Source organism: Macaca thibetana, chromosome 9 (genome assembly GCF_024542745.1).
Source record: "Macaca thibetana thibetana isolate TM-01 chromosome 9, ASM2454274v1, whole genome shotgun sequence".
NCBI classification, from domain to species: domain Eukaryota; kingdom Metazoa; phylum Chordata; class Mammalia; order Primates; family Cercopithecidae; genus Macaca; species Macaca thibetana.
Genome location: NC_065586.1, coordinates 11341862 through 11630219, shown reverse-complemented (window position 1 = coordinate 11630219; position 288358 = coordinate 11341862). Strand labels below are relative to the sequence as shown.

Below are 288358 nucleotides of genomic sequence, written 5' to 3'. Positions count from 1 at the left end.
AATAAAAACTGAAAATCTTTTAGACTGCAGAGAACAGAGCGAGACTCTGATGTGGATACCCTACAAAGGGCTTTTCCTCTGGTAGAGTCTGGAAGGGACTAGAAATAAATTTTTTAAAAATTCAAGATCGTGATGAGAAGCCGCTGCACACTCATGAGGATGGTTACTACCAAAAAGACAGAAAATAACAAGTGTTGGTGAGGAACAGAGAAACTGGAACTCTCACGCAGCGGTGTTGGGAAGGTAAAATAGTGCAGCCCCTGTGGAAAACAGCACAGCTCTTCCTCAGAAAACTGCACATGGAATTACCACGTGATCCAGCAATTCCGCTTCTGGGTATGGACCCAAAAGAACTGAAAGCAGAGACTCAAAGAGATATTTGTGCCCTGATGTTCATAGCAGCATTATCTGCAATAGCGAAAAGGTAAAGGCAACCCAAATGTTCATTGACAGATGAATGGATAAACAAGCTGTGGTCTAGCCATACAATGGAATATGATTCAACTTTAGAACAGGAAGAAATTCTGCCTCGTGTTACAGCATGGATGAACCCTGAGGACATTATGCTAAGTGAAATAAGCCAACACAAAAAGACAAATGCTATACCATTCCACTTACTGGTTCCCATTCTTGTGGCTGTACCTAAAGTGGTCAAATTCATAGAAACAGAAAGTAGAATGGTGTTGGCCAGGGGCTGTGGGCGGGGGAAATGGAGAGTTGTAGTTTGTTTTTGATGGAGGAGTTTCCCTCTTGTTGCCCAAGCTGGAGTGTGATGGCGCAACCTTGGCCCACTGCAACCAGGTGGCCCACTGCAACTTTGGCCTGCTGCAACTCCACCTCCCAGGTTCAAGTGATCCTCCTGCCTCAGCCTCCTGAGTAGCTGGAATTACAGACTCCTGCCACCATGCCCAGCTAATTTTTGTATTTGTAGTAGAGATGGGGTTTCACCATATTGGCCAAGCTGGTCTCAAACTCCTGACCTCAGGTGATCTGCCTGCCTCATCCTCCCAAGTGCTGGGATTACAGGCGTGAGCCACTGCGTCCAGTCAAGAGTTGTAGTTTAATGGGTACAGAGTTTCGGTTTTGCAAGATGAAAAGATTTCTGGAGATGGATGATGGTGAAGGCGGCACCACGGTGTGAATGTGCTTCGTGCCACTGAACTGTAGACCTCAAAATGGCTGAGATGGTAAATTTTATGCACTATGTGTATTTTACCGCAATTTAAAAACAATTCAACACATACGATTTTTAAAAAGTTCAAGATAGATTTGGGAGGATCTGGGAAAAGCTCAAGTCTTGGAGAAGTCACCTCTGCCAGAGCCAGTGGCATCTGTGCAGATGCCTGGAGGACAGAAGATGGCCCCTCCTCACCACACCCCTGCAGCAATGGCTTGCCCTTCTGGGAGAGAAGTGGGGACAGGAAAACCCTGATCTGACTGATTCAAAATGACTGGGAAGTCAGTAATATGACTTGGGTTTTCCTGGAAGTGACAAGATTAATTTCCGCTGTCAAGACAGAAATGACATTATCATAGAAAAATACAGAAAGCCTACATCTGCATGCTTGAGGTTTGTGACCATAAAACTCACACTCCAGGAGAAAACAGACGAGCACAGAACTGTGGAAACAATATGGCTTTTCCTCAAACAATTAAACAGAATTACTATATGATCCAGCAACTCCACTTCTGGGTACAGATGGAAAAGAATTGAAAGTAGAGGGTCAAGGAGATATTTGTACCCTGATGTTCACAGCAGCATTATTCACAGTAGCCAAAAGGCGGAAGCAACCCAGATGTTCATTGACAGATGAACGGATAAACAAAATGTGGTCTATCCATACAATGCACTATTATTCAACCTTGAAAAAGAAGGAAATTCTGCCACATGCTACACCATGGACGATCATAAAACCCACACTTCAGGAGAAACAGAACACACACAAGAAGACAGAGCCACGGCTGGATTTGCCCCCAGCACTCAGGCTTCCTCATAAGATGGCGGCAGCTCAGCCATCTGGCCACTACTTTGAGAGTCACTTCCTTTCTTCAGCTGGTCTCACCCAGGCTGACTTCCTCAGGAAAGCTAACTGGGAAACAGCGTTCTGAGTCACCTGCCAGTACAGACCCTTCCGCATTTTACAGGGTTCAAGTGTTGTAGATTTATCTATGATGGATCCTGACATAAAGTTTGAGATTTTTTGAAATTTGGTCAGAATGTAAGTTTTAAAAAATATATTGTATTTGACTGTATTGCTCGTCCCCTCGTCCCCTCTCCTATTCCTTCTGAAACAAATTATCCTGTTTGTTACCGCAACTGTATCCCACTTATCACTGAGCAGGGCCGCACATATGTTCATACTGACACTGCTGCCTGGCTATGTTTTTATCTTGCTTTACTATAAAAGTAAGCAAGCCCCTTTCCTGGGGTCACTTCCTGAGTGTTTCTGGGACTATTCAAGGATGCCAGTGTGTCTCACACCCCTATCCTGGCTGTTGCTCACCCTGCTGTTTGCTCCAGCACTCTGAGGTGTGTCTTGGCCACCACCAGCCACGGCTCCCTCCCCTTCCCATGGGAATGCCTCCCACAGTTTCTGGAACAAGGAATTCCAGGGCTCTCGCCCAAGTGTGGGCACGGTTCAAGTCAGTGGTAACTTTCAGTGAGACTTTATTTTTAAGAGACTGTTCCACAGAGAATGACAGCACAGAGACTGGCCCGGAGCAGTGCTGGGTAAATATTTGCTGAATAAATGAACTACGCTGTCAGCCCACAGGCCTAGAGTGAATGACTCTTTGTCTATCAGGCTTCTGTGAGGCAAGAACCAACTCACCCTTGAACCATCCTAACTTTGACCTAGCAGTCCAGCTCCACTTTCTCACCCGGCGGGGACCAGAAGAAGGAAGTCGTTTTGCTGTTTCTCTTTCTCCCACCTCCCTCTCTGCCTTTGCTTCCTAGCCCCAGCTTGGGTCTCTTCTAGAATGATAGATGGGGAAGGGCCACCCCTTACTCATGCCCAGTGGGCTGCCAAGTAGACACTAAGAGGATTCAGTGGCCCAAACTTGGCCCATTCCAAGTAATTCAGTTGTGTGCACACTGTGGCACCTGCCAGACAGGCACGGCCAGCCCAAGAGCTTCCACAGCCTCCGGGGTAGCAGGAGGTGAGGCTCCTTCCCCCAGGGAGAATCAACAACTCACATAACAAAACACAACAACAACAACAAACAGAAATGACCTCCTCCCCCATTCGTCACCAAAACATTGTGCTTTGGTTCCTGCCAAGTGTCCTCCAAACCCAGGCAAAGAAAAGAGGCAGTCTTGAGACTCAGAGCCTCAGAGAACCCTCTGAAGTTTTAAACCACCAAAGTCAGCTTCTCAGCGAACAGCATCTCCCAAACAAGGGGGCATGTTTTAGCTTTACACAGTTTTCTTTTGTACAGAGATTAGGGGGCAGAAGGGGTGGGGGTTCTTGCCTTGTTGCCCAGGCTGGTCTCGAACTCCTGACCTCAAGTGATCTGATCCTCCCGCCACAGCCTCCCAAAGTGCTGATTGCAGGCATGAGCCACCATGTTGACTGAGCTTCCCACTTTGCACACCAGGCACCACAAGGTGATTTTCCCAAAGCAGAGGCAGTTCTGCCTGGAAGGGAGGATTCCAGTGTCTCTCCAGGATGTTCAGTGACAGTTTAGGCCTCACTGGGCCCCTTCTTTCTCCCTCTTTCCCTCCTGTGGGCACTTTGCTGCTGTCTTTGTGAGGTGGGGTGCAGGCACACTGCAGAGAAGCTGCAGCTCCCTGTCTGGTCCTGTGAAGTGGGGCCTGCTGTGTCTTTGATCTTGACTGGCTCCTCCTACCCCAGTTCCCCAGATCAGTTCAGCTCAGGGTCCAGATTTAACTATGACCTGCCCCTCTCACTGGCTCCCCGCAACTCCTGCCTGCCTTCCCTCTATTCTGATGGGACCTCCATGTCCTCTGCACCTGACATGCTCTCTTGCATCCAGCCTGTTCTTTCTGGGCACGGGTGTCAACAACATCCCCCTGCTTTTTTTTGAAACAGAGTCTTACTCTTTCGCCCAGGCTGGAGTGCAGTGGTATGATCTCGGCTCACTGCAACCTCCACCTCCTGGATTCAAGTGATTCTCTTGCCTCAGCCTCCTGGTAGCTGGGATTACAGGCATGCACCATCACGCCCAGCTAATTTTTGTATTTTTAGTAGAGACAGGATTTCGCCATGCTGGCCCAGCTGGTCTAGAACTCCTGACTCCTTGGTCTCCCAAAGTGAACAGCCCCTTTCTTAATCCGGGCTCCATCCACTGTCTGGAGTTTTCTCTGCAGGCATCCTGTGTGGTTCCAACCACTCTCCTGAACCAGCTGGAGAGAGAAAACAAGTTATTCGCCATATATTTTCCCTTTCCTGTCCATCTTTCCCAGTCCCTTTCTCTCTCTCTCTCTCTCTCTGAGATGGGACAAGTAGCTTCCAGCAGGCACAATGCATCTTTTGCATTGAAACAGAGAGTGTGCATTGCTGCTGTGAGTTTGGATGGCCGAGGTCCCAAGCAGCCTCCCCTTTCGCTCCTCGTAGGCTCTGACCCTTGGTCAGCCTGTCCCACAAGGGAGGGAAGCAGGGTCCCCGGGGGAGGTGGCTGATACAAAGATGGCCCTTCTGTCCAGCCAGACATTCTGGGCCTGCTGGCGGCAGGGATTGGAGCATAGAGGTCCCTCCCTGTCCCCAGCGCCAGCGGGGCCTTTGCCTCCCTCGCCCCCCTCGCTCCCTGCCATGCCAGCTCCGTTTATGAAAGGACAGTTCTTTATTCAGGTCTAAATGTAGCTTCCACTTCACCCATCCTCAGAGGCGCTTCTTAGTCTCGAGCATGTCTGTGGTGCAAAGGTATCACCCCCGTAGTTGTGGGTGAATTTTCAAGCACATTTGCGGGGGGACTGGGACCAGAGCCCGGGGTTCCGTATGGCTTCTGTCCTTGGACTGAGGTTTCCTCCTGGGGACGGGCGCTCAGTGCTGGGCTGAGGCTGGCCTTACCAGCCCCTCTGTTAGGGATTCCAGAGAAGGCTTTCCAGACTTTTCAGGCCATCATGTCAGAGGAGAAGATCTGCCCCGTGTCATTCAGAGGCTGGGACATAAGGCTTCTGATGAATCAACATCTTTATTCTCTAAAACTCCCCCCTCCTGAACTGGCCCCTGCAAAACCCAGCAGGGATTTTTCCCAATCAAGACCTTCAAGTCTTTCAAAACGTCCATACTTTCTTTCTCCACCACACCCAATAGTAGATGCCTGCTGTCTCCTGTGACTTTTGCAACAGTTCCTCATGAGGATAAGGGAATTCCAGAGGGTTAAGAACAGGCTTGGGGTGCCCACGCCGTATCCCAGGCAAACACCCTTGGCTCTCTGGGCTCCCTTCTCCCCAGGCGTGGCTGGAGTCTGGCAGATTCTTCGAAGCATGCGTGTGGTCCTGGTGCACGGGAGTGCGTGGGAATGCGTGGGTGTCCTTTTATCTAGATTGCCATGGCTACCCAGGTTTCCTTTCACTCGTGCATGTACACTCAGCAGGAGAGAGTTCAAACACATCCCCTCCCAGCTGAGGCTTCACGCCAATTCCAATTCTGTTTCTTGTGATTTCATACAAGCAGGGCACATACTGGCTCCTTGTGCCTGGAGTTCTGGAAACACCCACACCTTCACCATAGTAGACTTCTCATGGGAGTTCAGCAGAGAGAAAGAACCGGAGCTGCAGGGTGCCTGGGGATGCCCCAAATAAGAGATGTTTCTCAACGGCAACAAAAGCAGCAAGGATTCTGTGAGTTTAAGGTGTCTTTCTGGGATGAGAGGAAACATATGTTGATGTTTATAGTGATTCAGTGGCAGAGATGCCTCCATGCAAATGGAAAAAAAATGCATGGACACAGCCTTCTCCCACGTGTTCTTGGAGTTACACCGAAGTGGGTGAGAAAGTGACCAGCCTCCTGGGAGAGCCCCGAGGTCCTGATTGGAGCAGACCCTCCCTCGTAAGGGACAAACCCCATGGTGCTGGCCTCTTTGCTGGAGCAGCTCTGGGTGTGGGATGCAGAGAAGCTGTTCATGTTCAGAGATCTCCTAAGACGTTCCTAAGGGTCTCCCCAGACATAGGTGGATCCACGAGCTGCCCTGCCACCGCTCTACACCTGCCTTTCTTTCTCGGGGTGTCAGAATCCACTCTTACCTCCCACCCCTCACCCCTGCAGAAAATGTGGGGGCAGGGAGATAGTGACTGTGGAACACCAAGGGGCCTCTGTATAGGAATCACGGGACTCCATCATGCTTCCAAGATGTGATGACACAGTGGGCAACTTTTCTTCCAGCTGGCGCAGGTTTGGGGGATCAGGAGTTCTCCCTGGGGGTCCCAGCAGTCCTGAGACTTTTCCTCTGATCCTCGGGTGTCTTAGTCCACTTCGTGTTGCTGTAAAGGCATGCCCGAGACTGGGCACTTTAGAAGGAAGAGAGGTGTATTTTTGGCTCACAGTTCTGCAGGCTGTACGAGAAGCATGGTGCCAGCATGTGCTTCTGGGGAGGCCTCAGGAGGCTTTTAGGGGTGGAAGGCGAAGGGGAAGCCGTAACTTCGTGGTGAGACAGGGAGCGCGAGAGAGAGAGAGAGAGAGAGAGAGCGCGCGAGGTGGCGGGGAGGTCCCAGACTCATTCGATCTCATGGCAACTCATTACCAATGGGGGATAAAAGGGTGGGGACACCAAGCCATTCATGAGGAATCGGGCCCCATCAGACCCCACCTTCAACACTGGGGATTACACTTCAACATGAGACTTGGAGAAGACAGATATCCAAACCATATCACCAGGGCAGGCTTCTGCTGTGGAGTTCCCCTCTCTCGTGTCCTCTTTTCTCCCACCATAAATAACAACGATAGCAGAGATTTTTCTCTCACTGGGTGAATACTGAGTGATGACTTGCTAGGCACCAGGGATGGCCTACGTCTGGGACGTGTCAGTCACCTTGTATGTGTAGCGTGCCTTCCAGTTTACAAAGCACTTGCTGTTCAATCGCCTCATCTTTTTTTGTTGTGGTTTAAAAAAAAAAAAAAACACGTGAAATTTGCCAGCTTAGGCCAGGCATGATGGCTCACACCTGTAATCTCAGCACTTTCGGAGGTGGAGGCAGGAGGATCACTCGAGCTCAGGAGTTCTAGACCAGCCTCGGCAACATGGCGAAACCCCATCTCTACTAAAAATACAAAAAATTAGTTGGGTGTGGTGGTGGGCGTCTATAGTCCCAGTTACTTGGGAGGCTGAGGTAGTAGGATCGCTGGAACCCAGGAGGTGCAGACTGCACCACCATACTTGAGCCTGGGTAGACAGAGAAAGATTGTGTCTTTTAAAAAAAAAAAAAAATGCCAGCTTAACTTTTTTTTTTTTGAGACGGAGTCTCGCTCTGTCGCCCAGGCTGGAGTGCAGTGGCCGCATCTCAGCTCACTGCAAGCTCCGCCTCCCGGGTCTACGCCATTCTTCTGCGTCAGCCTCCCGAGTAGCTGGGACTACAGGCACCCGCCACCTCACCCGGCTAGTTTTTTGTATTTTTTAGTAGAGACGGGGTTTCACCGTATTAGCCAGGCTGGTTTTTTTTTTTTTTTTTGAGACAGAGTCTTACTCTGTTGCCAGGCTGGAGTGCAGTGGCATGATCTCAACTCACTGTAGCCTCCACCTCCCAGGTTCCAGTGATTCTCCTGCCTCAGCCTCCTGGGTAGCTGGGATTACAGGCACGTGCCATCATGCCCAGCTAATTTTTGTATTTTTAGTAGAAACAGGGTTTCACCATGTTGTCCAGGCTGGTCTTGAACTCCTGACCTCAGGTAATCCACCCGCCTCAGCCTCCCAAAGTGCTGGGATTACAGGCATGAGCCACCACGCCCTGCCGGGCTTAACCATTTTTAAGTGTACAGTTCAGTAGTGTTAAGCACATTCACATTGCAAACAATCTCTACAAGTTTTTCAAAAAAACTGAAAAACTTGCAAAACTGAAACTTTATACCCACTAAGTGGTAACTCCCCATTCTAGTGGTTACCCTAGCCCCTGGTAACCACCATTCTCCTTTCTGTTTCTATGAATTTGACTACTCTGGGAACCTTAGATAAGGGAAATCATACAGTTCTTGTTTTTTTGTGGCTAGCTTCTTTCACAGCATGATGTCTAAAGTTCATCCCCATAGTACCATGTGATCCTAATGTTTTTAAACCTCCACAGCAACACTTTCAAGTTAGATTTCACATTTTACAGGTGAGAAAATGGAGACTCAAAAAGAAAAAGCAATTGTCCATAGGTAGTGTCATGGGTTGACACTAGCTTTGAAGGTTGGTCCCCACCTCCAAAGACATGCCCAAGTCCCAAGTCCCAGTACCGTGAATGTGGTGTTATGTGGAAATAGGTCTTTGCAGATGTAATTAAGTTATGGATCTCGATATGAAATCTTCCTGAGTTTGGGGTGGACTCTAAATTTTACGACTGATGTCCTCATAAGAGAAGGGAGGGGGAGGTCAGGCGCAGTGGCTCACACCTGTAATCCCAGCACTTTGGGAGGCTGAGGCGGGCAGATCACCTGAGGTCGGGAGTTTGAGACCAGCCTGACCAACATGGAGAAACCCTGTCTCTACTAAAAATTCAAAATTAGCCGGGTGTGGTGGTGCATGCCCGTAGTCCCAGCTACTTGGGACACTGAGGCAGGAGAATTGCTTGAACCCTGGAGGCGGAGGTTTTGGTGAGCCAAGATCGTACCATTGAACTCCAGCCTGGGCAACTAGAGTGAAACTCCATCTCAAAAAAAAAAAAAAAAAAAAAAAAAAAGAAGGGAGGGGGAGATTTGAGATACCTTGACAAAGTTTTTCAGGGAAGGAGAGCATGTGGTTATAGAGGTAAGTTATGCTACCATAAGCCAAGGACTAGCACGGTCCACCAGAAGCTGGAAGGGCCAGAAAACGTCCTCCCCTGGAGCCCTGGGAGGGAGCCTGGCCCTGCTCATGGCTTGATTTCAGACTTCTGCCCTCTAGAACCATGAGACCATACATTTCGGTTGTTTTAAGCCTCCCAGTGTGTGAGAATTTGTGACAGCAGCCCAAGCAAAAGAACACAGCGAGCAGGTCGGGCACGGAGGCTCGCACCTGTAATCTCAGCATTTGGGGAAGCCAAGGTGGGAGGATCGCTTGAGCCCAGGAGTTTGAGACCAGCCTGGGCAATATAGGAAGACCCTGATTCAATCAATCAATAAATAAAAGTAAAGAGTGCAGCTAGTGAGCTGAAAACAAAAAATGACTAAAATCCAGATGCTGCGACTTCTAGTCTAGAGTTCTTTCTATGAACGTGGGTCAGGAGAGAACTCTGGCTGGGGTATGAGGGTTCCTGCAAGATCATGTTTGTAGGAGAGAAAACAACTAGTTTGTGAGACTGTTCCTCCTAGCTCCCATCTCCCTTCCATACCCAGCCATCCTCCTCTCTCTTCCCCATGCTTCCTAAACTTGCAGGGGCTCCAGAATTTAAGCTGTGTGGAGGATGGATTGAAAGTGCCATCCACGTGCCAGACAGCTTTTGTCTGCGCCTGCAGATCCCTCTCTCCCTTGTCCACCAGGATCTCTGACATAAGCAACAGGCTCTCTGGCCTGCTGGCTTCCAGGTGAGGCCAAGGAGTGTGAGGTCAGGGGGCTTATTACTCCAGCTGGCTCCCCTCCTAGCAGGGGATGTCTTTGGGTAGGCTGGGTCCCTTAGCTGGAGGCCACCACTCTTCTGAGCCTCTTCCCGGGGTCCCTAAGCAGTCCCTGCTTTCTCCCTTGCACCTTGGCAGAGAATCCTTTCATCATTCCTACTGGGCACGTACAGCTATTTCTTGCTGGAATCCACTGGAATGTAAACTCCACGGGAGCACCGATGTTGGTCTATTTTTGTTTACTGCTATATCCCTGGTGCTTAGAATAGTTCCTAGAAAATATTTCAACAGGAAATATTTGTTGAATGAATGGGGCTGGGTGTGGTGGCTCACACCTGTAATCCCAGCACTTTGAGAGGCCAAGGCAGGTGGATCACTTGAGATTGGGAATTCAAAACCAGCCTGGCCAACATAGTGCAACCCCATCTCTACTAAAAAAATAAAATAAAATAAAATAAAATAAAATAAAATAAAATAAAATACAAAAATTAGCCAGGCATGGTGGCAGGTACCTGTAATCCCAGCTATTTGGGAGGCTGAAGCACGAGAATTGCTTGAACCTGGGAGGCAGAGGTTGCAGTGAGCAGAGATTGCACCACTGCACTCCAGCCTGGGTGACAGAGCGAGACTCTGTCTAAAAAAAAAAAAAAAAAGAAAAAAGAAACAGAGAAATATTTGTTGAATGAATGGAATGAAATACCCAGGCAGGCTCTAGGTCTGTCTGTGTTATCAATTCCTAGCATTAATTTTTCTCTTCACCGAGATAACATTTTTAGGCAACCACCAATTTAAAATATTACTTAAGGATTGTTTTTCTATTATTATGAATGATTACTCATCAACTGTAAGGTCATTTTGTGAGGCTCCTCCACCTCACCCCACATTTGGGTCAGACAGCAGGACCCGCAGGAAACCTGGTGGGTCCATATCATTTGTCTGGAGAAGATTGGGCAGGCATCTCCCTAATATGAAAACAATCTGAACTTGAACCCACTGCCCCTCTGCCTTCTGCCCTTTTCTCTTCTTCCTTTGCAGCCGGAGCGGATGGCATCGGCTATGCTTGTCACCTCTCTGCCCTTTCCTCAATGTCCTTCCTGTTTCCACGCTCGGCAGCAGCAAGTCTTCTGCTTCCAAAGGTCACAGATGGCGCCTTTATTGACAGAGCCAGCCAGCCGTCTTCCTCCGCCCCCTCCCCCTGAGCCGGGTGTTCACCCTTGATCCACTTTCCACTTCTTGGACAGCTTTCTTCCATGAGCTGCCTTCAGGCTCTGCTCCTGGTCCAGGTGCTGCAGCTGCAGCCAGCAAAGATATCAGACAGACACAAACCACCTGCTGGCCAAGAAGCAGCTGGCACTTCCTGGGCACCCCCGCCCCTCCAGCGGGGTCTGATTTCCTAGGCAGTGCCAGAGATGGGTATTCCTTCTGGCTCTCCTCCCCGCTCTGCCTTGTTCCTCCCGGTTTCACGTTGCTGCAGGCTGGTCCCACCCTGAACCCGACTCCTTGGCTTTGTTTCGTCTCCCATGCATAAGCGAATCATCCAGGCATTGTCTGGCACCCCGATACTGTCCCTTTGTGGGCCCTTGGCTTCCTCAAACTCTCATGATCACTTCCAATATCTGCCTTCCTCCTCCGTGCTGATTGAGAGCCTGACCCTGCCCTGGCCTTAAGGAATTCATGATCAATGCTAATTTCACTGTCTGCCCTCTTTGAAAGAGCTGCAGGAACTCAGGGAGGCTGAGGCAGGAGGATTGCTTGAGCCCAGGAATTTGAGGCTGCAGTGAGCTATGATCACACCACTGCACTTCAGCCTGGGTGACAGAATGAGGTGAAACCCTGTCTGTAAAAAAATAAAAAATAAAAATAAATGAATAAATAAAATGAGATGTGACCATATGCACACACCAAGAGGAGCACCTCCTGCTGGCCACACAGTGTCGGACCTGCCCGGGTATGTCTGTGTCTGGTAGCTGCCTCTGAAACCGGAGATTCTGCACACTTGTTTCTGTGACCACCTTATTGTTGAGTCCTAAATTCTGCAGATCTATGAGATCTGAGAGTGCAGATCAGGGAAGGAAGGCCCTGCACTTTCTTTTCTCGGGCAGCCATGGGAACTGTGGTTCGAATTTGTTTCCATCCCTGATGCAGAAGCCACGTGCAGTGCTCTCTGGGATGAGGGACATGGAGCGCCAGCAGTGTTTTGTGTTTTGCTTTTGTTTATTTTTTGGCAGTCTGCAACTAGTCCAGCACAGCATTTTCCAAAGCGTGTCCTTGTTCTATGAATAGATCTAGCTCCTCAGACTGTCACTGTTTCTCAGGAAAAGTGATATGGTTTGGCTGTGTCCCCACCCAAATCTCAAATCGTAGCTCCCATAATTCCCATGTGCTGTGGGAGGGACCTGGTGGGAGGTAACTGAATCATGGGGGGTGGATCTTTCCCATGCTGTTCTCTGATAGTAAGTCTCATGAGATCTGAAGGTTTTTTCTTTTCTTTTCTGTTTTTGAGACGGAGTCTTGCTCTGTTGCCAGGCTGGAGTGCAGTCTTACAATCTCAGTGCACTGCAACCTCCAACTCCCGGGTTCAAGTGATTCTCCTGCCTCAGCCTCCCAAGTAGCTGGGACTACAGGCGTGCACCACCACACCCAGCTAATTTTTCTATTTTTAGTAAAGGCAGGGTTTCCCCATGTTGGCCAGGATGGTCTCGATCTCTTGACCTCATGGTCTGCCCTCCTTGAGCTCCCAAAAGTGCTGGGATTACAGGTGTGAGCCACCATGCCTGGCACCCAGTTTTATACAGGGGAGTACCCCTGCACAGGCTCTCTTGCTTGCCACCATGTAAGATGTGCCTTTGCTTCTTTGCCTTCCACCATGATTGTGAGGCCTCCCCAGCCACGTGGAACTGTGAGCCCATGAAACCTCTTTCCTTTATGAATTACCCAGTCTCAGGTATGTCTTTATTAGCAGCGTGAGAACAGACTAATACAAAAAAGTATATTAGTAAGTCTGGGAAATGTGAAATTAAAGCAAAGTTACGTAGGCTTTACTTTTTTTTTTCTTTTTTGAGACAGGGTCTTGCAGTGGTGCAATCATAGTTTACTGCGGTGTTGAATTCCTGGCCTCAAGCCATCCTCCTGTCTCAGCTTCCCAAAGCACCAGGATCATGGGCATAAGCCACCAGCACTGCCCTCTTGCAGAACTTCTTTCAGTCCTTAATATGCAGGTTCAGCCATCAAATCAGCACGCATTGATGAACTGCCTGCTGTATGCATAGTACTCTTGGGGTGCTGGGAACAGAGGCATGGGAAAGACGTGGCTCTTCCTGGAGTTTATAAGTTAGCAGCAGATGGACATTAACGACTAAGTACTCATTAATGATGCAATTATATGTGCTCCAAAAGAGAAAGCGGGTGTTGAGGGAACATTCATCATTAGGTCCTGCTCAAGTCTGGGGAATCACAAATGACTCTTCTGGGGAAATGATGTTCAAGTTCAGATCTGAAGAAGAGAACGATGTTTCCTAAGTGAAAGGGGCATGGATTCGAAGGATTTCAGGCAGGGGGACAGTGCCTGCAAAGGCCCTGAAAAGGAAAGTTCTTGGAGTCTCTGCTCTGTTTCTAACCAGGAAACCCTTTCCTCATACCCCTTCCAAGTCTCCAGCCTGTTGGGGAACTATAATTTGGCTTTGGTATCATAGAAAAACCTGTGCAGGGACTTGAGACTGTCACTGATTGTCTGGATGACAATGGAGCTGCATTTTTTGAGCCTTGTTTTTCTTATCAGTAAAACTAGGGGTAGACAACAGTAAGATGGCTAAGGTTCCCTCCAGCTGCGGCAGGCTAGGATTTCATGCGAATCCTCTTCCATTTCTTAGGGTAGGGAGAGAGGGAAGTAGATCTAATTGTAAACAGGGGAATTTTTAGTCTGGAAGGGAAATAATTCAGCTCGCGGAGGGTGGGGTAGAAAAATGCAGTGTGGCTGCCATCCTAAAGCCTTAGGTGACCCAGTTAGAAGCCATGTATTCACGGCGTCCGCACATCAATACACACTTATTCACCAGCTGCTATTGACTAAGAGCTATGTGCTAAGGGCAGGGGGAGCCCGGCAAGAAACCTGGAGACAGCACCCCACACCGAAGTTGCTCTCTCCTTTCAAAGGCAGGACTTCCAGGGCCTGGAGCCTCAAGGCCTCTGCGGAGGGGACAAAGGGCTCTTGAGGTCACTGGAGAGGCCAGAAGGTGGCTCTTTAAGTGGCTGGCATCACTTCCTGCAACCCCTGCCCCGTTCTAGGGAGACAGAGCAGGGACAGCAGCCTGGAGTCTTGGAGAACCCAGAGGACACTCGCTGGAATACAGGACCCCTTCAGAGGCGCATTGATTTTATAAAGGAACACGCTCGCTCAGAATACCAACAAAGGGTCCTGTTTTTGAAACTCCTGCAAGTAGAGAAAAGAAGACCTCTGCCCCGCATAGCCAGACAGTAAGTTAGGAACAAATAATGAATGAAAACTATTATCTCCTGAGATCCCGGGTTCTCCCCCTGCTTTTTTTTTGCCTTTTAATCTTTTCTTCTTTTTTTCTGACTTTTAATCTTTCTCTCTCTCCCCCACTTTTTTCCAGCTCCTCAGGCCAGGCCCTTTTGCTCCATTTGTTCCTCTCTGCCCCAGAAAACAGACCTGTGTCACCCCGGCTGGTTTTTCTGCTGTTCTCAGATTACTTCACTCGAAGAACTTCGTGTGAGCTGCTTCCTCCCGTGCTCGCTGGAGAGTGGATCCTAATTCCTATCTAGGCTTTGCAGCTCAGAAGATTCTGGGTGTCCGGGCCCTGCAGCCCTGTGGTAGTGAGACAGACCGCCGAGATCCTTCCCTCTGCAGAGCCAGTATTTTAGCTCAGGCTGCTGTAGCAAAATATCACAAGCCAAGCGGCTTCAACAATGGAAACTGATTGTCTCTCAGTTCTGGAGGCCAGAAGTCCAAGGTCGAGGGGTCAGCAGCGCAGGGAGGGGAGGACGCGTTCCAGGCCTCTCTGCTTGGCTTGTAAATGGCCATCTTCTCCCTTTGTCTCTTCTCATGGTCTTCCTTCTGTGCATGTCTTTGTGTCTAAATGTTCCTTTTTATAAGGACACCAGTCATGTTGGATTCAGGCCACTCCAACGACCTCACTTTAACTTGATTATGTCTTTAGAGACCCTATCCCCAAATAACCGCAGGTTCTGAGGGACTGGAGGTTAGGACTTCATCATATGAATCTAGGGGGAGAAGACACGATTCGATCCGTAACAGCCAGTAAGACTACAACTTTGGCCGGGTGCGGTGGCTCACGCCTGTAATCACAGCACTTTGGGAGGCTGAGGCAGGTGGATGATGAGGTCAGGAGTTTGAACCCAGCTTGGCCAAGATGGTGAAACCCCGTCTCTATCAAAAACACAAAAATTAGCCAGGTGTGGTGGCGTGTGCACGTAATCCCAGCTACTCGGAGGCTGAGGCAGAGAATTGCTTGAACCCAGGAGGTGGAGGTTGCAGTGAGCCGAGATCGCAGCACTGCACTCCAGCCTGGGCGCCAGGGTGAGACTACGTCTTAACAACAACAACAGCAAAAAACCTAAAACTTCAGTGTGCCAATGGCTTACATGGGGGCTTGTCAAAAATAGAGGTACAAGGCTGGGCGCAGTGGCTCATGCCTTTAATCCCAGCACTTTGAAGACCAAGGTGGGGAAATCACTTGAGCCCAGGAGTTTGAGTTCAGCCAGGGCAATACAGCGAGACCCCATCTCTACAAAAAATACAAAAATCAGCCAGGTGTCATGGTGTGCAGCCGTGGTCCCAGCTACTCGAGAGGCTGAGGGATGGGAGGATCACTTGAGCCCAGGAGGTTGAGGCTGCAGTGAGCCGAGATGGCACCACTGCACTCCAGCCTGGGCAACAGAGAGCAATCCTGTCTCAAAAACAAAACAAGGCCCAGTGTGGTGGCTCACGTGTTAAATCCCAGCACTTTGGGAGGCTGAAGGATCACTTGAGGCCAGGAGTTCGAAACCAGCCTGGGCAATATGGTGAAATCCTGTCTCTACAGAAAATACAGAAATTAGCCTGGTGTGGTGGCACATGCCTGTAGTCCCAGCTACTCGGGAGACTGAGGCATGAGAATCACTTGAAGCCGGGAGGTGGAGGCTGAGGCTGCAGTGAGCTGAGATGGTGCCACTACACTCCAGCCTGGGCAACAGAGCAGATCCCTGTCTCAGAAAAACAAAACAAAACAAAAACTAGAGGTATCAGTGGCCATCCCACAGATTCTGATTTAATAGGTCTGGGGCGGAGGCCAGGACTCTGATTTTTAAAAGCACCCTGGGATAAGTGTGATGGAATAGCCCACCCTAACTGCCCATTTGATGCTGCGAACCAGCGCGTGGCCTGTGGAAGGGCCTATAACATGAACGTTGTGCTTACACTCTCGTGCTGCAAAGAAAAGACGTCCTCTTGTGTCTAGCTTTGCCTTAGTCCCTGTGCAGGTTTCCCTGCAGGGATCCTGGTGGCATCTGCAGGCCTCCAGAGGACCTTCCTGGCCAGGCAACTTGTCAGTCACCGGCTCGGTAGGTGGCAGGCAGGCAGCAGGACAGGTCAGGTTTTGGAGTCCGAGGCCTGGCTCTGGCATTTCATGGCTGACTAACTTTGGACGGATCACTTGGCCTCTCCAGGGCTGAGCTTTTTTGCCTTTGCAATAGGGGACTTCCTCGTCTGTCTCAGAGGGCTTCCATAAAGACTGAAATGATGTTTGTCAAAGGTGTGTGACATAGTGCCAGGTACTAAGAGGGGATAGGGTGAGTGGATAGGGTGAGTGGTGGCTCACGCCTGTAATCCCAGTACTTTGGGAGGCCAAGGTGGGCAGATCACTTGAGGTCAGGAGTTGGAGACTAGCCTGGCCAACATGGTGAAAATACAATCTCTACTAAAAATACAAAAATTAGCCAGGTGTGGTGGTGAGCCCATGTAATCCCAACTACTCGGGAGGCTGAGGCAGGAGAATCACTAGAACCCAGGAGGTGGAGGTTGCAGTGAGCCAAGATCGTGCCACTGCACTCCAGCCTGGGTGACGAGCGAAACTCTATCTCAAAAACAAGGAAAGGGTGGGGGATAGATATTAGTTAGTATTATTATCCTTCACTTCCATCAGATGGCAAACCTAGGCTTAATGCACTTCTGCAACATAAATGCACCAAGGAGAAACAAGGAGAGACTCGATCCTAAAGGGATCAGAGGCTGTCTGACTGTTCTGAGGATGAAGAGACAGGCTTGCCTTTGAATTCTACAGTCACTGTGTGGGCAAGTGAGATCTGTCAGGCATGCTGTGTAAACCTAGATTCGAGTTGCGTTACCCCGATGTCTGCCTTCTTGCTGTAAAGAAACCTGCCCACTCCTTCCCCAGATGTAGAAAATGGGTGTGTTGCTGTATCAAGGTTTGTTTTTGTTTTGTTTTGTTTTGTTTTTTTGTTTGTTTGTTTTCCCCCAGGATGGTGTAACGGTTCCCAGGGCAGGATCTGGAGCCAGACTGACTGGCTCTGAGAGTTCAGCACCCTCAACTCCTAGCTGTGCTGCCTTTTGTAAGTCACTCAACTCCTCTGTGCCTTAGTTCTCTTCTTTGTAAAACAGGGAAATAATATACCTACCTCACAGTGAAAATGACATGACTTTTGATGAATGCAACCCAGAGAAGTGCCCAGCACAGAGTTAACTGTGTTAGCCTTTATCATTAGCTATAATTTTATTATATTTCATTTCCCCTTTATGCCTCATCCCCAATTCCATTCCCTTTCTTCTCAAAATCTCCCATTGTGCTTTGAATCCATGTCCATACTTGTCCTCTAACGTATGTAAATATATAGCATTTGTTATTTTGTGAATGCTTTCAAAATATTTTTTAAAAGATATTGTGCTAGCTGGGCGTGATAGCATGCACCTGTGGTCCCACCTACTCGAGAGACTGAGGTGGGAGGATCACTTGAGCCCAGGAGGTTGAGGCTGCAGTGAGCCGTGATTGTGCCACTGTACTCCAACTTGGGCAAGAGAGCAAGACCTTGTCTCAAAAAAAAAAAAAAAAAAAAAAAAAAAAAAGCATTACGCTATAGCAAATCTTATTTTAGTTTTACATTCATTGCTATTAGGTGTTTGTTTGAGACGGAGTCTCGCTTTGTCGCCCAGGCTGGAGTGCAGTGACACTATCTCAATTCACTGCAACCTCCACCTCCCGGATTAAAGTGATTCTCCTGCCTCAGCCTCCTGAGTAGCTGGGATTATAGGCATGTGCCACCACGCCCAGCTGATTTTTGTGTTTTTAGTGGAGACGGGGTTTCCCCATACTGGCCAGGCTGGTCTTGAACTCCTGACCTCATGTCATCCGCCCACATTGGCCTCCCAAAGGGCTGGAATTATAGGCGTGAGCCACCGCGCCTGGCTGCTATTAGGTTTTTGCCCTCAAACATGTTGCTATAGACCATTCTAGTTCATTTCTTTTGTCACCTACATAGTATTCTGTCGCATGCCCATGCTACATTTTACTTACCCATTCCCCTACTGATGGACACACAGGTTACTCCAAACTCTTTGCTACCATGAATGGCACTGCAAGGATCATCCTTAGACAGGCCACCTGTGCCTGTGTGCAAAGCTTCTCTGGGGACAGATAACCTTTGCACCATCCTCACAGTCATCAGCCATTGCCTCTCCCTATATCTCTTCCAAAATATTTAGTGACCCAGTCAGTGTTGTCCCAGAAAATACATGTGGGAGTAAGATCTGAAGCCAATACTCCCTGTTTTCTTCATAACATGTTATTTCATCTTGTGGCCTGTGAGTTTAATAAGTGGAAGAAGATAGTCACTTTCTCACTTCGTCCTCACATGATCTTTCCTGTGTGCGCGCCCCTGGTGTCTCTGTGTCCAAATCTTCTCTTCTTATAAGGACACCAGTCAGACTGGATTAGGGCCCACCCTAACTGCCCCATTTTAACTTTATCCCCTCTGTAAAGGCCCTGGCTCCAAATATAGTCACACCCTAATGTACTGGGGTTTAGGACTCTAACATATGAATTTTGGGGAGACATAGTTCAATCCATAACAGCCTTTTGCTTTTTTTTTTTTTTTTTTTTTTGAGACAGAGTCTCACTCTGTTACCCAGGGTGGAGTTCAGTGGCGCAATCTCGGCTCACTGCAACCTCCGTCTCCTGGGTTCAAGTGAATCTCCTGCCTCAGCCTCCTGAGTAGCTGGGGTTATGGGCACCACCATCAGGCCTGGCTAATATTTGTATTGTTGGTAGACATAGGGTCTGATCATGTTGCCCAGGCTGGTCTTGAACTCCTGACTTCAGGTGATCAGTCCGCCTCAGCCTCCCAATGTGCTGCGATGACAGGTGTGAGCCACTGCACCCAGGCACGCCTCTTGCTTTTGATCCTCTTCCCGTCTGATATCTCTGGGTTAGAGCTTGAACTTGTCTGCAAACAGAAGACTTCTAGAAGGTGAGTGATTAGGCCATGTGGTCCCTCCAGTTTCAGTGTGGGCTCCCGGGAGCCCAACCCCGTATCATCTGCTGTCTCGTGCCCCAGAGGCCAAGGGCATGGTGGTTAAAATATAACAAGCTCTAGAGTCCAACAATCTGAGTTAGCGTCTCCGATCCTGACGTTTATTCACGTATGACCTTGGCAAGTTTATCTCGCTGAGCCTTTTTTTCCCATCAGCAAATTGAGATGGTCGGCTACCTTGTAGAGTTGTTTTAAAAATTAAGGAACTAGAAGAACAAGACTACTTCCCTGCTCAATGCCACTTCTGGACAGAGGACTGGAGGGAAGATGACCCTCCAGGAACTCTCAAGTTACTCTGACCCTTACAAAGAAGTACTTCTACATTTTAGCAGAATATCCTAGTCTGGCTGCATCTAATCCAGTAGTCACTAGGCCTGTTCTTGATTTGTAGCAGGTACAGGAGCTTGATTGACATGGAGTGGGGAGGAAATAGAATGTGTGGCCTGCTCCACTGTGAAAGGCAATACTGCAAATTATGGATGCCATTAGGAAAATGTCACTTCCTCATTGTGGGTTTACACATATTACTTCTGAGAATTAATATTTGTCATTAGGGATGTGTTTGGGTAAAACCCTGATTGTCAATGCAAGCTGCACATTAAAATAACCTAGGAAGTGTAAAGAAAAAGATACTGATGTTCAGACCTCACCACCAGATATTCTATTTGTTACTGTCCTTGAGGTCAGGGTTTTGTTTTGTTTTGTTTTGTTTCGAGACAGGGTCACGCTCTGTCACAGGCTGGAGTGCAATGGTATGATCACAGCTCACTGCAGTCTTGACCTCCCTGGCTCAAGCAATCCTCCTGCCTTGGCCTTCCAAAATGTTGAGATTACAGGCATGAGCCACCATGCCTGGCCTGAAGTTAGTTAAAAAAAAATTCCTTTGACTGGGCATAATGGCTCATGCCTGTAATCCCAGCATTTTGGGAGGCTGAGATGGGAGGATCAATTGAGCCCAGGAGTTGGAGACCAACCTGGGTAACATATCCAGACTCCATCTCTACATAAAAATAATTTTCCTAGGTGATGGCGCTGTGTAGCTAGGGCTAGAGAACCGTTCATCCTAGGTTCATACCAACAGCTTCCCATACATTCAGTAACTCAGCCAACAAATAATTATTGTGTGCCTACTGTGTGCCAGGCACAGTTCTGGGCTCTGGGATACAGTAGTGAATATGTCAGGCAAAATCCTTATCTTTATGGATGACTTACTAGAATTTAAGAGGAGATCCTCAATAAACAAAACAAGTACATGACGTAGCCTGTTATATACTTTCCAATTGATGAGTGCTTAGAAAAAAATTAAGTGGGAAAAGGAGATAGGGAGTCGGGTGGGGGCACCCAGGTGCCAACTGAGCAGAGGCTAGCAGGTGAGATGAAGTCATATAGCCATCTAGAGGAAGACAGGGAGTCCCAGGCAGAGGGCACTGCCCGTGCAAAGGTCCCGAGGTGAGCATGCATCCTGTGTGTTTGAGTGACGCAAGGAGGCCAGTGTGGATAAAAAGAGGGAGCCGGGGCAGCAGAGCAGATGAGTTCGTGATACTGTGACTGCATTTTACTCTAAGGGAGCTGAGAAGCCACTGGCAGATGTAAGCAGAGCAGTGAGAAGCTCTGACCTGCATTTTCAAAGGATTGTTCTGGCAGTTTTGTTGAAAATGAACTTAGGAGGGAAAAGCTGGAAGGAAGCAGACCAGTAAAGAGGCTGTTGCACATTTTGCTAAGGGAAATTAGCCAGACGCAAAAGGTCAACTATTGCACGATTCCGTGTACATGAGGTATGTACCCAGAACAGGCCAATCCATGGAGATAGAAAGCAGAAGCGACGTTACCAGGGCCTGGGGAGGGGAGAATGGGAGGTTAATGTTTAATGGGTACAGAGTTTCTGTTTGAAAAGATGAGAAAGTTCTGGAAACAGGAATGATGTTTGCCCAATACTGTGAATGCACTTAATGCTACTGAACTGTATACTTCAAAATGGCTAAAATGATAAATTTTATGTTATTTTACTGCAATAAAAAATTAAATTAAAAAAAGAGCACTGGCTGCGGTGACTCACGCCTGTAATCACAACACTTTGGGAGGCCAAGGTGAGCAGATCACTTGAGGTTAGGAGTTCGAGACCAGCCTTGCCAACATGGCAAAACCCCGACTCTACTAAAAATACAAAAAAATGAGCTGGGCATGGGACAGGCACCTGTAATCCCAGCTACTTAAGAGGCTGAGGCAGGAGAATTGCTTGAACCCGGGAGGCAGAGGTTGCAGATCGAGCCACTGCACTCCAGCCTAGGAGACAGAGTGAGACTCAAAAAAAAAAAAAAAAAAAAAAAAAAAAGAGAGAGACTATTGTAACTATCCAAGTGAGAGATTATGAAGGCTTGGAACAGGATGTTGGCAAGAAGCCAGAGGTGGTGGGGGTGATAGACGTGGTAAGGGTACAGCTGTGTTTTGTAGGCAGCACACACAGAATTTGCTGATGCATTGGAGGCAGGGTGTGGGGGAGAGGAGTCAAGTTCAAGGCCAAGGTTTTGGAGCTGAACAACCAGAAGGATGAAGGGTACATTCACTGAGAAAAGTAAGGCTGGGAGCACAGGAAGTGTCATTGGTGGGGAGATGAGGAGTCTGGTCTTGGCCATGGTCAGCTTGCGATGTCAAGTTCACCATCCGCATGGACTGGCTGGAGTGGCAACTGAGCCGTGGGTAGAGGCTGGCTAGAGGCGTTCTTTGGGGAGTGACCTGTGTGTGGCTGGTGTTCTAGGCATAAAAGGACTCTCAAGCATTAGGCTCTGGGGATAGTCCTAAGATACAGGGAGGAGAGAAATTAGCAAGGACAGAAGGATGGGGTAGAGAGAGAAAGGTGAAGGCAGAGAGCGAAGCGTAGTGGCCTGGGAGTCAACTGTAGAAATTATTTCAGGCTGAGCGCGGTGGCTCATGCCTGTAATCCCAGCACTTTGGGAGGCCGAGGAGGGCAGATCACTTGAGGTCAGAAGTTGGAGACCAGCCTGGCCAATATGGTGAAACCCCGTCTCTACTAAGAATACAAAAATTACCTGGGCATGCTGGCATGCGCCTGTAATCCCAGCTACTTGGGAGGCTGAGGCAAGAAAATTGCTTGAACCCAAGAGGCGGAGGTTGCAGTGAGCCGAGATTGTGCCATTGCACTCCAGCCTGGGTGACAGAGTGAGACTCTGTTTCAAAAAAAAAAAAAGAAAGTGTTTCAAGGATCTATTGGGTGAAACGCTGCGGACAGGCCAAGTAAGATGAAGACTGAGAACTGACCATTGGTTCTGCAACCAGGAGGTTGCAGTTTAAATGACGTGCAGGTGAGCAGGTGAGGGCAGAGCCTGGCTGGAGTGGGCATAGGAGACAACTGTAAGAATAATGAAGTGTGTTGGGGGTCCACACTCATGGAAAGATCCCAAAGGGTACAGGACCAAGTGGCCTATGGCCACTCTGGACTGTTCTGGCTTGGAATGTCTTGCTGGAGCCTGGGGTATTATTAAAAATAGAGTAACTCTTATTTGAGGAAATTATACTAGATTGGGGGATGCTGAACCCAGAAGACCATTGTGCATTGGCGGAGTGGGGAGGGTTTTACCAAGCAGGGCAGAAAGGTCATACGCTGGAATCTGTGAGAAGAGGGTCCTCTTGTAGAAAGGGCCCCTGCCAGTAGGCGACAAGCCAGAACTGCAGCCCAGGGAGGCATGTTCATTTCCTCTGGCTCTGTAACGAATTACCACAGGTTTAGTGGCTTCAAACAACACTCATTTATAACTCTGTAGGTCAGAAGTCCACACAGCTGGGCTGGATGGGTGGCTGAGGGTCTCCCAGGCTGAAATCAAGGTGTTGACTGTGCTGGGCTTTAATCTGAAGGCTATGGGGAGAAGCTACTTCCAGGCTCATTGCAATTCTTGGCAGAATTCAATTCTGTGCAACTGTGGAAGTGAAGCCCCCATCTTGGTTTGCTGTCAGCCTAAGTAGGGCCAGTCTCCGCACCGAGAGGCCACCTGTGTTCCTTCTCGTGTGGACTCTTCCATTCTAAAGCTAGCAGAGGCACATCCAGGCCTTCTTGTGCTTTGAATTTCTCTGATTTCCTCTTCTGCCTCTGCCTTATCTGGGTGGGCCAGTATAACACAACAACATAACATTAACATAACATACCGGGCCCGCCCGGATAATCCAGCATAATCTCCCTATTTGAAGTTCAACTGGTGACATCTGCAAAGTCCCTTTTGCCCCATTAAAGTAACATGTTCAGGGGCACCATAGCATATGGACAGTCCCAGAAATTAGGGCGTGGAATTTCCTTGGCGGGGGCCATAATTCTGGCTACAACAAGGGTATTCCTTAAAGAATCTTCCCCTGGATCACTGGACAAGGCATATTTTACATACATACAATTTTCCTTTCATGTTGTCATTAGACTTTGTTTGCTCCACCCCCCCAGCGAAATCTAGTAACTCCTGTCGTGAATGACAAAGCTGAGCTCCCGACATCTGTGTCAAGCTGCCTTCGTGGCCCAAGTCTTTAAGCAGTCACGTGGTTCTGGGTGGGGCGGAGGTTCTGCCGCCACTCTCCCACTCCGGAAACGGGTCCTTGTTTTTCTGAGCCATTGGGGTGGTCCCACCTTATCCACAGCCACACTGATTGGTTCAGAAATGAACATGTGACCAAAGATGGTCCAATCAGAGGCATGCTGAGAACTGCTGACCCAGATGGGAGAAGGCTATTATTCTTCTGGCTTAATCAAGAAGACGCCAGCGGCCATCTTGTAACCAAAGACGGGAGAGAGCATTTGAAGGAAACCAATACCAGGAAAACAGAGACAAGAGATGGAAAGAAAGGTGAGTTCCTATCCCACTATCCATGATGTGATTATTACGCATTGCATCCCTGTATCAAAAGCAACTCATGTCGGCCTGGCGCAGCGGCTCACCGCTGTAGTCCCAGCACTCTGGGAGGCCGACACAGGCGGATCGCCTGAGGTCAGGAGTTCAAGACCAGCCTGGCCAATATGGCCAAACCACGTCTCTACAAAAATACAAAAATTAGCCGGGCATGATAGTGGTTGCCTGTAATCTCAGCTACTCGGGAGGCTGAGGTGGGAGAATGGCTTCAATCCGGGAGGTGGAGGTTGCAGTGAGCAGAGATCTGCCACTGCACTCCAGCCGGGTGACACAGCGAGACTGTCTCAAACAAACAAACAAAACCTCATGTGCCCCAGAAATATATATACCTATAATGTACCCACAAAAATTAATTTTTTTTTTTTTTTAAATGGAGCCTCACTCTGTTGCCCAGGCTGGAGTGCAGTGGCGCGATCTCGGCTCACTGCAACCTCCGCCCCTCCAGGTTTAAGCAATTCTCCGCCTCAGCCTCCGGAGTAGCTGGGATTACAGGCACGTGCCACCACACCCGGCTAATTTTTTTGTATTTTTAGTAGAGACGGGGTTTCACCATCTTGGCCAGGCTGGTCTTGAACTCCTGACCTCAGGTGATCCACCTGCCTCGGCCTCCCAAAGTGCTGGAATTACAGGCGTGAGCCACCGTGCCCGGCCAAAAAAAAATTAATTTTTTTTAAAAAAGCAAATGGAGCAAAGATTTATAGTTGATGAAAAAAATAGTTTTTCATCAGTAAATAATACTTTTTTAAATGTGAAGATTAAAGACATTTTCACATTAGAAAAGAAAAGTGAGGCCGGGCGCGGTGGCTCAAGCCTGTAATCCCAGCACTTTGGGAGGCTGAGATGGGCGGATCACGAGGTCAGGAGATCGAGACCATCCTGGTTAATATGGTGAAACCCCGTCTCTACTAAAAAGTACAAAAAACTAGCCGGGCAAGGTGGCGGGCGCCTGTAGTCCCAGCTACTCGGGAGGCTGAGGCAGGAGAATGGCGTGAACCCGGGAGGCGGAGCTTGCAGTGAGCTGAGATCTGGCCACTGCACTCCAGCCTGGGCAACAGAGCGAGACTCCGTCTCAAAAAAAAAAAAAAAGAAAAGTGAGTTCCAAGTGGCATTGTTGAACAGCTGGATCAACCCTTGCCTAAAGCCCACTCCATCTGCAGGCTTTTCATTTATGTCAGCCAATACATTCCTCTTATTATTGAAGCCACTTTGACTTCGATTTGCTCTTACTTGTCACCAAAATTACCCCAACAGACAGAACTTGTTTAACAAGGTGATGATTTTACAGAGCGGAGTCATGGATGGGGCCACAAAGACAGGTGTGGTCTGCCCTATATCCACCTCCCCCTCTGCAAAGCCTTGTAAAAAAGCAGGCATGTGGTACTAAGGGGACTTCAGTCCAGGGTTTCTCTGGATCATGGTCAACAGCAAAGCAAAGAGTGGCCCTGGCAGAGCAGGAGGAACAGCTAGTGTGAGGAGGAGTCGTAAGATAGGGACCTTGGGAACAGTTGTGGGAAAACCTGTCGCCCTTTCTCAAACACACTGAAGAGAGGTGACATGTAAGAGGGGAGGAAAGACTGATGTTGGTGAATATATGCAAAGTGCTGAACAGTGACTGGTGCATGGTAGCCCTTGGTACAGAGTGCCACTTCGCACCCAGGCCCTTCAAGGTGGGAAGGAACGCCAGGATGGGATATGAATCACTAGAGGATAAATGTGTGTTTCTTCTCTTCTTTAGCAAAGGCTGTGCTTGAAAATAACCTTCATTCATTGTTATGGCCTGAACTGGCTCCCACCTAAATTCATAGATTGAGGTCCTAACCCCCTAGCACCTCAGAATGTGACTTCATTTGGAGGTAGGGTCTTTACAGAGGTAATCAAGTTATACTGAGATCGTTAGGCTGGACCCTTGTTCGATATGACTGGTGTCCTTATAAGAAGAGGAAATGTTTGCTGGGTACAGTGGCTCACATGGGTAGTCCCAGCACTTTGGGAGGCTGAGGCAGGAGAATCACTTGCTAATTTCTCTCCTCCCTGTATCTTAGGACTATCCCCAGAGCCTAATGCTTGAGAGTCCTTTTATGCCTAGAACACCATCCACACACAGGTCACTCCCCAAAAAACGCCTCCAGCCAGCCTCTACCCAGGGCTCAGTTGCCACTCCAGCCGGTCCATGCGGATGGTCAACTTGACATCGGGAGCTGACCACGGCCAAGACCAGACTCCTCATCTCCCCACCAGTGACACCTCCTGTGCTCCCAGCCTTCCTTTTCTCAGTGAATGTACCCTTCACCCTTCTGGTTGTTCAGGTCCAAAACCTTGGCCTTGAACTTGACTCCTCTCCCTCACACCCTGCCTCCAATGCATCAGCAAATTCTATGTGTGCTGCCTACCAGCCTGGGCAACATGGCAAGACTCCATCTCTACAAATAATTAAAAAATCAGCAGGAGCATGGTGGCGTGCACCTATAGTCCCAGCTACTCAGGAGGCTGAGGTGGGAGGATCACTTGTGATCAGAGTGAACCTGCAGTGAGCCATGACCATGTCACTGCACTTCTGTCTGGGTGACAGAGCGAGACCCCGTCTCTTAGAAAAGAGAGAGAGAGAGAGAGAGAATTCGAGCAGACAGAGACAGCAGGGGCACACACCCACAGAGCCCACAGAGGAAAGGCCACACGAGGACACAGGGAGAGGGTGACAACCCACAAGACAAAGAAGAAACCAAGTCTGCCAGCACCTTGATGGTGGACTTTTCGCTTCCAGAACTGTGAAAAGATAAATGTCTGTCACTTAAGCCCCCTAGTCTGTGGCATTTTGTGACAGCAGCCTGAACAGACTGGGACACCCGGGTTCAGTGGCGCCCCTTCCTGAAAGATCTGTCCACCAGCACCTGTGAATGGTCCCGGATTGGGAACAAGTGTCTTTGCAGATGTAATCACTTTTAGGATCTCGAGATGAGAACATTCTGGGTGAACTGAGTGGGCCCTAAACTAAATGACAACTGTCCATATAAGACACAGAAGAGAAGAGGAGACACAGAGAAGGCCAGGTGAAGAGGGAGGCTGAAACTGGAATGAGGAAGATCGCCAGTGGCCGCCAGAAGCCAGGATAGAGGCACGGGATGGAGCCTCCTCAGAGCCCCCAGAAGGGGCCGGCCCTGCCCACATCTTAATTCCACGCCTCTGGCCTTGAGAACTGCAAGAAAATTAATTTCTGTTGTTTTGGCTGGGCACAGTGGCTCACGCCTGTAATCCCAGCACTTTGCGAGGCCGAGGCAGGTGGATCACCTGAGATCAGGAGCTCGAGACCAGCCTGGCCAACATCTCTACTAAAAATACAAAAATTACCCAGGCCTGGTGGCAGGTGCTTGTGATCCCAGCTACTCGGGCGGCTGAGGCAGGAGAATCGCTTGAACCAGGGAGGCAGAAGTTGTAGTGAGCCGAGATCGCGCCACTGCACTCCAGCCTGGGTGACAGAGCAAGACCCTGTCTCTAAAAAATACAAAATAAAAATAAAGTGAGATGTGACCATATGCGCATGCCGGAAGGAGCGTCTCCTACTGGCCGCACAGGGCTGGACTTGCCGGGATATGTCTGTGTCTGGCAGGGCTGGAACTGCCGGGGTATGTCTGTGTCAGGCAGCTGCCTCTGAAAGTGGAGATTCTGCACATTTCTGTTTCTGCGACCACCTCTCAGACAAAGCCTTATTCCAATGCAGGAATTCTGTTGTTTAAAATAAAACAGGTATAATTTAAGCCGGAGATGGAGGGGTGGAATACAGTGGTATCCCCTCCCCCAGCCCCCATGGCACGTGCCCTCCCTGAAAGCCCTGAGCCCCGAGCCCCGAGCCCCGAGCCCCGAGCCGCACACATACCACATGCGCAGAGCCAGGTGGCTCCCAGGGCAGCAGGTGGAGGAGCCATGGCTTGTTACAGGAGCACCTGCGGTGGCGAGTCAGGTGAGGAATTCCTTCCATCTCTGGCAGACAGGAGTGGGGTTGCCAAATAGCGGCTCTCTTTCCTCCTAGCCTTCCTTCTGGCTCCCAGAGCGTGACAGCCCCAGGTCTGTTCAGCAGATTCTTCCTTGGCTGTCTCTGCTCCCATTTCCAATTTGGGAATCCGCGATAAGCCTCCAGAAGCAGAGGCCTGGTGCCCAGAAAGGCTGGCGCCGACCCAGCCACACACAGGAGTAGGCCGAGAGCCTTCCTTGGAAAGTGGAGAGTCCAAATCAGGACAGGGAGGCTGTGTTTTGCCGCAGTACGCCACAATGTAGAGGGGGCTGAGTTTTGAAATAACGCTTTTCAAAGGTTGTGCATAGTTGTTGGTTGACTCCCAAAGAAATACCCTACCGTGCTTCTCCCCATCCCGTCCCCACCCTGAGGGGAGCTCTCTGGTAGGGGTGGCAAGGGAACCCCTGTCCCCGAGTCAGCCACTTTAGATGTCAGGGTGCTTGAAAAGCGTTGTGCCCGTGCAGGGGCCACTCACACCTCCCCGTGCTCTTCCATGGACTCAAGGGACTCTTTAACTCTTTGTTTTGTTTGTTTGCTTGTTTTTGATTTTTGAGATGGAGTCTTGCTCTGTCGCCCAGGCTGGAGTGCAGTGGCGCAATCTCAGTTCACTGCAACCTCTGCCTCCTGGGTTCAAATGCTTCTTCTGCCTCAGCCTCCCAAGTAGCTTGGATTACAGGCACCCACCACCCTGCCCGGCTAATTTTTGTATTTTTAGTAGAGATAGGGTTTTACCACGTTGGCCAGGTTGGTCTCGAAGTCCTGACCTCAAGTGATCTGCCCACCTCGTCCTCCCAAAGTGCTGGAATTACAGGCATGAGCCACCGTGCCCAGCCACTCTTTGTTTATTTATGTTCAGACACAGGGTCTTGCTCTGTCTCCCAGGCTGGAGTGCAGTGGAGTGGAGTGAAATGCAGTGGCGCAGTCATGACTCACTGCAGCCTCAAACTCTCAGACAACCTTCCCACCTCAGCTTTCTGAGTAGCTGGGACTACAGGTGTGCACCACCACACCCAGCTAACTTTCTAAATTTTTCGTAGAGATAAGGGTCTTGCTTTTTTGCTCAGGCTGGTTTTGAATTCCTGACCCCAAGCAATCATCCCACCTCGGTCTCCCAAAGCACTAAGATTACAGATGTGAGCCACTGCACCTGGCCCCCAAAGGTACTCTTCATATTCCTACCCCTAGACACTGAAGTCGGGAGTTACTGTCTTGGGAAAGGATTCTAAGAGGAGATAGACTCTTGAGTGCCTGGAGAAGGGAATGGCAGAGGAATCAGGGAATGTGGATTCCTTACAAGGTCACACTGAGGGGACGGCCAGTGAAGTCATTCCTGTGGGTAGAGTGTGCGCAGAGAGATTAGTGGTCAGGGCAGAGGCTTCTGAAAGAAATGGAGGGACTTCTTGTTCTCCAATGTAAATTCCATCGAAAGCTGGGCCTGTATCTTCTGGCTCTGGCTGGGGGCGAAGTCCAAGGCTATCTCCAGGTTGGGGAGGAAAGGCTCGTGAAGGAGTTATGTGGATGGCTGAGCCGCTCGCTCCTCCAGAACCACGAGGCAACCCCACAGCCTGCTGCTGCCCACACCCTACCAGGCAACGCTGGCTGCTGTATCCGTGGGCCTGTATTTTCTCAAGAGTAAATAACGCCAGAGCACAGCTCTCTCTCTCCCCAAAGCCTAATAAATTCAGCAAAACATGGTCACGTCCAGCAAAGAAGATCACTGTCAACGGCCGAATGTGGCAACAAGCATAAGCCCACATTTAAAATGTTGAAAATCGGTCGATTGCGGTGGCTCACCCTGTAATCCCAGCACTTTGGGAAGCCAAGGTGGGAGGATCACCTGAGCCCAGGAGTTTGAGACCAGACTGGGCAACATGGTGAAACTCTGTCTACAAAAATTACAAAATATTAGCTGGGCATGGTGGTACACGCCTGTAGTTCCAGCTACTCATGGGGCTGAGGCAAGAGCATTGCTTGAGTCCAGGAGGTAGAGGCTGCAGTGGGCTATGTTTGTGCCACTGCCCTCCAGCCTGGGTGACAAAACGAGATCCTGTCTCAAAAAAAAAAAAAAAAATGCTGAAAAGTGTTGTCGAAGAAAGAAACACGATTCTGGCATAACCCAAAGTAGCTCTGGACTCCACTTTCATTAGCCCCCTCCAATAAAGCAGGACTATATATAGGAAGGTTAAACCTCCACTCCAATAAAGAAAGGTTAATCCATAAAATCCCGAGATTTCTTACGAACTCTCTGGAACAAATGAAGCAGCCTAATGAGATAGGAAATGTCATAGGATAAAAGCTCTGACATACCCCCAGGCTCTCAGGATCCTGGCCCCTTTTCAGAGTTCCACAAAATGTAAAGCAATGACTGGAAGACTTGAGGCCTCCATATGGCAGTAAGAATGCCCTAATTAAGTAAAGTGAAATCTGGAACAAGACATTTCACAAAGTCTCAGCCGGAAAGGCAGGACGCAGCTTCTCCAGCAAAGGCAACGCCAGCCTCCAGTCGAATCTCTCTGAGATTTCTTCCTGCCAAGTTACTAGGTAGAGGAAAGTGGCTCTAACTTCAAAATCCCTGTCCCCCAACTGTCGTTCAGAAGGGTAGGCACAAGAGCAACAAGATAAGGAGTGAAGTATGTCAAGGAGAATCCAACCTCCCTCTAAGACAGAAACAGAAGGTTGGGACCCCACTGCAGACCTGCAGGCATAATAATGAGGAAAAGGGCCGGTGCGGTGACATGACTCATGCCTGTAATCCCAGCACTTTGAGCGGCCGAGGCCGGTGGATCACTTGAGCCCAGGGGTTTGAGATCAGCCTGGCCAACATGACGAAACTCTGTCTCTACTAAAAATACAAAAATTAGCCAGATGTGGCGGTGGGCATCTGTAATCTCGGATACTCAGAAAGCTGATGCAGGAGAATCTCTTGCGCCCAGGAGGCGGAGGGTGCAGTGAGCGGAGATTGTGCCACTGTACTTCAGCCTGGGCAACAGAGTGAGATTCTGTTGAAAGGAAGGAAGGAGGGAGGGAAGGAGGGAAAAAAGGAAGGAAGAAAGAAACACCCATGCCAGTGACAGATGCAGAACCCTGCCTGAAGGAAAACCTGACGCTGAAGTCACTTGCAGTGCAGTGCCCTATGGCATGTCATGCTGCCGCAGATACTGCTGACCCCCAGATCTCCTTGGACAGGCAGCATCGCTGCTGACAACTCAGCTGCCCACCTGCCTGGGAGGCGTCCCTGCCACAGGAACATTCTGCAGCCAAGGATGGCTGAGGGCAGACGGCTGGCCGCTGGCCCTAAGGTGGGACCGAGCCTCCAGCATGGCTCAGGCCCTAAGTGCTAACTTGTGGGGTCTGCAACTTGGGGAACCACTTTGTGAGCAAGCTAGAGGAGGAAATGGAAAAGATTGTCCCTACAGCTCATCTATTTCACATTCTTTCCCCACCCAAGATAAAATATTTCAGAGGCCCTGGTGTGGCTGTCCAGGGAGGCATTTCTGCCCAGGAATTGGGTCTCACTGAGGCTTTTCCTGGGCCTGCCCTCCAAGCAGCTGCAGGCAGTGGGCAGGTGGAACTGGTTCTCCAGGCAGAGCTGGTGATGAGACATCTTCCTGTGTATTTACATGGCACAAGCCCAGAACACCTGCAGACGGGGCCACGTTGGATGCCTTCTGATGCCATTTTCTATCCCCAAATACTCCCCTTGACCCTATGTCTGGATTGTTTTTGGAGGGAAGACTTCTCTTCTGTGAGTCAGAACCCTCCCCCTTCCAACCTGGAGCACTACTGAGGCCACATCGGAAGAGCTGGCAGCGGTCGGGGTCACTCTTGTCCACTAGATAAGTAGTCGATCAAAGGGGTTTAAGGAGACAGAGCCATGGTCTTGAACAGCAGTTTCTCCTGAGCAACTGGTCTACCCCCTGCACTGGCCTGGTCTCACATTAGGCCTCACTGTGACTTCATTCTGTATCTTTCTTCCCCATCAAAAAGTGAGGTTTTGCCCAGTGCCTCCCTTTCTTCTGACATCTGAAATTCGAGTTAGAGCGCATTCCATGTCCTGAAGTAGCAAGACGCAGCTGCTACTCAGAGAGGCATGGCCACATTCCTCCTCAGTGTCTGGTTTCTAGGAGGACACAGGACTGGGAGGACCTGTGGGAAGAAGGAAAGAGTGAGACAGTGACCAGGCAGGGAAGGCTGAGGAAGCTAAGAGTCGCTTCATCTGCTTTACAGTTTGGCCCTGGGCTTTCATCCTGCTTTGGGCCAGATGTGGGAAAGAGGGTGACTAGAAACAGGGGTCCACAAGGACCCTCTGCTCCTCTTCCTCTGCCTATGCCAAGTCTAAACCTCACTTTAAATATTAGATCAAAATAGATGTCACTTCTCTGTGGAGTCTAGTCAGATGCATAGAAGCAGGGGGTCAAATGGTGGTCACCAGGGGTGGGGCAGTGGTTAAATGATACAGAGCTTCAGTTATGCCACAGAAACAAGTTCTAGGGATTTACTATCCAGTATAGTTCCTAGAGCTAACCCTCCTGTATTGCATGCGTAAATGTGCAGAGGGTAGATCTTAAGTTGCGTTCTTTTTTTTTTTTTTTTTTTTTTTTTTTTTTTTTTTTTTTTTTGAGATGGAGTCTCGCTCTGTCACCAGACTGGAGTGCAGTGGCTCAATCTCGGCTCACTGCAACCTCTGCCTCCCAGGTTTAAGCGATTCCCCTGCCTCAGCCTCCTGAGTAGCTGGGACTACAGGCACCCACTGCCATGTCCAGCTAATTTTTGTATTTTTAGTAGAGTTGGGGTTTCACCATGTTGGCCAGGGTGGTCTTGATCTCTTGACCTTGTGATCCATCCGCCTCAGCCTCCCAAAGTGCTGGGATTACAGGCCTGAGCCACCGCACCTGGCCCTGTGTTCTTTCCTTTTTGGAGACAGGGTCTTGCTTGGTTGCCCAGGCTGGAGGACAGTGGTGCAGTCATAGCTCACTGCAGTCTCGAACTCTTGGGCTCAAGCGATCCTCCCATCTCAGCCTCCCGAGTAGCTGGGACTACATGTGTGCATCACCATGCCCAGCTAATTTTTATATATTTTTTCGTAGAAATAGGATGTTGTCCAGGCAGGTCTCGAACCCCTGAGCTCAAGTGATCCTCGCACCTCAGGCTCCCAAAGCACTGAGATTACAGGCATGTAATCACTGCGCCCAGCGTTGCGCTGTGCTTTTAACACAAACAGAGATGTGTGCACACAAAATAATAAATAAACAGGGCAGGAGGCGTCTTTGGGAGGTGATGGATGTGTTCATAGATTTGAGGTGGTATTGGTTTCACCATTGTATAATTTATCCCCAAACTTGTTGAAATGTAGACATGAAATATATACAGCTTTTTTTTTTTTTTTTTTTTTTTTTTTAACATGCCAACCAGACTTCAATAAAGTGGTTTTAAAAAGTAAGATCAACCCAGTGGTAAACGTGGTGAACCCAACCCCCGTCTCTCTAGCTTGCTGAGCTGTGAAAGAGGAAGAAGCCAGGAGCACAGCCGCTGTTGGCTCCGTGCCTAATGACTGAAGCCTTCTATGAGTTGGGTTTGTTATCATGTTTGGCTCCTGGACTGGATTGTTTTCTTTCCTTTCTAAGACATTTGAAGTCCTTTGATGAGCTGGTGTTTACAGTTCATGTTCTTTCATGCCAAACGAGCACTTATTATTATCTAGAATTACAAAAGCATTTGGTGTTTTCCAAGCTTAGGTGGCCAGCTTCAGAATTCAAGAAGGGATGACTTTATACCGTACAGGGGGGTTGGAAAAAGTCAGAAGTAAATCAGATTTCTGACAGTTTAGTAATATTTAAAATTTATTAGAGAGGAGACCAAAAGGAAACTTCTGATGAATTTTCTTTCTTTTTTTTCTGGGTAAAATGAAATCATTCACATTCTGCCATGAGTATAATTGCCTCTATTCTAGGCAATTTCTGTATTGTAAATTGAGCTTTTGTGTTGGTGATTTTAGAATAAGGCATGCCTGTAACATAAATGCGTACTTGCTTTGGATCCTCTGCATAGTTTTCCTGTCTTTTCCTTCGATTCTTTTTCCTTGGCCACTTTTATTTTAATTGGACGGTGACTCATAAAGCAAGTGCATTCGAAGCTAGACCAAGATATTCAGGGACTGTCCCAAGAAACCTGGGGCTGGCAGCCTCCCCAGCTGTAGGGGAAGCCATCGGTTTCCTCAACCAGTCCAACTGGCAAAAGGTAATGATAGTCTGCAGTGCTTTTTAACGCACTGGCGCGGTGAGAACGGGTTGTACGTCCCTTTGTTGCCAGCCCCGAGCCAATGAAACAATCTCTGTTCACAGCCTCATCCTACAGAGCATTCAGAAACCACTTCCCCTAGAGATCTTTAAAAATAGACCTGAAAACAGGCCTCTACCGCCTTGAGGGCTTTGGGGTGGGTCCTGCCTGGAAGCTGAGGAGGCCCTGACCCAGCCGGGAGCTTCTCTATCCTGGACAGCAGTCTCGGAACTCTGCCTTCAAGATTCCATCAGATCCTGAGGGCAGCTGGAGCCGCTGAATCCTGAATGACTTGGCAGGGAAGAAGCAATGACTCGATGACTCCATCGTAAGATTAGGCAGGACTTAAAGGTGTGAGGCTGTTGGCTCATTGAGATGAAAGGTAGCCTCCTTCTCTCTCCCCCGCGAGGTTTCACGTGGGCCTCCCTTGCCCAGAAGAACTAGGTGCACCAGCTGTAGATCTGGCTTTCATGCTGCTTGCGCAAATGGCCAAGCAGGGCCACTTCCGGGTCTTGGGGCCCAGCCCTCCCCGCATGCTTGTCCCAATGGTCACTAAGGATGTGAATCTCCAACTATAAGGCAGGCCTGGAATATCAAAGGCAGATTATTATTATTATTATTTTTCTTATTGGGTTTTTCTTTAAAGTAATATGTACAGGATGTGCAGGTTTGTTACGTAGGTACACAAACATGTGTCATGGTGGTTTGCTGCACCTAACGACCCATCACCTAGGTATGAAGCCCGGCATGCATTAGCTCTTTTCCCTGATGCTCTCCCCTTCCCTGCCCCCCACCAACGGGCCCCAGTGTGTGATGTTCCCCTCCCTGTGTCCATGTGTTCTCATTGTTCAGCTCCCACTTGTATGAGAACATGCGGTGTTTGGCTACCTATTCCTGGGTTGGTTGGCTGAGGATTATGGCTTCCAGCTCCATCCATGTCCCTGCAAAGGACATGATCTCCTTCCTTTTTATGGCTGTGTAGTATGCCATGGTGTCTATGTGCGATAGTTTCTTCATCTGGTCTATCATTGACGGGCATTTGGGTTGATTCCATGTCTTTGGTATTGTGAATAGTGCTGCAGTGAACCTACGTGTGCATGTCTCTGTGGTGATTCCTCGAAGACTGAGAATCGGAAATACCATTTGACCCAGCAATCCCATTACTGGGTATATACCCCAAGGCAGATTCTTTTTCTTATGTGATTCTGGGAGGCGCCAAGCAGAGGGCCTCTGATCGGAGGGTTCTAGAAGTGAGGGGGCTTCTGGATTTCCACGCAGGAGATGAACATGAAGGAAGGCTTACCAGGGACCCCATTCTGGAGACGGGACATTTTGGGTCCTGGGATCCAACCTTCCCCACCTTCCTAGCCCACCACTCCTCAGTGTTTATCTTCTACCATTCAGGTTCTTGTCTCCACGTTTCCAGGGCCCCACTGAGAAAGGCAGGGGCCACTCCAACAGCAAATTCACAATTGAAGGGGAACCGAAGCTCACATTCCTGTTCAGAGGTGGATGTCTTTTCTGCTTCTCTGTGCATTGTCATCCATGGATGCATTTACTCAACAAACAGCTATTAAACACCTACTGTGTGTATAGCCCAGACTCTGGGAGGGCGGCTGGGAGTCCACACCCCTGCCACTGGATGTGTGCGTGTGTGTGTCCATCTGTCTGTCTGTATAAGAGAGAGAGAGAGAGAGGAGAGAGGAGGGGTGTGCAGTAAATGCACCATTTGAATCTGGTTTTAGAGGCAGTGGGTGCTGCCTACAAATAGTGTGGGTTCAAGTAAGTCCCCCTGGGCACATCCCTTCCTTGGCTGACCATTGAAGTTGAAGGTCACCATAGATACCGCTGCCTCTGGAAAGGAAGAAGCCCCTGAAGGACGCAGCATATTTAAAAGTCGCATGTGGAACACAGTGGGGCGGCGAGAGTTCTTTAAGGATTTATTGTACAAATTTACCACCTAGGTCCGTGTACGTGTTTCTGTATGTACACCGTGCTCTAAAGGAGTCTTTCTCAGTAGCAATAAATAGCGACACCTCCCTGTTTAGTCCCAGGGCCTCCAGGATCCCCTGGAAGGGAGGCCGGAGCGGGGCTAAGTGAACAGAGCTCTGTCCTGGGAACAGAGCTTGTTCCATCTGGCTGTGACGTACGTTTTAATAACTCTGTTTCCTGCTGTCCTCAATCCGGTAGGTTAGGCTTCCCCTGTGGGCTGCCTGTCCTACATGGAAGCGCCTTGTACCTCGTTCTAGGCAGTATTTCAGGCTTAAATATCACCCTTCTCAAAGAATGTAAATGCTAGCGTGAGAGGACGCAGAGTTAGACAGATTGTGGATTTAAGTAGTGATTATACCACTTCTCAGAAATGCCTGCACAATGATTAGTACCACATATATATTGTATGGGGGTGGCTTAAATCTCTTGGGAAGAGAGACTTCAAATGCGGCGGCACTGGTTTTCAAACAAGATTAATGTAATGTCTGAGGGCCCATTCTAGCACTGGGAAGTCAAAGCTATTGTGACATGGATTGGACCATTTAACCCTGAAGTCATGGGCAGACAGTTTTTCTGTTTCTAGAATGATTGAAAAGGAGAAAGAGGAGGAGGTAGAGGAGGAGAGGAGGAGGGGGAGGGGGAGGAGGAAGAAGAAAGAGAGAAGAAAAATCACACAAGTCCCTGCGACTGTTTTGCCAGGAGGAAAGGACTTCCCTTGGCCTCTTTACACCATCTGGTTGAGCCCAGAAGAGACAGAGCTCTCCGGAACTGGGGTTTCTCGGGGCTGGGCCAGCCCTGCTAGGGTCCTCTGTGCTGGCTCACATTTTGTTTAAAGTTCCACCCTAGCTGGGATTTGATTTGCAACGTGTGTCGCCCCTAATGTGGTAATAAACACTCCAAAGTCATTAACAACTGTTCCCACGATAATTTGTTTTCTCTGTTCTTTTTTTTTTTTTTTTTCTTTTCCTGTGACAGAGTCTTGCTCTGTCACTCAGGCTGGTGTGCAATGATGTGTTCACAGCTCACTGCAACCTCTGCATGCCAGGCTCAAGCCATCCTCCCACCCTGGGCCTCACGAGTAGCTGGGACCACAGGCGCACATCACCACATCTGGCTATATTTTTTGGTATTTTTGCTAGAGACAGGGTCTTGCTATATTGCCCAGGCTGGTCTCGAACTCCTGAGCTCAAGCAATCCACCCGCCTTGGCCTCCCGAAGTGCTGGGATTATAGGCATGAACCACCGTACCTGGCCTTTCCCTGCATTCTTTATTCTGCCTGGTGTCTGCCTTAGGAAGTTCACTGACTAATGGAACAAACATGCACAATCATACAAGGAAGCTGGGGGTGCCAGGAGGGCTGCACTAAGGCCTCGAGGCCCCCCACATCCAGGGTCTGCCCAGACCCTGCATGGCCTCCGACTGGGTGGGTAAATCCAATCTGGGGTTGGTATTAGGAAACCACTTGTTTGCAAGTATTATATGCCACATTCTCCAATATCAATTTTGTAAAGAATAGAGCTGATGCATTTGTTCTCCATCTGTCTAGATTCTTTGTCTCATCTCTCAATGGGCTCAGAACTTAGAATGGCAGGGTGCTTTTTTGGGGGCCACACTGAACTCCAGTAGTGACAGTTAGGTCAGCCCTGAAGTCTGACAGTTGAAAGAAAAGGAATGTCAGGCCAATGCAATGTATCCAAAATGGCGGCCTCCGAAGTTGGGAAATGGTGGGTGAACTTTCCTGGCACAGGGAACCGAAAACACAGAGGCTTAAAAGTGGGAAGGCACAAGAGTGTTTGAAGACTATGAAACCCCGAAGCTGCTGGAATGCGGGGTGAGGAAAGAGGGGTTGAGATGAAGCTGGAGAAATAGCCAGACCAATTCACGCAGGGGTTGCAAGGCCACAGAAAAGTTTGCATTGTATTCTAAGTGCTATGGGAAGTCGCTGAAGGATCTTAAGCAGGGCAGTGATGCAGGTTTATTCACTCCTTCAGAAGTCATTCTTTTAACTCTGTAGAGAATGGTCTGGCTGTGGGCCTTGAGAATAGATGAAGAGAGAACACTCAGGAGACTTTTGTACTAGTCCAGGGCAAGTCTAGATGATGCTAATACAGACTATGATAGCCGAAATGAACCACTAGAGGGAAATCCTCAAACGGGAGAGATCACTGGGAGAGCGAAGCCCCAGAATCTGCTGATGAATTGGATGTCAGGGGAGAGGGAAGAACTGGGGAGGAATCCTAAGTTCTGGCTTGATGAGTGGATGGGTGTTGATGCCATTGATAGGGATGTGAAGACAGGGAGGAGCCTGGGGAAGACCTTTATATTTCAGGCGTTCTAAGACTTCTTAGAGGCAAGGTCAGGTAAGCAGTTGGATATAGGAGCCGACACTCAGGGGTCTTGAGGAACCTTGGCATTGAGAGGCATGTGTGGGAGGACACCCATGCAGACGGGACAAGTGACCACATCCATGTTATCCTGCCTGGACAGTCATTTGGCTAGAGGACACTAATGACGCAGCTATTGTGTATTTTTCAGCAGGGCTTGGGGCTGGGTGATATACACAGCTTCCTTTGGAAAATTCTGTCTAGCAAGCCTAGCATTATAAAGGATTATTGCATAATTTCATTTTGGGGAAATTTTTATAACTTCTAGGATATTTTTCCTTCTCTGTACCATAAGTAGTTGTCAGTCATTTTCTCATTGAGGGCAAAAGTCGTGGAAGGCTTTTTATTCGTTATAATTAATGTCCTTTGAGAAAAGACCCTTTAATTAATATTCCCATCGGGCACAGAGCTTTTTAAAGACCCATTCCCTGCCTAACACACACACAGCTGTGTTTTATAGTCTAATTGTCACCTAGCCAAGGGACCCCACTGGGATCTGCAATTTGTCCCACCTCTGCCCTGCCACACTTCCCTGCAGCGCTCCTGACTGCTGAATCCCGTTCAGCCCCATGAAAGGGATGGCCGATATTTAAAGTTCATTTCAGGAAGGTTTCATAATAAGAACTGGGGAAAATAACATAATCTCGTTTTAAAACATTTCCTTCCTCTGTTCTGCTGATAGAATCAAACAATCCAGAGTTCCATCTGTCCTGTCACAGGTCCAGATTTTAGGATGTGGTTTTGAAGTTATTTGTTTTCTTTGTTTCTGGGCCCCTCTGGTGGGATTCCCTCCCCTTCTGGATGGGCGCAGGCTGTACCACTTGACCCTTGGATTTGCAATTCCAGGAGGAAAATAATGAGCCAGCACTGTCGGAAAATGTCACTCTGTCCCAATGATCAGTCTCTAAGACTGGAGAGGGAAGTCAAGCTTGAAACAGCAGAGTGGATTTTCTCTTCAAGGAGCACTTTTAAAGGTAATAGAGGCCGGGCACTGTGGTTCATGCCTGTAATCCCAGCACTTTGGGAGGCCGAGGCAGGTGGATTGCTTGAGGTCAGGAGTTTGAGACCAGCCTGACCAATATGGTGAAACCCCATCTCTACTAAAAATATAAAAATTAGCCAGGCATAGTGACACGCGTCTGTGATCCTAGCAACTCAGGAGGCTGAGGCAGGAGAATCGCTTGAACCTGGGAGGCAGAGGTTGCAGTGAGCCAAGATCACACTACTTCACTCCACTCCAGCCTGGGTGACAGAGCAAGACTCCATCTCAAAATAAATAAATAAATAAATAAATAAATAAATAAATAAATAAATGTAATAAGGAAACACACAAACATACAATGAAGCAACAACCATAATAAAAATCCAGATGTGCCAAATCTGTAAGTAACGTGCCAACATGCACTGCGGTTAGTTGGTCTTACCATACAAAAGCCTTACCAGGGCTTTTGTATGACGTGATCTCAGTGCTGGATGAAGGTGGGAAGGGATTGCCCCCTGCAGCTCTGTCAATTGCTCCTTTCCTGGTTTCCAACAAGCCCATCTCTTTCCCTTCTGCTTTCAGTGCAAGGGTAGGCACACTTTTTCTGAAAGGAGCCAGATAGAAAATATTTTATTTTATTTTATTTTGAGACAGGGTCTCACTGTGTCACCCCGGCTGGAGTGCAGGGGCACAATCACAGCTCACTGCAGCCTCAACCTTGGGGTGTGAGCCATCCTCTCACCTCAGTCCTTTGTGTAGCTGGGATTACAGGAATGCACCACCATGCCCAGCTAATTAAAAAATTTTTTTTGTCCAGCCTGGCCAACATGGCAAAACCCCATCTCTACTAAAAATACAAGAATTAGCTGGTCGTGGTGGCGTGCACCTGTAGTCCCTGCTACTTGGGAGGCTGAGGCAGGAGAATCGCTTGAACCCAGGAGACGGAGGCTGCAGTGAGCTGAGATTGCACCACTGCACTCCAGCCTGGGTGACAGAGCAAGACTCTGTCTCAAAAAAAAAAAAAAAAAAGGCTGGGTGTGGTGGTTCATGCCTGTAATCCCAGCACTTTGGGAGGCCCAGGTGGGTGGATCACGAGGTCAAGAGATTGAGACTATCCTGGCCAACATGGTGAAACGCTGCCTCCTATTTTTTGTATGCTCCTAATTTTGTACTAAAAGTATAAAAATTAGCTGGGCATGGTGGCGGGTGCCTGTAGTCCCAGCTACTTAAGAGGCTGAGGCAGGAGAATCACTTGAACCCTGGAGGCAGAGGTTGCAGTGAGTTGAGATCGCGCCATTGCACTCTGGCCTGGTGACAGAACAAGACTTAATCTCAAAAAAAAAAAATTTTTTTTTTGTAGAGACAAAGTCTTGCTGTGTTGCCCAGGCTGGTCTCAAACTCCTGGGCTCAAACGATCCTCCCTCCTCAGTCTCCCAAAGTGCTTAGATTACAGGTGTGAGCTATGGCGCCCGGCCAGGAAATATTTTAGACTCTGTGGACCACACAGTCTCTTTCACGCTGACTCAACTCCATCCTGCAGCCTGAAAGCAGGCACAGACAATATGTGAACAGCTGAGGGTGACTGCGCTCCAGTGAAACTATTTCTGGGTGTTGAAATTTGAATTTCAAATAATTTTCACATGTCATGAAGTAGCGTTCTTCTTTTGGTTTTTTTTTTAACCATTTCAAAATGTAAAAACATTCTTAGCCCATGTGTTGCACAAAAACCGGGCAGCAGGCAGGATAGATCTGGCTCACGGGCTGCGGTTTCCCGACTCTTCCTTTTTTTTTTTTTTTGAGACAGAGTCTCACTCTGTCACCCAGGCTGGAATGCAGTGGCGCAATCCCAGCTCCCTGCAATCCTGCCTCCCGGGTTCAAGCAATTCTCCTGTCTCAGCCTCCTGAGTAGCTGGGATTATAGGTGTGCGCCACCACACCTGGTTAATTTTTGTATTTTTAGTAGAAACAGGGTTTCACCATGTTGGCCAGGCTGGTGTCAAACTCCTGGCCTCAAGTGATCCTCCTGTCTTGGCCTCCCAAAGTGTTGTGATTACAGGCGTGAGCTGTCTGCCTGCCCTGACACTTCTTAGTTTGTGGCTTTTGTGCAGATTTCCCCCTGGCAGTTGGGGTCTTGTGGCTTCATGTTTGCCACCCTGATCAAAATCCCCTCTCTACCAGAGTCTCACTCTTTCGCCCAGGCTGGAGTGCAGTGGCACAATCTCTGCTCACCGCAGCCTCTGCCTCCCGGGTTCAAACAGGGATACAAGTGTCAGTTTCTAGCAGAGTGTGATAGAAAGTGGGGAGGACCCTTCTCATTCCTATTTGTTTATTCTTCACTGATTTTTCCCCACTGCTTCTGCCTCTGTGCGCATCTCCTCTGCTGGATGTTGACTTCCTAAGGTTCCACTTTCTTTCATACGCTCCGTCATCCCTGTGAGCTCTAAATGCCCTTACAAGTGTCTCGTCAGACCTCTTGGTTGGCCGGACTTTGTGGCTCAGGCCTGTTATCCCAGCACTTGGGAGGCCAACGCAGGAGGATTGCTTGAGGCAGGAGTTTGAGACCAGCCTGGGCAACATAGTGAGACCTCATCGCTAGAAAAATTTTAGAAAATAGCCAGGTGTGGTGGTGCACACCTCTGGCCCCAGCTGCTTGGGAGGCTGAGGCAGGCAGATCCCTTGAGCCCAGGGGTTTGAGGCTGCAGTGAGCCATGATTGCGCCACCGCACTCCAGCCTGGGCAACAGAGTGAGATTCTGTCTGTAAAAAACAAACAAAAGAACTCACAGTTTTGTTCCCCCCATGTCTCAAACCCATGGTGGCCAAATGCAACCCAAACTGTCTGTGGGACACAGGTTTGCAGCAAAATGAGAAAAATGGGGATGACGGAGGAAGTTTTCCATAAGGCTAAATTTATTCTCTTTAAAGGAGTACCTTTTATTCTAAGATGATGCCTTTTATACCTTTTGGGAATTACAGTGTCTGGTTCTTCATGAAAGTGGATGGTGGTAATTCACAAACAAAAAAGTCACTCGTGCAAACTGCCTTTTTTCTTTTGAGAATTTTATTAAATTTTGAAATCCAAAAGACTGAGAACATCATTCTGATTATGACTTCCAAGCCTGCATTTCCAACCTCAACTTCTCTCCTGGGTTCCAGACCCATAGATCTTAACTACCCAGTGGATGTCTTACCTGGATACGCGGTAAGCACCTCCAATGTAGCATAGCTAACTGGAAATGTTTTATCTTCCTGGTCCTCCTTCCTCTCATCTCTCCTTCCCACCCCTCCTTGAAGTAAGCCCAGGTTTCTGCCTTCTACCTGGATCCCCCAGAAAGGTTCAGAATATTCCTCTGCCCATAATCACTCAGGCTAGAACCGTGGAGTTCTATTTCACTCTTGCTGCTTTCTCTCCACGTCTGATCGGTTGTGGAGTTGTGTTGATTTGACCTCAGATGAGTCTATTGTGTGTGTTCTCTCCCCTGTATCTCCACCACCTCTTCTTCTTTCAGTGTTTAATGGTTTCTTCCCAAGTGCTCTCTGCTCTATCAGCATTCTCTCCGGTGCCCAATCCACTATCATCAGTAGTCATTGTTCTTGCGCTCCTATAAAGAAATACCTGAGACTGGGTAATTTATAAGAAGAGAAGTTTGATTGGCTCACGGTTCTGCAGGCTGTACAGGAAGCATGGCAGCATCTGCTTCTGGTGAGGCCTCAGGAAGCTTCCAATCACGGTGGAAGGAAAATGGGGAGCCAGCACTTCACATGGCCGGAACAGGAGGAAGAGAGCGAGGCAGGAGGTGCCACACACTTTTAAACAGCCAGATCTCATGAAAACTCATTGACTATCACCAAGACAATCCCCAAGAGGGTAGCACTAGAACATTCATGAGAAATCTGCCCCCACGATCCAGTTACCTCCCACCAGGCCCCACCTCCAGCATTGGGGATTACATTTCAACATGAGATTTGAGGGGGGACACAGATCCAAACCATATCAGTCATCTTCCTAAAAGAGACCTGATATGTCAATCACCTGCTCAAAGAAACCATCAAGTTCAATAGAATGGAGCTATGGGTTCCTCATCCTAGTACTCAAGGCCCTCTGTGATTCTCCCCCAGCCACTTTGCTATGCTCATTTTAGATTCCTCTTCCCCTGACGTTCCCTATTCCTATCATTCAAGATGCTTTCATTGTTGAATATCCTTGGCTGCCATCTTTCTTCCTTAGCTAATGTATGTCTCTTATTTAGAATTCCCCTACTCTCTCCAAGTAACTGAATGCTTCTCCATCTTCAAGACCTAACCTAAGTGTCAGTGTTCCTTGAATTTGTCCAGACCTGTCTCTTCCCCGAACAACAATCAAAGCAATCTTTTCCCAGTACTAAGTGGAGTATTTCTTGCCTTGTCTTGAAGCCCTATACTGGCTACCCATTGCTCTTATAATAAAGATAAACACTCTTAGCATTGCCTGCAAGGCCATGGTACATCTGCCCACATTACACCTTCCAACCTCATTCCTCACCACCCCTGTGATGGTTAATTTTTTGTGTCAACTTGACTGGGCCTGGATATTGGATCAAACATGATTTCTGGTGTGCCTGCAAGGGTGTTTTTGCATGAGATTAAATTTTTTTTTTTTTTTTTTTTTTTTTTTGAGACAGAATCTTGCTCTGTCTCCCAGGCTGGAGTGCAGTGGTGGGATCTCAGCTCATTGCAACCTCTGCCTCCTGGGTTCAAGTGATTCTCCTGCCTCAGCCTCCCAAGTAGCTAGGATTACAGGCACCAGCCACCATGCCTGGTTAACCTTTGTATTTTTAGTAGAGATGGGGTTTCACCGTGTTAGCCAGGCTGGTCTTTAACTCCTGGCCTCAGGTGATCCACCTACCTCAGCCTCCCAAAGTGCTGGGATTACAGGCGTGAGTTACCGTGCCTGGCCTGAAATTACGTTTTTAATGCCTGTGTCCCTTTTCAGACTCTAAACTTCTTGAGGGCAGGGTCCTTGACTATCTTGTTCCTCCCTGTAGCCTCAGCACATAGCACAGGGCCATGAATGTGATTCAAGGATTTTTGCTCCTTAGTTCAGCTTAATCTGAGTTCTTGTCTCACAGCCTGCGGACACATTGAAGGGTGAGGAGGGGCAGAATTGATTAAGCAAAAGGAAAGCTCTCAGTCAAAGGAGGGGTCCTGCCTGCAGGCTTCTGCCTCACAAATTAAATACCGGGCTGCCACCCAGGACTCCTAAAGGCCAGACTCCTCCCCTGCTTAAGGGGAATTCCTGGTGGGTCCACCCCATTCTTCCAGTGGGCAGGTGGGCCCTTAGTCTGAGCCACTCCCCATTGGTTTATTTCCCTTACTGCGCAGGTGTGAAGGGATGGAATTTTTCACCGTGGTCGTGTTTAGATAAGCCCCCTGTGCACAATGACCTGTGCAGGTCGGGGGTTCTCTGGAGACCCTTCCCTATTGGCCTGGCCATTTGACTGTCTCCTGCCTCTATCAGATGGCGGAATGAATGAGTGACTAGATCCTGTGCTTGTGGCTGGAATGACATGGAAGTGATTACTTTCTGCAGAAGATAACAAAATCGTCAGGGTCAGAGAAGAAGTCTACTGCCTGCCTGCTGTAATCTGTGTTAAGAAATGTCAGTCCTGAAGAAAAAGATGTTTTTCATCTTTTCCTTCCAGTTAAAAAAAAAAAAATCACTATTACTATATCACAGCTAAGATAAAATCCAATCTAATTACGGCGACAAGGTGTTTCCGGTTGGGTAATCCTGCTTGTCGTGGTTCTTAAAGTGTGTGCCCAGCTGGATGGTAATAAATGACTAAGAATCAGGGCAGATGAAATCCTAATTTTCGTTTCTTCGTGTCTATTTGTCTCCCACTTTCCATAATGACTTCCGTATGGTGATAAACATGATTTATAGCTGTGTTTTTTAGTTAAATGTGCGAATTGTGGCTCTCTGACACGCCTCCTTGTTTTTACTTTGCAATTTTCATAGGAAGCAGGTTGTTCTCCGGCACTGAGCGCCCCCTGAACGCTGGGCAAAATGAAGCTGAATTCACAGCCGCTGAGTTTCCCACAAGCCAACCACACCATTGCTCTGAAAGACCTTGAAGTTCCCTCCTTCCACCTCCTCCACTTCTTACCTTCCTTCTTCCTCCCACACACTGACTTGGCCAGTCTCCATCAGAGGTTTGGAATGGGATATTTCTCTCATTCACCTACAGCATAAGAAGTTCTGTTTGCAGTATTACAAAGGACACCAGAGGAACTTAACTGCAGCAGTGGGTCCCCATATAGGAGGCTTTGTTCCTCCCTGTAGCCTCAGCACACAGCACAGGGCCAAATAGGAGGCCATCGATTTGTTGACAAATGTATCTTGTGGGTCTTGTTGAGATCTGTGCTATGGTAGATGCTAGAGAGCTACAGAGGCACAGCATCGTCTGTCTGTTTCTAATGAATGAATATTTAGTGGATACTTGTCATGTGCAATGCAGAAGACAGCCGAGGGAGCTGGAAAACTTATCCATTGAAGTGGGGCATATTGGGAAGAAAGGGAGGAAGAAAGGGAGGAAGGAAGGAAGAAAGGGAGGAAGGAAGGAAGGGAGGAAGGGAGGGAGGGAGGGAGGAAGGGAGGGAGGGAGGGAGGAAGGGAGGGAGGGAAGGAAGGAGGGAGGCAGAGAAGCCAAGTAGGAAACTTGCTGTTTTCTGGTGTGAGTATGCAGTGTCCACATTGATAAATTGTAAAGAAAACACAGAACCCTCACAGGACCCTTTTCTGCTTGGGGTCCCTGTGCCTGGCTGCCCAGATGTCTGGGGTAGCACTGTTCCGCCAATATCTTCAGTGCCTACTCCCTTACCTTCTTCCAGTCTTTCCTCACATATTACCTCCTCCATGAAGCCTCTCTGATTATGCTATTTAAAATTGCAATTCACCTGGGCATGGTGGCTCACGCCTGTGATCCCAGCACTTTGGGAGGCCGAGGCGAGCATATCGCTTGAGGCCAGAAGATCAAGACCAGTCTGACCAACATGGTGGAACACTGTCCCTTCTAAAAGTACAAAAATCAGCCATGCATGGTGGTGTGCACCTGTAGTCCCAGCTACTCAGGAGACTGAGGCAGGAAAATCTCTTGATCCCGGGAGGCCGAGGCTGCAGTGAGCCAAGATTGTGCCACTGCACTCCACCCTGGGTGACAGAGCGAGACTCCATGTAAAAAAAAAAAAGAAAAAAATTGCAATCCCCACCCCAAAACGTGTCCTGCTTTGCATTTGCAAATCCTCTTTGACCTTCGCAACTGTTTCTTCTTTTATAGACTTACCATCTTCCCACATACTACAGGCACACCTAGTTTTTTTTTTCGTTTTTTTTTTTTTTTTTTTTTTTTTTTTTTTGAGACAGAGTCTCGCTCTGTCACCCAGGCTGGAGTGTAGTGGCACAATCTCGACTCACTGCAACCTCTGCCTCCTGGGTTCAAGCAATTCTCCTGCCTCAGCCTCCCTCGTACCTGGGACTATAGGCACATGCCACCATGCCCTGCTAATTTTTTGTATTTTAGTAGAGACGGGGTTTCACTGCGTTGCCCAGGCTGGTCTCGAACTCCTGAGCTTAGGCAATCCGCCCACCTCAGCCTCCCAAAGTGCTGGGATTACAAGCGTGAGCCACTGTGCCTGGCCAGGCCCACCTCGTTTTACTGTGCGTCCCTTTATTGTGCTTTTCAGATGTTGTACTTTTTACAAATGGAAGGTTTGTGGCAATCCTGCATGGAGCAAGCCTATTGGTGCCGTTTTTCCAAGACCCATGTGCTCACTTCGTGTCCCTGTGTCCCATTTTGGTAATTGTCACGATATTTTAAGCTTTTCCATCATCGTTATATCTGTAATGGTGATGTGTGATCTCTGCTGTGACTATCGTAATTGTTTCGGGGCACCAAGAATCGTGCTCATAAAATGGGGAACTTAATCGATAAATGGTGTGTGTGTTCTGACTGTCCCACTGATGGCCGCTCCCTGTCTGTCTCCCTCTCCTTACACCTGCCCATTCCTGAGATACAAAAAAATTGAATCAGGCCAGTTAGTACCCTACGATGGCCTCTTAAGTGTTCAAGTGAAAGGAAGAGCATTGCACATCTGTCACTTTAAATCGCAAGCTGGACATGATGAAGCGTAGTGAGGAAGGCATGTCCAAAGCCAAGACAGGCTGAAAGCTAGGCCTCTTAAACCAGTTAACTGAGTTATGAATGAAAAAAAGTTCATGGGGCTGGGTGCGATGGCTCACGCCTGTAACCCCAGCACTTTGGGAAGCCGAGGTGGTCTTGAGGCCAGAAGTTTGAGACCAGCCTGGCCAACATAGTGAAACCCCCATCTCTACTAAAAATACAAAAATTAGCTGGACATGGTGGCACATGCCTATAGTCCCAGCTACTCAGGAGGCTGAGGCAGGAAGATTGCTTGAATCTGGAAGGCAGAGGCTGCAGTGAACCAAGATCGCGCCACTGCACTCCAGCCTGGGTGACAGAGTAAGACTCCGTCTCAAAAAAAAAAAAAAAAAAAAGTTCTTGAAGGAAATTAAAAGCGCTACTCCAGTGAACCCATGAGTGATCAGAAAGCAAAACAACCTTACTGCCGATTATGGAGAAATCAGTGATCAGTCAGTAGCCGTCAACATCGAGGCACAGCCCTCCACCAGCTGAAAGACTTGCTGAAGGCTTAGATGATGGTTAGCATTTTTTTTTTTTTAGCAGTAAGTTATTTTAAAAATTAAGATAGGGCCAGGCGTGGTGGTTCATGCCTGCAGTCCCTTTGGGATTTGGGAGGCCTTTGGGAGGCCGAGGTGGGCGGATCACGAGGTCAGGAGATCAAGACCATCCTGGCTAACACGGTGGAACCACGTCTCTACTAAAAAATACAAAAAATTAGCCTGGCGTGGGTGGCGGGCACCTGTAGTCCCAGCTACTCGGGAGGCTGAGGCAGGAGAATGGCGTTAACCCAGGAGGCAGAGCTTGCAGTGAGCGAGATTGTGCCACTACACTACAGCCTGGGCAACAGAGCGAGACTCCGTCTCAAAAAAAAAAAAAAGTTAAGATAGTATGTACATTGTTTTTTAGACATAATACTATTGCACACTTAATAGATGCTAGTAAAGCATCAACATGATTCTTACATGCACTGGGAAACCAAAAAAATTGAGTGGCTTGCTTTATCGTGATACTTTAATACAGTGACCTAGAACTGCAATATCTCCGAGGTCTGCTTATATATAATACACTTATTTATTGTGGATATGAGTTATGTTTGCTCCCATCCCCACTAGAGTATAAGCTCTGCAAAGGGTTATCTGTCTTATTCACTGGTGTATCTTAAGTGCCTAGAACAGTGCCTGGCATGTGATAGATGCCATTGGCATCCAAGTGGCAGGAGTTTGGATGATTGCGGTCTGGACTTCCGATGCTGAAATCAGGGAATGAATGGAGGAAGTGAGACTCTGGATGAAACAGGAGCAGGTCAAATTTAGACAATGGAAGGCCATAGGGATGCATACCCGCAGTGGGGTGCCCTACAGGCAGAGGTGCAAATAAAATGTAGGTGAGAAGCCCAGCCCATGGGTCCTGGAGAACTAGGTTGAAGTGGGAGGGAAGGGGCAGGAGGCTGAGAACCAGGAAAGCTGGGCAGAGGCGTGCGGACTCTTTGTGGTGAGCTGCGAAGAGACTTGGGAATGGCAAGATAAAAGCTTTGTTTTAGAAGAGCTATGCAGTTGCTAAATATAGGCTGGACTGCAAAGTGGAGTCAGAGAAAGCCAGAGATGTCTGCTGGGAAGTTGTTATCCAGAGGCCAGAGAAGGTCTGAACAAGGTGATCATAAAAGATCATCGGAAATAGATTTTGGAAGAAGCAACAGATTTTTTTTTCTAATTTTTTATTATGAAAAGTTTCAAGCATACAAGAATATGTAATAGTTATCACCATTCATATACATATGTGTGTATATACATACGTGTGTGTGATTCAGTGGCTCCAACAACTGAATTTTAATTGGGTTTTATTTCACTTACCAAGAACCTACAAATGGTGGGTCACAGTAGGTACATTCTATATACAGGAAACATTTTTCCAATTGTTACAAGACCTAGGATTCAACATCGGATCATATTTTCTTATTATAATTTCAATAGAGTCAAGACTATAACAGCATTTTAAGCATTCTAGGTCCTTGAATACAAAACTCTGTGCAAAGGCACCATTCATTAAATTACTGATTAAGGGAATGGGATGCTGTTTGGCTTAGTGTGCCTGTGATTGTAATTTTTGGCAGCAAAACAGGTTTTGTCGGTTGTGTTTTGAGATAGGGTCTCTGCTTGTCACCCAAGCTGGAGTGCAATGGCACAATCTCAGCTCAGTTTAGCCTCCACCTCCCGCGCTCGAGGGATCCTCCTACTGCAGCCTCCTGAATAGCTGGGAACATAGGCACGCACCATCATGCCGGCTGATTTTGTTTGTTTTTTGCAGAGACGAGGTCTCACTATATTGCCTAGGCAGGTCTTGAGTGCCTGAGCTCAAGCGATCCTCCCACCTCAGCCTCCCAAAGTGCTAGGATTACAGGCAGGAGCCGCTGCACCTGGCCACAGCTACTGCGCTCGGCCAAGCAAAATAGTTTTTAAACATTCATGTTTGCTGCAGAGAGATGAAAAAATATTGTTTTGTTCCCCTTTACAGAAAACAAAAGCTTCTGTGATTAATATTTTATGCCACACATCCTCTGAGGATGAAGAGCCCTTCTATGCTTCCCCATTCTAACCTCTCATTTGGAAAAGGAAAAAGGTGAAAGAGTGAAATTGAAGGCAAACTACTGAGGAAAATGATACTTAGCCTGACATGTTGTTACTTCGTATTTCCAGCTTTCTTCCTTTCTCTAGTTTTCTGGGTTTTTTGTTTGTTTGTTTGGTTTCTCAGCCTGACCCAGTGTTTTTTCTATGTCAATTCTAGGCCCGGGAGAAGCTGCGTTTCTCCTGGATGACTTATTCAGAAGCCAGTTCAGTAAATTCAAACTGTTCCAGAGTCCCTGTTTTAAAACCACAGATGCTGTGGACCCACTAAAGTTGAGCTGTGCTGTGGTAAAGTGCTTTGTGTTCTTTGCGTAATGAAACTCCGCAGATAAAGGACTTGGCATTGAGCTTTTGAACTATAGATGGTCGTGTTCCAGTGAGGATCCTGGCCATTTAGTTCCCAGAATCCTTGACCCTGGGCTTGTGAATTCCTCATTCTGAGAGGGTCTGGATGGTGTTAGTGAGTACTATGCTGTTTCCAAGTAGATGGCTGGAGCCTCCAGCTAATAGACCCAAAGGGTCAAACGGTCTGAAAGTGGAGTGCCTGAGGGAGAGGACTGGCCCATTCTTTGGGAAGATGTTCCATCCTTCCTCACTTATGATCCCTCATTCTATTTATTTGTCTGGCTCATGAGAGGACAGATGTTCTTGTTCCTTTTTCCCATTCTTTTAAAATTCATTTTTAATTGAACGTTTAACACATGAATACACTCTTGTTGTAAAAAAAATTCAATCAGATAAAGACAGAAATCTCCCTTGATTCTTGCTGTAGTCTGAAACTGTCCCCCAAGGTTCTTCTTTTTTTTGATAGGATCTCAGAATTGAAAGGGCCTTGAGAATTATTTAGTCTTTCTTTTTTTTTTTTTGCATTTTTTTTTATTATTATACTTTAAGTTGTAGGGTACATGTGCACAACGTGCAGGTTTGTTACATATGTATACATGTGCCGTGTTGGTGTGCTGCACCCATTAACTCGTCATTTACATTAGGTATATCCCCTAATGCTATCCCTCCTCCCTCCCCCCTCCCCACAATAGGACCCGTTGTGTGATGTTCCCCTTCCTGTGTCTAAGTGATCTCATTGTTCAATTCCCACCTATGAGTGAGAACATGCGGTATTTGGTTTTCTGTTCTTGCGATAGTTTGCTGAGAATGATGGTTTCCAGCTGCATCCATGTCCCTACAAAGGACACGAACTCATCCTTTTTTATGGCTGCATAGTATTCCATGGTGTATATGTGCCACATTTTCTTAATCCAGTCTGTCACTGATGGACATTTGGGTTGATTCCAAGTCTTTGCTATTGTGAAGAGTGCCGCAATAAACATACATGTGCATGTGTCTTTATAGCAGCATGACTTATAATCCTTTGGGTATATCCCCAGTAATAGGATGGCTGGGTCAAATGGTATTTCTCTTCTAGATCCTTGAGGAATCACCACACTGTTTTCCACAATGGTTGAACTAGTTTACAGTCCCACCAACAGGGTAAAAGTGTTCCTATTTCTCCACATCCTCTCCAGCACCTGTTGCTTCCTGACTTTTTAATGATCGCCATTCTAACTGGTGTGAGATGGTATCTCACTGTGGTTTTGATTTGCATTTCTCTGATGGCCAGTGATGATGAGCATTTTTTCATGTGTCTGTTGACTGTATGAATGTCTTCTTTTGAGAAGTGTCTGTTCATATCCTTTGCCCACTTTTTGATGGGGCTGTTTGTTTTTTCTTGTAACAAGGTTCTTATGTAGAATCTTTTTTTTTTTTTTTTTTTTTTTCTGAGACAAGGTCTCGCTCTGTAGCCCAGGCTGGAATGCAGTGGCTCAATCACAGCTCAGTATAGCCTTGAACTCCTGGGCTCAAGCAATCTTCCCACCTTAGCCTCCCAAGTAGCTGGGACCACAGGCATGCACCACATGGTGCCTGGGTAATTTTAAAATTTTTTTGTAGAGACAGGGTCTCCCTATATTACCCAGGCTGGTCTCAGCAGTCCTCCTGCCTCAGCCTCCCAAAGTGCTGGGATTACAGGTGTGAGCCACTGTGCTCATGTCTTATGTAGATACTTACTAGCCAATGTGATAGTATTAAAAGATGGTGCCTTTAGGAGGTGATTTGATCATTTAGGGCCCTTAGAAAAGGGTGTGAAGGAGTGGATTCATTCCCTTTTCCATCCCTTCCTCCAGGTGAGGATGCAGTGTTTGTCCCTTCCAGGAGACACAGTGTTCAGGGTGCCATCTTGGAAGCAGAGACCAAGCCCTCGCCATACTAAACTGGCTAGCACTGTGATCTTGGACTTGCCAGCCTCCACAACAGTGAGAAATAAATTTCTATTGTTTATAATTTACCCATTCTGTGGTATTTTGCTGTAGCAGCTCAAATGGACTTAGACACTTCCCCAGCTACCAGCCCACTTCCTCCTAATTCTATTTTCAGTTTGGTATAATCTGTCCAGATTTTCTTGTCTGCATTTACATGACCATATTTATATACAGATGTATATAGTTTTGTGCAGACATTTGCATAAATAATGTCATGCTTTCTGTGGTGTTCTACAACTTACAGTTTTCAGTTAACAATATGTCTTTCCCTAAAACCATTTATGTGGTCTTTTCCATATAAATCTTCATTCTTTTTTTTTTTTACACAGTCTCCCTCTGTCATCAGGCTGGAGCGCAGTGGCACAATCTCGGATCCCTGCAACCTCCACCTCCCAAGTTCAAGCGATTCTCCTGCCTCAGCCTCCCAAGTAGCTGGGACTATAGGTGCGCACCACCACACCCGGCTAATTTTTGTAATTTTAGTAGGGACGGGGTTTCACCATGTTGGCCAGGATGGTCTTGATCTCTTGATCTCGTGATCTGCCTGCCTCAGCCTCCCAAAGTGCAGGGATTACAGGCGTGAGCCAGCATGCCTGGCCTAAATTTTCATTCTTTCTTTTACTGCTGGAATTTAACCAGTCTCCCTAATGATGGCTATGTAAATTGTTTCTATTTTTGTTTGTATTTTAAACATTGTTGTAATAAACATTTTTTGCTGGTTTGGGCACACACCTGAGTAGTTCTCTAGGACAGATGGAAACCAGGACAGATACCTGGCAGTGAATTGCTGGTTAAAGGCATAGACTTTTAATAAAGATGGATAGTGCCCAGTCGCCATCCAAAACAAGTGATAGAAGTATAGACCAACAGTGCATAGGAGAGAGCATATTTCTCTACCTTGGATATGGACAATGTTGAAATCTTTACCACTCTGTTTTGCACAAGCATCATATCCCATTATTTACTATAATTGGAATTTCCGTAGGAATTAGTGGGATTGAACAACTTCATTCACCATTCGTATTTTGTCGTGTGAATTGCCATGATGTTCTTAAATCTGTGTTGACTTTCAAAACACATCCCCTCTATCTTTTATTTTTCACTAAGATTGCCTGTTTTTTTATTTCAGCAAATATATGCGTGCATAATTGCAGAAATATGTGTGTTGTTTGAGGGAGTTGGAATGGAAATGCTTCTAGGACCAGCCCCTTCCTAAAAGGTGCTTTTTCCCTGGGTGTCTCACCGAGGGAATTCTGACGGGGCCAGCCCGCAGGCTGAGGGCATGTTTCATTTAGACCTGATGCCTCTTTTTTGGGGTCTAGACTACAGTGGAACTGGGGGGCCTGTCCCTGGTCTAAAATGGTTTGGAAAGCTTGTAGTCATTAACCAAGAAATAGGATGACTTTTGCTGTCCTTTTTCTCTTTGTTTTTCAGTTTGGGAGGTTTCTATCACCATGTCCTCAAGTTCAGAGATTCTTTCCTTGGCCGTGCCTATTCTACTCATGAACCCATCCAAGCAGTCTTCATGTCTGTTTTGGTGTCTTTGATCTCTAGCATTTCTTTTTGGTGGTTTTCCAGATTTTTCCATCTCTCTGCTTGCATTACCATCTGTTCTTCCACGTTGTCTACTTTTTTCCATTAGAGCCCTTTGCATATTAATCCTGGTGGTTTTAAATTCCTGATCTGATAATGTCAACATCACTGCCATATCTGACTCTGGTTCTCTTGCTTGTTCAGTCTCTTCAGGCTGTGTGTGTTTGTTGTTTGTTTGTTGGATCTTTTGGGATGCCTCATAATTCTTGGTTGAGAGGTGGACGTGATGTAAAGGAAGGTGGATAAACGGGCATTTAGTAATGCAATGGTGTTAAAGAGGGAAAGTGGTCATATGGTCTTGTGTGGGGTCTTGGTCTTTTGGTGAGCCTGCCCCTGGACTTTACAAGTGTTTTTCAGTTTGGGTTGTTCCCCCAACCTTAGAGGGGACAGGATGACTAGAAGGGGCTGGAGTTGGGTATTTCCCTTCCTCTAGGTAGGTTAGGCTCTGGCTATCTAGTTTCTTCTAAGGGAAGATGTTGTTAAGAACAGAACGCAGCTGGGTATGGTGGCTCATACCTATAATCCTTGCATTTTGGGTGGCCGAGGCAGGAGGGTCGCTTGAGGCCTGGAGTTTGAGACCAGCTGGGGCAACATAATCAGACCCCATTTCTTTAAAAAAGTTAAAAAATTAGCTAGGCTTGGAGGTGCATGCCTGTGGTCCCAGCTACCTGGGAGGCTAAGGTGAGAGGATTCCTTGAGCCCAGGATGTTGAGGCTGCAGTGAGCTATGATGAAGAGCCAGACCTCGTCTGAAGGAAGAAGAAGAAGGAGAAGGAGAAGGAGAGGAAGAAAAAGAAGAAAGAAGAGGGAGAAGGAGAAGAAGGAGAAAGAAGCAGGAAGAAGAAGGAAGAAGGAGGAAGAAGAAAGAAGCAGCAGGAGGAGAAGAAGGAGAAGAAGTAGGAGGAGGAGGAGGAGGCCGGGTGCCTTGCCTCACAACTGTAATCCCAGCACTTAGGGAGGCTGAGGTGGGTGGATCACGAGGTCAGGAGTTGAGAGACCAGCCTGGCCAACATGGTTAAACGCCATCTTTACTAAAAATACAAAATTAGCCAGGCGTGTTGGTACGTGCCTGTAATCCCAGCTACTCAGGAGGCTGAGGCAGGAGAATTGCTTGAACCTGGGAGGCAGAGATTGCAGTGAGCCAAGATCACGCCATTGCACTCAAGCCTGGGCGACAGAGTGAGACTCCGTTTCAAAAAAAAAAAGCAAAAAAAAAAAAAAAAAAAAAAAGGCAGAGGAGGAGGAAGAAGAAGGGCAAGAAGGGGAAGAAGAAGAAGTAGCAGCTCTGTTGTGTTTCAGAATGACTCCTTTTTCCCTCTCCCTTCTAGAAGCATGTGGAAATTTTCTCCAATATTCACCGTGAGAACCTGGCCACGCTCCAGGAAGTAAACTCAAAAAAGTGTGGGGATTCCCCTGGGACTGGGTCCCCAGAGCTTGAACCCTTAGGCTTGTCCATGCCGAGCCTCCAGCAATTCATCAATCGCAGTTTCGGTTTTCCTGCTTCTGCTCCTGGGCTTCTGCAATGGTCAGTTGCAATTCTCTGTATTCTCCTGTCTCGCCAATTGTGGGGCAGTGGTTTGCCCTGCGACCTTACGTTTCTTCCAGATCTAAGAAGAGCTGCTGCTTTTTTGATGGCTTTTTAATGACAGAATTCCCTTTTGCTTTTGAGGCAGGATGATGGTAAGTCAGGTTTCACCACTCACCCCAATCGCTTTTACAAGGCCTGATTCTAAAGCAAAGTCAGTGCGCTGCTCAGCAGCAGTTTAGAGCATTCGGGTTCCCTTTTGTGTGGTTTTCATTCATCTGCAGAAATGCCAAGGGCTTCCCTGAGGTCTTCTCCTCCAGAGCAGATCTAAGGATGTGTTCTCCCCTGTGCCTCTGATACTGTCATTGGCTGGCCCTCCCTCTGAGCAGGACAGGCCGTCATGCCCTGCCCTCTTGCCTTCCAGTCGGAATGTTTTCACCCTTAACTAGACCCTCTGCTTCCCCACTCACACCAAGCACCAGTCTTCTAGAACCCACTTATATCTCCGAGCACCATGGGACGGCTTGAGAAAGCCCTTGGGTTGGAGGCTAGGGCGGGGCCGCCCACAACAGCTGCTCTCCACGCTGTCTCCTTTCTGTCTCCTGGGCAAGGGCCATCTCTGCTTGCTGTTCTCTCCTGGCCACACCCTTGCCACCTGCCCTCTGCCTCCTCCCACTGCAGTCCAGCTGTTTACCCCTAAACTTCCTCCCTCCTTTCTGCAACCTAACCTCCCACCGCAGCCTTCTCTGCCTGGGGATCTTCCCAGAGGTGTGGGGAGTACTGTGCTTGAGCCCAGGCGGCCCTGGGAAACCCAGCAGCTCCTCCTGCCTGCCGTGTTCTTCCCTGGCTCCCCACCCCTGAAATGCTCTGACATTGATCAGGTAAACAAACGCTTCAGTGTCTAGTCACTGGGATGCTTTAAGTCCCCATATGTTCTCGTTATGTCCTGAACCTGTTTGTCCAGGTGACTGTTGTCTACCTTACAAGGGAGGGTCTTGAAAGCCAGAGAGAGAGAGAGACTGAGACCAGTTCTACGCAGTTCTATTTATACAGTGATTAGCACAGAACCATGAGCAATTAGGTACCTAATAAATGCTTCCTGGTGGTGTAATACTACAGGAAATCATTCCTTCATGTGTTTCTGGTACTTACGCCTTGAACTTGGTGAAAGATGGATGGAGTGGGGGTGAGATTAAATTGAAAGTGTTTTTTAAAACCTTTTCAGAAGTTGAATGTTTACTTTTTCATGGGCATGGTTCCTTAGTGGATCTGAGTTGATGGAGAGTGCTGGAAATGCAGATCCTGTTTACCTCATAGAGGTCACTGTGAGCCCTCTATGAGTTGCCATGGCACATATCTGAATGAATAGGAGTGAAGTCAGCCCTTTAGTGGTGTCGAGTTATCACAGTTCTGTTTGGGAGACTTGTCATCCAAAACCAAATAAAACATTAAGAATGAAGAGTCTTTTCCCATCCCTGGGCCCTCCTGGACTCTCTTTATATGGCCAGTGCACCTTGCTTCATGGCAGAGTTTTCTTTTAAAAGAGTGAATTTACACCGTTTAGAGTTCCTTTGTAAGAAAAAAGTCTGGGCCGGGCGCGGTGGCTCATGCCTAAAATCCCAGCACTTTGGGAGGCTGATGCGGGAGGATCACTTGAGGTCAGGAGTTTGAGACCAGCCCGGCCAACATGAGGAAACCCCCGTCTCTACTAAAAATTCAAAAAAAAAAAAAAAAATTAGCCAGGCATGGTGTTGCTGGTATGCACCTGTGATCCCAGCTACTGGGGAGGCTGAGGCAGGAGAATTACTTGAACCCAGGAGGCAGAGGTTGCAGTGAGCCAAGATCGTGCCACAGCACTCCAGCCTGGGCAACAGAGCCAGACTCCATCTCAAAAAAAAAAAAAAAAAAAAAAAGCAAAGCTGAGTAGACAATTATGTTACCTTTTGTAGCCTGATGTTCTTTCTCCAAGCCCTTCACAAGGCACTATCAAAGTGTCACCCTGACAATTCCCCTGTGTCTATTTGATAAGGCCTGGGTCAGGGGGCTGGCTGAGACGTAGGCTCTCCACTCGACCTGACCCAGGCACTCACTTTGTGACTGGGAGATTCTAGAGACAAGGACACGTGGGGTTCCCCGTTCAAGTTTAAGCATCATAAGATGGGAATCCACACCAGTGAGCATGAGGTCTACCGGGCTGAGCAACCCAGAAGAAAAAATTGCTGCATGAATACAGATGGGAAGTGGGCCCTGGGTTTAGAGGATCTGCCCCAGACCACATGTCAGAGCTGAAAAATAGAGCTCAGACTTCCTGCCTCAGGGTCTCGGGCCCCAGCCAGCTGTGTTGGGGGCAGGAGGGAGGAAGTGGAAGGAGCCGGCTTCAAGACACTGTCTGTCCTTGCAAGTCACCGAGTGGCCTATGCCAAGGAGTTTTCCCAGTAGCACTGTGAAGGTTTCTCTCTCTCTCTCTTTTTTTCTTAGAAGGAATGTCTCTCTATCACCCAGGCTGGAGTGTAGTGCTCAATCTCTTGTTTTTTTTTTTTTTTTTTAGTAGACATGGGGTTTCACCATGTTGACCAGGCTGGTCTTAAACTCCTGACCTCAGGTGATCCACCGGCATCAGCCTTCCAAAGTGTTGGGATTACAGGCGTGAGCCACCGTGCCCAGCAATTTTTTTTTTTTTTTTTGATACCTAGTCTCGCTCTGTCAGCCAGAGTGCAGTGGGGCAATCTCAGCTCACTGCAACCTCTGCCTCCCAGGTTCAAGCGATTCTCCTGCTTCAGCCTCTCGAGTAGCTGGGACCACAAGTGCACAGCACCATACCCGGCGGTTTCTTTTTATTTTTAGTAGAGACGGGGTTTTGCCATGGAAGGTGCTTTCTTGCTGACTGCATCCATGAGTCACCCTGTCTTTGGACTGCTGGCCCTTCTGTCGGGGTGCTGGGACAGGTACTGAGTGCTGGTGGTGGTGGAAGCTTGTGCCAGTCCCTAGGGCCACTGCTGACCCACTGTATGGGTTCCCGGGGCTGTGATGTCCTGAGTCTGTCAGTCAGAACGAGGGAGGTGGGCTTTCTGGGAAGATCGCTTGGGTGGTCCCTGGTGGACAGGAAGGGTCAGGGCCAGAATAGGGGTAATGAGGGGCAGAGAGAGAATGGAGGAGAGGAGAGGGGTGAAGAGGCTTGTGTGTGTTGGGAAGGAAAAAAAGAGGAGGCCAGGAGAAAGAGAGTGGGCTCCCTTGTCCTGTTTCATTTTTATTTCAAAATGATTTTCCTGCCACTCTGTCCCTGGCTGCTGCTTCTGCTCTGCTTCCTGGTGCCTGACGGCTCACTCTGGTGTGTTTGATTGCATTGTTGGCTCTGCCCTTTGTCCATGTTCTACTTTTCCAGCACTGAGTATTGAGCTAGGCTTTCCTATTTCCCCCCTGCTCCTGCTGGTTCCTGCCATTTCCGGAACACACTTTAGACACAGCTCTCTTCTTAGGAGTTGGGTGAGAAGCCTTATTTTTACAAGAACATTTTTTCCCTTTTTCTTAAAAAAGTCCTTTTCTCTGCTTTCTCTAGGTCTCACGGTTTATTTCCTCTTCCCACCAACTTCTTTCTTTCCCTCTTTCCCCTCAGCCAGAGGTATTTTTGTGTGTAACAGCTTTTTTGAGATAAAAGTCACATACCTTATATTCACCCATTTTAAAGTGCACTATTTGACTGGTGCGGTGGCTCACACCTGTGATACCAGCACTTTGGGTGGCCGAAGCGGGCAGATCGCTTGAGGTCAGGAGTTTGAGACTAGCCTGGCCAACATGATGGAACCCCATCTCTACTAAAAATACAAAAAAATTAGCTGGGCATGGTGGTGGGCACCTGTAATTCCAGCTACTCGGGAGACTGACGGCAGGAGAATCACTTGAACCCGCAAGGTGGAGGCTGTGGTGAGTTGAGATCACGCCACTGCACTCCAGCCTGGGCATCAGAGTGAGACTCCATCTCAAAAAAAAAAAAAAAAAAAAAAAGATAAAGTCTATAATTAATGGTTTTACTGTATTCACAAGATTGTGCAACCATCATCACAATCAATTTTAGAACATTTTTATCACCCCAAAAAGGCATCCTGTCCCCATTAGCAGTCACCTTCCCATTCCTCCGCTCCCCAAGCCCCTGGCAACTACCAATCTGTTTTCTGTCTATGGATTTGCCCATTCTGGACATTTCATATCAATGGAATCATATAATATTTAGTCTTTTGTGTCTGCCTTCTTTCACATAGCCTAATGTTTGCAAGAGTCATGGTGTTGCAGCGTATGCCAGTATGCCAGTCCTTTTTATTAAGAAAACCTGGAGATTTTGTGTGTTCAGAAGCACAGATCCGGGTTGGGGCAAGAGTCAGATGTGATGAACAGGAGCATGTGGCACATAGAGAATGATGCAAAGTGATATGTTATTGAAATACAATGTGGTGTTTTTGCCACAATAGCACTGCAATCATATTGAAGAGCATTAGCTACACCTTGGAGGAGACATTGCAAATCTGGAATTCAGGAGGATCCCCGTCCAGAAAGTTCCTTCCATGCAAAACTCAATGGCCCCATACACTGTCCGCTTGTCTCAGTCTCCTTCCTTCCTCTAGTCTCCCTGTGGAAGGAGCAGCTCCATCCTGTGTGAAGTGGTATGCTTGGGTACCATGCCCATTAGGTTGAGCCCAGGCGTGAGTATTTCAGTATTTGAGTCTTGGTCAACAAGGAGGGACATAATTTCATTATTGGAAATTTACAACAGTCCAAGTGAGAAAGTAAGAGGCAAGAGGCAAATGGAGTTGGCTTTTTAAAACTAAAAAAAAAAAAAAAAAAAAAAAAAAAAAAGATATTGTCAAGTCAACAGGAGATGAAAAGAACTCCAAGTCATTGATAAGAGAGAGCTTTGAGACTAATTGACATTGAAGCCTGATGCTGTAACAAAATCAGAGGAGAGCCAGCAAGCACAGACATCAGGAGTGCATTTGGGTACGGTGTGTGTGGTGAGGGGATCATAATTAGGGTCTCTAAGTTTGCCTTCATTACCCTGACAGAGATCAGAAACCTTCCTGAGTGCCTACTGGATACCACTCATTTTGCAGACCAGGTAATGACATTACAACAGAAACAGCTGACCATGTTTGAAGTCAAGAATTATAAACCACTGGCATCAACATGAGCTAAGAAAGGAATACCTGAGTGGAATGCAGAGTTCTTCTCTTGCAAAGATATCTCAAGAATTAGATTAATAGTTACAAAATCCATTAAAGTTAAATATGGTGAATTTGATGAACGCAGCTCCAAAATATGAATATAGGAAAATGGAGAAAAGCCATTGCAGAGATTCAAAATGGCTGACATTAGGATAGACTGAGGTGGTCGGAAGGACAAGAAAAGCCAGGGAATGCTTTGCCATGACCCACAACCAAGGGGATTTGCTGCTGTGAATTCTGAAGTTCTGAGACTCAGAAGCGAAACCTGAATAGCCATCATCTCCCTGGTATGTTCTCTAAAGGTTGTAAAGCGGTGTTGCCTACGCCCTACAGTCTTACAGAATTCACAGCAGCAGTTATTTTATTTACAATCTTCTGTAACCCTGAGATCCAGACACGCTTCCACGGGGCTGGCTAGAAACATACTATGCTGAACTCAGACTCTATCCATTCATTCAAATACTGGACAAGCAGGTATGACTGCCCGGGTGATGAAGCTGGGTACTGGTGACAAAGCCATGCATCCAATAGTCACGATCCTGCTCATGGAGTTTTCAGTCTGTGGGCAAACAGGTATCACATGGATTTATTTGTGATAGCAGAAGTGCTGTGAAGATTTTAAAAGTGTTTGAGGGTGTATCACAGGAGACCCTGTGTGAACTGGAAAATCGCTCTTATCCTCTGAGCACGACTTTGTTCCTTGATCAGGCTCCTGGTACCTGCATCTTTCTTCCTTTAAAAATGAGTTCTCAGCCCTTTTGCAAATAAACCTCTTTCAGGCCACCACACCATTTTTCCAGACCTGCCCAAATATGCCCTGTCACAGGACATGGTCATAGTCTGAACTCAAGCTGAGATCCCTTCGTTGTGTGACAGAAATTTCAACACCTTTTTCTTTTTCGTTTCTCTTTATCTTGAGACAGGGTCCTGCTCTGTCACCCAGGCTGGAGTGCAGTGGCAGGATCTCAGCTCACTGCAACCTCCCCCTCTCAGGCTCAAGTGATCCCCCACCCCAGCCTCCCGAGTAGCTGGGCTCACAGGCATGCACCACCATGCCCAGATAATTTTCGTGTTTTTTGTAGAGCCGGGGTTTCGCCGTATTGTCTGGGCTGGTCTTGAACTCTGGGCTCAATCTACCTTCCTTAGCTCCCCAAAGTGCTGGGATTACAGACGTGAGGCACCAAACCTGGCCTTTTTTTCTTTTTTTTTTTTTTTTTTTTTTTTTTTGAGACGGAGTCTCGCTCTGTCGCCCAGGTTGGAGTGCAGTGGCCGGATCTCAGCTCACTGCAAGCTCCACCTCCCAGGTTTACGCCATTCTCCTGCCTCAGCCTCCTGAGTAGCTGGGACTACAGGCGCCCGCCACCTCGCCCGGCTAGTTTTTTGTATTTTTAGTAGAGACGGGGTTTCACCGTGTTAGCCAGGATGGTCTCGATCTCCTGACCTCGTGATCCGCCCGTCTCGGCCTCCCAAAGTGCTGGGATTACAGGCTTGAGCCACCGCGCCCGGCCCTTTTTTTCTTTTTTATTGTGATAAATATATTAGTAAAGTATAAATGTACTAAAATTCACCATCTTAGTCGTTTTTTTTTTTTTTTTTTTTTTTTGAGACAAGTGATTCTCCTGCCTCAGCTTCCTGAGTAGCTGGGACTATAGTCGTGCACCACTATGCCCGGATAATTTTTTGTATTTTTAATAGAGATAGGGCATTGCCATTTTGGCTAGGCTGATCTTGAACTCCTGACCTCAGGTGATCCACCTGCCCTGACCTCCCAATGTGCTGGGATTACAGGTGTGAGCCACCATGCCCAGCCTCCACCAGACAAAGGTTCTGCTGTTCTTTGTGGCTGGCCTCTTTTTTGCTGGCGTGGATTCTCATTGAGTCTTATTGGACACACATACACAGCAAACTCATGGTGGGAAGGATTAAAAGACCAGCCTTCTGGCAATAGACAATACCCACAGACACAGACCCTCCAATCTCAGGCACTTGTAACAGGTGTTTCTCTGTGTGAATGTTTTCACAGCTGAAAGAACACCGTCAGGCATTTCTGACAAGAGCGCAAAATGGTGCAGCTTCTGTGGAGGAGAATTTGGCAATATTTAACAAAACAAATGCCAATGAGTCTCACTGGACTAAAAGCAAGGGGTCAGTAGGGTTGTATTCCTTTGGATTCTGCAATCCAACTTCAATTATTATTATTATTATCTTTTGAGATGGAGTTTTGTTCTTGTCAGCCAGGCTGCAGTGCAGCAGCACCATCTTGACTCACTGCAACCTCTGCCTCCTGGATTCAAGCAATTCTCCTTCCTCAGCTTCCCGAGTAGCTGGGATTACAGGTGCCTGCCACCATGCCCAGCTAATTTTTGTGTTTTTAGTAGAGATGGGGTTTCAGCATGTTGGCCAGGCTGGTCTTGAAATCCCTACCTCAGGGGATCCGCCTGCCTCGGCCTCCCAAAGTGCTGGGATTACAGGCGTGAGCCACCGTGCCTCACCTCAGTGAATTTATTATAAAGAAATGCCCTCGGCCGGGCGCGGTGGCTCAAGCCTGTAATCCCAGCACTTTGGGAGGCCGAGGCGGGCGGATCACAAGGTCAGGAGATCGAGACCACAGTGAAACCCCGTCTCTACTAAAAATACAAAAAATTAGCCGGGCGCGGTGGCGGGCGCCTGTAGTCCCAGCTACTCGGGAGGCTGAGGCAGGAGAATGGCGGGAACCCGGGAGGCGGAGCTTGCAGTGAGCCGAGATCACGCCACTGCACTCCAGCCTGGGCAACAGCGTGAGACTCCGTCTCAAAAAAAAAAAAAAAAAAAAAAAAAAAAAAAAAAAAAAAAAAAAAAAGAAATGCCCTCGGCCGGGCGCGGTGGCTCACGCCTGTAATCCCAGCACTTTGGGAGGCTGAGGCGGGCGGATCATGAGGTCAGGAGATCGAGACCATCCTGGCTAACGGTGAAACCCCATCTCTCTTAAAAATACAAAAAATTAGCCGGGCGAGGTGGTGGGCTCCTGTACTCCCAGCTACTCAGGAGGCTGAGCCAGGAGAATGGTGTGAACCCGGGAGGCGGAGCTTGCAGTGAGCCGAGATTGCGCCGCAGCACTCCAGCCTGAGTGACAGAGCGAGACTCTGTCTCAAAAAAAAAAAAGAGAGATGCCCTCTAAAATGCAAAACAACATCTCAAAAAGGTGACTGATATGGCGTTTAAAAATTTTTTTTTTTTGAGACAGAAGAGCATGAAGCCAAGCGGAAAGTTTTCCTAAGTGCAGGATGTTGTGCCTTTGCACGGGGTCACAAGCCCATGAAGCTAGTCCTGATGACAGGAGATGTGTTAAAAGTTCAGAGGAGCCAAGCTGGGCACAGTGGCTCACGCCTGTAAACCCAGCACTTTGGGAGGCCGAGGCAGGCAGATCACTTGAGGCCATGAGTTCAAGACCAACTTGGCCAACACAGAGAAACCCTGTCTCTACTAAAAATACAAAAAATTATTTTGGTGTGGTGTTGCACACCTATAATCCCAGCTACTCGGGAGTCTGAGGCACGAGAATCACTTGAACCCAGGAGGCAGAGATTGCAGTGAGCCAAGATCATGCCTCTGCACTCCAGCCTGGGCAACAGAGTGAGACTTTGTCTCAATGACAACGATGACAAAAGTTCAGAGGAGCCTGCTTGTGGGACTCTGCTGGCTAATTGTGGGACAGTTTGATCACCAAAAAAGAATAAATGACAGTGGTTTATAACACACTGAATAAAACAGGGATCCCTGAGTTTGTAGGGATACTGTATATAGCGATACTACACCACTGTAGATACTATGTAGTAATACTTTAAAAAGTTAATAATAAAAACAACTTTTTTTTTTTTTTTTTTTTGGAGACAATCTAGCAAGTGGCATGATCTCAGCTCATTGCAACCTCTGCTTCCCAGGTTCAAGCGATTCTCCTGCCTCAGCCTCCTGTTTATATATATACACTTTTTAAAATTACTTTTTCCCCCTTTTCCCACAGAAAGAACTTAATAATAATACTTTATAAAGGTAGGTATGCGGGGGGGGGGGAAAACTTCTTTATGAAGAGTGCTAGCTAATGAATGTAGACAGAATGGTAGAATTAGAAAAATTACATTTGCAGCCATTTAGTAATAACGACAAAACCACTGGCAATATTTAACAAAACAAGTGCAAATGAGTCTCATTGGACTAAAGTCAAGGTGTCAATAGGGAAGATTGCTGGGAAATAGGACAGTCACATGATTTATAGTCTTTCTTTATCACTCAAGTGATCTTGGCATGACCGAGAGTGAGGCAGTCTGTTATTGTGTGCTCCCTGTGGTGACGGAGTGGGAAGTACACTGTGTCGTATTTTGCCAAAAATGTTTAACTCAAATCTAGACATGAGGAAACAATCAGACAAATATGGATTCCGGGGGGCGTTCTACAAGGCAGCTGGTCTAAACTCTTCAAAAATGTCATTTAAAAAACGAAAAAGAAAAAGGGAGAATGTTCTAGATAAAAGAAAGCTAAAGAAACCTGAGAACCAAGTGAGTTGTAAGACCCTTGATTGGTCTCAGATTGAAAAAGACCATGAGATACATTTAGCGGACAACGAAGGAAGCTGGAATTTGGACTTCTTGTTAGGTAGTGTTACTGTACCGTGTTCAGTGTCTTGGATGTGACGGGTGTTGGTGATGGTTTTGGCCAGGGTTTTGTAGGAGAACCTCTTTGTTTTCAGAAGATACAGGGTGAAATACCTGCAAATAAAGTTGCAGGGTGTCTTGCAACTTAGTTTCAAATGTGGGGATGGAGAGAGGGTCAGGGGGAAAGGGAAGGAACAAATGATACACAATGGTAACAATTATTTGAACCTGGATGAGGGGTATACAGCTATCCTATGATTTTTCTTTCTTTTTTTTTTGAGATGGAATTTCCCTATCCCAGTCTGGAGTGCAATGGCGCGATCTCCCTTGCTCACTGCAACCTCTGCCTCCCGGGTTTAAGCGATTCTCATTTCTCAGCCTCCCAAGTAGCTGGGATTATGGGCACACACCATCACACCGGCTAATTTCTGTAGTTTAGTGGAGATAGGGTTTCACCATGTTGGCCAGGCTGGTCTCAAAACTCCTGTCCTCAGGTGATCTGCCCACCTCAGCATCCTAAAGTGCTGAGATGATAGGCATGAGCCACCATGCCTGGCCCCTTGTACTATTCTTCAGCTTCTCTCTAGGAAAGCCATTTTTTTTTTTTTTTTTTTGAGACGGAGTCTCGCTCTGTCGCCCAGGCTGGAGTGCAGTGGCGCAATCTCGGCTCACCGCAAGCTCCGCCTCCCGGGTTCCCGCCATTCTCCTGCCTCAGCCTCCCGAGTAGCTGGGACTACAGGCGCCGCCACCACGCCCGGCTAATTTTTTTGTATTTTTAGTGGAGACGGGGTTTCACCGTGTTAGCCAGGATGGTCTCGATCTCCTGACCTCGTGATCCGCCCGTCTCGGCCTCCCAAAGTGCTGGGATTACAGGCTTGAGCCACCGCGCCCGGCCCGCCATTTTTAAAAAACAAAAAGTTAGCGGGGAGAAAAGTTTTCCTAGCTAAAATCACGTGTCGAGGAGGCATGCAGTGGCACATGAAAGCAGACAAGCCTTTCGGGCTGATTGGCAGTTCCCCTGGAGCAGCAGAGATGCCACCTGGCACTTCAACATCGTTAGCTCCATGTCCCTGTCTGTGTGTACCGCACAATCCATCATGGTGAGCACAGCAGCGAACAGGCACCGCAGTGTGAGATTGGTGCCTGTCCTGGTGCGGCATAAAGAGAAGAGCTGAGACCAGGATTCATGGAGCAGCTAGCCGGGCGCTGAGGTTTCCTCTGTACTGAGAGAAGGCAGGGAGTTTGGTGTCAGTTCAGGCCTGGACAACTTCTGTGGGTCTTATTTGAAAACGGGGGAAAATATACCTGGCTTTATTTATGCAATAGAGGTCAAATATTATATGAGACAATATCATTATTTTGTAGATATGTCTTCATAGATTATCTCATTATATTTTATGTAGTAATATTCTGAAAATAGAGATAGGTTTTTTCACATATGAGCTGTTACAGATGTAGTTGCTGTTGGTAGTTCTACTAGTGTCCTCTAAACCCAGAATTTAGAATGATTCTGTTTCTTCTTATTCCCATCAAAAGAGAGAGAGAGAAAAAGCAGTGCGTCTGAAATGGTCTCTGCTGTGTTACTGAGTACTTCTGACATGAGAGGACTTCTTTTCTTATTGGGCTTCAGTGAAAACCGATTGCACATCTCCCTCCCTCCCTCCCTCCTTCCCTCCCTCCCTCCCTCCTTCCCTCCCTCCTTCCCTCCTTCCCTCCTTCCTTCCCTCCTTCCCTCCCTCCTTCCTTCCTTCCCTCCTTCCTTCCCTCCTTCCTTCCCTCCTTCCCTCCCTGCTTCCATCCTTCCTTCCCTCCTTCCTTCCCTCCTTCCCTCCCTCCTTCCATCCTTCCTTCCCTCCCTCCCTCCTTCCCTCCTTCCCTTCCTCCCTCCTCCTCCCCCCTCCCTCCCTCTTCTCCTCCCTCCTTCCTTCCCTCCCTCCCTCCTCCCCTCCCTCCCTCCTTCTCCTCCCTCTCCCTCCCTCCCCCTCCTTCCCTCTTTCCCTCTCTCCCTCTCTCCCTCCTTCCCTCTTTCCCTCCTTCCCTCCCTTTCTCCCTCCTCCCCCTCCCTTCCTTCCTTCCTTCCTTCCTTCCTTCCTTCCTTCCTTCCTTCCTTCCTTCCTTCCTTCCTCCCTTTCTTCCTTCCTCTCCTCCTCTTTTTTCTTCTTCTTCTGTTAGAGATGGGATTTTACTATGTTACCCAGGCTGGTCTCCAACTCCTGGCTTCAAGCAGTCCTCCCCACCCAGCCTCCCAAAGTGCTGGGATTACCACCACTTTGGGAGCCACTGCACCTGGCCTCATTGCACATTTCACACTTGCTTTTCTTCCACTCCCTGAATCTCTTTGGTCCTGGGTGCAATAGGTCACGTCATGGCATGGCACGCCTTCTGGTCCTGCACCCTTGTGTCACAAAGCAGGGTGCATCACCCTCATGCACAGTAGGGACATTTCTGGAAGACATTCCTACACCAGGATGGCTGGTGGTAACCATAGACAGAGGGATTGCAAACCATGTGGATACATGTGGCCAAACACAGTAAGATGCATCCCTAACTTAACTTACCCTTATCTGGAATCCAAAATGACACAGCCATTGCAATGGTACCTGTTCCAGGGGAAGTATGATGGAGAGAAAATCCGAGAGGAAAGAGACAGCAGACTGTAATTAAAATACCCACTTTTGCAAAACGAGGGAAAAAAAAAGAAGGGACAGAGGGAGGGAGGGAAAGAGGGAAAGGATTCTAGGGCTTTTTAGGAGCCAGTTCAAGGGCGGAGGGGTGGGGGCTGAAGCTTAGGTAGGCTCTGTTAGCATCATGAGAAATCTGCCAGGAGGTAGAGATGACCATTGGGCAATCAGAATTGTGGGTTTGAAGAAGTGGTGGGTGCTGTTGTAGAGATTAGGGAGTCATTCCACAATAATTACAGCTGTGTGAGCAGATGAGTTCCCGTAAAGGAAAGTGCAAAAGGAGGAAGAAAAGAGGGCGGGGCGTGGCGGCTCCCTCCTGCAATTCCAGCCCTTGGGGAGGTAGAGTGGGCGGATCACTTGAGCCCAGGAGTTTGAGACCAGCCTGAGCAACATGGCGAAACCCCACCTCTACAAAAAATTTAGCTGGGCATGGTGGTGTGCACCTGTAGGCCTAGCTACTTGGGAGACTTGGGAGGCTTAGGTGGGAGGATTGCCCGAGCCTAAGGAGATCGAGGCTTCAGTGAGCCATGATTGCACCACTGCGCTCCAGCTTGAATCTCAAAAAAAAAAGAAAAGAAAAAGAAAAAAAAAGAAAAGAGGACTGAGAACAGAATCTTGGGTAATATTTAGCTATGGCGTTTAGGTAAGGAGATGGCTACAAAGTTTTGGGTCAAGAAACTGATTAGAGCCAGGATATAAAGGTGGAATGTGAGGGATGACCACAACCAGGTTGGTTTAAGATTTTTGTCACTTAAAACTGAAAGAATTCTGATAATACCTGTATTTAAATATTTAAAACCAGATATAAGCTTAGACTTGTAGCTCTTGTACAACTGTAAAATCAAAACATATTAAGTACCAGCAAAATTGTAAAACTCATAAAATAGAAATTAGCATTTAGTATAACAGATTAGGTATTGTTTTGCTGAAATAAAATCACTTCTATTGGCATTTATAGTAGAAAAAATTATTTCTATGGTGAAGTCTCACTTCACTTGCTGGTTTGGTGATTTTGATTTTGAGTATTGTGTCCATCATAATGCTTGTCATTATCTCTGTTGATAAGTTTCCTTTTTAGCAAAGATGATTTTATATCATCTATCCATTATTTAGAAGAGACCGTCTAATAGTACACTCCAAATATGATGGCAAAAACTTTAAAAAATATCATTTGACAGGGTACAGTGGCTCATGCCTGTAATCCCAGAACTTTGGGAGGCCGAGGTAGGTGGATCACTTGAGGTCGGGAGTTCGAGACCATCCTAGCCAACATGGTGAAACTCTGTCTCTGCTAAAAATACAAAAATTAGCCAGGCGTGGTGGTGGGCGCCTGTAGTCCCAGCTACTCAGGAGCCTGAGGCAGGAGAATCACTTGAACCGGGGAGGCAGAGGTTGCAGTGAGCTGAGATCACGCCACTGCACTCCAGCCTGGGTGACAGAGTGAGACTCTGTCTCAAAAAAAAAAAAAAAAAAAATCATTTAACAAAGTTTATTAGTTGATTGTTGGCTCTGTCCATTCATGATCTGCTGTAAGCTGCTGTGTGTTCCCACCCTGGGATTCTTACACTACACTCACTCACCATGTGAGTATGGATTTGAAGGGTGGAACACACTCTTTTGAGTTTTGTATGCTTATACCACCCTGTGTATTTTGATAACTCAGTTTCCCACCTTTTTTCTCCAGTCAGACTCCTGCAAGGGCTTTATTTCTATGCTGCAATTTCAAATGACCTACAAATTCTTAGAAGTATAAAGAATTAAAAATATATAACCAACTAAAATTGGGTTGTGGGAGGCTGGAGAAAGGAGAGAGAGGCTTGATTCACCACTGCTCAAAATAAGGTGTCAATACTGTCTAAAAAACGTACTCTCCAGACTTCACATCAAACTTTTTTGGGATGCAGTGCGGTGTGGTACAGAGAGTAACGGGTTTTGGATTCCAATGGCTCTGAATTGGTTGACACTCTTCCTAGCTTGGACATTGCAAAGTTATTTAATCACTTATTTTCCTCATCTGTAGAGAAAGGTTACGGTGGTGAAATGAGATAATGAAGCTAAAATGCCCAAAGGTAGGCCTGGGGCACAGTTGGTTATCAGTAATAATAGTTACTATCAGTTGTAGAAACTTAGGAGAACTAAAATAAATAGGGAACTCAATATCCTAGTAGATGAGTAAGAGAGGGTTTGCAGACCTTGTGGGTGTGAACGTAGGGAGGGTTATGTGGAATCAGACCAACCAAACAAAGGGAGTTGGCATTTGGGGTCAGTCAGATTTTGTGCAGCCAGGTTACTGCTGGCTCTGGATGGTTGACACACAGTGTGATGTTCCACTGCATTTGTATCAAGATAATGCCCCAACTGTCCCCCCAAAATCCAGCATTATCCATAATTGCATCTTTCATTATCAATTTGGGGAAGGTCTTAGGTACACAGTCAGTTCCTGGGGATGAAAATGATGATTTCTTCCTTTTTTTTTTTTTGAGACGGAATCTCGCTCTGTCGCCCAGGCTGGAGTGCAGTGGCCAGATCTCAGCTCACTGCAAGCTCCGCCTCCCGGGTTCACGCCATTCTCCTGCCTCAGCCTCCTGAGTAGCTGGGACTACAGGCGCCCGCCACCTCGCCCGGCTAGTTTTTTGTGTTTTTTTAGTAGAGACGGGGTTTCACCGTGTTAGTCAGGATGGTCTCAATCTCCTGACCTCCTGATCCGCCCGTCTCGGCCTCCCAAAGTGCTGGGATTACAGACTTGAGCCACCGCGCCCGGCTTTTTTTTTTTTTGAGATGGAGTTTTGCTCTTGTTGCCCAGGCTGAAGAGCAGTGGCGCGGTATCAACTCCACACAACCTCCGCCTCCCGAGTTCAAGCAATTCTCCTGCCTTAGCCTCTCGAGTCGCTGGGATTACAGGCATGCGCCACCGTGCCCAGCTAATTTTGTATTTTTTTTTAGTAGAGAGAGGTTTCTCCATGTTGGTCAGACTGGTCTCAAACTCCCGACCTCAGGTGATCCGCCCACCTAAGCCTCCCAAAGTGCTGGGATTACAGGTGTGAGCCACTGCACCTGGCCGATTTCTTCCATTTTCAAGTATTCAAATCTGTTTTTTTTTTTTTTTTTTTTTTCTTTTTGTGATGGTGTCTTACTCTATTGCCCAGGCTGGAGTGTGATGGTGAGATCTTGGCTCACTGCAACCTCTGCCACCCAGTTCTAGTTATTCTCCTGCCTCAGCCTCCTGAGTAGCTGGAATTACAGGCATGAGCCACCACACTTCGTACTTTTCTGTTTGAAGTTTTCAAGCTGGGCGCAGTGGCTCACGCCTGTAATCCCAACACTTTGGAAGGCCAAGGCAGGTGGATCACCTGAAGTCAGGAGTTCAAGACCAGCCTGGCCGATGTGGTGAAACCCTGTCTCTACTAAAAATACAAAAAATTAGCCAGGTGTGGTGGCGGACACCTGTAATCCCAGCTACTCGGGAGGCTGAGGCAGGAGAATCACGTGAACCTGAGAGGTCTGGAGGTTGTGGTGAGCCGAGATTGCACCACTGCACTCCAGCCTGAGCGACAGAGCGAGACTGCGTCTCAAAAAAAAAAAAAAGAAATAACAATAGAATGATTTACCTCAAACTCTTCACAGTAAATTCCTATGGGAGAAGGGAACTGTGTTCTTTCAGCTTGGAACTAAAGTGGGGCCTTAACGTTTCATTCTCCATACCACTGTATTGTTTGACAGTAAGCATATTCTAAATTATTACATCTGGTGATGTTGGTAACATCCTGTGTCCTTTTGGTGCCACTGTTGCTGTGTCTTACTTAACACTCAAGGTGGGGATAAATATCCCATGGCTCATGTCTCTGGTTTGATAAGATGGAGTTAGGACGTGAAACCAGGGCATGCTGGTGGCAGAGGACAGCGGGCGGAAGTGAGGAAATGAGTGAGAAGCGTTTCTCATCTGGGCCCCAGGCCCAGCAGCCCTGTGAGCTCACACTTCAAAAAAGGGCCCACCACCCGCTGACCAGAGAACTAGAGAAGTAACTGTCAGTCCAGAGATGGAGTTGGGGACACTTGGACCTAGGAGGTCCTGGAGACCCTCAGCTTCCTCTTCCCTTTCCCTTTAAGATAGAAGCTGTTCTTCTGCACCCCACCCTGCCATCATTTCCAAATGAAAGTGGAGTCAAAGGCTTCAAGTACGAAATACAACTTTTTTTTGAGACGGAGTTTTGCTCTTGTTGCCCAGGCTGGAGTGCAATGGCGTGATCTTGGTTCACTGCAACCTCTGCCTCCTCAATTCAAGGGATCCTCCTGCTTCAGCCTCCCAAGTAACTGGGATTACAGGCGTGCGCCACCATGCCCGGTTTTAGTATTTTTGGTAGAGATGGGGTTTCACCGTGTTAGCCAGGCTGTTCTCGAACTCCTCACCTCAAGTGGTCCACCCGCCTCAGCCTCCCAAAGTGCTGGGATTACAGGCATGAGCCACTATGCTCGGACAGATATAAAACTTTAAATTGGTTCAACTGGAATGTGTCCATCCCCTTATTCAAAGCCCACCTCCCCTCATTCATTGACTGGCTGCGCTTTTACCTTTGTAGGCTTCTGTCAGATAAAACGTGTAACAGAATAGGCTTCATTCACCATCAACCAGCAAAGGCTTAGAGTTCTGCATCCACATCTCAACAATGTACAAACAATGGAGATGAATATGAGAGTAACACATATGATGAAGGAAATGGAAAGTTTGATGTGTGCATAAAACAATAAACTGTACAGATATATAATGAACTGTACAGAAATAATAAACAAGATCCAAAGACTACAAACAGAAAAACAGGCTGGGCATGGTGGCTCATGCCTGTAATCCCAGCACTTTGGGAGGCCGAGGCAGGCAGATCACGAGTTAAGAGATCAAGACTATCCTGGCCAACATGGTGAAACCCCATCTCTGCTAAAATTACAGAAATTAGCTGGGCGTGGTGGCACGCACATGTAGTCCCACCTACTCGGGGGGCTGAGGCAGGAGAATCACTTGAACCCGGGAGGCAGAGGTTGCAGTTAGCCAAGATCACGCCACTGCACTCCAGCCTGGCGACAGAGAGAGACTGTCTCAAAAAAAAAAAAAAAAAAAAAAAAAAAAAAAAAAAAACAAAAAAAAAAAACAACAAAAAAAAAACACAAAGGGAACTAAAGCAAAAAGAAAAAAAGAGAAAGAGAGGGAGAGGAAAGAAGCAGATTTTTAAAGACTTGGTTGATCACGGCCAGGCGTAGTGGCTCACACCTGTAATCCCAGCACTTTGGGAGGCCAAGGCAGGTGGATCACGAGGCCAGGAGTTCAAGACCAACCTGGCTAAATGGTGAAACCCCATCTCTACTAAAAATACAAAAAAATTAGCCAGGCGCGGTGGCAGGTGCCTGTAGTCCCAGCTACTCGGGAGGCTGAGGCAGGAGAATGGCTTGAACCTGGGCGGAAGAGGTTACAGTGAGCCGAGATCGTGCCACTGCACTCCAGCCTGGATGACAGAGACTCTGTCTCGAAAAAAAAAGACTTGGTTGATCACTTGCCTGTCATATTTGTAAAATACCACATTTTATATTTATGTTGTATGGAAACTCAAACCACTACCAAGATACCCTTTTGTTTTGGGGTTTGTTACGAACAACATTTGTTCAAGATTTAGCCTGAGAGATTGTTTTTTCCTCTCAATCTACAAACATGTTGCTTAGGGCAGGAAATGTACATTCAACGAATAACTATGTTGAAAATACAATGCAAAAAGAATAGGCACGCTTTACTGTTTTTTTCTTTTGTGTAGAATTAAATCCCTGGAAGGAAGCCAAGGAAGTTACACATCTAACCTCCTGTTTCTGGCAGAACAGCCCTTAATTTGTTGATATTTGGTAATCAAGTTCTTTTGGACCTTAGCTGTTATGGATTGATTTCTTTATTTTCCAGCCAACCAATTTTAATTGTTTTCATATTTCCATAAGGAAAGGAGATAAAGTGCTTTTATATAGATTATAAATGTATTCTACTTTTTATTAAAACCTGTGAATAAATATTCTTTTTTATTATCTACCTGAACATCAGTGTACCTCCTGCTATACATAGACATATGTTGATTTTTATTTAAGTCATTTCTGTCCAACCAAGTCACGGCACGGAATGAATCATTTGTTTCTTTCTTGTTTTTTGGAATGTAGTAGAATTTTCATTTTACTGAGTCTTAGTTTCTTCATCTGTAACATACAAGCATTTGCTGTACGAGTCACATGTATACATTATATACATTATCCTATAAACACACATGTACAGAGATGAAAACACTTTGGCTATAAAGTGCCAGAAAAATGTTAGCTACTTTGTTCCCAATTCAATATAAGGGGTTGAATTTTTTTTTCAAAATATAGGTTAGGATAAGTGTGTACGTATAAGAAACATGCAGCCAGGCGCGGTGACTCACGCCTGTAATCCCAGCACTTTGGGAGGCCGAGGTGGGTGGATCACCTGAAGTCAGGAGCTTGAGAACAGCCTGGCCAACATGGTGAAACCCCATCTCTACTAAAAATACAAAAGTTAGCCAGGTGTGGTGGCACACACCTGTAATCCCAGTTACTGAGGCAGCAGAATCGATTGAACCTGGGAGGCAGACATTGCAGTGAGCTAAGATCATGCCACTGCACTCCAGCCTGGGAGACAGAGCAAGACTCTGTCTCAAAAAAAAAAAAAAAAAAAAGAGGAAAGAAAGCAAGCATGTCCATTCTAACTCAGAAAAGTGGAAAGTGGAGCTGTTGAATGGCCAATTGCATGTGTGGCTGTTAGACTCAGGATAGAGGTCTGAGCTGTAGAAAAGAGATTTGGGAGTTATCAGCCTGTCTATGGAATTGAAGCCGAATGTATGGATCAAGTCACATAAGGACAGTGTGGAGAAGTAGAAGTGATGAAGAGGACCTGGAGCCGAATCTGAACACATACTAGCTGTTTAAGTTAGAGGCCTTGAAACTGGGGTCAAGTGCTGTAGGCATGTCCGAAGACTGCAAAGCATATGTGAGCATGCAGGTTTTAAGAATCCATTTTGAGATTCTCACTTCCATTTGTAACTTCCCTCCACTTGCTCTGCCTGAGAGCATGCCTGTGCTGGGGAGGTGGGGAGTGGGCTGGTGTCTCCATTCTTATCTGTTCACTGTTGTCTTTCTTCCACTTTCCAAGAGAAAGGCAATACTCTTCGTAGCACCATATTGCATTTTGCTGGACTGTGGAAAACCACTGGGGCCCCAAACAAAGCGGCAATTAGGAACATTGATATTGGTTCTGAGACAGCAAATGAATCCAGTGTCAGGTGACAGACCCTCTGTCAGCCAAGTGGCCTCCAGCTCTGCATTCAACAAAGCTGAAGTAGGACCTTACTGAACCTTGTCAGCTGTTAAATCCCTATAGATTGCTTGTGCTCATAGATCACTCTGTGATTTTTGGCTTAAACTCAAAAGGAGTTCAAACAATCGAAAGAAATTGCTATAAAAAAAATCTTCCTTTTCCTTCCACCATTTATGTGAATAAAGTATCTCAGAGCTTCCATCTATAAAAATGAAAAAATAGGAATAAAATGGATGCCGAATCCTGCTTCACTCTAGCAGAAGGTCATATTTACCAACAGATAACTAAACTATACGAGAAAAGACATATATCTCCAGTCTCATCTATTAAATGATACATTTCCCATAAAAATTTTTTATGGCAAGACGATAGTGACAGAAACCAGATCAGTGATTGCTCGGAACTAGGTATTAGGGGATTGCTTGCAAAGAGGCAGAGGAAAATTTGGGGTTGAGGAAATGTTTTATATCTTGTTTTTTTTTTTCTATGAGACAGAGTCTCACTCTGTATCCCAGGCTGGAGTGCAGTGGCCTGATCTCAGCCCACTGCAAACTCCGTCTCCAGAGTTCAAGTGATTCTCCTGCCTCAGCCTCCCAAGTGGCAGGGATTACAAGCGTGTGCCAACATGCCTGGCTAATTTTTGTGCTTTTTGTAGAAAAGGGTTTTGCTGTGTTGGCCAGGCTGGTCTGAAACTCCTGACCTCAAGTCATCTGCCTGCCTTGGCTTCTCAAAGGGCTGGGATTACAGGCACGAGCTACTGTGCCCAGCAAATATCTTGATCTTGATTGTGGTTTTGGTTACATAACTGAACACAGTTGCCCATATTCATCAAAATGTGCACTTAAAATGGGTGAATTTGGGGGTGATGTAAATTACACCTCAGTAAAGCTGAGGGGAAGGCTTTTTTAATAATTATGTATCAAATTTATATTTAATCAATTGTGTACCAGTAATCATTGTAATAATACAATCCAGAGGAAATCTTTAATACTTAGAGGCCTGTAGCTATGGGAAGTGCAGACAATTTTAATTTATACCTATTTTCAGAGAAGTAAAGATAGTGAACGATAAAAGACTATAAAGTACAAAACATATTTCACAAGGGTTCAATTCTGTGGAAAAATAAATAGGATATCAAAGAGAAAAATAAACTATATATTAATAAAATGCCAACTGTTAAAAACATTTTTAAAATATGCAGTAGGCTATAACAAATCACCGTGTATTTGAGATTTCATTAGATCTATTTTGAAGAATGGTATGATAGTTTTATTTTAAATATTGGTACTGGCCAGGCGCAGTGGCTCATGCTTGTCATTCCAATGCTTGGGGAGGCCGAGGCAGGAGGATCGCTGGAACCCAGGAGTTTGAGACCAGCCTAGGCAACATGCTCAACAACAAAAAGCTGGGCATGGTGGTGCATGTCTGTAGTCCTATCTCTTTGGGAGGCTGAGGAGCACTTAAGCTCAAGAGTCTGAGGCTGTAGTGAGCTATGATCACACTACTGCACACCAGCCTGGGCAACACAGCAAGACCCTGTCTTTAAAATGAAATAAAATAAAACAGAATATTGATACTTATACTATACAATTTATTCTTTGTAGCTATTTAGACTTAGGTTACTTTTTTATGTCAACTTAAAAAATGTATAAGGAGAATACGTATTTGTTCAAAATATTTTGGGGAATAAAAAAAAAAAGTGGTCTAAGAAAGAATAACCAGAAAGAGGCCGGGTGCAGTGGCTCTCACCTGTAATCCTAGCACTTTGGGAGGCCAAGGTGGGTGGGTCACAAGGTCAGGAGTTCGAGACCAGCCTGGCCAACATGGTGAAACCCCGTCTCTAATAAAAATACAAAAAATAGCCGGGCATGGTGGCAGGCACCTGTAATCCCAGCTGCTCGGAAGGCTGAGGCAGGAGAATCACTTGAACCCGGGAGGCGGAGGTTGCAGTGAGCCAAGATAGCACCATTGTACTCCAGTCTGGGCAACAGAGTGAGACTCTGTCTCAAAAAAAAAAATAATTAAAAAAACCAGAAAGAAAGAAAGAAAATGATCTCAGAGAGAATGTTCATATAATTCTAAGAAGAGGAGCCGTGCAGTGAAGGTACATTGTTTCCAGCCTCAGAGAGATCAAGGTAGAGCCCCCAGGTAACCTACTGAGGCTTTAATTGATGAGTGATGTGTTGGGAGAGAGATTCTCACCTTTCCCCAGACCAAGAAGAGATTTTGAGTTTGGAGATGAAAGATTCCCTTGGCTTCTGGGACCTCAAAAAAAAAAAAAAAAAAAAAAAAAAGGCTGAATTGCTTGAAGGCAAAAGAGGTGTCCAACGAGATTGCAAAACTGGGAGTGAGATAGTGAGAGAAGTGTTTTAAAGAATGGGGAACTGGACGGGTGCGGTGGCTCGCACCTGTAATCCCAGCACTTTGGGAGGCCGAAGCGGGCGGATCACTTGAGGTCAGGAGTTGGAGAACAGCCTGGCCAACATGGTGAAACCCTGCCTCTACCAAAAATACAAAAATTAGCTGGGCATAGTGGTGGATGCCTGTAATCCCAGCTACTGGGGAGGTTGAGGCAGGAGAATTGCTTGAACCCAGGAGGCAGAGGTTGCAGTGAGCTGAGATTGCACCACTGCGCTCCAGCCTGGGTCACAGAGCATGACTCTGTCTCAAAAAAAAAGAATGTGGAAATGAATGGAGGCCTGTGGATTCTCCTGATAACCCCCTGGGTAAGTGGCAGTGCTGTGTCTATCCAGGGAGGCGCCAGGTTTTCCAGCCTATGTAGAGACTGGCTTAGAACAGATGAAGGAGAGCCACTCACTTCCAAGGGAAGCAAATGGCTGGACAAGAAGCATATCACTCCAGCCTTCATGCACCAAAGACCCAGCAGCCTATGATGTTCCATGCCGTCTAAAGCCTTCCTGAAACTTGCATGGCCCTGGGCCTGGGACAAAAGCCCCAGTAATGGCTGAGGTGGGATTTCCTCCTTACCCAGAGGGACAGGAAGCTCGGAAGCAGATGAATGTTTTAAGAAACATAGAAATGTAATATTTTTTGAAGTCTGTTGTTGCATATTAAAAGCCACTCCATAAGGAACGAAAAGTGTTAGGTTGGATTTGATAGCCGGGAGGTCATAGGCGCAGTTTCAGTAGGGTGCGGGGCATGATCTGGATTCTATGAAGCGAGGAATGAGTGGGAGAAGAGGAAGTGGAGAAATATGCAGACTGCTATTTCAAGAAGCTTGGCTATGAATAGAAGGTGAGATGAAGGGCAGATACAGAGTGGAAGATTCAGCCGGGGCTGCTGAGAGCAATGTTGTGAGGTGCAAGGCTGGACCGGAGACCAACCTGTTTGGGCATCTTTTGGTGGTTTTCTTGGTATTTATAAAGGTAATTGTAAAGTAAGGCAAGCCATTGCAATCGCTGAACTCCCAGATCTCAGCGGCTGTGTGCCACACGAGAGAGTGTGATTTCTCATGAAGATAAAGTCCGAGTGGTTGATCCTACTCAGTGAGCATGCTCAGCAGCAGAGATACAGAGACCCAGGCTCATCCCATCCGTGCCGTCTTCCACATGTGGCTCCCAAAGTTGCTCTGGAAAGGGGAAAGAGCATAGGAAATGGCCTTTGGGAGGTTTACCTGGGTGTGGACTGGAAGTGGTGCTCATCACTTCTGCCCACTTTGAGTAGAACTCAGTCCCATGACCACACCTGCCTGCAAAGGAGCTGAAATGAAAGGTAGCTGTGCACCCGGTCAGGACAGGAGGTGTATCTGATGGATGCATAGCTAGTCTCCGCCACATCATTCTACCCACTCGTTACTATGACCCGATTAGCTTGTATCTTAGCCTGGAGACCCCACCCTCAGTTTAGATGGTATCTTCACTGTGTTACTGCTCAAATACCTGTTCTAAGCTGTTTCCTGCCTGATCTATTCAAGTCTGGACTTCTTCTAGAGACTGTAAGGGAACCATCCCTGTTTATGACACAAGTCACAAAACCCCTAAATTCTTAGCTTGGGAAGGATCAGTGGGGAGGGTTTAGGGGGTTGGGGTTATGGCAAGCAATAGGACCAGTCTCCCTGAAACACTCCTTTCTTGGGGTTTTCCTTTGGGGGTTCTCCACTGTGATGACCATTGGCCCCAGGGACTTTCTCCAGTAACAATGTACCCCCAGTGTAAACAAAGTGTCCCTCCCACATCTGCACAGGATGGCATTTTCAAAGAGACTTACTGAGTTCTAAGGAAGGACGAATGAAAAATTAAGAGGTATTATATGTAAGCCAGAGGACCCTAGTCACACATAGCCATAGAATTGCTCACTGTTAGCCAGGCGCGGTGGCTCACACCTGTAATCCCAGCACTTTGGGAGGTCGAGGCAGGTGGATCACCTGAGGTCAGGAGTTCCAGACCAGCCTGGTCAATGTGGTGAAACCCCGTTTCTACTAAAAATACAAAAAAACTGGCAGGGTGCGATGGCTCACGCCTGTAATCCCGGCACTTTGGGAGGCCAAGGCGGGCAGATCAGGAATTCAAGAGTTCGAAACCATCCTGGCCAAGCCAACATGGTGAAACCTTGTCTCTACTAAAAATACAAAAATTAGCTGGGTATGGTGGTGCATGCCTGCAGTCCCAGCCACTTGGGAGGCTGAGGCAGGAAAATCACTTGAACCTGGGAGGTGGAGGTTGCAGTGAGCTGAGATTGCACCACTGCACTCTAGCCTGGGCAACAAAGCAAGACTCTGTCTCATTAAAAAAAAAAAAAAAAAAATTACTCCCTGTCTACTGTCTCTCTTTTTTTTTGAGACAGAGTCTCAGTCTGTCACCCAGGCTGGAGTGCAGTGACATGATCTTGTCTCACTGCAGCCTTCGCCTGCTGGGTTCAAGTGATTCTCCTGCCCCAGCCTCCCGGGCAAGTGGCATTACAGGCACACACACCACCACACCCAGCTAATTTTTTTTGTATTTTTAGTAGAGACAGGTTTCACCATGTTGACCAGGCTGCTCTTGAACTCCTGACCTTAGGTGATCCACCCGCCTTGGCCTCCTAAACTGTTGGGATTACAGGCGTGAGCCACTGCTCCCAGCTTGTCTCCTTTTTAAGTGCTGCAGGACTTCTTAATGTGGACAGTTGGATTTATCCCTGACCTGAGACACTTTTCTAGACTTGGGTGTCTGACTCTGTCTCAGTGTTGTATCAGCTTGGCTTACTGATGTGCCATCTTGCTTAGTCAGTTTGGACTGCCTCTGATGCCCTGGGTTTTGGAATGTGTTTCTTGGCCCTGGGCCTTGGTGTGTGTTTGTATGTGGATGTGTATTTGTGATAGTTCCAATCTGGACTATGTTTTCTGCTTTGGCCACTGAGCCTGTACCATGGTTAGACTTACCCAGTGCTTCAAGCCTCATTGTGTTCCTCCGAGTTACTCTGTTGACAGCCTGTCTACAGACACCACAGCAGGACCCAACCCCCTGTTCCCTCTCCTGTACTTTTAGTTCCTGAGTGACCCAGTTCTATCTTGGGTAATTAGCAGACCAGGGACTGACCTCAACCTTCAAATGAGCTTAATCGCTCTATAACGAGGGTGTAGAATTATGCAACGTTTGAACAACACACACAAATTGTGTTTACCCTGGTATTTAGCAAGCCCACAAGAGAGCCAGAAATCCACAAGGAAAGTTATCTTAATGGAAGGGGGAGTCAAAGGGTTCATGGTGGTCAAAGACAATGGGTGCTAGGAATTGAATGTTTGTGTCCCTCACAAATTCATATGTTGAAGTCCTTACCCTTAATTGATGGTCTTAGGAGATGGGGCCTTTGGGAGACAATTAGGTCATGAAGACGGAGCTCTCATGAATAGGAGTAGTGTCCTTATAAAAGGGACTCCAGAGAGCTCTCTCTGCACTTTTTGGCACATGAGGACAGAACAAGAAGGCGGCCATATGCAGCCCGGAAGAGAGTCCTCACTAGAACCCAATGATGCTGCTGCCCTGATCTTGGATTTCTGGCCTCCAGACTGTGAGGAAGAAGTTTCTGCTGTTTATAAGCCACACAGTCTATGATACTCTGTTAGAGCAGCCCACCCTAACACAATGGGCAAGTGGGGGTGACTCCCGTGCTCATCACCTTGCCTCTGGCTTGGCTCTCAGAGATTCCTTTTTTTTTTTTTTTTTTTTTTTTTTTAAGACAGAGTTTTGCTCTTGTTGCCTAGGCTAGAGTGCAATGGCACAATCTTGGCTCACCACAACCTCTGCCTCTGGGGTTCAAGGGGTTCTCCTGCCTCAGTCTCCTGAGTAGCTGGGATTACAGACATGAACCACCATGCCCGGCTAATTTTTTTGCACTTTTAATAGAGATGGGGTTTCTCTATTTTGGTCAGGCTGATCTCAAACTCCCGACCTCAGGTGATCCGCCCGCCTTGGCCTCCCAAAGTGCTGGGATTACAGGCGTGAGTCACCATGCCCAGCCGGCTCTCAAGAGATTCTTGCTTGGGCCCTAAGGAGAAGAGACTCTAATAAAAAAGCAACAATAAAAGGAGCGTTTTACAAAATTTCCTTGGGTCATTAGGGGACCCAGGTGACATTTCAGGGGAGAGATATTCCAGGGGAGCTAGACCCTAGGAGGAATATGGTGGGTACCAGGCTATAGATGAAAGAGGATAAGACATGAGGGACTGGGCCGGGTGCGGTGGCTCAAGCCTGTAATCCCAGCACTTTGGGAGGCCGAGATGGGCGGATCACAAGGTCAGGAGATCGAGGCCATCCTGGCTAAAATGGTGAAACCCCGTCTCTACTAAAAAATACAAAAAACTAGCCAGGTGAGGCGGCGGGCACCTGTAGTCCCAGCTACTCGGGAGGCTGAGGCAGGAGAATGGCCTGAACCCGGGAGGCGGAGCTTGCAGTGAGCTGAGATCCGGCCACTGCACTCCAGCCTGGGCAACAGAGCAAGACTCCATCTCAAAAAAAAAAACAACAAAAAAAAAAACATGAGGGACTGGTGCCATTTGGGGAGGGCTGGAGTTCCTGTAATTCTGAGTGACGTGGCTTGTGGAGATATGGGTTGCACATATCCTGGTAGGCACATCTGCACACACACATTGATGCATACAGGACTTTAAAAGGTGAGGCGGCAGAATGCTATTCTGGAAGCTTTTTTCCCTCTGTATTACCCAAGCCAGAACAGAATTCTGGAATGTCATCAAGAAGATTTCATCCAGATTAAGGAAGATAACAATATTAAGAGTAAACAGATAAATAGAAACTTGAATTAGAATATGATCAAGGTATGAGGTGTTCTTACAGGAAATACTTTTCTGTTTTATGAAAAATATATTAATAAGTGATCTAAATGACCTATGAATATGAGAGGGAGAGACAGAATCTTTCCATTGAAGAATCTCCCAAGCTACATGAAAAAAGCAAGATAATGCCTGTATGAGCTTTAAAAAAGTCAACTTGTACACAAGAACTTGAAATGAAAAGCAAGTGCTGGAATCCATTTCTCCATACCTTACTGGCCCATCTTCTACTATTTCTAGTATTTTTTTCCCCATAGCTCTAAATAATATGCATATACAGTGATTTCTTGATTTATAAATGTTAGGCACTGTATTTTAACTTCCTTATATCATAGGGGAGTATGTAACTTAAGATTAGCATCCTCTCCTATTTTCTCTCCAGTACAGTTAGAAAAAAATCTTCCATTTGTCTCTTAATTTCTATTTCCAAACTAAAAAATGATACCCAACCCTCCATTTTTATTTTATAGATGGTGTCTTTCAATTCCTCACTTAGGCAGATGAAAATCTTGCCTCTTGTTCTCTTTTCTTTACTACTCATCAGCATCACCATCCTTTTCTTCGCATCTCTATCAGCTGCATCTTTATTTTTTTATTGTGAATGCTAATATTTAAAGTCTGATCAAGTTAACTGTAGTTAACTTTCCTATGATTTGTTGATAGATTGATTATAAAAGTTGATAATCAATGTGCAGTCAATATTTCTTTTCTGCTATCTAGAACTTGAAATTTTTCATATATTTGAGGCATTTTCCACCTAATCAGTCCTGGGGGAAGCAGAGCTCTTCTACTATTACAGGAAATAGAAAATGCAAATACTTTTAACCTCCCAGATTCCCTTGCTGGTATTGGGTAGGCATTTAACCCAGGCAGAGCCAATCTTATGCATCAGTATGTTTTAAATTGGGAGCAGCTCATGAAAAGAGTCATGGATATTGAGAATTTCTGGGCAGTGGTGGTGGTGGCAATGACATCCAGGTTCAGGGGCGGGAGAATGGTGGGGAAGGGACTCAGTGGTGCAGTACAACACCCACTGTCCAATGTGATTGGTTGGACAGCATCAACTATGTCATCTGTTGCTTAGCAATGGTGGTAATAGTGGGGTTCTCCCTGGACAGCCTCATTGTGGTTGTGGGCCCCACTGGGTAACTAATGAGCCTCCAGCAGTTCCCAGAGTCACTGATACCTTTCAAGAAATTCATTTTCTGTTCAAATCAGTTAGGGTTGATTTTCATAGGTTCTGATTAAGAGTCTTGATTAATGAACAATTGAAGAACTATCTTCTTATGTTTGTGAAAGTGTTATTCACTGTCAATTCATGTTCTTTTTTTGTTTATGAATTTAATATTACATATCTATGTCATTCTATAGATAAATTTCCAGTTACAAAGTTCAAATGTATTTTCTGGCTGGCCACATTGGCTCATGCCTACAGTCCCAGCACTTTGGGAGGGTAAGGCGGGACAATCACTTGAGCCTAAGAATTCGAGACCAGTCTGAGCAACATAGTGAGATTGCATCTTTACTAAAAATAAAAAATTAGGTGTGCTGGTGTGCACCTGTGATGCCAGCTATTTGGGGAGCTGAGGTTGGAAGATCGCTTGAGCCTGGGAGGTCAAGGCTGCAGTGAGCTGTGATCATGGCACTGCACTCCAGCCTGAGTGATAGATCGTGACCCTGTCTCAAGCAACAACAACAACAACACAAATGCATATCCTCAAGTATATCCAAACTTGAAGTCTCCCGTCTATTCCATCCTCTCCCTTCTACTCTCAAGGACTTGCCCTGTGGGAACTTGGCTTGTTCGTCCTCAGGCTGCTTGCTCCCCAGGTCTGCGGAACAGCTCTGAGCCTGCACCTCTCGTTCACTGTCCCCTGATTTGGATTCACCATTTCTAGATCCTGCATTTCTCTCTTTCTTGGTTTCCTTCTTCACTTGATTGAATTTCATCTTCAATTAGTTTCCTAAGAGAGAGTACGTGGAAATAAAAATTCTTTCTTGAATTTTTATTTGATTGAATGTCCATTTGATTGATGGTTTGACTGTAGATAGAATTCTAGAATGTGGCAGTTATTCATGAAACCCATTTTCTTCTCTTCCTAGGCTCACAGTTAGACTACATTCCTAGCCTCCTGAAGAGTTAAGTACGGTTGTGTGACTGAATTCCTGCCAATGAAATGTGGTGAGAACCACTTCCAAGCCTGGCCCACAAAAACCTCCCATAGACAATTCTTCATTCTCTTCCTTTTGCATCAGGCCTGATACAGAAGAGCATGGTAACTTTGGAACCCCTGTGTGGAAAGTGGAGAAGCCACAAGCTGAGGAGACTCTAGATTCTTCTAGCAGTCCTTCCAATTTTAGCTCTAGATTTTGTTCAAATGAGAAACAAATCTCAACATTTACAAAGCAAGTAATATTGTACAATCATAGGTCATTCCAAAATCACAGAGAAAAGCAGCATCTTCCCAAAAATTAAGAAAGTCTGCTAGGCCACAAAACAAGTGCTCATAAATTTGAAAAGATTGAAATTATAGATCATATGTTTTCTAATCTCAGTGGACTGGAACTAGAAAATGATAACAGAAGGAAAGCTGGAAAATCCACAAATATGGGGAAATTAAACAACACACTCTCAAACAACCAAAAGGTTAAAGAAGAAATTATAAAAGAAATTAGAAAATATCTTGAGATAAATGAAAAAGAGAACACAACATAACAAAACTTATGGGATGCAGTAAAGGCAGTGCTAAGAGGGCAATTTAGGCTGTAAATGCTTACCTCAAAAAGGGAGAAAGACCTCAGATCAACAAGTTCACTTTACACCTTATGGAGCTAGAAAAAGAAGAACAAACTAACCTCAAAGCTAGGAGAAGGAAGGAAATAATGAGACTAGGACAGAGATAAACAAAGTAGAGACTAGAAAAACAATAGAGAAAATGAATGAAACCAAGAGTCGTTTCTCTGAAAAAAATCAACAAAATTGACCAACCTTTATCTACATTAACTTAGAAAAAAAAAAAAAAAAAGAAGACTCACATGACTAAATCAGAAATGAAAGACGGACATTACAACCAATCTTACAGAAATAGACAGTCTTTTAAGAGCATACTGTGATCAACTGTGTGCCAAAAATTTCAATAACCTGAATGAAATGGATAAATTCTAGAAACACACAGCCTATTAAGACTGAATAATGAATACATAGAAAATGTGAACAGACCTTAATAAAGAGATTGCATCAGTATCAAAAAACCTCCCCAAAAAGAAAACTCCCGGACCAAATGCCTTCACTGGTGAATTCAACCAAACAGTTAAAGAAGAATTAACACCAATTCTCCTCAAACTCTGCAAAAAAAATAACTGAACAGGAAGGAAACCTTCCAAACTTATTCCATGAGAGTATCATTACCCTGATACCAAGGGCAAACAAAGACACTACAAGAAAAAAAAACTACAAACTAAGATTATGGCTAAATATTGATGCAAACATCTTAAATAAAATACTAGCGAACAGAACTTAACAGCACACTAAAAGAATTATACCCCATGGCCAAGCAAAATTTATTCCTGGAATTTAAGGAGGTTTCAACATACGAAAATCCATCAATGTAATAAACCACATTAATGGATTAAAAGAAAAGACACATAATCATCTCAATTGATGCAGAAAAATTATTAATATTTGGAAAAATTTCACGATGAAAACACTCAACAAACTAGGGATAGAAGAAAATGTCCTCAATGTAATAAAGGCCCTATCTGAAAAGCCCACAGCTAACATCATTCTCAATGGTGAAAGCCTGAAATCTTTTCTTCTAAAATCAGAAACAAGAATAGGATGACCACAGTTATGAACTAAATTGTGTCATCTTAAATTCATATGTTGAAGCTCTAGCCCTTAATATGACTGTTTCTGGAGATAGGGCCTTTAAGGAGGTAAGGGAGGTTAAATGAGATCAGAAGAGTGAGGTCCTAATCTGATAAGACTGATGTCCCCCTTTTTTTTTTTTTTTTTTGGAGACGGGTCTTGTTCTGTTGCCCAGGCTGGTGTGCAGTGGCATGATCTCGGCTCACTGCAATCTCCATCTCCTGGGCTCAAGCGATCCTCCCACCTCAGCTTCCCAAGTAACTGGGACTAAAGGTATATGCACCACCATACCCAACAAATATTTGTATCTTTAGTAGTGGTGGGGTTTCACTATGTTGCTCAGCTGGTCTCAAACTCTTGGCCTCAAGCAATTCACCCACCTCGGCCTCCCAAAGTGCTGGGATTATAGGCATGAGCCACTGTGTCCGGCTTAGGACTGATGTCCTTATAAGAAGAGGAAGAGGCCAGGTGCGGTAGCTCACACCTGTAATCCCAGCACTTTGGGAGGCTGAGGCGGGTGGATCATTTGAAGTCAGGAGTTTGAGACCAGCCTGGCCAACATGGTGAAAACCCATCTCTACTAAAAATACAAAAATTAGCTGGGCATGGTGGCGGGCGCCTATAGTCCCAGCTACTCAGGAGGGTGAGGCAGGAGAATCACTTGAACCCGGGACGCAGAGTTTGCAGTGAGCTGAGATCGCGCCACCACACTCCAGCCTGGCAACAGAGCGACACTCCATCAAAACAAACAAACCAACAACAACAAAAAAAACCCAAACTGCTAGAACTTATAAACAAATTTTAAAAAGTAGCAAGATACAACATCAACACACACAATAACATTGTTTTTCTATGCAGGAACAATGAACAATCTGAAAAGAAAATTAAGAAAATGGTTCTAGAAATAGTCATATCAAAAATAATAAAATACGCAGGAATAAGCTTCTCCAAAGAGGCAAATGACTTGCACACTGAAAACTACAAAATGTTGCTGAAAGAAATTTAAAAACACACAAAAAAGGAAAGATGTCTCATGTTCTGGACTGGAAGACTTAATAGCATTTAGATGTCAATACTACTCAAAAAGATCTACAGATTTAATGTAATCCCTATCAAAATCCCAAATATATATTTTTTTCAGAAATAGAAAAGTCGTTCTACAATTAATATGGAATGTCAGGGGACCCCAATAGCCAAAACAGTCTTGAAAAAAGAACAGTTGTAGGTCTCACAATTCCTGAATTCAGATTTTATTACAAAACAACAGTAATTAAAACAATGTGGTACTGGCATAAAGACAGACACATGGACCAATAGAATAGACAGACCAGAAATAAATCCTTGCATATATAGCCAAATGACTTTTGAGAAGAGTGCCAAGACCATTCAACAGGGAAAGGACAACTTTTTCAACAAATAGTGCATGGAAACTGGGTATCTGTTTGCAAAATAATGAAGTTGGACCCTTACCTTACACCACACACAAAAATTAACTCAAAATGGATCAAAGACCTTAATATAAGGGCTAAAATTATAAAACTCTCAGGAGAAAGCATAGGGAAAAACATCCATGACATCAGATTTGACAATGATTTCTTGGCTGTGACATCAACATCACAGGCAACAAAAGAAAAAATAGATGAATTAGATCCATCAAAATAAAAAACCTGTGTATCAAAGGACACAATCAACAGATTGAAAAGGCAACCTACAGAATGGGAGAAAATATTTGCAAATTATCTGTCTGAGAAGGGTTTAATATCCAGAATATGTAAAGAATTCCTACCACTCAACAATGAAAAACCCAGTAACATGATTAAAAACCAGGCAAAGTATTTGAATAGATATTTCTCCAAAGAAGATATACAAGTGGTCACCAAGTAAATGAAAAGAGACTCAACACCACTGATCATTAGGGAAATACAAATGAAAATCACAGTGAGATGCCACCTCATACCCGTGAGGAAGGACACTATCAAAAAAACAGAAATAAGTGTTGGCAAAGGATGTGGGGAAACTGGAAGACTGCATTGTTGATGGAAATGTAAATTGGTGCCGCTACTATGGAAAACACTATGGTGGGTCCTCACAAAATTAAAAATAAAATTACCATACCATCCAGCAATATCGCGTCTCCATATATATTCAAAAGAATTGAAAGTAGGGTGTCGAACAGATACTTGTAGAGCCAACTTCATAGCGTTATTATTATTATTACTATTATTATTGAGATGGACTCTTGCTCTATCACCGAGGCTGGAGTGCAGTGGCACGATCTGGGCTCACTGCAACCTCTGCCTCCCGAGTTCAAGTGATCCCCCTGCCTCAGCCTCCCAAGTAGCTGGGACTACAGGCATGCATGACCACACCCGGCTAATTTTTGTATTTTTAGTAGGGACAGGGTTTCACCATGTTGGCCAGCCTGGCCTCGAACTCCTGACTTCAAGTGATCTGCCTGCCTTGGCCAAAGTGTTGAGATTACAAGCATCAGCCACTGCGCCCGGCCCGTAGCAACATTATTCACAATAGCCAAAAGGTGGATAAAATCCAAATGGCCATTGACAGATGAACAGATAAAACAAAATGTGGTCTATCCATACCATGAAATATTATTCAGCTTCAAAAAGGAAGAAAATTTGGATACATACTACCACGTGGGAGAACTTCATTAAGTGTCAGCTGCAAATCGCACACTGTGATTTTACTTATATGAGGCTGTTAAGAGTAGTCAAACTCATAGAAACAGAAAGTAGAATGGTGGTTGCCAGGAGCTGGATGAGAGGAAATGGGAGTTGCTGTTTAATGGGTACAAAGTTTCATTTTTACTTTATGAAAAAGCCAGGGCAATTGGTGGCACAATGACTTAACACTATTGAATTGTACACTTAAAAATAGTTATGATGGTAAATTTCATGTTAAGTATCTTATCAGAATCAGGAATTTTATTTATCATTATTTTGAATTTTTAATTTTTTAGAGACAGGGTCTTGTTTTGTCTCCCAGGCTGCAGGGCAGTGTGGCAGTCATAGCTCACTGCAGCCTCAGATTCCTGGGCTCAGCTGATCCTCCTGCCTGTCTTCCAAGTAGGTGGGGCTACAGGTGCACCACCACACCTAGCTAATTTTTAGAAGAATTTTTTTTGTAGAGATGGGGTGCCACTTCATTGCCCAGGCTAGTAGGAATTTTAAAAAAGAAAACGGACACATGGACACATGATTCTGTTAAAATATATGGTTAATCTACTTTACTATCTAAATTCAAGCCTCCATCACTTAAAAAGCAGAAATCTTACAGCTTTAAAATGGTTGTTTTCCAGTTTTGGAAAGTCAAAGAGCCCATCCTCAGCTAACATATGCTGCCACAAAGGCATTTTACAAAGTTACTAAATAATTTGTATATCTTGAACCTTTACTAATAGATCTTACATGTTATTAAAATGCTAACAAATATGTTGCAGTTTTAAAGTATATGTCAAAACACTAAACCCAAGTTTAAATAATCATATCTGAACGGAGGAAATGAGCTCTGGAAATATTTTTAGGCAAAAAGGTGGCATAGACCTAGTAATGGAATTGTAAGCAACTTAATCACGAGTAGCAGCCGTCTACCCCCGGCCTTGTTATCTAAGGAAAAGCTGCTGTTTTTATTTGTCACTATTAATGGGAGAGTCAAAAGCTTTCGTAACTGATACAGAGCCACCTCACCTAATCAAACTCCCTTCGGGTACTGGGATTTGCCCTCATATACTCAATTTTTTCAGTTCACCCAGGAGTGACTGAGGGCTTATGAGTAGAAAAATGAATAACTGACACCATTGTATCCATGAGCAGGTATTTTTATTAACTTAAAATGCAAATAGAAGGTCTTTAATGATTTAAAATTTTTTGTCTTCCATTCAAAGTACTTCTTTTGGTGAGAATTTCTCTCAGAAGCCTAATTAATAGCAATCCAGGAAATTGGAGACTGTGAAGTCAGAGTAAAGGGAGTTTAAGAATTTTTTTTTCTTTTTTCGAGACAGAGTCGCACTCTGTCGCCCAGGCTGGAGTGCAGTGGTGCAATCTCAGCTCACTGAAAACTCTGCCTCCTGGGTTCAAGTGATTCTCCTGCCTCAGCCTCCCGAGTAGCTGGGATTACAGGTGTCCGCCACTATGCCCAGCTAAGTTTTTGTATTTTTAGTTGATATGGGGTTTCACCATATTATCCAGGCTGGTCTCAAATTCCTGACCTCGTGATTCACCGGCCTTGGCCTCCCAAAGTGCTGGGATTACAGGCATGAGCCACTGCACCTGGCCGAGTTTAAGAATTTCTAGTGATGGTTCATCCAGGCCATGATAGAATTTGGAGAATCATCTCTGTAGAACAATGAAGCATACTTTTTGCTTGTAGAAATACTCATGTCTACTAGGTGCAGTGTTTCCTTTTGATGAAAAAGGTTGGACAATGACAAATTCTTGTCATTTGACTCTTCTTCAAGACTTGATGGCGACTACTTCCGTTATATTTTGAGGACTCTTTGTCTATTAAAAGGTAACTTAGTTTGGATTGGTTACATTTAGTCAACTTGAGATTTAGCACGCACTCTAACTTCCACGGTATTGCTTTGGGTAAGTTCATATTTCTGGGAAGCTATTTCCTTTTATATTTTTCCTTCTAATGTTTTTGAGATATGAATCACAAAATTTAAAATCCACTTTTTTGAGGTGGCTTATAGTATATTCACAAGTTGGTGCAACCATCACCACTGTGTCATTCTAGAACACTTTAATCATTTTTAAAGGAAACCCCTATGGATTTGCCTATTCTGGATATATCACATAAATGGGACCACACAATACGTGGTCTTTAGCATTTGGTGTTTTTCAATTAGCATCATATTCAGTCCTCTTTATGGCTGAATAATATTCCATTGTATGAATAGATCACATTTTGTTTATTGATTCATCAGCCGATGGACATTTATGTTGTTTCCACCATCTGGCTGTTATGAACAATGCTGCTACGAACATTCACATACAAGTTGTCGTGTGGACATTTGTTTTTATTTCTTTTGGGCATATACTTAAGGGGTGAAATTGCTGGGTCACGTGGTAACTCTATGCTTAACTTTTTTAGAAACCACCAGCCTGTCTTCCAAAGTGGCTGCACCATTTTATGTTTCTACCAGCAATGCACAAAGATTCCACTTTTTCCATGTCCTGGATAACACTATTTTCTGTTTTTTGTTTTTTTTAAAAAAATTTTGTTTTGGTTGTGGTTTTTATTTGCATTTTCATTCTAAATCTTGTGGCTCTAGGGAAGCTTCAAATCACAGAACCCAAATTCTGACCACTGATGTGAGAATGTTAACTAAGTAGAGCCCATCAAAGTCTTTTCTGATTTTTTTCTTCAAAATTGGAACTGTAGAGAAAGGAGGTCTTCTTAGATTGTGAATCTGGGAAGAGAAGAGTCTGGACTTAAGGATATAGTTTACTGGAGAAAGCCAGCATAAAAAAGTGAAGTCAACATATCAGGAAAAACAAAGAGAAGAAGAAAAAGGAGAAAGAGATGGAGGAGGAGGAAAGGAAGAACAATAATGAGGCCGGGCACTATGGCTTACACCAGCACTTTAGAGGCTGAGGCAGGCAGATCACCTGAGGTCAGGAGTTCGAGACCAGCCTGGCCAACATGGTGAAACCCTGTCTCTACTGAAAATAAAAAAAAAAAAAAAAAAATGGCTGGGTATGGTGACGCATGCTTGTAGTCCCAGCTGCTCAGGAAGCTGAGATGGGAGGATCACTTGAACCTGGGAGGCAGAGGCTGCAGTGAGCTGAGATCGCTCCACTGCACTCCAGCCTGGGTGACAGAGGGAGACTCTGTCTCAGAAAAAAAAAAAAAAAAAAAGCCAGGCGTAGTGGCTCAGGCCTGTAATCCCAGTACTTTGGGAGGCTGAGGCAGGTGGATCACTGAGGTCAGGAGTTCAAGACTAGCCTGACCAACATGGAGAAACCCCATCTCTACTAAAAATACAAAATTAGCTGTGTGTGGTGGTGCATGCCTGTAATCCCAGCTACTTGGGAGGCTGAGGCAGGAGAACTGCTTGAAACTGGGAGGCGGAGGTTGCAGTGAGCCGAGATCACACCATTGTACTCCAGCCTGGGTAACAAGAACGAAACTCCTTCTCAATAGTAATAATAATAATAATGAGATAAGTGGAGGGGGCAGGGGAGAGGAGTTGGAAGACAGTGAGGAATTGCTTTCTTACCATAGTGTGAAGTTGGACGAGCAGGAGCTCCTGGGGGCTGGGGAGTGGTAAATGTGGTCCTTCATCGGAGCTAGATCAGGAGTTGGGAAGGAAAGACCCTGGGTGCTGCCAGGCATACGTCAATCACTTGAGGTTAGAGTTTAGGTGTGGCAAGAGACAGGGGGGACTAGGGTCCTGAGAGTGGCTACTTATGACAAGGGTCTGAGCTTTGTACTTAGATAACAACCATGTTTGATAATAATCTGTTGATATATGCTTTACCAGCTGAATCTAACCGTGACAGAACCTCAAACGAATCTAAATTAAGGGAACTTTCTACAAAATAACAAGCCTGTACTCTTCAATAATGTCATTGTCGTAAAAGATAAAGAAAGGCTCAGCAACAATTCCAGATGAAAAAGACCAAAGGGACAGAACCACTAAATGCATTGTTTGATTATGGATTGAGTCATGAGTTAGGGAAAATTTTGCCATAAAAGGCATTATTGGGACAATTGACAAAATTTGAATTTGTTTCTTGATTTTTATAATCATCTCATGGTTATGTTCAAGCATGTGCTTACGTTCATGTATTTGAGAGAAGAGGAACGTGATATTTACAGATTACTGTCAACTGGTTCAGAGAGAGAGAGGGAGAATGATAAAGGTAACATGCTAAAACATGAACGATGGTGAATCTGGGTAAAATGTATGTAGGAGTTCTTTGTGCTTTTTTCTGCAGATTTTCTGTAAGTTTGAAATTATATCAAAATAAATAGTTAAAAAAATAGTATTGGCAGGGCACAGTGGCCCATGCCTGTTATCCCAGCACTTTGAGAGACTGAGGCAGGTGGATCGCTTGAGGCCAGGAGTTCAAGACCAGTCTGGCCAACATGGCGAAACTCCATCTCTATTAAAAATACAAAAATTAGCCGGGCGTGGTGGAACATGCTTGTAAACCCAGCTACTTGGGAGGCTGAGGCCGAAGAATCACTTGAACCTGGGAGGTGGAGGTTGTAGTGAGCCATGATTACACCACTGCACTCCAGCCTGGGCGACATAGCAAGACACTGTCTCAAAAATAAAAAATGGTAATAATAAGATTTAGGGAGGACCTACTATGTGCCAGACATTGCTCTAAGCACTTGAGCACTGAATATCTGCTTATTTTAAAATTTGTAGTCCAAGTGTTTTGCTGAAAATGCCTTTTCAGACTTTTAATTTTTTTTTTTTTTTGAGACAGGGTCTTACTCCATTGCTCTGTGTAACAAACACACTTTGATGTTACAATTTTTTGCCTTCAAGGGGTTTACATTTTAGTAGGGTAGGGGAAGACAGAATACATGAAATAAGGAAAATATATTGTAGATTGGGTGAGGCAGGAAAATAAGCAGGGTAGGAGGATGACAAATTCCACAGTGAGGTGTTCACTCGCTCTTTCTTTCTTTCTCTCTCTCTCTCCTCCTCCCTCCCTCTCTCTGTCTCTCTCTCTTTCTCTCTTTCACACAGTCTTGTTCTCTCACCCAGGCTGGAATGCAACGGCGTGATCTCAGCTCCCTGCAACCTCTGCCTCCCAGGTTCAAGCAATTCTCCTGCCTCAGCCTCTCAAGTAGCTGGGATTTTGCCACATTGGCCAGGCTGGTCTTGAACTCCTAACCTCAGGTAATCTGCCTGCCTCGGCCTCCCAAAGTGCTGGGATTACAGGCGTGAGCCACCGCGCCTGACCAATGCTTGCAATTTTAAACAGGTGGTGGGCTGGACGCCTCTTTTGTATGCTTCAGTCCTCAGCCTCACCTGTCACTTATTGCAGACATCAATAAGGCAAAAAGTTGACTCTGACCAGCTTGATGTAGGTGCAACCTGAGTGCACCCCATGCCTTTCGGCTCCCATCTAGGGGTTCTTCTGGAGATGACAAGGTGTGGGCCACACCTCTCAGTGCCATTGCCTGTGCAACCCAGAAGCGCAGGTCACCTCACACCTCCCTGAGGCTAACCTGTGGCCAGTGTGGGACAGGAGCTGACATGCCTCCTCCTTCCTCCTCCCATCTCCCTTTACATGGAGGGTATTTTGAAAGGTTTCTCCATGGGTCCTGTGGGACCAGTCACCCCCTTCCTAATGCCACCTCACATACTTGGTAGGCTCTTCCATCTCCCCTGTACTGCTCTCCTTCTCCCTCCCTTCTGGTCCCTCTCATGAACTCACACATAAGCATTTGAGTCGGATTCTGTTTTCTGGGGAACCTAAGCTAAGACAGTGGGCAGTTAAGAGCTCATCAAGAAGAATATACCTTTGAAATGGAGATTTATTGGGCATTTAAAACAATGCAGTGGGATGAGTTCCATTATTATCATCTCTCTTTTCCTTGTTAAGGAAGTGAGTTTTGGGGAGATGATGTAACTTGCCCAAGATCACACGGCGTAGAAGGGGTAGAACCCAGTTAGTCTGATTCCTGTTTATTCTCCAAGCCCGTGCTCTCTTAGCCACCGGTCTCTCCTCGTATTTATTAACGCCATTTTGAAAGTTCCAGTGTCTATCAGCCATGGCAACGGAAACTTAAGAAAGGGTTTTTATTGTCAATGTTGGGGTCTCCATGTTAAGAGAAGGTTAATAACTAGGGTCATGGTGCTGGTGATACTATTCTTACTGTATCAGTCAGAACAGGCTAGGTTTTGCTGCTCTAACAAACAGCCACAATGTTTCAGTGGCAAAAAATAAGACATAGTTCTTGCCATTACTACATTTCCACTGCCAGACAATGGGGGGTTTCTGCTTCACAGTAATCCAGGCTGATGGAGCAGGCACTGCCAGGAACATGGCTGGTTGTTGTGGCAGAGGAATGAAAAGGTGCTTTACACGTGCTGACACCAGCAACTTAGTGCTCTACTCTGCACAGAAGTTACCAATGCCACATTTGGTCATGACTTGTTAGCCTGGATTACCCCACCCAACCCAAGGGGGTGAGGAAGCAATCCCACCATATGTCTGGAAGGCAGAAAGCCAGAAATAATCTGTTGAGCAGCACAGATGACTGTCACACCCCCTGGGAAAACCCCAAGGGGAAATGAAACTCAGGTGACAGAGGCAAATTCTCCATGCTCAACATCTTGTCCTTGTACAGAAAATCTCTTAGATTTGAGGGAGACAGAGTATCTCTTAAATTAGTGTGTGTTTATACATATATATACGTCTTTTTTTTTGGTGGGGGGGGGGACAGGGTCTCACTCTGTCCCCCAGACTGGAGTGCAGTGGCACCATCTCAGCTCACCACAACCTCCACCTCCCAGGCTCAAGCTATTCTCCTGCCTCAGCATTTCAAGTAGCTGGCCACCCACACCTGGCTAATCTTTGTATTTTTAGCAGAGATGGAGTTTCACCATGTTGGCTAGGCTGGTCTTGAGCTCCTGACCTCAAATGATCCATTTGCCTCAGCCTCCCAAAGTGCTGAGATTACAGGTGTGAGCCACCATGTCTGGCCATAAAAGTACTTTTTAACTGAATATTTGCTTATTTTTAAAATTGTCATCCAAGTGTTTTGCTTAAAATGCCTTTTCAGACTTTTATTTTATTTTATTTTTTGAGACAGGGTCTTACTCTGTCGCCCAGGCTGGAAAGCAGTGGCACAATCTTGGTTTACCACAACCTCCACCTCCTGAGTTCAAGGGATTCTCATGCCTCAGCTTCCCTAGTAGCTGGGATTACAGGCTTGCACCACCACACCTGGCTAATATTTGTATTTTTGGTAGAGACTGGGGTTCCCCATGTTGGTCAGGCTGGTCTCAAACTCCTGGCCCCAAGTAATCCACCCGCCTTGGTCTCCCAAAGTGCTGGGATTACAGGTGTGAGCCACCAAGCCCAGTCTAGACTTTTAATTATTTTTTTAGGAAGGGTGGCAATAACTCCAAGATTGAAAACACAGGCTTGAACACTGCCTAAATAAATGTTGACATTCTTTTTAATGTCAACATACTTTTATTCGTGTTTCCCCTATTTACTATAAGACACAGTTTACACATTACCTAAATAAGAACACAATGTGAAAGGGTCACCACTAGCCCTTATCTATACTATCAAATGCTGGCTTAAGTCTGTCCACCAGCACAAATTTTGTTATATTTTAGTCCACTGATACCATGAAAATGAAAAGAGGGTTCTTGTATTGACTTACTTCTTTGCTCTAGATTTTGCAACTTCAGAAAAGGTGAACCCTAAAATTTTATTTGTCAAAAACATATATTTCCTATTCTCTGAGAAATGCCTTGATACTGGTATGACACATATGTCTGAAATTGGCCATTCTTCAACTGGACTGCATCCTCCCAGGTTATTGATGATAACGTCACATTGGAATCTTTATTGAAGAGAACAGAGGATAGCTTTTGCCTTCTTCTTATCAGCATTGTCTCATATTTTGTTATAGAAGGAAATTCACTTGCTCCTGCAGAGTTTGCTCCTTTCAAAGCTCTGCTAGTTGCCCTTCAGTACTTTAAATTTTGTTCCTCTGGTTACTTGGAAGGGAATTATTTCATAGTTTATCTTAGTATCTCCGGGGTAGCAAAGTTAAATGGATGATATGTAATCACCACAGCTGTCTTTTATTTTTCCACTTTAAAAGTGCCCCCTTCCCAGTCTTAGGCACTATGGGTCCTCCAGAAATGCCACAAAATTCCACAGTGACCTTATAATATGTACCAGTCCCCCCCTTTACCTGCTTGTTGCCAGATGGTGAAAATATGAACAAAGTCATATGTAACAAAACCTAAGAAAAGCACTAACGGCCAAGAGACACATGCATTGAGTCTTTGCCTGAAGACCAGCAGGGGTTAGGGGATTATAAAAAATGATGATTAACCCACAGTTATCCTGGATTGGGAAGGGACCAGCAATCTCATTCTAAATTCAATCATTCATTTGTTATCTGTCAATCCTTTGTTGAGTACTTACCATGGACTGTATTTTGAAGTTCTGAATGGACAGGTAAATGACACAGTCGGATTTAAGTTTTAGGAAAATCATGCTGTTAATAGTGGGAGCACAGCTATGTATGACCCAGAGGAGCAAATTGGAGGTAAGAAAAAAATCTGTAGCAATCCAAACGTGAAACGATAAGAGATTAAATTAAAACAGTGATAGTGGGGCTGATGGGGAGGAATCACATTCAAGAGCTATCTGGGGATAGAATTTACACGTGCTGATTTGTTGGATGTGGGCAGAGAGGGTGTCCAAGTAGTTATTCCTCGGTGCCTTTCATTGAGAGAGGGAATACCTTCTTGAGGAAGGGCGGTGTGTGTGGTGTTAAGCTAGTAGTGAAGGTATTGCTGAGAGGGATATGATGAATTAATTATGTGGGCCTGGAGGTCAGAGAAAATTTTATTTATTTATTTATTTATTTTTGAGACAGAGTTTCACTCTGTCACCCGGGCTGGAGTGCAGTGGCACAATCTCGGTTCACTGCAGCCTTCACCTCCTGCCAGGTTCAAGCGATTCTCCTGCCTCAGCCTCCCGCGTAGCTGGGACTTCAGGCATGCATCACCATGCCCGGCTAATTTTTATGTTTTTAGTAGAGACAGAGTTTCACCATGTTGGCCAGGCTGCTCTTGAACTCATGACCTTGAGTGACCTGCCCATCTCAGCCTCCTAAAGTCCTGGGAATACAGGTGTGAGCCACTGTGCCTGGTCAAACATAATTTTTAAGGGCCAATTTTTTTTTTTTGAGACAGTGTCTTGCTCTGTTGCCCAGGCTGTAGTGTGGTGGTATGACCGTGGCTCACTGCAGCCTCCACCTCCTGGGTTCGAGTGATCTTCTCACTTCAGCCTCCTGAGTAGCTGGGACTATGGGTATGTACCACCATGCCTGGCTCATCTTTTATTTTTATTTTTGCAGAGACCAGGTTTCACCATGTTTCCCAGGCTGGTCTCGAACTCCTGGACTCAAGTGATCCTCCAGCCTTGGCCTCCCAAATTGCTGGGACTACAGGAATCAGCCACTGCACCTGGCCTTGAATTCCATTAAATGGGCTACTCTAATTTAACTAGTACTTTATTGACAGGTAGGTTGCTTCCATTTTTTTTATATTGTAAACAAGGATGTGGCAAACAGAGTTATCATAGATCTTTTTGGTATTATTTGCTTAGAAAACACGCCCAGAAATTAAATTACCAAATCTAAGTACTTACATTATAAAGTCTAGTTCATATTACCAAAATGCTCTTTAGTTAAATTCTACCAATGTATACTCCTGCTGTTACTGGGGGTCCTTGCTCCCAGAGCTCCCAAGATGGTGGCAGACTGCTTCCAAAACGGCGGCGGGCCACTTCCAAGATGGTAGCAAGCCTCATGTTCTCTGACTTGGGGTTCTTGGCCTCAGGGATTCCAAGGAATGGAATCTTGGGCCATGGGGTGAGTGTTACAGCTCTGCTAGAAGCCGTGGGTCATGGAAGAGAACCGTGGAGCCCAGTGACTAGTGTTCAGCTGGATTAGGAAGAACCTAGGCACTTAGCCATGTAGGAACAATGGCAAACCTTTAGTCCAATTGGGAGCAGCAACGGGCACCTCGCTGGATCAGGAGCACAGCGGACACCCTGCCGGATCTGGAGGGATGGAAGTCAGCAGTGGGTTTGCGACAGCGGCAAACAGCAGCGGTGGACAGCCAGCGAAAGCTCAGCTCCAGCCGTAACATTCACGGACCAGAAAGAGTGCAGTTGCAAGATTTAATAGAGTGAAATAGAGTGAAGACAGAGCTCCCATAGAAGGGGAGGGGACCCAAAGCGGGTTGCCCTAGCCGGCTCAAATGCCTGGATTTATATCCTGATCCTTGTCCCTCCCGCTGTGCTCTCAGTCAATAGATGATTGGCTATTTCTTTACCTCCTGTTTTTGCCTAATTATCATTTTAGTGAGCTCTCTGATTGGTCAGGTGTGAGCTAAGTTGCAAGCCCCATGTTTAAAGGTGGAAGCGGTTATCTTCCCAGCTAGGATTAGGGACTCTTAGCCTAGGAAATCCAGCTAGACAGGAAATCCTGTCTCTCACTGTTAGTAATGTATGGTAGTGCCTGTTTCACCACATTTTGGGTGTTAATTGATCTTTCCAAAAATAACTAATGTACTTTATTAACTTTCTTTTTAAAATGTTACTGTGGTAAGAACTGTTAACATGCTACCTACCCTCTTGGCAGATTTTCATATGTACGATACAGGGACATGACTAATTTTTTAAATCTTTGACAATGACAGGTGAATATTATATTCCACTGGCCTTCACTGAGATTCATTTGATTATTTATGAAGCTGAACAGATGTTTATCACTTGTATTTCTATTTTTCGTAAACTTCCTTGTCATGAACTTTGGTGGTTGTCTGGTTTTCTTTTGGAGTTTTTAAAGCAAAACAATATATTAAGACAGGACAACAACAACTATTACTGTTATTAATATTATTATTTTGAGACAAAGTCTCCCTCCATTGCCCAGGCTGGAGTGCAGGGGCGCGATCTCGGCTCACTGCAACGTCTGCCTCCCGGGTTCAAGCAGTTTTCCTGCATCAGCCTCCTGAGTAGCTGGGATTACAGGCGCCCACCACCATGCCCGGGTAATTGTTATATTTTTAGTAGAGACAGGGTTTCACTATATTGACCAGGTCTTGAACTCCTGACCTCGTGATCCACCCACCTTGGTCTCCCAAAGTGATGGGATTACAGGCGTGAGCCATCGCGCCTGGCCAACATTTTTTTCATAGAACTTACTATAGAATTCCCATTGGTATATAGGAATAATATACGAATAAACATACAAATGTATTTATATGTTGCTGTAGAGTGTAGTACAGTGGTTTTTTCCACAGTCTGGCTAAACAAACTCATTTATTAAAGAAAGTGAGTCTTTTGAGGGTAGGTCGATTTCAGTGATTATAGAGTTAACCTGGGTCAATAAATCTAGCTTATTTCTATGGAAATTTTATAGTATGGTTTAAGAATCTTATATACATATGAGAGCTAAAATCATAAAACTCTTAGAAGAAAACATAGGGGTAAATATTAATGACCTTGGATTTTACAATAGATCTTTAGATACGACACTAGAAGCACACAAAATTAAAAAAATAAAGATAAATTGGACTTCATCAAAATGTAATACTTTTTCTACTATTTTTTTTTTTATGTTAAAAGCACATTCTTTTTTTTAAACTCTTTAGAATGATAAGAAGGTGCATGGGAAAGAAAGTAGGAGTTACGCGAGGTGAACAAATAGAAATCAATCACTTAAGGGAGGAAATAGTATAGAGAACGTTGTCAGTTAGAAATGTTGGCGTTTAGGCCAAATGCCATCTTAGTAAGGGAAGGAATTTGGGAAGGGCAGATGGAATAAAAGAAAAACCATTAAGGGGCGCTGGTTTTCTCGGGTAGGCGGTAGTCGCATCTCGCGCCGTGGTGGTGGAGTCGAGGCGTATGCGATGGGTGGTAAGGGTAGTTTCGGTGTTTATGGCTTTAAAATTCTTTGTCTTTAGTTGTTTTTCGTGTGGGCGTATTTTACGTGTTGGTGTCGTTTTTGTTACGTCAGCTGTCAATGGTTAATTTTAATTAATGGTCGTGGTGGGCGTGTGGTTCGTTGGTCGTGCTGATGTTTGGTGTTAACTTGGTTGTGTGTTTAGGTGTAAAGGGTTAAAGGTTTGTGGCTGCGGTGTATCTTTCCTTACGGGGCTGTGTTGTTTTGTTAAGCTATAATATATGTATTTTAATGATACTTGGAAGTATTATTTGTTTTTACAATAGAATCTTTATCTAAGATTTATCCGACATACGTTAGAAGATCACGAAACTTTTGTACACCAAAGGACATGATCATAAAGTGAAAAGACAACCTAGAGAATGGGAGAAAATATTTGCAGATCATATATGTGATAAGGATCAGAATATGTAAAGAACTTTTACAACTCAACAAAGGAGACAAACAACCCACTTCAAAAATGGGTGAAGGACTTGAATAGACATTTCTCCAAAGAAGATATTCAAATGGCCAATAAACACATGAAAAGATGCACTTGGCGGGTGCCATGGCTCACACATTTAATCCCAGCACTTTGGGAGGCTGAGGCGGGCGGATCACAAGGTCAGGAGATCAAGACCATCCTGGCTAACACAGTGAAACCCCACCTCTACTAAAAATACAAAAAAATTAGCCAGGAGTGGTGGTGGGCGCCTGTAGTCCCAGCTATTCAGGAGGCTGAGGCAGAAGAATGGCATCAACCCAGGAGGTGGAGCTTGCAGTGAGCCAAGATCGTGCCACTGCACTCCAGCCTGGGCGATACAGCGAGACTCCGTCTCAAAAGAAAAGAAAAGAAAAGATGCCCAACATTACTAGTCATTAGGGAGATGCAAATCAAAACCACAAGGTACCACTTAACACTCACAAGGATGGCTCTAGTCACAAAAACAGAAAATAACAAGTGGTGGTGGGGAGGTAGAGAAATTGGAATGCTTGTGCACTGTTGGTGGGAATGTAAAATGGCACAGCACTGTGGAAACAGTTTGGCGCTTCCTCAACAAGTTGAACATAGAATTACCATATGATCCTGCAATTCCGCTCTTCAACATATACCCAAAATGACTGGAAAACAGGTCCTCAAAAAAAAAAAAAAATGTACACTCATGTTCCTAGCAGCGCTATTCACAGTAACCAAAGGGTGCACCCTCAACTGCCTGTCAACAGAAAAACAACTGTGCTGTATACAAACAATGGAATATTATTCAGCCATGTAAAGAAATGAAGTATGCATACAAGTTGTCATATGCATGAGCCGTGGAAATGTTATGCTCAGTGAAAGAAGATGGACACAAAAGGTCACATATTGTATGATTGCATTTATATGAAATATTCGAGGTAAATCCCCAAAGAGACAGAAAACAGTGAGGGTTGCCAGGAACTGAAAGATGGAAAATGGAGAATAACTCCTTAATGACTACATGGTTTCCTTTTGGGGTGACGAAAATATTTTGGAACTAGATAGAGGTGGTGGTTATACAACATTATGAATGTACTAAATGCTACCGTATGGTTCACTTGAAAAACGGTTGATTTTATTTTATGTGAATTTCACCTTAATAACAGCAACAAAATCTTATGTGAATGAGTCATCAGGGGCAAGACATACTGACATACATTTAATGCTCTGCTATCAAATAATTTCAACAGCAAAATGAATAAATACTGATTCTCAGCTAAATTGCCAAAATTAAGATGGCAGAAAGCAGTGTTACCCAAAGCGTAAGACGTATTCTACTGATGGTAGATAAGATGGCAAAGGCTTTAAATAACCTTGCCTTACATAGTGAGGAATTTAATTTTTCAGAGATTTTATTCACCCTTTAGTTCTGGTGAATATATCAATGAGTCTCAGTTTGCAGTTAGGGTGTTCGCTGTTAGTACGAGTAACATCTCTAACACATGCTAATCGCACCTTTGAAGAAAGAGGAGCAGGCTTCAGGCTCAGAGCCCTTTACTAAACTGGTTTTAATATCACTGTTTGGCTTTCAGTGTGTTCATTTTTTCTTTTATCTTCCATTTATGCAGCAAAACAGTTTTGTGATTTGCATTATACTTTATGATGCACAATTTCCTCTTCATTTACACAGAAATGTGAGTCAACTTAAAGAAAAACAATAAACAATAATATAAATGGTTATGAAGATTTGGAGGGGGAAAGTGGAACTCGAATGAGTAAATAGGACACACTGACATAAAAAAAAGTACACCCTAGATTTGAGGTATGAGGATCTAAGTCTCTTGCCAGTCTTGCAACTTTGAGCTACAGTTCCTGCCTACCTCACAGAGCTTTTATGGAAAGTGCTATACAAGTGTAAATTACTATTATTATGAAATGACTATTTGTTTAGGGTGTTACGTGTATCACAGAGGCTGGGAGCCCTGGAGCTGCATTTCCCAGAGTCTCCTCCCAGCACAGTTCTGATGAGGTTTAGTTGTGCTGGTGAGGTGCACTCAAGGATTTGAGAGCAGTTGTGACATGGAAAGTGATTGATTACCTGTCATTTATTGCAATCTCTGATCTCTGGGTACAGCAGCTTCCTGACATTGGGTCCACAGCTGATGTGGAATAACCTGAAATTAGTAGTGCTACCTTCTCAACTTTTGCCTATTCACTCCTTCCAAATACTCTGTATACATCTGATTCGCTATATCGAATATCTTCCTGTTGGTGATGCCTTGAGTAGTTTTTCTTTTTTCCTGGCTGAACTCTCATTTAAATATTATTTGTTTCATTGAATTTACAAAATACTGACATTTCTTCTGGGTCCATTGGCTCATTCTTGTAATCCTAGCACTTTGGGCGGCCAAAGTGGGAGGATTGCTTGAGGCCAGGAGTTTGAGACTAGCCTGAGCAATAAAGCAAGACCCAATTTCTAAAAAAAAAAAAAAAAAAAAAAAAAGCCAGGCATGGTGGCACACACCTGTACTCCTAGCTGCTTGGCAGGCTGAGGCAGGAGGATTGTTTGAGCCCAGGAGTTTGAGGTGGCAGTGAGCTTCAGTGTACTCCAGTCAGGGCAAAAGAGTAAGACCATGTCTCTAAAAGCAAAAAGAAAAACAAAAACGAACAACTGACATTTTAATAATAATACAATAATAATGTTTGTTGAATGTTTACTAACTATTAGTTATTGCGCTAAGCATTTTATATGCATAATCTCATTTGGTTCTCATAAGAACCCTATGAAGTCATTTCTTTTACTCTCTGTATTTTGCAGAATAAACTGAGGTAGAGGGTTTTGCAACCAATCCAAGTGTCAGAGCTGGTAAGCCACAGATCCAGGATTTCAACTCAGGTGGTCTAACTCCAGAGACTGCTTGATTACTCTACACTCTACTGTCCTCCCTGTACAATAAAGTTCACTTCAGGTCTATGATAGAGTCTTCATTAGGTCTAAACCAGAAGTGTCTCAGATATCAGAAGTTTTGATTTTTAGAAGGGTGACACAGCACATGTACTGTATACTGTTTACAGGTGTCATAAGTGGGATCTGTGCCAGCACCTTGTCATGAAACAAAGACTTCTGCAACAAAATGAGTGTTCATATTAAATACGATAAAGACCCTAAATAGCCAAAGGAAAGTTCTGTTGCTACCAAAAGAGTTTAGGTGCCCAATTTATGAAAAACACTTTTGGTTTTCAGAGTTTTGTGGATGAAGAATTGCGGACCTGTAATTTTCACGAAGTATAAACAAACAGAAAAGAAAAGCTGAGCATATACATACGCATGTATATATTCTCATCTATTGTCTCATTTTCATTGATTCTTTAGCCTGGCTACTTGTGACCACCACTTCTTTCCCCTTTTTAGCCAAAGTATGTGGGCAAGGACTTATTTCATATCGAAGTCAAATGCAGTTTCAAGTATATTTACTTTACAGACTCCAAGAGATGGAAGTCATTATGTTGTTTCACAAAGTGTTGACCCCACCTCAAAGAAAAGACTTAGACAAAAGTAGCAATTTAGTGGAAAAAAAATGCCCTTGAATACCCTAGGATCTGCTACAGTTCACTCCATTCTTCTATAACTTGACATTTTTATACATCACTTCTGTTAATTTTGATTAAATTATTTACTAAAGTTTTAGCTAAACCATGCTAAAGGCCTTAGCATTATATTTTTAATCAATGCATTCCAGTTGTCTGCAGGTGTGTGACAAACCACCCTGAGCTCAAAAGCCTCACACAGCAATTTATTATGACATTCATGGTTCCACGGGGTTGACTGGGCTCACCTGAGACATCCTCACTTGGGATTTCTCATGGGGTCACACAGCTGGGGCTTGAGGTATCTGAAGACTTAATTGTGCTGGACATTCAGGATGCCCAACAGCAGTGAATGCTGGTTGTTGGCTGAGGACTCAGCTGAGGTTGTCATCCAGACCAGCTACATGTGGCTTCTCCATGTGACCTGGGCTTCTTTCAGTATGGCACCTGAGTTGCTGGAGCGAGTGCGCTAAGTATTTCAGAGGCCCAGGTGGAAGACGCAAAACTTAGGATCTAGCCTTAGAAATCACTCAGCATCGCTTCCCCCACAATCTTGTGAAAAGTGAGTCACAGAGCTGGCCCAGACTCAAGAGGAGGGTGATGTAAAAGGGGGTGAATATTGGAAGGCACAGTTCACTGGGAGGCCATCCGTGAAAACTGTTGCCACACCATTTATAAAGACTTATGAGCACAAGGGTTTAAAGGTTAATTCAAAGGTCATATATACAGAGGCAAGAGTTTTATCCCTCTAAAACAGAGACAAAAATGCCATGAACTGCTACTTCATTTTTAAAGTATCTTACAATACTTTTTAGTACAACTCTGCTTGATTAGACTTAACAAAAAATAAATAAATGGCATGACGTCTAAGAGATGGCCAAATGGATGGTTGTAGAATGGTAACTGTAAGTTGAGCAGGCAGAAGAAATCCTCTAAAGCTGTAAAAACATATTGAGACACTTTTCAAACGATACAACATCATTACAGATTTCTGGCAAACCATGATGACTATTTTGGTATGTAATCAGGAACAGGGTGTCTTGTGAGCGAAAGAGCAGAGGAGATCACGAGAGGCAGCTCTTGTAGTTGAAAAGCAGTCAGTCCTTTTTTTTTTGAGTCACGGACCCCTTTGAGCATATGAAAAAAGTTAGGAACTTTCTGCTTAGAAAACATACATGCTTGCATATTTTTGTTCTTTCCTTCTTTCAGTCATTCTTTCCTCCCTCCTTCCTTCCTTCCTTCTTTTCCTCCCTTTCACCTTCCTTCCTTTCATTTTTCCTAGAAATGTTTATAGGGAGCTAATTCTGTATTAGATACTGATCTGGACCAAGGAATAGAGAAGGGCAGAAGACAGATAAGTTTCCTAGTCTCTTGGAATGTACATTCTAAAGACAGGAGTCAGAAAGAAACTCAGCACACCAATAAATAATACAACCTCAGAGTTACAGGTAACAAACTGTGTTATTTACAATGTTACGGGGTTCACAGTTCTTCACAGGTTCCTCTTTTTCACACTGCAATCAATAACGTCTCTTTTAAACTAAAGGCTTTGGGCCAGGTGCGGTGGCTCATGCCTGTAATCCCAGCACTTTGGGAGGCCGAGGTGGATGAATCACCTGAGGTCAGGAGTTCAAGACCAGCCTAACCAACATAGTGAAACCCTGTCTCTACTAAAAATACAAAAAATTAGCCAGGCAGGATGGCGCACGCCTGTAGTCTCAACTACTTGGGAGGCTGAAACAGGAGAATCGCTTGAACTCAGAAAGGCGGAGGTTGCAATGAGCCCAGATGGTGCCACTGCACTCCAGCCTGGGTGACAGAGCGAGACTCTATTAAAAAAAAACAAAAACCCCCCAAAACCCCAAAAAGCTTTGTGTATGAGCAGTGTGGATGTGGCTATTGGTTACCCATTGCTTTTTCACTTATACACAGATGTTGACTGATCTTTTTTTTTTAATCCATAAAGAATAGTTCTATGCAGTGTCATTGGAGCTGACTTTTGTAGTCAATAGAAGAGCATTGGCTTCTCATGAGATTTCAGAAATTACCATGGCTGGTGAGCATGAATATGAGCATTGCAATGCTTTCCACAGCCTTATTTAAAATAAAAAAAATTCCTCCCTTAGGGAACTGCCTCTCTTTAAAAAATTAAATGGATCAAATGGCCATGGATTCACATTTCAAAGTCTCAATTTACAGGAGACTCAAAGAACTGACCCTTTCATCCATATTTTGAAGATGACAGTGAAGGATATGGATAATTTGCTTTGGAGAATTTTTTCCTCCATGTTCTATGTTCGTATGTCCTCACCACAAATTGTACTTCTGGCCTTAGTTATTATGGGAGCCTGTGGGGGATTTAAACCTGTACTTTTACCACTGGCAACATTTAAAATATTGTCATTAGCAAAACACATAACTTTTGCAAAAATGAAATGCAAATATCCATCTCTCTTATTCCATAATGATGGACGAGAGGTGGTCCTAACCTTTGGTATTGTGAAATATTTTAAATGGTAACACAAATCATTAGACCACATTTCTTTTTACTTTTTGGTACATTCCTGCTATACAGCTTTCACCCTCCCTTCAGTTGAAGGGTATTTTAATATCTGGCATGTCATGTTAGAGTAAATATAATCATGGAGTGAATATAATCTAGCTATAATTGTTTAGAGCAGGGATTGACGAAGTACAGGTAAGGTGACACTGTTGACACTTTGACTTGGGGAAAAAAATGGGGGTATTTCTGAACTGTAATAATACCATAGAGTCAGAGTGCTATTATGAAAGTATAAAATTGAGACAGGGGTGCTCATAATGAAGTCCAAAACAGTGTTTTTAAAATTAGCCATATAATTTATGGAAAAAATGTATCTGAAATTTCCAGTTTATTTTGCCAAGTAAGCCTGGGGCCAGGGTTGTCCATCCAAAATCCCATTAACTCATTAACTAGTGACTTGGGGTTCTCATCCATGATGTTTGCAATCATGTCCCTTGACTGATGTTTTTTTTTTTTTTTTTTTGAGACAGGGTCTCTTTCTGTCACTCAGGCTGGCGTGCAGGGGTGCGATCTCAGCTCACGGTAGCCTCTGCCTCCCAGGTTCAAGTGATTCTCCCATCACAGCCTCCTGAGTAGCTGGGACTACAGGGACACATCACCACACCCAGCTAATTTTTGTATTTTTTGGTAGAGACGGGGTTTCACCATGTTGTCCAGGCTGGTCTTGAACTTCTGACCTCAAGTGATCTGCCCACCTTGGCCTCCCAAGATTGATGTCTCTTGAGCATCTCTGTGGTTCCAAGGTCTCCTTTAGTGATGGGAGACCACAATCATAGCAATTTCATTCAGTAGCATTTGCTAAGGACTTTTTATGTGCAAAGAAATCTGCTGGGTCCAGCAGGGGCTACAAAGAGATATGAGTGAGGGCTCTTTCCTATCAGGAATTGAGAATAGTCCAATCTAGGTGACTGCTAACCTGGGAGTCCTATAACTTTTGGAAAGTATTTGGTTGTTGAAAATAACTCTAGTCTGCTTTTAGCCCCTCAATTCATATATTAAATGAGTTACGCCATTTTTGTATCAGGATCATAAAAATAAATACTAGTCTTTACAAACACGCTTTAAATGAATGAAAGAAGCCCCAAAGGGAAGTATACCTTTGTATTTTCTTAAACAGAGTATACACAGTCACGTGGTAACAACGTTTTGATCAACGATGGACTGCACATACAATGGTGGTCCCACAAGGTTATAATGGAGCTGAACAATTCCTATGACCTAGTGATGTCATAGCCATCGTAACATTATAGCCCAATGTGTTACCTTGTCTATGTTGAAATACACAAATTCTTCCCATTGTGTTGCACTTGCCTACAGTACTCAGTATAGTCACATGCTGAACAGGTTTGTAGCCCAGGAGCGATAAGTCACACCTTATAGCCTAGGCTTTACTATCTTGGTTTGTGTAAATGTACTCTATGATGTTCACACAATGACGAAATTGCCTAAGGATGAATTTCTCAGACTGTATTGCTGGGTATCCCTGTCGTTAAGATTACCACACTTGAGAGCTAGAAGGAGCCTTAGAGACCAACTAAAACCTAATCTAAGTCACAGTTTTTAAAGTTTGGGTGCTAGCAAAGGGCCTGTGACCCTGTCTCCTCCTTCCACCCCTCCTGTGAGATAACTGGGCACAGCATTCAGTTTCTTCGTGTCAGTTTTCACCAGCTGGAAAAGAGAGAGAAAAGGCACAGTGCAGGGTTGCCAGGTTCGGTAATTCTAGTTCCTGGAATCAAGGACAGGAAGCCTTTTAGTTACTTGCACACCCTAACTTTTCTAGCTTCGATTGAATCAATCATTTAACTGTCAGCTAATTACAGCTTTGGGAAGTTTACATCATGCATCTTTTTATGGCACCCCTTAATGGGAGGCTTTGGAGATTAAAACTCTTGACAATTTCCACGATGTAAAAAAGGAAAGTTGACCTACAGAAAGATGGGACAGTGATGAACATTTGAGAAGCTTGAAGCAGCAATGGGATCTACACAGTAGCCTACTTAAAGTAGTGCTGATGTGAACGCTTAGCCTAAGTTCCTGAAAAATGACAGCAGTGTGACCTGTGTCAGTAGCAATGGCACTTTATTGAGCAGATGATTGCTTTGCACTTACTACCAAGCACTCGCTTGTTCCAGGACAGCCCCATGAAGCAGGTCCTATTATCATTCCACTTTACAGATGAAGAAACTGAGGCACAGAGAAACGTCTCCAAGGGCTGACACCTGGTAAGCAGTTGAGTCAGAAATGAAAAAAAAAAAAAAAAAGCCAGGCTGGCTCCGCAGACCATCCTGTCGCCCCCTACTCAGCTGACCTCCCTACGTCTGTGCTATCCTCTGACCTGCCGGCTGGGCACGCCAATGTCGCTCGTTTGCGTGCCTCGAAGTCCCGCTTTGGCTCCCGAGCTTCCAGCGCCCGCCTCCCGCCGAGGGGCTCCCGGCACCTGCAGTCCTGGGCGCGCGTCCCCGAGGCGGGCGGGAGCGCGCACGGCGGGAGCGCGGGAGCGGCGCGCACGTGCCGCCGGGAAGGGGCCGCGCCAAGATGGCGGCGGCCGCGGCCGCTGTGGTGACGGTTGGCGGCGGCCGGTGAGGCGGGCGGGGCCGGCGACGCGGAGGCGGGGTCCCGGGCGAGCCGCCCTGGGAGGCGGGGGCCGTTTCCATAGCGGCGGCAGGAGGTGTCGCGCCGGGGAACTTCCTGGTTCCCGGGCTCGGCTTCGCCGGGATCCTCTTGGAAGGGAAACAATGGGGCGGAGGGCACTGCGGTAGCCACCGCCGCGCTGGACCTGCTCGGCCGCCCGGGACCTCCCGCTCTGCCCGCTGCCTACAGCCTCGCAGTCGGGACCGTACTGAGGTAACTTCCATTCCTCAGCTCCCGCCGCGAGGGGCTGGCGGCGGCGGCGGGCTCCGCGGGCGTCCTCCCGGGGCCGGGACTCGGAGTTGGCCCCGGAGAGCCGGACGCCGCCATTCCCGGCCCCGGGAGGAGGGGACGCGGCTGCGGTTCGCGGCTCGGCCCTGGGGGGCGGCTCGGGCACAGTGCGGGGGCTGCCCGTGTGTCCTTGCGCCCGGAGCGTGGGGTCCGCGGGGCGATGGGCGGGCTGGGGGCGCCGCGCGGGGTGTGGGGCGGCCCGGGGGTGGAACCCGGCGACGGCCTCCCAGAGCGAGCCGCGGTCCCGGCCAGGCGCGTCTCCCTCGCAAGTTTCGGTCGCGTCTCCCGAGCCCCAGTGGGCAGGACCCGAGCAAACTTCGTGCCTTTAAATGACTGCCTTGATGCCGCGGAACTTTATTTGGACCAGGCGAGGGGAGGATGAGGCGAATGGGGGATTTGTAAGTCTTGAAAATCCGTGCGCCTTTGCAAAGTTTGCAAAATAGTTTGGCGCTCACAACCCTAGGCTGGTGCGGCATTTGTAATGAGTGAGAACGGTTCTTCGCAGGTGTTTTACTGCCAGAAAATGCGGGAAGCGTATGAATCCATGGGTGCACGTTTCTGTAATTTGAAAATGTTGTTTTTCCCCACCCCCCACCCTTATGCCTTTCTTTCCCGACATTTAATCCGCAGATAGATGCTTTTTAGACAGTAGACTTCAGCTTGCTTCCTTTGGACTGGGAAGGCTTGTTGAACTGGGGCCATACCCAGTCATTGGAAATAATGCGAGACGAATGGAAAAAAAAAGTGAGGACGCCGTCTGAAGTATGTTGCTTGTTGGAAGAAAATGGTTTCAATCCTGTATTAATCCTTTTATAAAAATAATTACATCTTTGGGATATTTAATATTTCATAGCTTAGGAAAGTTACACAGAACTTTAGAGATCACCCCGGCCAACTCCCTCCCATATTGAGTCTCTGGGAAGTTCCTTCAGGGGGAAGTCAGTGTTCTTTTTTCTTTCCTGAAGTCATCTTAATAGGAATAAATTAGCCAACAGCAAGTGAACAGTGGTTTATTTGCTTTTATTTCTGGTTCAGTCAGACCCTAAAATTAACAAAAATATTTCCTGGCTTGCCATTCTTTTATAACAACATTTGTAAACATAGTGTAGTTCATTACTTAAAATGGATGTTGATGCCATGTTGTATTCTACATAGGCAATTAAAATATGTCCAAATAGAAAAAAAAAACACTAGTAAAAGTATAAGTTAACTTTTAAAGGAAGAAATCCTAATTGCAAGTACAAGTATCCTTAGTTAACAGAAATTCCTTTGCTGATTATATATATATAAAAATAATTAATGAGTTGTTGCAAAGGCACTCAAAGAAACATCGTTTGCCAAATATTAAGAATTTGAGTCCTGAGCCTCAGTTTTGGTGCCTACTTAGTTTTTAGCTCTATGCAACCAGACTTTCTGTTGTACTTGTTTCTGGTAAGACTAGTCCATTACCGGTTTTAATAGTGTTTTGACATGCAAATAGCTCGTACTGGGGACTGACTTTGGTTAAACAAGCCAGTAAGTAGAAGTCTCAGATTTGGCACTGTCTGTTAGTTTTGTTTAATCATCTTCTAGCATTATAGGGAACCAAGAGAACTACCCACCCCAGCAGATCCAACCTGAGTCGGCAATGCCAAGCAAGGGTTGCCTTGGTCCATCTTTGCCACGGTGTGCACATCTGTTTCAAGTTCTTGTTACATTTTGTAGCTAGCTAAGATGGGTGAAAAAGAGGCCAATGAGTTCAAGCTAGTAGCAAATTGAAAACAAACAAAATTACTCTGATTGGAAAGTGTGAGGAATGTTAATGTAGTAGAATAGGATAGCTTTGTGAATTGCTACTTCAGGTAGAGAGAAGGAGACAAATGATTACAATTCTGGTTTATATTCACAGTTTCACTGTAACGATTTTTTTTTTTTTTTTAACCATTCTTACTTTGTAACTAGTGCAATGCAGACCTCTAATTACCAGAAAGTTATGGTTTGTTCCTTCAGTGTGATTTTCGGAAAGCATAGACTGGCGGGTTGCAGTGGCTCATGCCTGTAATCTCAGCACTTTGGGAGGCCGAGGCGGGTGGATCATTTGAGGTCAGGAGTTCAAGACCAACCTGGCCAACATGCTGAAACCCCCGTTTCTACTAAAAATACAAAAATTAGCTGGGCGGTAGTGGTGCATGACTGTATTTCCAGCTACCTGGGGGCTGAGACAGGAGAATCCTTTGAGCCTGGGAGGCAGATGTTGCAGTGATTGGAGATCGCTTCACTGCCCTCCAGCTTGGGTGACAGAGTGAGACTCTGTCTCAAAAAAAAGAAAAAAAAAAAAAACATTGTTCATTGTCAGATATGATTCATTATATTGAGAGACTCATTTTTCCCCTAAAAGATGACACCTGTATTTACAGTGGAAGTCACTATAAGAATAATAATTGGAAAGAAATCCAACTTGTAGCCCACGTCCATATAGCACATGAGATTTAAGCACGGAAATTGGAGCCACAGAGACTTGGATTCTCAGCTGGTCTATGCCAGTTTCAGGTTGTATCACCTCATGCAAATGACTGAATTTTTAAAAGCTCGTTTCTTTGTAAAATTGGGAAGGATCGTAAATTCAAACGTGTTTATTCAACCATTATTTTTTGAGTGCCTTCTGTGTACCCCAGGACTTTGTGTTAGGTACTTCGTTTTCAACACGTGGGATGAGTCCTTTGGTGTGAAGTACAGGGAGCTATAAAACCCATATCTAGGGAACCTGACTTGGTTTTGAGGGAGTCAGGGCAAGTTCCCTGAGGAAGTGACTTGTAAGACCTGAAGATGAGGAGGAGATAGCTGGCTGAAAAAAAGAGGTGGGTGTGTGGGAGGCTTTGAGGGTGAGAGAAGAACTTGCTCACAGTCTCTGAAGAGATTGGGAAGGTTAAATAAGATGCTTCTGTATGAGTTCCCTCCATAGCCCATGAGCAGTCACTGTTGGTTATGTAGAGAAGGCTCTTGGCACTGTTCTTGGATCATCTGAATGAAGCAGCTCAGCTTTGTTCCATAGCCATTAGAGAAGGGGAGTCCTACTTGTCTGTGTCCATACCAGACCTGCAAGTGACTCTTGACACACTTTGATGTCCACTTTGTAACTCTGCATTGGATTACTTGTTAGTTTCGATAGCTGTAAGACTGGGATTAAATGTTAAATGAAATATTCTTTGATTTACTTACAGATATGCTTTGTAATATCAGGATAGTCTTGGTTTCCTTTTGATTCCATTTTCTCTTTGAAGAGCTTGGACCACCTCTCACAAAACTGTGTAGCAATCTACCCTAAAATACAAATCTTCAGTAAGTGGCAGGTAGTTTTCATTTGCCTACAGAAAGATCAAGAGTTACTCTGGAGTTTCATATGCTGGTTTTAAGTGTTCTTAGCTCTAAAGAGATTATTTAGTTATTCTGTGATAGAGGTACACATTGCACCTGGGTCTTGCTGACATGAGTGTAGAAAAACTTACAGTTTTATCCTGGAATTTTCCTTTCATTGAGTCAGCCAGTGAATTAAAAATTTAAAGTAACATTTTAGATGAACTAAATGAAAGAATATTATTTTTGATCTTCTTAATGTATTAGTTTTGCTGTTAGTAATGTTATGTAGATCAGTGATGGCAAATTATTATTATTATTATTATTATTATTTTTTTTTTTCCTTTTCCTGAGACAGGTCTCGCCCTGTCACCCAGGTTGGCCTGCAGTAGAGCAGTGTCAGCTCACTGCAGCCTTCGCTTTCCAGGCTCAAGCAATTCTCCCACCTCAGCCTCCCAAGTAACTGGGACTACAGGCATGTGCCACCATGCCCAGCTAATTTCTGTATTTTTTTGGTAGAGATGAGGTTTCTCCATGTTGCCCACACTGGTCTTGAATTCCTAGGCTCAAGCGGTCCTCCTGCCTCAGCCTCCCAAAATGCTGGGATTGCAGTTGTGAGCTGCTTTGCCTGGCTAATATTTTATTACAGAATTAATGCAATATTTGTAAGTCAGTTGGCTCTAGGTTTTTCGTTCTTGTTTCTTTTTGTTTGGTTTTTGGACATTTAATGTCCGTCCACTGGCATATCTGTGGTAAGATAAGGTAAGGTGAAATAAGATTTTGAAGTCAGTCACAATGGAAAAAAAATTGAATAGATATACAGGCTAAAATTTATAAAAGTTAGGTATCTATGTATGAGCTAGATGTTTTTTGTGTATTTCCCTGTTGCCCATATTAAAAATTAATGAATTGGCCTATAATAACCCTTTATTGACAAGAGTACTTAAAAATTAATTTTGGCCAGGTTTGATAGCTCACTTCTATAATCCCAGCACTTTGGAGGCCCAGGTGGGTGGATCACATGAGGCCAGGAGTTTGAGGCCAGCCTGGCCAACTTGGTGAAACCCCATATCTACCAGAAATACAAAAATTAGCGGGGCATGGTGGTATACGCCTGTGGTCCCAGCTACTTGGGAGGCTGAGACACAAGAATCACTTGAACTCGGGAAGCGGAGGTTGCACTGAGCTAAGATCGCACCACTGCACTCCAGCCTGGCAACGGAGCAAACTCCGTGTCAAAAAAAAAAAAAAAAATTAATTTCAAAATCTATTTGTCTTCACCTCTTGTTCATTTTTAATTTTTTAGCTTTATTTTGAATTGATTTCTTAAAAATAAGTTTTCTGTTTTTTCATTTTTTAGCTTGGGATTACAAATTCTTGTACTATTCCTTTAGTGTTTACTTAAATTTCAGTATATATTCTTGATTTATCGAAGTGTAATGTTGAGACTTTCACCCTTTTTCTAGATAATGCAATAAATAATGCCAGACCTTTAAAAACATTTACATTCAATTTCCTTTCTTATTTCATTATTGCCTTGTTTTAAGATGCATGCGTATTTTAAACCCCACAGATGTATTTCTGTTGTTTTATGCTGTTATTATTTAATTAGACTTACTGCATTTCATTTTCCTCATTTTTTCTTACATTACCTGACCTTCCATCTGGAATAATTATCTTTCTGCCTAAATATACCATTTAGTATTTCTTCAGAGTGGATCTAGTATTGACAAGTTTTCTAACTTGTTTGTTTGAGAGTATCTTTATTTCACCTACATTCTTGAAAGATATATTTTGCTGGATATAGAATTCTAGATAAGTTTTGTGGAGAGATTCTTTAATATTTTGGCTTGTTTCTATTCAGAAGTCAGCTGCCGTTTATTCCTTCTTTGTTGGTCATTTGTTTCTCAGGCTGTTTTTATGGTTTTCATTTTGTCTTTGGCTTTTAGATGATTGTCTGTCTCTTTCTGTTTCTATTTTCCTCCTCCTCTCCCTCTTGCACCATTTCTTGTTTGGGGTATATAGGGCATTTTCATACTGTGACTTGATGTCTTTCGTCAGTTGTGGCAAGTTCTCAGCCACTCTCTCTTCAGATACTGCTTTTCCCTATTCTCTTGCTTAATCTTTCTGGGAGCTCAGTTACACAACGTTAGATTTTCTCCCTGAATCCTCTGTGTATTTTGCCTCTCTGGTGTTTTTTTCATCTTTTTGTATCTTTTTTGTCCTGAATATTTTCTTCAGGCTACCTTCCAGAACTAAGTTAGTCTTCATTTCTAATCTGTTCTTCCATGGGTTTTAATCTGTATTCCCTGGGTTTTAAATTTTCGTTATTAGATTTTTCATTTTTATTTAGACTTTCAATTTAGTTATTTTTCAGATATGCTTTGCCACCTTTCTAGTTTCTAGTTCCCTATCAGAAGTTTTAGATTTTGCATATATTTCTTTGGATGCAGTAAGCATAGTGACTATACCCCAGAGTGCTATAACATTTTTATGGTCTCTTTTATTTCTCAAGGAGTTTCATCTCCTTGTATGCCTGCATATCTTTGATTGTGTGCTGGTCATTGTGTTTGAAAAAGTGTTTATAGCAGTCATTATAGGTTAGGCAAGGATTTTTTTCATTGCTTTTGCCAGACACTTGGGATCACTTTTATTTAAATAAAAAGTCGAGAGTCTATGCAAGAATTGGTTTAGTTGTAATCCCAGCACTTTGGGAGGCTGAGACAGGCGGATCACGAGGTCAGGAGATCGAGACCATCCTGGCTAACACAGTGAAACCCCGTCTCTACTAAAAAATACAAAAAAATAGCCGGGCGTGGTGGCGGGCACCTGTAGTCCCAGCTACTCGGGAGGCTGAGGCAGGAGAATGGCACAAACCCGGGAGGCGGAGCTTGCAGTGAGCTGAGATCTGGCCACTGCACTCCAGCCTGGCGGACAGCGCGCGAGACTCTGTCTCAAAAAAAAAAAAAAAAAGAATTGGTTTTCTTTCTCATGGGATTCAGTTTTTTGCTTATTCTGAAGCAGAGATGGCTCCCTTGGTGGATCTTGTACTCTGACATTTTGTCTTCCTAGCCTTCAAGGCTGCCAAAGTGCGGTTTAGACTCTTAGGCACCTCTTTGATTAGGCAAACATTTACCTAAAGAAGCCCGAAGGTGCCTTGCTTTCTATTTCAGATTTCTGTCTTTTCTTTGGATGGTGGCTGGTAATTTCTCACTGTCTTGTTATCTTCCTCCTTTTATTAAATAAGGAATACAAATATAATGTACACTAATTTTAAATGTATACTCTGAAGAATTTTTATAAATGTAATTGACTGTGTAATCACTCACATAATATGCAGTAGTCCTCCTTATCTGCAGTTTCACTTTCCTTGGTTTCAGTTACTGCAGTATAGTATGAGAAGATATTTTGAGAGACAGACTACCTTTTATTACAGCATATTATTATTTATTTTATTTATTTATTTTTTTTGAGATGGAGTTTCACTCTTGTTGCCCAGGCTGGAGTGCAATGGCACAATCTCGGCTCACCACAAGCTCCGCCTCCCAGGTTCAAGCAATTCTCCTGCCTCAGCCGCCCTAGTAGCTGGGATTATAGGCATGTGCCACCACGCCCAGGTAATTTTGTATTTTTTTAGTAGAGACGAGGTTTCTCCATGTTGGTCAGGCTGGTCTCAAACTCCCGACCTCAGGTGATCCACCTGCCTCGGCCTCCCAAAGGGCTGGGATTACAGGCGTGAGCCACCGCACCTGGCTACAACATATTATTATAATTGTTTTATTTTATAAGTTATTATTTATCTCTTAGGTAGAAGGGTCTGATTATGAAGCAGTACATGAATTTTTAAAGCAGAATTTTAGAATACGTTTTCAAAGTAGTGCTGAGATTCTGTTGCTCTAATTGCTGAAGATAAATTTCTGGAATTTTTTTAGACATGGTTTTTTGGAGATACTGAGTTATATGCCTTATCAATTTATATCATGTTTTGATCCAGTGTTTTATTATCAGTTTGAATTCTGAGCTCATTCACCAGACTTGCTTGGGAAACATTTTGTCTGACTACTACAAAAAAGTTTTTTCCTCCAAGAGTTGATGATTTGCCCTCAGTGAGGCTTGCCAAAAGAAGGCCATCCAGATTCTCCCCTGAAACTGAGGGTTACCTCTGACTACTTCACTGTCAGTAGTCACTTTGACATTCTTTTAAGTGATAGTTGGATCTGCTCCATTAAAAAATACATATAACCAACATTTTATACCAGCTTGTTTTAGCTGGTTTACTGTAATGATTTAGGTTGATCTTACTTATACCGCTAAGGAAATTAGAATCTGAGTTACCCATTGAATTAAAATTAGTTTTAAGATAATAAATCATACAGTGCTAGAAAGAGAACTTAAAAATTGTGTTTCAGTTTTCTTATTTTATGAGACCAAAAATGGATCAGTACGAACATGTGTGAACCAATTAAGATATTTAGTTTACCAGCACACTCTTTATGCATAATTCCACAGCAACTCTGAGTGGTAGGTAGGCTGAAAATTTTAACTCATTTTACACACAAAGAAACTGAGGGTCAGGGAAGTGAAGTGACTTGGTCTGAATTCCTAGAGCTGGTTAATGGCAGAGTTGTAACACATTTACATTGAGGACTTCCTACGTGTTGAGTGATTTCCCTGCAAGGCTTATAGTCCACCATTGTATTGCTGAATTCCAGTTTTATTGACATCCTACAGGAATTTTCCTCTCTTCACCTGTGTGTATTTACACCTCTTGGTCCATGAGTTTTCCCATTTTCACTCAGCACAGGGCCTTTGAATGAGCTATAGCCTTGGCCGTCACTCTGGTTGCGCTTAGAACTTTTATTCTGAATATGTTCTGTTAGCTGCAGATGGCTGGAACCAAGCTTGTCTTGATTGTTTTATCCCAAGGCCCTTGAGCAGTTTTTGCATGTTGCGGAGCTGAATTAATATCTATTAAATGAATAGATGAATATATTCTTGTATTTAGAATCCAATTAGATATAGATTTTTGAGGATAGGGCCTGGAATTATTTACTCTTTATAATTCTTCATGGTGTCTGCTATAGTGCTTATTGTTATGGTTGGCAGTCTGGAATTTTTAACTGACTTTTAGAATGATGTCGGACTCCTGAAAACCAGATATATTGTATCCTTCATTTTAACTTTTATCTGTAGAGCACAGGCATTATGTGCAGTTCTGATATGATGTGTCAAGTACATTAGGCACATATACCATGTAAACAAATTATAGGTCATTTTCGAAAGGCCCTGACTCGGATAGAAGTAGGGAAGACTTTGAATGGACATTTGTTTTCCTAAATACCTGGGAAGTTGTCATGTTGACCAGTATAAACCTAATAGAATTTGATAAGTCTGTCTGGAAACCTACCTGTGGAAGGGGAAATTTGACCTCATTCTTATCTCATGACTCATTAACATACAAGTGTAAAGAAACTGATGAAACCAAATGATTGCTCATTTTGCTCTTAGGCCCATCTCATTCTTTGATCTTATTAGCAGGAAGTACTTTGTTGATTTAGTGAGTAGGATAAACAAACCTCCTTTCTCTCCAGCAATGACAGAAGATTTGCTTTACTTCTGTGCAGAGAAAATACTTAAAGCTGTAGAAATGTGAGGTTGTGTTTAACGGGGTTGCAGCAAGAGCATTCTTCAGGGAAAGCATAAAAACTGTGAAAGTACAGTGTTGAGACTTTCTCTCTTAGTGAATAATGACTTTAATATTAACTGAAGTCCTTTCTAATGAGAAGATATGACAGGTTGAGTATCCCTTACCTGAAATGCTTGGCACCAGAAGCAATGTGTAATGGGACACACATTACATATGTGTATATCTCTTAACAACATATTGTTAATTTTACATATTTTGGACAGTTATATAAGTGGTATCTTTACGTGTGTATATATATGTGTGTACAGTATATATAAGTATATGTCAATACTTGTAATATTTGTTGATGTGCATACCCATGGTTCATTCATTTCACCGCTTCATAATACTTGATTGTATAAACATGGTATCATTACCTACCCTTTTGTTGATGGAAATTTCGTTTTTCTTGCTATTATGAATAGCATTGCTATAAACATTTTCCAGTATATATCTTAGCACACATGAAAGACTTTCTGTAGCCACATATCTCTCCTTTGGTTACTGTTTGCCTGATAAGCCTTTTTTTTTTTTGAGATGGAATCTTGCTCTGTCGCCCAGGCTGGAGTGCAGTGGCGTGATCTTGGCTCACTGCAGCCTCCACCTCCCAGGCTCAAGCGATTCTCTTGCCTCAGCCCCGCTAGTAGTTGTCATTATAGGTGCCTGCCACCACACCCAGCTAATTTTTATATTTTTAGTAGAGACAGGGTTTCACCATGTTGGCCAGGCTGGTCTTGAACTCCTGACCTCGTGATCCACCTGCCTCGGCCTCCCAAAGTGCTGGGATTACAGGTGTGAGCCACTGCGCCCTGCCTGATAAACATTTTTAATGCTTATTTCCCGCCTTTATGTGTTCTGCTGATTTAGGTGTATTTCTTATGAAATATGGCTAGACTTTTAAAATACAGTCTTTTTAACTTGAAAATTTTTAAATTTGGATTTAAAATTACTATCTTTACTGTCTGTATTAGTCATCTTTGGCTGTAATAATGCTGTGTAACGACTGCAAACTTTCAGTGCACAACAGATGTTTCTTTCTAGCTCATGGGTCTGCGCTCTCTGTTGAGTTTGGCTGGGTTTGACTGTAAGCTGCAGGTTGGCTTCAGTTACATGTCAAGTATTTATTCATCGTGGACCACGGCTACCTGGGGCATATATTTCTTGTGCTGCACGTAGGCGCACAAGGGAAGGCAGGTTGCCTCAGTGCTCCTCCAGCCTCCAGTTGGAACCATTCCAGCAAGTCATAGGCCACGCTCTTAGAGTACCTGGAAAATGAGGTGAAAGGCCAGTTTTTGCAGAAATATCCTAGTATAATTTGATGTGAAATTGTGGGTTTAAGACATTACTTTTTCCCTGTTGGATGGTGTGAAAAACAGAAAGTAAGATTTTTCTTCTTTCACCTCTGTATGTTTAGTGCAAAGGTAGCATTTAGGGGAGGAGAAAGGGAGTCTGAACATCTTATCCTGTGTGCTGCTCAACTACCTTGTTGCATATAGAATTGGTAGACTCCTTACTTTGAAAGTAGGTCGGAGGGGCGGGGTGTGGTGGCTCATACCTGTAATCCCAGCACTTTGGGAGGCTGAGGCAGGCGGATCACGAGGTCAGGAGATTGAGACCATTCTGGCTAACATGGTGAAACGCTGTCTCTACGAAAAATACAGAAAATTAGCTGGGCTTGGTGGCAGGTGCCTGTAGTCCCAGCTACTTGGGAGGCAGAGGCAGGGGAATGGCGTGAACCCAGGAGGTGGAGCTTGCAGTGAGCGGAGATGGTGCCACTGTACTCCAGCCTGGGTGACAGAGCGAGACTCCATCTCAAAAAAAAAAAAAAAAAAAAAAAAATAAAAAAAATAAAAAAGAAGGTCAGAGGATCTACATTTTAAAGCTATGATTAGTGTAAATAAAGAATCCTGAACGTGTGACTTCAGTTATGTCATTTATAAATGTTTCTAAGAACTACTCCATGACATTAATTCCAAAACATTCATTTAACTGTATAGTTTTGTAAACTATAAAATTTGCATACATTTATTACCTCAGATGGTAAGATTATAAGTCTAGTGTTTGTAGGTTTTATTATACTGGTGTTTTTGAGGTTGCTATTTTTGGTGCTGAGAAAACTCTTGATGTCTTAAGAGCTGAAATCCTTGAATAAGTATTTCTTTGGCTCCTTTTGGTTATAGGCAGGAGGGAGGGTGCTATATAGCACAAGGTGCTTTAATGTTACCATTTAGGAGTTTTAAATTTAAGATTAAAAATTTTTATTTAAACATAAGGAGAAAAGTCCCTGGTCAAAGAGACTAGACTCTACAAGTATAAATTTAAGTGGACTCTAGGGTCATCTGTGAACATTTAATCCTGCTTTATTTGTTAACACGGGACTGTCTTTCCTTGTCAGCGGTCAGCATGCTCTGGGTCCACATGTCCTACCTCAGAGTTTCCTAGGCAGCAAAACAAATCTAAATAGAGTCAGTTAAGCATCATTACGAAAGTATACTTCTTGTGAGAAACTTTCATCATGTATTCTAAAACTAGCATGTGGGTTATATGTTTTAGGTTTTCCATACAACTTCTCATTTCCTTTGGGATAATTGCATTTTCTGGAAATGGAAATCACTTAAGTGGACAGATAAAGAGGAAAGCATGTAGGATGGGGGTCAGGGTATTACATGGCAGCACTGTGATTCTATGTCATGCTAATTACAGTGTGTGGGCCATGCTGCGCACATAAGTGCTGATACAATCTCTTTTCATTCTGCAGATGAAATACTTCTCATGTAAATTACATGACACAAGTACGGTATATAGACGTGGCAAGCAGTATTTCTTCAAAAAGTATTTCCCTAACTTTGATTCTAAAGCAGAGGTCTCTAGTAGTAGTATACTGTTTTCTTAATTGATTTAGAAAATAACCATTACCTATTGTGATTGGAAGAAGTAGCTTGTTTATGAAGGAAGCTACATATGAGGTAGCACAGGTGTACATTTTGTATTGAGTCTGATCTTATCTGTGGAATTTTTGTTAGATTTAGGTAGGCATTTGTGCATCCATGGTTGTTTAAATATAGCATTAATATTTATGCCTATATTAATATTTTAGAAATACAGTAATTAAGAGAGGAAGATTTATAATGTAAATCTTAGCAAAGGGTTAAGTTTTTATTAATACTAACACAAGTTGATGTTTTATGTTTTACTCTTAAGTGGAAAGGAACAAGTACAAAATTTTGTATGTAGTATCAAGTATATTTTTAAAATACTTAGAAAAAAATGGCTTGAAAGGAAATGTGTCCCAAATGATTGTGTAGATGTAGGGGTAAGGGTAATGTAATATGAGAGAAGTTTACCTTATTGTTGTTCTTTTTTTTTTAAAACCATGAACCCATATTACTTTTATAATGAAGAAAATATTCATTACTAGAGAAAGTCTATAGCAATAACTTTGCTGATCCTTATTTGATGTCTTGCATTAATCATTTATGTGCAATCAAAATATACTCAGCAGGTATGATGTGGGCTGTATTTACCCTAGATGGAGTGCTTTCTACCTATGATTTAGTTGGGAATGGGGAAGAAATGTTTTTAGTGTTGAAGACAAAGGATACCTGTTAATAAGTTTCTCTGTGATGATTACTTAATACATATCGTTTACATTTGAAGTAACTTATTTCAGAAAAGGAAAACATGAATTCAACAGGATGTTCTAGAGGTTGATTAATGATCTTTTATATTTAATAGGTGATCACAAGAGTTCTTTTGGAAATAGTAGAACATTTTTGAAACAAAATGATTTTCTTTATTTTCTTTAAGAAAACTTTATTTTAAATATTGACCTATAGAAAATACTATTTCTTTCTCTTTGTTTCCTGACTAGGACATGTATTCCTCTGAGAAACCTTGGACAGCAGATTTTGGTTTACTATCTGATTGGGACAACATTCAGAGCCATTTCCAGTCATGAGTAAGTGCATTGCTTCCTTTCCTTCCAGCCATCTCAGGAACATTTGCAGTATTGTGCTTAGAAAAAGAAAAACGGTTACTGAATAAATTGGAATTATGTCACTTATTCAGAGATTGAATAATCTGATTCCACTCAGCACTCTGCACTTGTCTGTGTTAAGGCAAGGAGATATTTTCTGATGTTTGATTTAGTCACAAGTTTCATGTGACGAGGAAATCTGGTCATTAGCTCCTTGGCTGATTTAGTTCTGTTATCTCAAATTTTATATTGACTTGCCATTGGAAAATGGTTCTTCAGAAATATGAATAGGGAACATTGCAGTTGACCATAATTAGTAGAGGTTTTATAGTGAACATTGCAGCTGACCATAATTAGTAGAGGTTTTATTGTGTGAAATTTAATCATTGAGTAACATGGGTTACATTGTATTTAAGGGGAAAAAAACCCTCTAACAATCTATCAATGTCTCTGATAGAACAAAGAACCAAGGCTATCCTGGGCTTAACCACATTTGATAATTTTATCTTCTTAGTTGTAAGGGGATAGTATATATAATTTTTCTCTGTATTCCTATATACTTCTGCTTGTGAATAAGAGAACTGGATTTTACTTTTTTGTGTTAACTGTTTCCTTTTAGAGGGTGGGAAAAGAATTGAGATTTTACCCTAACTGGGATTATATGGAGGTTTGAAGTACAGATTTCCTGACTATGGAATCTTTGGGATGGAATGAGCATTTTCTTATTGGAAGACAATATTAAAGTTTAAATGTTTTCACATATTATTTGTATTGATTATATTTACCTTAATATGAAATAGGACAGCTTTTCTCATCAACAGTTCAAATAATTAGGCAGTTGATAAGTGAAAATGAAGCTGCTATTGTAAAATCTTGGAGTGCTTTCTACTGAGAATAATATCGTAAGGAATGGTGTTTGATTTTCGACTTTTCAGTGGTATACTTTTTGGTAGTGTACTTTGAAGAAACAAGGATAGTGGCTAGATGTGTTCAATATAGATTAAGAAAGTTTTTTTTTGTTGTTGTTTTTGAGAGGGAGTTGCGCTGTGTCGCCCAGGCTGGAGTGCAGTGGTGCCATCTCCGCTCACTGCAAGCTCTGCCTCCCAGATTCACGCCATTCTCCTGCCTCAGCCTTGTGAGTAGCTGGGACTATAGGCGCCCGCCACCATGCCCAACTAATTTTTTTTTGTATTTTTAGTAGATACAGGGTTTCACCGTGTTAATCAGGATGGTCTCGATCTCCTGACCTGGTGATCCGCCCACCTCGGCCTCCCAAAGTGCTGGGATTACAGGTGTGAGCCACTGCGCCCGGCCAAGAAAGAGCTTTTGTTGTTTCAGCTTCAATCATGACATTTTGTGAGAATGTTTATCTAATGTAAAGTGCTAACTCTATTGAAAATGATAATTAGTTCACAAAAATTAAAATAAATGGCAAGCATTTTAACTTAAAAACGCTTACATTTTTGGAAGGTAAAATGAATTTCCTTCTACTCTGCAATTTTTGGGTTCTGTTAGGATCAGTGTTGCAGATGCAAGTTTTTTTGAAGACAAGTAGCCTGCACCTTTCATGTTTGAATCTTGGTGTTGGACGGTGTCTTGTACACTGCTTACCCTACAAAACAGAGATCACAGTCCTGCGAGGATGAAGGCAGAGGGGAGGAGTGGCTTGTCAAGCAGCTAATAGTATTTGAACCACATAATATTTTTCATCTTTAAATTACAATGTTTATATTTCATTTGCAAGATTTTTAACTGGTTCTTCTTTATATCCACTAATTCTTTTCCATTTCTACTTAAAACAATTGGTTCTGTCATTCTTTTATCTCTTTGTGGATCTTTTACATGCTTATTTTAAAGTCTTTTTCGGATCATTTGATAATTTAAAAATTTTGTCTTCAGTGAATTTATGTTGTGATTGTTGATGTTTTCATCATGTTTTGTAATTTGCAGGCACATTCCGACGGAAGTATTTTTGCTCCTATGTCTCTCTCTCTTTTTGTGATTTTTGGTTTTTTCCTGCTGGTCTACAAGATTCACAGTTGTCTCTGCCTGGCTTTGGAGTTCCCAGATCAGAATCAGGTCTGTGTTAGTGGGTCAGAGCACTGGTCTCATGGTGACGTTGGGGACATCACAGATTCAGTCACTCAGTCAGCTGGCATTAGGTCAGCAACTTCCTGTAAGCCATAGCCTCAGCACAGTTAGCAGAAGCGTTTTCAATCTAGTTTCATAATTAAGGAAGAGTGCCACCCCAGCTTCTGGCTTTAGGCACAGAGCCTGACTCTTGACCCTGATTCCTAGGGAAAACTTTTCTTTACAGTTACCCCACAGGACAAAACTTCCTGCTGCTTTGTCCTACTCTGGGCCCAGAGTCCAGCTGACCTTGTGCCTTCAGTGTGCCTCACACTTTATGTTCCTGTTAGATTTCTGAAGTGTGGAGATGTTTGGGGCATAGCTATGCCATTTTAGTGACTTGTGCTTCTCTTTCATCTGTTATTTCTGTGTGTTTGTGTGAAGAAGGGGAAGCTACAGAGAAAGAACAATGCCATTGGGGACTTAACACCTTACTTCACACTTCACATTCTTTTTTAAAAAAATCAGCTTCTGAGTAGTCTGCTAGTTCCCAGAGCCACTGCCTGTCACCCACACAGCACTCCAGCTGGGAGGTGAGCCCTGTGTGCTGCTTCTCCATAGCAGTCTGCCTGCCTGGTTCTGGGACCCAGCAAGCTGTATTCAAATCATCTGCTTATTTGCTTGTATCTTTCTCTAATCTGTGTGCTCCTGGAGGGGCAAAGATGATTTCATTCCTAGAGCCAAACACTGTTCCTGGCACTTAATAGGTGTTCAATAAATATTGCACTACCTTGGGTGTTTGTAAGTAATGTCGTTAGTATGCAGGAGCTATTCTGTGTTTTATTATTATTATTTTTAGGTGAAATTAGAGCTGTTGCCATGAGAAGACTGTAAGTGTAGAGCTTCACCTGAGACAAAGCATTCCAGGCTGGTGGAGCAGTGTGAGAAAGGTGTGATGTTCTGACTCCTCATAGGTGTTACTAGCGAATTGAACATTCTGGTGTCTAGAGATAGGGGGATTGTAAAGGTGGAGGAGACGAAATTGGGGTCCAGGTCATTTACGTTCTAGGAAGTTTGGACTTGATCCTGTAGGGCTTAAGGAGCTATTAAAGGATTTCAGTTAGAGGAGCAACTTAATGAGATTTCATTCTGGAAAAAATTACCCTGACAAACAGATATTTTGTTAGGTGTCAGTTAAAAAGATTGGTTACACAGACAGTATTCACCCTTTCTTGCCTTGTTTTTAGTTTTCAGTTCTTTCCAAGTTCCCTTTGAATCAGACTGAGTTACATTTCTTTTTCTTGTCAATTTGATGATTTTCTTTAGCAAAAAAAATTGTTCTTGAGTAGACCACTGTACCAAAGGGTAGGGAGTATTAGAGCGATCTGTCTTGTGCTGCAGTTTCTAGGGGGTTGTAAGTCTTCCAAATGGTCGTGATCAAGTGTGTCAGAGTTCTTGTTTTTGAAAAAAAAAAATTATGGATGCATGGTACAGGCTAAAAAATAGCAATATATGTCATTGAAGTTTAGATGGAATTTCCAAACTTAGATTTGGGTGGGAATGATGGGTTAACTTTTTTTCCCCCAATATTTTTCTGGAGATTAAAATAAAGATTGGATATTTGTGTGTCTGGGTAGATTTATCTATGCAGTATTTCCCAACCCTTTCCATGTTATCAAGCGCTAGAACATGGTCATAGCTATACATCACGTGGGATAAACTGAAGAAGCTGTTTAGGGCTTAGAGGCACCTGGCTCTAACGTCTCAGCCCAGGCAGCCAGGCTTGGCTTGCTGCCATGGCACCCTCTTGGCACAGTAGTTGGAATACCCCATCTAGAATTTTCATGATGTTTTTCAGCTTTTATTCTGGTGGATATATAGCCTATCACGTTCTGAGGCTGAATATCTGTTTTGTGGAAAATGTACTATATGATGCTATTATGATGTGTATTTCATTGTGGATTGTACTTAGTGACAATCCACAAAAAGCCTTTTGATTTTTAGTACATAAATTTTTGTTGTTTTTCTGTATTTGCGTATTTAGCATTTATCACACTTGCCTATTTTGTTTTTCTCAGATGGTACCAAATATTAAATTAAGTTGTTATACTCAGACTGTGACTATGATTTGAAAATGAGCTCTCAGATCCATAATATAAATGGTCACAAGAGAAGCTTGTACGCAAGGCACAATGTAGTGATTATTTTGGTAGAATATGTTAAAAAAAAAAAAAACAACTAAGTGAAAACACCAAAACACAAAAGTAATTAGAGTATTACTTAATTTCCTTTTCCAAAGCTTTAAGTAAAAACAAAAACCAAAAACAAAACAAAAACAACACTTAACTAGCTTATTTGCTCTGTTTTAAAATTTTAATGTTCTGTATTTTATTTCAGTTTCTTCAGGCAAGTTTTGCTCTGCAACTAATTACGTGATAGGTTTCCTAAGAGTTTTTCTTTTCTGGCTGGGTAATACAGGAGTGAATCTATGACATTGGAGTGTTTGATTCTGCCCTTTGTTCTAAATAATGAAATGAGTTTTTTGAGGTCATTTTTCAATATGAAATGTTTCTCTTTCACCTGAGGAAGAGTAATGGCAGTGAGTAATTTGTGGGGTAGTGTATTTGTGTTTTTCTAGTAGTGTAGGAGTAAAGATCTTCATTCACTGGAGCAGGGAACTAAGTGTTCATGCTGAAGTGAAGAACAATTTGTTTGAACATTTGTTAGAGCAGGTAATATTATAAATAATTGAATAGATTACTAAATCTCTTGGTGGTAGTAGAAGGATCCTTTTGAGTCTTACTAAGTAAAAAAATTGTGCTCCAAGTAGCAGAAAACTTCCCATAAGTACTGGCTAAAACTCTCTAGGACAGTAGCCTATCTAGGTAGATAAACTGTGGAATAGCTGCGTGCTTCCAAAGTTGGGTAGAAGTTAAAAGAAAATTTAAGTTGAATTGTATTTGAAATGCCAGCATGTCTGTTATTTAATGGAATCTTAAATCCCCTTACAAAGTTTAACAGGTATCCTTTTGTTATATTAAGACTCATTTATGTTTGATAAATTTAGATTTGGGAATATAAAGTTCTAAATATTAGTTATTCTTAAAATGAATATATAAACAGTGTTTCTTAATGGAGGAGAGGGATTTGGAAATGTATGGAGACTTTGTGGCTGACAGTTACTGGGGAACCTGATGGCATTTAGTGGGCCGGGGTCACTGTCAGATCTGTGACAGCCTTCAACTGTAGTCAGTTGGTGAAGAATGCCAGCAGAAATTGCTTCTCAGAAAATGTGTGTGATCAATTTCTTAGTTTAGTGTATTTCATTGTTGTTAATACTGACTATTTAAAGTGGAATATACTGTGCTTTTAGCTAATTTATCTTCTTTTGACCACTTGCTGCAGAAAAGTGAGTAATTCTGAGGCCGAGTGTGGTGGCTCATGGCTGTAATCCCAGCACTTTGGGAGGCTGAGGTGGGCGGATCACCTGAGGTCAGGAGTTCAAGACCAGCCTGGCCAACATGGTGAAACCCCGTCTCTACTAAAAATACTAAAAAATTAGCTGGGCATGGTGGCAGGTCCCTGTAATTTCAGCAACTCGGGAGGCTGAGGCAGGAGAATCGCTTGAACCAGGGAGATGGAGGTTGCAGTGAGCTGAGATTGAGCCACTGCACTCAAGCCCAGGTGACAGAGTGAGACTGTCTCAAAAAAATAAAAAGAGTAATTCTTGGTTTGATACTATGGGAAATTAAATATGAATTTAATATAGGCTTTTCTTATTTATAGAGTATATTTGATATTTTAAGTTAAAACTTTTTGGGAGGTGGTTTACATTTTTTCTTATATATTTTCTTTTGATATTTTTTCAAACTTACAACAAGAAAAGTTGTAAAAATAGTACTCAAAATTTCCACATTCCTTTTAGTCAGATTTATCAAATATTTACATTTTGTCTATTTGATTTTCCCTCTCCCTTTCCCCCTCTCATACACACCTCTATCAAGAAATTAAAATGTTTAAACAAAACATTTTCTGTAAAAGCCTGTTTTCCTTTTATTAAGTGATTTAATTTTTTGCATAAATGTAAATTACTGTAGTAGTATAAGCTCAGTAAAGCTTCTAAATTATTTTTACTAGTTAAATCTTAAAATTTCAAATTATATACCTACTATTATATTTTTATTCTTCAAAAGCTATATCTATCTAGTTTTTATAGACCTGTTATTAAACATTTTCTTTTAGATCTACAACGTATTGCATAATATAGATAAATTTTATATGTAAATCAACTTTAATGAAATTTTTTTAGTACAACACAAACCAGTGTGCTCCAAATGACTTCTTTATAATAGTTTCAAGATACTCCATTCTTAAGAGAACTATTTAGAGTTCCATTCTGAAAGCAGTAAGTTTTCCAATGGCAGGCCTCTTTATGTTCCCAGAGTCCCAGAGACTTGAGTTGGAACCCTGGCTTTGCTGCTGGTGGCCATGTTATTATGTATGGCAAGTGGCTTGACTTCTTTAACCGCCTCCCCACACATCCTTTACTCATTTGTAAATGTAGATACCAGATAGATCATCTGGAAGCCTTCTTCTAACTCTTAAAATTTACTGTTAAGTCAGTGAGAAAATTTTCATTTCTTATTTTGCCTTATAGGCGTACATCTATTGGGTAAAACAAGAAATTCCTGTATTAGTTACAGAATATCCTAAATTACAAGAAACACACTTTTCAGGGTTTGGGGGCCTGCTATGTTGCTCTGAGTCGGATTTTCCGAAGTACCATCATTCGAAATGCAGGCGCGTGTTCTCTGCTTCCTTCTGCTTGTTCTCCTGGCAGCCAGAGTTCAGAGGGGAATTATGTTTCAAATTAATGCTCTTAAATATTCGTCTTGTTATCTCTTTCATTAATTTTAGAAAATAGAGTTTGATTTTTACAGTTTTCTTTTTGAATCTGTGTTATTAGAATTGATGTACTGGTTGGAAAAAAAATCTATATCTCTTTTACATTAACTTCTCCAAAACTGGATTTCTATATGAAAATATTATATGTATGATTTTTAATATTTTTTATTTGTGAAAAGACGTAGCGGAAAGCACAGCTTAGTGAGATTTGTTACATGGTCTGAATAAAATTCCACATAATTAACATCCAGTTTTTACAGTGGTATCTGGACAGCTATATATTATCATGTTTTGCATTAAACACAAATAGACGTCTTCTACTAAGGGAATTTGAGGCTATCATATATGTGATGGGTGCCATTGTACAGAAATCTCATTTCCTGGAGTGAGAAATTGATACTAGAAATTTTCAAGCCTCTGTCTCTCTTCCTCAAAATTGATCTAAAATAGTATTTTGGTGTGACTTTTTTGGAGATAGACAAGGTGACTGTGAAAGTAATTCTTTTCAGCTTCTCTTTAAAGCTATGGGTTAGAAAGGTCAGACCTAGAGTGAAAATATCTTCCCAGTTCCTCCCCTTATCCCAGTCTCCCACTCCTACTTTTAAGCACTGAGCCATAAATTAATTCTTTTTTAAAACTGAAATGCATTGTATGTTTGTATCATGAATGTGGCCCAGAAGTTAGGACGTCAGGTGAAAATGAAAACTTCTCCTATGGGTTATTCTTATTCATGTTCAGAGATAGTGGTCGTTGTACAGGCAGTGGGTAGTAGAGCGCTATCTTTTCCCTCTGACTTTAGAAACTGACTTCCCCTGGCATTGCCTTGGTACCTGGAGCAGCACTGGTTTGATTTTGTTCTCACACATTGGTAGCATTCAGGTGTTAAACTTTAAACAATAAAATATAAAAAGATTATAGTCAGCGACTAATAGATATTCATTAACATTTATATTAAGTTGTGGGGCATTTGGAGTCACAATGTCTTTTTAAAAATACAGTTGCCTGTTTTAGATGTTAAACGAATGGAATAGAAATGGAATTTATAGAATGCATTAGTAAAGGTTTGGACACTGTACAGTAAAGCACCGTGATCTCTTCACTGGTAAACCTTGTTATATTCTAGTACTTGCAAGGTAAGGGAGAATATATTTGCTTGATTTTAACTTGAGAGAAATTTGTAAAAGCTAACATGTATATATGTATTAAGTTTTTATGTAAATTATAATTGTTGGTCTTGTGTGTTTTCCTTTGGTAACAATTATACATTATTGTCTTTCTATGATATGTGATGTAGGTGATGTGTGAAGTGTTCAGGATTAGAAGAGGAGGAACCAGCTATTACCAGTGTTGGGAGAGCATTGCAAACTATTTACTTTTGACAATTATGGTACAGCAGAGATTGAATTTAATTTTCAAACCTGCTTAACTTTGTTGTTTTAACTAACATAACAGCAATTTACATGCTAAGTGGTTAATTCAGGCCATTATAATATGACTACTAGAATGTATTTTGTTGGCATGCTTTATTATAAAAAATATTTCTGCTGATAGATGTGACCTAGAAGCTATGTAAAGCAGGTTGCCTTACTGCTAATGGGAAACCTTTACTGCTGTTACAGTGTCTCCTCTGGATAAGAAAAGGCGCTTCTCCATTGCCATTATCTTATCCGGGTTTCCATACATGGGGGCAATGGGGCCATTGTGGTTTTTTAAAAAATCAGTCTTAATGAGACCTTGTATAGAAACTTTGTACCTATAGGTATGTTATATACATCTATACATGGGGGTCTTTGCACAGAACAGAAGAAAAACTCTACTTCTACTATCTGGGTATCCAAACTGACTTTGTTAAAAGGAATTTGATTCTCACATGATTCCTTAGCAGTATCTCTGTGCTTAAAAACAAAAGCTACCTAAAAATGTTTGATTTGTATTATAAAGATGGAGTTATTACTCTTTTCCCCACAGTGTGATGTAAAAATTGTTAGACACCAGACATTTTATTCTAACTGAAAAGATACGCTTTTCTAGCTCAGTGCTGGCTGCATTCTGATGAAATATAACAATGTCTAGATCTACAGTTTTCCTTCATTATTTTTTTCTTTCGTTAGTGTGTATCTCTTCTCAGCAGATGAAATTCTTACATCTACTCCTTACCAACCAGTCCAACTTTATTTTTTCAGTAGTATCAATTCTTTATTTTTAAATATTATTTCTGAAAATGTATTTAAAAATATCACTGATTTATTTTTGAACAATTTGAGAGTAGGTTGCATGTATCAAACTTCTTTTCCCGTATGTACTTCAGAGTGTGGTTCCGAAAAACAACGCCATTCTCTTGCATAACCACGGTAAAATAATCACATAAATGAATTAGACTTGTCTAATATATGATCTTTATTCCAGTGCCGACAGTTTCCCCAATGATGTGCTTTACAGCATTTTGCTCCTCCAATACAGGATTCAGCTAGTGTTATTCACACATTGCCTTTAGTCATCCAGTCTCTTTAATCTCCTCTAATCTGGAATAGTTCCTCAGATTTTATTTACCTTTTGTGATATGGATGTTTTTGAAGACAACAGACCAGTTGTTTTATAGACTGTTCCTCAGATGATGGATGATGGAGGGTTCCTGTAATGGGATCTGACCTAACAGGTGTGACTGGTTAGGGGACATTCTGTTAGGAAGCCTGCCTTGAAGAGAAAGGAAGACTGCTTGGTGATCTCTAGATTTCCTTCACGTTTAGCTGTTTAGTAGAAAATTCCCCATTTCTACTTGAATTGAAATAGGATTCAAATCTCTTGCATAAGTACAGAATTTATTGTTCTGCTTTACTAGTTTCTATTTACTTTTATTACAAAGGCTTGAGAAAAAAATGACCATGAAATATTTTCTAGAATATGAGATGGCCGTGAAATGAGACAGCCTTTGCCTTTTATGGAGAGATCCCTTTTTAGCAGAATTCCTGTTCTGAATTATCTGATAAAATCTCAAGATGCTACTGAACAAATGCAATGAGGGTATAAAGTATAGCAGTATTGAATTTAATTGTTTTATAATAATAAAACAGCTATAGCTATTCATATATAAATCGAGACTGCTTCACTAAAGATTAGCTGTTCTCATAACCTCGTGCCTCTTTTGTCCTGATAAATTTTCTTTAGCCAAAAATAGAATAAATGAACATTTCAGGACTCTGATTCTCATTAGGCTGTAGAGATTTATGGGTCATATTAGATTTTAATATGAAATGTCAGAATACTTATCATCTTATAGTTATGACTGTTAAAAGTTTAATAATTGCAAGGTATAGTGAAAGCTAGAAGATTAACTTGGAATATTGCAAAGGATAGGAAATTCAAAGTTAGACAACTTTGAGACACATGATACTATAAATTAATTTCTTAAAATATTTTAGGGGTCATGGTGTTTGAATCTTTGATTTTAAAACACGTTTTAAGGAAGAGAATTGTAATTTTGAATAAATAATAATTGTTTTAATTTTAGTATAAACAGATACTTAATGAGCCCCTACGTATATACTGCTTCTGTGGTGGTCTTTGATGATACAGCCAAGAACAAGACAGACAGGGCCCTTGGCCTTGTATAGCATAGAACTGGTGGGGAAGCCAGACATTCAGCAAGTAGTACATTCTTAGTAATACCAAAAGGGACATCCAAGGAGTCTTTGCTCCTACAGGAGCAAGGGAATCTGTCCTCACAGGGAGATTGGGAGGAACACTTTAAGGAAATGTTCCAGCTGAGACCTAGTGAAGAGGAAGAGGAGAGTGTTCTGAACAGAAAGAACAACGTATGTGAAGACCCAGCATTGAGAGATTGAGACTGACATTAAGAAATTAGGGAAAGCTTGGTATTGGGAGAACAGGTGGGTTAGAGGGGATTTTAAGTTTAGTTTAGGTAAGCACTCCCCTCTTGCCTCTATTTATACTTTTGTCTAATTTCATTTAAACTAATCAGTTTTCTTCATTTTCCACAACCCCCTTTTCTTGTTAACCACAACATTAAAATAAATATATTTTGAAAATGGGGGAAAAAGATTACTGGTAACCTCACTATGTTAAAGAAGCCATTTGCATTTCTGCTTATGATCTAGTATTGTTTAGTTTTTTTTATATAATCACATTCATAGTGTATATGCAATTTTATGTTTGGATTTCTAACATTGAATTGTATTTAAAACAGATTTCTGTAATTGTTTTCATGGTTAGAATTCACAATTATATTCCTTAAGGGTAATGATGCATCATAACTTATTTAACCATTTCCTTTTTTTTTTGTTTTTTGGTCGTTTAAGATGGCTCAGTTTTTAAAAATGTTTATAGAATGAGTGTCACTGATGAATTTGCCGTTTTTTCATTAAACTGGAATTAATTCTATAGGCTAGATTTATAATGTAGAACTTTTTATGCCTAATTATTTTGCCTTTCTAGAAAAGATTGCACCCATTTACAATTACCAATTACCAATTACCCATTACAATTACCCATTACCAATTCTGGTAATGGTATACAAGGATATCAGTTTCACCATAACTAGCCTAGTAGGCTCAAAATGACATCACATAGTTGCTATCTGTTGTATTATTTGATTTCTAGACAGGATAACTTAAAAAATTATGGTAAAATATACATACCATTTACCATCTTAGCCATTTTTAAGTGTGTAGTTCAGTAGTGTTAAGTACATTCATATTGTTGTGCAACCTTGAATCTCTTCACCTCCTTTCATTTTGAAAAACTGGAGGCTGTGTACCCATTAAACTAAATGCTCTTATTTCTTCCTCTTCCCGGCCTCTTCCTACTCTAGGTACCTCATATAAGTGGAATAATTCAGTGTTTGTATTTTTGTAACTGGTTTATTTAACTCAGCACAATGTCTTCAAGGTTCATCCATGTTGTAGCATGTGTCAGAATCGCCTTTTTAAGGCTGAGTAATATTCCCTTGTATGTCTAGACCACGTTTTGTTTATCCATTCTTCTGTCAGTGGACATTTGGGTTGCTTCCACCTTTTGGCTGTTGTGAAATATGCTGCTGTGAACAGAGGTGTACAAATACGTCTTCGGAACCCTGCTTTCAATTCTTCTGGGTCTATACCAAGAAGTGGAATTGCTGGATCATATGGTAACTCTTTTTGTAATTTTGCAAGAAACTGCCATACTGTTTTCCATAGCGGTTGCACCAGCTTACATTGTGCAAGGATTCCATTTTCTCCACATCCTCCTAGCCCTTATTATTTTCTGTTTCATTGATAGTAGCCATCCTAGTGAGGTGGTATTTCCTCGTTAGACAGGGTAACGTTTTCATAGACTCACTGTTTACATTTTCTCCTTCATCATATCATTCTAAAACAGTCTTTTCTTCCAAAATGATTATTGAAAAATCACAGATTTTAACTTTGAATGCTTCTTTTGCACCTTCCAAAAATTTTGTTATGAAGCAGTGTAGCTTTTATATATTTATTGGAGTTTCATATGGTTTTTTGTTTGTTTGTTTCTTTGATTTTTTGAGACGGGGTCTTGCTGTGTCATCCAGGCTGGAGTGCAGTGGCACAGTCTTGGCTCACTACAGCCTCTGCCTCCCAGGCTCAAACGATTCTTCCACCTCAGCCTCTCGTGTAGCTGGGACTACAGGTGTGTTCCACCACGCTCGGCCAATTTTTGTCTTTTTTTGTAGAGGCGGGGTTTCACCGTGTTGGCCAGGCTGGTCTTGAACTCCTGGACTCAAGTGATCTGCCCACATCGGCCTCCCAGAGTGCTGGGATTACAGTTTGTGAGCTGCTGTGCCCGGCCTCATATGGTTTTATTTTGAGACATGGACCATTTTGTAATGGTCAAAGGAGAGATAATGTATAGTATACCAAAAAAGCAGAAGTAGTAAAAGATTTCAGAAAGGGAGGAAGAATGGAGAATAGTAAGTACCAAAGATGAGTTTTGCCTAAGGTACTATTCTGTCAAGGACACTGTTGGCAGCCTTCCATCGCTGTTGTAATTAATGTGTCATGTTGATTACAGATTTCATACTGGGGGAAGTCTCTACAAAAATCTCTTTGAATGTTAGAGGGACGTCTGTGTTTAAATACTCAAGTGCTTCTGTGAATTCTTTGACAATACGTTTGTCTTTATATTTACGTGTTTTATATGTATGTGCACATATGAACCTTTTATCTTAAATGTGATGTTATGTTGAATTAACGTTTATTCCAAGGCTATACACATAGAGCTAAATGTGTTTTTTTGGAGACAGGGTCTTGCTCTGTCACCCAGGCAGGAGTGCAGGGGCGTGGTCTTGGCTCACTGAAATTCCTCCTGGGCTCAAGCGGTGATGCTCCCACCTCAGCCTCCTGAGTAGCTGGGACTACAGGCACCCGCCACCACACTTGGCTGATTTTTGTATTTTTAGTAGTTTTTGGGGTTTTGCCATGTTGGCCAGGCTGGTCTTAAACTCCTGACCTCAGGGGATCTGCCCGCTTCAGCCTCCCAAAGTACTGGGATTACAGGCGTGAGTCACTGTGCCTGGCCAATAATGAATTTTTTAAAACTAATAATGTTATTTGATAGCTTTGTTGGAATCTAGAGTAGGTCCAAATTAGTTGAATGCTCTGTTTTCTTGAATTTTTGATTTTGAAAATGAAGTCATATTTAAATTTCCATATTATGACTAAACCTCTTTTCCATATTTCTGTGTCCATTTGCACGTGGCTTTGCAAAGTTAAAAGAAAAGTCAGTTCTACACAACGGGAGACTTCCTTAAAAATTGAAAATGTAACGTGTAAATTAGAATATGTTCAGTTATAGTATATTACGTATGGCTTTTAATTAACACTGTTTTTCCATGTAAGGGCACAACTCTCCTGTCATCCTTTACTTGCAAGAGTCACCTCAGTTGTAATTTAATCATTAATTTTGTAATTATTTATTTAATGCCAGTTTCTCTTTGTAGAATGGAAGGAGGTTGATTACCCCTGTAGAACAGCAATTGGCATGGTACCTCTTACATACTAGATACATAAGAAATCTTGTATGAATGAACAGGATTTTATTGCCTTTAGAATACACTTTGTATAGTCAGTAGATTAAGAGTTTCCCAATGTTGTGAAGATGAATTGGAATAATATATTTTTATTTCTCATGTTTGTGAAAGCTTTGTACATGTTTATGATAGTGTCCACTGAGCTAGAGAGTTGACAAGTTTCTTGTCTGCTGTTTATAAGCAAAATGAATTATCATTTGATAAAGTATTTTTAAAGACTGATTTTCAATGAATTGCTAATTCTATTAATACAAATACTTCTGTTCATAAACAATTACTATCATATAATCTGCTTTGAAATTATATGAGAGGAGGATAATGTTGTCATCCACAAACACATATTCTGTGGCTCTTTCCACATCTGCCAATTTCAAGTTGTCAATGAGTTTTTATTTTTTGTAATAATGTGCTGTGTTTTATATTGTAGAAGTTTGTAGAGGTTGATTTTCTACATTCTAGAATGAAGTGACTATATTTTTCCTCCTTTAAAACTTAAGTAGAAGCTGGGCGCGGTGGCTCACACCTGTAATTCCAGCACTTTGGGAGACTGAGGCGGGCGGATCACCTGAGGTCCGGAGTTCGAGACTAACCTGGCCAACGTGGCAAAACCCTGTCTCTATTAAAAATACAAAAATTATCTGGGCGTGGTGGCTCCTGCCTGTAATCCCACCACTTTGGGAGGTCGAGGCAGGCGGATCACTTGAGGTCAGGAGTTGGAGAACAACATGGTCAACATGGTGAAACCGTGTCTCTACCAAAAATACAAAAATTAACTGGGCATGGTGGCGGGCACCTGTAATTCCAGCTACTCAGGAGGCAGGACAGTTGCTTGAACCCGGGAGGTGGAGGTTGCAGTGAGCCGAGATCGCACCACTGCACTCCAGCTTGGGAGACAAGAGCGAAACTCCATCTCAAAAACAACAACAACAACAGCAACCACCACCAAAAATTAGCGGGGCATGGTGGCGGGCTAATCCCATCTACTGAGGAAGCTGAGGCAGGGAAAGTTGCTTGAACCTGGGAAGCGGAAGTTGCATGAGCTGAGATCGAGCCACCCCACGAAGCCTGGGCGACAGAGTGAGACTCTGTCTCAAAAAAACACAAAACAAAACAAAACAAAAAAACCCAAAAGCAAACCAAACTTAAGTAGAATGACAAATAAATGAAGGAAGTTGATTTCTTAACCCAAAAAAGAGAGAAGAGTTAGAAATGGTTTATAGTTTAATATTCTACAGTCTTTTTATATTTTCAGGCCAGTGGACATCTTGAATATTTACAGATTATGTTTGTCACAATAAAATTCTCTCTCACTTTTTTTTCATCTCATTTATCTACATGTTCTGAAAAGGATGACAGTAGTTCAATTCTGAAATGTATTTCCAGGAAAGCAAAAAAAGTTTTCTGAAAAGTGGGTTAAAAAAAGTCTGAATCATTGCCAAGAATGAAAAGATGCTGGGTTGTTATTCGTATGATCAAAAGAATTTGTAGGCTTAGAGCACAGTCCAAATATTCTTCTCTGTGTTTTTTGCATAAAAATGATGTTGATGACACATATGAAAGTGTGAAAACATGTTAGTTCCAAAAAATATGCATAATAGTACCTCATTTTTGTAAAATCAGTAACAAAAAAGTACAAAGTAAGTCTAAAAGATTGTCAGTAGTGCTTATCTCTGTATGTGGGACCTAAGACAGATTTTTATTTTCTTTTGGCTTAGTTTTAGATTCTTGTTTTTCTATACTGAACATGCATTATTATTATAATAATAAGAAAAACTATTAAAGATGTGTTTGACAAAAAGAAGAAAATAGAGACCTATTAGTTTGTAATTCTTTAAGAGACTAGGGTGTTGGTGTGAATTACTTATAACATTATTTGCTCTGAATAGCAGTATAATTTTGCTTTAGAATTATACCAGTTCTCTTGTACTTTTTCTATTTAGGGCCAAACAAGATTTTGATATTTTTCCTTTGTGTGCCTCCCCCATCCATCCATCCATCCATCCATCTTCTATCCGTTTGTCATTCATCCATTCATCCCTCCATCGATCCATCCATCCGACAAGAGTGAAATCATGATATTTTATACCTTTCATGTTTACGTAGTCATTTATAGTTAGCTTTTCCTATGTCATTCTTCTAGAACGGTGGTTCTGAACCATGGCTGAAGGATCATTTAGGGGAGCTTTTAAACTTTGTGGTGCCCAGGCTGCACCCTAGGACAATGCAGTCACAGTCCCTGTGGATGGGTTCAGGCATCAGTCCTCTTTGAAACTCCCCAGGTGATTTCACTGCAGATTGACAATCATTTGTCTAGAGTCCAGTTTTTTTAATGCCATCTAGTATTCCATGGTGTACACTCACTGAAACTTTATTAAGTTCTTATTGTCGGACTTTTCGATTATTTCCCCCCCTTTTTTTTTTTGCAATTACAAACAATACACATTGCAAACATCCTTGTAACTAAATTTGTGTGCATGACTATATTTGTTAATATAAAATTCCTGTCATAATATTACTGTTCAGATAGTATGCAAAAGGTTAAGGCTTTTGATTCTTCTGCCACAATGGATATCATGATTTTGATTTGTCTAATTTGGAAATTTTTAGAAATTCTATTGTTTAACTATTGATATACCCAAATATTTATTAAATAACAACTAATGAGTCTAAAGCTATAATAGGAAAGCTTCAGATGTTACTCAAGACAAGGTCACTATCCATGAGGAACATGTCTGGGGCAGGGTTTGTCAACTCATCACTACTGACTTTTGGGACTAGATAATTCTTGTGGAGGTTGTTCTATAAATTGTAGGATGTTAACCAGCGTCTTTGGCTTCTATGCACTAGATGCCATAGTACTCCACCTCCTGTTGTGACAATCAAAAATGTCTTTAGACATTGCCGCCTCCCCAACCCCCACTGGTGGTTTGTAGTCTGCAAACTACAGCCTATGGGTCATATTTGGACACGCATTCACATGTGTATTGTCTGTGTGTATTGTACAGTAGCAGAGTTGAGTAGTTACAACAGTGACCACATGATGGCTTACAAAATAGAAAACATTTACTATCTAGCTTTTATAGAAAATGTTTGCAGACCATAGATCCACTCTATCTCCCCCATGAGGGACATGGTCTGGGGCAGGAAAGTAACTTGTAAATAGCTAAAATTAATTGGGATAAGGGTTCTGATAGATTTAGGTATGTATAGGGTGTTGTAGGTATGGGAAGAGAGGGAACAGCTAATTAATGCCCTGAGAAGATTGGGAAGACCTCTCTAAGGAGATAACAAAAATTAGGTCTTGAAAATCTGAGTAGAGAAAATGGGGAAGTTCCTGTAGGCAGGGGGCATGGAATATACAAAGGCAATGGTGTTGTATTCAGGGAATGGAGGAAAGTGTCATGCGCCCACTGCGTGTAATTGAAGTAGTACTGGCAAGAAACTTCAGGAATCGTATCTGCAGTGGTAGATGGGGACTAAATTATAAATGAGGCCACACTCTGTGCTAAGGAATTTAGACTTATCTGTGTGCAAATGGAAAGCCATTAATGTTTTTAGACAGGGGAGTGATTATCAATTTGTGAGTTGAAAGATTTTTTCATATGGTATTCTGATGTTACATTCCCTGATTCCTGATGCTCTGTTGAAACCTGCCCTGCCAACTCAAAATTGGTTTTAGCGCTACTTTGCCACTTAGCACATTCTTCTTGGTTGTGAGCGTCTTAAGTCTCTAATTCTCAGTGCCTACCTAGCACATAGTAAATATTCAATGAATGCTTGTCGAATGAATGTAAATATTACTTACAGGATCTTCAAACTCTTTTTCCCCCTGCACCCAGCGTTGTGCCGGTAAATGTTTAACAACCAGCTGCTGGGGAATGTGGGAGGGAGAAAACCGTGATTGTAGTGTTTGCTAATTTCTGTGGTATAAAAACACCCACCACAGCCAATTTTAAAACTTCAAGCTACCAGTGAGATGGTACAAACGAGATGTAGCTCATCACTGCATGTATCTAGCAAGTACCTAGTAAAATGAGATGAAGTGATCCCTTGCATTTTTAAGTTGAAATAGAAAGGTTTTTATTGTAAGTTTTAAATTCTGTAGTTACAAAGGATGATATTTTCATATATTGTAAGTATTGACATTTAAAAATAATATTCTCAAATCACTCTTCTAAATCAGGAATGGAAGGGGGTTTCCCTAACCTGATGAAGGGTATCTATATCTGCATTCTTTAAAAATGCTAAAAATGTTTTTTTTTTTTAGAGATAAGTCTCACTCTGTTGCCCAGGCTAGAGCTGGAGTGCAGTGGTGCAATCATAGCTCATTGCAGACTCAAACTCCTGGGCTCAAGGCATCCTTCCGCCTTAGCCTCTTGAGTGGCCTGATAGAGTATCTATAAAAGGCTTAAAGCAAGCATCATCTTAAATTGGAAAATGTTGAAAGCATCCCTTTAAAGTTAAAAAAGTAGAAAAGTATGCTGGTTAGAACCACTTCTATTAAATATTGTATTGATGGTCTTAGCCAGTGCAGTAAAACAAGAAAAATGAATTAGAAGTATAAGGATTGGAAGGAGGAAATGAAGTGTTCATTTCAGATGAGGTTGGGTATGGTGGCTCATGCTTATAATCCCAGCACTTTGGGAGGCTAAGGTGGGTGGATTGCTTGAGCTCAGGAGTTTGAGACCAGCCTCAGCAACATAGTGAAACCCTGTCTTTACTAAAAATACAAAGATTAGGTGTGGTGGCAAGGCACCTGTAATCCCAGCTACTCGAGAGGCTGAGGCAGGAGAATTGCTTGAACCCAGGAGGCAGAGGTTGCAGTGAGCTGAGATCGTGCCATTGCACTCCAGCTTGACTGACAGAGGGAGACTCTGTCCCCCCGCAAAACAAACAAACAAAAAAACAACTAATGTACAGAAGTTAGTTGCATGCTTATGTATCAGCAGTGAAAAGTAATTAAGAGACTCCGTTTTCAGTAGTATCAGAAAAAATAGAAATAAATCTAATGAAAGATATGTAAGAATTCTAAGTTGGGCGTGGTGGTTTACGCCTGTAATCCCAGCACTTTGGGAGGCCGAGGTGGGTGGATCACGAGGTCAGGAGATCGAGACCATCCTGACTAACATGGTGAAACCCCGTCTCTACTAAAAATACAAAAAAATCAGCCTGGCATGGTGGCAGGCGCCGGTAGTCCCAGCTATTTGGGAGGCTGAGGCAGGAGAAGGGTGTGAACCCGGGAGGCGGAGCTTGCAGTGAGCTGAGATCGCGCCACTGTACTCCAGCCTGGGTGACAGAGCGAGACTTCATCTCAAAAAGAAAACAAACAAAAAAGAATGCTAAGGGAAAATCATATAGTTTTAAAAAAGGATATTAGGAGGACCTAGAAATAGAGAAATATACCATGTTTTTGTACAGGAAAACTTTGTATCAGAAAAATATCATTTCTCCCTAGTTAACATATAGACCAATGAAATTCAAATTGTATCGCAGTCAGGCTTACCAGGGAACTTATTAGATGATTTTAAATTTTATATGGAAAGAATTTTATATGGAAAGGTAAAGAGCCAAAAGTAGTTAGGACATTTCCAAATAATATCAGAGAGGGAGGATTTTTTTTCTGTCAGATATCAGGACTTATTATGAAGTTACAGTCGAATTAACCAGTGGGATGTAGCACTTGTGTTACTCTATTTGGGCTGCTCTAACGAAATATCATAAGCTGGATAGCTTACAAACAATAGAAATTTATTTTTTACAGTTCTGGAGGCTGGGAAGTCCAAGATCAAGGCACTGGCAGATTTAATGTCTGTTGGGGGCCTGCTTTCTAGTTCATAGATGGCGCCTTCTGGCTTCTCCTCACGTGGTGGAAAGGCAGGGCAGCTCTCTGGGATTATGTCTTGTAAGGGCACTAAGCCCATTAATGAAAGCTGTGCCCCTATGATTTAATCAATTCTCAAAGGCCCTGCTTCGTGATACCATTACCTTGGGGGTTAGGATTTTGGGGGAACTTAGACATTCAGATCATGGCATGCAGGAAATTGACCAATGGGATATGTTGAAGTGAGAAGAGCCACCTATGTTGTCCCACAGCTCCACCGTGCCTCTTTTGGATTGATACATTCCATAGAGTGAGTGAGTCAGGATCTAATTTTTTATTTTGAAATAATTTCCGACTTAGGAAAATGTTGCAAGAATAGCATAGACAATTCTCATATTCTTTTACCTGGATTTCCCCAGTGTTAACATTTTATGACATTTGTTTTCTCATCCTGTGTTAATAGTATTGCCTTTTTTTTTTTCTGAAGTGTTAGTGAGTTGAAGTATTTACCCTTAACTATTTTAGAGTATATATCCTAAAATCCAAAATGTTCTGTTACGTAACTACAGTGCGGTGGTCATAGTCAGGAAATTAACTGATAAATCTATAGACTATGTTCATATTTCACCACTTCTCCCAAAATGTCCCATATTTCCCCTCAACCCTTTTTGGCCACTATGTAATCTGGGATCCTGTGTTGCATTTTGTTATCCTGACTCGACTGTCCTCTAACCTGTAACATTTCCTCAGTCTGTCTTTGTCTTCTATGACTTTGGCATTTTAAAGAGTTCAGCTCAGTTATATATATCAGAGTATGTGATCAAATATTTTTACTAATGTAATGTGTGATGAAAAATGAGGAAAGAAACAAGAAAAAGCTATTGATTGCTTAGCAGAAGCTAAGCATTGACGGTAGTGAACCAGTGTGTTCAAAGAGATTGCTATGTGATTTTCATTTTCAAAACCAGTGATAATACCAGTGAGATAAGGAAGATGATGATTGAAATTTATGAGACATGAATTTAGATATGCCTCTCTTCCCTGACCAGGTATGGAGGAAATAGTTGTCCTGCACACCTCCTTCCTTGCAGAACGAGAGAGACTGGGAGAGAGGAAAGCTAGTGGAAAGTTACCTGTCAAACAGTACCTTCCGAAGGTCTTCTCCAGAAGAGAGGAAGTAATTTCTCAAGAGCTGGAAACGTGATTGGAAAACAAAGGCAGCAGATACTTAACACTTACTACGTGTCCCAAACTGCCCTAGGAAATGGGATGAGGCACAGAAAGAATTGGGGAAACTTGAATTGAGGAGTTAGATTTTCACCTTTATTTGTTTAAATTTACATCTTCAGAGGGATTCTTTCAGGATCACAGTTTTGGCTTGAGGTTTAAAACTTGGTCTTTGACCCATCTGAACTCTTACTTCGATTTAGGTTGTGAGTACAAACATGTTCTTTAAAGATGATAGGGAATTAGGAGAGTGGTCCTTTTTTGTCCTCCCTTTCCAAGTATTTCACTGTCGTGGCTTGGAGCACTGATTTCTGAACCTAACACCCATATGGAGCATACATTATGGGTGATATATATGTATATGTTGTAGCATGTTGTGTCTGAAGAGCTGAAAACTTCACCTTGAATTTTAAAACTAGGCATTTGTACAGAGGGCACTTGCTGGAGAGAAAGCAGAAGGCTGAGTTTTGGATCAGTTTTCTTGTAACCTTGGTTGATTCACTGTGCTCAGTTGTCCAGCTGAAAAATGGGAAAATAACAAATAAGCCTTTAACTGTCTGAAGGCAAAGGAACTGCCTCTGACTTACTCTGGGATCTAATATTTTATGGTATGTTAAAAATGTAAAAATAATTCATGGGAAGGAAAGAAAAATAGGAGAGGAAAATTGGCAGTACAGTAAGAGGAACAAATTGCTGGTGGAGAATCAGTTTAATAAACATAGCATTTAGCCACATTCACCTGAATATCATTTTTCTCAGTTAACTCTGTAGGTTTACTTTGAGAAGGGCTGCTATGGGATAAATAGAACATATAATGAAGGTATTAAATATTAATTCATCATTTGTTAAAACTTGGCTGTTAAAAATCATATGGAAAGATTAGTGATTATACTTGTTTTGAAATTATCTGGTCCATGCCGCTTGATGTTGAGACCATTGAATTTACAGACTCTTATGGGAATTTCTAGTATGCATGTGAATTTAGACTTCTATTCATGGACTGGGATGTCAGAGGTGTATATGTGAGGAGGAGGATAAGGAATTTATAGGATATTTTTGAGGCACCATATCTTTTATGCAAATCTGGGAGCTTAGAGTTAGCAAGATAGATTTTATTTTTATCCACATTTTATTTTCTGTTTCAAATATAAGGTTTTTGAGAAATTGGAAAAAAGTATTAAGGCTTTCGACAGTGCAGGGTATTTTGGTTGACTACTTAAAAACTTGCACATAGCATCTGTGATGCACTGTGTGAGAATTTATAGCAGAGCACTTTATTTTTTCTGTCATGGCTTTTGTGAGAAAATGTTTTCACTTTGCTTAGTGATTTACGGAAGATTACCCACATTTTGTTTTGTTTTGTTTATAACTAGTTAAGGCTGTGCATAGTAATACATTTTGGACTTTGAGGATGGGGCTTTCACATGTGCTGAAATCACTTTGAATCCATCATTTCAAGAAGATACAGCCTATCCTTTCGTTGTTTCTTATTAACTGCTTCAGAGCCTTCGTGGATAGCTAGGCAAAGCATTCATTTCTCTGAAGTTCAACTGTGTTCGTGCTTGAGCTTTCTGAAAGCAGAAATGAGCTTCTGGTGATGAAACCTGTTGGATTTCTAGAGGAAGCAGCTGGAGTCTTTGGCTTGTTAACTAGCAATGATTCAAGTCTTGCAGATTGTAAAGGAGCTGGTGACACCATCAAGGCAAAAAGCAGCCACAGTGAAGGAAGGTAGGATCATTAGCAGAATGAACAATCAAGCACTTTCAAGGCACTCAGATTTTGCTAAGTATGGACCTAAGGATGTGCTATAAAAAGGGGTTTTGAGTTTCTGTGTATGCTTTTGCATTTCTGATATATTATGGTATCTGAAAAGGATCAGGTAATGGCATAATTGTTAACATGCCTCATTATTACTGTTTTTGAACAAAAATTAGGGGCATATTATTACAGGGAGTAAGGAGAGGTTATTGCATTGCTGCTGTAATAGTACTTTTCACGTTGTAAAGATCCTCTTGCATTATGTATTTTGGAGGTTGAAGAATAATTTTTGTAATCCTCATTTCTTTTAATTTTAAAATATAAATATTCATAGCAGATATCAGAAGAGAACAAGCTAGGATTCTGCCTATGGCAGAACATAAGAACTACATGATTTTTATTTGTGTGAATAGCTGATAATATAATAGTTATAAATATGAATTTAGCCAGTGAATAGTAGATTTTATTGCCTTTTTTAGTAAATAATTCTGCTTGTGATTATATGCTTAATCAATGTTATTTATATTAAAAACAGTCTTATGTTCATAGCGTGTGTCTAGAATGTGCTGAAATACATTTTTGAAAACATTTTAAAATTGCATGTCTAACATATATCTTAAATGAGCTAATGTAGATACATCTTTAAAGATAGACTTGTATATTTTACTTTTTAAGCATTTAAAATAGTACATTTCTAAAATGATAATTAGGAATTGATTTTCAAAAATCACAGGCCATCAACTCAGTTGATTATATTGGCAGTTTCACTAAATTATGGTTTAAAATCAGTTGGTAAATTGATATATCAGCCTTTTCACATGTAAGCATTCACATGTATTAAGCATTCTATCTTTATATGATTTGAAGAGTGTACATATAACTCAGATGATATAAAATGTAGATTATTTTATATTTTTTCTTTAATGTGATATAATCTGTTTTAAAGTAAAGCTTATGAGATTCCATAAGTCTTATGTAAAATGATTTAGCATGATAGTATGAATTGTGATACATAAAATAGTCAACCATATAAAGAATATTAGAGCTGAAAGAAATCTTAGCATCTCGTCTTTTTTTTTTTTTTTTCATTTTGTGGAAGAATGTGGTATTTAATGATTGAACAGATATGCATCTCAAAAAGAGAGACTGCTGTCATTTACCTTTAAAAATGTGGCAGTATTATTTAGGATACTTTACAGTTATTTACCTCTTGCTTTCTACTTTATTTCTGCTCCCTTTCTGAAATAGAAAACTACATTCCCATCTCTCAGTAGCAGGTTAGGTATCTAAAGACAATACTGCTTTTACTATTTCAGGAGAATATCAATTAGTTAATTTAATCCCATCTGTTTGAAAATGTCAGATTTATGTAGTTTGACCTTTACAGTCAGAATTTTTTATTGGAAATTTTTCTTAGTTTTTGTTTTCATTCACAATCACAGTTACTTGGAATATACCTAGGGAAAAGAATAATAATTTTTGTGCCTTTTCAAATGCACATATATAGATATATCTCATATATTACAGGAAACATGAGATATAAAAAATACTACCAAAAGATACTTATATATTAAATAAGATACTTATATCTTATATTAAAGTAGTAGTAGCAGTATATTAAAATAGTAGAATGGCTTTTGTTCTCAGACTTTTGTTTAAAATTTTTCAGACATAATATTTTTTTGTAACAAGCAGGAAGTATATACATACATTTTTTTCTTAGAAGCTTTTTCAAACCTCTTCTTATAGTGTTCTTAATCATTAACCAATTTACTATTTTATCCTTTTGCAGAATATTGTTACATTTTACCAATTTTTCATATTGACAGACTCCTTGAAAAAAACAAAGCCGTTCAGACAAATATAAAACACTGACTCCTAAGAAGAGAGTTTTTTTTTTTAATCAGTTCTTTAAAATATAGTATGAATTTGGATGGATGTAGAGAGAATGTGGCATTTCTAAGTGTTGTATTCATATTAATATTATAAATAGTATGAAATTTATTTGTGAAGAGAAAATTATCTTAGAAGTATCAAAATTTGGGATAAAATTACGATAAATGGTTTGAGAGAAGTTTTTATCAAATAGTTTTCCTTGGTATGAGATAGAAACAAACTTATGCTAAGTAAGAGTCAAGGATATGGTTAAAAATTATTTTGGGGGCCAGGTGCGGTGGCTCATACCTGTAATCCCAGCACTTTGGGAGGCTAAGGTGGGCAGATCACCTGAGGTCGGGAGTTCGAGACCAGCCTGACCAACATGAAGAAACCATGTCTCTACTAAAAAAAATACAAAATTAGCCAGGTGTGGTGGTGCATGCCTGTAATCCCAGCTACTTGGGAGGCTGAGGCAGGAGAATCGCTTGAACCCAGGAGGCAGAGGTTGCCATGAGCTGAGATTGCACCATTGTATTTCAGCCTGGGCAACAAGAGTGAAACTTTGTCTCAAAAAAAAAAATATATATATATATATATATTTTGGGGAGGGAGGGAAATTATAAAAATGAATGGAAGAATAGATGAATGGTGTAACATGCGTTTGTTAAGACAGTCTTGTCTAATAAGTGTTTGTGTAGTTAGGCAACATAGTCTAGTGGGTTAGTGTGTTTTGACATGAGGCTGTCATGGGCAGAGTTAAGAGAATGTAACCTGGTGGACCAGGGAAAAGGATGGGATGAGTGATAACTATGCAAATTGGAAAAACAAACTTTCACAGTTTTCCCTTCAAATGTCCTCATTGGCCTGCATCTCTAGGGCCAAGCTTCACTAGATTGGCAAGGTGAGACACCATTGAGCCAACTGAAAAGTAAAGCCACACCATCTCCTCAGATGTGTATAAGGTGTAAGTGTAAGCCTAAGAGCTGTGTGTTACTGAAGATCCTGGTTTTCTCCTTTAAAAGCCTCATGTTTATTTGAATTAAAAAACTTTTGAAAAACAGTGCATGTTTCTCTATCTTGTTAAACAGAAGTGTGCTAAATATGATTGAATTTTTCTTAATAATTCAAATTCTTAATTTTGTACTTTTTGTAGGTTAGAGAACCTGATGACCAAGGTTATTAAAATTAATTCTAAAGTAAGAGTAGATTTTGAATAAGGGCCTTGAAGGGTCTCTCTTGTTATTAAGACATACGAGCTTTGGTATCTGTCCTGACCTTTTCTTTCCCATGTTCATTCCTTCATACTTTTCCTTTAGATTATGACAGCCTCCCCATTCATTTTATTCAATAAACACATATTGAATACTTGCCACATCTTAGATGCAAGGGTGTAGAGATGTATCCTCACGGAGCTCAGATGCAAGTGGTCAGAGACGAAAGTCAGTGATTACAGTGTTATGACAGGCGTTGTAATAGACAAGGTTATGGAACCTCGAGCGGGGAGGTCCTTAACTGACCCTCTTAACTTTCCCTCATTTGGTGATGAGAGGACTGAAGGAATTAAATTGTTCGATGAGGTGACTGATGCTGTCAGTTGAGCCAAGTCTGAAGGCATGCATAAAGGCTAGCTAATGTAGGGAAAAAGAGAGTTTGTGTGAGCATCCTGAAGGAAGAGTCACGAAGGTAAGAGAGGGCACAAAGTGTTGGGAAACTGCAAATTGTTATGTACGGCAAGAAAATAGGTGAAGGAGGTGCGCAAACGTGAAGAATCCTCTTACGGTGATGGGGGAGGATGCATGAAGAAGCCTGATCATTTAACTCTGTGTGCCACCCTTCTACTGCTGTGTGAAATGGCTTTCTGAAACAATTTGCCATAAAACCTAGAATTTGGGCTTAACCTATGCGATATTTCTGGCTGTATCACTAAATCTCTCCACGCACCCTCTGTGCCAGCTACATCAGAATACTTGCTGCTTCCCAAATGTGCTGCTCCATCTGGATGGCGAGTTTTTCCCTCCTTCTCCAGCAGTCACACTCCTTATCAGATCAGCCTTCAGGTTCCAGTACCACACCTGCCAAAAAGCATGTTCCCTGACTTGTTCTCCCCTCACTTCTCTAGGTTAGATTGAATCATTTCATTCTTTATATTCTCTTAGCATTTTGCTTTTGCTTCTATTACTACACTTTAAAAATTCTATACATGAAGATTATATTTATTAAATTGACCAATAAATATTAATTGCAATACATTTGTTGGTTTGACTTACTGAACATTTCTACTTCCATTCTGTTTTTTTAGTTGTGTTTTAGATGGTTAAGATTGTTATAATATGGTCTTAGATAAGCGAAATATTATAACTAGTAACTTAAGCAATGGACAGATAAATACATAAATGAACCCTTTCAGATTATTTTGTAGATATTGCAGATATATCAGATATTTTGTAGATGGATAATCGTTTTCAGTTGTATTTAAAATGTACTCATTTTGCTATATATGTTGACAATTTAAGCTTATGAAACTAAAGTTATAACATCTAATTTATTTAGTTGTAGGTTTGTAGTTCTTTGTGATTTACAAAGTTTTCATGCCCTTGACCAAAAAAGAAGATACCATGACAAGAATTATTGAATGAGAACTTGAGAAGTGGCTGCTTGAGACAGTGTTCATTGTCCACCCAATCTCCATTCTCTCGTTTAGAGTGCTAGTGCCCTCAGTTAAAAAACAAACCAGCAAATGAACTCTCTTTCTTAAGATGTAAGCAAAAGCCTGCTGAGGATTTCTGGAAAGGTTTTACCTTCTGAGACAGTTGTCACCTCTGCTTTTCTGTTACATCCTTCTTTCTACCTGGAATGTGAGTGCAGTTCGTGGAGTTATAGCAGCCATGATGTGACCATAAGGACAAAAGCAATATGGGGTAGAAGAAATAGAGAAGGCTAGTCTTTTGTGACACCAGTGACACTAAGGAACATTTGTACCAACCCTTAGTTACCTTTAGACTTTTTTGGCCTGTTACTTGTAGTCAAACTGATCCTCTCTAGTATGGCATCTAATGTGGTAAAGAATAAGACTAGAAGTAAAAGCGTGTCATTTAAATATATAACTTAAACACTGTTACAAAGTACTTTGTTCTGTGCTGGGATTCGGCAGTCTTATTTAGAAGTAGCATATATCCTAAGGTGAAACATGGATGTGGCTATTAGAATGTGGTGAGAGGGATATTGATTTGGGAGCTGGAAGACCTGCGATCTAGTTTTACTACCATATGACTTTAGGTAGGTCAGTGAATGTCTTTGTGTCATGGTGTTTACTATCTGTTATGTGATTAGATGTTCTCTAAGATCTTACAGAGCATTGACATTCATATTCTAATTAGTTTCTTGAAGCCATTTTTGTTTTTTATGGTAACCTCTTGAATTACAATGTCAATTCAAAATGCCTACCTATGTTTACTCTTTGCATACAAGTGCGCACACACACACACAACTACCCCCCGACACACACATTGATACATCAGGTAACAGTAGTCTTAGAAAGTTGTGCATTCGGCTTAGTTATGACTGGCTTTTAGAGATTTTCACATGTGACCACTAGGCTGATCCACAGTTACGTGAGTGATTTAATGAAGAGGAAAGGCAGCAAGAGGTGGTCAGCTAATAGCGTGGGCGTTAATCAGAGGTCTCGATCCTGGATTTGCTCACTCATTTGCTGTGTAACCTTGAGCAAGTTATGGAACTTCCCTGTGCACTAGATTCTTTATCTCAAAAGTAGAGATAATAATAGTGTGTATTTCCCCAGGTGTTATAAGGGCTGTGTGAGACCATGTGTATGAGGGACTCACACAATGCCTGCCACACTGTAAGGAATAGAGGTAAGCTGCTGTTGATGTTTTTGTTATTTTTATTATTGTTGTTATTCTGTTGCTGATGTTGCTCTTCTGACCTCTTAGATGGCTAATAATTTGTTTGTAGGTGTTTATGTCTGGAACAGAATACAGGGCTCTGTGGATAGCAGTCTGCTTCAATATAGTGATGTTTGTTAATTTTTATAACAGTGTTCCCTCATTTGTACTTGGAAAACTATAAGCAGTGTATTTATTCCTTAAATTTAGATATGTCATATTTGAAGTCAAAATTGTGTGTGTGTTGTGGGTAGGGTTAATAAAAGTTTTGTCAGGACTTTGTTTTAGTGAGGAGATATATTTAGTACAGATTGTAATTAGTTTAATAATGTTTTAAAGAAAACTGAGTCCATTTTATTTAGCTCGTTGGCCCAGTGTACCATTGTCTTAACTATGGAAAGGAGTTTTTGAAGTAAGTTGGTAAATTTTACAGTCAGTTGTTACTTGAAACTTGAAATGACCTTGAAAGGTTTTCTCTGAATTGTTTAAACCATTAAATTTGTAAACATATACAATTGTTTGTCAATTAAAAATAAAATGAAATTTAAAGAATAAAATTGACTGCAATGGACTATTTAAGCACCATTCCTTCCCCTCCTCCATTTTTAAATTTTTGAGACAAGGTCAGGCTCTGTCAGCCAGGCTGGAGTACAGTGGTGAGATCATAGCTCACTGCAGCCTTGAACTCCTGGGCTCAAGTGATTCTCCTGCCTTGGCCTCCCAAGTAGCTGGGACTACAGGCATGCGCCATCGTGCCTGGCTAACTTTTTTTTATATTTGGTAGAGATGAAGTCTTACTGTGTTGCCCAGGCTGGTCTCAAATGCCTGAGTTCAAGCAGTCCTCCTGCCTTGGCCTCCCAAAGTTTTGGGATTACAGGCGTGAGCCACTGTGCCCCGCACCATTCCTCTCTTGCTTGTCACTGAGCCTCTTAGTAAAGCAGGACCGTATATTAAGTAAGAATATGGTCTGAACTCTCCAGCATGGTGGCCAGTAGCCACATGTGGTTGAATAATTAAAATTAAGTAAAATAAAAAATTTAGTTCCTCATTCTAGCCACATATTAAGTGCTCCATAGCCACATTGCAGCAAGCTCTATTGGACAGTATTGGATAGATTGTGTAACCAGATTGCCTGAGTTCAGCTCTCGAATCCACTACTTACTAGTCTTATGACCTTGAGCAACTTAGTTTCTCTGTGCCTCAGTTTCCTCATATGTAAAATTGGATTAATAACCTCAGACAAAAGTTCTCATAAGTTTGTGAATGTGGATTAAAGGAGGCAGCGTTTGTAAAGTGCTTAGAATGGCCCCCATTTAAGCACATGGTAAATATGTGGTGTTTGGTAAATAAACAAATGTGCGTGGTGTTCAGATTTATTATGCTCTGTAGGAGTACTGATTTTTTTTGTCCTTTCTGTATCTTTTATTGCCCTTTGAGAAACTATTTATATATGCCAACCTGCTGAATGCATTTTTCATGTTTCTCTTTTACCACAATTTAGACTCATGTTTCTGCCACACACTCTAGCTTAAAAATGTATTATGAGTGCTCACTGCTTTCAGGGTGAAGCACAGCCTACTTCATCAGGCATCTCGAAGAGTACAGCCTGCCCTTCCCAGCTCATTTTCACAGCCATCCGGCTCTAGCCCTGTGTTTTGTTCTTTCATTAATCACTGCTTTTGTTGTTAAAAATATTTAATGGTGATGACCATCTCTTCCAATGGCATGTAAACTCTCCTGGCATGTGGAGCGGTATTATCTGTGCATATGATAAATGCTCAACATATGCTGGTTGAAGAAAAGAATCTTCAATATTTGAATTGCAATCAGTATTGCTATTAATATCAAAACTACATTTGTTCAAGTAATCTCTGAAATAAAGGGAATCCAAAACCCATTCTGCCATCTGTGATGTCAGCATCAGAAATGTGCTACTCCTTACCAGCCTCTCCACTTCTGTGCATATTGGCCTCAATGGTGAGGGGCTGGATAGTAGCTCTGATCACTGCAGTTTGCTACCCTACACCATGGTGACGTGTAAATCACCATTGCAGATGCTTTCTGGATGATACATTCTCTTTTTTTTTTTTTTTGAGATGAAGTCTTGCTCTGTCGTCCAGGCTGGAGTACAGTGGCATGATCTCGGCTCACTGCAAGTTCTGCCTCCTGGGTTGATGCCATTCTCCTGTCTCAGGCTCCCAAGTAACTGGGACTACAGGCACTGGCCACCAAACCCGGCTAATTTTTCTGTATATTTAATAGAGGTGGGGTTTCACCATGTTAGCCAGGATGATGTCGATCTCCTGACCTCGTGATCTGCCCGCCTCGGCCTCCCAAAGTACTGGGATTACAGGCGTGAGCCACTGCACCTGTCCTGGATGATACATTCTTAAAGAATGCTGATTTTATCTTGGTTTCTTGCTTCTTTAAATTATCTCCCATGTTCTTTGATTTGCTCCATGTTGCTTTTTTCTGCGGTCTTCCTGGGTATACTCAAGTGCATATCGCATATGTTTAACAAAGGAAAAATAGTGTTAAAAGAAAAAATACCACCTAATATAAGAAGCAAAACATAGTTTTTATGTTTCTGTGATAATGACATCCAGGTATGATTTAGGTTATTTTTCACTTTAAATGGGCTATTAACTTCACGTGAGAAAAAAAACTGTAGAAACGTTAACTCCTTTAGAATGATGTCTATTTGTGGTGTATTAAGATCATACTGCTTCTCTACTTGTTACTGTGAGTTGCTTGATAAACAGCAGTACAAGTGGCAAATCTGTAATTAGTCAGTATCAAGAGCTGCATTTTGGATTGCATGTACTATCCCAAATATATGTTGTGCAAGTTACCTTGTATCATGGTAATGGAGAAAAGAGTGGATACTATAAAATCAGCAATATGAATCAAATTTACATGTGGTCCTGCAGTGTAATTGAAGGTACTCAGTCTTCTCAGACACTGATGCAATATCTTGTGTTGCTTTCTCATATTTTTTAGAAGTATCGTAGGGGATAGCTGGGAACTGGTAGAGCAGAGGTACTAAGTTCCACTTGGAAATGGTTTAGAGTAGCTCTTTGAATATATCTTTACTTGCTATCATACAGCATATGTGTTTATGATTATTTTCTAGAGGGTTGTACCCTTTATTAAGCTGCCAGCTTCTTGAGGGCAGGGACTGCAATTCATTCATCATTTTGGAGAAAAGTGAATAATTCTGAAGAATTTGGTGGTTCATGAGCTTGCCTGGTATTTGTTTCTGTATGGCTTATCATCTAAGTGAGATAACAGATAGTATATAATTGATAAATTTAATCAGTTACCTAATTACTGAGAGGATTCAATTCTTGCTTTGTATTATTACTGAAACAGACTGCCCAGTAAACATTATGAATGTTCTCTAGAGAACAATTAGGTTTGCAATGAGTTATTTTATTGAGAATGCTACTTGGAATTAAATGTTTATACCACTATCTTGATATAATTTAAATGTAATTTAAATGTGCTGAAGTATCTTCATTCAGATAACTTGTTACTCCTTAACAAAAGGCTGCTTGAGTATTGTTTCTCTCCCATTTGGCAGATACCATATGCAGTGATTAATAAAAGGTCATTATGCTACTTAGTCATGGAGAGCTTTTAATGACTGTTACCTGAACATCTGCTAGATTCATGACGGCAGTTAACAGAAACATCTAACAAAATATACATGCTGTGCTTTGAAAATCTGGCTTGGACTAATCTAAACGACTACCTAAGAACATTTGAATATTCCCTTAAGTTTTATATAATTGTGAGAAAGCCCTTATCTTTCTGTAATGTGAACAATCCAAAATGTCAACAAAATGCTGTTTTGGAATGGCTGTCCTTGGTAATCCCAGCTTCCTGAGGGCTGCATGCTCAGGGACTGGGAGTCGTCTGTGCAGAATCGATGGAGGCAGTGGCTCTCTTGCACTTCTGATTATTATGGGAAGCCTCGCCTTGGAAATGTGGGACTGGAGTTGAGCTGAAAAGAAGGAAAAACTTCACCTAAACTCTGCAGGGAGCAAGTTGAAAAGCAGAGAATGGGTATATAAATTATGGGTTTTTTGAAAACAGCACCAAGTACTTTTTAGAAAAATGTATTTTGAAATAATTATGGATTCATAGGAAGTTGCAAAGCAGTACGGAGAGATCCCATGTACTTTATACTCAGTTTCCTCCATTTTTACATAACTTTTAGTTAAATATCAAACCAGGATATTGACATTGGTATAATCCACAGACTTTATTCAGATTTCATTAGTTTTACATGCATGCGTGTGTGACATGCCTGTGTGTGTGTGTGTGTGTGTGTGCGCGTGTGGTGGGTCCTCAGCAATTTTATGTGTAGATTTGTGTAATGTGTAACCATCATCAGAGCCAAGGTTACAGAACAGTTTCATCACTCTAGGTTTCCCTAACGCTACGCCCTTTCTATCATACCTTTCCCCACACCTCCCTGTCCTTCCCTAACCCCTTGCAACCAATTCATTCTCCATCTCTTTAACTTTATCATCTTGGGAATGCTATATAAATGGAATCATAGATTATATTATCTTTGGGGATTTTTAAAAACTTAATATCCATGAAATTGTTTCACATATCAATGGTTTGTCTCTTTTTTATTGATTAGTAGTATTCCACAGTATAGATGTACCAGAGTTGGTTTAACCATTTACATACTGAAGGATATTTGGATTGTTTCAGGTTTTTTATTTGTTTTATTTTATTTTTTATTTTTTTTGCTATTACAAATAAAGCTACTATGAACATTGAGATTTTTGTGTAGACATAAATAGAAATTTTTATTTCTCTGGGATAGATACCCAGGAATGTGATTCATAGATTGCATGATAAATGGATGTCTACTTTTTCAAGAAACTACCAAAAGACCCTTACTGTTATTCTTCCAAAACTTATTTACTAATGCCTAATAAAACTAGAATACTGAGAAATTAGTCAATTCACATATGATTGTACTGTGTGGAATTCCATGCTTTTAGATCAAGAAACAAGTGAAAATTTGGCAGATAAAATAGACAAGTCACAGAAATACAAATGACTAATAACATATGAATGTTGAGTGTCATAAATAATCAGAGGACTGTTCAGTGTTAGAATTACATTTAGATGCAAGTAATTTAAAACCTGGCTGAGTGGCTGAAACAGTCCAGGCTAGCTAGACTCAGAGTAGTCACGGTGGCCAAGCAATGGCTTGAGTGATCCAGCTCTTTTCACTTTTCTCCTCAGCCACACTTAGTCTTTGTCCTCAGAGATATGTGATGACGGCTGCATCTTCATCCTTAGGTCCAAGAGCCAAGCCGGAAGAAAAAGGAAAAGGGGAAATCTGAAGTGGGTGTCACCTGTGTAAGAAAATCAAAAGCTTTTCCTTAAGCCATCAGCTGGAACTGTGTCACATGGCTGCTGCTAGCTGCAAGCGGTCCTGGGAATGCATTTTTTTTTTTTTTTTTTGTACTCAGAGCATTTTTGCTAAAAAGATCTGGCATTCTCTTAGGAAGATGGGCGAATACTGGATAGGAACTTGAATTGTTTGAGAATGCATATATAAATAATAATGAAATACTGTTTCAAAACTGGCTAAAATTAATAAATGGGACCAATGTTCAGTGTGATGAAAAAGGTGCTCACACATCGTTGGTAAGAGAACAAATTGGTATTCTTTATCAAAATTAAAAGTTGTGTTTCATCTGGCCTACTAATTCTGGTCTGCAAGTCAGTGTTCTATAGGAATACCATTTCTGCACCTGGGCAAAAGATAACATGCACAAAGATCTTCACTGTAGCATTGTTTACAATACCCAAACCAGTAGAACTTACCTGTCAGTAGAAGAAAGGTTAGTACATTATGGCAAATCCATATGGTGAAGTACAATAGTATTAAAAAGAATAAGCTTGATTTATCTGAAAAGACCTGGAAAAATGTCTATGAAATATATTTGAGTAGAAAAATAATTGGAAAGCAATGTGCATAGTATGGTTCTGTTGCGTGCCTTCTTATAAATACGTGTGTGTTCATGTATGTTTTTGTGCATGTATGCACATGTGTATGTGTATGGCATGATTAAATCTGTTTTGGAATGTGCAGAGGAGAAAGACTTTATGGAAACACACCAAAAAAGTTAACATTAGAGAGTTCATTTGGAAAGGGGTGTAGAAGAAGAGAGTTCACTTTTCTTAATGCGTTTCTGTATTGCTTGAATATTTTATAAGCATGTAATAAGTGTTCAGTTAGGAAATGAGGTATTCTACAATGTGAAGTTTTTTGGATGTATAAAGCACAAACATATTTTAGCTATTCTGCATGAAACTACTTAAAATGTAATTTTACCGTCTTATGATTTAGAGTATACTAAATGTTTTTTCTTTGCGACTCAGGGCCTAATGAGATATTCGGGGCTGCTTGAGTGTGCTCAAAATAGATGTAGATTAACTGTTTTAATTCTTCCTATATACATTTCTTTAAACTTTCTTACTCCTTAGGTTGGCAGTTACTTCTTGTACATTATTAGTGTATCTACTTTTAATAGCTCTTTTCCTATTTCTAATTTTCTGCTTCTAGTCTTCTTTGACTTGGGAATGAAGCAACCATCAACCTGGTTTTAATTGTATCTAAAAATTGTTCTTAATAAAAACAGGATAAATTAGTTCTGAGTAAAGATTTTGAGAGACTTGATTATGGATAAAATAATGAACTTTATTGTTGTTTGAATATATATATATATATTTATTTTACTGTTTAGAGGCCTTTTTTCCTTCTTTGTTTACTTTTGAGTCTCATCTGTGTTTTAGTTACTTGAGTCAGTGATGTATTGCCAAATCTAGGAATCTTTTAAAAACAGATAACCCAAAAGTGTTGCTTCCTCTTTTAGAGAAATTTTTTATGGTACTAAGGAAAGGAGGGGTAGCGTGTTTTAGGCCAGAGTTATATAAGAAAAAAGCCTTAAAATATTCTGCTCCTTAGTAGTAAGATGATTCTTGACTTTGCTGACAAGTTGGTCATTAACCCTGAGTAATGTGGTGTCTAAAGCATGCAAGTTAGACTGGGATTTGAATCCTGGTGTCGTCTTGTAACTGCGGAGTGACGTTTCTGATCCTTGGTTTTCTTATGTTTAAAAGCTTATTTTGCTTAATATTAGTACATGTTTTATAATTGCCTAGATGGCACTTTCAGAAATTGCTATGAACGTTAAGTGGAGATAGTTTATGTAATATATCCGGCATAGAGCAAGTACTCAGTGACTATTATTGTAGAAGATAATGGGAAATTAGGAATTTGCAGTGTATTTGCTTTTTTGAATGAAATGAGACTTTATTATTTTATTTTTATGGAATTATTATTCTCAGTGTAGAAAACTTGGACAACATAGAACAAGTAAGGTTAAGTTTTTTTTTTTTTTTTTTTTGAGACAGAGTCTTGCTCTGTCGCCCAGGCTGAAGTGCAGTGGCCGGATCTCAGCTCACTGCAAGCTCCGCCTCCCGGGTTCACGCCATTCTCCTGCCTCAGCCTCCCGAGTAACTGGGACTACAGGCGCCCGCCACCTCGCCCGGCTAGTTTTTTTTCGTATTTTTAGTAGAGACGGGGTTTCACCGTGTTAGCCAGGATGGTCTCGATCTCCTGACCTCGTGATCCACCCGTCTCGGCCTCCCAAAGTGCTGGGATTACAGGCTTGAGCCACCGCGCCCGGCCAAGATTTTTTTTTTAAATCCTTTATAATCTCCTTATTCAGAGAAGACCTCTGTTAATATTTTATTGCCTGATCCATCTTTTTTTTATGTACAAATACTACTTGCTGTATAGCCTCAAACCTAAATCCTTAAAACAAGACTTGTATGGTGTGATGGTATCCCAGTTTTGCAAATAGGGAAAATGAAGCTTAGAGAAGTTAAGGTCAAAGAGCTAACAAGTTGTAGGGCTAGTAGTCATCATCAGGGTGCACCATTGGAACAAAACGGGACTCTCCTTCCCAAGGAGTTGAAAGCAGCCATCTGTCTCCATGATCAGTTAACAACAATTTATGTTTGGAAGATGTTAGATCCAGGCTTAGGTTGTACTTTGTGATTGTTTAAGAAAGTGAAGTAGGTTTGGGCTTAGTGCATTGCTTTTCCATTTATTACCGTAGTGTAATGTTACTTAGATTTTGTATATGTATATGTTTGGAGCTCCATAAATGTTAAATTTCAAAAGGTCAAATAAGACTGTATACTATCCTAAAGTGATTATAACTCTCCAAGCTCTACAGTCTTACTAGTGTGCATGGGTACCCTGCATGTAAATTTTAGGTGTTAAATCACTGAATAGTTTGGAAAGTGACCTTAAAGTTGCTGTTTTGATTGTACTAAAAAATGACGAAGTAGACTGCATCCTTATTTTTATGATATTTTTGAAATTCTAATTTTTCTGTTTATGTGACTTCAAGGTGAGAAGTAGAAATTGTTATTTGGGTCAATAAATATTACCTTTAAACATCCTAAAGCATTTACATATTTATTTGTAATCTTCAGAACCTCCCCGAGAAACTAGTTTGTATATCATATATACTGCATATGTAGTACTTGGGTACACACACACCCCTACCTGGTTTTAGAAAAGACTTACCTTTGTTGCTCTATTACACAACCTGGACCTATAGCTTAGAGAATTTTGCAGGGTCTCATTTCTGATATTTTGAAAATTGTACTGTCATGATTATAGAAATCTGTAACCAAACTGGACTTAATGGCTTATACTGCTTTTCAATGTTTTGTTTTTCAAAAGTAGGTTAAAAATTGTTAGCAGTTAATCTAAATATATCATCTAGGCAGTTACCAAATATATACTAATATTAAGCAAAGTAAACTATGGTTAGTTGTAGTTATTATACTTCCATATTAGCATTGTCAAAAACTCCAGGAAAAAAAAGTCCCTGTATTTGCTCTTTGTAGCAAAGGAGGGATGGATCTGTTTGAGTTCTTTAGATATTTATATGTAATTTCAGTATGAGTTTACTTTAAATTTGATTAGGATTAAATGGATATCGTTTATATTGAGGTGAATAGATGTGATAATCTTTAGAGGCATGGAGGTTTTAAGGAGCCTAGTGTGTTTGAGGAACAAGTACAGCGTGGTTTGATTATGGGTTCAATGGATGGGGAGTGGTAGGAGATATGTTTGGAATTCTGCAACCACGAATGAGGGCCAGACCATCAAGGGTTGTTTTGACACATTTGGATTTATCCTGTAGGTATTCAGGTGTAGACATCCAGATTAGCATTCAGGGAATATAAGGGTAGAGGGACATATTAAATAGATAAAGGATTCACCATTTTGGGAATGGATGTAATCACTCATGGGAGAACTTGTTGACAAGGAGAGAAAACCGGAGGAACTCTTTTTAGTAAGGGCCAGAACTTCGGAATACTGCTGTGGAATGATGGTCCTGAGATGATGGTGTCATGGGCATTTTGGAGGTTAGTGTGTATACTTGTTGCACATACTTGTAGGAGTGGCATTTAGTTGGGGGGCAAAGAAGCAGGGAAGAAGAGGCTAGGGCTCTAAAGTTGTTTTGGAGCCACCTGTCACTGTTTTGGTACCACCTGTCACTTCTCAAATAGGGTCTTGTCAACTTTACAGCCGCTTTGTACCTGTGCATGTGAATGTGACTGGAGAACTCTCCACAACCTTCCTTAAAATTCGAGATTGTGAACCTCAGGTAGGCTTTTGATGCTGCCTGACAGTCATACTATATACTTCATTCATTTAGACGACTGTTTCAGTTTTCCCTTTTTTCTCATACCTTCAGCGTTTCTTCTTCATACCTATTCTCAGCTGGTTATCTTGCTTCTGTATGGAGAAACTTGAAGCCAGTGGCCTCATGGACTAGCAGACTAATACTGTTGGAGCTCCCTGCGTTTCATCAACTGAACCCATATATTCTACCCGTTCCAGCTACAGTTGAGCCCGCCCGTGCAGTATCCCGTGTGTGCACTGCCCTGTGTGGCGCCAGCCTCTTTCCTCGTGCACTAGAGTCTCTGTGCTCTCATGCCCTCATGAACATTGCTTACTCAGCTGTCTCGTTCTTTCTTTTGTGTCATCAGTGTTCTCCCCTAATGGGTCATTCCTATTATTATACTAAATGCTGTTACTTCTCCCATAAAATATAAAAATACTTTATTGGATCCTACTTCCTTTTGTGTCATCAGTGTTCTCCACTAATGGGTCATTCCTGTCATTATACAAAATGCTGTTATTTCTCCCATAAAATATAAAAATACTTCATTGGACCCTACTTCCCTTGTCAGCCACTATTTGATTTGTCTTCTCCCCTTTGCAATATTGTTTCTTCAAGGAGTTGTCTACACTCACGCCAATTCTTTCTCTTCCATTGTCCTGTAAATCCACTCTAGTCAGGTTTCAGCCCCATGACTCTGATTTAATGTTGGAGATAATCCAATTTAAAATTTGCACTTAAAATCATGTCATCTTTGAACTAGAATATGTTATTCACACTGCTTTCTGTGGTAAGTATATTTGGAAAAATACATAGATTCTACCATCCATAGTTGTGGTTTTATCATAAAAAAGCACTAAAAATGGTAACAAATCTTAATTACTATTAAGTGTTGGGTATTGTACTTGCTTCCTTTGCTGTATTGGGCTCTATTTGTCTCTTTTTGTGACTATCCCTTAATCCTTTCTATTACTAAGAGGTTTTCTAGTTTTAATTAAGCAGACAGTTTCAAGTTCTCTAATATGTTGAATAAAATTGTGATTGAATGAGCTGATTGAGCATGAAAACAGCATGTAGAAATTTAGAGGTTTAGACAACAAAATGTCCAGCAAAGTTAATCTGATGTATAATTAATGACATTTATAATTAATAATAAATTGTATGCTTTAGCTTTTAGTGATCTATTAAAAATGCTTTTGAGGATATGGAGTTGTTCTAGACTTCTTCTGAAATTCTCTGTGATCCAAAGCGAAGTAGTCAGTGGGCTTTTCGTCTGTGCATCAAGGAATACAAAAAAACCAGGTCCTCAGTTGGCTGGTACCCTTGAAATTGGGAGCCAGATTGATAGACTCAAAAGATTGGATGTGATTGATTTGTTGTTAGAGGTCTAAGTGTCTCTCTGACTTCTCTATATATTACAATCTCCCATTATGGTGTGAACTTGTCTACTTTTTCTTTTAATTTTGCCAATTTTTGCTTTATGTGTGTTGAAACTATGTTACTAGGTCCATACTTAGGTCTTCCTCCTGGGTTGATTGTTTTGTTGCAATAAAATGTTACTTTATATCTCTTATAATGATTATTGCCTAAGTCTGCTTTTTCTGAGATAAGTACAGTGTTATCACATCTCTTTAGTTTCATGCTTACTTGGTATATATCTTTCCCATTCTTTTACTTTCAAATTTGCTGAGTGCTTGTATTTATGATCTCTTTTCTAAATAGCATAAGTGTATTTTTTTTACATTTAATCTGATTGCCTTTGTCTTTTACTTGGTGTGTTTAGTCTGTTTACATATGTTATTGTCATGTTTGGGTCTAAATCTGACTTTCTGTTTTTATCTTTCATGTTTTAAATTCTTTTTCTCCTGTAATTTCTTGTCATCTTTTGGAGTATTAGAATAGTTTTTATTATGTATTCTCATACTGTTATAAATCATTTTGTTATTATTTAGTGTTACCCTAGATTACATTATTAATCCCTTTATAACAAATTAGTACTGATATCTGTTTTCCAGAAAAATGTAAGAACCTCAAGGTAGTTAACTCCATTTGTGCCCTGTCTGCCTTTAGGGTTATTGTTGCTTTATGTTTTAATTGTATATAGATAGTAAACCTCATGTATTTAGTATCCATACATTTACCCTTTCCATTTCTCTGTATTTCTTCCTTCATGACTGTTTGTCCATCAGGGCTCATGTTTTTCTGCTCATAGAACCCCTTTTATTATTTTATTGTATATGTACTCACTATTAAATATCTCAGGCATTATCTGGAAATATCTTTATTTTTGCCTTCAGTTTTGAAGGAAACTTTCAGAATGTCTTGAAATCCTAAGTTGCTGGTTATTTTAGCATTTTAAGAGTATAATTTCATTATCTTTTGACTCTCAAAGTTTCTGTTTAGAAATTTGCAGTTGATCTTACTGCTGCCCATTTGAAGGTTGTCTTTTTCTCAGACTGCTATTTTAAGATTTCTTCTTTGTTTTTAATTTTTGGAAGTTTTACTCTGACGTGTCCAGGTACGTTTTTCTTATGTTCTGCTTGGGGTTTGTTGTGCCTCTTGAACTGGTGAGTTCCCCTTCTTGCTTATTAGCTGTTCAGAACCTGCTTCTGTGCCAGTCTGTCTGTCCTCTCTTTCTAGGACTCTTAACTGCATGTACATTAGACCATTTCCTTGTGTTTCATATGTCTCCTAAGCTCTTTCATGTATTTTCTATCTTTTTTAATCTATTTTCCTCTTCTGTGTGTGTGTGTGTGTGTGTGTGTGTGTGTGTATATATATATATATATATATATATTTTTTTTTTTTTTCCCCCAAGACTGAATTTCGCTCTTGTTGCCCTAGGCTGGAGTGCAGTGGCACAATCTCGGCTTACTGCAACCTCCACTTCCTATGTTCAATCTATTCTCCTGCCTCAGCCTCCTGAGTAGCTGGGATTACAGGTGCCCGCCACCAGGCCCGGCTAATCTTTTGTAGTTTTAGTACAGACGGGATTTCGCCATTTTGGCCACGCTGGTCTCAAACTGGTGATCCACCCGCCTTGGCCTCCCAAAGTGCTGGGATTACAGCCGTGGGCCACAGCACCTGGCCTCATGTGATTCTTAAAAAACAAACAAACAAACAAAAAAAAATCAGGCCCGGTGCAGTGGCTTATGACTGTAATCACAGCACTTTGGGAGGCTAAGGCGGGCGGATCACAAGGTCAGGAGATCGAGACCATCCTGGCTAACATGGCGAAACCCTGTCTCTACTAAAAATATAAAAAAAAATTAGCCGGGCGTGGTGGTGGGTGCCTGTAGTCCCAGCTACTGGGGAGGCTGAGGCAGGAGAATGGCGTGAACCGGGGAAGTGGAGCTTGCAGTGAGTGGAGACCGCACCACTACACTCCAACCTGGGCAACAGAGCGAGATTCTGCCTCAAAAAAAAAAAAAAAAAAAAAAAAGCTCTCTTACCTTGTGGGTCTATCTCTGTATCCTTTTTTCTTTTTCTTTTTTTTCTTGGTATTATGTCTTCATATGCCCAGTAATTTTTTATTGAACATCAGCTAGTACATATGAAAAACTTGTAGAGGTTTTGGATAAGCTGTTAACTTCTTGCAGGCAGCAAAATAAAAGGCAAAACAACTTAGTCCAATCATGTTTGAGCTGTCTGAATTTCAGTATTTATAAGGCTTTGCTTATTTCTGGTTCTCTTTTGATCCTAGGGCATAGTCATTCAGGGGCTTGAACTGGAGTCTGGGTGCTCACCAGGTTCCTGCCCCTTTAGTGGATCCTGAACTCTGATTTTTATTTTCTAAGGACTGCCAGAAGTTCTGTTTAGCTTTTACAGTTTTTGTTGCTACTTTCTGCCTGGTTTCTCTCAGTCTGTGATGCTTGTGAATGGGCAGATGCTTTGAGGAGTTAAGGGGCTCAGATTTTGGGTTGATTTCTCACTGCTTTCTTTCTCTGTGGGATCTTGGTCCCTCATGCTTTGTGCCCTGAGCTCTAGTTTTGTCTCCCAGCCATGTGAAACTGAAAACTCTTGAATTTACTTCCTCTGCGCAGTTTCTTTTTGGGGCAGCATCATTGCTCTTTCTTCTGTGTGTACTCTGCTCTCTTGCACCCGCCTTCCTTCACTCCTGCTGTCTGCAGTACAAATGTGATGGCTGGAGAACCAGCAACTGTCTTTACCTAATGAGGTGGCTTTAAGAATGGAGGCCTTCAAGAGGATAGAGGAGAAGAAAGATGGAAGAAGCCTAGATCTTGGTAGACTCTAGAGTCCCCATATCAGACCTGGATGAATTGCATCTAGATTTCTTAGACATCAGGAGAGACATAAACATCTTGTCTTGTTTTAATCTTGCTTTTTTTTTTTTTTTTTTGAGATGGAGTCTCACTCTGTCGCCCAGGCTGGAGTGCAATGGCACGATCTCGGCTCACTGCAACCTCTGCCTCCCGGGTTCAAGTGATTCTCTTGCCTCAGCCTTCCGAGTAGTTGGGATTACAGGCACCCACCACCACGCCTGGCTAATTTCTGTATTTTTAGTAGAGATGGGGTTTCATCATGTTGGTCAGGATGCTCTCAAACTCCTGACCTCAGATGATCCACCCACCTCGGCCTCCTCAAGTACTGGGATTACAGGCGTGAGCCACCGTGCCCAACCTAGTCTTTCTGTTTTTTGTTATACTGAGACAAATCTAATACTGATTAATGGAGTGGGGGTTCAATGAATGGATGTAAGTATATATTCCCATAATATATGAAGGAACATTGATTTTCAGCCATTTATTTGGTTGTGGCATACATAACAGGTCACCTGAGTGAATATCTCATGAGTGAATTATATATTATTTCTGGTGTACTTGCTGAAATGTCATCTGTACAAGGAAACGTGGAAGCTGAAGTTAGTGAGAGGAGTATTATTTTAGAGAAAGATTTGAATTTCAGTGTTGTTAATTGTCATTATTGGCAAGTTACTTGTGACATGGCTACCAAATGATCCCAATAGACCACACTTGGGATTATTGTACACTGTCTTAAAACAGCTTTTTCTTTGCATTCAACAATGCAGTAGCCAAAATATGGTTGTGGATTAATATGGTAGTGGAGCAAATGAAAAAGGAAGGGATGATTGAAAAGAATATTAAAAACTTAGTGAGAAATTACAGGTAGAGGGGTGAAGGAAAAATAAAGTGTTAAAAATGATGCCAATGTTCTCACTTATAAGTAGGAGTGAAATAATAGGTACACATGGACATACTGAGTGGAACAGACATTGGAGACTCCAAAAGGTGGGAGGTGGGAAGGGAGTGAGGTTTGAAAATTGCCTGTTGGATACAGTGTCCTTTAGTGGGGTAAAGCATACACCAAAGGCCCAGACTTCACTACTACACAATATATCCATGTAACAAAAGTGTGCTTCAACCGCTCCCCCCTACCCCGCCAAATCTATAAAAAAAAATTATAAAGCAGCAAAGCTTTTTTTTGTTTTTTGAGACGGAGTCTCGCTCTGTCCCCGTGGCTGGAGGGCAGTGGCGTGATCACGGCTCACTGCAAGCTCCTCCTCCTGGGTTCCCGCCATTCTCCTGCCTCAGCCTCCCGAGTAGCTGAGACTACAGGCGCCCGCAACCGCTCCTGGCTAATTTTTTGTGTTTTTAGTAGAGACAGGGTTTCACCGTGTTAGCCAGGATGGTCTCTATCTCCTGACCTTGTGATCCGCCCGCCTCGGCCTCCCAAAGTGCTGGGATTACAGGCGTGAGCCACCGCGCCCGGCCGCAGCAAAGCTTTTGAAGTTAAGGCCTGAGATAGTGTGATGGTGTTGGTAGAAACAGGCAAATTAGAAAGGGGTTCCTTGTAAGGAAATAAGTGTTTCATTACTTAAAGCTAAGAATATGTTTAGTGGACATGTTTCCCATTGGTGCATATGAATCTTCTGCAAAATGTGAATTGTGTTACACCAATATAGAAGAGTTTCCTTGATCTTATTCGCACCCTAAAGGATGTTATAGAGCTTCACGAAACCTGTGGTTGCAGTTAGTTATGCTCTTACACATTCCACAGCCACCCATATCCATGGGCAGGATTTCAAGGACTAATCTTAAAACCACTTATCAATTATTATGCATGTGGCAAAACTATGACCGCATTGAAAACAGGAATTCAACATAAAGCAGCTTTATTTCCTGATTTTGAAAAGGATTATCATTAACATTGTAGGACTTAGGGTAGTATCTGTTCACATTTTTGAGGCATGCACTGAAGGATGACTCACTATCCTGACTCACTTGTTTAAGTTCACTGTCATTCAGAAGCTCTTTCATTCTGCTTTTCTTTTTCTGGTTTTCATTTTTTTCCCCAATGAATAGAATTATTGTAGTAAGTCTCACATGCTGAATATAACCTTTGTTTTTTCTTAATTGGTGTGTGTATGCCACGCCTCTAAGCACATTCAAATCTTTTACTAAAGATGGCTGTCACTTCAATGTTTAGTCTTGGCAGGAAGTATAGCATAGTGAGAGTTAGTAATGTTTAAGAGTAGTGAAACAGACTTTCTTGTTAATAAGATGAATATGTAAATACTATATTATTTACTTTAGTGGAAATATGCACCTGTTATTTAGGTATGTGCTATAAATTTAGTTGTAACCAACCAACTAAAGCCCATTTCAGGAAGTACCATCAGGCCTAGTAACTATCTCTGCTTAACAAAACAATTGAGCTGACCCAACTATTTCAAAGAATTATTTGATACAAAATGACAGTGAAATAATTGGAATAGTCCTTAAAACTTATGATGGAATCTGACCACTAACTTAAGATCCTAGGTGAATCAACTTAAGTTGTAGAATGTCAGTGAGCTTTGCTTCACTATATAGACATTAAACATAGTTAAGTGAACAGGACTTGGAGTCAGAGAGGCCTGAGTTTGATCTGTGGCACCCCCACTCAGTAGCCATGTAATCTTGGGCCAACATTGATCTCTCTAAGTCTCAGTTCTCTCATGCTATGATGGTATCTATATCACTACGGTTGTGATTAGGATTAAACTAGATAATTCTTGTTCGTTCAGTCTTTTAGTAAGTTTATCGAGCCACCAATTAGGTGTCAGGCACTATCCTGAGCACCGGTTACAGTGGTAAATAAAATGACATGGACTGATCTGTGGGTCCAGTGGACCAAAATAAGCAAGTAAGCAAGCATATATTTTCTAGAATTTCATATAAATGAAGTTCTACAGTATGAAGTCTTTTATGTTTGACTTCTTTTATTTACATTGTTCCGTGTTATCAGCAGTTTTTTTTGTTTTTGTTATTGAATAGTATTCCAAAGTATGAATTAACCAAAATTTGCTTACCTTTTCACCAATTGCTGGATATTTAGGTTGTTTCTAGTTTTGAGCCGTATGAACTTTCACATAAAAAATTTTATAAATAAATGTTTTTGTTTCTTTTGGGTAAATACCTAGGAGTGAGATTGCTGGTCAGTATGATACAGTTTTATATCTAGCTTTATAAGATACATGCTCTCTTTTCTAACATGGCTGTACCATTTTGTATTTTCGTGCATGCTGCAGGAGAGTTCTAGATGCTCCATATCCTTAGCAGCACTTGATATTTTCAGTATTTTTAACTTTGACCATAGTGATACCTCAGTCTTGGTATCTCAGTGTGATTTTAATTTACATTTCTCTAATTATTAGTGGTTTTGGGCATCTTTTAGTGTATTTTCTGGCCATTCATATATCCGTGTGTCTTTTGTGAAGTGTCTGTTCAAATCTCTTGCCTGTGTTTTTTTTTTTTTTTTTTTGAGACAGAGTCTCGCTCTGTTGCCCAGGCTGGAGTGCATTCTCTAATTATTAGTGGTTTTGGGCATCTTTTAGTGTATTTTTTGGCCGTTCATATATCCATGTGTCTTTTGTGAAGTGTCTGTTCAAATCTCTTGCCTGTTTTTTTTTTTTTTTTTTTTTTTTTGAGAAGAGTCTCGCTCTGTTGCCCAGGCTGGAGTGCAGTGGCGTAATCACAGCTCACTGCATCTCTGCCTCCCAGGTTCAGGGGATTCTCCTGCCTCAGCCTCCCCGAGTAGCTGGGACTACAGGTGTGTGCCACCACGCCTGGCAACTTTTTGTATTTTTAGTAGAGATGCGGTTTCACTATGTTGGCCGGGCTGGTCTTGAACTCCTGACCTCAGGTGAGCTGCCCACCTTGGCCTCCCAAAGTGCTGGGATTACAGGTGTGAGCCACAGCACCCGGCCTCTTTTGCTCTTTTTTTTAAAAAATAAAAAACAAAAAACGGACTGTTTGTTTTTTTCTTACTGGGTTGTAAGAATTGTTTAATGTGGATGTAAACCTTCTATCCGATACATATTTTACAGATTTTTCTCCCAGTCTTGCCTTTTCATTTTCTTATTTATATCCCTTGAAGAGCAAGAGTTTTTAATTTTGATGAGCTCATTTTTATCAGCTTTTCTAGTTTGTGCTTATTTTTGGTTAAAACAAATATTTGGCTAACACAGTATCATTGAGATTATCTCCTATGTTTTCTTCTAAATAGTTTTTACACTTTCATATGTGTTTGTGGTTTATTTCAAGTTAATTTTTGAATACTGTTGAGGTAAAGGCCAAGGTTTAATATAGATATAGATACCATATAGATACCTAGTTATTTCAGCACCATTTGTTTAAAAGACTATCTTTTTCCCCTTCAGTTATGTTGACAACTTTGAGCCTATGAAATCTTGCTATCATTTGTAACCATCATTTTTTTCAGCAAGAATCTAAGGGCAACAACAGAGCTTATTCAAATATAAATAAATCCATTTTATAATCTCACTGTTGAGTACTATATATTTTAGGAGGTTGTGGCAATAATAAAGGGAACTGCTTTTGGGGGCTAATTCTAACTAATAAAGAAGTACGTGTTGGTAAAGTAGAAGAGATGGTATTTACAAGTAGAAATTCTAGGTATCTTCCTAGTATTTCTACTTGTAAAGGAAGAAAATTTCATACCCAGTTAGTGATATGTGATTTACTTTAGGAAAGTGAATTAGAAGCATATTAAATGTGGGCTTGATTACCACAGACTGAAAGGAAAATTGGATCAATAGAAGAAAAATCTGCAGCGACTACTTATACTCATGAGAAAGAAAAGGTAAAGAACTGTACATAAAATAAAGTAGCTGCTTAGGGTGCTCTTTGAGTTCACATTTAAAAAGAGTTTGGGTGAAAAGTGGGAGAAAATGCTTATCATGAATAGGGAGTGAAAAAAGTATTAGATACTTGAACATAGCATCAGGAAAAGTCAAGACTGAATGAGTTGACATCTGTGAACAGTGTGGAGTCTGATAAAACACCTTCAAAAGCTTATTTTGGATTCTACAGATCAGTAATAACTAGATAGGCCTGCTGTTTGGAACATATCATATAATGTAAACATAAAGAAAACATATATATCCTGGACTGTTTTGCTTCCATCTGTTTTTGTTGTTGCTGTTGTTCTTTTTATAGTAGAATTATAAACAGAAAAGAGAATGGACAGAAATGAGAGGTCATTGAAGCTCAAGGTCGGTTAGGAGATTATAAACCATTTAAATTTAGGTCTTTAGGATTAGATGAGCTGTTGTCTTAGACTGTCTATTTTGGAGTAATTTAATAGTCTTTTAAGGGTAGTAAAACATGGAAAAGGTACCAGAAGACAAGACTCCGAAGAGAAGCATGGAGATAAGTTTTATTTGGGTATTAGAAAGGTATTTATGTCTTCTATGATCCTACCATAGACTAGAAGAAGAAATGATGGTTGGAGGATATAGGTCATATTTAGATTTTATAATTGATTGATAGACCATAGTTAAACTAATTTGTTGATGTTTATCAGAATGAAAGTTTTTGGCGGTGGGTCCTAGGATCTTAGCTTATTCAGCAATTTTTCAGTGGCTAGGGTGAAAATTTAGTTACAGTTTTTGGATTTATGAAGGTTAGGAGAAAGGTACAAAGTTGATAGAGATAGCTAAAGTAAGGTTATGAAATTAAGATTTACAAATATCTTTATAGGATAGTCATGGACCAAAGTGAAAAATGAGTTAATTAAAAATAATAAAATATCAAGTTCTGTATTGAGATTGAGAAAGCTTCTAAGAGAGGTGTGAGAGATTTTAATTAAGTGTATGCTGGCCGGGCGCGGTGGCTCAAGCCTGTAATCCCAGCACTTTGGGAGGCCGAGACGGGCGGATCACGAGGTCAGGAGATGGAGACCATCCTGGCTGACGCGGTGAAACCCCGTCTCTACTAAAAAATACAAAAAACTAGTCGGCGAGGTGGCGGGCGCCTTTAGTCCCAGTTACTCGGGAGGCTGAGGCAGGAGAATGGCGTGAACCCGGGAGGCGGAGCTTGCAGTGAGCTGAGATCCAGCCACTGCACTCCAGCCTGGGGGACAGAGCGAGACTCCGTCTCAAAAAAAAAAAAAAAAAAGAAAAAAAAAAAAGAAAAAAAAAAAGTGTATGCTAATATGAACCCATTAAGTTGACTTAACAGCCAGAAAATAAAAGTGGATATTTGCAGATCAAAGGAGGTAATAGTGCTGCTGTTCTCCCACCAAACCTTTTCTGGGGTATCATGTTGAATTTGGGGCATCAAATTTCAAAGGGGACTTTAGTAAATGTCATGTGTTGGACAGTGTGAATATGTCAAGAGATTTGTATTTACAGGCCTCTCATGTGGAAAAGCCTGATTTTGTTTAGAACTAAAAGAAAGACATTTCTAATAATAATTAGAACACTTCAAGCTGGAATGAGTTGACTTGCAAGATTTTCATTTCTGGAAGCCTTAAGGAGAAATTGAATGACGACTTATTAAGAGATGTTATCGAGGGGACATCATCATTTATGAGAGGTTGAGCTTTAAGTTTCCTTCCAATTTTTTAACTTTTTAAAAATTGATTTTTAAAATTATTTTTTAACTTTAACTTTTTAAAAATCCAGTCAGTCTTGTCCTTAAGACTTTACTCCTAACAAATACCTTATATTTATATAGCACTTAAAAGTTTTAAAATGATTTATGAGCTTGATTAAATGTGATCTTCGCAAGAATTTTATGAGCTGGGCAGGAACTATTTTATAATTATCAGGCAGCTGTCGCATAATGATTTTGAGAATGGGTTCTGGATCCCAACTGCGTTCACATACCACTCTGCCGCCTGCTGTGAGACATTGGGAAACTTCAGAGCGCCTCCCTGTCCTCATCTGTAATTTGGCAACAATAATAGTGATTACACCATAGGGTTGTTTGAGTTTACATATGATAATATGCTTGAGAAAATATGCTTAGAACACTCCAACCTGCTCCAAACAGTGCCTGATTCAGTGGACATTGAGCCCCTGTGAGTTCATGCTCTTATTGTATTGTCATCATTAGTTTTCTTTTTTAGATGATGAGACTGAAACTTGTGCAGGTTGTGACGTGCCCAAGTTTACATCAATAATAAGTGGTAGAGAAGTTATTAGGAATTCTGTTGAATCAGACAAAAACAAAATGGAGTAAAGTTAATGGTATATGGAATAATTTTGTGAAACAGTATTGATTTGTTAAATGAATCAGTCAGATTGTGAAATTATTGACTGTCGATTTGGGGAAAGCTAAAGTTTGCATGTGTTTACAGATAGCCACACATTCCAGACATAATTTGTTAGAAAAGTTGTTTCTAAAGCATATATCAATAAAGAAACCACATTTTCCAAAAGATTTTTGGTGCTTTATAGTGTTTAAAAGGAAGTAGGCAATTAACTTTGGCTTCTGTTTGCATTCCATCATACTTGCCAGGCAGTTTAAGCTTCTAATTTCTAGATATGCTTAGATTTCTAGAAGAACAGAAAGCCAACTGAAGGCAAGTCCTTTAAGAAAAATCCAAATTGCTTTGGGAGGCCTAACTGGACGGATCATGAGGTTAGGTGTTTGAGACCAGCCTGGGCAATATGATGAAACCCCATCTCTACTAAACAAACAAACAATAAATAGTCCGGTGTGGTGGCACTCGCCTGTAGTCCCAGCTACTTGGGAGGCTGAGGCAGAAGAATCGCTTGAACCTGGAAAGCGGAGGTTGCAGTGAGCCTAGATTGTGCCACTTCACTTCAGCCTAGGCGACACAGTAAGACTCTGTCTCAAAAAAAAATAAAAATAAAAATAAAATAAAATAAAGAAAAATACAGATTGGCTCTTATTTATAATATTACAATAAACAAAGAATGATCTTGCTGAAATTCTGTCCTTCAGATAATCACCTTTTCTAATTAAGTCATTAATTGCTCTTTAGTTTTCTATTCATGTTAGAAACAGTTTGCAGTTTACCTTTCTCTCACTGCTGGTATGGTCCTGTGGTGAACACATCTCTTATAGTAAGGATTGAAAAATTCATTTGCAAGGTTATAAGCATCTTGAAGGCATATCTTGTCTTGATAAACTGTTTCTCAGTACTTAAAAAGAGCCTTGCACATAGAGAGTTTGTGAAATTGTAAAGCGTTGATGGTTTTACTGGAAAAGCAAAGGATCTACCCGATCGACAGTATTAAAAATGGTCAATTAAAAGTAATTTACTGTTCACAAGGATAGTAATGTAAGCAGTTTGTCAGTAAGTTTATTAAAGTCTTTTGTGTATGTTAATCCCTCACCAATCTTGGAAGTTATGTTCTTGAAAAGGACTATTGGGCAAAGTGTCGCTGGCAAAAGTATAGTCAGCAAGATCAGTGTCATATGCAAATACAAGTTCACAGGAGAAGATACCCTCTAAGAGGCTTTACAAGCATTTTTAAAAACACAATAAATGAAAGTCCTACAAGATGTTCATTTCAAAACAGTCCAGATTTGTTAGCAATAAAAAATCTCATCTGGTAGGTACATTGATCAGGAAAGTTGTAGTATGGTCTACTGAGGCAGATTCTTCTGTAAATTGTTACTTGTATTTATATTATTAAAGATATTTGAGCCAGTTCTGAAAAGCATAAAATGTAATGCCTTTAGCGTTTGTATTATCCTTTATTTAAGTTTTGCAGCTCTCAGCAAAATGCTGACCCTTTTACAGATGACTGCGGTGGTAAAGAATATGTTTCTCTGGGCTGGTCTGCTATTCACGTGTGGAGAAGGTGGAACACAGCAGCTTCACCTCTTTTCACTTAGCACCCCTACTTGCATGGCCTGCTGGGGGAGAAAGTGTTAATTAGTTTTCTTTTGGCCACAGGAGAGAAGTATTAGCTCTTTGGATAACTTTTCTTTTAGAGCAGTGAAGAACCTAGAGGACCTTCTCCCCAGAAAGGCTGAGGGGATCTTACCCCAAAACCTCCCGACTGTCAGATCGCTGGAGGCTGAGGGAGGGTGGGGCAGAGAAGGGAGGATTTACCTGTGTGGGAGAAGCTGTGTTGCAGTGGTCTTTTCCTTAGGAGGGATTTTTTTTGCTAATGTTAATTATATTTACAATTGTTTAAAAATTTATGTTTATATTCTGACAAGGTGGTATGTGTACATAACAAAAAGTTCAAGGTGTACTAAATATGATAGAGTGAAAAATAAGTGTCCTTGCTGTTCAGCCACCTTGATTTAATCTCCCCAGGACAATCACTGTTAACTGTAACTGTGCTGAGCCTCGCCCTGTATTTTTTGTTTAGTTTTGTTTTGTTTTTGCTTACAGTATATCTTGGAGACTCATCGAAATCAGTACATATAATTTTGCTTCATGATTTTTAATAACTGAATTGATGGACTTTTATGCTGCATTGTGAAGTTGGTCCTGCTTACCTACTTAGAAAATTTAGATTACTGGCCTGGTGCAGTGGCTCACACCTGTAATCCCAGCACTTTGGGAGGCCGAGGTGGGTGGATCACCTGAGGTCAGGAGTTCGAGACCAACCTGGTCAACATGGTGAAACCCCATCTCTACTAAAAATACAAAAGATTAGCCAGGTGTGGTGGCAGGTGACTGTAATCCCAGCTACTCGGAAGGCTGAGGCAGGAGAATGGCTTGAACCTGGGAGGCCGAGGTTGCAGTGAGCCGAGATCGTGCAGCTGCAAGTCAGCCTGGGTGACAGGAGTGAAATTCTGTCACACACACACACACACACACACACACACACACACACACACACAAAGAGAAAATTTAGATTACTGTTATAAATGCATTCTATAATTTCAGGTAGTTTACTGAATGACTTCAAGATAATGCTTTCTAAGAAATATTTTCCGCAGTGAGAAGGAGGGCAGATCTTTCATGTAAAATGTTTTTATAGTCAATCTCCTTAGAGTGTGTTGGTATTTTATGTGGAAATTGTCATAAATCATAAAGGGCAGCATTGGGGAAGAGGCTCCCCTCCCCTTGTGACTTCTTAATAGAGTTTAACTCTTTGACTGCTATGTAAAAAATCCATTTATGATCTGATTGAACATTGTGTTTAAGGTTTTGGCCAGGTGAATTGAGGGTGGGACATTGGGTTGGGTTACAGTAAAGAAACCTAAGTATTTTTCAGGATCCCCCAGACAATATGTTACCTGGAGCCCAGTAGCAGCCCCTTTCCCTTTTTCTCACGAATCAGTTGTGTTTAAGAGTATTGTTTCTTTTAATATCTGGAACGTGATTGTGCAAGTTTCTCTGGAAATTTACATTCTACTGCTGTTATTTTTCTCATATATGTTCACTATTAAGAGGGTAATATATATTTGGTAGATTACATAGATGTTTCTTTTTTTAAATTTTTAAATTTTTATTTTTTTATTTTTTGAGATGGAGTCTCACTCTATCGGCCAGGCACGATCTCAGCTCACTGTAAGATCCACCTCCCGGGTTCATGCCATTCTCCTGCCTCAGCCTCCCGAGTATCTGGGACTACAGGTGCCCGCCATCACGCCCGGCTAATTTTTTGTATTTTTTAGTAGAGACGGGGTTTCACCGTGTTAGCCAGGATGGTCTAGATCTCCTGACCTCATGCTCCACCCACCTTGGCCTCCCAAAGTGCTGGGATTACAGGCGTGAGCCACTGTGCCTGGCCAATTATATAGATGTTTCTTAATATTGAAGAAATAAGTATTTGGATGTGATTAGATTTGGTTTTAAAATTTGCTTTTTGAGTAAAATTTGCATAATTAAAAAAGCTTACAGTTACCCTTATTTTGGTCATTGAAATATGAATGACCTAGGTAATAATGATTGAATACCCAGGTAATAATGATACGTTAGTAGTATCAAAATATTAATTAAACCTTTACTAAGTTATTTAGCTTTCTTGACAACCTCAAACTAATTTCTAATCCCTAAATATTTTTCTTGTTTTCCTATATGTACTTCTGCTTCTTGGGGTGGATTATCCAGTTGTTGGGGGTGAGTATTGTGAAAAAGGAGGTAAAGGAGACATGTTAGAAGTTTGGGGCCCTGTCTTTGCTACGCCATGTTACTGTTGATGTAGCTGCTGTTGAAATAGCCGTTCCTGTTGCTGGGGGCCTCTGGCTATTTATTGTGACGTTGTAGCTTTCTCTTCTTGTCCACATGGTGAGTTTCTACCATGCTTTTGTTTTATTATTACTATTTTTTGAGACAGAGTCTCATTCTGTTGTCCAGGCTGGAGTGCAGTGGCCTGATGTCGGCTCCTTGCAACCTCAGTCTTCCAGGTTCGAGCATTTCTCCTGCCTCTGCCTCCTGACTAGCTGGGACTACAGGCACCCGTCACCATGCCTGGCTAACTTTTGTATTTTTAGTAGACACAGAGTTTCGCCGTGTTGGCTATGCTGATCTCAAACTCCTGGCCTTAAGTGATCCACCTGCCTTGGCCTCCCAAAGTGCTGGGATTACAGGCATGAGCCACTGTGCCCAGCCTCTACCATGCTTTTAGGACCTGGATCAAATGTCATTTTGTACCTAAAACTTTTTTCTGACTTTGCTTTTTTTCTATCAGCATTTTGTAGCATTTAAAAAGCACATCTATTAAAGAGCATTTATCACATTATTTACAGTTGGTCTTTATGTATCTGATTCCCTCCAGAATGTGATCTTTTTGAGAAACTGTTTTATCTGTATTTGTATTAATGATAGCTAGGTACAGTGGCAGTAAATGGTGTTCAGTACTTTCTGAATTAATGAATATTAGAACGTTTAATTTATCTCATTTCTCCAAGGAAAAACTGGTTTTTATATTATTCATCTGATTGTCATTCACTTAATGATTGGCTACTCGGTATTCCAAGTGGAACTTTTAGGTATCCATAGAGATGGGGCAGAATTATTTTGATTATATAATTTTCTTTAAAAATTATCCTACAGCTTTCCATCTGAAACCTTATAAGACCACCGAGGAGCAAGTTTTCCTTTCTAGTCACAATACTGTGTTATAGAAAAGGTAAAATGTATTTGGAAAATTAAAAAAAATTTTTTTTCTAACTTACAGTGTCAATGTCATCTGTCTTTAGTGCATTTCATTCCAGTGTTTCTTCTGTGGCTTTTGTTGTTTAATTTTGTTTTGTTTTCCACAGTAGATAGATGATTTATTGTTTGGTTTTGGAGTAACTTTAGGCTTCACATGGCGCAGTTCTGGTGAAATCCATTATTTAAGATCTGTGCACATCTAGGGAGGTTGCTCTGTCTTACAGTGGTAAAACACTTATGGCTTTCTATTGACTTGAAGGCATTTCCTTGCCTCTTGCCCTTTTTTAATGCTAGAGGATCCTTGTTGACAGATTCTCTTGATAAGCTTTTGTTCATTTGCTTGCCATTTTATTTATTCAAAGCCTTCTTGCATTGTTCCAGGTGCCACTTCTCTAACTTAACTGTGTGATCTTTGCAGTTAACCTACCAATGTTCTCATTTGTTTAATGAGCAGTAATGATACCTACTTCATAGTTCTGATGTGGGGAGAATAAATGAGATAATATACATAAAGCATTTAGATTGTACAGAATAAATGCTAGTTACTACTTATGAGTCGGGTTCTTAGTTGCTACTTAATTCATCTGATCTCCTGAAGAGTGACTACCGTATATATATAGCACTATTGATGTTTGTTATATAAAATGAATCTTATTATATGTTACCCTAACACAACATTATTAGCACAATAACAGTAACAGAATGTAAGGAATATATATTAAACACATATGCATACATGAGATATTTACATATAATGCCGTTTAGGATTTGTTAGGTGAAATGTGTGGAATGCAACTGTGTCTTGTGAGAATTCTGTGATTCTGTGCTTGGAGCTTAGGGTACTTTAAAAAAATGATTGAATGAGTGACAGTTTTAGTGTGATATGAGCACTTTTACTTATTAAATCCCATTCAGTGTTACCAAATTGCTGGCTTTTGATGGCCTTGTGTTCAAATTTGAACCCAAGGGCCATTCAGGGACCCAGTATTACTTACATAACTCAAAGGATGAAAATAGAGTTCTTCCTGTGTGCTTCTCAGTTGTTCTAGGCAATACCTCGTTCTTGCTTTTGAGTGTCATTTTAGGCGCAGTTTGGCTTTTGCACATCATTTTTTATTTAAAGGGTAGCAATGTTACCATTGGGTTGACCATTACCACTGTCTGTGGCATTAGTTATTAATCATCAGAGTGGGCAGCCTATGAATTATCTTCTTGTATCTGGTCTGCAAGAATTTGCTGTAATTAGAACATTTCTTGTTAATGCGTATTGGGCCAAATTCAACACAAACTTTTATTGTAGTGCATATAACCGCACATACTTGCAATTCTGAATGAGCTGGGAAAAAAGCTGTTAAAACTAAGTGAATAAAGTAGATTCAGTAGAGCCCTTTCCATAATCATGGGAATTAATCGTGAAGGCAGCTGCCTTATTAACACTAAAGCATAATAAAGTGTTTTAGTAAAGTTCATTTACATGTTTCTTGATCATTTCTTGTTATTATCCTAAAACACACAACTTAAAACATAATATAGCAGGTCCAGTTGCTTATGAAAACAAAGAATATTTCATATAAATTGTTCTTGGATTCTTCAAAACACCATTCATCTCCATTTTGCACAAATAATTGACAATTTCATGTAATGAGATTGGAAGACTACTAGAATCCAGAAAATATAGCTGTTAAGAATTCACAGGAATCACATAGATTTGTTTCTATGGGAAGAAATGTAAGGACTAGCAGAAGTGAGCAGAAATGTAGTAAGATCATCTGTTAATACTTACACTTCAACAAAAGCGTTTGGTGGTTAGAAACATGGCTTTGAAGTTGAAATTGGACAGCCTGGCTTTTAAGTCCTGCTCTGTCACTTACTTCCCATGTGGCCTGAATTACTTAACCTTTCCACACCTCAGTCTCCACGTATGTAAAGTGGGGATAGTCATAAAACTAACATAGGCTTTTGTGAGGTTTATTATGCATGTTAAATGCTCAGCACAGTGTCTGGCACATAGTAACCTCTCAATAAAGAGTTTATAAAATATCCACAAGCAAGGAGTTGTTACAAACCAGTCTTGTGTCATCTGTTGAAACAATTATACTGCTGCAAAAGCAGCTAAAATATAATCTTGACTTTGTCAGCAACTGTAGGCGGGTTGAAGTGAGTAAAATGACTCATATGTTTGTCTTGGTTCTAAATATCTGTTGTTGGCAATTTTGTCTTTCAACCTTGTCCCCAAATGTGGGATTGCACTCATATGCAACAGCTAGTAATTATGTTTCTCTTCAGTAGTAATGGTATTTTAAATATTGTTACATCACTTCATATCCTTTTAAGCTGTGACTCATCTTACACATAAATGTAGGAGTTACTAGTCTGATTTGGGGGATTCCAGGGAGTCACTGATACTGTTTCTTTTCCTTGAGAAGTAAGGCACAGGAGACTGCCACATGGAGATCAAATTGTCTCCTCTGTCGGCTGATTGGAGCACATGGCATCAGATCTGGAGTGAAAAGGGCTTATTAGTCTGCTTGACTTAGACCTGCCCACTGGGTGACTGACACAGCCAACAAGCCTGGGTGTCAAAGGGCAGGGCACCTTCCTCCATGGAGATCCCTTTAGAGAGACCAGACCAGGGGACACCCAGGGACAGAAGGCTGCACCCAGGGACAGGGGTTGAGAGAGAGCAGGAGGTGAGCCTGTCTTGCCCAGGTGCTTCTTTCAGAGCATTGACCCCACATGTCCTTCTGCACCTAGATGAGGAGAGTTGGAGAGTTCAGGAGCACTGCCCTCGCTGCGTTTCCTCCATGTGACTTGAAGCGTGATGGAAGCACACCCAGCCACATGAGCAGAGCCTTTCCACAATGAAAGGGAGCCTGTGCAACTCTGCTAGTAGAAGGAGAGATGAAGAGCAGAGTGAAGAGAGGGTTGGAGCACAAACACAGCAGACGAGTCTCTTGAGCCTTTCATCTTCCCAGAGCCCTCTATATTATTTAAAATGCTGGTGAAGGACTTTTAGATAACTAGAAGTACAAATTTAGATAGATTGTGACTCCTCATGTCTGAATTTTAGTCTTCATAAAAATTTAAATGCTATCTTGAAATGGAATAAATGGAATAAATATGTAAGAGAAAGCTAAGAATTTTTAGCAAAAGTATACTTTTTTGTAGTGAAGGTGTATATGAAAATTAGCTTGTGAGTCTGATTTTCAGCATACATTGATAAATTTTTAATTGGTTGGATAATTCACTTTAGTAATTAATTTTTAGTAATTTTTTTATGCTTTTCAAGAAATATTTAATGAGCATCTACCGTGGGCTAGGCACTGATAGATACCAGAGATACGAGGATGGATGAGAAACTGTCCTCTCTCATGGAGATCATAGTTTAGTAGAAGAGACATGTAATACATATATTCAGCAAAGAATTACAGGTAACAGATGTGGAAATACAGTAGGTCAGAAGCAGCAGTGGCTAGTTCTGCCTTACTGGCAATGGGCAGTGGTAAGGTGGGGCATATACAAGCAGCCTGCAATTCTAGTTTTGATTAAATTTGAGAAAAAAAAATCTTCTCTGTTATAATGAAATCTTGTCAGCATTTGTTTCTAGGACTTTAAAAATTGTTTTGTTTCCTATCTTTCTAGAAATTAGGAAGCAAGTAATAGAAGCCTACCCAGGATTTGGTGTGAGAAAAAATTTTAACTTAATTAAAACCATAATTTAAATATTTTATTAGTTATAGAAATATTAAGTATCTACCTGATGCAAGGTGCTCTGTGTATAAAATACTGGCAATTTGTCCTGTTCCCAATGATTTTGAAAATATGTACTTACGAAACAAAACAACCTACCAATTATATAGACACTGTTGATCCTTTTATTTGCAGAATCAGGGGCAAGCCATGGAGAATCATGGGGACTCCTTGAAGGGAGGCTGAGTGGCAACTGGGAAGGGAAGTCATTTGGGCAATAGCATTACAAGTGGGCACACCCAGAGGCCGACAGGTGCAGTGTGTGTGCCTGGTCCTCTGCCCCGGCAATGCTCACCATAGGGAAAGGGGAGGCCAAGCTAGCAGAGCTTTGCTGCATCCTCCGCAGCCCCATTCACCCTACTTGCTTGGCAATTGGGCATTTATGGAATTTGTTTGAAGAATGTGTTCTGGAAATTTAATGAAAAAAAAAAAAAGTATTACTTTGAAGCATGATACAGTGGAAATAATAGTAATAATGCTGTTGGCGATATAAGAAATATTTTGAATGCGAAGGTATAAATCATATTTGTGCTGATAATGAAAAGTTAAAATTGAAGAACATTTAGGTTTATTTCTTTTGAACACTTTTATTGTATCAGATAATGCATACTTAAACTAGAGGAGTAGGCCGGGCTTTGTGACTCTTGCCTATAATCCTAGCACTTTGGGAGGCCAAGGCGGGTGGATTGCCCCAGCCCAGGAGTTCGAGACCAGCCAGGGCAACATGGCAAAATCCTGTCTCAACAAAAAGTACAAATATTAGCTAGACATGGTGGCATGCACCTGTAGTCCCACCTACTTAGGACTCAGGAGGCTGTGGTGGGAGGATCACCTGAGCCCTGGGAGATTGACGCTGCAGTGAACTGTGATCGTGCTACTGCACTCCAGTCGGGGCGGCAGAGTGAGACAGTCTCAAAACAAAACCCCCCAAAAACAAAACCTGGAGGAATATGAAGATATATATGGAACTTGTGTGGCTCTTTTGAAGAGAAAATCTGGGCATTTTTGAGGACTTTGTGGGTTGATGGCACTGTGTCTTTCCTGTATATTGCTTTCACTGGCTGTCCCTTTTCTTGTTCCTTGATGGTGATTATTTATACTGTTCTATAATTGTGGCTATGTTCTGTCTCTTTTCTTGTTGTTCCCAAGTAAACATAAGAAAGAGGAAAGGAAGCCAAATGATTTTTCTAAGATTATATGCTAATAGGGGGAGCAAGAGGGAGATAAATGGGTTTTTGAAGTTGTGCAGTCTTTGAAAAGACATTTGTTTAATGTGGAATTAATATAGTTTTGAGAGATGCAAGTGGGATTGGATTGGACCACAGGGAAGTATAAGATTGGACTGCCAACCTTAAATAACGGAAATATGATTAAGTAGAGTTAATTTGAGTCCAGAGCTTGAGGATGGCCACCCGGGTGCATAGATTCAAGTTGCCCTGAATATACACTCCAATTAGCAACAGTTACAAGCGGGTTTTTAAGGAAAAAAGAAGGAACCATTTCTAAGATTTTACCAAGAATTTGCATCAAAATAACATAAGCTATTGATTGTCTAAACCTTGTTCTTTGTATCACAAATTTCAAGAACATGAAGATAATGGAAGGCAGCTAGCCAGGCACAAAATGCCCTTAAATGGTTTTCCCCAGGCATGGCAGGATCCATAACTGAAGTCCCATATGCACATCTCTCTGGGCCTGATAGATTTTGTGGACCTCACAGAGCTCAGACTGCTTCGAGCTATTTTTGTTAGGATTCCAGATGATTTCCCAATAAAGGGAAATAAAGGGGTCAGGAGGAGGTACTGGAGGACTTCTTCCCATGGGACCACCAGTGATAGGGTGGCTTAGGCTATCTGAGGGTACTATTTTAGAACAAGCTGTTTTAGGAGGAGAGCTGGTATTTCAGAACAAGCTGTTTTAGGGGGAGAGCTGGTATATGTAGACTTTAGGTTCCCATATTTCATCTTGACCAGAGTGACCAGTCAGAGTAAGTGGTATTTCAGACTCTTGTTGCAGATGTACCTTCCTTTATTTTTTGTGTTTTTAGTTGTGCTTTGATGTTAATTTGCTTCAGTGCTCATTCCTCCTCTGAGCATTCCTTCCAGCCTTGGATTTAGAGCATGGCAAAATTATAATGACATTTTAATCAATGGTGTTTATTAAGATTTCCAAATGTAAAATAATCTTTATTCTTAATATATCTTAGTCTATGGTACAGTGAAGAAGTGATCACAAATATGCTTATTAAGATTTCAACATTTAAAAATAATCTTTTTTCTTGATGTATCTTAGTCCATGGTTCAGTGAGAAAGTGATCACAACTAAAACCATAACTAAGAGGCACCAGTGAATTTGGTTGAAAGACACAAATAACTTACTCAGATTATTTTAAGGAAAAAAGAACATTTGCTCTCTGAATCCATTGTACTAGAAATGAAAGCCATCAGGAACAGAAGCATGAAGCAGCTTCGGGGTGGGCTATTCAGTCTCTTTTGGGCTAAAAGGTCTCTGGTGGTGACTGCTTTGTTCTGCATCTCAAGTGCTGTTTCCTTCTCTGTACCAGCTGCTTTTCTCTGCTTACTGGTAGTTTTTGCTTCCTCGTTTTTTCAGCTTTACCTTTGGTCATCATTGCCTATTAAGCCCTTTATTGCATGGTGCTTCGTCTTTAACTTCCATTGCAGATTGATCCATTCTCTAAGTTTCTCTTAGTTCATTCCCACAGAGAAGGGCTCGTTGATAAATTATACTAATACTTTAGGATGCTGTAAAGCTGTGGAAAAGGTTGGGGTAGATCCACTGGGGTACTGGAGAAACTGCGTTCAGTGACATCACTTTGGCAGCTTGGAAACTGGCCACCATAGCATGAGTATTTGCCGCATGGAAATCTGCAGATGCCTCAAACGGGGCCCATTGCCTCTCCCTCTTCCTGCAGAAATGGTTGTTAACCTCTAGGGGCACTGCCGGGTAGATGTATAGTTGTTAACAGCACAAGATGTACTGTTAAGTGAAAAAGAGGTATATATTTTAGAGTGATTCTAGTTTTTGAATAAAATGGAAGATTTAATATTTGTGGGTGTTCATGAATACATGCAAATTCTTGAATAGTGTGGAGAATATTTTTGGCAGCTAACAGTGATGGCTTCTAGAAAGTGGGGGCTTAGGTTTGGAGTGGGGAGTGTGTGTGCAGATCAGGGTTCAGTTTTAGACATTGTCTATATTTTATTGTGAACATTAATAGCCAATACAATTCTTACATAATCATAATAATTTCAATATCATTTACTTCAATTTCAAGTATTATGATGAGGTATGTAGGGAAGGAAACATAATCCTAATGTTGAAGATGTCAAGGTCAAATGAATTCACTTTTCTCATATACCATCAAGGTCACAGCCATGTCCCTTTGTATATTTTATGTCATGTCACATTGACTTTTCTCACTCCGTTAATTGCTTGTCTTCAGATTTCTGATAGCCCCCTTACACTCTGTTTGATGTCTTTATATGTAAGCTTTTACTGTATCACTACTATACCCATGATCTATGTGTTGCCTGGAATCCACTTTCTTCTAAGACACCTTATGTTTCCTGTTCTAATGTAGACAGGTTGCTCTCTATGCAGCTACACAGTTGGCATTTGGAAATGTCTAATTTGGGTCTGCGGCAATGTTACAGATCCTGTTTTTGCCTCTCTTTCTTATTTTGTTTAAAAGAATTATTCTGACTCTTGCTGAAAAGAGAAAGTGGACTTTATTCAGGACCATTGCAGTCAGTATCAGGACTATTAAAATAGTGGAGAGATCAGGCTCAACTCTGCACGCACCAAAGACAAGTGGAGATGGATAGCCAATGGGCAGAGCAAGAAGGTAAGTGATGGAAAATCACTAAGAGGAGAGACGTCAAGTGTAGGGGGATTCTGGCTAAACTGACATAACGGGATTCTTGCTGAAGACCGGCCAGAGTGACCAGATATCAAGGGTGAGGGATGAGGAATCTGTTCAGATATCTAGGCTAATCAGATATGAAGGGTGGGGGGATTCTTGCTAAACTGACTTAGCAGGATTCTTGCTACAACTGGGCTAGGCAGGCTGAAGACAGGACAAGGCTGAGGTAGAGGCTTAGTCAAGAAGAGGGCTCAAAGGAGCCTGCCCAAAGTTTGGTCAAGGAACGTCTTTATTAGTTCTTCCTGTTGCTGTTTTGTTTTTCTATAGAAACTCTCAAATTCTTTTTCAAAGAGACATTTCATGGGCAATAAACTTTGAATCCTTGTGTTTTCCTGCTGCTGTAACAGCTTACCACAAACTTGGTGGCTTAAACAACACAGATGTATCATTTAATGGGTTATGGAGGTCAGAAGTCTGAAATCAAGTTTCTCTGGGCCAAAGTCAGCAGGGCTGGTTCCTTCTGGAGCCGCTAGGGGAAAATCCATTTCCTTGCCTTTTCTTGCTTCTGAAGGCTGCCTGCTTTCCTTAGCTGGTGACGTCTTGCTTCCACCATCACTCGGCCTGCTCCCTCCTTTAACCTTCTTGCTTCCTGTTCAGAAGGATTCTTGTGACCACACTGGGCCCACTTGCATGATCCAGGGCAATCTCCTGAACTCAAGATCCTTAGCTGAATTACATCTGTAATCACTTTTGCAATCTGAGGCAACATTTACAGGATTCCAGGGGTTAGGATGTGGACATCCTTGGCGGGGCAGAAGGTCAGTCTTCAGCTACCATACCTTGTAATATCTAAAAATCTTTTTATTTTTCCTCATGATTGGCATAGAATTCCCAGTACATAATTTTTTGCTCATAACTTTGGAAATAGTGTTTCATTATCTTCTAACTGATTAGAAGTTTGACACCAGTCTAATTCTTATTCCTTGGTATATGGCTTGAGAAATTTTCCCCCTCTAAACTTCTGAGATCTTTTGCTTTAGTTGAATGTTACACCTGGCTTAAGCTGAGCATAAACTTAATTTATTAGTGTCCAGTTAAGTGTAATTAATGTTCATAGGCATGCCTCTAACGGGGATGTTACTTTTGCAAAATGGTTTCCAAATTGTAGGTTCCCACCCATTTAAGAGAAAGGGAGAAACAATGAAAGGAAGAAGGAAGGAATAAATAAAACAGAATGGAAAAATTCATAGTGCCGTCTTCCAGTACTTGTAGTATGTATTGTTTCATGAGACATTTGTTTTACTTGTATGTGTGTGTGGTTTGTTAAAAATGTCCAAAACCACTACTTTAGCATGTATTTTGCTTCCTGTCTGAAATAGGAGCTGAAAGAGAGGCTACAATTTTCATATTAAGAATTATTATTAAAAATTACATTAAGATATAAAATGTATTTGAGGAGAGGAGCATTTCTGGTTAGCTTTAGTTTAATGTTTTAAGTAAATTTTTTTTTGTTGCTCTATGACAGGTTTTATTTTTAATAAGAAATAAGAAAGTGGCTAATATTGAGACACAAGATGAAGGCACGTTATGAAGCTGCTTGTTTGAAGCCACTGTTTGTTATCGGATGGAATGCTGGTGTAGGCTGGTGTGCCTCATAGTTGGGATGTAGCCTGAAAGGCGTGTTTTCACCCTCAACAATGATCAGCTTTGTTTGAAAATATATAGTCTGTGTAACCACAGCAGGTTTTTTTTCTTCCTTAGAAGAAGACAGAATGCATCTCAGACTTTTCCTTCTTGTTCTTATTTCACAGATAGTTTAAAGTAGAGCTGCCTCTGCCTTTCTTTGTTTTAGTTAGTTGCAGAATGTGTGAGGTACCACCTAGCAGCACTCTTGGTGTGTTCGAGAACTATAAAATAATAATGAAATCTTGGAATAGATAAGTTACTCTATGAGGACTGAAGCTGTTGTTAACTCCCAGGGCCAGACTGATTATCTCACAAAGGGTAAAGTACTTTAAAAATTGATGTTGTTTATATTTTTAACATTCATCTGTCAGAATGTACTCTAGGAAAAATGGTCTGCTGTAAATTTTGTTTTATTGGAAATGAACTTTAGTAACTTTGTATGCATTTTTTCATTGCAACTTGGTGTTAATTTAGTGACATTAAGATACAATGCCTGCTTTTAAAGCATATAATTCAGGAGGATACTGGATTCTTAAAAGTTGTTGGCAGATTAAATGGAAAAAGAGGTCATCTTAGAATTGTATAGTTGTGAATTTTTTAAATGCTTCTTAAAAAATGTGGTTATTTTCTCCCATAAATTGTGCTGAGATATTTTCCTGTATACTTGAGTATTTCCTGCACATTTGAGGATCCAAGTATCTTCTGATCCTTATTGCCTAAAATATGCCTCTTTTACTTTGAAACTTTGTTACGTTAGATATAAAAATCATAAAAATAATTTGATTTAATTTGGCTTGGATAATGTAGTTGTTTTTTTTTAAACAAACATCCTGGTGAAATGAGAGGAGTGATATTTAAAGCCATTAATCTAAGCCGGGTGCGGTGGCTCACTCCAGTAATCTCAGCACTTTGGGAGGCTGAGGTGGGTGGATCACCTGAGGTCAAGAGCTTGAGACCAGCCTGGCCAACATGGTGAAACCCCATCTCTACTAAAAATACAAAAATTAGCTAGGTGGGTGGCTGACGCCTGTAGTTCCAGCTACTTGAGAGGCTGAGGCAGGAGAATCGCTTGAACCCGGGAGGTGGAGGTTGCATTGAGCTGAGATCATACAATTGTATTCCAGCCTGGGCAACAGAGTGAGACCCCGTCTCAAAAAGAAAAAAATAAAGTAGTTGATCTACGTATTTCTGCACATGGTTTTATTTTTAATAATAGGAACTTTTTCTTCAGCTACAATTATTTTAACACTCGTTACTCTTTACTGTAATATTTTGGTAACAAGTGGTATTGTATTTCAAATCACATTTTTCCAAGTAAACTTTTATTTATGGATTTATCATGCAAGGAGAGCGTAAACATGGGGTGTGAATTGTTGGGATAATGTCCTGATTAAATTTTTATTTGATAATGTGACGTAAGTACCAACCAACATAGCTGCCGTTGTTTATAGGTGCCTGGAACTTTGTTCACATTTGCACACAGACACAAGACAGCTGTTGATAATCGTTTGCAGTCACTGTTTTGGGGCACACTGTTGGCTCTTTCAACAGAATTTCTAAATAAGTAATCAGAATGAAACCAAAGGAAGTATTCTAGTGTAATTCTTAATAAACTTCAGACCAGATAGTATGAGCCATAATTATAGCAAACCCTACCTAAGAATACTGCTTATTACTGTGTGCTTTGCAATGCAGATTTTAAAATAATGTCTCTAAACTGAATATTGGCTAAGATTAACATTTTCATTTAGTTTCCTCAAAGAAACAGATTTGGCTATATTTTCTAAACTGCGTTTGGCTTTAAATTCACTCTCCTTTTAGAATACATACATTAATATTATAAAATTTTCTCCCCGTGGGGAAACTCAGGGATAAGACATTTCTAAGGGAGTTTAAAGATTGAGAATTTATTTATTTGATTTAGAGTTAACTGTTCTGATCCCTTTAAAGCACATCATACTTCTCCCAAAAAATCAGGATACAATTTCATCCAATTCCAATAAGAAGTCCAGTATTTCCGGAAGTCTCTATAGACTGACAGTGATCTATGTAAAGCCTTATATTTTATAGTTTGCCACAATGACATTTTCTTGGGATACGTTGCGTCTTTACTTCCCAACCCCAGCCCTTGCCTTTACACTTTTAAACTTTTCATTGTTATGTTGGAAATATACTTGTGACGCCTAGGACTGGTAGCAGGAATAAAAGACTGGTATAAAAGACATTTCAGTAAAGCATTCATCTATTGAATTTGGCCTAATTACCAAAGAAATTAATGCTTTGCAGTTCTGATAATAGAAATGGAGTTTCATAAGTAGTCAGATTCTCTTAATTTGAATTTAATTTTTTTTTTTTTTTTTTTTTTTTTTGGAGACAGGGTCTCATTCTGTCGCCCAGGCTGGAGTGCAGTGGCACAATCCCAGCTCACTGCAACCTCTGCCTCCTGGGTTCAGGCGATTCTCCTGCTTCAGCCTCCCAACTAGCTGAGACCACAGGGAGGCACCACTATGCCCAGCTAATTTTTGTATTTTTAGTAGAGACGAGGTTTTGCCATGTAGGCCAGGCTGGTCTCAAACTCCGGGCCTCAAGTGTTCTCCCTGCCATGGGATTACAGGTGTGAGCCACCACACCCAGCTTGATTTTAATTTCTGTTAATTTGCTTTCCCTATGCTTTGGTAGATGTGTATCATGTTTTAAAACTGGGCAACAGAAGAGGGAAAAAGGAATTGACAAAGGCTTGTAAGTCTAAAATAGGATAGTGAATGTGTATGTAATTGAGTTGATTATCTCAGACTTCTGTTTGCATTAATTCACGATGAAAATCTGAATAACTCATCTTTATTTTTATTTTACTGAATCACTCTGTTTAGTTATTCACATATCCCCCAAAGGAAAGCATATTCACATTTTGTAGTTTAACTGGGAAAAGCAGTGACATAAACATTTTTTTTTTCAAATAAGCTTTTACAAATTTACAACTTCCCACTCTGCTATTTTTGCTATTATAAACAACCCTGTGCTTGTTTGATGATCTCATTGGCATAAATCTATAGAGGCAGTAGTGCTGGCTAAGGATATGTCTGTTTTCAGATTTTTTTATACTTATCAAATTACTTTCCAGAAAGATTTTATATATTTATATGTTTATCTTCATTGTAAGGAACTGCAGTGTCCTCACATTGTTGTCAACATTGAGTATTATCAGTGCATTTTTTGGTTAGTCTGAATAGGTGCAAAGTGATATTTTGAAACTTGTATTTCTTTAGTTATTAATGAGGTTGATTTTTTTTCTATGTCTTGATTCCATTTTAAATTTTATTTTTATCAGATCTATATTTGGCTTAAAGATTCAGCAATCTGTAAGACTTATTTTGAAAATAGCAGACTCCTGTATTTTTCACTGCCTGCTCCATAGAAGTAAGCACTCTCCACTGCCCTGGCTGATTCTTTTCCTGTGTGCCTCCATTGCACTAGGTAACATGCCAGTATTGCTGCTTTGTGCATCTTCTGTTTTTGGCATTTCTGTTGGTTTCCTGCTTTGGAGAATGAGGATTTGGTTTTCCACCCTGCACCCGGCTCTGCTAAACACATACATGTCCCTTCAACTTTCAGGGATTTGACTTCCTTTACTCAGCTCCCTTGGTTTTAACCCCACCTCTCCTTAGGAACCACCATTTGCTTTGAGGAGGGGATTTCAAGAATCCCTATAGTTGCCATTCTAGTGGGGTTTTAGGAGAAATGGAGGTAAAAGCATGCGTTCCATCTGCCATCTGTAACTGGAAGTCCTTTTTCATGTCTTTAGTAATCATATTTATAAAGTAGTAATTAAAATTGTGGGCTGTGGAGTCAAGACTGTCTGGATTTGAAAACTGTCTTTGCTGTTTACTAGCTTTATGCCTGCAGACAAGTTGCTTAAAATCTCTAAGCCTCTTTTTTATCACTGGTGTAGGATTCATAATGATGCCTACCTTAGAGTGTCATGTGATAAGGCAGGGTAAAGTGCTTAGCACAGTATTTGCCACCTGGCAGCATCTGACTGTCTACCAGGCACTTAATAAGAATGCAATATAGTTGCTACAGTTGTTACTGCTGTTGCTACTTTTGGGAATTTCTTGCTCATAACCTTTGCCTAATTTTCTCTTAGAATGCTTTGTTTTTTTTGGTAAGAGATGCCTTTTATATAGTCTGTTATTGATCTTTTTAAAAAGCTTATGGTATATATTCATACTATTTCATGTTATGATCTAGACTTTTGTTGTCAGATTTATGTTTTTGAAAGTCTCCTAGTGTTAATAAGAATGAAGGGTGTGTGTGTGTGTCTGTGTGTGTGTACACACACATATGTATGATAAAACCAGAGTCCTAGAGACCGGTTAGGAGATTGTTATAGCAGTTGAGGCTGTTGATAAAGAGAACTAAAAGGCCAAACAAAGACATATTTGTATCATGTAAAATAAATATTGTATCTTGTGCTAGTTTATTTTGTGGAGATCCAAGTTTCTTTACTTTTTAAAAGCCTTTTTGAATGTTCGTCTCTTCTACCCAAGTGGGCTTCATCTGAAAACTTAGAACTTTCAGTTTCAGTTTCTACTTAACATCAGTTTCTATGAAATTATAGATCCAGTATTGATTCATGAAGGATAAGATTTATCGTGTCCTAAGTTTATGCCTTAATAAACTTGCTTTTTTATTGAATATTACATATATTGCTATTACAAAGTTATAGTTACAAATACTTAACTCATCCTTTTATTTGATTTTGTTGATTTGTCATTTTAGGCAGTATTCATTTTTTATTTTTATTATGTCTTAGTTTCATAATTAATTAGCTTTATGATTCTTTCAATAATAGTTCATCTAAATTTGATATCTTCTTCGCAGATTCAGACCAGGATGTAGCACTCAAACTTGCCCAGGAGCGAGCTGAAATAGTTGCTAAATATGACAGAGTAAGTATCCATATTTACACTTTGAGTTTTATTAGAAAAACCATATAAATAGAAATGGATTTGCTTTTTGGAGAGCTTAAATTACAGAAGCAGTTTGTTTACTTCATGGGGACATAGAAGTCATCTTTCTTCTCTGACTTCATCTCCTTTCTTCCACCTTTTCTCCACTTCAGTCTGTTGCTGTTCCTCCAGCACACCAGGCTTGCTCCTCCTGCCTCAGGGACTTTGCACTGGCTGTTGCCTCTGCCTCTGACACTTGTGTCCCAGATATCCTCATGCCTCATTGCCTCGCATCTTTCAGATCTTCACCCACGTGCTACTGTCTTACTGGGATCTCTGACCTCCCACCTCCCGTTTAATGCCCCTGAACCCCAATACTTTGTACACCTGCCGAGACTCTACATTCTAGGCAGGAATTTCTTTTGTTTGATTTACTTTTGTATCCTAAATGCCTAGGACATTACCTGATTTACACTAGGCACTCAATAAATACTTGACTAAGTTAAGTATATGGAATTACATATCCATTGCGTTCATAATTTACATCTATTACAAATTTACCATGGATCTTAGATTTTGAATTTATACAAGTATGTATAATTTCCTTTAGCATTTTATCCTTATGTTGGTATGGAATCTGTTTTTTGGTATTATAGAAAATCACAGTTATTGACAATTGACATACCTCCTTGTACCTTACCTCCTGAGGTTTATAATGAGTCCTAGCAGTGATTTATAAATGTCATGTTTTGTATTTGTATCACTTGCTTGTAATTATATATCTGTTCCTTTTGATTATTTGTGAGGATAACAGGAGATTAAATCATAGCAAGCCACCTGCACTGTGCCCTGCTTCCATGAGGCATACAGGTGGTGCTCAGCAGTTATGTTCCCAGAGTTCATTTTTGGAACATGAAACAGTTTCCTTCATTGTGATGAGGTTTTATTGTAGTCCATGAAAAACTTAGTTAACTTATTTAACTGCTTCACTCATTTAGAACCAGTGTCACTCTCATTCAAATGCTTGTGTGCATTTTTTCCCCACACAGTTAACCCAGGCAGCATCGTGCTGGGCCTTGGAGATTCATAGAAGTGAGTGGCAGCACTCCTTGCCTTGCCTACAGGATGCTCACAGTGTACTGAGAGGAGAACACACAAGCAGACAGATGGAGGTGTCCACAAGACAGTTGGGAGTTTGAGTCTGAAATTTGAGGGAGTGGTATAGATAGTTATATTTGGGGTTTCTTCACTGATCAGTGTTAGTTAATAGTCTAAGAGTAAATGATACCTAGATTAAGAAGAGCAGCGGGCTGTGGACCGAACTCTGAGCACACCATCAATGACGAGTTACCCATGAAAAAGCCATTAGAAGAGTTGGCGGGGCACGAGGAGACTGTGAGAGTACGACGTCACAGGAGTTGGGAAGAGGGAGTGAGCGACCCTGACAAGGACGCTTCAGAGATCCATTAGATGAGGCTTGAAGAGCGTCCAGCAGATCTGACAGCTGGAAGGTCATTTTTGACCTTGGCAAGAGTAGTTTCAGGCTGGCATAGCTGTGAAGTAAAGAAATAGACGAGGAGCTTCTCTGCCTGCTTCTCTGAGGAGTTTGCATAAAAAGGCCCCCCCCAAAAAATCTCTTTTTCTGAGACATGTTTGGTCTAGAACCGTAAGGTTCGGCAGTTTCTTGAGTAGCTTCTCATCCCCATCGCTCTTCTTTCCTCATCAGCTTCCCCAAGGAACCCTGGCCTGATCCTGGCTCAGCTCCGCGTCAGCTGCTGCTGACACACAGCACCTTCCAGAGTCATAACTAGGAAATAGTGTTTATCTTGTCAAAAATAGTTGGGTTTAAAGGGGGGAAAAAGTTAAGGCTCGTAATGCCTCACTTCCAGCTCTTATTTTTAATAATACGTTAAAAATAGCTCTTATTTCTTCGTCCTTATTTTAAAAAATTATACAGTTTTGTAAACTGATTAACACTTATTTTTGTGCCTTATTTTAGGGACGAGAAGGTGCAGAGATTGAACCTTGGGAAGATGCTGATTACCTTGTTTACAAAGTCACAGATAGATTTGGCTTTTTACAGTAAGTCGCATAGATTGAAAGCTTGCTTTTTTGATTATAATGTTTCTGTGGTCACCTATTATACTGATTTTCTTTATTTTTAATATAATTGCTGTGAATAAGGAATAGTCTTACAATATGCTTTTTGGTACTAAATTCCTGGGTTTTTTAACAACTCTGTGATTAAAATTTAACTATGTTTAAGAATATAATTTTTAATATTTTTTGCAATTTAGTGAGAACATTAAGTGCAGTAGATGACATTAATAATTCAACAGAGTTAAATGCAATGGAAAATTTGTATTTAAAAATAATTATAAAACATTTCATTCTGTACCAGTGCATTTTAAAAATAAATAGCAATTCGAACTTTAGTGTTATGCAGCCTAAATATTAGCCTTGTAAAGAAATGCCATTCATCTTCCTTATAGTTATAAATGTATTCATAATATTGCTTCTCAAAATTAATTCCATTCATCCTGAATATGTTGTATAAAGAATTGAGAGAGGCCTAGATCACATAAAAGAAAGCAGTTAAAACAATTTGGAACCTTAAAAACATCCTGCACATGATATGAATCTGTCTGTTCTGGTTCTGGTATTGTTTAATCAGATTCCTACAGGCTAGAGACTTCTAGTCATCTTTATACTTTGGTTCCATACAATTTAAGGATTAACTAAATATTCATTCAACTGTGCTCTTTTCCAATTTCATTTATTATCAATAGGAAAAAAAAGCCAGGGCTGCTTATTTTATACTGCATGATTAAATTTTGAAGGAAAAACATTCATTTTTTGTATAGTTCACAGTAATGTACAGTCCTCTGATCTTATTTTCTCCTTTTTTTTTTCTTTGAGTCTAGAATTTATTTTGTATTATGTTTTTCTGACAGTAAAACCAACCAGCCAACAAACAGAAACAGTTCCCGGAGCTGGAGAATGTGTGCTCTTCTTGTGGCTTTGCTGTTTTCTGGTCATGTAGACATTTTGTGCTTCATTTTTAAAGCAGGAATTAGTTTACATACCTTTTTTTATGTACCTTCAGGTGTATTTGAGGCTTTGAAAAAGTAAAATATAAGGATACTTTATAAAGTTCTGGACAAATGTTAAGTGTTATTATACCTAATGACATTAGCTATCTGAAATGTTCTTCTGAGTAGTTATAATCAGAAAACTTTGTTTTGTTTTTGTAGAGACAGGTCTTGCCCTGTTTCTCAAACTCCTGGCCTCAAGCAGTCCTCCCACCTCTATAATCAGAAGGCTTTGAACTTCACTAGACTAACAGCAATATTTAACTATGATGGAAATACTGTTCTTAAATTAAACCTCCACCCCTACTTCTTTAAAAAATCAAACTTGGCTACAAATGTGACAAGAAATGATTGCATATTTGTGTGTAGTGTGCAGATCTGGGATATGAAGACAATTTAAGCATTAAGACTGGTAACACCAGTGGGTCCCAGACTTGCCTGCACATTAGAATCAGCTGAGAAATTGTTTAAATAGATTTCCAGGGTTTCCTAGATTTTGATTCTAAAGATAGGAGACACCTCAGCTGATTTTGACCTTCCCAAGTGATTTTGGTGGGAATGAACAACTGTACTAGATTTTTTATTTTTATTTTTTAAATCATAAGATGGTCTAGTATGGTTTAAAATACATATGGAAACCTGTGCATTCCAAAAAGGATCTATTAATTACCTAAATTTTCTTTTCTTAATTGCTTAAAACAACATGAGCTGGGCCCTAGAAACAAGAGGTAGTTTTTTTTTTTTTTTTTTAACTGGCAAATGCGGTATTTGGCTTTTTAGCATTCTGGATTCCAATGTAAAATTCTAAGTGCACAAGTACATTATTAACGTTTAAATACACCCATGTGATCACACATACACAGTCCATTAATTTGGGGGAATTGAAAACATACCATCAAGTTAAAATGAATTTTAAGAAAAAACTGCATTCACAAATCTGAAAGGCATACAAAAATGAAATTGTAAAATAATGAATATAGGTGCCAGCTAAATTTCATGAAATGTGCCTGCAAATGTGGATCCAGTGATTTGTCCACACTTGTGATTGAAAGCATCTGGTCTCTCTGACTCTTGTCTATTGAGAAGCATTTCTGGGTATAAAACCGTATTTGAACTATTACAACTGTGAAATAAGTGATTCTGACCCAGGAGCCTAGTCTGTATTTGGCAATCTGAATATTGCAGTCAGTTCTTTTGTATTTGTTTTTTCACTGTCTGTGCTAAGGTCCATTTGGGTCTAGTGGGGAAAAAGTGCTAATATTTATTGTACACTTACCGTGTGCTGAGCACTGTTCTATGCTCTTTACATGGAATAATTCAGTTATTCCCCTGAAAAGCTCTTTGGGGTAGGTACTGTTTTTGTCTTCCTCTTTTTAGGTGATGAAACTGAAGCACAGAGTTCAAGTAACTTGCCCACGTTGTATTGACAGTGAGCGTCAGCTCTAGGGTGTGGACTTTGGCAGTCTTCCTGCAGAGCCTGCATTCTGAACTGCTACAGTATGCTGCCTGTTGCTGCTTTCTTGTATTTTAAATAAGAGAAATACAGAACAAGTGCTTTGAAATGCCTAGAAAGAAAGTTAAAGGAGGAAAACGAGGACCCAAAGAGAAGGATACTGTTTGAAATGAACACTGCTATTGAGATATGTACTAAGATAGCTAAGCTCACTGCTTTTTTAAAAATAAAGTAGATTGGTACTCGTTCTCATACTATCACACTAATTTTATTTACTCCATGATGCGGTCCTCAAACAGGCAACACAAATGAACATAATGAAGCATAGAAATGGATATTAGGGTAATATCAAACCTTAATACATTTCATCAAAATCAGTGATTTTTAGTACAATGAGTAGTTTAAGTAAAACATTTTCTCCAGACATTGTTACTAGTGGTTTTTATTGCTTGTCACCACAGACTGGAGTTTTATGCACTATTGAATAAAATCACTTGGTGTAAGCATTTAGATCTTATTCCCTGTCACACCTTGATCAAAAGAGCATTTTTTTTCTACTGTCTTAGTTCTTTGGACTTTTTGATTCATTCTGCAGTGAAATTGGGTTTTAAGTGTCAATGTTAATACAATAAAATGGCAAAAATAACTTTGTAACCTTTGTTGCCTGAGTTTATATCTAATTACAGTTTTAGAAGCTTAAATTACGTGTTATTATATATGGAGTGACAGTAATTAACAAATATAGAACAACTTGGTTTTGGAATAGATTACACAATAAATATAAAAGCTGTTGCCAAACCAACTGAGCTCTGCTAGATGAGCAAGCTGTTTGTTTAGTACTCAGCAGTGAGGTGTTCTCCCCAGTGTGTGCCATGATGGAGGTAAAGCTGGAGAATGGAGAAACAGAGCTTGTTTAAGGAAGAAGTTGGAGAACTTTAACATTTTAATCAAAAATAGTCACTGCTAGTCTACTTAACAAAGAATGTTTGGTATTTGGATAATGAAAGATAATGTATTTAGATCACAAATTATTAATAGAAGAATTAGAAGGAAGTCATACCAGAAATAAAGAAGATAAAATTAATACCAAACTTCAGATTTTCAGCTACTTATCAAAATGTGTATATTTATAAAATATAAATGTAGTTTACTATGACTGTATAAAATGACTGTATATGATATGCAGAATAAAGGTGTGTTTGTTTTTAAAGAATATCATTGGCCAGGCACGCTGGCTCACGCCTGTAATCCCAGCACTTTGGGAGGCTAAGGCAGGCAGATCACGAGATCAGGAGTTCGAGACCAGCCTGGCCAACATGGTGAAAATTTTATATATATATATATATAATTTTGATTACAAAGACTTGAGAACTCTTTCTACCAATCCTGTAAATTTTGACTGGGTTAAATTTAAACTTAGATAAAATTTACTTTAAAAACAAAAATAAAATTTAGTCAATATAGTCAACTTATTAATTTTAACAAGTTAACTTTTATGTTTCCCAATGAAAGTTCATCTTATAGTTAACATGAATACTCCACCTAGCTGTTGAGAGGTTATAGGCACATAAACTCTAATTAGTAATACTTTCAAAGTTTAGGAGTAGATAAACAATGTATCTAGTTAAGGTCTCTCTCTTTCCAGAGATGACTGTCTTATGGTTTTCCCTTCTTGTATTTCTGTGAGATACAGGTACTTGCTATCAGCTTGGTGTTTTCTTAAAGCACCCTTTAGGTGCCCTTAAGCTCTTGTTCTCTAAGGCAGGGTTTGTCAAACATTTTTTGTAAAGAGCCAGATATGAAGAATCTTTGGCTTTGTAGGTCATACGGTCTTTGTCACAACTGCTCAACTCTGCTGTTGCAGCATGAAAACAACCAGAGACAATACATTCATGGCAGAGTGTGACAGTGTTCCATTAAAACTTTACAAAAACACACAGTGGGCCAGATTTGGCCTATGCACCATAGTTTGCTGACCTAAAGGAATTCTCTGCATTCGTCCAGATTGTGGTCCTTCTTTTTTCTCTTCCACTTGAAGGATATTTAGGAGGCATGGTAAGGATGCATCCATGCCTGCAGGTATATGTTCATCCTCCTGTTCATACCTTCATTCAGCACCATTTACTGAGCTCCTCCCGCATGCCAACGTGCGTGTTCTGGACATTACAGGGAGCTCTTGGTAAGCAGCAGCAGCGTCATCCTCAGAAGGGTGTGAAATTTAAGCCTATGCTGGCACAGAGACTTGAGGGGGAAGAGCTCTGTGGAGATTGGTATGCACACAGCAGATTCTCCACGAAAAGTTTTAGACATGGAGAAACCATGCCAGAACATCTGTATAGGAAAGCTGGACCACATACTTGCTCTGTCATCCATCTATGAGGTCTGAAGACTCTTTTATTTTTAATCAGTTTTGTTTGTTCTTGAGAATTGTTTTCTCAGCCTCCATGCCTTTTCTTCATATACTGCTGCATGGTTTAAGATCTTGTCTGTCTGAAGTTGAACCCACTGAATTAGTGCTAAACATCTTTCTGTTAGGCTGAGTGACTAAGTGAAAATACTAGTTTTATTATCTGTGAAATGAAAGATTTGGACTCTCTAAGATCTCTTTTGGCTGTTACTCTTTTTTGTTAGTTTTGTGGCAGTTGTAATCGTTCACCTAAGGACTCCTCATAGTAGAAAAAGAATGCCTTTGAAAATATAGAACTGGTGAATACTGCTCTATTATGCTCTTCAAGGTAGTATATTATTTGATCTCACGAGAAACTAAGGCAAGAATATAAACATAGTGTTGCCAAAACAGTACTACTGAGAAGGCTACTCAAAGTGCATAACTTTGTTTATGAATAGCATGTGGTTTTTATATTACTGACAGTTAATACAAGAATCTCAGAATATTCTATATTAGAGATAATACCACAAATATATCAGAAATGAATTTGATCTTTTAGTGTATATTTAAAAAATAATCTCTTGAAATTTTGACAGTGAAGCATTTTTCTTCCTTTTTTTTTTTGGAGATGGAATTTTGCTCTTCTTGCCCAGGCTGGAGTGCAGTGTGTGCGGTCTCAGCTCACTGCAACTTCCACTTTCTGGGTTCAAGCGATTCTCCTGTCTCAGCCTCTCAGGTAGCTGGGATTACAGGTACCTGCCACCATGCCTGTTTAATTTTTGTATTTTTAGCAGGGATGGGGTTTCACCATGTTGGGCAGGTTGGTCTTGAACTTCTGACTTCAGGTGATCTGCCTGCCTCAGCCTCCCAAAGTGTTGGGATTACAGGTGTGAGCCACCACACCCAGCCAAGCATTCTTTATTGTACTGAATAAAGTTTTTTCTTTAAATTCACAAGTCTGTTGGAGGCAGTTTGTTCCTTATGCTATTTTTTTAAACAATCATTGATTATAGACCGTAGTTTGAACCAAGAGTGGAGGTGGTGGTCTAAAGCAGAGGGTGGCAAGCTGTGGCCTGTGGACCAGATCCAGCTCACCACCTATTTTTGTAAAAGTTTTGTGGGAACAGAGCCACACTTGATTTACGTAGTGTCTGTGGTTGCTTTTGTACTATGACATCAGAGCTGAATAGTTGTGAAAAAGATGGTATGGCCCAGAAAGCCTCAAATACTTACTGTTTAAATATTTATCCTGCTAGAATAAGTTTGCTCACTCCTAGTCTGGAGCATTGCTGTCCAGTGGACCTTTCTGCAGTGATGGAAATGGTCTATATTTGTACCATTCAATATGGTAGCTTTTAGCTACGTGACATTCATGCACTTGAACTGTGCCTAGTGAGACTAACTCAGTGTTACAGTGAATTAAATTTTAATGTTAAATAGTTTTTTTAATTAATAAATGTGTCTTGTGGCTACTGTATTTGACAGTTCAGGGCTGGATTTTGAAGATGGGGGTGCCTTGTGGTTCTAGAGTAGCTATCGTTTCATATTGAATTCAGCGAATGGAAACTTATGTACCTCTTGTGATGACAAATAAGTATTGTATATCATATGTACCTATAAGTGTATGAGCTTTTAAAAGTTTGTTTTGATTTCAACAATTTCATATAATACTGTTTTTCCTCTGCAGTGAGGAGGAACTCCCAGATCATAATGCAGCTGTGGAACGGGTAAGTCCCGCTCTTGATTTATTTACAGTTACTGGTGAATTGCCTTTGTTAGAAGAATAGAATTGACCACCTTTGTGATTTTAAGTGCCATATTATATGGAAATGATACAGTCATTGTTAGATTTTGGACCTCATTATGTCACTGTAAGATAGTAACAATGGTGAAATAATTTTAGGAGATTTTAGGAGATTCTGATAGGTGCTTGAAAGACTTCATTCTAGACTGGCAGGTCCCAATCTAGGTTTTGAGAGGCTTTGAGAGCACAGCTGCCCAGGTCCCCCCTCAGTCTATGAAATCAGCCTCTCTGGGGAGGAGCCTCTTGGTAGGTAATTTTTAAAGGCTTCACAAGTGATTCTCATGTACCCTGTGGCAAATAAAGCACCATTCTAGACCAGCAGCTCTTTGAAACATGACTGTTCCATGAGATTTTAGTAAATTTCTTACAAGAACCAAAATCATTTTCTGTGGGTATTTTAGTATTTTAAGTACTTAGAGAAGTGTTACATAGTAAACTTGTCAACATTTTAAAATCTTTCCTTGTTATGCATAGCAAGGAACTGGTTCCACACCCAGGCATGCCTTTGAAGTAGTGATGGAATGTTTTAAGGTTGCTTGAAATCTCCCTTCTCGTCCCCACTTTTTCTGTACCAAAAAATGAACTGTAGAATGAAAGTGGGGGTATTGACTGGGATTTTTATCAGTTCATATATGTTTGATGAGGACAAGGGGCTGAATTTCAGATAATGAAGGTGAAATTGGAATTGGAATATGAAAAATATTTTAGAAAATCTTCCTGATATCAAACTTTTCTGAAAATCAAAACTGTAGCACAACCTTAAGATGTAGATGAAACTGCCATTTTACGTATATAGAGAACCCTACAGGCAGACCTGCAGTTGAATTCTTTTGTGACTGCTTGGTTCTCTCTCAGTATCATAACCTAGAGGTTTCAGCAAATGAATATCTTTCTTTTAATATCTACATTATTGAATAGCAACTGTGTATCAAGCACTGGCCTAGTTCTGCATAGAATGCTAGGATTAAATAAGACATAGTTTCTGCCTTAGAGAAGCTCACATGCAGTGACTACAGGAAGATCCAGTATGACAACAGGTAGGAGATGACTGGTGGCTTGGTGGGGCCACAGTATATGTGAAATGTAGTGGTAGTGCAGGTGGAGGGGAAAGGCAGATTCTTTGTTGCTGAGGAATGACTGAGAAGGAAGTAATGACTAATGGTGAGAACTTAGTAATGCTGCCCCTGTGAACTTTGTGGCAGTCTGCCTTGAATAGGAACATAAGGATTTGTTCCCACCCTCTGACTATGATCTCTCTTTTGGGCTGAATTAATGTAATGAGTTCTTTATAAAATTAAATATATTGACATAAAGACTGGCAGAGTTTGTCCCTTCAAGTGTTACAGTGTCTTTTATTTGAGAAATCAGGAAGAGTTGGAAGATATCTTTAACAAAAGATATCCACATTTGGCAAGATAAAAATCTGGCAATCCAGTATTGACTTCTCTCTCTAACACTCCCCTCCCCCTTTTGTAATTTCATGGTCCAGAAAGTTTGAAAGTCTTCAGATCAGTGATTTAAATGATTTAATAAATGGGGCAGTAAAGAAAAGAAGAAATACCAGACAGGAGGATGCAAGCTTGAGGAATATTGTTTTTCAAAAATTTTTATTAGTTTTTTAAGAGACGTGCCTATACAGTAAATGACCTCTTAATGCAATTAGGCTTATAATTAATTGATTGTTTTCTCCAAAAAGTTTAGTTTAATGAGGAATCACTAAAAAATGACCTATGCATACCTTAGTAATTTATTTTAAAATAAGATATAACTTTATATTCACTTATCGATCTTTTATTTGGGGGTGGGGACAGGATTCAGAGTCTGTTGATTGGGTTTCCCTAAGGCCTTTTGTACGGAAACTGCACTAATATGACATACTGCCTTTTACAATTTCGGTTTCTTTAAAGTGGAATGAGAACTTAGCCACATTCAAAACAGTCTAAGACTGGAAACCTCTTAGTTTATCAGGATTTCCCCCAAGTTCTTCAGGTTTGAGTTAAGTTCTTGTGTTCTATGGTGACTGCCTAGTCCTAGTAGCCAAGTTCTACTATTTCCAGGAAATGAATAAAGAAAAAGTTTACATTTTTAAAATGGAATAAAATCTAGAAATGATAGTCTTGCTGGTCTGTAGTCTTTACAGAGCATACACTTGAAGCATGCTCTTATTTCCATTGGGGAAGACTTATACACTAGTACATAGTCGGGTAATCACAGCTTTCCTTCCAGCTTTGCCAATGTATTATTTTACATAAGGCAGTTCTCTGTTTAAAATAGGAAGAGTAGTATACAGTCCTTCCTAAGAGCATTAGTATTGGTGTTTACTAAGTGCTTTGGTTTCCCCCAAACAGGCACTTAAGCACATAAACAAACATTATATTTACTCTGTAGAGAACAGTATTAATAATGGATTATATTGTTTCATTGAGCTTATTGATGATTTTAATAAGGAGGAACAGATATGTAAAACTATGTATTTTCATAGATTCAGCTATCGCTTCATGTAGTGCAATCTTTTGCATTGTGTATAGAATATTGGAACCTATTTATATCTTAAAAAAGTCTTAATATAATGTAGTGTGAAATCTTACTCAAGATGCATGACTGACAGACTTTCCAATGTCAGGGTGTTCTGTAAAAACAGACACATTTCTTTTTGTACTTCCTGTCTTCTTCTGACCTCTGCTGGTGAGGTCTAGGCATGCCTGACTCCCATCAACTTTGTCCCCACTCACGAGTCCTAACTGAAACGAAAAACAAACTGTAAGATAGGGAAAAACCAAACTGTTTTTCCTACTCTCATACTTGACACAGCACAGAATACTTCTGGTTACCAAGATATGTGTTGGTTTTTCGCCAAGTGGACATAAATGTATTTTCTACAATTTAACTCAGTTCTGCCACTAACCAGAGTAGGTGCAGACCTCACAGGTTAAGAGCTCACTTCCATAAGATTGCCTGTCACATCCGAAGTCAGTTGAAAGCCTCAGGTTATCACCTGTGAGGGGCTATAAATTAGAAGTTCCCACGACCTCCAAGAGGGAACTGGGGGTAGAGATCATATAGTTCTTATTATATCACAATACACACTAATGTTCAAATAGAGCCATTAAAGCATCTGAAGACTTGAATCTGAGCAAATCCCAAGATTTCTTATTCTACGGAGAAGGCTATGTAATATCCATCCATGAATTGTGTATGTGTCTAGCCTTTACTATCTGAATTATTAGCCAGGTTAATAGTGGGAAGGGCCTGGGACCAGATAGAACACAAAGCTATGTAGATGATTCAACAAATGATTATTGAGTACTTACTGTTCAGCTGGTCCTGTACAGGGTTGAAAATGTAGTCTCAGATCACTGGAGGTTGAGAGGTAACAAAGAAGATATTGGTCCCAGTTTTAATCCTTCCACCCTCCTTGCCCCAGTAGGAGAGGCCAGTTCTGACTTAGAGGCAACATCAACTTAAGACAATAGGGTATTATATCATAAACTTTAAACAGAAGTTTAGCTCTTCCCTGAAAACAGCTCATGGGAAGAAAAGTATACGGTAGTGTAGCATGTTCTTAGCCAAGAGAGGTAATGGAGAGATAGCAGAGGGAGTAGAGGTGGAGATGATGGCCTTTGCATTATGTTCTTTGGCTGCATGTTAGCTCTGACATTCTGAGAGAAGTAGAATTTTCTTATGTCAGGATCTTCTATACAATTTTAAAAATTTCATTGGTGAGAAGCACATCCAGTGCCCAAAATTTAGTTTTGAACATCCTCTCCACTAAAGGGAATCACAGATTCTTGAACTGATGGCTGATTCCAGGTTGGGATAGGGAGAGTATAAGGTGGGCCAAAATCATTTTGTACCAGAACACTAAGAAATGGTAAAAGACAAATAGGGCATATCAAAAGGACAAATTTGAAGGGGAGAAATTACCACTCAGACGGGAAGTAGTCTAACCCACCTCCCAGGGGACAGTTTGAGATTCAAAAAGAATAATGATGATAATGGATTATAATACATGAAATCAAATAATTCTTTAGACTATAGTGATATTGAAAGGGGAGGAGCTAGAAAAGAAACTTTTTAATGTCCAAAGTTAATAATGTCATTTAATAATATAGAAGGAGTGATAGAAAAAAAAACCCAAACACCATTTTACCACCATCACAGCCATAATTGATTCAGGTAGGGATCATCAATGGATGATGAGACCATTGGGTAGAGTTATTAAGGAACGCGACATGCACCCTGTCTCAAAGTATAGCACATGGATTATTTATTAGTTACAAAAGGGAATTTCTCTATTAATGGGAAAATTGGGCAAATACTTTTACTGAATGATGAAACTGTAGCATCATCATTGAAAGTGGTACAGCTTGGCATCATGTGCATCTGATATGATGTGGTGGGAAAGACAACATAATTGGGTGATAATCCTGCTAAAATCCAGAGGAGCCAATCACACAAAGCCAGATAGTGTGGCCTGGACTCTTCAAAACGTCAGTGTCATCGACGACAGAGGCCAGGGCACTTTGGGGACATGCCAGCAAAGGCAATGCAGAATGCATGATTGGATTCCGAGTTGCCCACACCACAGAAAAAAACAGCTGTAAAGGACAGGCTTGGGACAAGTGGGGAATTTGGTGTACGGGCGCTTTATGAGGTAATAATCAGTTTTAAATTTCTTGGGTATAATGGTACTGGAATCATGTAGGATAATGTGTTTTCGTTCTTAGGCAATACATACTTGAAATATTTAGGGATGAACTATTCATGTCATGATTTTCTAATGATCGGTTCCCCCTAAAAACCCAAACAGTATAAATGAAATCTAGCAAAAGGTTAATAATCTGTGAATCTCATGAAGCATTTATAAGTATGTGACATGCTATTCTCTTAACTTTTCTGTAGGTTTGAAATATTTCAAAATACAAATTGAGAGAAGTAAGATGTTTGTGTATGAAGCCAACAGAATTATTTGATATCAGTTTCACACAGGCTGTTAACATCAGCAGCTCTGCCTTTTGGCAACACTTTGAAAAGTGTTACCCACATGATGGAATAATTCCATTTCTACTATTCTGCCACATATGGGATATTATTAACTTCTGGTTACTTCTGTATTACAGCGATCACATTGCTATCAGAAATAACATTCTGGCTTCAGTCTGTCTGTTCATATTCATTCTACTTCCCACCCTTCCACCTTGAGACCACAGAATGTTATTAATTCCTTCATAGTGTTCAGTTTTTTTTCTTATGTAAATTCTGTTTAATTTTTAAATGTTTAACTTTTCTTATATAACAACCACTGTTTTAGGTGATAAAAACATGAACATATCCAGTCTCTATAGTCAAGGAGTTCATACATTGATAATACAGTTTGGGCATTTAAGCCAACTAGAACACAGATGTTAGGTGCTGTAACAATGATCAAAATATTCTCATTTTATAGATGAGACAGTTAAGGTGCAGAAAGATTAAGTAGTTTGCACCCAAATGAAACAGCATGGGACAGAACTCAGATTTGAACCCAGGTCATCTGGGTCTTGAATCCATGCCATGGAATGCTAAGGGAACAGTTGGTTTTGTTCCTTGGAACATGCTTGGAACATGGAGAGAACTGGGAAAGGTTCCAGGCGTTGGACATTTGACCTAGGTCTTGAGAGGATGCGTAGGATTTTACCAGATGATGGTGAGAAAATCACAGGGAGACAAATAGGAAACATTTGTCACAAAGGCTGAAAATGCATTGTGTATGGGAATGACAAATAGTTCAGGGTGGCCAGATCACAGAAGTAGCAGGAGATAGAACTAGAAGGTGAATTGGGGCCGCATTCTGAAAGGCTACTCATGTGTGCTATGCTAAGAAATTTAAACTTTACTTCTAGAAAATGGGTAGCCATTGAAGGGTTGTGGGACACGTGTGAAAGGTTGTGGTAGCAGTGTGGAGGCCGGAGTGAAGACAAGGATCCCAGCAGGGAGCTTCTGTTTTCATCCAGGAACTCCGATTACCTGAACTGGGGCAGAGGACAGGATGGAAGCAGGAGACACAACATGGACCCAGCAGAGTGTGATTTGGGGGTGGGAAGTGAGAGAAAAGGAGGACTTAGTGGGTAGTGATGGTGTTAGTTCATGTCAGGGACAGAAGCATACTAGCAGCATGTTTGGGAAAATAGTTTCAGTTATTGTCGACTTTAAAGTCTCTGTTGAACTTGAAGTGGAGTTTCTAATACACTATTATATTCCAGTTTTGTCTTGTTGTGATTGAGTCTGTGGCAAGATGGCATTCCTTAGCTTATTTTTCTGGGGCACTTAAGTTCACATTTGTCATATGTGAGTATGTTTTCAGTTACTTCTTCAAAACAGTTGCTAGAATAGTTAGCTTCAGCATCTTTGGTGAGAAAGTATATTTCATCTATGAATTATAGATTCATGATTGGGGGAAAAAGACTGTCATGTGCATTCAAGTTTGGTATTATTAAATGGACAGCATTATGGAGTTAACACTTAAACTTGATTGAATACTGATACATAATTTTAGAATTCTATAGCTTCCCAAGGGGTGTGTGTGTGTATATATATAATATATATTTTATATATTATATATTATATCATATATACTTTATATATTTTATGTATTTATTTTATATAAGATATATAATTATATGTAATATATGAGATAATTATATATTATGTATAATTAGATATATGTAATATGTATTATATATTGTATAAAATATATTTTATTTTATTCTATTTTTTTCCTGTAGAGGAAAGAAAGCATACTTAATGATCCTTAAATTTTTTTTTGTATGTGTGTGTTTTGTTCTTGCAGTGTGGGAATATATAGCATTTAAAATAATCTGTATATATGATAATCATCAGAATGCAAAAGTGTGCCTTTAAAAAAATGACTACTTCCTAAAGTTATTCATTGATAATTCATGGTCATAAAAATGAAAGATAGCAAGAGACCTGCAAGATCTCAGCAGGGTTGTTCCTGGCAAAGTGTATGTTATTATACTCTTGGGTTGGCTTGAACTATTTGGTGTTTTCCTGTTGGTGGAAAAAAGGATTATGCTTTAAAGAAGTCAGGGGAGAAAGTGCAGAAGAACAAAAAATACCAAATGGTGATTTAGATCAATCTTAATTTTTCACAGCTTGGCCTTCTCTAAAGTCACATTTAGCAGAAACATTAATTAGATTTCAGTGCCCCACCGAGTTTTAAAATTAAACATATTTCTGGAACCATCTGCAACATTTTATCACTAATAATATAATGAGGAATATGCTTAGCCTTTTGAAAAATGTGAATTATAAAATAATATCTTTTGCTCATGAGTGCTCATCTTTTGTGAGAAACCCATACAAAAATTGTAAAAAGAGGTAATTTAAGAGTTTTAAGAATATGCCTAAAATTGAAATTCTATAAAAATGTTCTCATTGGTGAGATACTTTTCCTAAATTCAGGATTTTCTTTGGAATTTTCTGCTGCTTTTAGGTCTAAAAATATTAGTGGTGAGGCATATATGCCATCTGCCAGCATAATGCCTGCCTGTTTGAGGCTGGATTGCAGATAGTCAGTAAGGAGCTGCTGCTTCCATCCAGGAATGATGATTGCCTGAACTAGGGCAGAGGACAGGATGGGAGCCAGAGATGTGGTGGCTCGGAGTGTATGTCCTGGAGCCAGGCTGCCTGGCTTTGAATCCGTCTTCTACCACTTACTAGAGGGGTGACTTGGGACAAATCCCTTAAGCCCTTTATGCCTCTGTTTCCTCATTGTAAAATGGTGACGATCATACCTACCTCGTGGGGTGGCAGTGAGCATGCATCCTTGAGCATAAAATGTGTCCTCAGAATGATTTCCTTTTCTGGGTAGACTTGTATTTCCATTGCTTTTTATTCATATACTTACTACACTCATGGGCCCAGGTACTTAGGAAAAAATATTCCTTCTACTGGAAGCCAAAGAAGTGAAGAGTGAGCATTTTCCATCTTACTTTCCCCATTCCCCAGCCTTGCCCCTGAATTTCACTTGAGTGCGCACGCAAGAGACCTCCCCCAACTTTGGCAGCCTGGTGTCCTGATGCTTTTGTAAACCCTTTGGAGCTGCTGTCGGCCCCTGCTGTCTCAAAAATACACGCATTCTCACGGCCGCCTAGAACATTCTTTCCCACATTGCATTCCCACATTCCCACCCTAATAATCTCACTGTTCCTCATTTTGGGATCATTTTCTCTGGCATGCTTAGGTGGATTTGACTGCCCCTTCTGCGTGGCCCTTCCTGCCAGTACCAGTGCCTGCTACAACGCAGTGTGTTCCTTGTCCATTGTCCTTAGCACCTGGTCAAATTTCCTTAGGGCAGCAACTAGTAGTTAGTATTTTTTTAAATAGTTTTCCTTAGCATAAGACTCATTACACATTAATCTTTCCATAAATAAATAAACAGCCACTTTTGCTTTTAAAAAACTAACTCTCACTAAAAACGTCAATATACTAGAATTCAGTAAAATAAGATAATTAAATTTCAAAGTTGTGTTTTTGTTCCTTTGTAAAATATTTCAAAATATTAAAATTTTTTTTGTTTAAATTTGTAGAATACACAATATTTTGGTTACTTTTAAAGTCTTGGAAAATTTAAATAATATCTTTATCTTTTTACCTAGATAGAGCATTTCCTATTAATCTTAACTTTAGCTATGGACTAGTATTGATACAGTTCTGAGATTATCCAACTTTTTAAAAGTTAGATAGGGTATCTGCTAATATAGCATAACTTTTTAGTTCTTTTTTTAGCAGCATTTTCTTTGAAGTTTTTTATAATTTATAAGAAACGAACAATAACAATGAATTTCAATTTCATTTTAGCAAAAGCACCTGGAGATTGAAAGAACTACCAAATGGCTGAAAATGCTGAAAGGATGGGAAAAATACAAGAACACTGAAAAGGTAATTTAAAATAATGTTATTTCCATACGAAACTATATAAACTCAATGTGGATTTTCCTAGTAGAAGTTCTTCTTTAATTATAAGAGTATTACATTCATATTTGGTTTTGAAATTTTGATTTAGCAATATGCCTCAAATTAGGAGTTTTTATATTGTAAGTAACATAATACCCGATTCAAATTGGTTTCAACATTTAAGAGTGTGTATTGGGTGGTTCAGAGGTGGGATGGGTTTCAGGAGTGATTTAATTCAGCTGCTTATTGAAGTTGCCTGTGCCATAGTTTCTTCCATCTCTTCTCTGCCTTCTGCACTGTTTGCTCCATCTTGAGGTTGGCTTCCCTGTGAGGTCAGAATCACTGGAGCAGTTCCAGGCTTTATATCCACAGGTCATACTGCTCAGAAAGAGAGAGGGTTGGCCTCTGGAAGCATTCCCTCAAGTAGGAGCAATCTTCTGTTTCAAAAGCTTCTAGCAAACCTCCCTTTTAATCTTTCTGCCTTGCATTGAGTTTGTGCTAAGTTAATTAGAGAAAATTACTGACATATATTAATATCACCAGGCGTCTCATCAGAAAAGTCTTTAAACAGTGGGAAGATGTCAAGCTCCTAGGGGTGGAAGTTTTCCAAAGCTGTCAGTTTTATTTGAAAGGTCAGGTATCATCAGTGGCAGTAAATACTCTATCAGTTCTCTTCCTTCAAGTGACAGGCTCATTTAAGATATTTTTGAGAAAATGCCTGCCAAATACCCAATGCTGAGTGACAGTTGCTTAGTTATTCTTTCAAGTAATAACAGTGTTTTGTGAAAATGTTCATGATTCAAACAATTTCATCGTAAGCACTTTTTCTTGAGACAGTCATTGCACTTGGTTGTGCGGCGCAGAGCTCCGTATGCACCTCCTGTGTCATCACTCCTCATTATGTTAATGAGACCTCCATCAAAGGTTGATATTTAATCAAGTTGACACTTTTTACTGCATCATCGAGGGCATTCTTAATTTAAACTGATTTTTTAAAACATGGAGTGAGGAATCACTGATTCTACAGTACAGCATTACTGCTGCCTTCATTTGTGCCAAGAGCTGGCAGTTTTTACCACCATAGCTTTTCTATGATCAGTGCAAAAGTTTCACCATAGCTTTTTTATGATCATGCAAAAGCCAGCACGGTAAAAAGAAATAGTTTTATTATGAAAATCGTTTTTATTTCATGGGCCATATTTTAAGAACACTGACATCTAAGCCTCAGTTTCCTCATCTGCAGAATGGAGATAATAGTGTCCCATTTCAAAGCGACAAAGATTTCATGATTTAATGCATGTAAAGCACTTAGCATTGTATCTTACATAGAATAAGCATTCAGTAAATGTTAACTACCCCTATTAATTTATCGAAGGAAGGGCTGAACAATAAAAACATTTTAAAGGAAAAAAAGAAATCTTGGTCCTGCCAACAAAACACAACTGAGTTAACTGTTGGGATTTTTGTCCATTTCCTCACACTTTTTTCAGTGTAATCCTTTCTTTTCCTTTTTGTATAGGTACAAATTATCTTATGTCAACATTTGCCAATAAGAATTCCAGGGAGCATGAGTTTCTTGGGTTCTGCTAGTTCAACAGAAGCAGTAGTATAGCCTGATGGTGAAGAGGCAGATTCTAGAGGCAGACTACCACGGGTCAAACCCCAGCCCTCTACTTCCTAGCCACATGACATTGGGAAAGGCATTTAACTTTTTTCTGCTGTACTACCTACCCCATTAGGCTTGTTGTGAGGATTAAATAAGTTAGTTTATGTAGAGCATAGAATAGTGCCAGGCACTTAGTATGCAGTCAGTATGTGTTGCTTATTATTAAATGAGGAAAGGGCTCTCTGGTTAAATAAAGTTGGGAAAACCTGAGCTAAACAAAATTAAGCAAGATTTCTTTCTTTACTGTAGGATTATTTCGTCTTTAATATGAGGTATGAATTTTTAAGAGGGATCTTAAATCACATGAAACTTAATCGTGGGAATCTTTTTGACATGGGTATCTTACAGAGCTAATGAGCCTTTTCTTTTTGAGCATACTAAATATCCTTAGTCAGGCTCTTATATTACTTTATTTTCATCAGGAGTGAGTTCATTTGGGGTTGTTGATTTTATTAACTGGCTGTTATTAGCATAAGGTTTGAACTCAGGATGTTTCTAAGGACTGGGTTCAAAGTAGAATATTAGTTACAACATCTGTTCTCTTGTTTAATATTTTGCAGTCTCACATTGGTCTACATTTGACAACTACTTTACATCTTTGTGAAAAGATTGCTCAAGTGGTAATTACAGGGTAGATTTCAATGCATTGCACCTATCCTTTAATCTCACATTCATTCTAATAAAATATTTGTAGAATTATATGGCTTTATGTTCTTCTCTGGTATACATATGCCTATGAAAGTATGTAAGCCTCTCTAAAAATGAGCAGTTCTACTGGGCAGAATTCTGCTGTCAGCAATTCTGACAGCAACTCTGGCTAATGCAGTTCCCATTAAGAGAGATTTTAGCAGTGCCATTTCTTTGAAGTATAATTTTGAAGCACTCTCCCATAACTATAATGCTAGAATGATTTGGTGATATATATGGCCCAATTTGGTGTGAAACAGAATGAACCTTCTAAAAGAATTACTGCTTTCAATTCACACCTAGTTTTAAATTGCATTCAAGTAAAAAAACTAGCATTTTTTTTCTTGTCTTTCAAGGAGAAGTGTTTTCTCTCCACAGATTACTTACTTTTATAGTAGTAATACAGAGAAATTCTAAAAACATTTGAAATAAAAATATAGCTCTGGTAGGGAATATTTGGATTTTTAGAACCCAAGCTTTAATGGAAAAAAAGAAAATTCCATTAAGATTGTTTATGTTGCCTCTGTTCTCACAGTGACTGCCTCCCTATGTACAGTAGTATTGTCTTGTTAATTTTTTTTGTTTTTTTTTTTGTTTTTTTTTTTTTTTTTTTGAGAGACAGGGTCTCTGTTGCCCGGGCTGGGGTGCAGTTGCACAATTACAGTTCTCTGCAGCCTGCAGCTCCTGGGCTTAAGTGATTGTCCTACCTCAGCCTCCCAAGTAGCTGGGACCATAGGCAAGCACCACCATGCCTGCTAATTGAAAAAAAAAAAATGTTGTTTGTTTGTTTGTTTGTTTGTTTTGTGGAGACAGGGTCTTGCTGTGTTGCTCAGGCTGATCTCAAATTCCTGGCGTCAAATGTTTATCCTGCCTCAGCCTCCAAAAGCATTGGGATTACAGGCAGGAGCCACTGTGCCCAGCCTGTATTTTAAAAATACAGTCTATGAAGTGAAGTTATCTCTGTTAAGTGGAGACCATTATGATTTAACTGGTCATGATATACTTGAAATGGAGGCATAATGCTTAGAAATAAATTTCTTAAGGTTACACAGCTTGTTAGCAACAAGCAAAAGAATGTCCAGACTTAGAGCTTATTTAACTAACATCTTTTATGCCAGCTTTCCCTTTTGGTGTCTGTCAGGGAAGTAGAATGTAGTTAACACAGTAGGGCCTTGTGGATGGTTTAAAACTTTTTTAGATGCGGATTTGGGAGACTTGTTGCTGTTTGAAGGCAGAAACAAAGGAGCCAGTGGAGCGGGGATGATTAGAGAAAATGGAGAGGCAGTAAAAGGCATAAGCAGCTCGAGTGAGCCTCTGTTTGATGGCGCACACTCGCACAAAACTCAGCTAGAATTGCTGGGCTGAAAAGTTTACTCACTGGCAGTCATAATGATGTGGATTGCACGCTTGTCACTGAATCACCAAGGTTTAGAAAAAGGTGCTGAAAACATTAGTCATTTGTTGGAATTTTTTTTTAAGTTGATAGATTTTTAAACGTTTCTGGGGGACTACTGTAGACTTTTTAAAGATTTTATGTATCATATCTATGAAATAAATTTGTAGAAGAATCTTAAAGGTAATACTTTTCAAATTGGAATACTGAAATGTTGTTACAATTCAATATGTAGAAGTTCTTTATCATGGTTGTTAAGAGTATGGATTCTGAAGTCAGACTCAGACTGAATTTGAGTTCTTGTGACGCAGTTTCTTTTGAGCTAGTTACCTAACCTTTCTATGTCTTAATTTTTTCATTTGTGAAATGGATATGTTAATAATAGCACCTACCTCTTTAGGGATGCAGTAATATTACAATGAATAAATTAATTTAGAAACACATAGCATAGTGTCAGCTCATAATAAATAAAGTGTTCTTTAACTATTGTTATTATTACTGTTGGACTCATCATTATCCACATCCCTGCTCCCACCCCCACTTTTCCCTTCCTGGCACATTCTTATTCAGTAATGAGTTTATTGTCATTTTGTCTAAAGGAAATCCTTTCCACCTCTCACAGGATTAGTTCCTCCTTTCTTCTGTTATCTCTAAGATAGGCTCAGGATGGCAGTGCCTGTGTTGGACCCATAAGAGGTGATCATCACAGCAGATTCATGGCGCTCACCCCAGCAACTTTGTCCCTAACCTTTTTCTAGTTCTCTCTTAGAATTGTATGTATCCTTTTGTAGAAGGGCTAGCCACTCCCTGATAGCTTCTCTTGCAGATCCAGACAGTGTGATGCCCACCATTCTTCTTTGAACACTGGCTCACTGGGGAGTCTGTCTCTACCACCACCTCCCCCGTCAGCACTGTTAGCAGTTCACGCATGTGACTGTATTTTATGATAAAGGATTCTCTGTTTAAGTTAAAATTATCAGCTTATGTATTTCTCTTCCCATCACACTGTGAGCTTCACAGATCTTTTTCATGTTTGTAGCCACAGGACCTGGCCAAAGCAGGCATTCATTGTAAGTATCATTTTAGAATGAATGAATGATGTTCGTTTATGAGTTGAGGACAACCAGCTATCACTTTTTACTGATAAATTCTGCCACTTTAGTAAAGCGGTAATTTTTAGAAGACAGTGTGATTTGGCAGAAAGTCCCCGAATTTGTAATAAGATGGAACTTTTTGATCTAGGGCAGATACTTTTCTTCTGTATCTTGTTTTACTTCCATTGTAAGTGGAACCCGTGCACTGAACCTACATTATGGGGCTGATGTGGAGAAGATGAAATGCTGCTCTGTAGTTGAAGGATTATCAACAACTGTAAACTGGACTACTGTTCTGGGGAATAAGCAGATTTCATCCAAACTGTTGTGTTTGGATGTAATTCCTACTTTGTTTTATAAAGTTTCTAAAACTTCTATGATAGTTGAAAATTTGTGAAGAAAGATGTGTAACTGTAATAAGTTAGTAATAGTACAAGTATTTGAAAAACAATCAGCATAATTAGAAAATTTTTATTTTAGGGTCTTATAATTTCTTTTTCTGCTATATGTGATTTTGTGTACATATTTTGTTTTGTCACCTCCTACTGCTTGGATTCCAAAGACATCGTTTTTATATTCCTTTTAAGTTTTTGGTGTAATTATATTATCATTATTTTAGTGCTTTCTGCTCTTGGGCTTTCTTAACACTTTCCTGTTCGCTATTCCATGTATTTCAGTAAGTCCAGTGGGGCAAAACCATGTACCATGTACACAGGGAGATGGTCTTTGTTCCATGTGCCGTGGACACAGGGAGATGGTCTTTGTTCCATGTGCCATGGACATTGGGAGATGGTCCTTGTTTTTTAATGAACTGTAAAATCAGTCATCTTTTATAACATCTTGTGCTTACTTTTGGGCAAGTTATTTAACCTCTTTGTGATTCACTTGCTCCATCGGTAAAATTGAGTTGTTGGTATAATTAAAGTTATAGAATTGTTGGTATAATTAAATGAGGTAAATATCCATAAATAGCTTAAAGGGAAGGGATAAAATAAAAGTTTAACTAGTTAAATAGTTTCTTATTTAAATGGTTGTTAAATAGTTTCTAATAGTTGTTAAATAGTTTCTTAAAATAGTTTCTTGTGCATGGTAAATGCCCAGTAAAAGTTTGGGTTAATTGTTGCCATGGGTGATGATAATGACACTGTATCAGTGTTTTTTCTTAACCTTTCCCATATGTGCCTGATTTTTAATTTTAGCTCTGTACTAGTATAGGGACCATTAATTTTTTATTTCTACCCCAAAATTTCCTACTTTTTAATGTAATCACATCTGTTTGATGGAGTTTTTTTCCTAAATCTAGATTTAACTTTAGGATAAATGGTGGACAGTAACTTACGTACAATTATTGAGTACACAATTGAGCAATAGCAACAAAATAATGTCTGAAAGCTTTTCAAGTAATATAGCTTAAGAAGTGTCAGAGCTCTTATGTTACTCATTAAAAATGTCATTTTACTTGTTCGGTCATATTACGCTTTCCTATTAAAATTTTACTTTTAGCATTTGCAGTGATTTCTACACTTTCTGATACTCAAATCAGTTGCCTGTGGTATGACATCTTTACTCTAGAAATTTAGAAGATAATTTGAAGTGACTTTTTGTGGATGATATTACTTTAAAATCACAGTTTACTATAATTGTGAAGTGGTATAGATCATAAACTTCCTTTGGGAAAACAAGTCTTAAATTCACTTGTTTTTAACCACACTCAGTTTGCAATTAATGGTTGTAAATGTCAAGCATGAGGCAAATGTTGCAAGTCTAGTTTTATCATCAGCATGAAGCCTTCCTGTACATACTCCTCCAGTTAAAGTGATCGCCTGGGATTAAAATTTATATGACTGTAGTCGCTATCTGCTGAAATTTCAAACTCGAAGCATACTATATTTATACCAAAAGAACAAAACAAATTTTATAAGTCATTATTTGAATCAACTTTACAGTATTCACTGTTTTTTAATAAAAGTTGTTCGACTTGGTAACTCACCTTCAACCACATGATTGAAGTTTCTTAAAGCTGCCTTATGACTTAGATTTAAAAAAATCTGAGTAGTGTAATAGAAGTTAAAGCCTTGTGTACGGTTATTGCAGCTCTTCAATATCTCAGTTATTAGAACTGGCATCTTATTTTCTGAACCATAACATTCAACTATATTATGGTGATAATAAGAGTACCAGTTTTTACCTGAAGGGCTTCTGCTATAATTTATTCAATTACTTCCCTGTTTGGACATCTATTTTTAAGTTTCAAAGTGTTATGCACAACATTGTGATGACTGTAATAGGTTTTATGTTATTCTGAGTAATTAGACTTGAGGAAAAAATTAATTACAAGAAGATGGAGAGGTATATTGAACTTAAGAATCTTAGGGCAATAGCAGTAGACTTTCAAGGATGGAGGGAGTTGATGATACTGTTGTTTTATGCCTAATTTCATTCAAAAGTGGTGTCTTTATGGAGATTTATCGTTTTTGTCTTATCAGATAGCATCAGTGTCATTTAAGAAAAAGAAAAAGGTTTTCCTGAAGAAATAGCAAGAACTGAAAAGAGGAGAGAAAAGAAGGAGAAAGGGCAGCCGGCGGGGGTGGAGGGGTGGGGGTGGGTGGGTGGGTGGGGAATGAGAGTGTCTGAGAGAGAGAGAACACTGAAGATTGCCGATAGGATTAACTGAGGTTTCAGATAGATGAGGAGAAGCTTGGTATCTTCTAGAGAGACCAGTGAGAAGGTGGTAGGAAAGAGATTAGGAGTTAGACAGCACTCTACATTCCATGAGGACATTTTGGGGACAAGGCAACCCTTTTGCTGTTTGGAGCATCTTTTAGGTGTGTGGGATAAAAGGAAGAAAGTGTGTAAGAAGTTAATTATACCATCAGGGAATGTGTAAATCAGATGTTCACACCTTTAAAAAGAGCACTGACTGCTTTCGTGCCACTTAAGGGACACTTCCGTAATGGCCTGAACATGCTCATGCATTGGGCATTCTTAACAATTTCTTGTTATACTCTCTCCTTCTTTGTCTGTGTCTCCCTGTTAGAATCTTAAAAACAGATGACAGTATCTCAGTGTGCCATGTTGAAATGTATTAATTAATTGCCATAGATGCTTTGGAAATACAATGCTAACAAATATCAGCAAGATTGACTATAGAGACTAGTCTAAGTTTTTGTCAGTTTGTAACCTTCAGTTTCTTTTTCTTTTAATAAGTTTCATAGGCGAATTTACAAAGGAATACCACTGCAGCTCAGAGGTGAAGTCTGGGCCCTCCTTCTTGAGATCCCTAAAATGAAAGAAGAAACAAGGGACCTGTATAGTGTGAGTAGCTAAAGCTAACTTGTTATTTTGAAATTAAAAAGTAAAATCCATTTCTTTTAGCATTCAAGGTGACAAGAGATATTCATATGATCACTTAAAATTATATTAAAACTATATTGCATTGGAGGTTTTGGAGGTCTATTTGTTTTCTGGATTGCAGAATACTTCTTAAATTTTAAATAGATACTTCAGTAAAAATGTTATTGTTTGTATCAATAAGTATCAAGTGCTTTTCAAATACATAAGTCAATTAAAGTAATTAAATAATCAATGTTGGGACATGGTTGCATGGAAAGTGGACTAACACCTAATTATAGCTGCTTGTTTGCCACATGGTGTTAATGAAGTGATTTGCGGCATCACTTTGAGAGTTCGTGGGAAACAGCAACAGAGTTCAGTTTAACCAACACCTGCCGTGTACGATTCTTTTCTTCTAGCATGAAAAAAAGATGACTTTGCCCCAAGATTATTAGGGTATCTCTAGGTTTTATTATTGATTAATAAAAAGTTAAACTTTTGAGTAATAACTTTTTTCTTAAATTAGGTAATGCATTAAATGTTATCTCCTTGTCATCTCGCAGCTATACCCTTTCTGAACCTAAATTTTCTGTTAACCCTTGAAAGGAGTAAGAGATTTACATCTAAGAATCTTAGACCCATAGATTTTGAAATACGTTCCTTAGAAAATATGTACAAAAAATTAATATGGAATAAATGGGAAAAAATAAAAATTGCTATCTTTTTGGGAGGGTCAACACTTTTTTTTTCTTCAACTTTTATTTTAAGTTCAGGAGTACTCCTGTGTGGGACTTGCAGATTTGTTACATAGATAAATGTGTGCCATGGTGGTTTGCTGCATAGATCATCCCATCACCTTGGTATTAAGCCTTAGCACCCACTGGCTATTCTTCCTGATGCTCTTCCCTCCCACCACCACCCCTCGCTGACAGGCCCCACTGTGTTTTGTTCCTCCTCATGTGCCTGTGTAGTCTCATCATTCAGCTCCCATTTATAAGCGAGAACATGCAGTATCTGGTTTTCTGTTCTTGTGTTGGTTTGCTGAGGATAATGGCTTCCAACCCCATTCATGTCCTGGCAAAGGACATGATCTTGTTCCTTTTTATGGCTGCGTAGTATTCCATGATGTCTATGTACCACATTTTCTTTATTCAGTCTATCTGTCTATCATTGATGGGCATTTAGATTGATTCCATGTCTTTGCTATTGTAAATAGTGAATGTATGCGTGCATGTATCTTTATAACAGAATGATTTATATTCCTGTGGGTATGTATCCAGTAATGAGATTGCTGAGTCAAATGATATTTCTGCCTCTAGGTCTTTGAGGAATCGTCACACTGTCTCCACAATGGGTGAACTAATTTATGCTCGCACCAACAGTGTTAAAGCATTCCTTTTTTTCTGCAACCTTGCCAGTATCTGTTGTTTTTTGACTCTTGAATAATCGCCATCAAAGATGGTATCTTGTGGTTTTGATTTGCATTTCTCTAATCAGTGTTGTTGAGTTTTGTTTCATATGTTTGTTGGCCTCATGTATGTCTTCCTTTGAGAAGCATCTGTTCATGTCCTTTGCCCTCTTTTTTAATGGTATTTTTTTTCTTGTAAATTTGTTTAAGTTCCCTGTAGACTTTGGATATTAGACTTGTCAGATGGATAGACTGCAAAAATTGTCTTCCATTCTGTAGGCTGTCTGTTCACTCTGATGATAGTTTCTTTTGCTGTGCAGAAGTGCTTTAGTTTAATTAGATCCTATTTGACAATTTTTGCTTTTGTTGCAATTGCTTTTGGTGTTTTCGTCATGAAAACTTTGCCTGTGCCTATGTCCTGAAAGGTATTGCCTAGATTTTCTTCTAGAGTTTTTATAGTTTTGGGTTTTACCAGAGAATATTAGAAACACCTCTGTGCACATAAACTAGAAGATCTAGAAGAAATGGATATATCCTTGGATACATACATCCTCCCAAGACTGAACCAGGAAGAAATTGAATCTCTGAATAGGCAAATAATGAGTTCTGAAATTGAGATAGTAATAACTAGCCTACAAACCAGTAAAAGCCCAGGACCAGATATATCCTTGGATACATACATCCTCCCAAGACTGAACCAGGAAGAAATTGAATCTCTGAATAGGCAAATAATGAGTTCTGAAATTGAGATAGTAATAACTAGCCTACAAACCAGTAAAAGCCCAGGACCAGATGGATGCACAGCTGAATTCTACCAGAGGTACAAAGAAGAGCTGGTACCATTTCTACTAAAACTATTCTAAAAAATGAAAAAGGAGGAATTCCTCCTTATTCTATGAGGCCAGCATCATCCAATACCAAAACCTGGCATCGATACAACCAACAAAGAAAACTTCAGGCCAATATCCTTGATCAATGCAAATCCAGCAGCACATCAAAAAGCTTAGTTACCACAGTCCAATTGGCTTCATCCTCGGGATGCAAGATTGGTTCAACATACATACATGAATCAATAAATGTGATTCATCACATAAACAGAACTAAAGACAAAAATCACTTGATTATCTCAATAGATGCAGAAAAGGCCTTTGATAAAATTCAACATCCCTTCATGTTAAAAACTCTCAATAAACTCGACATTAAAGGAACATACCTCAAAATATATGACAGACCCACAGCCGATATCATACTGAATGGGCAAAAGCTGGAAGCATTCCCCTTGAAAACTGGCACAAGACAAGGATCTTCTGGAACATCCTCTGGAAGTTCTGACCAGGGCAATCAGGCAAGAGAAAGAAATCAAGGACATTCAAGTAGGAAGAGAGGAAGTTAAATTACCTTTGTTTGCAGATAACATGATCCTATATCCAGAAATAAAAATTATTTATGGTTTAAACCTAAAGCCTATTCTAAAAGGTGCTTTGGTGCTCTTGTGATTTTTTTTTCTTTTATATATATGTATGTGTGTGTGTGTATGCATTCAGGTAAAATTTCATCCAGATGACAAGGAAACCTACTGGATAATTTAAATAGTTAATTCATTTTAAATTTAGCCATTCAGACCCTACACAGAGTTTATATTTCAGGATTTTAGAGTTCCCAATTATTTTAGACTGTTGATTAGCTATTTGCTCTATTATAAGCATCCTTTCTGAAAAGAACTATGAAGGTGTATGAGCCCATCCTTTTATTCATTGACTCTTAAGAGCCAAATTTTCTAGTGCATATCCTGTTGCCAGCATAAGGATGAGGAGGGGAAAGAGTGTTAATTCTCTGTACAGCAGAGACATTAAACTTGCTGTGTCCAGGCTGAAAAAAAAAAGATGTCTGAGAGAACATAATATGAAATATAACCCCAGCACCTACTACAGTGTACCTAGCATATGGTAGGTGCTCTGTTAGTATTTGTTTAAATAATGAAAGTAGAAAATGAAAGAAAAAGCAATTTACATGTTGTATTCATTTCCTAGGGCTGCTGTAACCAAGTACCGCAAACTAAGTAGCTTAAAACAACAGAACTGTCTCTCTCACAGTTCTCAAGGACAGAAGTCCAAAATTAAGGTGTCAGCAGGACAACACTTTCTCTCAGGGCTCTAGGGAGGCACCCTTCCTGGCCTCCTCCAGCCTCCAGTGGTAGCCTGCCATCCTTATGCATCTTGGCATCACTCCGTCCCTGTCTTCCTTATCACCTGGCCGTCCTCCCTTCTATGAATGTGTGTCTGTCTTTCCTGATAGGGACAATAGTTATTGCATGTAGGGTCCACCCTCATCCAGGATGACCTCATCTTAACTTGATTACCCCGGCAGAGGCCCTATTTCCAGATGAGGTCACATTCACAGGTTCTTGGTGGACATGAGTTTTGGAGGGACACTATTCAACCCAGCTTGCCTGCTAATAGGACTCTAGTTTTCATGTTATATTTTAGACTTTTTCTATGTAGAGTAAAATTATCAGATGGCCAGTTAATATGAGAGAACCATTTAGTAAAAACTGACAGCAACTACAACAAAAGAATGACTTGCCTGTCAGTTCCTTCAAGCCTATAATTTTCAACATTCATCAATATTATTTTTACTATTTGAGTTTCCCCCAGCATCATTATTTAGCCAACTTTTTTTTCCTTTCTCATCCACTCTTTCTCTCTCTCTCCATACATCCTCCATGAACTGGAACTTCAGTAGGAATAAAACTACGACTTTCTCTTAATCTGCCGAGCCTTTTCTCAGATGGGTGAAATTATTTGGACCCAGCATATTATAAACATTCAGTCCTTCAAGTTCCCCTGGTGGCCTGTTTGTCCTTTCTTGTGCCCATAAAGCTCTGTGGGTGGTATTGAAGAACGTTTGAAGATGAATAGGTACAGTGGCAAGAATCTTTTCTTCTAGGTTGGAGGAGACGTGGTTGCATAGAAATATTTAATAATAGTCTGTGATAAATACTGTAAAAGTAGGAGTGGAAAAGAAAGTAAAAAAAAGAAATCACCTTTATGATCCAGGAAGACTTCATGGAGTAGGAGGTGTCTTGGTGGGGCTTTGTTTCCCACAGGCAGGAAAATGGTTAGTGAGTTTCAAAGCACATTGCAAAGACCTTCCCTGATCTCCTCCCTCCAACTTGGATCTGGTTAGTTTTAACTTGAAGCTTCATGTTGCCGTATTTTAAATACTTTACCTTGAGGTAAAGTAGTATATCTCCTACTTTACCATGAGGAGAGCTGACATTGTTTGAGTACTTTTATGTCTAAGTGCTCTATGGGAATTACCTCATTTAATTCCTACAACAATGCCAAGATGCAGGTTTTGTCATTATTATTGTATTTATCTTACACATGAGGAAACTGAGCTTAGCGAGGCTAAGTGACTTTTCACCCCAGGGTTAGCAAGTGGCAGGGGTAGGATTATGATCCAAGTTGTCTTGGCTGCTCTCATCTAATATGTTTTTCTCTTCTTTTGTCTCATTTTTATTTTTCTCTCTTGCATTTAGCAGTGTAACTTACAGATGGTATAGGATCAGACCACAGTGGAAAACAGCCTCATCCACAGCCTTAGTGTGGCTCAGTAATCTCATAGACCAAACTCACAATGATAATGCTATTTTTTTTTTTTTTTTTTGAGACGGAGTGTCACTCTGTTGCCCAGGCTGGAGTGCAGTGGTGTGATCTTGGCTCACTGCAACCTCCACCTCCTGGGTTCAAGCAGTTCTCTGCTTCAACCTACTGAGTAGCTGGGATTACAGGTGCCCTCCACCATGCCCTGCTAATTTTTGTATTTTTAGTAGAAATGGGGTTTCACCATGCTGGCCAGGCTAGTCTTGAACTCCCTGACCTCGTGATCTATCCACTTTGGCCTCCCAAAGTGCTGGGATTACAGGCGTGAGCCACTGTGCCTGGCCAATAATGCTAATTTTTTATCTAAATGCTTCCCACTGTACTTCTGCCCTCAGGTTTATGGGTTAATTTGATCTCAATTTTTAAAATAAAATTTTATTTTTATATTACTGTGACACTCGTGGATCTCAACCCACCTAATCTCAGAGGTAACTAGAAACTGTTTACCTCTTTTCATTCAGGAGTAAAAAAATATGTTTGATTCCTGCATTCCATGCATTAGCTTATAAACATTTTAGGACATAAATCGTATTTCTGACCTGTTATTTTTTATGTACTTACCCAGGCTTTTCTTCCATTACGAGGCCTTTTTTATGATAGATTTTCTTGTCCTCTGGAGGAACTGATATTATAGATGCGTTTGCATCTTTTCTGCCTTCCTATTAACTTTTAAGGCATTTTCTTTTATCATGTCTTGTCAAACATTTTCTTCTTGTGTTTTGACATCCCATCTTTTACAAGGAGGCCTGTAGAACAATAATTGAAACCTCTTTACTTGCCCATTATCTTTTTTTTTTTTTTTGAGACAGTCTTGCTCTGTCGCCCAGGCTGTAGTGCTGTGGCTCTATCTTGGCTCACTGCAAGCTCCGCCTCCTGGGTTCATGCCATTCTCCTGCCTCAGCTTGCTGAGTAGCTGGGACTACAGGTGCCTGCCACCATGCCAAGCTATTTTTTTTTTTTAAATATTTTTAGTAGAGACAGGGTTTCACCGTGTTAGCCAGGATGGTGTTGGTCTCCTGACCTTGTGATTCCCCCGCCTCGGCCTCCCAAAGTGCTGGGATTACAGGTGTGAGCCACTGTGCCTGGCCTTGCCCATTATCTTTAAAAAAAAAAAAAAAGATGGAAGAGAACAAATATGTACAGATTTATTTTTCAAGCTAAATTTTTATAATATCTTCTGGGCCGGGCGCAGTGGCTCAAGCCTGTAATCCTTGCACTTTGGGAGGCCGAGACGGGCGGATCACGAGGTCAGGAGATCGAGACCATCCTAGCTAACCCGGTGAAACCCCGTCTCTACTAAAAAATACAAAAAACTAGCCGGGCGAGGTGGCGGGCGCCTGTAGTCCCAGCTACTCGGGAGGCTGAGGCAGGAGAATGACGTAAACTCGGGAGGCGGAGCTTTCAGTGAGCTGAGATCCGGCCACTGCACTCCAGCCTGGGCGACAGAGCGAGACTCCGTCTCAAAAAAAAAAAAAAAAAAAAAAAAAAAAAAAATATCTTCTGAACCACCTTTTTCAGAAATAATATACGATAATGTTTTAGTGGCCGTATGATTCTAATACAATACTCTAAATGTCTTCCTCTGTCTTTAGAATTCTGAAGCATACTGTGGCTGCTCTTCCTGTTTTAAAAAGCTGCAGAAGCTCCTTCTCTGAACTTCAATACACAAAAATACACAGACTTATAAAACACTTAACACACACATACTTATTCCAGACATGCACAGATAGCCTTCTTTCCACTTCTAGCTGAAGTCAGGAACAGTTATGTTTTTATATATATTTATTGGAATTGATTCAAGCAGAAGTCCATATTACCAGTACATGGTAAATGGGTCAATATAACATAGTATATAAATTCTTATTTATATTAAACATGGTTAAATTTTAATCTCCCATCTGTTTAAACATGGGAGATTCAAGATACTCATTTAGCTCCCTTTCCCTTGAAATGCCACTAAATTGACAGAGTTTTTATTATAAAAAGGCAAACCCACAGAAATGAGAAAATGGGAGATGCTTAACAGCTACCAGTTTTGGAAAACGAGATTGCAGACAGACATTTAGTAAACTTAGCAAACCTGAGGAAGCTCAGTCCTAGGCTGGCAGTGGGAATTGGAGAAGCAACCTGATTAACAGCTCAAAATCTCCATAAGGCTTGGTAATTGCCAACTGCAGGAAACTCTGGAAGTGGAGGTGAAGCTAAACACAGAAGTGGTTGAAAGTCTGTTTCAGAAGCAGTTAGAGCTCCTTAGCCCCCTCAGTGCTGGCCCAAGACTGGAGGTTTGTTATTTGGTGAGGATGAAACAGAGGGCCTCTGGACTGGGGAAAACACAGACCTTGCTACGGGTGAACTGCTGTCATGAAAGCAGAGGAGCTAAGTAGTTTAAATTTTGGACAGTCCAGCCTTTTTCCTCAACTCACCTCCCAGATCACTGGCAGCCAGGTGCTTGTCTTCCTGACAGGAGATTGGAAGAGCCTTCTCTGGGGAATGTGATCAGCCTAAGAAAATAAGCTCAAAGGTACTGATTTCAGGGAACCCCAGTCCAGCTGCCTGGCCAGATCCCTCCACAAGCAGGATCACAGTCAGGAAGCCTTACCCAGGCATGCAGCTTTTTTGTGTCCCACTTTTAAATAAAAGCAGAAAACGAAGTGTCGCCATTCATTTGAAGAAGGGAGCTAATGTGAAAGATAAGCGGAAGCAAATGAAGAAAGCAGCTTGTAAGAAACAGAGTATAGTGTAAAGAAGAGAAACTAAAAAACTATTTTTTTTTTTGAGACAGAGTCTCGCTCTGTCGCCCAGGCTGGAGTGCAGTGGCACAATCTTGGCTCACTGCAAGCTCTGCCTCCCAGGCTCACGCCATTCTCCTGGCTCAGCCTCCCGAGTAGCTGGGACTACAGGCACACCGGCCACCACGCCTGGCTAATTTTTTGTATTTTTAGTAGAGACAGGGTTTCACCGTGTTAACCAGGATGGTCTCGATCTCCTGACCTTGTGATCCGCCTGCCTCAGCCTCCCAAAGTGCTGGGATTACAGGCGTGAGCCACCGCGCCCGGCCTAAAAAACTATTTTTAATATCTTCAGAGAAAAATAGATACTGCATCCATAAAACAAGTATAGAATGCTATAAAAAGGAACACTCAAAAACAACAGAGCTTATGAATATAAAAATACTAGAAACGAAAAACTTAATTGAAAATGACAATTGAGGAAATTCCCAGAATATCAGTTATAAAAGCAAAGAGATGCAAAATAATACAGAAAAATACAAGAAAAGTAGATGATAGCCTAGGAGTTCCCAGACTGTAATAATAAGAGTTTCAGAAAAAGAAAATGGGAGTGGGGGGAGGGGAAGATGAAGAAATTGACAAATGAATTGTTGAAGATGTCTGAGAGCTGAAAGATGTGGGTAGGAGTTTTTAAGATTGGAAGGATTCACTAAGTGCCCAACCCTGTGGATAAAAATAGATCCAAACCCAGTACTGAAATGTGAAGTTTCAAAACATGAGAGAGAAACTCCTACAAGCTTCTAGAGAGAAAAAGCAGATTGCATGTAAAGAAACACAAATTAGAATAGCAACACTGGAAGCTAGAAGACAGTGAAGCCGTGCATTTTGAGCAAAAGTATTTTCCAGCTTAGAATTCTAAAACAGCCAAACAGTTAAATAAGAGGGTAGAATGATCAGATATTCAAAGTTTCAAAAACTTTATCTTCCATACAGCCTTTCACAGGAGCTACTAAAGAATGTGTTCCTGCAGAGCAAGGGAAGAACCTGAGAAAAAAAGATATGAGACCAGGAAACAGGGGGCCCAACATGGGAGAAAACCATCCCAGCAGTTGGAGAAGGGAGGCTCCAGGACCTAGGCTGTGCAGCAGGCCCAGAGGTCAGGCCGCACAGGCAGGAGCGGGCCCAGAGGTCAGGCCGCACAGGCAGGAGCGGGCCCAGAGGTCAGGCCGCACAGGCGGGAGCGGGCACAGAGGTCAGGCCACACAGGCAGGAGCGGGCCCAGCGATCGGGCCTCACAGGTGAGAGCGGGCCCAGAGGTCGGGCCGCACAGGCAGGAGCAGCAGACAGCAAGATGAAGCTGGTGGAACACCTACTCTACCTGAACATCACCTGAGGAGATTATACCATTTATAGTGAGCTTGGGATTGAATTAGGTGGGAAACGAAGCACATTGAGAAACAAGGCAATGATTAGCTTCAAGGGAAACAAAAGCATCATCCTGGAAAGAAAGAAATCATGACAGACTGCATGGCTCAGCCATGAAGAGCTTTCACATAGTTCAGTAGTGCAAACCCTGAAAAGTTCTCTATCCTAAATTAAAATCTAACTAGATAGGATGGAAGAGAAGGAAGGTAGGGGAAGAGGGAGAAGCAGGGAGTAGGAGAAATGGGGGAATGGAGGGGAGGGAAATTTTCTATTCTGTACTTTTTTATATATATAGTTTTGATTTTTTTAACCATTGAATGATTTTTTTAAACCAAAAACTTTTTAATGAGAATTATTTTATTATTTGTCATTGACTTTTCAACAACTAATTTCCATAAAAATCTGTTCTCCCCTCTCTTTTTCTCTTCAGAAATTAAAACACAGAGCACGGGGCTGTTCACCTGACATCAGACAAATAGACCTGGATGTCAACCGCACGTTTCGGGACCACATTATGTTTAGAGACAGATACGGTGTTAAGTAAGTAAAGTTTAATATTATGAAATGTTAATCGCATTTATAAATAGTCTTTATTAACTTAAAATTAGAGTGCCTTTATAGACTGTAATTTTGATTTAGGTCCTAAAGGTTTAAGCTTTTGCAGATCATTTGCGTCCATGTTGTGTGAAACTTAAGATCTAATTTAACTTAAAATTTTTAACCTTTGACATAGCACGTGCTATAAAATTGGTAAAGACTCATTTTATAATCTGGGAATTCTTAGAAATGTGGTACTTTCATTAGAAGTCATAGAAGAATGACAGTGTGTGAAAACTTTGTCAGTGATAAATATATCTCTATAACCTTGACCCCCACGCATAAATGAAACTTTTTTTTAAAAAAGGGAAATGAAATGAAATGAGGAATTAATGAATTGATGTATCATTGCTATGACAACTTATAAATGAAAAGTACAGTTTTTGCTGATCTCTATGTCAGTCAGAGAGTCTCACCAGGAAACAGAAACCAATAGGAGATATATGTTAGGACATTTCAAGGTATTGTCTTCTCCAGCTGATTAGGCAAGGCCAAAATCCACAGGGCAGGCCATCGGAAAGGACAGCCTGGGCCTCGGGCATGAGCTGAAGCTGCTGGCCACAGGCAGAGATTCCTCTTCAGAAAAGCCTCAAATCTGCCCTTATGGCCTTTCAATGGATTGAATGAGGCCTGCCCAGATCTTCTAGGATAATCTCTCCTACTTAAAGTTAACAGATCATGGATTTTTATCAATCTACAAAATACGTTCCCAGTGACACCTAGATCAGTGTTTTGGATATCTGGGGATTGTTGTTTAGCCAAGTTGACACCCAGAGCCAACCACTGTAGTCCAGCCTTGGCAACTTGGCACTCACACACACCACCTTAAAAAATTTCCAGGTAAGATAGTAACCAAGTCTTCCTTCCACCTAACATGATGCCACTATTCTGCTCACAACTGAAATGTGCGAATTCTTTCCCCACATGAGGATGCCAAGTCCTTGGGAGATGATCACACTTCTGCTTTAGTATCCTGTAACTTACACACTGTGGTATAAAGTTGACTATTATTAAGATACCTTATGTTAGATGATAAGGGAAAAGAGAGGGAAGAAGAAAATATTTGTTGGTATATATACAAATATATTTACACTAAAATAAGGAAGAAATACTCATAACAATTGTAGTGATCATTTCTGTGACTGGTCGTGTGGTCACAGGTGGTATTTTTAATGTCCCATTTCACTGCCTATTCCATATTCCCTTTGCCCTCAGCAAGCACCTTAGATGGTTGTGGTTCTTTACCTAGAGGGATGACTCAAACCTTCCTGAAAATCTGGACTTAGCAGTTGTGCCTGAATTGGTAGTTTTCCATTGACTTTCATCACAGGGCTCAGTAATACTAGTAAGAGATGCCCCAAGTGTTCTGCATTCCAAATATACTCCTCCTTGTGTCTGTTGTGTCATAACAACCCATGTTCCCCTTAGTAATCAGGAGAATCCCACCAGCCCGCACAGGCACGTCCTTCTTTGCCTGTTGGTTCAGAGGCATAAGGAGCCCAAAGTGGTTGGGTGGCGGTTTCAGCTTCCAGGTCAGTGGAATCACTGTTATGTCTCATGGTGGAAGCATTCTTCCTTTTGGAACTAAGATCTCTAGACCAGCAGAACTCAAGCTTGCAGGGGCAAGAAGCAAACGCTTTGCTAGTGGATCTTTAGCGAGAATGATGAGCCACTCCTACTTCCAGCCTTTGAATCTTGGACCCCTGAATCCTGGCTTTGGGAGAAACAGCACCTTGTATTGGAGCCTGGTATGGAGCATATTCAGCATCCCAAGGACATCGCCCCAGCCCTGCAGGGTATTGTACCTTGCTGGCAGTGTCACTGAGCCCTCAAAAGGACGTTCCACCATTCTGTCAAGCCAGCTGCTTCTGTCAGAAGGGTCTCAAAGTGAGATAGATCAGCAAAAGAGGGCAGCACATTTAAGGAATTTTGAAGTCTTTTGTGTTTTCTTGGTGTAAATCCTTTCAGAATGAATATTATCTAGTCTTGAATTTAGACTTTTTAGAGTCTTTGAATTTGAACTTGGGATAATTTATTACATTAGTAATTTTATCTGGATTATCTGTTTTCAGTCTTTATTAAGTTTGTAATGTTTAAAATATGTGAAATTACTAAATTGTATTTAATGTAAATTTTTTTTTTCTCTAGGCAACAATCCTTATTCCATGTTCTTGCTGCCTATTCTATTTATAATACGGTAAGTTGGGGCCTGCCTGCCCAAGGTCTTTGATTTGTATTCTGAGGCACTCCCTACCTAACAGGGCCCTGTGGGCACATTTCTGCATCTCAGAGCTAGGTGGTTCCACAGTCTCTTTAGCTCTGTGGATCTTTTTAAGCTGAAACCCTGCGATAACCCTAGGGCCTTAGAGCAGAGCTGATTCTGAAGTGGAAGAACCTAAATATGACCACAGTATGCCAGTGAGTCTCACCTTTTCTCTTTCCCTCCATGTTGTTTTGCTTGGTAATGTTTTGTGTTGTTTTGTTTTTATTTTTAAACAGACATACAGGGTAGAAGGACAGGAAGTGGGTGGCTTGGTTAATTTTGTTTGACTTTTTATAACTCTCTTTGCTCTTGGGAAGTTACCTTTCACAATCACATTTATCTATTAGGTGAGGTCCAAACAAGATAACTGTGCCCTTACTGGCTATACCCCGGAGGAGGCTAAACTCTTTGGTAATAGACATGCTCTTCTTAAGGCATTCAGCATTGTTGGGGAAGAAGATAACCTGGGATAGATTAATTCGTGTTGGACTTAATGTGGGTGTTAAATGAATACTTGCGGAATAGGTCCCAGGGAGGACCTTTGAACCTTGGGATGTATAATTTCTATTGTAGTTAAAACCTTTAAATTGTAAGAACAGAAATTCACTCAAACTAGGAAAAGTTAAAAAGGGGTTATTAAAGGGACATCTCATAAGAAGGAAGCACTAGTTAGGCCTCATTGGAATTGGAGCTGGAAGGTGGGCAGCATCTGGTGAGAAGGAAAACTGCACCTTCCATCTCTCTCATTCTGGGGGCCATCAGTATCTCAGATGATCTCTGTGAACTGTTCAGTTCACTGTTTCTCTCTCCAGGTTGCTTCCTTTGCCTACTGGCCACTTATTCCTTGGCTCAGATTGTACCCACAGACTCAGTGTGAGCATTCTGTTCCAGTACATACCCCCATCTGATTACAGTCTCTGGCTTTGTTCACATTTCCTAGAGAGAGTGTCTGATGAGTCAGTGCAACCAACTAACTCTTCCCCTGGGGTCAGCTCTCCTCTTCTGGTCCATTAGCTGTGGTTCCTGTGGCACAAGCATGAATCCCTGAGGCCACATCATAAGCAGGGACTGTGGGGAGAGTGGATATTTCTTAGAGAGGAGGCATAGACTGTGCATGGGCATCCTAAAATGTGTCTGCTTAAGGGTTCAGAAATCTAGAGGAGACAAGACAGCATACTGGGTATTGTAGGAGGAGAGACTTTGCCAGCCACTGAGCAAAGAAGAGATATAGTGAGCTAAGAATCATACATAAAGTGAAATAAATATTAACACTCTTTAAAGAAAGTGTGACAGTGTTGAACGGAGTCCAATAAAAATATGTAGCAATTTACACTTTGTACCTGTACATTTATTTTTGAGCACAATTTTATTCTCTTATGTGGCATAATACTGTAAAGAGTATAGTATTTGTCTCTAGAATGGACTATTAAACGATGTGTGTAGGAATTTTCTGGTTTTTATAGAGTAGCTTTTTCTCTGTACATATGTATGTAATTCGGCTAAACTCCCCAGCTTCTGTGTTCCCCTTTGCTCCCCAGGAAGTCGGGTATTGTCAGGGGATGAGCCAGATCACAGCTTTACTCCTCATGTATATGAACGAGGAAGATGCCTTCTGGGCCCTGGTCAAACTCTTCTCAGGCCCTAAACATGCCATGCATGGTAAGAACACCCTGTGCTTTATCTAAACAATCAAGGTAGGGAAAAAGGTAGATTAAAGCAAAACCAAAGATGCTTGCAAGAGTTACATACAACAAATTTAATGTCTCAGGGCTCGTTGAGTTCATTAGTATTTGTTACTAGTTTCTTCTTTCATTTTTCATTATTGAACTTTTCTAAAATGTTTACATTTATTTTCCTTTGTCTTTATTCCAAAGTATATTGTTGGCATTTTGAAATTCTTTCTTACTTGCCCTTGGTCAAAAGAAACTAATTTAGGATTGGAGGAATTTAAGAACAGGTATATTATTGGGAGAAATAAAAGATGCCTTTTAATCAGAACTTTTAGATGGTCATGAAATTATCATTTAAGTGAAATGTTTACCATTGACCGGATATTGTGATGTATAACACCTTGTCAAAAAAACAGTCATTGAGAAATGGCACTTAGGTTTTTAAAGGAAAGGTAATAATTAAGTAGTTTTATATTTCAAGTGTAGTTTTTAGTTTTTTCGCATAAAATTGGTTCCACTTAAAAGGTTGATAACATGTTCTAGGCACTCGATTATTTAATATCTCAGAACCTGCTGATTTTTTTCGTTTTCAAGTTAACACTGTTTATAATAACTTTTTCCTTGTTTTTGCCAAATTAAGCAATAGACTTTATTTCGGAGAGTTTAGATTACAACTCTTGAGACAGGGTCTTGCTCTGTCACCCAAGTTGGAGTGCAGTAGCGTGATTGTGACTTATTGCAGTCTTGACCTCCTGGGATCAAGCCATCCTCCTGCCTCATTAGCCTCTCTAGATTCTGGAACCACGCAGGCATGTGCCTCCATGCCTGGCTAATTTTTTAAATTTTTTGTAGAGATGAGGTCTCCTTATGTTGACTAGGCTGGTCTCAGTCTCCTGGACTCAAGTGAACCTCCCACCTCAGCCTCCCAAAATACTGGGATTACAGGTGTGAGCCACAGCCCCCGCCCTTAGATCACAACTTGTCTTGGAAATAAAAGTGGCATTTGTTCATATAATGCAAAATTATTTTCCTAGTGCCATCAAATTTAAATAATTTTAACACTAGTTATTCTAAGTGTTAATATCAAATTTAAAATAATTTTAACACTAGCTATTCTAAGAATGAATCTTCCAAGTTCAGTTTGTGAATAAGCTTTGTGTGGTGGGGAACCTGCTATATATTTAAAATACTGTTTTAATATTTTCAAAATTATGACTTTCTATAGCTCATTGTTACTGAAATCTCACACTCTGACCATGTGAGGATATTATGTGTGTGTGGAAGAGTGAGGGGGGTATGTATGTGTTTGCATTTGTCTTTCTCCCTTAGTGTTCCTTGCCAATTACTTAACAAATATCATCTGCATGGTAACTGGGTCTGGGCACTTTGCATCTAGTAAATAGACTCTAAAAGTAAGACATGTTATTATATTGAGTTACCTTCCAGTAGGGTAGTATCATTCCAAAAGGCATCTTGAAGAAAGCCGCTCTTCCCTGTCAGTCTTTATTTTGCTTTCCCATGGGGTTGTGTTGCTGATCTGTCTTGAAGTACAATGGAATGCAAATTTAAGTGGTATGTAATTATGTGCAAGACTGTCCAATTTTAGGAAATGGTCATTTAAACCTATTTGATAGCTTACCTTCAGCAATTATTGTCACTAGACTAATCTATAAAATAATATTAATTCTACTATCCTAACATTTACACTTAGAATGCAGTTTGGCTCATTATTAAGGGTAAGTTTATACTTACAGATGTTTGTTTCTGTGTCTGCCTGTGAGATTTTATAACTAAAGGTTACCTCAGTACTTTGCATTTCCAGTGTGAACACGGATCTTTAGCAAACAAATCCTAGGCTCAAAGTTTCATTACTGAAAGCTTATATACAGTTACTTCCTGGGTGGGGAGAAAAAATATTTTGGTAACTACTGGATGTTTCTTTTTATTTTTGACAGTTACAAAGGAAAGAAATATGTTGCATTTTAAGATTGGAGGGTTTTGTTGGTATTGTTTATGAAGTGTTGTTTTTATGTTTGTATTCTAGGCTTTTTTGTCCAAGGTTTTCCTAAACTCTTGAGGTTTCAAGAACATCATGAAAAAATACTGAACAAATTTCTGTCCAAGCTTAAGCAACACTTGGTAGGTAGATGTGACACTGACTTACACCCACCTACCCCGCCCCAAAAAGCTGGGATAATTAAATTGTCTTTGGTCCCAATTACCTTATTAATTTATAGTGTCATCCATTTCATTTACTATGCAGTTATAATTCCCAGTTGTTTACAAAATATTACATTTGTAAAATTTAATATTGATAGGCTATCACAGTTCCTACTGAGGGATTTGAACTTCTTTGAAGCTAATAATGCAAACAATGTGATAATTTAAAGATACGGGATCTTCCTGTTGTTTTGGAGGTTTTTTTCATTGTACAGAAAGTATTTTTTCAGAGTCACAGAAACTCGTTGTTAGTGAACTATATGTATGCCTTACTATAAAACACAGTAGTTTAGGTAAACAAAGATAGCTCACTGTAAAATATATTAAAGAGAATCTAAGTGTTGTATTATAGTCCCGTCATAAGAGGAATTTATTTTTGGAGTGAATTTGGGAAGTAAATGTGTTTAGCTTTGATAGCTGCATCCAACAGCCTTCCTAACTTCGTATTATTTTGTTAAATTTAGTTTACTACAATCCGGAAATTGTGAGCTCTTTGTTTTTTCAGGATTCTCAAGAAATCTACACAAGTTTTTACACAATGAAATGGTTTTTTCAGTGTTTCCTTGATCGTGTAAGTATTTATTTACAAAACTCAGTCATAAAATTATAAATACAAGGTGAGGGGAAGCTGTTAACCTTATTTTTGTTTTGTTTTGCTTTTAATTATAGACTCCCTTTACACTAAACCTCAGAATATGGGATATCTACATCTTTGAAGGAGAACGAGTTCTTACTGCTATGTCTTACACAATCTTAAAATTACACAAAAGTAAGAAAATGCTTAAACTCTAAAATTTCATAAAAAATTGAGGCTTTGATTTCTCATTCTGCACCCTACTTCAAATTCATTGTTTTTTAATAGTGGTTTAAATTTTTTTTGAAAATCACTGGAGAAATTATCATCAATTGGTCACATATTTTTATAAGTTCTTTCTCATGACTAGAAGCTTACTTCACTGCAAAGGTCTTTGGTTCTTTTCTGTTTATACCAGTGTCATTTTCACTCTTTTTGTAGAGTGCAGTTAGTTGGTTTCACTAGTAATATTTTTCGTCAAGTATTTGTTTCCACTGGGACCCCTTGTTCTTTCCATCAGTCTGAATCTCAAGTTTGCAGTAAGAGAAGGAAGACCAAAGAAACCAGGTCCCTTAGTTCAAAGGGCTGGAGAAAACATTTTCTATTACTGTTTCCTTCATCCAGGGTGAATAGCACCCAGCTCTGAACTGTGGATGGGAGCACAAAGACCCACTTCTCTACCTGAGTGCATTATGGCCTCTGGGGCAAGTTCAGCCAGTGTCTATAGGCAGATAAATGCAGCAAGGTTTAAAAAAAAAAAATTGGAAAATTTTTAGTCTTCAGTTGCAATATTTTAAGGGCTCTATAAATTTGATATGTTATGCCTTACTTTAAAATAAAGACATGAGAACCTTATGAAGTTCCATGAAGAACCTTATTCATCTTTAAAGTCTCAATTCAGCCTTAAAAATTATGTGACTTCTCTTGTAGCTATGCAGAAAAGAAAATCATTGAAAGCTCTAGAGCTTCATATAGTACGTACTTCTAATCTAGGTCATACCACATAGTTTCATGTTCATTGTACACTCAACTCTCTTATGTTATTATTGAATGATCTGTCCCGCTTCCCAACTAAATTATAAACTAATTAGAGTGCACAGGGTCTTGTTTGTAGTTTTTCTCTCTGCTGTGCTTGTCATTGTTCTAAGTACGTGTTACGGACTTTACTATAAGATTGTTTGGTTGCTTACTTGAAAAGCATGGACTGTAGGACTGCCAGATTATCCATACTTTAGATAGGAATGAAAATGCCCTTTAAAGCACTTTTGTTATGTTTAGTTTTTTCAAGAAAAGGACTCAGAATTGTTGTGGTTCACTTCCCTTATACTCAATTCTTCTTTCCCCAACTAGTGGACCAAAACAAAACAATTGACTATGAATTATCTTCCAGGATTCAGGTCTGTCATTTGATCTTGTGAAATCTCTTTTCCTTCCTCCCTGCACCTGCCCCGCACACCGCCTTTCGCCTCCCTCCCCCTCCCCCTCCCTGCCCCTCTTCCCCTCTCCTTCTCTCCCCCTCTCTCCCTCTCTCTCTCCCCCGTCCTCCTCCCCCCCCCCCCGACTTTCTTTCTGGATTGTTAATGGATCAAAATAGAGAACAGAAGTACATTTTAATTAAGAGACATTAGCTTAATGTTCCCTCAAGAATGAGGAAGTCGAAACATAATGTATTTCTTTGTAGCTCTCATCTCCTTCTTAAGCTGTTACTTATATGACCCTTGATTAATTTTGACAAGTAAAAAGTTTCTTCACCCTTGTAAATAAACGTTAAGCATAGCAACTACTTTACATTCTACCGTATCATTGGACTAAATGAGCTGTGGACAAATCTGTCTGCTGCTGTGTATTTTTCTTGGTTAGAGAGAGAAAGCTCAAGTGAAGTTCCATCCCCACCATATAAAGCTTCCGAAATGGAAGGGTAGCTGCGGGATGGGAGGAGATGCTGGTTCAAGTTTCAGTTAGACAGGAAGAATAAGTTTTGGAGAGCTATCATACAGCATGGTGACTATAATTTATAATAATGTACCGTATACTTGAAAATTGCTGAGAGCTTAAATGTTCTCACTACAAAAAGATAAGTATGGGAGGTAATGAGGTGTCAATTAGCTTGATTTAGTCATTCCACAGTGTATACATATATCAAAACATATTGTCTACCACAGATATATACAATTTGTTGTTAGCCAATTAAAAAAAAAGAAAAACTCTGGGCATATTAACCAATAGTTAGCTAAAGCTCATAATAAGTTTTTTCCTTCCTTTTTCTTTTTTTTTCTTACTGATTGTCTTAAAAATATGTTGTTACTGGAGGTTCATCGCAGTGGTTTTAAATAATAAGAAATCAAAAACCACCTAAATGGCCATTACTAGAAGACTAATTAAGTCAATTATAATGCATACATATAGTACACTCTTTTACAGCTGTTAATGATGATGTAAAATCATATTTGTTGAAATGAGGTATCAGCGATACATTATTAAATGGGAAAAAAAGCAAAAAGGGGAATAACTTGAAAAGTATAATTTGGATTCTTCAATTGATATACATAAACACTTGTAAATACCTGGATCTACCTGTAGGGTATTATGTAATGAGATCTTAGCAGATTTTTACTTTCTGCTTTGTGTTCATATTTAATTTGAATGTCTTTTTCCAAGAAAATGAATTTCAAAAGTAGAAATAAAACTCACAAGATTAAAATCCAGATGTTCTGGGAAATTCTGAAACAGAAATACAGACTTAAAATGGGGCTTGCGTATAGCAGTTGGAGCTCCATATCAATAAAAGAGAAAGGCCTCATGCAGGCTGAGATAGTCTTTCTGTCTCTGTCTCCAAGAAGCTCTTGCCCTGGGGTAATACTAATGCCTAGGTGTAGTTATTCCAGTGAGGAAGTATTAGGCGGTATTCTCCTCCTTTCCTTTCTCCCAGTAAACTTTCCGGCTTTTCTGTGTGGCTGCTTTAATATCAGGCAGTATTTTTGTCTTACTGAGTTTTAATGATGTCCTCAATGCCATATGTAAGTTGTATGCTGTTTGTACCCTTTTTAATGCCCTTTTATACTACACCTGAATATAACAGAATATCTTCCCACCTAAAGTATTCACTTGGCATTTTCATTTCTCTTATCCTTTCTTAGAACATCTAATGAAATTGTCCATGGAAGAACTTGTAGAATTTTTTCAGGAGACCCTGGCAAAGGATTTTTTCTTTGAAGATGATTTTGTGATAGAGCAACTTCAGATTTCTATGGCAGAACTAAAGCGGGCAAAGTTAGACCTTCCAGAACCTGGTAAGAATTACCCCAATACTTTATATCTACATTGTAATTAAGATTGGAAGACATGGCACAATTAACATGGGCTGTTTCTTGCCCACAGCGTAAGCATTATACTTGTGATGACATAACCTGGATGAACGCCTTACCAGCTCAGCTGCTTTGGCTTTTTTCTTATTTTAGGGAAAGGCAAGTAAACATATTAATTATATCTGCCTCTCCTAATTAGGTGACTGTACTATTCTTGCTTACATTTAGAAATTTGGTTGGCAAATACTCTTGTTCAACAGAAGTAGCCATGGTGCTTTAAACTAGCATAACAATAAGCGTTTTTTGCTTTCTTCATCTCATTTTGTGAAACCATATGTAATAGTAAGTAGAGCAAGTAAAAGCCCTATCTTATAGTTGAGGAAATGGATACTTAAGTGCTTAAGTAGCTTAAATATGAAGCCACAGAACCACCAAATAGCATTACTGAGACTGGAGGCCAGTTACTGACTACTAGCCCAGGGCTCTTTGCAGTATGTTGCAGTATAGATAATATATTTTATTCACTTACTGTAAGACATTTTTCAGCACCTACTAATAGGTTTTCTGCTAGGTACTACTTTGCTGGGGATTTAAGAACTGAAGAGAAAGATGAGAGCAAGCTCTCAGGGTGTGCACTGGAGAGCTAGAATGTATGAGAATGATAACAGAGGGTAAATGGGGCATTACTAGAGCTAGCTGCAGGGTAAATGGGAGAGGGACAGAGGAAGGGAGGAAGGGGAGTGCAGGAAGGGAGGGAACAAAATGAAAATGTCAAACAATCACAGGAGGAATAACTTTCAAAGTTTCGACCAGATAGTACTTGACCATGTATGTCTTGAGAAAAAGGTACTTTTGCTTTTCTTCTTTCTTATCTTTGTTGCAGTGGATGGGTATAGTAAGAGGCTAGGGAGGTGGAAGGTCATGGGCGAGAGATGAAAAGTAAAGAAAGTCAGTTACGTATGCCCTCAGGTAGAGGTGAATTTGGTGTTTCCCAATCAGTGTGTCAGGTTGGCTATGTCTGTACAGAAGGACAAGCAGTACTTTCATGGATAAAACCATGAAAGTACTTTTGATAAAAACCAAGATGCTTGCTTTTATTTACTTAATTGAGAAGGGTCTAATCAGCGCTGCTCCGAGGTTTGCTCAAGGTCATCCAGGTTCCTAGGAAGCATCCCTCACAGCAGTAATGGGGTGTGGGCCTAGGCCTTGTGGAGCCGTTGCCTTTGTTAAGTGAGGTCAGCCCTCTCCTATTCAGTGTAATGACGTCCGTTTTCTACTATCATTTATTTTTATTTATTTATTTTATTCTATCATTTATTTTTAAATATCTTGCCTCCTAAAAAGAGTTCAAGGCAAATTTTAGTAAAAGTCAAATGCAGAAGAAAAAATATAGAACTATTTAAACATGAGATAATTCAAAACCTGTGTCATGGATTGCGATGGTGGTGACTTAGCATCTAATTAGCAGCTAATATTTATTGGATGTTTACTGTGTGCCACATACCACAGGTGCTGTCTCATTTAATCTCTAAAAATAACTCATAAAAGTGCTCATCTACATTGTGCAGATAGGGAAACCTAGTAGTAGTAGTCTGTAAGATCGTTTTACCAGGAAATGATAGAATGGGGACAGAGAATGGGGCAGGGGAGAAAAGAGGAGGAATAAATAATAGCAGAATCATGCTCTAATCCTACTGGCAGTGAAGGTAGAATGGATAAGGCATCTCTACATTTTGTAGCACGACCATCTGCCTTTCATCGCCTGCTTGTCATTCTCTTTAAATTGTTATGAACTGTATATGGAACACTAAGATAATTAAATGAACATCATACCAAGAAATTTCCGTGGCACATCTATCCTTTTAAAAACCTACATAAGGCCGGGCACAATGGCTCACGCCTGTAATCCCAACACTTTGGAAGGCCGAGGAGGGCGGATCACGAGGTCAGGAGATCGAGACCATCCTGGCTATCATGGTGAAACCGTCTTTACTAAAAATATAACAAATTAGCTGGGCGTGGTGGCGGCGCCTGTAGTCCCAGCTACTCGGGAGGCTGAGGCAGGAGAATGGCGTGAACCCGGGAGGCGGAGCTTGTAGTAAGCGAGATTGCGCCACTGCACTCCAGCCTGGGCGACAGAGCCAGACTCTGACTCAAAATAAATAAATAAATAAATAAAAACTCTACATGAACATGCCACTTCCTTTTGACTCCTTATATAACTGTGGCAGTGTGACCTCCCCTGAGTCACGTGCGATGACGCCTGTTTTCCTAGGCCCACATGAAAACATGGCGCTGTTACGTTTTAAAATGTTTGCTGATTGGATAGAGTCTTCCATTGTTGTTCGATTGGTAGTTCTTTGAGTATCTTTCTTAGATATCTTTGGGGCATCCTTCTTTCTTTTGCTGTGAACTTCCCGGTTCATCTGTTGCCCATTTTTCTATTGGTCTGTTCATACAGGCTCTTGTTAAGGAGATTGGCCAGTTTCTTATGTGTTGCAGACATCTTCCATACAGCTTTCCCTATGGCTTCTTGCTTTTGTGTTTTTTGTAAAGAATTTTCCACATGCTGGATGAAGTGCTTTTTCTTAAGTACCCATATTTCTCTTCTAACATTTATGTTTTTTTAATGCTTATGGGTACAACTTCATTGAGATATAATTGAGTATGATTAAATCTTTAGCTCATCTAGAATTTACTTTTTGTTATGGAATAAGAACTCAGCTCTGCTTATTTTCCAAACCATTAGTCATGTGGATTAGTGGCATTTATTAAATGACATTTTGGCACTCTATTCTGTTCCACTGCTCTCTGCTTTTCCAGTTACACTTTTTAAATATGAGACAGGGTCTCACTCTGTTGCCCAGGCTGGAGTGTAATGGCACAGTCATGGCTCACTGCAGCCTTGACTTCACCGGCTCAAGTGATCCTCCCACCTGAGTCTCCCCAGGTAGCTGGGACTACAGGCGCATGCCACCACTCCTGGGTAATTTTTGTAGTTTTTGTAGAGACAAGGTTTTGCCGTGTTGCCCAGGCTGGTCTCAGACTCCTGGACTCAAGCAATATGCCCACCTCAACCTCCCAAAGTGCTAGGATTACAGGAGTATCCGGCCTCCAGTTACCCTTTGAATATCTGTTAGGGCAAATGTCCCCTCATTACTTTGTATTATTTTGTCAAGTTATAAAAGAGAATCCACTACTATTTTAGTGTTATTCAGATATATTATTTTATTAGTATTGAGATTGCACTGAAATTAAGGATTTTTGAGAGAAAACTGGTATTTTAAAAATTGAGTTTTTCTAAGTAAAAGCTTTTATTTTACAGTCGAGGTTTGTTTTCTTCATGTGACTGTGAGACATTTCTGGTCTCACATTCCGCCCCCCACTCATGTACCATATAAAATGTGGCTGTCAGCAGGTGGTCACTGGACAACCCCAGGTGTGCTGCAGACCTGCCATTTCCCCACAGCATCAGGTGTGTGGACGTTACCGCTGCCACTGGCGTTGGAGCCTAAGCAGGGGCTCTGCAGAAGAGACCCAAACAGAGTGAAGGCAGGGGTGCCAAGTCCTATGGGGGATAGTTGTATCTTTTATTGCTATTGCAAGTTGAAGCTTTTCTGCCATTTCTTTCTAACTGGTTTGGAAAACTCTCGGTATCCTTTTAATATTATTTTTGTAGCCAATATATTTGATCAATTATCTTAGATTTTTTAAGATTTCAGATACACAATCTTATCTTCAACAAATAATCGTTCTTCCTCTTCCTTTTCAGTATTCATGCATCCTCTTTTTTAGAAAATAGCTAGAAAGTATTCAGCTATTATTGTTTTTAAGTTTTCTTGAAAAATCAAAGTGCATGTTCAGTTTTTTTGAATGCCTTTTGAACACAAATGAGTTAATCATTTTTTTCCTTTAAAACCTTTTTACATGAATAATTTTGTTAATATACTTCCTAGTGGTGAACCATTCATTGCAATTCTTGGATAAACTTCACTTGGTTGTTACAAGTTTTTCCTTTATAGTACTGCTGATTTATACTCTCTAATATTTTACTTAACACTTAAAGTGGTTATTCCTGAGATTTCATTGCAGTTAACCAAAATGTCTGTGTGTTGTCAGGTTATACTGTCCTCATAATTTGGAAGCTTTCCTTCTTTCTCTGTGTTCTAGAACTTTAACATAGTATTAAAATTATTCCTTAACAACTCGAAAATATATTTGTGAAACTATTTCCATCTAATATAATTGTTTTGGGGGTTAATGTTTTGATTTGTTTTATCTTCTAAGGTCAATGTGGGTCATTTGGTGATTTATGTTTTCCTAGAAAGCTGTTCATTTCTGGTTTCTTAATATATTTATGTAAGGTTTTGCAAAGTATCTTATGGTTCTTTTATCATATATCTGTAACAGTCCTACATTTTCATTTCTCACTTTCTTTGTACCTTCTCCCGCTCTTTGATAAAATTATCCAGAATTTAGTCTTTATTAATTGGCTTGTATCAAGAATCAGCTCTCGAATTAGTTAATTCTGATTTTCTTAGTTTATTTCTTCTTTTTTCCATAAAGTCGAATGCTTGACTGGGTGCAGTGGCTCACACCTGTAATACCAGCACTTCGGGAGTCCGAGGCGGGCAGATCACTTGAGGTCAGGAGCTCGAGACCAGCCTGGCCAACATGATGAAACCCTGTCTCTACTAAAAATACAAAAATTAGTGGGGCGTGGTGGCAGGTGCCTGTAATCCCAGCTACTCGGGAGGCTGAGGCAGAAGGATTGCTTGAACCCAGGAGGCGGAGGTTGCAGTGAGTCAAGATTGCACCACTGTACTCCAGCCTGGGTGACAGAGCAAGATTCCATCTTGAAAAAATAATAATAATAATAAAAGTCAAATGCTTATTTATTTCATAGTATGGGGGTGGTTTGTGAAAGTGTTGAAAGGCATGACTTTTGCTGTATTCATGTCTATGTTTTTTTTGACATGTAGTTTTTTTATCATTGTTATAGTCTACAGTGTCTACCATTTAAATTTTTGGTTTTTATTAACTAGATTTGTGTGAGAAGGAGTTTCGTGGGGGTTTTTGTGTGTGGGTTTGGCGTCTTTTCTTTTAAGTTTACTTAGGAAAGCTATCAAAAATACAGAGAAATATGATAAAAAAATTACCAATGATTACCCACATGCCACCTCATAGATTTAACTGTTAGCATTTTTGTACCTTTATTTTATCTCTGTGTGTTTTGTAGTTGCTGTTGAAACATTTTTTAAAACTTTTTTATTGTGAAGCTTTTTGAACATACTCAAAAGTAAGGAAATGTATAATGACTTCCTTCCAGGTACGCATTGCCCAGCTTATTGAACAATTTTAAAGTGAAAATAAGGACATCGGGATACTTCACCTCAAATACTTGTCTCTGTAGCCGAGAAACAAGGACCTTCCCCCAGCCAACCACAATGCCATTGCTCCACTAACAAGTGTAACAGTGTGACTACAGTGTGACTCCTCAGCATGATCTCATGACAGCTCCATGTGGGAATATTTCCAGTTGTCCCTTAGGCTGCCTTTTAAGCTGTTTTTCTCACCAGCACTTAGTCAGGGCTACATTTTGTATTTGTCTTACGGGCTTAAGTCACTTGTCAGGGAGCAGTACTCCTCCTTTCTTCTTCCTCCCTCTTCACCCCCCCACTTTTGTTTTCCTGTGAATGACACTGCCCTGCTGAAGAGCGTAGTCCCGCTCTTCTGTGGAATGTCCCACACTCAGGAGTTGTCTGATTTTTCTTTCCTGGTGTTCTGTGTAGTTTCAGCAAACTAGAAGCTAGATGTAGCAGTTTAATAAGATTTAGATTAGACAGGAGTCCCACAGTGTTTTCTTAATATTGGAGATGCTGAGTTTGGTGATGATAATCATATCTTTTTGATTTAAAATAAAAGTTTTTTTAACTGAAAAAAAAATCTTTTCAGTTAGCAGGTAATCTGTGGATGATGTCTTGACACTGTATGGAGATGTCCAGTTTCCCTTTAACACTCTCCCTCATGCTTTTTAGCTTCCATTGATAATCCTTACCTATATCAAATTTCTTCAGAAGTTGCAAAATAGTGATTTTCAAATTCAGTGATTTCTTTCACTTTTTTTTTTTTTTTGAGACAGAGTTTTGCTCTCGTTGCCCAGGCTGGAGTGCAGTGGCGCGATCTCGGCTCACTGCACCCTCTGCCTCCCAGGTTCAAGTAATTCTTCTGCCTCAGCCTCCCAAATAGCTGGGATTACAGACATGTGCCACCAGGTCTGGCTAATTTTGTATTTTTTTTTTAAGTAGAGATGGGGTTTCTCCGTGTTGGTCAGGCTGGTCTCAAACTCCTGACCTCAGGTGATCCCCAAGTGCTGGGACTACAGGCGTGAGCCATCACGCCCAGCCTCTTTTACTTTTTTTTTTTTTTTTTTTTGGCAGACTTTCTTCTGTAACAAAGAGCTTTTCCTCCCTTATCAAGAGAGTTACCTTAAATATAACTCTTTGGTTACCTTAAAATGTAGTTACTACTGAAAAGGCGGAATAAATGCTTACTGTTTTTCTGTTTACTGGTTTTCCCCCATGCTGTCTTCTATTCAGATGAAGCCATTTGGCAGCACTTTCGTCGATTAACAGAAGTCATTCTGGTTAGAAAGCCTGTTTTAATCCACTATGTCTGCCAGTTTAGCCAGATTTATAGTTTATGACCTAGATAGAAGAATCAAAGAAGATTTTTCTCAGAATAGTTAACAGAGCCATTTTAGTCTTGGTAAATGGCCAGAGCCTTTGGGGTACTTCAGTGCTTACGGGAGAACATCCACACTCCTTAGTGTGACACACTTTCTCTCCTGTCTGCGGCTTCTACACTTCACATCCCGCCTCCCCGGCCACTTTTGAGTCACCTAATAGTAATGATAACAGCAAACTTTGAGTCTTCTATGATAGACTTTTTGCTAAATGCTTTGTATTCACATATTAACTTATTTTTTTCCAGCAGCCCTTTGCAGGAGGCATTTGTTGATGCAAGTTTTTTTTAAAAATCCTTAACTCAAGGACAAATTTTCTATGCACATGATTATTTAGGTTTTAAAAGTTAGTATTTATTAAAGTTACAAATTAAGAAACGTTTTTCTTCCTTATATTAATTCAGTTTACAGAAGTTAGTATAGTATTTTTAAATCTGGCAAATTTTAACATTCTCGTCTAATGGAACTTTAGTTAATGTTTGGTTCCACTTATAAACCCCTACAAACGTTTTTAATTCCCTTTATAAATGTAATATATCGAGTTTCTTTTAAATGTATCAAATTTCAATTTAAAAATAAAATGTTTCCTAGTTCTAAAAAACGTGCAAATCTAATAAATTCAACCTTAAGAATATGCTGAACCTTAAGTCTCTTGTTTCAATATACTGTTTATAAGTTTAAATAATCAAAAGTTCAAATCAGTGACTTATTTGCATATTTTAAAATTGGCATAAGAAGGCCAACTTGGCCAGATTCTCTGAAATAGAAATATGTGAAACACAGAAAATTCTAAATGCAAACAGATTCCTTAATGCAAAAAACTACAGTATTAATCACGTTTGATTCTGTTAAGCTTTGGCATTTATTTCTAGATTTTCAGGAATTAAGACTTTTTTCCCAGATAAATTTGGGGTGTGCTTTCTCAGTCAGCTGAATCATGAGCTGGAACTGCGAGTGAGTTCCATCGGGCGGCACCACCTTCATTATCTCGAGGGTGGTGCCCACGAGATGGCTTTGTCACATAGTCCGGATTCCTTAGACCTTGTTCCCCCACCACCTCATTCTTCCTTCTCCTCATGGTCTGCACCTTTCCACCCAGAAGATCTTGACTTTTTACTTTTAGAGATCTTTGAACCTGATGAAATCCTCTGTTCATTTGTTCCTACTTTAGTAGGTCAATAATTTGTAATTAAGTGGCATTTATTTTAATTTTGAATAGTTTTCATGGGGAGTTTGCCATCACTATTATTATTAGTAGCTTACTGTTGAGGAAACTTGGGCTTCAAGGTTAAGTAACTGCCCGAGGTCAGACAGTTGGGAATGAGAGTTCTGTCAGCTGACTCCAGAGCTGTGCACTACACCCACCTGGCCCGCCGCCTGGCCGCTCACTGCTCTAACAAGCCTGCGCTTTCACTTTGCATTGGAATACTTCGCATTTTTTGTAATACTTTGCATAATTTGCAATACTTTGCATTGGAATACTTTGCACTTTGCATTGGAATACGCTCCTCCTCCAAGAATGCCCCTGACCATTCCTCAAATGCCTCTGTCCTTATCCATTCTGCTGAGTGTCATGACTTGGTTTAAGCATCGCCTGAAGCCTTCTCAGCGGGTCCCCAGCCTCCCCAAATCCACAGAAGTTGATCACCTTCTCCTGTTTTGTGCCTGGCCCGTCTACTACACATGCTTTCTGGCCTATCCACTACACATGCTTTCGTCCTCACACTTTCAGTGCCTCTGTCAGACGTGTCTCTGTTAGACAGAAAGTTCCCTGGGACAGTGACCGGCTCCTGCCTCACCAGCACCTAATAACACTGTGTGGCTGTGGCTGCGGCTATGGCTGTATTAGGTACTTCTATTGAATAAATGAAATCCTAATGTATTTTTTAGATAATAAACTGTCTACAAAAGGTTAGCATGAGGCAGTTTTTTGGGCGTAGGAAACCATTCTCTAGCTTGACTGCATGCACCTAGAAGCGAAGCAGTTTTATTGGATGCCAGTTTAGGAATTGCCCCACTTTTTGAGGATTGGAGTGGGTTTTCACTTTTATTTATTCATATAATGTAAAATGATATTACACTTAAACGTTTTTACATGTGTGTAAAAGTTGAAACTCTAGGAAACGAAGCGTAGGTTTTTAAAGTTACTTAACAGAGACCTCTTGCATTTGTGTGGCATTAAACAGGTTTATAGTGAGAGATGTGTGTTTACATAATAGGCTCTTTTTCCTTTACCTTTCAGGTTTAATCTGCTGGGAAAAAAAAGTCAAGCCTAGGAACCTAACTATAAAAATTTTTTGAACTTAAAAAAAATTACAGCCATAATTTAGAAAGCAAATTCTGTTTCTTTTCATCACGTTATTGAAAGCTACAAGTGTTTGAATTGTATATTTTGGATAATATTACATTAAACAGAAATAATGTCATTTGATTTTTCAGGTAATATATTTGAAGTCCAGAATATTTAAAAATACAATTGGACTTACTGTTTGATCTGGAAGGGGATAACTTTCCTAGAATAATAGAATTATTTTCCTGAGAGTGACCCCCCCCACCGATTCTTCCCGAAAACTGTTAGAACAGTCAGAGTATGTGTATTCTGCTGTTGAAAGCGTAGAAGTAGACCGCTGGTCACAAAGCGAGCACTTAAAGCGCTTTGCTGCAATGATGCGCCTCTTACTGAGTGCGAAAACCTGCTGACGCCTCGGAGGCTGTTGATGGGTGAGGCTTGTAGTTGAGTGTGGTGTCCACTGGGGGGTGACAGAGACCGGCGTAATAATCAAGCAGGGACAAGCCTGAAGGGCCTGAGAGGGACTCTCCCTTACTTTTTAGGGACTGTTAGAATATTCTTTTATTGGCTTCTTTAAAAAAAAAAAAAAAAAAATACTTAAGAAAATAATAAACATTTTTGCCTTTTTCTAAAATGTGTCAAGTTACATTCCTTTTTGTTGGAGCAGATTATTCTAATTGTTAGCACTGCCATAAAAATACCACTTAGGCAAACACCAGTGAGAAATATCAATAACGCGGTATTTTCACAAAAGTATCCCCTACTGTATCTGTTAGGAGTTGTGGTGCCTCCTTACCCTTTAAGGAGTAGGGCAGTAAGTCTTTATTCCAATTCCTGTGTGTGTGTGTGTGTGTGTGTGTGTGTGTGTGTTTGTTTTTTTGAGACGGAGTCTCACTCTGTCGCCCAGGCTGGAGTGCAGTGGCCGGATCTCGGCTCACTGCAAGCTCCGCCTCCCGGGTTCACGCCATTCTCCTGCCTCAGCCTCCCGAGTAGCTGGGACTACAGGTGCCGCCACCACGCCGGCTGATTTTTTGTATTTTTAGTAGAGACGGGGTTTCACCCTGTTAGCCAGGATGGTCTCGATCTCCTGACCTTGTAATCCACCCGCCTTGGCCTCCCAAAGTGCTGGGATTACAGGCTTGAGCCACCGCGCCTGGCCTCCAATTCCTGTGTTTTTAGGGAGAAGAAAGGGAAAATAAAATTTTAGGCACGAGGCTATAGTGGAGTGAGCAAAAACATGATTCTATCTATTGAAAAGAAGCCCAGAATGCAAGCACGGATAATAAATATGAATGTTTATTGCCTATATATAGCTTTCTGTTTTGACATCAATTATGCTTGAATCTTTTAGTTACAGTTAGTTGCTTAGGGGTGAAAGGAGATATTTAAACCAAACAACGACAAGTAAAGCAGTGTTTGTGTGGTGGGGCTAGGGGTGGTAGTTCAAGCAGGCTGAGATAGCTCTGAAAATAGATCACACCAAAATGTAGGATGCTTTATTTGGACGTACTTCTGTGAAGAAGAGTAGAGAATACTAATTGGCATATAAAAATGTTACTGGTGATGGCATTCGTCCTTCTTACAGGGTCTACATGATGTGTTTTCAGTTCAGTGGCGGTTGAATAATTAATCGCTAGAAAGGAATCACCTCTTTAATGAAGTCAAGGAGATTTTCCTCTTCATCATGGTAGAGGTCAGATCCTGGCATGGCGTCCTTGGGTTCCGTATTGCTGGTGGAGCTGACGCCTCTGTCCCTACAGAGGTTGTGAAAAGCCAGCGAGTCCCCATGGGCCTGCCATGAAGTTCCCTGTGGCTGCCTCCATCCTCCTCCTTCTCCATCCTCACACCCTCTGCGCTCCTGGCTGCTTCTCTGGTCCTCTCCATTACTCGCTTTCTGTGACCTCCCCGCCACCTCTTCCTTCTTCCCCACCTCTCCTTTGCTGTCTGTGCCCCTTCTCGCTTCTCCTCCTCATGAGAGGCACAGCGTTACCGCCTCCGCAGTGCTGCCTCAGGGGCCTGAGGGCCTCCCTGGAAATGTAAGCTGTATATACACTGCTCATTGTGGAATTTCTGAGACTATTACACTATTCAGAGGTTAGGCAGCTGTGGGAGAAATGTGTAGATGGCATAATTGCAGCGTTAGCATTAGCAAATGTTCATGGGAGATGGACATTGGTGCAGGTATCATGAGCGTGCACGGTCTACACTTGTTAGTATTGAGCCTGCTCCCTGGCCATGGATCACTTTAGAAAGCAGGAGTGACCTGGCACTGTTTAAAGTGAAGCAAACTCCAGCCCCGTAGTCTGGTCTGGGCACCTGGGAATACCCTTCACCCACTGTGCGGGGCCTCCAGCCTCACTTGCTTTATTGTCTTTAAAGTGTGGAGGAATGGGGTTTTCAGCACCTGTATTTGAAAGGCTTTCTTATATCCCTGTCTACTGCCTTTGCATCCTTATTGAAAATCTCGGCAGAGCAAAGAGGCCATAACTTCTCAATGTTTTTATACAGTTGAGGTATTTGCCATATTCCTCTTAAACAGTAGTTCCTAAAGAGAAGTTATCATTTAGGAATTGATTAGAGGCAGTGTTATTTTGTCTGTACTGGATTTTTTTTCCCCCAAACCCTGCTACATCTAGTTTCTTAGCCATGTGGATCTTGGATATTTATAACCCTCAGGTTTCTGCCTGTGTATATGGACAGTGTGTCATTACTCTAACTCATGAATATTTGAATGAACGAACATTTGTCAACACCTTCCTTGTGATTGTATTATGATTTTAGATACTATGGGAAGGAATACAAAAGAAGTAAGATTATAGTCTACTGGGGAAGGGAAAATATGTTAGGGACTACCATGAAAGAACTTTAAGATGCTACTTTTTGGACGTTTCAGAACAGTCACAGATTTTTTTTCCCAGTGTGCATTTTGGCCTCTTGCCCATTCAGTAAATGGAACGTGTTAAACTTTTCCTTTAATTCTAGTATGATGCATAGATGTATGATATATAGACTATTAGGCACTCTTCCTTAGACAGGGACATTTCTGTGTTGACTGGAATATAAAGTAGAATTAATTATAAGGTAAATATTTTTCTTACTCCTTATATTAAACAATAAAATCTCCTATGTATGTAAGGCACATACCTTTGCATTTTGTTGTGCCTGAAGTTACCACCTCAGTCTTTCCATTGCTTCTCAGTTGGTTTCTTATTTCTCCTAGGAAACACATGCCTTATATTGGTAATTCTACATTTTACTATGTGTCCAGCTCAGTCTTTACTGATATGTGCCTCCTATGTGTCTAAAGGATTCCAGAATGAAAATCTGTGAATATCACAACATAGGAGTAGACCATGCCATGGCAACATTTTCCTCAAAGGTGTTCAGCTTTTTTGCCACATCTCCTCCCTTCCACTCCCACTCTACAGTTTGTTGTCTCCTGCACCACACTGGTATTTTATGAAACTGTCTTGCTGCTGTCCTTGACCTCTCTTCCCTACCCTGTCCTTGTAACACCAGCCAAGGGACTTCCTGTATTTAAATGAGAACTAGGGGAAGGATAGGACCACTCCTCTGAGCGAGGGATGTAGGCACTAGTCCAGTAATGTTTCACTTCCATGTTTTCAGTAAAAAAGAGGTTTTAGAATGAGAACATTTGAATAAATATTGATAGGAGGAACTTGAAGCCAAGTGTGGCCAAGCTGTGACTAAGAGACCCTGGAACATACCATTCGACTGAGCGAACTGTGATTGACAGTCATCTGGGAAAAGCTGTGGAGCCAAGCAAGTGTTGGAAGGACAGCGATAAGAAAGAAACATGTAGTTCCACTTTTTACAGAGGATAAAAGTTGAATAATGTAAATCACAGACAAGTAAACATGATGTCTGTCTGAGGCAAGAATCAATAAATGGATTAATTAAAAATGGAGTTTTGAGCACTCAGAAAGCAAAGAAGGTGATCACTAATCTGACTCCATCAAGCAATGCCATACTTGATTAATCTGACTTTGTTTTTGGTAAGATTGCTCATTTAATGAATTGGAAGAATGCCTCAACCTAGTATATATAGGTAAAAGTAAAGTGTTTGGCAAAGTCTTAAAATACTTTTTTGGATAAGCTAAAAATATTTCTTACAGGTCATACAGCGAAACTGCAGATTAATGTCATCCTACCTGTAGAACAGTATTCTGTGCTTTTAAACTTTATACTTTTCTGTTACTCAGATTGATACTCAGCAGAAAAAATATGTAGTACTTAAGGAAAAATAATAATTCAGTCTATGAGCATTTAAAAACTGTATTAACCCCTACTAGTGTTTATTTTTTTAGTAATTTTTGTAGACATATATATTGATTTATGTCTGTATGTCATTCATAGTACATGAGATTATACTACACATATTGTTTATAACTTTCTTTTTAACTAATTAATGTTAAAAATACATTAATATGGCAGTAGGCTGCTACAAGTTTATATTCTATACCTTATTTCACCATATTTTTGTTTCATAATTGTTACTGAATTTCACAAATCCTCTGTGTTGAGGATGTAAGTTTTCTAAAAGAATGCAGTTTTGAACATCCTTATAGCAAACATTTTGCATATCCCTTAATTATCTTAGGATAAATTCTCAGAGGTGGAATTCCTAGATCAAAAATATTCAATATGTCAAATTGGCGAATTTGTTTCTCCAAGCCCACAGTAGTGAGATATACCAATTTAGAAGTATTTTAATTTGCATTTTTCTGATTACTTGTGATATATTTACCTGCTCTTTTCTTCTTTGAGTTTCCTGTTCATATTCTTCATTTAATTTTCTATGTAGGGCATTCTCCATTTCCTTTGAGAGTTCTTTACCTTTTAGAGAAGTTAGGGTGCTCCATTTTTGTTCTTACTCTGAGTGTTCAGTACTTGTTACCAGTCACTTGGATGAAAGCATTGGTAGCATGGTGTTCAGATTTGTGGATGGCATCACATGGGGAGGTCTAATTAATGTAAAATTCCAGGGAGATCCCAGATTGAAATGATGAGTCTAAATAAGATAAACTGAGATAGGAATCAATATAAAGCACTTTGAACCTGTCTAAAAACAGCTACCCTCATGAGGTGCATAATGAACTTTCAGTCAACAGTGGACTACATACAGGATGCTGGCCCTATGAGACGAAAATACCATATTTTCACTGTCCTGTTTCTATCTTTAGATACATAAATACCTACCATTGTGTTCCAGTGACCCTGCAGTATTGAGTACAGTAACATGCTGTATGTGTTTGTAGCTGAGGAGGAGTACTAGGCTGTATCATAGAGCCTCGGTGTGCAGTACGCTGTGCCATCTAGGTTTGTATAAATGCACTCTTGTTGCAGGAAGTCAGGGACCTCGAACGGAGGGACCGACTGGAGCCACGGCAGAGGAACATAAATTGTGAAGATTTCATGGACATTTATCAGTTCCCAAATAATACTTTTATAATTTCTTAGGCCTGTCTTACTTCAGTGTCTTAATCCTGTTATCTTTGTAAGCTGAGGATGTGTGTCACCTCAGGACCACTGTGATAATTGTGTTAACTGTACAAATTGATTGTAAAACACGTGTGTTTGAACAATATGAAATCAGTGCACCTTGAAAAAGAACAGAATAACAGCGATTTTTAGGGAACAAGGGAAGACAACCATAAGGTCTGACTGCCTGTGGGGTGGGCAAAAAGAACCATATTTTTCTTCTTGCAAAGAGCCTATAAACAGATGTGCAAGTAGGGAAGATACCGCTAAATTCTTTTCCTAGCAAGGAATGTTAGTATTAATACTCTCAGAAAGGAATTCATTCCTGGGGGGAGGTCTATAAATGGCCGCTCTGGGAATGTCTGTCCTATATGGTTGAGATAAGGACTGAGATACGCCCTGGTCTCCTGCAGTACCCTCAGGCTTACTAGGATTGGGAAACTCCATCCTGGTAAATTTTTGGTCAGACCAGTTCTCTGCTCTCGAACCCTGTTTTCTGTTAAGATGTTTATCAAGACAATATGTGCACCGCTGAACATAGACCCTTATCAGAAGTTCTGCCTTTTGCCCTTTGTCCTGTTTCCTCAGAAGCATGTGATCTTTGTTCTGCTTTTTGCCCTTTGAAGCATGTGATCTTTGTGACCTACTCCCTGTTTGTACATCCCCTCCTCTTTTGAAATCCTTAATAAAAACCTGCTGGTTTTGAGACTTAGGTGGGCATCACGTCCTACCGATATGTGATGTCACCCCCAGTGACCCAGCTGTAAAATTCCTCTCTTTGTACTCTTTCTCTTTATTTCTCAGCCAGCTGACACTTATGGAAAATAGAAAGAACCTACATCGAAATACTGGGGACGGGTTCCCCCGCTACACTCTAATGTTCACATGATGATGAAATTGCCTGACAACTTATTTCTCAGAACATATGCCTGTCATTAAGTGATGCATGACTGTATAGAATAATAGTAGCTACCAGTTCCTAAGCATCTTCTATATGTCAGGAAATATGCTAGAATTTTCTTTATATAGTAACTCTTATAGCAAATCTATAAAATAGATATTGCCGTTTTAATTTATAGATGAGAATTCTGAGACTCCCAAGTTCACACAGCTTATTGTGGCAGATTCAAATTCAGGTCACTTGTTCCTGTTGACCCTGCTGTTTCCACTGTGCCTTGGAGACATACAACTTAACAACATTTGGAAACATTGTTTCTAAAGGAAGGGCAGTACAGTGTGACTGCCAGACAGCTATACACTTTCCACTACAGTGTTCAGGATAAGGGAAGTAATCAGCCATCTTAGTTCAAACCTAGAATATGGCTTCAATTCTGGGTTACCACACTTAAAAGGGGTACTATTGTACTTGATTGTTATCAATAAATAGCAATAGCTGAGTGTCTAGGGAAAAAACTTTGGAAGTCAAACCCACGTTAACCATTCTCAGGAATAAATTGGTTACCACAAGACATGGAAAACTACATACAGAAATCTGCAAAGTATTGGAACTCTAAATTCTCCTATAGGGTTGTTACTGCCTGTGTCTACCTTCCACATTTGCTTTGCCCAGTTGTTTTTTTTTTTTTTTTTTGATGGGGTTGTATAAAAAGCGTTTTATTATAATCGCTGTAATTTGTTTCATTACATTATTGACATTGAAATGTGCTAGGACCATGAAAGCAAATAATCACAAATAATGAAGTAGGTGAGTTTTTGCTAACAGAAAAAGGCAGTCCCTAAAATTTATTTAAAACAATCCAGTTTTGAGATTGGGGTTATAGAGCTACGCGTAGCTGCCCTTCGAAATGCGTCATGTCAGGTGAATTGAGTTTTCACTAATTGAGAATTCATGCAGACTGAAACATGGAAATCAGAATCTGGGCACCTGCAGGCAGCGCTGAGAGCAGCTTGGGTGCTTCCACTGCCAGCGCGATGTAGGGGAGAGCACATGCAGGCGCAGCAGCAGCAGCAGACCAGCCAGGAATCTATTCCTTTTTTGGTTTTGTTTGTTTTTTAAATACTGCTATGGAGAATCTTAAAAGACATTTTAAATTATTTCATGTGAGCTAAAAAGTTGGTGGCTCTCTGCAGGCTGCCAAAAGCCAGTGAGTGGTGGAGAAGCTTCCAGGGCTCAGTGTGACAGTCTCTGCAGTGAATCGTTTTGCCCCCGTGACAGCGCATCTTCAGGCGTGCATTCACCACTCTGGGCGTCACCCTTTTCCTTTTCTTTAATGGTCATGTTTGTCATCAGATTTCTTCTTACTAACCTGAGAAGGATGTTTTGATGATTGGCTGATATTATCTGATGGAATATCAGCCAGCCAATGAATTAGCCAATCAGATTACTGTGTTCTGCCCGTAGGAAATTGTCAGACAGTGGGGACTAGAGGACAGTTTATAAATTCAGTTTTTCTATTATATATGTCTTGATATCTTATTGATAATTTGTGTTTGTTGGGATTATTTGCCTGCAGGGAAGAAGGCATTCATATATTTGGGAGTAAATGGATGACTATTTGTAGAGCTGATAGGAAAAAACTGTTGGAGGATTCTGGATAGATTTTAATTTAATTTTTATTGCTGCTTTTTAACCTGATGTGCTGAATAACTACTTGGAGTATTCTTGACTTGCTAGTATTTAAAGTCTGCTTTCTCCATTCCTGGCATTTCAAGTTTATTTCACATATACATTCATAAAGCAAAGAAAACTTTTCTGAATTACAAGCATTTTAAAGTTTGGGTTGTCAATGAAAATAATTGGTCCACATATTATAAAATATATTTCTTACCAAAAGGTTTAAGAACAACGTGGGTTCTGCCAGCTGTTCCAGAATAGGATCTGCCTGTGGCTGTCTCAGGCCAGGAGTTATGCTGTACGCTGCTTGCTCTTTCACAGTTCACATCTAACCCATTGAGCAGGTGTGCAGACACTGCCTGAACAATTACCCAGGAAGCAACTTCTTCTCACTGCCTCCATGGTGGTATAGTGTAGGAGGAGGAGCAAAGGTGCTGGAATCAGCTCAGGGTTTGAATTCTGGACCTGTGACTTGCTAGTGGTGAGCCTTTGAGCAAGTTAGTTTCTGCCTCCATTTCCCATTAAAATATGGGAAGATTGTAAAGCCCTGCACTCTCTGCCTATCACAGGCCTTACAGGTACAGCTTTCTGAGCAGAGGCCAGCACACAGTGAGTGCCTAGTGAGTATCAGCCATTAGTGTCATCATCATTCAGTATTGCCACAATCGAAATCCCGGCCACCATTAAAGTGATCTAAGATAAACATGAGACTGTGTAATTCTTCTGCTGAAAAGCCTCTAGTATTTTATAGTTAACTTGGAATAAAATCCAAATTCCTCGCCGCATTCTTCAAGGCCCCATGTGTGCCTGCCTGTCCCCAACTCAAGGCCCATGCTCAGAGGGCCGCCTCCTTGCTGGCACTCTCCTGCTCTGCCCTGTCCAGCTCCCAATCATTTTAGTTCCTTTTTCCTAGTTTAATTTTCTTCAGGGCACTTTGTATAACTAGAATATAGGCTCCAGAAGGACAGGGACATCACTTTTCTCATTCCATCCCTGTATTGCGGACAACCAGAACAGTGTCTGCTGCATAGTAGTTGCTTTATGTATTTGCTGAATGGATGAATTAGTTGAAACAAACTGTAATTGCCAATTCTAACACTTTTATTCTTTCATATGTATAAAATAAGGAGCTTGCATAAACATTGTCAAACCATTGAAACCACCAAAAATTTCTCTGGCACTTCATGAAAACGGCACAGGGGAAGAGAAGAGTGAACTGAGAATGAAAACACTGGGTTTTCACTGGGTTCCTGCCACTGTGAGATCACTTGGCTTCTCCTAGACTCTGCTTTCTCTGTAGAAAACACAGGGAGGACTTGATGTCTCTGGAACCCTCGGGCCCTTCAGAGCTGCCCAGGAGAGGGAAGAGGAAAAGGGAGGAAAAGAGGTTTCATTGGGAGGAGCCCTGGTCCTACCCAACCCCGACTTTAACTACAGCAGCTTTGTGTATATTTTCTTTTCTATATGGGGGTTTCATATGAAATTTGGCTTAAAAAAAAGGAGTCTGCTTTTTATTTAAAAACTACTGAATCAGAAGAGCACAAAAGTTGTTTTAGCTCAATTATTCTGATCCTGATAGCTTAATTATTTAAAGGATATTGTTTCTTCATAATTCTCTGTTCCCTCCTCTCACGCCAAAAAGATCACTGAATATTTTTTGGAAATATCCTAAAGAAAATTATAATGTGCATAAGTGACAAAATTATCATCATCAAGACTGTAAGCTACGTGAAAAAAAAGACCACGTCTTATTCCTACCACTCAGCACAGTGCCTGACACTCCAACAGGCTTACTCAGTAAATATTTCTAGATGGGTGGATGGCTGGATATTTGAAAAGAGCAAAAGTGCATTTTTAAATGACAGTACATTATTTTGTAAAAACAGGTGAAAAACATGGAATTTTAAGTGAAGTCTGTTGTTTCTTCAAGATGATGTTGATTAGATACACATATTATAAAAGATAATTTTTAAACACTGTTTGTTAAATGGCCAATCTATTACACCTTCCTTTAATTCCTCGTGAATTTTCTGCTAATTATTTAAAATACAAAACCGATAGTATCCAATACGACTTTTTTTAAAAATTCCTTTTCTTTTTTGCATTTAAAGTAGGATTCTTTTAGAATGTTAGTTTTCAGATAGAGAGTACTTTTTCTTTTGATCAGGAAATTGTACTGTGGGAGTATTTAATAATAATAATCTATTCGAGGACAACTTTGAGACCACAGTTAGCCATCAGTTGAGTTTTAAATTTTGCAGACCTGCTTGGCATTGATAGAAGTTGAACTGAGATTTCAAAACCATCATAGCTGAGGAAGGTTAAAGTGAAAGTAATATAGTATTGAGACACTGAACTACTCACCTTCCTGTTAGGAATAGAAATGAGAGTATCAGCTTTGCAGGCTTGAAAAAGCATTAACAACTTGTCAACAAAATGTAAGAATCGTGTTATACAATTGTATGAAACTTATGCATAAAATTACAAAATATTCCCACCCACAATACATTTGGCCTAATATGATTGTGAGTGTTGGTATGTTTTTGTATCAGTCTCTAAAATTAAACACCTCTCATCAGCTACCAACCTTCTGTGGTATAAACAGTGTGTGTGTGTGGTAGAAAGTGTGTGGTATGTCAGCGTGTATCTGCGCACAGATGAAAAGCATGACATTATTACTAATGGATTGCTTCTATTGGGTACTGTTTCCTCGTGTATCCTCGTGTATTATCTTACTTAGCCTTTCTCTTTCTTTTTAGGTAAAGAGGATGAATATCCAAAGAAGCCCTTGGGACAGCTTCCGCCTGAACTTCAGTCTGGGGGTGTCCATCACCTGAGCAACGGACAGAGGAGCGTGGGCCGGCCGAGCCCGCAGGTCAGTGGCAGGAGGGAGAGCGCGGCGCCCCACAGGAGGCACGAGCACTCGCTGCACCCCCAGAGCAGGACCGGGACGCCCGAGAGAGCACAGCCGCCAAGACGGAAATCGGTGGAGGAGGAGAACAAAAAGCTTAAAGATGAGGTAGATTTTCAAAGAAAACTCCCATCGGGTCCACAGGACAGTTCCAGGCAATATAATCACGCAGCTGCCAACCAAAATAGCAACGCCACTTCAAATATCAGGAAGGAATTTGTGCCCAAATGGAATAAACCATCAGACGTCTCAGCTACGGAGAGAACTGCCAAATACACCATGGAAAGCAAAGGTCGAGCAGCGCACCCCACGCTCGCAGTCACCGCCCCAGGCCCTGCCGAGGTGCGGGTGGCAAACGCGCGGCCAAAGATGAAGGCCCTGGATGCTGAGGATGGGAAGCGGGGCTCCACTGCATCGCAGTACGACAACGTGCCGGGCCCGGAGCTGGACAGCGGTGCTTCCGTGGAGGAGGCACTGGAAAGGGCTTACTCCCAGAGCCCACGGCATGCCCTTTACCCTCCCAGCCCGAGAAAGCACGCTGAGCCAAGTTCTAGTCCGTCAAAAGTATCCAGCAAGTTTACTTTTAAAGTACAGACTCCAAGTCATGCACGATATCCGTCCCAGCTAGATGGGGAAGCCCGAGGGCTAGCTCATCCCCCCTCCTACAGCAATCCCCCCATTTACCACGGAAACTCACCCAAACACTTCCCTACTGCCAACAGCAGCTTTGCTTCTTCACAGTTTAGCCCTGGGACTCAACTGAATCCTTCCAGGAGACCTCATGGTTCTACTCTTTCCATCAGTGCTTCTCCGGAGAAATCTTACAGCCGCCCAAGTCCCCTTGTACTGCCGTCTAGTCGAATAGAAGTCCTCCCTGTTGACGTTGGTGCTGGGGGATATTCGGGCAATTCAGGGTCACCAAAGAATGGAAAATTGATCATTCCGCCAGTGGATTATTTGCCAGATAACAGAACATGGTCAGAAGTTACTTATACATACAGACCTGAGACTCAGGGACAATCATGGACCCGAGATGCTAGCCGTGACAATTTACCAAAATACTCAGCCTTTCAGCACGCACCCTTTCAGGATCATGGCCTCCCTGCAGTTTCGGTAGATAGTCCCGTGCGGTATAAAACTTCACCTGCCGCAGAAGATGCCAGTCCATCTGGGTATCCATATTCAGGGCCCCCGCCTCCAGCCTACCACTACAGGAATCGGGACGGGCTTTCCATGCAAGAGTCAGTGTTGCTGTGAGATTTGATGTGTACTTGCTAAAGACAAGAGAGAAACCCCATGAAACCAACATTGCTATGTTCATAATTGCCAAAGCAGTATTTATACTATTGTAAACAGCTCGCACATCTCTCCTGTCTGTGAGTAGTAAGAATAAGGGAAAGGTCTTCAGCCCCACGTAGATGCTGCTTAAGATGAGCATTTAAATTGCATCATCACTGACCTGTTAGAATTTAACCCGGAAACATAGCAATAGCATTTAGGGATGCACGCACAATGGTAATTTATTACTCAGTTCCGTTTATGTTTTTCTCCAAAACCTGAACATTTTTACTCTGTTGGCTCATTCTATTTTGACTAATGTTACAAAGTACTGAAAAAACTGTAGAATAGATATTTTTAACGCTATATGTAGTGTATGTGTCTTTTAATAGATACAGGCATCTATTCATACACGTTTGAACACGGAGCTAAAGAAACATTTTTTAAAAAACTACTTTTAATCCAGATCCATGGAATAATATGTAATTCTTGTTTTCCTTGTCTTTTGGTCCAGTTTTTCTTTTTCCCTCTCATATTTTTAACCTGGGTCCTAAACTGACTGAAGAGTTTGTCCTGACTTTATTAATTGCAATCTCACAGAATGCTCATCATTCTCCTTCAGCTGTTGCCATTTTCTTTCAATCTGAAAATTAAAGACATTGGAGAGAAAGGCTAACCACTTAATGGTGCTTAAAAATCGGGGCAGTTAAAATAAGTTTACGGCCAAAGGTGCAGCAGTGCTTATCATATCCATTTACTAAGAGATCAGTCTTAGTGCGTTTATGCCCTTTGTTCTGGTCTGACTCTTGGGAATCTCAGAGCAGGAGAAGTTGCAGCTGACTGATCCCTCAGTGCTCACAGTACTCATGTGGGGCAGCCAAACTAACTGGATTAGCAGTGTGGTTACTTCTCACTTCTGCCCCGACTCATGTAGCTTCTCCCCATGAAAGTCCCAGGGTGGCCATTTACACAATCCATTTCTGACCTCTTTAGGGAATATAGTTGACGGATATTGCTGCACCTCATCAGGCCATTACATTGTCCATGTTAAAATTATAAAAATGATCCTAGTTTTTCATAGGAGTCTAGGATTTTGATATTTTTTAAAAATATAGTGTGATTTCATGCTTTTGAAAAAATTTTTTTTTTCATTGAAACAAATTCAGGTTCCTGGCTTAAAAAGAAATTAGTGATGTCTTTAAAAAATATTCTGTTACACTACAATTACCAAAACACTGACAAAGATATCGGTACTCCAAGAGGGTACGACCTCGTGTTTAATTGGGGAACTTGTTTTCAACATTGCTTATATTTGAATAGTAGAAAACTGGACACTGATGTTTCTTCCTGTTGCAAGGTGGGGCTTTAAGCTTTCAAGGTACAAAAGTATGTCTTTTAAAATGAAAGTAACATTTGTTTAGCTAGTGAATGTGACAATATTTTTTATGTATATAATGAGTCTAATGTAATTTTAATCAACTCGGTAATGATGTTATTAAATAGCAAAACAAATGCAGTGTATTAAAGCTAAACACTACATTGAAACACAAACAAAACTCTGATGAAATAACTGGGCTCTTGATTCAGATTAGGTGGAAGCTGAGAAATAAATGTATATAAATATGTAGCTGAGGATATTCCCATTTTAAAACCATGATTCTGTGACTTGTAATAAACCAAGCTGTACAATTTAGTTTATAATAGCAGTATCTGAGCTGCTCAAAAATATATATATCAACAGTGGTAAATACTGTAGATTTATATATATATATATATGCAAAAAATATATATATACACACAAGCACTATTTTCTTATGTCATTTATGACATTTTTTATCTGTATACTTTTTTTGATGTGATTGTTTTTTAACATGCTAAAAGTAATAAGTATATTTCGTTTTGTGTCTTTTATGTGCATTTTTTTCATACGGCAAAAATGGTGCACCCCCTGATGCTTTGAAGGCTAATTCTCTTCTAATTGAGTAGCTGTTGCCTAGTATTCACCTGTGTTACCTTGTATGTGTCACAGTTCTATGTTTAATGCTTTACTAATTTCCAGTAAGACTGTATTTAAAACTACATAACCTTTCCTTATTTTATTTAGTATGACATTGTTAATAGCAATAAGGTAGCATTTCTAGACTTCCTCATCTCTGTTTTCTAAGTAGGAAAATGTAATTTGAAATTATCTTGCCACCATACAGTTTTACTTTTTCAAATTTATTTTTTAATAAGAGATAATGAAATAATGATAAAAGATAAAGAGATTGGTAAAGTATATTTATGAAAAACCCATTTAGCACAGATTTTCATAGTGCAAAGACTGATTTTACCCTGTAACTGCATGTACATTGTGTATTTTGCCATTAAGTCTTTCATTCATGGCAATTTTGCCTTAGAAAGTGCTTTGGCATAGTTTCTATTTTATACAATATTTAGTCTGAGAAGTTAAGCTAGACCTAAGATCTCAAAAGTTTTAAAACTTTCACGTTTTCATATGTTTGTTTATTAATAGGATTTTTTTTAAATGAACATCTTTTTAAAGCTGGGAGATGTGTATAAATTCAGGTATCATTATCAATAATAGACTGTTTCGCTGAAAGAATGAAAAGAGGCCAGGCACAGTGGTTCACGCCTGTAATCCCAGCACTCTGGGAGGCCGAGGTGGGTGGATCACCTGAGGTCAGGAAATCGAGACCATCCTGGTCAACATGGTGAAACCCCGTCTCTACTAAAAATACACAAATGAGTTGGGTGTAGTGGCACGTGCCTGTAATCCCAGCTACTCGGGAGGCTGAGGCGGGAGAATCGCTTGAACCAGGGAGTCAGAGGTTGTGGTGAGCCGACATCATGCCACTGCACTCCAGCCTGGCAACAGAGCAAGACTCCATCTCAAAAAAGTGAAAAGAGATTCAACCAAGAGGACATCTCTGGAGAAGCAAAAGAGATGTTTATAGGACGCGATTGTTTCAACTTTGTTTTTCCATTGTAAGAAGATTCCAGTACTAAATGTCACCATACTCCGTGGTACTTTTCAAGTAGACTTTCATAGTTGCAGTCACTTCAAGTCTCTGCCTCGGGTGCCCTTAGGATGCAAGCACAAGAACAGACACCTGGTCAGCAAAACCCCTTTGTCTTCACTGTCATGATGCAAGAAAAGCATGCCATGTCTACCAGCAGGGATCTCTTCACAGAGGACCTACAGCTTCATCTTCTGGATTGAAGATTATTCTTGATTATGTTTTGGAATCAGTCCTTTATCTTAGTATGCACTTGATTGTGAGTTTTAAGATTATGTTTTTAGGATTTCTTTTATTTTTTGTCTTTTATTTTAAATTGTTCTTTAATGGATTTTAAATGTCTGTATCTAACGTGGGTATTAATGCTTATTGGCCAAGTGGATTTTAAGAAGTGAAACTTTTTTTTGAGATGGAATTTTGCTCTGTCGCCCACACTGGAGTACAGTGGCTACATCTCAGCTCGCTGCAACCTCTGCCTCCCAAGTTCAAGCGATTCTCCTGTCTCAGCCTCCCAGGTAGCTGGGATTAAAGGTGTCCACCATCACACCTGGCTTTTTTTTTTTTTTTTTTTTGTATTTTTAGTAGAGACAGGGTTTCACCGTGTTGACTAGGCTGGTCTCAAACTCCTGACCTCAAGTGATCCACCTGCCTTGGCCTCCCAAAGTGCTGGGATTACAGGTGTGAGCCACTGTGCCCAGCCCTAACATTACTTTTAAGATGACCCAAAGTCATGAGAATAGGAAAAAGCAATCTGATTGACATTTATGCATTTTATTTTCAGAAGGACTTTCAGTTATCCATAAATCTAAGCATAACTGCTACCATTTATGCATGAGAAAAATGACAGGAACTAATATAAAGAGCAGATCTTGACCCTTGCTGGGTCTTCAGAATAACTATAATTCTTTAGAATTATTGAGTGAACTTTAAAAAAATTTGTCTGTATAGGTTACATCCCAGACCACTTAAATCAGAATATCTTGGATGGAATCCAGACATCAGATTATTGTATTTTCCCCCATAATTTAAAGTTCAGTCATTAAGCTTTTAAATCCTCCTAAAGTTGATTGTCTTATATTCCCACTATGAGATACCTAAAAGATTCTTAACAGACCAAGAGTTTCAGAGGTTAGAAACTCGAATGTTGGGCAAGTTAGGAAAAATTCCACCAGCAAAATTAACATTACCAGCCATCTCTGCAAATGCTCATGAACTGCTGACAGTTATAGCATCAAACGGAACATGGCAGGCCCTGTCCTTCCACTCAGGTGCTGCTTACAATGGTCCTCAACAGAGGGAGAGCCTCCCTAAGATTTCCGTGTTCCTAAACAAAGTCCTAAGCTGTTTGGAAGTCTGGGAGCATTTTCAGTATATGAGGAACTGAGAAAGTGCTGCCTGTCTGGTCCTTCATTTGGCCAGCCAATATTCTGTCGAGCACCTGCATTGTGCTAGGTTCATGCTTCCAGATGTGAGATGTGTGTTCTAATCTGACAATGTGTTTTGTAATCTGTCAATCAGTGTTGGAGATATGCACAGGCTATTATAGGCATATTATAGACATATATAAAGGCCAAATAGTGATCCCAGCCCAAGAGGTTCGGTTCAGGGAAGTCTCATGAAGGATTTGCCTCAGCTGAGCGTGACAGGACAGGCATGTAGAAGGACAAGAGGGAGAGAGAGCAGGGCATTCTGCAGAGGGGAGCAAGAGCAGCTGCATGGGATATGTGAGGAGATCTGCCACTGGGATGTGTATGTGGGGTAGGTATGGGGGTGGAGAGGGGTGAGGGGGGTCCACAGAGACAGGATGGTGGAGGCAGTTTTGTGTGCAATTGAACTTGATCGTGTAGTTGGTTTTGGCCTGGTGTGGTCTCTCCATGCTGTGGAAGTGAAATGTGAGGGAACAACCTTGGGGGCAGTGAGGGAGATGGGACAAACCTTTCATCTAAAAGGTGGTACAGAGCTTAAGGCCAGGGGAAAAGGTAAGAAGAAAAGGTGATTGAGAACTAATTACCAAGGGAAACTAGCAAGACCTAACTGGGTGAGTGTAATCCGAATGATCCTAATGAGACAACAGCTAACACTGAATGCTTGCTGTGTCTTTGCAGTCTGCTAGACATTTTACTGGTATTAACCGATTTAATCCTCACAGTAACGATGAAGTATGTCTACTATAATTGTCAGTTTACAGATGAAAACTAAGGCGCAAAGTTTAACTTGCCCCAAGCGACACAGTGGATACGTAAAAGGGCGAGGACTGTGCCTCCCTGTCTCCCCTAACAGTTTTAAGGAGATATAATTTACCTGCCACAAAATTTACCCATTTTAGGTTTATACTTAGATGATTTTTTAGTAAGTTTATAGAGTTGTGCAACTATCACAACCAATGTTAGAACAACTCAAAAGAAAGTCTTTTCCTTGTTTGCAATTAAGCCCCATTTCCATTTCCACACAGCAAGTTTCTGTCTTTCAGGTTTGCCGTTTCTGAACATTTCCTGTACATGGAATCAGACGTGGTCTTCTGTGTCTGGTTTCTTTCACTCAGTAATGTTTCTGTCGTGGCGTCTACAGTAATTGCTTTCATCTCTATTGCTGAATGCTATTCCATTGTGTGGCTGTGTCAGATTGTTCATCAGTTGGTAGACAGGTAGATTGTTTTCATGCTGCTGTGACCATTTGTGTACAAGTCTTTGTGCAGACACACGTTTAACTTTTTAGGAAATTGCCAAACTGTTATCCAAAGAAGCTGCACCATTTTACATTTGCACCAGCAATGTAGGAGGGTTCCGATATCTCCACATCCTCACCAACACTTGTGATTATGTGTCTTTTTAAATGATAGCCATCTTAGTCGATGTGAAATGGTAACTCATTGTGGCTTTGATTTACATTTCCTTGATAGCTAATGATGTTGAGCATTTTTCATGTGCTTATGGGCCATTTATATATCGTCTTTGGTGAAATGTCTATTTAAATCTTTTGCTCACTTTTCAGTTGAGTTTTTTTTTTCTTATTAAATACTAAGAGTTCTTAATATATTCTGGATACAAGTCCTTTTAAGACATGATTTTCAAATATTTTTCTCCCAGTCTGTGACTTATCTTTTCCTAATGGTGTCTTTTGAAATGTCGTTGTTTTTAATTTTAATGAAGTCCAGTTTATTAGTTTCCTTATACGAGTCATGCTTTTAGTACTGTATCTCTCTGCCTAACTCAAAGTCACAAAGATTTTCTCCTGTGTTTTGTCCTGGAAGTTTTATAGTTTTAGGTCTTAAATTTGGGCTTATGAGCTGTTTTAAATGAATTTTTATATATGGTGTGAGGTAAAGATCTAAATTGCTATGGATATTCAATGGTCTTAGCACCATGTGTTAAAAGGACCGCTTTTCCCCACTGTGCCCCTGTCAAAAATCAACTGAACATATATGTAAGAGTTAAATTTTGAAATTGGGACATATACATTCTCCATTCTTTTTCACATTATTTTGGCTAATCTGGGTCCTCTGCATTTCTGTATAACTTACCAGGTCTGCTTGTTAGTTTTTGCAAGAGGCCTGCTGGGATTTTGTTAGGGAATGTTTTGAATCTGCAGATCAGTCAAGGAAGAACTGCCATCTTAACAGTATTGGGTCTTCCAGTCTATAAACATGGAATGCCTCTCCATTTATTTTGATCTTTAATTTCTCTCAGCAGTGTTGTATAATATCAGACTATGTCTTGTACTTCTATGGTTAAAATTATTACTACTTTCTCTTGTGAATGGAGCTGTTTTCTTCAGAGCCTGTGCTCTGAAATACCACGCTCCACTGTTACGGGGAGAGGAAGGGTCAAGATGGATTTCTGCAGTTCCTGGGTTGGGCGGTAGGGTGAAGAGTGGGGCCACCATCTCATAAAAGGAATTCAGAAGGTGCTGGTTTAGGTTTAGTGGGAAAAGGACTTCTGTTTTGACATGTAGAGTTTGAGGATTAGGAGATTGACAGATGATGTTGTCTGACAGGTGGTTGGCTGTCCCAGAGAGAGATGGGGACTCCCCAGCATGTAGGGGGCAGAGTCACGAGAGTGCTGGCCCAGGAGATATGCCAGCTGAGGCGGGGCACCTGGGACGACAGCACAGCTGAGCCACAAACATGAAGACATTTGTTAAGTTATCAGCCACGTCTGCATCACAGATGCTACCATTTAGCGAAGTTATCTTTGAAAAGACATCGACATCCCTGTGCATTTGTCAGTCTGGTAGAGTGGACTGGAGGTTGTCAAGTCTGCACTGTAGTCTGAGTGTGCCACACATTAGCAATGTGACCTTGGGCCACACACACTCCTCTTCTGGGCCTCACTTTGCTCTGCTGTAAGGTGTGGCCATTTAAGAGGTGCCAGAGGGAAAGGAGCCTCTGAAGGACTTGCAGGGGCAGTTGCAGCGGATGGCGCAGTGTTTGAGTGCCCGGGGATGGGAGTCAGACTGGCTGAGGTTTCAACTTTGCATCCATGGCCAGCCACTGTTCCAGGTCCTATTGAGATCATCATGTAACAGGACAACAAAGTCCCTGTCCTCATGGGGCTTATGTTCTGATCCATTTCCTCACCTATGAAATGAAGATTATAGTTTTTATTTCATAGAGTCATGAAGATTGAGTTAATCTCTGAAATGTCCACACAGCGTTGTCACTCAGGAATGATTTGGAATGTTAGGGATAGTCACACGTCACTGCAGTGCTAGGTTTCAGTGACCAGGAGCGATGTGGAGCCGAGTCTAGTGAGAGTCCAGAGGTAAAGACGCAGTAAGGTCACATGTGACCCATGAGAGAGGAGGCACAGGCAGGGCGATCTGAGGAGACCGTGCCATGGCTGGAGGAGCAGGGGCTCCAGGAAGGAGGCGGCATCCGCGCTGGACATGCAGCAGGAGGGCCCAGTGAGGGAGGCCTGGAAAGTCCACTTGGACTTGACAATGAGGAGCTCTCTGCTGTCACCTGCTGTCATTCCTAGAGTCAGAATCAGACTGCAGTGGCCGCAGGCACAAGTGGGAAGTGATGCAGCTCTCTAAGGTTTGGATGAGATGGGATATGCAGCGATTGCGTCATAGCTGGAGCAAAGGATGTATTACATTAGGGATTGGGAGGGTGCATGCATTTACATGGAAAAATAATGCGAATTAGCAATAGGTTGGACTTCAGAATTCTCAAGTACTTCCACAAAGCATCCCTTGGTTTTATTCCAGTTTGTTGCTTTATGTATTCATAAGTATTAAACACCAATTACTAAGTTTTCTGTAATTCAGATTTGTCATTTGGAGGAAAGCAGGCAGCACTGAGAAACTTCTACGTATGTGAACATCATTGACTTCGTTGAGCAGTGATTTAAATTCTGCTCTACATGTAGTAAACAAAGAAGAGATGTGATTTAGAAATAGCATATGTGGGGCCAAGCACAGCGGCTCATGCCTGTAATCCCAGCAGTTTGGGAGGCCGAGGCTGGTGGATCACCTCAGGTCAGGAGTTTGAAACCAGCCTAACCAACATGGCAAAACCTGGCTCTACTAAATACAAAAAACTAACCTGGCATGGTGGCACACGCTTGTAATCCAGCCTACACAGGAGGCTGAGGCAGGAGGATCACTTGAACCCGGGAGGTGGAGGTTGCAGCGAGCCGAGATCGCGCCATTGCACTCCAGCCTGGGCAACAGAGCTGGAAGGGACAGTGGAGATGAGGGAAGACAGTGGACCTCAACCCTGCTGCAAAGAAGAATCCCCTGAAGTGCTTCTAAAAATACTGATGCTCAGGCCCACCCAAGACCAACTACATCAAATCACTTGTTTTGTTTTTTGGGTTTTTTAGAGAGAAGCTCTTGCTTTGCTACCCAGGCTGGAGTGCAGTGGCACGATCATAGCTCACTGCAGCCCCAAACTCCTGGGCTAAAGCGATCCTCCTGCCCCAGCCTCCTGAGTAGCTGGAACTACAGACATGAGCCACCAAACCCAGCTAATTTTTTTTTTTTTTAATTGTAGTGATAGGGTCTTGGTATGTGGCCCAGGCTGGTCTTGAACTCTGGGCTCAAGTACTTCTCCCGCCCCAGCCTCCCAAAGTGCTGGGATTATAGGCATGAGCCACCATGCCCAGTCATCTTTCTTTATTCTTCTGACTCCCATATCTTCTATTACTACCAGGAAATACCTTAACATGATATTAGGAGATTTTTTACTTAGAGGTTTTGAGTGGGACCGCGGAAAGAACACAGGCTTGAAAACAAATTTGGAGACAAGTCTCAGCTTCTCTACTAAACTGCATCAGACATCAGGCTCAGGAGTGAGATAGGGAGAACGAGTCCTTCCCTGCAGGCTGCTCTGAGGCTTCACCGAGATGATGGACGCGTCTTCGGTGCCTGGAACAGACGCTCAAGGAGGGCTAAATGATGAGTTTAAATGTTCGCATGGGGAAGGGCTAATGCTATTCATATTTAAAAGGCCTTTCTTCCCTTTAGACTTATAAAGTGCCCCCAAATGAAATATGGGCCAAGAACAGTAAAGGAAAATGTAGAAGTGCAAAGTTACTAAACATGTTCCACATCATCATTAAACTGAAATTGAAACAATGATTGGCAAAAATAAGGTTGTTCACGCCCCGCTAGGGAGAAGAAAACTGCATTCCAAAAATGCACCACTTTTTAGCCTCAGAATTTATGTGAATATTGTTTGGTCCAGCAGTCCTACTCCTATGGACAGAAATGTGAGTGAGAAAAGATACATGTAAAAGGATGTTTTTTGCACCTTTTTTTTTTTTTTTTAAGACAGAGTCTTGCTCTGCTGTCCAGGCTGGAGTGCAGTGGCGCAGTCTCAGCTCACAGCAACCTCCGCCTCCTGGGTTCAAACGATTCTCGTGTTGCACTTTTTTTTTTTTAATAGAGAAAAACTGGAAATAAGATGAATGTCAGTAGAGGACAGGTTAAATTATGGTACATCCACGTGGAAGAAAACCATTCACCCTGTAAAAACTTGTAGGTCGCTTTCTATGTACTGGCATGGAAAGAAATCTCTCATTTATCACCAAGTGAAGAAGAGCTACCGCGTTCACATCTGTCTCCCCTGCCTATCCATCCTTACGGCCTCCGCCTCCCCTGCCTGTCCGTCCTGACGGCCTCCACCTCCCCTGCCTATCCATCCTTACGGCCTCCGCCTCCCCTGCCTGTCCGTCCTGACGGCCTCCACCTCCCCTGCCTATCCATCCTTACGGCCTCCGCCTCCCCTGCCTGTCCGTCCTGACGGCCTCCGCCTCCCCTGCCTGTCCGTCCTGACGGCCTCTGACCAGGCTTGGAGCATTACAGTGCCAGCTGGACAGGAGAGGGGAGTCGTTGACATGAGCTTGAGGTTCTTCTGGGCCATCAGGAGGTGTGTGAGAGCTTTGTCTGCATGAAGACTGGAGGCCCTCCTGGGACATGAAGATCTCAGGACTGATGGTCAGGCACCTGGGATGTGAGAATCAGCCACAGTGAAGTATGGCAGGGAGCTGTGGGGGGAGAAAGGGGACAGGGCCCAGGTAGGTGGGAACAGACGGGAGTGGGACAGGATGCACAGTCCCACCTGGGCACCATTCATGTGACATAGCCATAACCAGCACTGAGAGCTGTGGGTGGAACTCAGCCAGCTTGGTCCCCAGGGAGGGTCTCGCAGGGCTATTCCCTCTTCCACAGTCTTGTTCTTTCCGTCTGGGGAGGAGGAAGGGGTGAGAGAAATCAGAGCGGTGACCGGAGTTGCCCTGAAACCAGCTGGTGGTCAGAGGCCCCAGAGTCCTGGAAGCCACAGGACACCACCAGAAGCACATGGAGTGCCCACGGCCAGGGCGGCCGGGAGAGGAAGGCGCTTCACTGTGTCCACCACTGAAGCTGAAGGTCAAAATGATGCTGTGAGTGTGAAAGCTCAACAAGCAGTAATCCTCGTTTTCGAAAGGCAGATATCGCAGAGATGGGAAGACCTCAAAACGTGGAGGGAACCTCAGATCAGACACCTCCTGTTCCCTTCCTGCTGAATAAATCGATGCTGGACTTAAAGGTTTCTTTTTTAAAGCGTGGGAAGTGGCCAGCCCTGATCAGAAACAATGAGAAGCTGTTTATTGATGCCGGAAAGGAGGTGGAGGAGGTTTGAACCTCCAATTGACCCACCTTTTAAAAATCACTGGGTGATGGTACTAGTCCAGGATAGTCTGTTCTTTTGGATTCCATGAGTTGCTAAAATGCTGTCTGAGATGTGGGGTGTTGTCACAGTTGTCCACTCTTATTTTGTCAAGAGTATTTACTGTGAAACCCCGTCTCTACTAAAAATGCCAAAAAATTAGTCGAGTGTGGTGGCGGGCACTACTCTTGAGGCTGAGGCAGGAGAATTGCTTGAACCTGGGAGGCGGAGGTTGCAGTGAGCCAAGATCACACCACTACACTCCAGCCTGGGCGACAGAGCAAGACTCCATCTCAAAAAATAATAATAATTTTAAAAAATTTAAAAATACACAACAGAGAAGAAAGAAGAAGACCATAAACTCAAAAGCAGTCCTTACATTGAACATATTTACCCTTTAAAAAAAAATCCTCTTTACTGACCTATTTTTCTTCCCCTCATTGCAAACTGGGAACAATTCAATGGACTGGTGCGTCCACACACGAGCATCTGAGGGCCTCTGAACCTGTGTGTGTTTCAATACGAGATGATATGATTAGAGTGTGTGGTTTGTAGAAAATTAAATTCTTTAGCCAAACCAGCTGCTAAAGCTTCTGCCCAGAATCAATTTACTATTAGAAGTCCTCATACTGTAACTATTAATTTATGAATAGATTTTTGGAAGTAACCTCAGAGAAGTAATCCAGGCTTGAAACACGTTTTGCAGCACCAGATGGAGTGGGTGAGTTTAATCAGCCTCCTGAAAAGGGAACTGCACAATGTATTCTTAAAAATTCACTATCATCTCTGAGTTAGGCCTTAGAGAAGCCAAAGGAAGTATGGGAAGAATCAAGAACTTAGAAGAAGCCGAGATAAGAAATGACCAACACAGGGAAGCCCAGAAGTTCTTTTATGATAAAATGTGGTGGCAGCAGTGGGGACAATGGACCCATCTAGAATCCAGTCACCTGGCCAGCTTTACCTGAGCCTTTGGCTTCACCTGACCAGTGTCCCACACACAGGGTGGCAGAGTGAAAGGCTGGCTGTCAGTGGACCCTCAGGACGTCCCCATCACACCCGGTGCCAGGAGGCTCCTGCATGTCTCAGTGCAATCCTGAGAACTTGTGATTGGCAGGTGACCGATGAAGACACAGTCCAGCATCATCTACCGATCTGTCTGTGGTCTCATGACTCAGCGGGACCAGACCTCACCTTTCCCAACTCCTGCTCCACCCCAAAGCCGACTAAAGGCCACAAATGAAGAAACGGCCGACACTATGCATGCACCCTGCCTGCAGCCAGACAGCCCACAACCTGAGTGAGAGAAGAGGACAGAGGCGAGTTACTAGGTTGGTGCAAAAGTAATAGTTATAAAAATGCAAAACCAACCAACGAACCCAGTCAGGAATATTCAAAAAATGATATTTTGGCCCACTTAATATGGGTAAAAACAACCCAACAAAACTTAGGTCTCAATGCATTGCTGTATACAGCATATGTGTGATGACGTCCCCGTGTCACACATTTGTTCATTGACTGTAACGTCATGGACCATCTACCATGTACCAGTGAGTGTCCAGCAGAATACAGTTAAATTTTGTTCACTATGCCTTAAACAAGACCCTAGGCTGGGCGCGGTGGCTCACGCCTGTAATCCCAGCACTTTGGGAGGCCGACAGGTGCATCACCTGAGGTCAGGAGTTCAAGACCTGGTCAACATGGTGAAACCTCATCTGTACTAAAAATACAAAAATTAGCCCAGGGTGGTGGCAGGTGCCTGTAATCCCAGCTACTCAGGAGGCTGAGGCAGAAGAATCACTTGAACCCGGGAAGTGGAGGTTACAGTGAGCCAAGATCATGCTGCTGCATTCCAGCCTGGGCAATAGAGTAAGACTCCATCTCAAAAAAAAAAAACAACCAAAAACAAAAACCAAGACCCTAGTGGAAGCCATCAGTTAACACTTGCTTAGATGATTTCAATAAATTTCTACTCAGCCTATCTCAAATGTTACCCTTAAAACCCAATTTGGGTTATGTCATTTTCCTGCTTAGAAACCTTCAGTGGTTGCCCTGGCCATCAAATTAAATACGCACCACTCATTCCACCTGGCTTCTGAGGCCGTTGTGATGTCAGTTGTGAACCTTCTTTGCAGTGGGGTTTTTCTATGTCTGCTGCCTGGGGCCCCCAGGCCTCCTTGGAAATGACTTGAAGGTGGCGAGTTTGGGGGTAGTGAAATTGGAAGTTTCTGTGCAAATAAGGAGCTTTACTGGCTTAAGAGACCAGCCAAGAGGAACAGCCGGACTCCTAGCTTGTGGGTTGCAGGTTTTCCTGGGTGTATTTTCAAAAGCTTGATCCATGTTCCAGACCCCGCCGTGCCTGCCCTGCAGTGGGAAGAGGACCTTGCCAGTGTGCACAAAGTACACCACCCACCTGCCTATGGGCAGAGGTACAAGGCATGGTTCACCACACGTGTTTCTGCGTCCTGTCTCTCTCCTCTGTTGCTGTGTACTCCCGTCCCAAATCTACGACTCTCACCACCTTGTACCACTTATCTTGCAAACTCCAGCATCATATCTCCATTTAAATAAGGGTGTCAAATCTCACGTATGGATCTCTCTCCAGTGGCCAAGGTTTTTCATAAAACTCTTCTTACCCAGTTTCAGGTTACACAGAATATTTTAGGAAAGGGTTCATTTGAACTGGAAGTGAAACTATACTAACTATTACCCAGGTCACCGATTCTGAAACTTCAATGTGCATACAAATCACCTGGGGACCTTGCTCCAATGTGAATTCTGATCCCGTAGGTGTGTGATTTGCTTGGAGACCCTGTATTTCTTATAAGCGCCCAGGTGCAGTTGATGCTGCAACTCTAGGGACCGCACTGTGAGCGAGAAGGAGCAATGCCAGGCTCCCCGGAAGAGCAGTCAGGAAGAAGTTCAAGTTCGCCAGCCCCACCCCGGGCCCTAGCGAGCAGGGCAGAGGCCCCCGATGAAGAGGCAGCTGCACACCACAGTTCCCAGAGCACAGAGTGGTGTCCTTTGCAGAGCTCGCGGAGATACATGAGACAGCTAGCTGTCTTCCTCCATGTCCCAGCAGACTTCATTTATTTCACAGGCCTAGAACCTTTGAAGGCTCTGGTCTGGCTGTTGGAGATGATGCTTCTCATCTTCAGAAGGCTATTTAGCAAGTCTTGGGGGGAAAAGGGTAAATCGCTGCCTTTAGGGGTTTCCTGGAGCAGCTTCCAGTGAGGGGAGGAAGCACCTGTTGACATTTGCGCCCTAACACCTCACTTTTCTTCCCTTCTTGCATGCAGATAGGCCAAAGCATGTGAGCGACTGTTCTTGGGCGGACGACACCCACTCCTCATTTACCGCACGATGTGCAGTTCCACAGCAAAGGGAGATAATGAAATTTAGCTTAAGCAAGCTGTAGGTTGGAAGTTATAACCTACCTAATTCCTTAATTAAGCTATCAATTAAGGCTGTGTCGGTGCCACCTGCTATGCCTGGGCTTGGTGCCACGTGGCAGTGCCAGCTCCGACAAGCCCCTCCCTGCAGAACCCAGCACTCCTGCCAGTCTTGACTCGCCACTCCCCTGCTCTCCCCACTGCATCTCCCCGGGACTTTGTAAAGGCCACGTGGAGCCAGGCTGCCCCCCTCATTTCTCATGCCTGTGGGGTGACAGAGTGTTTGGGGCAGCCAGCAGACCTCAGCTGGGCCTTTGGAGGGCCCTGACTTCCCCCAGGAGAACATCTGTGCTGACTGTCTGCCCAGGAAGGGACATCTGCCTTGCCTTGGAGGCCCCAAGCTTCATCCCAGGGAGCCGCCTACAGAAGAGGGTAGAGAGGTCCAAGAGAAAGAAAGAAGGGGTTCCGGGAAGAAAGGAGGGCCTGGGGGATAAGCTCCATGCACACTTATCTTTGGAGTCTAGATGGGATTTCAGTAGCCTGTGCTGAGTGAATCCATGAGTGAAAACAGAAGCGAGGAGGAAAGAGCTATTGAGCGGCTTAAGGCTCCTTCCCTAAACATGCATCGGGGGCGCAGCCAAAACACCTGTGACAGCGCCCCCCGAGAAGGTGATGGCAGCTCACTCTTTGGGGTCACAGTGGCCTCCTTCAGGTTGCAGAGTTTGAGGCTCTGGTTGATACCAGAGTCTGGACTAAAACTTTACCCTGGAACCTCCAGCTTCATGCGATTCTAATCTGCAGGCTGTTGGTACATCTGGACCATACATTTGCCCTGCTGTGAGCAAGTGGTGGTGGTGGTGAGTTAGGTAGGAGACCTGCCCCTGACGTGCCACGGAGCCTGCCAATGAACTGGCATTCTGGAAGGAAGACTTGACCTCCAACCGCGCTCACCTTGGGCAAATATCTTTATCCAAAGAGGTTATCTCTGTTCTCACTTGACCATGCAGACGATCGATGTCTAAGATCGGAGGAAGTATGAGCCATGTACTAATGGTGACCCTACTGCATCCCCACTAAATGGAAGCTGAAGGCAGGGCCACCTGGGAGCGAGTGTAGTTCCCTCCCCACTGGGGAAGCAACAAAGGTCTCTCCATTTTAGCTTGGAAACCTAGCGAGGGTACATGATCAGCTTGGATTTTTTTCCGGTCATTTGAGGCAAAGTAGTGTGCCATCTCCCTCCCTCCCTCTCTTCCTTCCCTCCTTCCTTCGTTCCCTCCTTCCCTACCTCCCTCCCTGCCTCCCTTCCTCAACATTCACTCCACATTTGCTCTGTGTTTGGCACTGATTCTAGGCACTGTGGATACAGCGGTGCATGCCACACCCTTGCAGATCTTAGGGAAACAAGGCAAAGGGAGCCCAAAGCCAGTTAGACCATGGTGAGGGCTGAGGGAACCATCCCAGACAGAGGAAGCGTGGAGAATGCTGGGGATGGGTGGTGACTTTAATTAGGGTGGTCAGGGAAGACCTCTCTGAGAAGCTGACCTTTGAGAAGAGACTGGAAACCATCTAGATATTTGGAGAAGATTCAGGCAGTAGGAATAGCAAGTGCACCTGTTCTGAGGCAGGTGTGGGCCTGGCGAGCTCCAGAAAGAGCCCTCAGGCCAGCGAGCCCAGGCCACCATGGGAAGGAAATAGGGAATAGAGGAGCAAGGAGACTCTGACGCAGGGAACAGAACATTAGGTCGTGAGATCAGGAGAGGACTGGGCTTTAACCTGAGAAACACGGGAAGCCGCTGGGGGATTCCGAGCAAAACACTGATGTGACTTCCGTGCAAACGCAGCTCGTCTGGCTGCTGGTCGAGAGGACTAGGGTGGTGGGAGTACATGGGCGTGCATGGACGTGCGAGGGGTGCGAAGTCTTGGCTGCAAACCAAGGGAGCGGATGACAGCTGGGTCAGGGCAATGGCAGTGAAGTGGGGAACGTGGTCAAAACTGGGTATAGGTTGAAGATAGAAGCAAAAACGTTGCCACTGGGCTGGATGTAGACTGTGGGGAGGAGGATTTCTGGGTTTTGGGGTTTGTTTGGCTGAACAAGTAGAAGTGATAAGGTACCATTCACTGGCCTGGGAAGATGGGAGCAGCAGGGGGTGTCAGGAGTCCAGCACGGGACATGTTACACTCGAGATGACGCCTAATGAGAATAGGAATAGCCCACATATGCCGGGCGCGGTGCCTCACGCCTGTAATCCCAGCACTTTGGGAGGTGAGGCAGGTGGATTGCTGAGCCCAGGAGTTCAAGACCAGCCTGTGCAACATAGCGAAACTCCCTCTCTACAAAATGTTTTTAAAAAATTAGCTGGGCGTGGTGGTGTGCACTTGTCCCAGCTACTCAGGAGGCTGAGGTGGGAGGATCACCTGAGCCCTGGAAGTCAAAGCTGCAGTGAGCCATGATTGTGCCACTGCACTTCAGCCTGGGCTGTCAGTGAGACCCTGTCTCAAAAAAAAAGACAAAAAACAAACAAAAAAACCGCCCACATTTATGAGGCTCCCGTATGCCAGGCACTATGCAAAGCATTCCACACAAATCATCCCATTTGACCCTTACAATAGCATTACTATCTTCTCTATTTGAGAAAGAAGAAAATTGGTCGTTTTGACCATTCACAGACTTACCAGGCCTCATGCAACAAAAAAATAGATCTTGCCTGTTTACCTTTTCTGTTCTAACCATACGATTTCCCGGTCGGGGCTGGCTCCTCACTGTTAGTGAAGGTGTGAGTTATCGTCCTGCTGAGCAGCAGTGGACATCGGAGGTCTGCCCCTTTGTTCTGCTCTGCGAGCCCGCCCTGCGCCGTCAGCACTCCCGGGAGTCAGCCAGCAGTGAGCAGCCTGGAGGCACTCGCCCTGCCCGTGGGAGACGGGGTGACGCGGGTGACCGGGGTGCCCAGGGATGGGATGCAGCCACCCTCCAGATGCACAGCCGCGGGGAGAGCTGAGCCTGACGCACCTGGAGAACAGACATGTCCAAGGTGGGCACCAGGGAACCCCCTGGGCTTCCTAAGTAGAAGCTTCTAGACAGAAAGAGGGGAGAGGAGACAGCAACCCTGACGGGAGTGGTGGAGCTGGGTGTGCGCATTAAGTTGTGGGGGAGAGGGAGCGGGGTGGGGAGGTGAGTGTTCGGGGAGGAAGCTGGGTGTGCAGGAGGCAGGGATGGGTGGGCTGGGGGCGAGGCTGGAGTGGGGCTGGGGCTGGGGCTGGGAAGGGAGTAGGTGAGTCTGGAGGTGGGGGCCAGGACCCCTGGGCTCCTCATCTTGGGGTGTTTCTCTGTGCGTCTTCTGTGGTGGGATCTTCCCAGCGTGGCGTCTTCAGGATAGCCACCCTGCTCACCGTGGCTCAGGGTTTTAAGCTGAGTCCCCGCGAGAGTGAGCCAGCCAGGGGGAGGTGGCCTCCCTTTTCTTCCCTGATCCGCTAAGAGGAGCCGGTGTCTCTGCCTTGCAGTCCCCTTGTTAGAGGCACCCACAGCTGGTCCCCGCTCAGGGCTGGGGGACAGACACTCGCCCTTCTTCTGGGAGCCAAATCAAAAGAATTTGCTGACATGTTGTCTGCCCACAGACAACTGTGACACAGTCTGGAGACCTCCTAACTGGAAAGTCTCTGGGCACCTGCCAGCGCTGGCCCTCGGTGGTGGATGTTGGGGCATGCCTGGGGGATGGCAGTCATGACTGACTTGGGGATGGCTGGCCTGCAGCTACATGGCCACCAGGGAAACCGCCTTGTTGTCTGTAGTGGGGATGGCGTGGATCCACCAAGACTGTAGCAGTCACCACCGCCCTCTGCCCTCCAGGAGTGCCCAGTCGTGTTAGGAAGGACGGAACAGTCAGGAGATGGAGCCCTAGACAAGACCATGGCCTTGACTTCGGTTTGCCTTTGGTTTGGGGATACAGCGGCAGAAAACAGAGGCCTTGGAAGGACGCAGGTGTCCTGGGTGAACTCTCAAACCAGATGCAGCCACGACTGGCCCAGCACAGGGTGAGTGGAGACCCGGCCGGCAGAGCCTCCTTCCACGGCCTCAGCGTCAAGGACATGATGTGGGGTGGGGGGTGCTCCACGTGCAGAAACTGGACTAGAGGGAGCTGCTTCATTAGAGGGGGATGGGTGGGCCTGGGGATTCAAATATACTTCCAAGCGGCGTTCAAAGCCTCGAGTAAGGAAACTGCGCAGTGAGATATTCGCCCCCTGCCTGCTCATTAGGAAAACCCGCTCTGGAGCCGGGGGAGGGATAAACCCTGTGGCTCTTCCTGGTGCGCTGGAGCTGCCTGATGCAACACGTGGTCTCCTTACACTCAAGGGAGTTTATTCTGTGCGCAGACTGTTCCCAACAGCCACGCGGCCCCCACGTGCCAGGCAATGGCCAAATTGCAGTAACAGTAACAGCTGGGTTTCTTATTCACTGCAGCTAAGCAAATAAAGAGGAAACGGAGTTTCACCTGAAGCGATTTCCGGCACTGCTTGGTGCGCCTGGCTGCAGGCATCGCCACCTCGGGCCTGACCCGGACCTTAGGTTTCAGATTTAGCGACTTCCTTCTGCCAGGCTGAGCAGGTTCCCATGAGGCCAGGCAAGCATTTCTTGGTGGAATGGGGTTTGGCAAATGTTACAGTGTGACATAAAAATAATGAGTAAACACAAAAAGGGAAAGAAACAATGACAACCAAGTTTGGAAATTGAGCAAAGCAAAGATGAGCAGATTTCCGTTTTTGTTTTAAACAGGACTTCTCAGCGCCTTCAATATGCCACCTCGCTGTGCACGGCCAAAAGGGTACGTGGTGTTTTCCACACCTTATTTCACTGACCCGTGTTTCCATGGTCTTCTTGGGTGAAGAGTGCTCCGGTGATAACATGTCTTAGAGCCACTCAGCGCGTGGCCCGTGACCTGGGCCACCTGGGGGACTGCCTGTTACACGTCTGCGAAGAGGTAAGTTCAGAAATTGAGTGTACGCTTTTGAGAACTTTTAAAGCATTTGCCAGAGTAATTTTCATATTTTTTAACCGAATCATAAAGTAGGGGGGGTTGCATTTTTTCGTTTTATGAATCTTGTTTTCCTAGAAATTAATGTTTTGAGTTCTTCAACAAAAAAAATCTGTTTGCAACACTCTGAAAATGTAGGTGGTGCCTGACTTTATGATGGTTTTTTCTCTGCTCTCACACCACAATGATCAACACAGAGGCCTCTGTGTGGGCGGGGCTTTCTCCCCGCCAGCGAGCGAGCTGTCAGTTCTGCCGCAGACACCGGCTGGGTGTCCTGCAATCCGATTCAATTCTGACGCTATTGACACTAGCCGGAGGTAGCGTCAGATCCCACAGGCTGAGGACTCAGTCCTGAACACTGCTGCCACTGCTGCGGCTGGTCGCAAGCCACATGGCTTTACCTGTGCTTCTGAGTGACCGGCTATAAATCGGGGTTCCCACGACTCCCTTCTTGGGTTCGGTTAATTGCTAGAGTGGCTCACAGAACTCAGGGCAGCCCTCACTTACTGTTGCTGGTTTACGATAAAGGAAATTACAAAGGATGGTGATGAAGAGATGTCTAGGGCAAAGTATGGGGGAAGGGGCGGAGCTTCCATGCCCTCCCATGGTGCGCCGCCCTCCAGAAACCTCCGCGTTTTCAGGTATCTCAAAACTCTCTGAACCTTGTCCTTTTGGGGACTTTTAAACTATTGGCCACTGGCGATCACCTTCAGTCCCCACAGTGATAGAGGCTGGGACTTCCAGCACTCCCGCCCCTAATCCTGCCTTGGTCTTTCTTGTGGGCAGCTGCATCGCACAGCCTTAATACCTAGGGGCTGCCAGCCAGCAGCCCATCATTCACACACAGAAGATATTGCCTTGGAGATTCCAAGGATTTTAAGAGATGTATGTCAGGGAACCAGAAGACTGAATAGATAGAAAGCGATAACGCATTCAGCAGAAACTACTTTGAGTACCCAAGAACCGTTCTGTTTTCCACTCTCAGTATTCAACATATTCCATAAGCTATTCAACAGTTTATTATAAAACAGGCTTTGTGTGAGCTGATTTTGCCCGAAGGCAGGCTAATGGGAGTGTTTAGTGCATGTTTCGGGCAGACCAGGCCGAGCTGTGATGTTGGGTAGGTTAGGCATTTAATTCATTTTTGACTTAAGGTATTTTCAGCCCACAATGGGTTTATCAGGACAGAACCCCATTGTAAGAAGAGAGAGGAGGTGCCCTTCCCCTCATCATTTGAGAATGTCCCCACCAACATCAAACCTCCCGTCGGATCTTTGAAGCATTAGGCTCAGAGGACGCAGGTCATCCCAGACTCCTGGTTCCCTGATGTCCAGTACCCCGACCTCCGCAGCATCCATCGCTGCCTATTACGGCTTCATCCCCTGTAATTGTCGCGTGAGTGTGGATTCTCAGGTCCTTGTTTCTCGCAGAGGGCCATCCACGACAAGGACCCAAGCATCTGGAGCTTGTCTGGAGAGAGCTTCAGAGGAGGATGAAGGGACAGCCGTCACCTGGCACCGTGTGCAGCCCCCTCACGTGTCCGTCCCCTCCCGGGCCCTGAGTCTCCGGCTGACAGCTCCGTGAAAACCTCAGAAAGCATGACAGGCTTTGGGGAAGAGTGGCTGCCCACAAAAGGGGGAGGCCTGGGAGGATGGAAGCAGATCGTTGAACACTGCTTGGCTTTTGTTCTCTGATGGCGCAGCTCCCGTGGGCGGTTTTTTCCTCCTCCTCTCTGAAGTGTTCTCCGATAGAAGACTTCAGTCCTTTAAACCCAGTCATTTCTGTAACAATGGTAATTGCTTTAATTGGAGTTCTTTAAAGGTAGGTCCTTCTCGCCCACCTCCTCCTGAGACGTGGGTGGTGTTCTGATCTAGCCCGCTGCTCTCCAACAGCGTGGTCTTATTTCCTTGTTATCGCTATGAATGGGCCATGTAGGGGTGTTACCGGAAAGGGGCTGGAATCAGACCCCGAGAGAGGGTTCCTGGACCTCATGCAGGAAGGAATTGGGGCTGAGTCCATAGAGCAAAGCGAAAGCAAGTTTATTAAGAAGGTAAAAGAGTAAAAGAACGGCTGCTCACCAAACAGAGCGGCAGCGTGGGCTGCTGGTTCTACTTAAAGGTATTTCTTGATTATATGCTGAACAAGGGGTGGATTGGATTATTCCTGAGGTTTCTGGGCAAAGGGGTGGGGATTTCCCAGAACTGAGGCTCTCTCCCCTTTGTAGACTCTGTGGGGTAACTTCCCCACGTTGCCGTGGCGTTTGTAGCTCCAGGTGCTGCTGGGAGCGTCATCGGCAGGCGAATGCATCATAATTAGTGTTTAATGAGCAGTGAGGATGACCAGAGGGCACTTCCGCCATCACCTGGGTTTTGGTGGGTTTTGGTCCACTTTTGACTGCATCCTGTGGGGTCTTTGTGACCTGTATCTTGTGCCCACCTTCTGTCTCATCCTTCCTGTGACCAAGAATGCCCAGCCCTCTGGGAGTGCAGCCCAGTAGGTCTCAGCCTCATTTTACCCAGCCCCTATACAAGCAAGATAGTCACTCTGCTTCAATATACTCTAACAGGAAGGAAGCCAAAAAAAAAAAAAAAAAAAAACAACTTTCCAAAACGAGCTGTTTTTCGGTTCCAGGTACTAGCGGGTGACCAGCTTTACATATAGAAAGCAGTGCTTGTTGTGTATAGGGGGCGGATCCGCCTTTGGAACTTTCACACAGGATGAGGACTGAACGTCCCACCGGGCTCCATTTCACCACAAAAGTGTCTCCTGCCCCCCAGCAGAATCCGTCTGGCACTCACATTTCTGGGGGACTGGCACTGTTACTGATAATGGTTGGCTCTCCATAGGGGCTTTCATCCCCAGATAGCCACATTCTTTAGAATAGCTTCTGTTTGGGCCGCTCGACACAGTTAGGGAAGTAGGCATGACCGCCTTCTCTTTCTGTTCGAGGAAGGTGAGGGGCAAACGAGCCACACTGGAAGGACACGCTCGGCTGTGAGGGGTGTGGGAGAAGCTCAGGGCTGGCCCGTGGGCCAACGGCCGCCTCTTATGTTCTGTGTGTCACCGTGGGGGACAGAGACAGCACACTCTGGTTCCTGGAGTTCTAGTTTATGTCAGGGTTTGCTCTCCCAGTTGGTGTCGGGTGACATTGCTAGAAATGCATCTATCACGGATATCTAAAGACAGAACCTGGGAGCCATTGAATTTTGCTTCTAAAACTCCTCCTTCTGGAGTGTAAAGAGCAAAAGTGAATAATCTGTGTTGTGAGGTTCTCATGCATTCATGTTTTCTGTCCTTTGTCTGCCCCTTGTCCACATTTTAGGAAGATAATAAAAATGTCCATTCGTTCTACCCCATATGTCTCTATCTACTCATCATCTATCCTGTGCCTTTATATCTATCAATCATCTGTTCACCCATCCTATACCTCTGTTTATTCATTCTATGCCTATATGTGTCTACCCATCCATCCTGTATCTCTATATGTTTTCTGTCTTTCCATTCACCCTATATTTAAGTCTTTCTCCATTCATTTATGGCAAGCCAGGTCTCACTAACTCAGGCTTCCATAAAAACTGTTTCAGCACTGAATATGTGGTTAAATTAAACATTAAAAGCCAGTAGAACCAGTGCCCTTATACGAAGGCTGGAATGTAACAAAAGCCCACCAAGAGTTTTGCCCAGGCCTTTCCTGGGCCTTGAAGCGTGACAAGATAACAAAGGAATTCTTAACAGGACCTGTTCAGGATTAAGCAAGCTTACTGGGTCTGAAGAAACTCCACGGACCTCCATGATTTAGCAGGAGACAAGATAAGGGTAATCACCCCCGCACCTGGACCCATTTAGATGAAGTAAATTTACTGAGGCTCCAGAGGAAGGTTGTCAGGACTCAGACGTTAGTTATAGATTAGAAGAAGTTAATCGCGTGTTTAGAAGAAGGCACAATTACACATAGACGTACAGCTTAGAAGGTATGTAAGCTCTGGAAAACTTCGTAATTTTGAGTTGGTTCTAGTGATAATTTCCAGGCCTTCTCCCTGTACCTGGTTACAGAAATCAACCCTCTTTTTTCCCAGTTCATCTGCATCTTGTTTTTAGGCTGCAACAATAAGCAGCCTGACCTGTCAGTTTGGTCTGGGAACACATTCATCCATCAATCCTATACCTATATTTCTATCGATTCATCCTATACCTCCATTCATTCTATACCTATATATCTACCCATCCATCCTATACCCCTAATCTTTCTATCCATTTACCCTATATTGATGTCTTTCTCCATCCACTCATGCATCCATCCTATACCTGTATTCCTATCTATTCATTCATCCTGTATCTCTCTTTTCTATTATCTATTTATCCACCCTATACTTATCTCTCTCTCCATCCATGCTATACTTGTATCTCTGTTTTCTCCATATGTCCATCCACCCACCCACCCACCCACCAGCCAATCATCTGTCTCATTCATCCATAGCTTGTACATCCAGGCCTTGCCGGTCTGTGACTGCCACCTAAACCATATGTTATCTCTCCATGAATCCCTCAGCCACTCTTTAATCCTGTGAATTGTCCATCCTGGGTCCCCCTCCTCACCCAGGTCTCAGCCCTCCTGAGCTCTCTCGGGAGTCTGAGTTGGCAGTGTAGGTGTCTCGGTGGTACAGCCATCCCTGGCTCAGGCTGCTGCCCCGGCCACATGCTGGATGTGGCACCTGACACTGCATTTCAAGTGCAGAACTGGCTTCCCTGACATTCCCATGCCATGGCTGAAGCCAGAGCCTCCTGGAGGCGAGGCACAGAGAAGGGAAGGGAGGTGGGCTCGGGTAACACAGAGGTCTCCTGGATGTGGCTGTTGGAGTTTCCAGGAAGGTCCATCCTTGAGGATCCCTGCAAGGGACCCCACCTGGCCTCCAGGTGGCCCTTATGTGAAGGAACGGCCCCTCCCTCCTCCCTTTCCTAGGAGAGCTTTGTGTTGTCCGGGTCCAGCCCAGCTGCCGGGAGGCCCCAGGTAGCAGCCATGGCTCCAGCCTGAGGTGCTGGGCTCCATGTCCGCATTTCCTGTCCCAGGACCAGCCTCTCCCTGGGTGGCAGAAATGCTCACTGTGCTGGACGGGCACCCTGCCTCAGCCTGGGGGCTGCTCACTTGCTGTTGGTCCCTCGGAACATAATGGGCGCCCGCTGGGACTCCAGCCTTAGCTTCCTAAGCAGGCTCAGGGCACACCACCCCTGAGACACAGCCAGCCCTATCCAGTCCCCTGTGCAGGGCTGAGGAGAGGACAGAGCCTCCTTCCCTTCCCATGGATTCTCCACCCCGGCCCTGGTCTCCTGCAGATGCCCATTCAAAGGAGCGAGCATGCACCCTGCACCCCAGAAACAATGCTGTTCGGGGGCAGCCACTGCAGATCCACCCGAGATAAGAGACATTTTCGAGCCCCTTAATGAATATAATGAGTTATAAACCAAGTAACGTATTTTTTTTTTTTCAGAAACAGTTCTGATTCCACCATTTCCTCCACACAGAAGGTATAGCTTCCCAGGCTAAAACATCGGCCTTCAGACCAGTGGTGTCTAGAACCACAGTGGCTGTTTGCTGTACACTTAGTAATCAAAGACCAATTTTGGTATTCTTCTCGAAAAAAAGACCAGTTTTGGTGTTCTTCTCAAAACAAAGCATCAGTCTGCCCCAGAGGTAAATTCACATTTCTTCTTTTTCTTATTTCTTTCTTTTTCTTAGATAAATACTGCTTGCAGGTTCTAAATAACTTTTAAGAAAACACAAACTGAAAACCTTAGGGCTTGGAGTTGTATTAATAGTGAAGCATCTGTTTGTCTCCTTAACTGTGCACTGCCCTTCTTCCTGCCACTTTCCCAGTATCTCACAACCCTGTTTTCCTCTTTTCTTGTTCATTTCTGTCTCCCCTGAGCTGGAGGTTAAAGGGTCTGCCTCACACAAGCAGAGTCTGAGTTAGGGAGTCAGCTGCATGGACCCCCTCTCCTGGGAAGCTGTCAGTCATGTAGGAGGGCTGCCTTCCTCAGTTCCTGGCTTGTTAAGAAAAAGGAGGGCCAGGTGCAGTGGCTCACACCTATAATCCCAACACTTTGGGAGGCTGAGGTAGGTGGATCCCCTGAGGTCAGGAGTTCGAGATCAGGCTGGCCAACATGGTGAGACCCCATCTCTAATAAAAATACAAAAAATTAGTTGGGCATCCAGGTGGTGCATGCCTGGAATCCTACCTATTCGGGAGACCGAGGTAGAATCACTTGAACCAGGAGGCAAAGGTTGCAGTGAGCCGAGATCGTGCCACTGCACTCCAGCCTGGGCAACAGAGTGAGACTCCATCTCAAAAAGCAAGGAGATAAAAATGTGGGTGTTATGGGGAGCCAGAGGCTACCTCCAACCTTTCCTAACTCTTAGGGGGCTCTTCAGCTGGATCTAGAAACCAAGCTGACGTCAGGCCGACTGACAAGGGAGAAGCATACATGTTTTAGTGGTTTTACACATATGTGGGGATCTTCGTGAGAGACTGAAGTCTGAAGAAGTGGCCAGAGCAAGATGCTTTCAAGACAAAAAAAAAAAAAAAAAAAAAAAAAAAAAAAAAAAAAAAAAAAAGATACATTTGACAAGAGATGCTCGTGAGAGAGGAGGTACAAAGAAATTAGCTAGGTAGATAGTTAGGGCAGAGTCTTCAGCAGAACTTCCCTTCTAACAAAAAGCAGCCCAACAAATTACTTCTTTTCTAACAAACAGCAGCCTGGAAGACCAGGCTACAAATGTAGATAAGGAAGCAGCTCTACACAGAGTGGGAGCTCCTGGGTCATCAGCAAGCTTCACACATGCTGGGTCTCAGTAAGCACAGTGGGCCTTAGCACATTCCTTCCCTTTTTTGGAAGCTTGCATGGGGACGGGGAAGGGGATACCTGCAACTGCACCAATAGAAATGGCTCCCTGGGGCCAGGCACATCCACTATGGGGGCTCCACTGCCCCTTTTTTTGCAGATGCACAGTAGGAAAGCAACGTGGAGTTGCTCAGGCAAAGGACCCGCCTGCATGATAAAAGGTTGGGGTGGGGCTTCCCAGAGATTTGTGCTCTATGCAGCCAGCACACCTGTTCCTAACCGGTTTTTTGCACCCTATGTTGATAAGATACCGCCTCCCCACTAGCTCGCTTATAAAAACTCTTGCATTTCACTGCTGAATGGCAACCCTTTCTGGGACCCCTCTCTGCAACAGAGGGCTGTTCTCTTTTTCGCCTGTCAAACTGCTTCTGCTCTGACCTCATCCTTGGTGTGTCTGCGTCCTTGATTTCCTCAGCTGTGAGACCAAGAACTTCGGGTGTGACCCCCGGCCATTTCACTAGCACAAACAGGATCTGGCTAAGGGAAGTACATTTCTAGGGCAGTCACTAGGAGATCTAAGGGAGATGGCGTAAAACTAGTGGAAGATAAGGGTTACCATGGGAAGTATATTTATTCATCTTCCTTACTCAGCCCCCAGTGCCCAGGCTGTGGTGATAAGGGCTGTTTTCTTGCCCTACTCTGGCAAGGGTACTCTTCCTGGAGGAATCTTCATGGCTTACTGCATGCAGGGAGAGACAGGTCAGCTCACCCTTTCTGAAATGACAGTTTCTCCAGTGGGTTCGACTCAAATAATCAAGGTGCCAATCCGCATATTTTGGGATGGTACATCCTTCACTCCTTTGATGGTGTGTCATTTTGATAGAGACAAGAGGCAGCCAAGGCCCCTTCCCACTGTCCCCGCTCCTCGTGAAGCCCTGCCTTCAAGCCTAAAACAGCCTAAAGGCTGAAAAACTGGACTGCCAGTCCAGAGAATCTCCAACTGGCCTGAGCACTGGAAGAATGGAGTGGAGCCACATAAGTTCACTGTGTTTACAGAGGGGAGGATCTCAGCCTCTTGAGTCCCTGTGTGGTGGGGTGGGAGCTGGTCCCTCTTGCTCTGCTGAAATTTTTTCTCTTTTTCCTTTTTTGCCCAATAAATTCCATTTTTTTTTTCACCCTTCTATGTGTCCGCAAGCCTAATCTTTCCTGGTCATGTGCCAAGAGCCTGGTTTTTAGCTGAACTGAGAAGAAAGTCCTGCAATAATTTCAGTGTCAAAATGGGCATTGTTCAGTAGGTCTGCCCGAGGATTATTGAATTGTCTCAGGCAATGGTTTGCAATCCTGGGTCCCCCAAGGGATGTTTGCAATGTCAGAAGACATTTTTGATGATCATGGCTGGGGCAGGGATGCTGCTGATCACTAGTGGAAAGTCAGCAGGGATGCTGCTAAACATTTCGGGGGTCATAGGACATCATCCAGGACAGCCCCCTGCAGCCACACATTATTCCATTCCCTGCTTTCTCCTAATTTAAGGTCCCAGAAGTTTTTGGTGAACTCTAGATTTTTGAGCAGTAGAGATGAAAAGAATTTCTGTCTGATAGAAAAGATCACCCC

At 41.9% G+C, this 288358-nt stretch overlaps 1 protein-coding gene and 1 pseudogene across 3 annotated transcripts; one reads left to right on the top strand and one right to left on the bottom strand.

The window, feature by feature from the left end:
- Nucleotides 1-110708: 110708 nt before the first annotated feature.
- On the bottom strand, nt 110709-111343 carry LOC126963196 (uncharacterized; annotated as a pseudogene).
- On the top strand, nt 110906-265741 carry USP6NL (USP6 N-terminal like). Of its 3 annotated transcripts, XM_050805280.1 has the most exons (16): nt 110934-111229; nt 124195-124281; nt 181780-188662; nt 193226-193293; nt 195293-195375; nt 201915-201954; nt 210894-210974; nt 219037-219144; nt 228820-228929; nt 231135-231183; nt 232788-232908; nt 234964-235058; nt 235645-235710; nt 235809-235908; nt 238851-239003; nt 258890-265741. In XM_050805280.1, the coding sequence occupies exons 3-16, from the start codon at nt 188608-188610 to the stop codon at nt 260296-260298; spliced, it is 2538 nt and encodes an 845-aa protein (XP_050661237.1). In that variant the 5' UTR covers nt 110934-111229; nt 124195-124281; nt 181780-188607; the 3' UTR covers nt 260299-265741. The 3 variants fall into 3 exon arrangements, with proteins under 3 accessions (XP_050661238.1, XP_050661237.1, XP_050661239.1); XM_050805281.1 differs by lacking the exon at nt 181780-188662 and having other exon boundaries at nt 110906-111229; XM_050805282.1 differs by lacking the exons at nt 110934-111229; nt 124195-124281; nt 181780-188662 and adding an exon at nt 143049-147101.
- The last annotated feature ends 22617 nt before the right edge of the window (nt 265742-288358 follow it).

Coding starts and splice junctions, on each gene's coding strand:
- USP6NL (XM_050805282.1), top strand. CDS start 147,029: ATGATTCAAGTCTTGCAGATTGTAAAGGAGCTGGTGACACCATCAAGG. Junction 219,145..228,819: donor AAACAAGGGACCTGTATAGT/GTGAGTAGCTAA, acceptor TTTTCTCTTCAG/AAATTAAAACACAGAGCACG. Junction 235,059..235,644: donor CCAAGCTTAAGCAACACTTG/GTAGGTAGATGT, acceptor TTGTTTTTTCAG/GATTCTCAAGAAATCTACAC.